Source organism: Microtus pennsylvanicus, chromosome 19 (assembly GCF_037038515.1).
Source record: "Microtus pennsylvanicus isolate mMicPen1 chromosome 19, mMicPen1.hap1, whole genome shotgun sequence".
NCBI classification, from domain to species: domain Eukaryota; kingdom Metazoa; phylum Chordata; class Mammalia; order Rodentia; family Cricetidae; genus Microtus; species Microtus pennsylvanicus.
The window spans coordinates 24,988,362-25,276,719 of NC_134597.1; the positions used below are offsets into that span (position 1 = coordinate 24,988,362).

The window sequence follows — 288,358 nt, forward strand, 5'->3', positions numbered from 1 at the left end:
TTAAATGCTGCAAGGGTGAAGGGCAATCCTACTTCATCCAAATACTAAAAGTGAAATTTAAAAATGAGGACCGAGGCTATGGCTTGGTTGGGTAGAAGTGCTGGCTGCTGGAGCATGAGGAACTGAATTCAATTCCAGTGGCCATGGAAAAAAGCCCAGAGTGGCACTGTGCTCTTTCAACCCAAGCACTGGAAAGGTGGGGACAGGCAGGACCCTATGGGTTGCAGTGAGCTCCATGTCACTGAGAGAACCTGTCCAAAGACACAGAGTGAACGACACGCGAGGTGGGCCTCTAGCAGTCAGCTACAGGGGCACAGTCCTACAGGCTCACTCCCTGCCAGTTCAAAATCAGCAGGAGCTAGAAGATCCCAGTAGCCCACAAAGGGTTGGTTAGAAGAGCAGCTCCGGCAGGTTCAAGGTCAAGGTCAGCAGGCTGGTGGCTGCTAGCCCAAGTCAGGAATCTACTTTATTCTTTGCATGGTGCCCTCCAGGGTTATGCTTGTCAGGGCTGTGAGTTTCAGTTACTGGTTGTTTCTTTTTGAAGTCCTTTTCCTGTTGGCTAGAGACTTTCTCAGCCTCCTTCCCACATGCTTCAAGGTCACAGCCTAGACCAAAATGTTTACAGAGAAAGCGAGGCACTTAGAAAGAGGACTCTCTGCCAGCTCCTGCACTTCCAGTGCCAGGCCCCAAACAAACTCAGCAAACCAAGGAAGGGATAAAGTGGTCTCTGGAACCAGGAGTTTCTAGGCTTGAATGCCAATGGGAGAGCAGATGCATTCTGCCCTATCTCCCCAGCAGCTGACACTACCGGGGCAGCGGCTGCTGCTGCTGCCACCTCCTGGGAGAAGACAGACCTGAACTTCACACCTGAAGCCCACGACTTGGTTCACTAGAGACTTGGCCAAAGGCACTGCTGGGCAAAGAACTGAAATACCTTTGACTTAAGAAACAAGTAACCCCAAACTAACTACCCACTTTACTCAGCAACAACAAGAAAATCACATTTGTCTTTTTTTGCATTTCTTTTGTTCTTTTTTTTTTTTTTTTTACAGCATTTGGCTTAAAGACATGATTTAAGGCCTAGGGAGTACAACTGTGGTAGAAAAGGCTTGTCTAGTATGCCCCTCCTCAGCACTGGAAAGAAAAATAAAGACTTCATAACTGTTAGATTTTTTTGTTTCTTTCTTTCTTGCGGGTGTGTGTGTGTGTGTGTGTGTGTGTGTGGTGGTTCAAGACAGGGTTCCTCCGTGAACAGCTCTGGCTGTCCTGGAACTCACACTGTAGACCAGGCTGGCCTTGAACACCTGCCCCGGCCTTCAGAGTGCTGGGATTACAGGCATGAACCACCACAGCCTGGCATCATAATTGTTAGTCTTAGGAATATATCAGAGATTCCTCCTCTTAGCTCTGTGAATCCTGGAGCGATGGTGAGGATGCATACACATGGGATTTTTTTTCAACAGAGAGGGTACATAATAGGAGCTTGGTGCCTTTTGTTTGTTTGTTTTGGTTTGGTTTTTTTTTGTATTTGTTTTTCAAGACAAGGCTTCTCTGTAGCTTTGAAGTCTGTCCTGAAACTAGCTCTTATAGACCATGCTGGCCTCAAACTCACAGAGATCCACCTGCCTCTGCCTCCTGAGTGCTGAGATTAAAGGCATGTGCCACCACTGCCTGGCTGAGTTTGGTGATTCTTGATATCCAAGTATCTAGTACTCGCTGGGCTGTTGTGAGAGCTGAGATAGTAAAAGAAGCTCCTAGTATTCAAGAAATGTTCAATGGGGTGAGTTCATGGTTCCAGTCTCCTTGGGGACTTTCTTTAATAGCTTAGTTACTTTTACTGTTGCTGTGGTTAAAAACAAACAAAACCAACCAACCAACTAAAGAACAACAACAAAACACAAAACCATAACAAAAGCAACACAAGAGAAAAGGGGTTTATTTCAGCTCATACTGAAAGGGTCCATCCGTGGCAGAGGAACTGAGGCAGCTGGACACACTAGACCCAGAGTCAGAAAGCAAAAGACAATGAATGTTGGCTCTCAGTTCACTTTATCTACTTTATCCACTTCAGAATTCCTACCCAGGGAATGGTCTTGCTTACAGTTGAAAAGGGTCTTCTGCAGCCAGAGAGATAGCTCATAAAAACACTTGTCGCTCTTGCAGAGAACCCAGATTCAGTTCCCAGAATCCATACAGTGGCTCATAATCATCTGTAATTCCTGTTCTGTAGGACCTGACTCCCTTATCCCCACAGCCTCATAACCATCTTATAAAGCAAAGTGCATGCATCTCAACATCAAAAACAAAAATAAAAACCCAGTGGTTCTCAACCTTCCTAAAGCTGCAACCCTTTAATATAGTTTTTCATGTTGTAGTGATCCCAATCATAAAATTAATCCACTGCTACTTCATAATTGTAATTTTGCTACTATTATGAATTATGATGTAAATATCGGATATGCAGGATATCTGCTAGGTAAAGAGTTGTTTGATCCCCCTCACAGGTTGAGAACTGCTGCCATAGCCAGTAACAGTTGCGAGTCTCTTAACTGAGTTCCTATAAAATAAAAAACAAGTTACATACTTCCAATGTAAAATGGCACAGGGTAAACATTTCCATTCCAAAAACGACAATTAGGGGCATAGGAATGATTGGATCAAAGTGAGACCAAAATCCAGGAGGGCAAACACTAAATCCCACATCTTTGTGTGTAGCATCCGAGGCTTGTAATAGAATCATCTGGGCTCCAAATGGCCCGGATGGCCCTGCTCCAGCTCTGCCGCCGGTGGCACACATAGCCTCTCTCCTAGGCTGGCTCCACTGCGCTGTCAGTTCTTGGCAAACACCCCATGGTTCTCGCATCTCTAATGCCCCCTAGTCACCCCAGCAAGCTGGGTGTCACCTTTACAGCTTCACGCACTGGCCTTTCATGGCCTCCTTGTAGGGACTGTGACTCTGCCACCCATTTCCTGGTCTCAGTGGCTCTCTGATACCCCAGGTCAGGACTCCATGACTGCTTCTAAATTTTCGTTTTTAATGACTTCCATACCAGTGCCATGTGGATGATGCTGCCAGATTCGGTTGCCAGCTCGTGATGCAGCTACAGCAGTGTTCATATGCTTTCTGGGCTGACCTTGATGGAACACGTCCTTAGGTGATTGGGTCTGAGCAGAGAACACTTATGTCTAGGCTCTCCTTTCAAACACATTTAGACCCTCCTGCTATGGAGCCACTGATGGGCAGGATCTCGCTCTGGGCGTGCCTTTCCAATCCCCCCAGTGCAGTGCAGGAGGTCTCTCTTCGGTGGTGCTGTTCTACTTAATAAACTGCAGTTTCCTTACCACTCGCCTGAATGCTCTCCTAACTTAAAGTTTCCTCTGCTAAACAATTAGTCTATTAGCTTTAAATTCAACTTCATTCAAGTTCTCAGGATAAAGACAAAACAAAGCTAGAGTCTTAGCCAAAATATCACACAAATGGTCCTTAGCTCAATTCCTGGCGTAGTCTTTGTTTCCCTCTGATAACTCACGAGCTGGGTCTCCACTTTTTGTATTTTTTCCACACTCTTGTATTTCAAAGACCCTTTAAGCTCTGTTTCTAGCCTTCCAGGGCTTTTCTAGTCCCGAGTGCCAAACTCGTCGACATTCCTCCCGTAAATCAATTCCAAAGGCTTAAGAGCCGTGTGGTCAGGTTTATCATAGCAATTACCCCATTCCTGATACCAATTTTCTATCTTAGTTTCTTTTCCTGATGCTATGATAAAATAGCATACTGACAAAAGCAGCTCTGGAGAAAGGCTTATTCTATCTCATAGATCATAGGTACGGAAGACACCATGATCCTGAGGTAGCTGCTCATACTGCATCCACAGGTAGAAAGCAGAGAACCAGGAATGTGAGCACTCCGCCTGCTCTATTCATTTTCTATAGTTTAGAATCCCCCTCCTAGGGAATAGTCTTCCCATATCAATCAACCTAATCAAAATAATTTCTTTCAGACATTCCTAGAAGCTAACCTTAGTCTAGATGATAGCTCACGGGTGCACCTGGAGGCTTGACTCCTCAGTGATGCTGAATCCGGCCAAGTGGGGACTGACGACCTTATGCCTGTAATTCTATCTAGTTTTGAAGTTTGTGGAAACATAATTGTATATTGTGAAGAAGAAATTCAGAAGGAACCAAGAGACATGTTTCTCTTTCTTTCTTTCTTTCTTTCTTTCTTTCTTTCTTTCTTTCTTTCTTTCTTTCTTTCTCCGTGACAGGGTTTCTCTGTAGCTTTGAGCCTGTCCTGGAACTAGCTTTTGTAGACCAGGCTGGCCTCGAACTCACAGAGATCTGCCTGCCTCTGACTCCCGAGTGCTGGGATTAAAGGTTTGCATCACCACTGCCTGACTGAGACATGCTTCTTGAGTGTCTAGCATATGCCTATCATAGAGAATTTGAAGAATAATAACATAAATTGATAAGTGTATATATATATCATGTATATATGACACACATTTCTCATGAAATGCAGAAGAAAAATCAGGGGTTGGGTTCTAGATGCACATCTGCACACAGCTCAGTTGTATAAGTGTCTTAGGTGCCACAGCAGCTAACATACTTCGGGATTAGTGTTCTCATATGTTGAATACCACTGTAAAAGGACATTCTTCATTTACGTCAGAGCTTGCTTAGAAGACAGCAAATTGAATAATTTGTCATGTGTCACCTGTTCTAATTATCAAAATCTGTTAGAGACCATGAACTCCGAGTGTCCTTGGTGAGCTAAAGCAAGAACCTCATGGGCCTCTCTGTCAAGATTGTTTTCCTTAACTAATGAATTATTGTGTTGTAGGATATTTGTACATTGAGTGGAGATGTGTCATGGTAATTGGTTTAATAAAGAGCTGAATGGCCAGTAACTAGGCAGGAAGAGGTTAGGTGGGACTTCTGGCGACAGAGAGGACTCTGGGAAAAAGAAAGATGGACTCACTAGCCAGACGTGGAGGTACAAGATGGAAGAGAGGTAAGGCCACATGTTCTGGGACAGGTTCCAAAGCTACAGAGAAACCTTGTCTCAAAAAATAAAATAAAGGGCTCAGTCCTCTTATAAAAAGGTGAGAAGGAAAAAATAGGCTTCTTAATTCTCCTCTATCACTGTATGTCCTGCCATAATACATCTCCCCTCGAGGACATAAGCCATCTTAGGAGCAGAAAGACAGCCCTCAGTAGACACTGAACCTGTTGGCCTTTTGATCTTGAACTGCCAGCCTCTGGAACTATGAGCAATAAATTTCTTTCCTTTTTAAGTTACCCTATCTCAAGTATTTTGTCATGGCTGTGTATAACTTACCAAGCATAACTGTGAAATCCCATCCTGGACTATAAGCAAATGTCTTTTGCCCTCAGCCAGGTGGGATGTTCCTTTGCAGGAAAACAGGTTCAGCTGTGTTTGTTTTGCTTTGCCTCTCTTGTGGCCTTTATTACTACTACTTGGCAACATTTGATATTTGTAAGTACTTCATAGTTTATTGAAATTATTCCAGATTATCAACTCATTTGGGAAGAATTGTGGTATGATCAACAGGATGGGCTTTTGACCCACAGAGGGTCAGCATGTTTCACTGAGCAGCTGGTCTCCTGGAACAAAGCATTGCAGCAGTCACCGATCCATGCTTTGCCTGGACTTTGTTTGTTTTTCATGTCAGGGTTTTGCTATATAACAGCTCTGGCTGCCCTGTAACTCAATTCATAGGTTGGCCTGGAATCCACAGAGATTGACCTGCCTCTGCCTCTTGAGTGCTAGTATTAAAGGCATATATCACTACTGCCTGGTTCAATCCAGCCTTTTATAGTGGTTGGCTCTTCCTCATTATATAGACATCAGCTCAAATATTATCTTTTAGGGAATCTGGCCAATCTAATAATTTCTCCGGATTATTCTCTTTTAAGTATTTAGCAGATACTAAAAATTATCCAGATGACGTATACGTGTTGGCCAAACACAGAGAATGCTAGTTTCATGAAGTCGGGCTTTGTCTGGCTCCTTTGATCACCATGTAGGGTATCATAGCTTCCCCCCAATAAGTCTTTCTTGCAGTGAGAGAGAAAGAGAGAGTGGCTGGCAAAATCTTAATACCATAATCAGCTGCCCCCAGGAAGAAGGATTTGAGAAACATACTGCAGAGGCCTCTGGGGGCTAAGAAGACTGGGACACTAACACTGTGTGTTACCATAGCACTGCTGACCTCCAAAACCCGATGATCCTCATGCTCCATGACGGTGTGACAGGCCCCATCTGTAAGATACAATGATACAGGGTAACTGGCTGGCTGCTGTCAATACCTAGGCCTTCCATGTGCATCTCTGCAAACAACCCCCACACCTAAACTCATGCCGCAGAGGCAGAAGGAGGTAAAGATGAACCCCTAGAAGTCTAGCTTCTAGGGATCCTCTGCAGAGTCTGCAATTTCTGGCATCTCCAATTTTCACATTTCTACAAGTTTTGTGTCAATACATCTGTTTGTATTTCTATTAGCATAGGGCTCCTTTAAATTTTCCATCATTTGTGAAATCTGTTATCCCCTAGTTCTTTATACTGTGCTTGGCAGTCCTAGCTAAGGGACACATATTTGCAGTGTTTTGACACTCTGTTTCCTTTGCCGTCCATTTGCCTCTGATCGAAACTCTCTTTCAGCACCATTGATTCATTCTCCAGTAACACTTACTGAGCATCTACTATTTATGAGACTACAATACATGGAGACTACAGTTCATAGCTACCGCATCTATGGCTCCTACCGCAATGGGAGTTATCTTCGACAGGACAGAGAAATACAAAAGAAACAGAAACATATTGTGATGATTGGTAAGCTAAGGAGGGGGAACTCAGGATGTTAAGGGAAATGTAGAAAATGTCAAGTAATCTTAAAATAGGTAATGAGGAAAGATTTTCCAAGATCAAATGATCTGAAGAGCAAGTAGAGTCAGCCAGATAAAATATAAGGGATGGGGAGGCCAGGAATAGACTGCGTCTTGGAGATAGAGAGGATGCTTGCCATGCAAGCAGCAATTTGGAATGCTTGACTAGTATGACCGTAATAGAGTGCAGAGGAGGGGGGTGAAGGAAAGCAGAGAAAGAGAGAGCCTGAGCACATGCTGGAGGCATAATGAAGGGCCCCTTGTTAAGCACTTTACAGCAGAAGGGGATTACAAAGTCATAGAAGAGCTGGGCATGGCAATCTCAGTCCTCAAGAGAAGCAGAGGCAACAGGTCCTCTGCAGAGTCAAATCCGGTCAGGCAAGGTAGTTGCTGCTGTGAAAGCAACAAGTGTAACAACTTCCACTTCATGCCCCTCCCCACCCCCAAGTTACAGGAAAGTTTAACACTTAAGAAGAGTTGGTTTAAAACTGCCTGAGGGTGGGGGGAGGTAGGGGAAGGAAGCCCAAGGGGCCTCAAAGTTTATGAAGAACAGGGAGCAGCCAAGTCAAGCTGGAAGCCGGAGAGGTGGCCCTCCCTAGGGAAATGCACACCAATTGGTTGTCCAGTGAGAAATGGTCAGCCCTGAGGACATAATATATACAGGTAAGATTATATAGACTCAACAGGCCATAGTTAGGAATAAATATTTATATACAAGTACATACATGCATGTAATAACAAGTAATGAAAAGAGAGGACATGGATTTAAAGGCAAGCAAATGGTTCCAATGGAAGCTTGAAGGGAGGAAAGGGAAGGGAGAAACGTAATTAAATTACAATCTTGATAAAAAAAAGAATTGGTTTAGACCTGTTTTTTTTTCCATAAAGTTTGATCAGTAACTTTACAATTCTATGCCTGGAAAAACAAGAAAGGACTTATTAAGATTGAGGTAAGGAAAGGCATTAACAAACTGTGGGGCCTCAAAATAACTGGAGTGAATCCCTATCTCATCTTCCTTTTAGAGACAACCTTTCCCATCATGATAATCTCTTTGTAGCTGGTTCCCTCCATCCCAGGCATTTCTCTAACTAATACCTCTGGGATTGTACCCTTTCCCAACAAAGTCTCACCCTTAAAGCACAGGAATCTTAAAGACTGATTGTACTTGGGGCCTAGTTGACATTTCTAATGCTTTCCTAGTAAAGACCACTATAGAAATTGTAAGCATTGCAGCTCAGAGGGAAATGGATCCTGGCAGTCGAGAACCAAGGAATACTAAGTGTTACAGCTCAGATGGAAGAGTATTCTGGAAATTAGGGGCCCAGGAATACTGAGTGTTACAGCTCAGATGGAAAAGTATTCTGGCAATCAGGAGCCAAGGAATACCACAGTAAACACAGCAGTTTGCAGTCCTGCTCTAGGGAAAGGTTTCCCCAATGTAACAGCTCTGCTTGGGCAGGAGAGGGCTTCCCCAGTGAAGCTGTTACAGTTCAGCTCTGGTGCCCCCCAACTGTAACAACTCTGGTAGGCGAGAGGAAGGTGGGAAAGGTCTTCACCCAAACCTCATTCATGAGCTTAATTGGGAGGAAAGAATCCAGGAGGATGGCTGCCTCTGCCAGGGTGGAAATAGCAAACTGAACAGGTGCAGGGCTTATACAGGGCTTCTTAGGGGCAGAGGTTTTCCAGGGAGAAGAGTCTCGGGATGGGAAATGGTCAGATTTCAGTCCCTTGAGCTCAGACTGATTAGATGGCTGCTCAGGGATTTGTTGGTTTTCTGCTCAGTGATTGGTTCATTTCCCTGCACAGGGATTGGCTGCTTTTTCATCTTAGTTGTTCAGAGGCAGATTTGGTTCTGCTTTCAGGGTCAAAGTATATTTCTTACACTGGCCTTTTTTTTTTTTTAACCTTCTGGCTCTAGTTTCAGGGTCAGGGCATATTTCTTTCACTGGCTCTGATTCTAGGGTCCAAGCGTGTTTCTTTGGCTCTGGTTTCAGAGTCAGGGTGCATTTTCTTGGTTCTGGGTTCAGGGCTAAAGTATTTCTTTCACTGACTCTGGTTCCAGGGCCATGGTGGGTTTCTTTCACTGACTCTGGTTTCAGGGCCAGGGTGGGTTTCTTTCACTGACTCTGGTTCCAGGGCCAGGGTGGGTTTCTTTAACTGGCCCTTTAGCCCTACAAAAATGAAATGAATCCAACAAAGAAGTGGAGAGGGCTGATGGGCGGGTAACGATCATAAACAAAGAGAGCATTGTTTCACTTGATCATTTATTGAGAAACTCTTTGCTTGAGCTTTTTTCACTCTCAGCTTGACATGATGACACCATCCAAGCTTTCAGGAGTCCAACCTCTTAGGCAAGGAGTGACACACTTTTTTGGTAATGCCAATGGCTAAGCAAGGAAATAAATATTTTTACCCTGACAAACAGCTACTACATGGGTGTGGTGATATTTTGTTTGTAATCTCACAAATAAAGCTTACCTGAACATCAGAGTGCAGACCTAAATTACTAGTTAGCCAAAGAGGCGGACACATCTTTAATCCCAGCACGTGGGAGACAGAGGCAGATGGATCTCTGTGAGTTCAAGGCCCAGCCTGGGCTGCACAAAATTGATCCAGTCTAAAAGAGAAAGAGTGGGGCCGTGGAGGTCCATACTTTTAATCCCAGTACTTGGGGGGGGGTGTCACATGCCTTTAATCCCAGCACTAGAGAGGTGGAGACAGGAAGGGATATGGCTGAGCAGAGAGAGGATTATAAGGCGGGAGGAGACAGGAGCTCAGAGCAGTCTGAGGATTCATAGAGACGGATGCAGTCTGAGGGTTAGCAGAGACAGGATCACCGATTCGGTCTGAGCATTGGTAGAGGTAAGAACTCTTTAGTGGCTGACTGCTCTGCTCCTCCGATCTTCAGCATTAACCCCAGTATCTGACTCTAGGTTTTTATTATTATTATTTTTTTTTTTGTTTTGTTTTTTCGAGACAGGGTTTCTCTGTTGTTTTGGAGCCTGTCCTGGAACTAGGTCTTGTAGACCAGGTAGGTTTTTATTATTAATACTGATTAGAATTCGCGGTCCAGATGGGAGCATTATCTATCTTTGCCACATATTTAGACCAGGTGTTCCTTTTGTGATAAGAAGCTGGGATGATGCCCTTCTGGCTTTCTGAACAGGGTGTGTATTGGGGGGAAGCCAGGGCGGCAGTGTACATACTATTGCGTCTGAAGAGGACACGGTCTTTTCTCAAGCAGTTCTCTCTTGCCAAATGTTTGGGCTAAATTTATGTTAAAATCAAAAGCAAGCAGACCTACCAACTGAGACAATTGATGATGCACAGCTTTCCAACTCTAAGAACGTTCTCCTGGTATGTGATTTAATGTTTCTGGAAAAACAAAAAACGATGCCACAAGAATGTTATTAGTAGGAGAGGGCTCACAAGAAATGTTTACAATGTAGACATTGCGTTAGAGACTGTAAGCAGAACGCACTAGCTTTTCCTTTTCTTGCCTCCATCTGATCCTGGAACACGGTGACAAGGACATTTTTTTTTTTAACCTCAGGACAAGTCCAGAGACAAAGACAATACATTATTATTGCACTTCAATTCTCTTCACCACTGTTTCCTTAAAGGATTTATAATCAGGCTAGGGCAGTGGTTTCCAAAGTAGGAAAGGTATTCTCTTTCCAAAGCGGATCTCATTTTCCCTTCCTGTTCTATAACTAAGATTTTTTTTCCCCCAAAAAAATGTTCTTGTCTTTGTCTTTACCTGCGGCTTGTAAGAAAAGTCCTCATTGCCACTCCTCTTCCAGCCTCGCGGGAAAGCTTTCTCGGGAGGGTCAGCTAGGAAAGGACAGCGTGGGAAACCGGAGGAAGCAGCTGCCGACCAGCCAGTCCCCGCCCAGCGCGTTTGGGTTCGCGGTGCGGCCCCTTTAAGAGCAGGCCACGTCCCCGCCCTCCTCCTGGCGGGGCCGGCGGTCGGTGGCGGCCGCTACGGTGCTGACAAGATGGCGGCTGGCGGAGCTGTTCCTGCGGCGCCTGAGTGCCGGCTTCTGCCCTACGCGCTGCACAAGTGGAGCTCCTTCTCCTCCACCTACCTTCCCGAGTAAGTGCGGGGCCCCGCGCTCGAGCTGTCGGCGCTGCTCGGCGGGAGCGCGGTCGGGCCGAGCGTGCGGTGGAGGGCAGCGGAGCCCAGAGGCCCAGGCGGGGCCTGTGAGGGGGACGCGCGGCCTCCGGAGCGGAGCGTCTCGGCGTGGCGGCCGAGAGCTCCGGCCTGGCGGGCCGAGGCTGGGGTGAAGGCCCGGGGAGCGAGCTCGGGGCGGCGGCGAGGGAGTTGAGATGGAGCGGGGCTCGGAGTCCAGCTGGCGTGCGGGCGTGCGAGCCGCCCCCGCCGTCAGAGGTGGCCGGGGCGTCGGGGGCCGGGCCCTTCCAGGACGCCTCGGCCCGTGCAGCCGCGGAGTTCCGGAGCCCGCATTAAAAGTGCTTAGCTCTGCCCGGGCGGTGGGAGAAGTTAGGGAGTCCATCTGCATCCTGGCAGGAACTTGGAGGGCTGGCAGAGGGGTGTCTTTGCTGTGGGGGCTGGAAGTTCGGGGGAAGCTAAGGAAGGAGGGCAGGTCTGGGGGCGTGCTGCTCGCCTTGGGGAACTACCCTCTCAGCAGAAAGGGCTTCACGAGCAAAACAGGGAACCGATGTATTTTTCTGTTGCTATACAAATAAAATGACTGCATCTCGGGAGTGCACTGAACAATGACCCCCCTCCCCCATTTATATTTTTACAATCCCTCACATTTGTCCAGAGGTAGCGTCTCAGGCAGAACTCTCAAAGCGAAGCTGCCAGTAGAAGAATCTTCCTAGACTGCCAGCCTGCCCTCCTACTCACCAGGTCAAGGGTTGCCAATGAGACATTGTAGCCATGGCCCAGCGCAGGCTGCTGACCTGTGGTCTCATCTGGCCGGTTGTGGCCTGGTGATGCCTGCTACATGGCCACATCCCCTATTGATGTTGGAACCCAGCTTTTAATTTGAGGGTGAGCTAGATCAACACTAACCTTCAGTTGAAGTTGCCATGTGGCCATAGGTACCAGAACCTCTGTTTTGGTTTGCTTTTTGTTTTGGCTAAGTCTTCTTTGACTCCGAAGCTACTTCACATTTTTCTGGGTCTAGGTTAAAGAGTTGGTGGCGGTCCACTACCTCAAATGGCGTTTTTCTTTTTCTGATCTTGAGGGAGACTACTTACAGATTGGTTGGCTGCCCTTCCTTTAAACTTCTGGTGTAGGCACAAGCCTTGGAAATCCCAAATCCCATTTGAGTTACCTGTTTCGTATGGGCACGTTAAGGAAGAAAGCATTTCTTTAGAGTTGATCTGGTGGGATAGTGACTTTAATCAGATGCTGATTTGGAGTGGACGGAACCTGCTGTTGCAGTTAAAATGTAACTGGGAGAAATCCATCGCTATAGGTTTCTTAAGGCCGTTGGGAAAATAGTATGCAATACATATATAACTTGTACTCTCGTTTAGTGTATCTTGTTTAATCTCAGTGACATTTTAAAAATGTAGTATAGTTTCTTATTTTAAAGCACCATAGAGTTTAGTAATCTGAAAACTTGCCTTTGAAGGAGAGTGGTTGAGTGTTAGGCGGCTTGAGATTGAGAATTTTGTCAGGCTAGTTGGTGTGTGCCTACTTTAATTATAAAATTATTGGTTCTGAATTTAGTAGTCATGTTAGGAAGCATGACTGTTATAACTTTGTATGATGGGAAGTTTAAGAAAGGAATTGACTGTTTTTGAGATGGGGTCTAAATGACCTCCAATGGGGTGAGACAGTAAAAGGTATTATGCGATATCTTAAGCAGGTGCGAATTTTTTTTTTAAGTGTAGCCAACCATTTGTTGAAATTGTTCACAAAACAGCAAATATTTATTGACAGAAATCTAGGCATTTTGGGGGTGGTGAGATCTTATGTCTTTCATATGCCAGTCTGTATTATGAATTCTTCAAGTGTTAAAAGCTGAGCCGTGTAGGAGATGCTTGTAATGCAAGCGGAAGCAGAAGCAGGAGAATCAGAAGTTTACCGTCATCCTCAGTTACATAGTAAAGTTAAGGTCAACCTGGGCTGTCTGTGTGTGAGACCTGTGTTGTCCCTCTCTGCCCCCCCCCCCCAGATCTCCATTTTCCAGATGTGGAAACAGACATGGAAAGGCCATTCACCCACGGGAGGCTAGACCCTAACCACTGCTTCTTTACTGCTTTTATACAGATGTTTGTATGAGGAATCATAGAAAGAATTCTTCAATTAAAGGCATTTGTATTTTAGTTAGTTGTTTAAAGACATGTAAAGGTCTAGAGAGTGTTTTCTGTACAGGCTTGAGGACCCAAGTTCAAATCATAGCATGGACAGATTCGTATGGCAAGTCTGTCACCCTATTGCTCTTGGTAGGGTAGAGACTGGAAGAACCCTGAGGCTGAGTCCCAACCTACTTCTAGTTCTAGGTTCAGTGAGAGACTCTGACTTTAAGGAGCAAGGTGGAGTGTGATAGGGTAGGGTACTTTATGTCCTCCTGGCCTCTCTGGCACACACACTTTTCTGTGCATATATACCACGTGCATAGGACTGCCCCACCCCCCACACCATGAAGTCATGGAAGAATTCCAATCTCAAGTTTCTTTCTAGAAAGCCATTTCTCCTTTAACTCTTAAGGTTGATTTGATCCTTAAAATGTTAAAACAAGTCTAGTTAAAGATAGCACTTTTTTTTAAAAAACTTGGAAACTAATATTGGCCTTTTATTTTCCAGTGTGTTTAATTTGCTTGTATTTTACCTGTTTCTAAAATTTATACCTAATTTGAGAGCTAAAGGAGGTATATGTAAGTGATCATTGGTAGAATTGAACATACTACATGTAAAAACATTTTATAGTGATCCCTATTCTTATATGTTTATTGTTGTAGGTTGTGATAATGTTGGCTATAGTTACTCACTGTCCTTGAGATGCTTTTTTTCATATAGTTTTGTTTAATCTTAAGCACAAACCTGCAACGAGTTTCCTGTGTTTTGCAGATGACAAAGCTGAGACAGTATGTAAGATACTTGCCCACACCATACAGCTTTACAGAGGCTTGGCAAGCTCTTCTTTAAGCCCACTATTCACTGGCTCTACCAATAGCAAGCAGTTATTGTCTTCCATTCTCTCCCAAGCAGTTAGATGAGTTCCTAGACTTAATCTCAGCCCAAACACCAAGATGAATGTGATACATGTGTTACAGCTAGGGAACCTGAGATAAGGAGGTTACCCTGCTCAGCTCTGAGGAGGACTCTTGTCCTGGGCTCTCTCTCGACTTCCCTAACAAGTTCCTTTAGCTGCTTCAGTATGCAATGTGATTGTTCTGTGCCTGCAGACAAAATTTGCTCTTATGTTAGAACAGCAAGGGGTATTTTATATTGGTATTTATGGTTTTGCTATGAAAACTGAGTCTTTAAAGCTGACTTTACATCTTTGATAATTCCATTGATGAGAAATAATTCTCAATTTTATTTTATTTGAATGAATTAAATAATTTTAATAGTAACATTTGGTTAGGATAGACGAATTTATTTCAGCTCAACTAATTAAAAATTTTCACATTTAAAAATAAGTAGGTGTTTTGTTCTCATTGCAGAAATGGAAAAGGTTTGTAGTTAGCATAGTTTTTAAATATCCACAGAAACAAATGTAAATTACCCTAATCCCCCCCATGCAGAGATTCCTGCCCATCCTTCAGATACATGATTCCAGGTCTGTCATGCCTGCTTATCTTTTCAGCTTAGTATTTAATGTCCTTTTTATGCTCTTTAGTATACTTAAGTAAGTATAGCTGAGTATTTCTAATTGAAAACCCATTAGCTCTGAAATCTGAAACTTTTGAGCATCTATATTTTGGATTTTAGAGCATATCGATTTGGGGACAATTTGGATTTTTAATTTCTGTATTAGAGATTCTTAGTCATCAAAGTCCAAAATTTAAAGAATTCCAAAATCAGAGAGAGATATTCTGTTCCAGTCATTTTGGTTAAGGGATGCTCATTTTATATAATAGACATTTTCCTATGAGATTGAATATTCTTTTTTTCACTTGCATGGATACATTTATATTCTAGATAATGATATTTAATTGGTTTCCTACTATTGGGGCATTTAACCTTTTTTTACTTTTATTTTTGCTTTTGCTATTCTTTGGTCACTATGAATAGTGAGATTCTTTGTCTGATAATTTTTTTTAAAGATAGAGCCTTATGTAGCTTAGTCAGTCTTTCAGCTTGCATTCTAGCTGAGCTTGTTTCATAGCCCAGTCAACCTTGAACTTGCTGTGAACTGTTTGTCTTTGAACCTCCTGCCTTTTACTCCCAGTTGCTGGGCTTACAAGATGCACCACCACACCTGGCACTGATGAGGCAGAAAAAAAGGAAACTCCTTAGTTCTTAGTTCCTAGGTGTTCAACAGCTGGATTAAAGGCACTTTAAGCAAGACTATTTGCTGATCTCTGTAGACTGTTGAATTCTGGGTACCTGGGCTAGGTCATAAACATTCTTGGCAATTTAGAATCACATTGTTTCTGTTTTTAATTTTGTTTGTTTTTGTTTTATTTTGTTTTGAGGCAGGGTCTCACTATGTAGCTCTGGCTGTTGTGGAACTCACTATGTAGACCAGGCTGGCCTCCACCCCATAGAGATCGTCTTGCCTCTTCCTCCCTAGTGTTAGTACTAAAGGTGAGCATCAACATGCCCAGCTTCATTTGTTTTCTGAAACAAGGTCTCACTCTCTAACCCAGGCTGGCATAGAATTTACTATATAATCCAGGCTGACCTTCAATTTGAGCCAACATTCTTGCCTTAGCCTTTAACTCAAACACTTGGGAAGCAGAGGCAGGTAGGTCTCTGTAAGTCTGAAGCCAGCTAGTATACATAATGAGATCCTGTCTATGAAAAAAAATGTAGAAAAACAAATGGCTCTAATATTTGCATTAACTTTTTGGGCATGATACAGGAAGTTCTTGATGTTTCATATGCAGATAATATGTATTTCAATGCTTTATAACCATTCAATTCTGCTACATTTCGGTCATTCAGAAATTACCTTTAGAAATGAGAGATTTCCTGATTTTACTTAAGTGACATTTTTATTTATGGTTTGTGTGTGTGCATGTGCACGTGTGTCACAATGTGCTTGTGACAATCAGGACAATTTGGGAGTTAGTTCTTTCCGTCTTATGTGGGTCTTGGGATTAAATGCAGGTCATAGGTTCACTGGCTTTTACTGCTGAGCTATCCTGATGGTTTAGAAATGAGAGATTTATAGAATGTTTCAAAAAAATGACCAGTTAAGATCTCTGATTATTACTTATTTATAATACTAGCTATTAAAGTCTGTAAAAAATTATTTTAGAGAAGAAAATTTATAGAATGATTGATCTCTATAGGCTGAATATAGACTATTGATATAGTGTCTGAATTACCTTTGAGGGCATACCCCATGGATCTTGAGATGGTCAGGCTTGTTGGCAAGCACCTTGACCTGCTGAGCACTCTACCCTCACACCTTCACAGTCTTTTTGGAGACAGACTCTGTCTTACTAGGCTAGTGAACTGCTGGGGTGGATCTACCTCTCTGCCCCTCAGCGCTGCCACCTCTGCTTTCCATGCGTGTGCGTGTGCGTGTGCGGGGATCTGAACTTCAGAGCTTCCTCACGCTGTGTAGTAACAGTCTGCCAGTGAGCCGTCTCCCCATTTTTTAATGTGGTAGGTGTTTTCTGTTTCTTTTTGTTTTGTTTTGCCATTTATTTATGCTTTCTTTATTTGAATGTTTTAGAGTTTTTATGTTTTTTGTCAGTTTTATTGTTATTTTCTTTTTAATGGTATTATAAATAGAATTATTTTCTTTTAAAAAATTGATTAGGGGCTTGAGGGATGGCTCAGTGGTTAAAACCACTCATTGTTCTTCCAGAGGACCCAAGTTCAATCCCCAATACCCACATATAGCTCATAACCACCTGTATACTACATCTTCTTCTGGCCCCTGTGGTCACTTACTCTCAGATAACATACATACAAACATACACAAACATATATACACATAATGAAAAAAATTAAAATTTTTTTTATGAAATTCTTTGGCAATTTCACATATGCATATGATATTTTTGTTTTTTCTTATCACCCTTCTCCAACAAATCCCTTTCCCATACTTATGTCTTTCTTTGGTATTGCATTGTAGCCCACTAATGTAATAGTTTTTGTTTTGCCTTTAACATTGGCATTCTTTGGGAAAGCAGTTTTCTCATCAGCAGACTTTAGGATAATACTTCTCAGAAAGATCATTTGTTTATAAGCCCCATGACTTATAAAAATCCTTCAAATAAAAATAATGGTTGTTTATATATGAATATGTATATATACATTCATATACATGTGTATATGTGTGTTACAGGTAAAAAGAATGCAGTTTATTTAAATAGTCTTTTGTTTATGATAAAATAAATGTTACCCACTAAGAATTATCCATCTTTTAAGATATACAGAAGGAAAGTCACTTTTATCTTCATATGGAATTGATTTGAGTGACCTGAAATCTGCCCCTATAAAGTTGCAAAGTAGCAACTAAGTGAGATGCCCTAGCCTAATATACTTTGGATGACAGGTAATGAGAACTGGAAAATGAGGCTATTAGTTCTAATATATATGTTGAAGACTAGGATTTTCTGTTTGTATGGATTAGCAGCCCCTTAAGTTTAATTTTTTTTAACCATTTAACCATAACATTATCCAGATTTTACTTTCATTTATCCTTTGGCTAGAATTTTGTCTTTTCATTTTCTGTTCCCCCTGATGGGTTATGTTTATATTGACCAGGCTGGTCTCTCTTCAACACCTGTGATCAAGCAAGTTCCCTGCCTCAGTGTCCTATTTGTACCACTATGCCTGGTTTTCTTGTTTAAAATTGAATTTACTTTTTAATATTTTGTTTTCTGTCTGTCTTGTCGTATTTTTCTTTTTTCTTTTTTTCGTTTTGGAGACAAGGTCTCACTATTTTAGCTTTGGCTGGTTGACCTGGAATGCATTACGTAGACCAGGCTGGCCTTGAACTCAAATCCACCTACCTCTGGCTCCTGAGTGCTGGATTAAAGGTACATCACCACACCAGGCTCTGTAGCTATCTTTTTTACGTTGAATTATTAGCTTTGCTAAGAACATATTTTAAATAACCTCATACCTTTGCTGAGACTAGTTTTATGGCTCAGTATTTTGATAAATTTATGTATTCTTGAAAAGACTTTATTCTGTTACAGACTGTCTTTCTTGTATGTTTCAAAAGTCAAATTTGTGGATTTTATTGTTCAAATGTTCTGTAATCTATTGTGTTTTTTTTTAAATTAAGTTTTATTATTTTGTGTGTCTGTATGATGTATGTGCCATGGCCTGCAGGGAGGTCAGAGGACAACTGTGGAGTCTATTTCCTCCTTGACCTTTACCTGGGTTTCTGGCCTCAATCTTGGGTCACTAGGCAGCAGCTGTAGATGACTTTAAATGTTAGCCGTTTGCCGCCTTGCTTCTTTTTCTTTTTTTTCTTTTTCCCCTTAGAGCATAGGTGATTGAACCCAGGCCCCGTGTGTGCTAGGTACATACTCTTTCACTAAACTACATTCCAGCTTTACTGATTTTTAATTTTTTCTCCTTTTCATTACCTCAGGGTGATTCTGTGGTTATGAATCTGCATTTTTCCTTTTATTTCTTCAAGTACTGTATGTTTTGAAGTCATGTGATTAGATGCATACAAACATAGCTTAGCTTTATCTCTCTAGCAAATTGGGCCTTTGAATGGGTATAACATGCCCCTTTTTATCTCTAATAATACTTTGTGGTTCCTGCTTTTGAAATCTACTTAGTGTGGTTTCATCTGCATTATTTGGGTTGCTGTTTGTTGGGTGTAAGCTTTACTTAGATTTTACTTAGTGATGCTGGTGATTGGAACCCAAGACTTCATGCGTGCTAGATAGCTACTTGTCCAGCCCTCCTCTTACTGTGCATGTTTTGTGTTTTCATATTTGAGGTCTATTTCTTTTTAACAACACACAGATTTTTCAAAATTAAGATTGTTCATCATTTATTTAGAAAGAGAATTTAAATGAATGAGAGAGTGTGAGTGTATTTATTTGTGTACACATACCATGGCATATATGTGGACATCAGAGGACAAATTTCAGGAGTTGGTTCTTTTCATCCACTGTGTAGATTCACGAATTAAAATCAAGTCATCGGTCGTGGTGGCAAGTACCTTTACCCACCGAGCCATCTTACTGTCCCAAGATTTGAGTATTTTATCTTACTGTTAAATTAGAGCTAGCTCAGATTTCTCTTTCCTCCTGCATATTGAAAATACTATGTTTCAGGCCTCTTTCTGTGATTACAGGCCTGTGTGCTCATCTTAGCATTGTCTAAGCATCTGCTTACTAACAATTACTTAGTTGTGTTTTGCTTTTGGTTTTGTTGATCTATAAATCTTTTTTGAGACTTGTTTTTTGTAAGGTCTAGAATTGAAATTTAATCTTTTTTATAAATATGTGTTATTTTTCCATTCCTGTAACATGATTTCATGTTAATTGTACTTTTAATTTAAACATTTGTGGCAACTATGTTAAGTCATGTTTAGAGGGGAGACAATTGGGTTTAGTGTCAGTCTTTTGGCTTATGACTATTAGTATTTATTACTTTAAGAATATCCTTACATTCCTTTACTGTTGACTAGTATATCTTATTAAGGTTGTGACTGTGGTGGTGAGAATGGCCCTCCAAGGCTCACGTAGTTGAATGTTTGGTTCCCAGTCGGTGAACTGTTTAGGAACGATTGGGAGGTGTGTCTTTGTTGGAGGAAGTGTGTCACTGGAGCTTCCATGGCAGGCCTCTCTCTCTGCCTCCCTCCCTCCAACTTTACTGCTCCAGCACCATGCTTGCCTACCCACTGCCCTGCTCCTTGTTAATGATGGTCTTGGACTCCTCCTCTGAAACTGTAAGCCATCCCCCAGTTAAATACTTTCCTTTATAAGTTGTTGCAGTGGTATTTTATTATATTTTAACAAATAAAGCTTGCCTGAAGATCAGAGTATAGAGCTATAGGTGGTGGTACACACCTTTAATCCCAGTAGTCCAGAGACAAAGGGATCTCTGTTAGTTCAAGGCCACCCTGGGCTTCACAAGACCAAATCTGTCTGAAAGAGAAACGGAGCTCAGACAAAGGTGATCCCTGCGCTTCAGATACCACGCCTTCAATCCCAGCACTAGGGAAGTGGAGAGAGAAGTGATGGGGCTGGGTAGATGAGGCAGGAGGAGAGAAGAGCTCAGTGTGGTCTGAGGTTTGTTGGAACAGAGGCAGCCTGAGGATAGGATCATCCTTTCAGTCTGAGTATTGGTAGAGGTGAGAGCTTTCTATGGCTGGCTGCTTTGCTTTTCTGATCTCTCAGCTCTCACCCCCGAGTACTACAAGTTGCCTTGGTTATGGTGTCTCTTCACAGCAGTAGAAGAGTAACAAAGACAGTATTATCACCTTGCGTTTGTTGTAAAAGAAATGGACTTATGTAAAGAAAACTGAATATTTTTTAACACCTTTAGGTGTGATACCCTTACTTTTCATTGTCCACTTCCCCCATTTGCCATTTTCATTTAGGTAGCTTTCATTAGAAGAATCATAAGACTTAACAACTATTCTTCAAATGTCACTTAAAATGCTTTTTTTTACTAGGACATTGTCTACCCCCCTCTTCTCCATAATTCTGGTAGCTGTCCCCCACCTTTATGGTTGAATACTTGATAACAATATGTGCCTATTTGATAGATCATGCATTATATTTTTCAGCCATGTACTTATTTGTCTTGTTACTTGCTTAATAGTTATCCCCTTCAACTGGACCGTGAGCTTCATAGGGAGTAAGGTATGCTCCCCCACCATTGTATCTAAGCATAATGTTTATTACTATTCGAATAGATGAGTGAATTAAGACATTTTTAATTACATTTTTCTTTCTAAGGGTAATTTTGGTTTGGCACTGGAACATCATGTTGACATGTTCAAAACAGAAAATAATTTATTTTAAATGTCTTAAATGGTTTTCAGCAAAGTCTGAGAGTATCTTAAATGAAATGGTCAGGAATTTAATTGGAAGAACTTGGAATGGAGTGTTTCTTATCTGTGTCTTTGAGACTTTTATTATGAAGTTACTAAAATTTTTAAAGACAATATTTCTAATAAGAACTTAAAATTTTCAGTTTAATGCAAAAATTTGATTTGCCTAATAATAGTTTCAAGGATACTACCAATGTTTTGATTGATTTTAGGATATGGTTTCTTCTAATTTCTTGATTATAAGTATTTTTAGGGTTTTTTTATATAATATTGTTGTTAATGTATAATTTATATACAATATATTTTAGCTACTTAAAATAACCAAATCAGTGGGTTTTAATATATTCAGAGATAAATGCAACTATTATTGTAGTTATTTTACCATGTTTTTGTAGTTGCTATGAAGAATAGTCCCCTTCCACTGACCTTCTGTCCATAAGCAGGTACTAAGTACTCTTTGTCCCTGCAGATTTTTTTATTCCAGGTCTTTCATATAGATGGGATGATGAAATGCATTTTTTTTGTGACTAGCTTTTTCTACTTACAGTGCTGCTTTTAAAGTTCATGCATACTATATCATGTGTCTGTGCCATATCTATTTCCTGTCTGCTAATATGAATGTGTAAAGATGTGAAAGTAATATGAATGTGCATTCATTACTTGATGGGTGTTTGGATTATATATACTTCTTAGACATTATGAACAAGGTTTCAATAAACATTGTTTAATGTGAAGATTTTTTATGTGAACTTAATGTTTTCATTTTTTCCACATGTGCCTAGGAATAGAATTTCTGGCGTTAACTATTTGGGGAATGGTCAAATTTTTTTATCAGTTCTTTTTCTTCCCCCTTTCTTATTGAAGAAGTGCCTAAAAAACTATTAGTTATTTTAAAATAATTTATTTATATCGATTAAAATAACTCAATAAATGAAAGCCCTATATTGAAAATGACCACATGGGCTTAGATTAATTTGCTGTTAAACTCAGTTGTACTAATTTTTGTGGTAGGATAGTCTTTTATCTTCCTTTATTTTTGTTGAGAATGTATATGTCTACATATTTACTCTGTACTTTCATCCTTGGATATATTTGCTCCTATCTATTATTGTGCATACTTTACATGTACACATATATACATAACACACTTGATTTGTGTTTAGAAAATTGACTTTTAGAATTATATTATTTAAGGCTGGGCATGGTGACACACACCTTTAATCCCAGCACTTGTGAGGCAAAGATAGATCTGTGTGAGTCTGAGGCCAGCTTGCTCTATATAATTACTTTCAGGTCTATATAGTAGCCATCCAAAGCTACATAGAGAAACCCTGTCTCAAACAAAAATTATATTATTTACATATAAATATGAATAAGTTATTTTTGAAAGGTATGAAACATGTTTATTAACTCTCCTCGTATAAACTGAAGCATAGATTTTTAAAGTGCTGAAAATAACTTCTAATTTCTCTCAGCTCAGAATTTTGGATAGTTGAAAATTCATATATCTATGACTTTGGCATTTGTTGAAGTCTTGATTTTCAGCAGGCTGTGATACTCTGGATGATAGATTAAACACAGATTTTGAAAAATATTTTTATTGCTATATTATGAGTTACAATTAGAGCTTTTCAGATTTTTGGCTATCTTTACCACAAGGTATAGGGTACTTTACTGACTTCTGGATAATATTTAAAGAGGTAAGAATATCTGATTATGCTGTAGCCATTGTTTTTCAGTAGAGTGACGTAGTTGAAAGCAGTAAAGGCTATGTTTAGAGTTTCAGTTGGATTAATATTGGCAGGCTTTTATAATTATATTTTCCATACATTCTTATATAATACAGGGAGTGAAATAACAAATAAAGTAAAATTGCAAAAATGAGCACTGAACTATAAAGATGGCAGGCAGTCTGTAGAAAATAAAATTGTTACTAGGTGATTTTGAGGACTTTACATCTTGGACAGAGAATTGAACAGAGTACAAGAGAGAGATGAAAATATAAATTTATTAAAGATGAGAGTAAAAGCATAGAGTGCACACCATAGAATGGAAGCAGGCTCAAGCAAGCATGTGTCTCACGCTCCATGTCTTAGAGTTTTTATTGCTGTGAAGAGACACCATGACCACAGCAACTCTTATAATGAAGACATTTAATTGGGATGGCTTGCTTACAGTTTCAGAGGTTTAGTCCATTATCATGCCTGGGAACATGGGTGTGTGTAGGCAGAAGTTGTGCTGGAACTAAGAGTCCTACATCTTGCAGGCAGCAGTAAGTCAACTGAAAACACTAGGTCGTATCCTGAGCATAGGAATCCTCAAAGCCTACCCCACAGTGACACACAGTGACACACTTCCTCTGACAAGGCCACACTACTCCAACAAGTCCCACTCCCTTTGGGGGCCATTTCCTTTCGAACTATCACATTCCACTCCCTGGCCCCCAAAGACTTATAGCCATATCATAGTGCAAAATAATGCATTCAGTCCAACTTCAAAAGCCCCTCTTAGTCAGTAAAGTCCAAAGTCTTCTGAGACTTAAGCAATCTTTTAATTGCAGCCTTTTGTAAAATCAAAATCAAAAAGCAGATCACTTATTTTCAACATACAATGGCACAGGATACCATTTCAAAACATAGGGAAGGGAGCATAGTGAGAAAATATTAGACCAAAGGAAGACCAAAAACCAGCTGGGCAAACTCTGAACTTTGCATCTCCATGTCTGATGTCAGAACACTCTTCAGATCCCCAACTCAGTTCAGGTTTGACTGTAACATACTTCTTTCTCTTGGACTGGTTCCACTCTCTGTTAGCTCGCCTTTGGTATCTCTAACATCTTGGGTTCTCTAAAGGCAATCCAGGCTTCAACTTCATGGCTTCATGCAATGACCTCTCTATTAGGTATCCGTTTCAGGGACGCCCCGACACATGCCTGCCCTCAGCAGCTTTACTTTATAACTCCTTTCTTCTATCCTTAACTCTAAAGCCAGAACAACCTGGCCAAAGATGCCAAATTCCATGGCTTACTGGGCCTGGAACATGACCCCCTCGTTCAGTTACATCTTCACCAGTTTTCTGTCTTTCACAGCCTAAGGTTGGCTGTCCTGAAACTTGTTCTGTAGACCAGGCTGGCCTCAAACTCTGACAGCCTCTGCCTCCCAGTGCTGGGATTAAAGGTGTGCCCCCTACATTGGCGCCCCTTACACTGGCTCTAAGCTTTTCTTTAGTTTGTTTCCACAAGTTAGAAGTTTAGCAAGGTGGGATCTTGCCCTGAGGTCACCACTCCCTTTATTTGATTTCTTTATCTTCTTGAACACAGGGTTGATGTGGGATTCCCTCTGTTTGCTGTGAATATGTTTTCTTACCATTAGTTAATAAAAAAGCTGCTTTTACTTATGGAAGGGCAGAATGTAGCTGGGTGGGAAAACTAAACTGAATATAGGGACAAAGAAGGCGGAGTCAGGCAGATGCCTTGTAGCCACCCAAAAAGCAAGATGTGAGGTAACGAACCACGAGCCTCATGGTAAAATTCAAAATAAAATCATCATGCAGCACACAAGCCCTAATCTGCCACTCAGCGTGCTGCGCAGCCTGGAAATGTCTCTGTGTATGATGGTGGGCTCTCCTGTCTGTGCCTGCCTAGCAGCCCTGATCCACCCGCTTGCCTAGGCAGGGAGTGCTGAGCTGCAGGCACACTCTTAGCTACTTCCTCCTAACCCAGAGTGGGCAGGTATACAAGCATCAGACCTGAAGTAGGTGGCGGGCCACACAGGTTAGCCCCAGATGTTGGGTGCCAGATGTAGCTAGAAGTGTTCTCCATCCTGCTGGTCCCCCTGGACTGGATTTTTTTTCACACATCTGTTACTGAAGCCACTCTGGTGCCTAATATTTATTACATGCTGTTTGGTCTATTATTAGCTTAGGCTTCTCATTAACTAACTCTTACATCTTAAATTAACAAATTTCTATCATTTTATGCTTTACCACTCCTGCAAAGCCACATCTCCTAATAGTGTCATTCCCTTTGGGGGTTCAGGGGGTCAATTTTCTTTCAAACATGCCTGGAGTGGTTGTGTTTTTTTTTTTTTTTGAATCTAGTGGAGGGAAGTGGGAACCCATGACTATAAATGGGCTGCTGTATAAGTTTGGGAGATCTGCATGTAAATGTGTTGTATATCTCATGATTTTAAGCTTATGGATGCTTTATGGTAAACAAGAATTTTTCCTGACAGGCCATCACAAGTACAGGATGGCGTTGGCTCACTTGCACCAGTGCCAGTCTAAGCTAACCTTTTTTATTTCTTTCTACCAGGATGTGCCTGAACATAAATTACCCACTGGAGAGGCGGTGCCAGGTGTTGCCTTATTGAAAAGGGGCAGACAAAACTTTTTTTTTTTTTTGTGACCTAGAGGTGCTCTAGGTCACTGGGCTGTCCTTAAACTTGTCTGTCTCAACATATTGGCTGGCTTGTTAGGACTATCCTAGCACATATGCCTTGAACTAGTCTTATTTTAAAGATTTATTTTTATCTATGTCTGTGTGTTTGTGAATGTGTGACACACTTGTGCTGGTGCTAGTGCTATTATAAAACAGAAGAGGGCCTTAGATCTGGAGCTGGAGTTACAAAACAGTTGTATGTCACCAGACGTGGGTACAGGAAACCGAACTTGGGTCTTCTGGAAAAGCAGCAAGCACTTTTTAACCACAGATTCATCTCTCTAACCCTTAAACTATATTTGCTGGTGGAAAGATTGATGGCTTCCTTGTCTAAAAGTTGAGCAAGGATGTTGGTTATTCATCTATAATAATCTTGACTTCAAAGTCATCTATCTCACTGAATTGCTCACTTCTATATAATTTGAAGGTAAGTAAAGCACTCTGATTTATGTACTCTATAACATGATGTGCCTGCCATATGACCCTCTAAGTGGTTGATAAGGAAAGCATGAACATTTTATATGCCTTAGGAAATTAATCCCTTGTTTTTTGAAGGCTTGTTGCAATAAACTAATAGGAAAAAGGCCTGCTATTTTATTAATATGCAAAAGGGAAAAGTCAACTCTTGGAGAAAACTATTGTGATTATTTACTACCCCAGCATAATATATGTACTTCTTTTCTATAGAGAAGGAGGAAATGGGGGAGTGTCAATCATTTTAGGAAAATGCTAATGACTTTTAATGGAACTCAGTGGACTTGGAGAACATACTGTGTCCTGTGACAAAGTCTGCAGGGCCTACAGAACAGACAGAGGTTTGTAAATAATTCTTTATGGGCTTGAAATACAGGACAAGTTGTATTTGAATGCCTAGATATGTGGACAGAGTTCAGTCTTTGTCTCTGTGATAAGAATTTAGTGTCCCCTATCTAGTGGGATTTCAGTGAGAGACTGAAGGCAGTTGTGTTCCCTTTTGTAGATCCAGTCAGGCTGGGAAGCTGGTGGATGTGGCAGAAAGCCTCTTTGTGTACTGGGAAGGGTAAAACAAAGTCAGAGGGACCTTGACTCTGAGATATGTTCTTTAGCTTTTCGGCCTGTTAAAGTCCCAGGCATTTCTCAGCTCTTATACAGTTAACAAGCTCTGCCCAGTCCTCAGTGATATAGTTATGGATCTATTTAATTTTATATGAGCAGACCTGTAGAATGGCTTTTAAAAGAGCCTATTACTCATTGACACATTTAGGAAAAGTCTATGAAGCTATTGGAGATAGGGGTGGGTGGCACAGATGGCTCAGTGGGCAAAGGCACTTGCTGTACCAGCCCGATAGCTTGAGAACCCATGAAGGACAAAACTGACTCCACAGTTGTCCTATTACCTCCACACACAGGATGTAGCCCATTCATGTCCCACTGTTATGTGATGTGGGATGGTCTTCTGTTTTGTGTTGATTTCATTGGTTAATAAAGAAACTGCCTTGACCATTTGATAGGCAGCCCTTAGATGGGTGGAGTAGAAAGAACAGAATGCTGGGAGGAAGAGGGAAGTAAGGCAATTGCCATGCCTCTCCTCTCTGGGTCAGACGCAATGGAGCCAGCCACCAGGTCAGACATGCTGAATCTTTCCCGGTAAGCCACCACCTCGTGGTGCTACACAGATTATTAGAAATGGGTTAATCAAGATGTGAGAATTAGCCAATAAGAGGCTGAAACTAATGGGCCAGGCAGTATTTAAATGAATACAATCTGTGTGTTTTTATTTCTGGGGCTAACCTAGCCGTGTGGGAGCCTAGCGGGACAAAAAGCAGGCCTGCCCACTGCTCCATCTACAGTTACGCATGTATGTATGTACATAAGTAAAAATGTTTTACAAGACAGCAGATAAGTCTAGCTCTTGAAATTTTACTTGAAAGCTATCACAAAATTCAGACAAAAAGATTTTATGGTTGGTTGTCTCCCGGTGGTAAGGTTTAGTATATGGTTTTGAAATTTTAATGGTTTTAAGATAAGAATAGTCAATAAATGGGTTGGAGAGATAGTTCAGTAGTTAAGAGCACTGGCTGCTCTTACAGAGGTTCCGAGTTCAAGTCCCAGCAACCACATGGGGGCTTACAACCATCTATAATGAGATCTGGTGACCTCTTCTGGCATGTAGGCATACTGAATATAGTAAACAAGCAAACAAACAAATCTTTTTAAAAATGATAGTTAATATTGTTGGGCAGAGGCTGCCAACTAGCCCTCTAACATGTTCTTCTTCACCAAAGCCAGCAAGAGAGAGCCTGTTAGTAAGATCTAAATCACACTTATGTATCCGAGGCTTAGAAATGACACTACATCACTGTTGCTCTGCTCTGTTGGTTTGAAATAAGTCGCTAGGCCATTCCTACACTAGAGACCGATTATATTAAGGTAGGATTATCAACAAGTAGAAATCCTTTGGAGCCTTCTCTGAATTGCTGGTCTAGAGATGTTTACTTCTTATAATTTCTTTGATGTTACTTACTAGATTTAACAGTGATGTTTTAATAACAACTGATGTTTCCATGTACAGCTTTCTGTTTTTGTTGTTTGAATCAGAATCTAAATACTCATTCTGTTGTTATGTCCCTTTAAAATTCTTTTATCAAGAAGAGTTTTCCCATCTTTTTGCCATTTTTTTTCAACCCGCTGATTTTTTTTAGAATTTATTTTTAAGACAGGGTCTCATGTATCCAATGATGTCCTAGACTCATTATCTATCAAGGGTGACCTGGAACTTCTGATTTTTTTGCTCTCACCTTCATAATGCTGGGAACACAGGTGTATGCTACCATTTCTGGTTTATTGGGTGTTAAAAATTGAACTTGGACTGGGTGGTAGTGGTGCATACCTTTAATCCCAGCACTTGGGAGGAGGCAGGCAGATCTCCATGAGTTCGAGGCCAGCCTGGTCTACAAGAGCGAGTTCCAGGACAGACTCTAAAGCTACAGAGAGAAACTCTGTCTCAAAAAACAAACGAATAAAAAAGAATTGAACTTGAGGCTTTGTGCTGCTAGCTAGACAAGCACTTTGCCAACTTGAGCTATCCCCATTCTTACCAACTGATATTTTCGAGGAAACTGTGTCATTTGCTCTGAATAAGCTTCCATATTTAACTAAGTCTAGATGCTTTTTCATAGTAGTATTAAATTACTTCCTCTAGTTCTAAAGAATACTGGGAATTATATTTCGAATCTTTTTTTTAAAAGACTCTCTAGGGCCGGGCAGTGATGGCACACGCCTGTAATCCCAGCACTCTGTGATCCCGGATCACAGATCTCTGTGAATTCGAGGCCAGCCTGGTCTACAAGAGCTAGTTCCAGGACAGGCTCCAAAGCTACAGAGAAACCCTGTCTTGAAAAACCAAAAAAACCAAAAAAAAAAACAAAAACAAAAACAAAAAAAGACTCTCTAGGTGGTATAATGTACTTTGTATTGTATTGTTAGTACTTCAGGCAGCATAGTCTAGTGGTAATTTCTGGTAAGATTTCCTATTAGCCTTTTATTAATGGTATTAATATTTAGTGATAATCATTGTCAGAATAAAAAATGTTTAACAAGGCATGGAAATTGGTTATATGTAATTTTTATATTATTTTCGATTTGTTAGTTGCAATTTCCTCTTCCCCTCATATTTACTGGTCATCAAACCCAGGCCTTCACCACGCATGCCAGTTGTCTTTTATGCATTGAAATTACCCTCAATGATAAGAGCTTTTAGTTACTGAAATACAGTCAACTGGAAAGTAAGATAAGTGTTTAATTCTTTCCTTTTAATGACTAATTACAGAATAATGAATTAAGTTGGGTATTTCTCTAGGTATATAGTTGATTTTGTTTTTAAAGAAAACCTTTGTTCACTAGACTGTATTTCTACAGTATCCTTTTATCTTATTTTTTTAAAAAAATTATTTTTATGTGTAAGGATATTTTGCCTACAAGTATATCTATGCTCCAAATTCATACCTAGTGCTTGGGGAGACCAGAAGAGGGTGTCAGGTCCCCTGGTACTACAGTTACAGGCAGTTATGAGCTGCCATGTGGTACTGGGAACCAGAACCAGGTCCTCTGGAAGAGCAACCAGTGCTCTTAACTACTGAGCCGTCTCTCCAGCCCCTCCACTATATTTCAAACAACTTTAGTAGTCATTACATTTGATACCAGATTGTTAGCATTTTTGAATAGTAGGAGCCTCTCCAGTCTTGTTCCTATGTTCCTTGACTTGGCCCCATTATTATTTCAAATAGTTTTTATATAGGGAGTCTGTCCTTTATATACATTAGTAAGAGGATGATATTTAGAATGTATTCTTGGAAACTAGGAAAATTTGTTGCTACCAGATTGTCTTTTTCTTAAACCTCCCTAGGATATATAGCCAGGAAGTAACTTTTAAAGAGAAAATAATGCGCATCTTAGACTATTTTAATTTTGGATTTGATTTGCTGGATTGTAATTTCTTTCATTTTATATTTGCTACTTAAAAAATATTTTAAAGAATTTAATACTTTTTTGTGCATGTATATGTATGCCTGTATGGTTTTATGCACCAAGTTCATGCTGGTACAGAGGTTAGAAGAGTAATTGATCTCTTGGAATAGGTTGTTCGCCATTGTGTGGTGCTGGGAACCAAACCTGGGTCCTCTGAAAGAATAAAAAGCACTCTTATCTCTCTGGTTCCACAGTTTTTACGTTTTTTTTTTTTTGGTTTGTTTTTGGTTTTGTTTTGTTTGTTTTTTTTTTTTTTTTCGAGACAGGGTTTCTCTGTAGCTTTTGGAGCCTGTCCTGGAACTCACTCTGTAAACCAGGTTGGCCTCGAACTCAGAGATCCGCCTGCCTCTGCCGCCTGAGTGCTGGGATTAAAGGCGTGCACCACCACTGCCTGGCAGGTTTTACTTTTTAATGTTGGTAATATTTTCCTAATAGCGTTAGTAGAGTTACCACTTAGTCATTTCGCTGTTTGGTACACACAAATGTATCCTCAAATATAATTTCCAAAGAGTAATAGTATTATTAGGTAAAGTTTAACATTTTTTTTGCAAGTCCACTCCCAGAGTATTCAACTGAGGGTGATTAAAAAGCATTGCTTCTAATGTCAGTTAAATACATGTTTTTACTAATAATTTCATGCTGGGCAGTAGTGGCGCACGCCTTTAATCTCAGCCCTTGGGAGGCAGAGGCAGGTGGATCTCTGTGAGTTCGAGGCCAGCCTGGTCTACAAGAGCTAGTTCCAGGACAGGCTCCAAAGCTACAGAGAAACTGTCTTGAAAAATAAAAAAATAAAATAAAATAAAGAAAGAAAACAAAAATTTTATGGTTATATCACTAACTTGATACCCAGTTGTATTAATTTACTTCTATTTGTGGTCAGGTTTTTTTCATTTGGAGATAGTTGTTTTAGTTTCAGTTTTTAGAGATTTTCTTGTTTTTTTCTTCTTTGTTTATAAATGTAAAAAATATTACCATGGTTTCAAATTAAGAAAAAATAGATCTATTTTATTTTTACATATATGAGCATTTTGCCTGTATGTATGTGTATATACCATGCACTTACTTGTGAAGAGGGGATGAGGGTGTTGGATCCCTTGGAATTGAAGTTAGGGATTGTTTTGAGACACCACGTTGGGGCTTGGGGACCCAACCTGGGTCCTCTCCAAGAACAATATGTACTTTTATTCTAGAAGCCATCTGCCCATCCCCTATGGTTTCAAATTTTAAACTGTACGTCTTCATTTCTGTCCCTTCAGCACTTTTTATTCCTTCTAGTTTGAATAGCCATTTTTATTAGTTTTGGATTCATGCAGATGTAAGTAACTGCATATATATCTGTTCATTTAAATGTACTGTATTTGATCTTTATCAACTGAAGCACATCTTGATTGTTTCCAGTGTGGGATTAGTAGAAATAAAGCTGCTTTAAATACTTGATGTAGGTTTTATTTGGAAATAAATTTTTATTTCTACTGCATTAGTGTTCAAGAGTCTAGTTATTGAATTATATGAAAGGTACTTTTGTAAGAAACTGTAGTAGGCACCTAGAATGACTGGACTATTCCACACTCACATGAGTGTGCAGGTGTTCCAGTTTCTCTTGAGTTCTTTTTTTTTCTTGTTTTATTTTTTATTTATTATTGTTAGTGTGTGTGTGTGTACATATGTATATGTGGCAACATGCAAGAGTCAGTTCTCTCCTACCATGTGGGTCTTGGGGATTGAATTCAGGTCGTTACCCATTGAGCCATGCCAGCCATCCATTGTTTCTCTGAATTTGTAATGGACTTTGCTGCTGTCACTGGTTTTTAATTTTAGCTGTTCTGATAGGCAAGTAATGATGACTGAATGTGGATGTTTATAATGGCTAATGGTGATCACATGTTTTCATGTGTTTTTCTGTCTCCTGTATGCACCCAATGAAATGTTATTCATGTCTTGCCTTTTTTTCTAATTGAATTGTTTTCTTTCTTTCTCTTCTTTTTTAAATTGTTGTGATCACTTGTATGTTCTAGATATAAGTCCTTTTTAAAAAATATATAGACTGTATTTATCATTTTATCCTTTTAACACAGTTCTTCTCAGAGCAAAACTTTAATCTTTTTGTGGCCTGATTTTTGCTTTTATAGATTTGTGGTTTTATGTGTATGTGTGTATGTGTAAGAACTTAACTGGGATTTAGAGACAGGAGAATTGTATATTGTGGATAGTAATATAATTAGTGTATAGCTGTTTTGGAAAACAGTACAGAGGTTTCTCAAAAAAACTTTACAACCCAGCAGCCCCATTCCTGGGTATATAAAAGTCATTACATCAAAGAGATAGCCACGTAAGTGTTTATCACAGCACTATTCACAGGAACCAGAATTATAGAGTTAGCCAAGACGTTCATCAGCGGATGAATGGACTTTTAAAAGAGGTATATGAGGACTGAGATGGCTCACTGGTTAAGAACACTTGATACTCTTGCAGAGAGCTTTATTCCTAGCACCCACATGACTCACAATCACCTATAACTTCAGTCTCAGGGGTTCTGGTGCCCTCTTCTGGCCCACACAAATGGCATTCACACACAGATATATACCTGTACACACCGATTTTTTTTTTAAGGTGTGTGGAGTGGGGGTGGGGAGATACTGTTTAACCATAAAAAGGATGAACTCCTATCATTGCAGCAGCATGACTGAAACTGGAGAGCGTTATGTTAAGTAAAATAAATTAGGTACAGAAACAAATATTGCAGAAGCTAAAGACATTAATCACATAGTAGTAGATGGTGGTATAGCAATTAGTAGAGGCTAGGAAGAAAACACAGAGGGTAGGATAATCAGTACCCAGGAGTAGTTGCTGTAGTTCTCTTCTGTTACAAAATTGGGGAACTAACCCAAAGCAATTAACTGTATATTTCAAAATAACTGGAGAGGAAGAATTGGGTTCCCAGGATCATATGCATGATAGTATTTGAGGGGACAGAAGGGCTGAGTACTCTGGTGATCGTTATACATTGTATTTGTATATGGACTTGATTGATAAAGTTGTGCTCACATAAGTCAGTATAAATACTATATGTTAAATGAAAAAATGGAAACTCTGGAGCTGGAAAGATGGCTCAGTGCAGTGGTTAAGAAGAGCACTTGCTGTTCTCAGAGGACTGTGTCCATTTCCAGCACTCACGTCTGATGATGCACAGTTGCCTGTAACTCCATTTGCAGAGGATCTAATGTCTTTGGTCTCTTGGGCACTTACACACACACACACACATACACACACGCACACTCTAATCTCCTCCACTCCCCCGCCACACAAAAAAAAAAGCCTCTAGAGGTCTATGTTTTTTTTCTCTTTTTAAGGTAGCCAGACTCCGCTTCATTCTTTTCTCTAGTTCTCTCAATTTCGGTTTGATTTTTACTGTAATTTTTGTTTTACTTGTTATTATTGTCATATTCATGCTTTTATTTCTTTTCTCTCCTAGTTTCTTAGGGTAGAAGCTTAGGTGATTCATTTTAAATTTTTTCTGATTTGCTAATGTATATTTAACATTTGTAAGGTTTTTCTCCCCATTTTATCTATTTCAAAATATCTCTGTGTTTATCCCGAGATTTCTTTGATTTGCGTATTATTCGGAACTGTGTTGTTTATGCCAAATAATTTAAGATTTTGTAGTTATCTTCTATGAATGATTCTAATTTAATTCCACTGAGATCTGTGAACATGCTGTGTATAAGGTTCTGTTCTTTTGTCACTAAAATGTATTTTCCCGCCTTAGTGAGTGTTCTTGTGGGAGCTTAGGGAGAATGCACTTTGTTGGTGGTGAGGTGTTGTGGAGATGTCAGATCCAGTTGATTGATGTTGCTTTTCAGTTCAGTGGTATTCTGAATTTTTGCCTGCTGAATCTGTCAATTGCTGAAAAGAAGGAGGTTGATATTTCCAATTATAATAGTGCTTCTTGCAGTTCTGACAGTTTTTCCCTCGAGTATTTTGACACTTTGTTTGGTGCAGTCACATTAAGGATTTTTATGTCTTCTTGAAGAATTGACACAGTTTCATTAATGCCCCTCTATCCCTGATGATTTCCCCTCTACTTAAGTAAGCCTGATATCGATACGGCTATTTCACCTTCTGCTTAAAACATGATGCACCTTTATCTGTTTCATTATATTCATCCATGTTATTTATGTGGGTTTTTTTTTTATAAATGATGTATTTGAGCAGTTTTTTTCTCACCCATTCCAGCATTCTCTTTTAGTTGTTTTAGTTAAATCATTCACATATAAATTGATTACTGATACATTTGGGTTCATATCTACCATATTTGCAACTTTTTTCTATTCATGCATGTGTTTCTTCCATCTTTTCTTTCTCTGTCTCTGATTTGAAATTAGTCTCCAATGTGACTTTACTTTCTTTTGCATATTAATTATATTCATTTAAATTTTTAGTTCTTGTGTTAATAGAAGAGTATATTTTGGCTTACAGTTCTAGAGGGTTAGAGTCCATAGCAGCTGGCACAGCATGGAAATAGGTGGCAGGAACAGGAAGGTGAAAGTGCACATGAACTGTAAGCATGAATCAGAGGCAACAACTAGAAGTAGGCAAAGCATCTTACTCTCCTCCAGCAAGGCTACACCACCTAAACCTCCCCAAATAGTCCCAGCAACTGGGACCAAGTGTTGAAATGCCTGAGACTCTGAGGGCATTTCTCATTTAGATCATCACAGTGCTTATACTAGAGTTTGCAAAGTTTGTTTGTGACTAATCTAACTCCAGCTTTAAATAATACTGCTTATGAGTGGTATAAATAACTGATTTTCAGAATATATTTTATTTCTCTCTTGTATGATTATATCAGAGTGTCATAGATTGGGTGGTTTGTAATAGATAGAAATTTATTGGATTACAGTTCTAGAAACTGACCCATCTAAGATTCAGTAGCCAACACCTGACAAAAAGGTCTCATGGCAGAAGGGCAGAGAGAGGGAGGCAGGTAACAAAAGGACACTCTACTTTATCCTTTCTAAATGAGCCCAATCTTGATATACAAAATGTGCAATGAGATTAAGTCAGGTGTCTGTTTTTATGACTACCCATCTCTGGATGTTTTTAAAAAATAAAAAATCTTTTTATTCTTTGACAATTTCATACATGTATACATTTATCTTATCCTTCCCAACCCCTCAGCATGCCAACATGCTCCCAATGTTTCCTTCCCATCTTCATGCTTTCTCCTTTTGTTTAAACCCACTGAGTCTAGTTAGTGCTACCTACTAGAATACAGACTGACTTTGTTGGCTTGATCCTGTGCATTTGATCATAATTACAGTGAGAGCAGCACTCATGCTGGTCATGCCCAGAAGATTATGTTTCTTTCTACCATCGCTTCACTGTGTTGCTGGAGCTTAGGAGAACCAAATTGATCTGTATGTTCTATTTAGGGTTGAGTACTTAATAGCCACTTTTTAAAAAAATACTTTGACCTAGTTATGAGTCTTTGCATTAAATTGCTGCTCACTGTAAAAGCAACTTCTCTCATCAGGGCTGAGAGCAGCACTCACCTGTGGGCATAAACAAATATCTAGAAGGCAATTTGATTGCTTATCCATTAGTAGAACAACAGTAATGGGTTGCACCCCAGGGCCTATGACTTCCAGAATTATAGACTTTTGACCAGACATGGGTTCCCTTCTATGGAACAGGCCTTAGATCCAACCAGAAAGTGATTGGTTACCCCCATGATCTTCATGCCACTATTGCCTGGTAAGTTAGTATTGTAGCATGCAGGATATTCACTGTTGTGTAATATCATTGATGACTTGACTCTCCTACCTGCCTGCATGGCACCTTCCAGCATTATGAAAATTAGGCTATTTCAGGTCAATTCCAGTTTGATTTCTGTATGTCCTACAATTAGAATGTATTGTGTCTTCAGCGCAAGGGTATTTAAAATCTAGTTCTTGTAGGCAGTCAAGAGCAGTGGCAGTAGACTGTATTGTGTTGGTGGAGGTATCACCTATAAGACCTTTATGAATAACTCATAAGGAACTATCCCACTCATGGCACTAAGATTTTCATTTAATAACACATGTTGTCTGGGGAAAGATTACCCACCCGTGCAGGGAACCTGTGTTCAAATCCCTTTATAGTTAATTTAAGGGGAGGATATTTAATACATCCTTAGTTTTAGTTAAGCCCGTTTCTTCCTCATCCATCCACTATGTCCATTGCACTTAGACCTTTAACTCTTGATCATTCACTCTACTTTCAAATAACCTATCAAAAGATTGGTCCTCTTTCCCCATTTAATAATTGACATAGTTTCTTTACTTGCCTGTGGAGTTTTTTGATGAGAAGTGTAAAGTAGCTTTATTATTGTTTCTCTGTAGATGAGTTCTCTCCATTCTCTGACATTTTTTCATAACTTCTCTGTGTTCTTGGTTTTCTGCTATTGGAATATGATATGCATATGTGCTAGTTTTTATCAGTTGCACAAACCTAGGACACCCCCCCCCGCCCTGAGAAGAGGGAACCCCAGTTGAGAAATTGCTTCCATCTGATTGATCTAGGGACATGTCTATCAGGTATTTTCTTGATAAATGATTAATTGCCACAACAGGCAATCCTGGGTTGTATGAAAAAGCAAAGTAGCTTTGCAAGTGATGGAGAACAAGTCAGTATGTGGATATCCTCCAAGGTTTGTACCTGGAAGTTTCTCTCCCATTCACCAGTTCCTGAATAATCACTCAAGAGGATTAATATTAATTACAAACTGTTTGGCTTATTAGTTCAGGCTTATCATTAACTAGCTTTTATAACTGAAATTAGCCCATTTCAATTAGGTTATATTTTACCACGAGGTTGGTGACTTGTTACCTCACATCTTGCTTCTCCAGCAGCTGCTGGTGTCTCTTAGACTCTGCCTTTTTTTCTTCCTCTCTCTGCTTAGATTTCCCGCTTAGCTATTTTCTGTCCTGCCATAGGCCAAAGCAATGATTCTTTTTAAATCATTGGTAATAAAACATATTCACAACATACTGAGGAACATCCCACATCAATGGTTCTTGCTCTCTGTCCCTGCTTGAGTTCTTGATCTGACTTTTCTTAAAGTTGAACTATGTCATCCTTCTGTCCACCTCCCCCCCCCCCGCCAATTGTTTTTAGTTATGATGCTTATCACAGCATTAACAAAATCTAACCAGTATAGCCTAGATTTAGATTCTTTTTCTTTCCATTGGTTTTGTCTCATCTTCCTGGATTAGTGGTTTGATGTCTGTTATGACTTCTGAAATTTCTCTGTCACTGTATTGCCTTAAATATTTCTACTCTTCCTGTTCCTGTCTTTTATTGCAGCTATTCATAAGTCATAGCCCTTTGATGTCTTACCACCTTTGTTCACCTTCACTCCTTTTTCTTCTTTTCAGTTTGGGGTTTTTTATTAGGAGATGTTCAAGCTCAGATCCTTTCTTTAATGCTACCCACCTATCCTATTTATCATTTACCTATTCCTTTAGAACTCTTAAGTAACTATAACTATAATTATTTAAAAACATTTCTTATCTGATAATTATAAAATCTGTATTACCTTAATCTGATTCTAATATGCTGTGTATTCAAACTTAAAATTTTTTTAGGGCTCTTCCTCCCCTCTACTCCCTTATTTTTCTCTCTTCTCTTCTCTCCTCTCATCTTCTCTCCTCCCAGTCATGATCTCCTTGTGCAGCCCAGGCTGACCCCAAGTTTGTAATCTTCCAGTGTTGGCCTCTTCTTAAATATTAGGAGTACAGGTGTGTGTTTGGTACTCTGTTCAGTACTAGCATGCTTTCTAATTGTGTGTTCATTGGTAACGTTCAGTCCAGTTCCTTTTCTAAAACAGGCCATCCTAAGGAGTTAACAAGGAACCTCTACAATTTTTTCCCACCTGATAGCTAATTTTAAGTTATCAACTTAACTTCCAGCTAATATTTGAGATACTCAACAAGAATATCTAGCATCCACCTTTTCCTTTCCACCTCCCATTTCCTTTTTTCTTTTCTTTTTTCATTTCGTATTTTTTTTTAATTTAGCTAGAACTATGCTGCCTGCATTTGTTTGTTTTAAAACAGAGCCTCTTTCCTCTCTTTGTAGCTTTGGCTATCCTGGAACTTGTAGATCATGCTGGCCTAGAATTCACAGAGGTTGGCCTGCCTCTTCCTCCCAAGTGCTAGGTAGAATTAAAGGCCTATGACACCAAGATATAATCCTGTCTAAATTTTTTTGTTTATTTTTGTTTTTCAAGATAGGGTTTCTCTTTGTTGCTTTGGAGTCTGTCCTGGAACTAGCTTTTGTAGACCAGGCTGTCCTCGAACTCACAGAGATCCACCTGCCTCTGCCTCCCTAGTGCTGGGATTAAAGGTGTGCTGTCTACATTTTTGCAGTGTACATTTGCATTCTGTTATGCCAAATTCTCATGGTTGGTTTAGTTCTGTTTCTTATAAATGTCTTGATATTTTTATTTGAATGCTCAAGGACATTAAAAGAAACAACAACAAAGACAAGCAGAGCATGGTTTGTGCATTACTTTATTCTTTATTCCCTGGGCTTGGGAGGCAGAGGCAGGTGGATTTCTTATTTTTAGGGTAGCTTGGTCTACATTGTGATTTCCATGGCAGCCAAAGCTACAAACAAATAAACCAAAAACCTGTGTTTCTTGGTATGTTTCTCTAGCATGCTGTTAATTCTCTTACTGTGGATTGAAGATTAATTTAGAAAGATTTGCTTGAAGCATGACTTGACCTATTTACTGCTTTGCTTTTTTGCATATCTTTGATTATTTTCATTTACTTTCTAACATGCTTTTTCTGGACTTTTTGTTGTGTTTGTTTGAGACGGGGTTTCTCTGTGTAAGAGCTCTGGAACTTGCTTTGTAAACTAGACTGACTGGAAACTCAGAGAGATTGTTCTGTCCCTGTTTCCTAAATGCTGGGATTAAAGGCATGCACCACCATCACCTGACTTTTCTGGGCCTTTTTTTTTTGAAGGGATACTTTTGGGGATACATTTTTATAATTTAGTTTTGTTTGTTTTTTTTTTTCTTCTAAAAATAAAACCAAGAAACAAGTTTTCTCCCTTATTTGGGACTCTTTTTTTACTGGCTGTTTCTGGTGTCTAGCCATACCCTTTGTTCCAATTTTTACTTCCTTTTTAAAATTTATTTTTTATTTTGTGTATATGGGTGTTTTGCCTGAATGTATGTTGATGCACTACTGTTGTGTAGTGCTTGTGTAGGCTAGAAGAGGGTTGGAGTTTAGATATGGTCATGAGCTGCTTATGTGGGTGGAATTGGCCCAGGTCCTCGAGAGAAGCCTGCTGTTGATGGTTGAGCAACCCCTCCAGCCCCAGGTTTGCTGCCGTTTTCTTAATTTCTTTTAGGTTATTTCAAAATACTGAGGAACATTTTTCATCTTTGATTTGCTTGATTGCTCTGAAGTTTTATTATGTTAGAATATTATTTTTCCTCCAGTATTTTCTGGTAGGCTTTCCTTCATTCTTTGTTTTTTCCTGGTAGAAAAGGAAGAACTGGAGGAGGAAGGGATGGGTAAGTGTAGCTTTGAGCTCTGGCGTTCAAGGCCCTGCCTTTAAGACACAAGGTATTTTTACAGACTGTCACTTTTACTTTTATGGAGATAGTACAACATTTTCCCCCTTCCCCTTTCTTTGTCTTTCTGTGTTTTCTGAAGAGGACTCTATTAGTATTTACAGTTATGTGATTTGAAGGCTGTGTCACTCAGACCTCTGCCCATTGAGTTCTCATTCTGTTTGCTTTGCAGAGCCCCCTTTCCCCCGTTCCCTGCATGTCCTTTTCTGGGCCTGTCTTTCACAGAGTTAGAGACTATTAGACACCCAGGGTCAGCATGTGAATATGGTCCAGTTCCCTTAGAAATTTCTTGTGTTTATCTACATCTTGGAGCCCATGAAGGACATTTTCTGACTTTATCCAGTTCTCAGATTGTTTGCTGTTGCCAGGATTTGATTTTATTCATTCCTTTGTAAAGAATAGACTTTTCTTTTCTTTTTACATAAGTAGCTTTTTCTAATTAATGTAATTAGCATTTTTCCAGAGAAGTGTGTGTATGTTAAGTTTTAAACTCCATTTGAGAGCTCTAATTTTTTTTTTCAACATTTGCTGCAGGCAGTTATTTCTGTCCCGCCAGCCTGCTCCCAAATACATGCGCGGAGACTTCTTATTAATTATGAAAGCTCTGCCGATGGCTTAGATTTGTTTCTAACTAGCTCTTATAACTTAAATGAACCTATTTCTAATCATCTATGTGTTGCCATGTGACTTGTGACTTTTACTTTTCTTCTTGCATGTCTGTTCTGTCTCATCTGCCCTTCTTTTCTTCCCAGAGTGTTCGCCTGTCTGGCTCTCCTGCCTATACCTCCTGCCTAGCTAATGGCCTTTTAGCTTTTATTAAACCACTCAGAGGGTGCCTTGAAAAGACATATCTTCACGGTATACAAAGAGATTATTCCACAACAACTTGCAGCAGTGTACGATTATCTTATTTAGAGCCCTACTTGTATATCTTGTTATCATTTGAATGAGAAGGGGACACTGTGTCCATCCTTTCGTCCTCGCCAAATTATCCTTTTCTACTATCATCCCTTTTAAAATTCTAAATTCTGCATACGTGAGAAAATGTGCATATCTGTCTTTGTGAGTATGGTTATTTCACTCCTTGTGTTGAAAATATATTTTGGGGGCATAGTGGCTCATGGCTGTGATCGTAGCAGTTGGAAGGCTTATGTAGAAAAATTCCTAAGAATTAAAGCTCAACCTAGGCTACAGAGCTTGAGTTTTCTGTTTTCAAAACCAGCCAGCTAACAGTCACAGTCCGTATTTGTGGAATTCAGTGTGCTTCAATACAAGTATGCACTGTGTAATGCTTAGATCATAGGAATTGCCCTGCCTGGTAGCTCAGACAGCTGTCATTTTTTTTTTTTTGTTGGAAACATCCAAATTTCTAATAACTTTCAATATTAAATGTTGTAATCGGTAGTTGTTCTACTCTGCTTTATTGAACATTAGAAGGTATTCTTCCTAACAAACTACATCCCTGTACCTGTTAACTATGCTCTCTCCATCCTTCCTTTCTCCACAGTTCCCATAGGCCCTGGTAACTACTGTCTTTCTCTTTCTTGAGATAAACTTGTTTCCTGTGTGCTGTTGTATAGGATGAAGATGATGCATGCTACCCTGAATGAAAGATGTGTCAGCTTCATATATGAATGCTGTTTTCTTATAATACTTGATTTCTTACATGTATAAACAATGTTTGCCCTTTACTTACTACTATGTAGTGAACATTTTTCGATGATTAATTAAAATCAGTTTTTTGTATATAATTTTACTCGGTGTTGTGTAACATAAACATTTCATATTTTACCTAATAATTAAAATCAGTTTTTTGTATATAATTTTACTCGGTGTTGTGTAACATAAACATTTCATATTTTACCTAATAATTAAAATCAGTTTTTTGTATATAATTTTACTCGGTGTTGTGTAACATAAACATTTCATATTTTACCTAATCTCAATTGTTAGGCTTCTTACAAATTGCTTTAAATTGTGTTATGATTATTGTGAATGGTTAATACCTTCTAGATAATTTTGTAGGTTAAGTTCTAAGAAGTAGTTAGATTCCATGACTTTAAATCCTTATTTAGGTGTATATATTTAGGCAGATCCATTTTTCTGTGTTCAGTTTCTAAATATATACTTTAAAAGAGGATAGTTTATACACGCCAGATTTTTAGACCCATATTATCATGGCTGTTTTCATCATTTTCATTTTACAACTATGCATATTTTTATTGTTTTTGTTGTAGAGTATGTTAGAATTGTTTCCTGAAAATTAATTTACATACCTACCAGCAAAACAGAGTATCAGTTTGCTAGCTTTAGCTAGCAGTTGATGTTTTAATTCAGAAATATATGTCTTTGATGATATGGCCCCAGTTGTTAAGGGCAGATGTATATTTTGAATCCCCAGTGTTTGGATTAATACTGGCTTTATGTGTTTGATATTTTGTCTGTTATTATGTGATATTTTAGATTTAAGTAATTTAAATGTTTAGATTTTTATTTACCTTTTGTATTTTGTTTTATATTTTTATATTTTGTTTGTTCTCATTGATTTCTTTTTAATTAATTTTGAATTCTATATTTGCCTTAATCTTTGTGGAATATGTAAATGAAAGTAGTTCTTTTTTATGGTCTTCTTTTAAAAATTTCTTCACATGGGGCTAGAGAAATGGCTCAGTGGTTAAAAGCACTTGTTTATTTTACGATGGACCTGAGTTCAGTTCTTAGCACCCACATCATGACTAACAACCATCTGTAACTCTAGTTCTGTGGTCTGTTCTCTGTGAGCATCAGACATGCACATTGTGTGCATGCAAACATGCAGGCAAACACCCAGACACAAGTTAAAAATAAATCTTTAGCTGGGCGGTGGTGACACATGCCTTTAATTACAGCACTCTGGAGGCAGAGGCAGGCGGATCTCTGAATTCAAGGCCAGCCTAGACTACAAGAGCTAGTTCCAGGGCAAGCTCCAAAGCTATAGAGGAACCCTGCCTTGAAAAGCCAAAATAAAAAAATAAATCTTTTTTTTTAAAGCTATTTACTCATCTACTTGTTATAATAAATCTATCATTTGTGGTAGTAGTTAAATAATTATATAATTCATTCACTCATTTATTAAGCACTCTGTAGATATACAGCTAACATTCTAAAAATGTATTTTCATTTTAGAATAATTACGAACTACAGAGAAGCTGCAAAGATTATTTCCCTTAAGCAGTTTCTCCTACTGCTAACATTTAATATTTCCATGGTAAATTTGTCACAGCAAAGATACAAACATTGATATGTTACTATTAACTAAACTTTACATTGTTTTTGAATCTCACTACTTTCCCCAGAAATGTTTCTTACTCATGTAGGGTCGCATTCAAGACACAGCATTGCCATTTAGTTGCCTTGTTTCCTTTCACTTCTTGATACATGACAGTGTTTCCAGTCTTCCTTTTTTGTTGGTGTTATTTTGTTTGTTGTTTTCTAAATTTTTAAAAATATGTGTATTTTGTTTTATGTATATGAGTGTTTTGGTCACATGTATGTACTACATGTGTGTCCAGTGCCTGTGGAGGTCAGAAGAGCACCTGAGGTCCCCTGAGCTGGGGTCATGGATGGTTGTAATCCTCTGTGTGTGAGTGCTGACAAACAATTGAATCCTCTGCAAGAACAAGTTCTTTTAATACTCTGGGTATTATTTTATACTTTTGTTATAACCGCATACTACCGCCTTTATTTTGTTCCTATTATTTTCAACCTTTTTTTTTAATTTTTTAGATTTATTTATTTATTATATATACAACATTCTGGCCAGCAGGCCAGAAGAGAGCACCAGATCTCATTATAGATGGCTGTGAGCCACCATGTGGTTGCTGGGAATTGAACTCAGGACCTCTGGAGGAGCAATCAATGCTCTTAACCTCTGAGCCATCTCTCCAGTCCTCCAGCTTCTTTCATATTTCTTGGTTGGCTCCTTCTTGGCCAAGTATTCTTTTCAATGGTTTTTTTTTTTTTTTAAATCTTGAATTTACTAGAGGCTTTCTGTACTACTTTTTTTTTTTTTTTTTTTTTTTTGAGACAGGGTTTCTCTGTGGCTTTGGAGCCTGTCCTGGAACTAGCTCTGTAGACCAGGCTGGTCTCGAACTCACAGAGATCCGCCTACCTCTGCCTCCCGAGTGCTGGGATTAAAGGCGTGCGCCACCATCGCCCGGCATACTACTTTTTTTTTTTTAAAAAAAGTATTTATTCATTTTATATATGTGAGTGCTCTGTCAACTTTATGCCAGAAGAAGGCAACAGATTCCGCTATAGATGGTTGTGGTTTGCCATGTGATTGCTGGAAATTGGACTTAGGACCCCTGGAAGAGGAGCCAGTGCTCTTAACCTAAGATGAGCCATCTCTGCAGCCCATTTGTGTTTCTTTTTACGGTTTCTATGCTGTTCTCATTCAAACTGCAAACACTGAATAACTTTGTGCTAGTTTCAATAGTTTGATAATAGTGGGTTATTCCGTTTTTGCCCATTGATTTTCACTTACTATTTTAACTAATTGCTTCTTTTTTCTTTTCTTTATTCCAGGAACATTTTAGTGGATAAACCAAATGACCAGTCTTCCAGATGGTCTTCAGAGAGCAACTATCCTCCCCAGGTAAGATTACATGTAGCATCTGAGACTGTTTAAAAGTCAGAATAGATGGGCACTTGCTCAGTTGGTATCAGTTATCTAGCTAGAACCCGTTGAGGATTTTGTCTTCGGGATTGTGAGCTACATTTTCTTTGTGGTCTATTAAATTTTTATTTTATAGATTAAAACAATGTGGGATTTGATGAGACATTTTTACTTTTTCCTATTGAAAATTTAAATTCTAATTTATTTTTATATATTAATAAGGATGCAAAATTAGGTTTTGTTTTGTTCTTTGAAAAAACTCATGAGGAAAATGTTAGACAAGAACTGACTGGAGTGCTTGTACTTGTCCTGGTCTGACCCAAAGTTATGTTATACTCAAATCATTCTGAAAGTATTTAGGAATATTAGTAAGTTGAACTTTGACTGAGGGCCCTTTGAGAAAAGTCAACATAGTTTGTTACAGTATTGTCCTTTTAGTCTTTTAAAAATTACGTTTCTTGTTTGTTTGTGTATGTGTGTGTGGAATGTGAATGTAGAATGTGAGTGCATGTGTTCATGTGGAGATGTGATGGTGAATTATGGGAGTCAGGTCTCTCCTTCTAACACCTGAATTTTGCAAGCACCTTTACTGGCTAAGCCGCACTGGCTTGGTTTGCTATGTTAAAATAGTCTATGTAGAAGGTGTTATGGCCAGAGCCGTACTCTTTTTCATTGGTAAGTATTACTATCACTAAAAAGGATCATTCTTTCATTATGCACTTTCAGTGTATATGCTTAGGGTATAATAGGTACATTTATGATGTCTATGTCCTTGAAGGTGTGATAAAGTAGGTGGGTAAACAATGCAGTAGAATTCATGAGAGCCTAGTTTCTGTACTTAATGTACCTTTATGCTTGGAAAGTTTTTACTAGTTATCTGTGTTTTCATGTGCTTTAGCATTTCTCTGTATTTTGAGATGCTGCTTTATTGTTACGTGTATACAACAATTTGTTTGTTCTTTTTATGTACATGTGGTTTTTCTTTTTCAGTTTTGTAATTATGAATAAATCTTACATAATAGTCCTCTAAGATTAAAGGATAATTCATATTTTCATTTATTTTGGATAAATATTTAAATATATAGTTGTACTTTAAGTCAGGGATACTTTATATGAAATTATAAAAGTTGTTGCTTTGCAGCCTTATACAATGTCCTGACACACATTTAAATTTATTAATTATTGTTAGTATGAAGTATTTTTAATTTATAATTCATGGGTGACTAATGATATTAAGCATTCCCCCTCTGCTCACTTATTAGCTGTTCATTTAAGACTTTTTGGGGGATGGTCAGGGAGGGTCCTAGAGACGGAATTCAGGGCCTCACATATGCTAGGCAAGTCTTCTAACACTGAGTCACACCCCTCCTCAGCCTTGTTTAATTTTTTAATGAATTATTTTACCCATTTTTAAAAAAACAACATTGCTTCTCTTTGAGTATTGAGCTTTGGAGGTTGCTTATATATCTTGTGCATAAATCCTTTTTTTGGGTTTCTTTTTATGTGTAGCTTGACAGTTCATTTCCTTAACATTGTCTTTTATTTGTTTTTTAACAGTTATTGGTGTATAATACTACTATACTTAAGATATAAACATATCTGTTACCTCTAGAAATTTTCCTTATACCATTTCTAGTCCATCAACCTTGTCTGTTTCTAGGCATCCACTGATTGGTGTCCTCTTTTACTGTCTGTTGCAATTTTTAGTTTAGATAATTCTCATCCTGTTCTCGCTCAGTTTTCTTTCCTTCCTTTCCTTTCCTTTCCATCCCCCCCCCCTTTTTTGAGTCTACAGATTGGCATGCCAACGTGTGCCAGCTAAACCCACATAAAACCTGAGAGAACTTGGAAAGGAATTCTAGACACAAAAAACAAAGTTTAGCCACATTGTTTTTCATATAGGCTCTGTTTGCTGGTGGCAAGCAGAGACATGGCTATTTTACAAGGTTTCCTGACTCAGCTTTAGTAGCAAAAACTGCACAGCCTCTTTAAAAAACGGTTTCCTGGTTTGTGCTGGCAGAATGAACTCTAGCTCTTTTGGGAGGTCCTGCACTTAAATGGGGTCTGTCAGTAGCATGTTACAATTTGTTTAGTGGCGCAACATAGAACCACTAAGTCCCTGGAGCTGGGTGCTGTGTGCGGCTTGCAGAGGTAGTAAACAGACCTCTGCTATTTTGGACTGGACAGAGCCAAAAGGCAAAGCAGCATTAGTCCTAGGCATGCTGCTTAGCAGTTTAAGAAGCAGTCCTGATCAGAAAAGGATTTCAGATACACAATAGGACAGATTCAGACATAAAAGACCTCTAAACGAGATACAATGTGTTTAAAAATGTATGTAGGCTTGGGAGAGAGAGGAAAAGAATATAGACAGTTATAAAAAAAGAAGTAAAGTCATTAAAGAGACAGTAAAAGTAAATAAAAGTACAAACAGTCTTAGATTAAACGAGTTAAGAAAAGTAAGCCACGTACAGATGGCGTATACACAGAGTGTGGATTATGTATAACTATTACGTTTTCTTTAAATTTTTTGACTGTGAAGGAGCTAAGTCAGAGACATTTCATTGTATGGGCTTTTATGGTAAACCAACATATATATTTTAAAGGTATCTTAACTTCAAAATATGGTTCTAAGGATATGTTGCTTTGGAAAAGGAGGTTCTACTTTTGTTTTCACAGAAGATGATAACCTGTGGATTCCTTCCAGACTAGTGTGCTTTGATGGAGCAAGACTCCACCCTTGAAAGATCACCATGAACACCCCCAGAAATTACTTTGCCCAACAAAAAACTAGTAATATGGGCGGCGGGGCTGCGTCCCCAACACCCCGGCCGCCTGCATGGCTAGCTTTACCCGAAATAATTACATGGACACTGTATTCATTTAAACACTGCTTGGCCCTTTAGCTTTAGCCCTTACTGGCTAATTCTGATATACCGATCAACCCATCTCTAATAATCTGTGAGTACCGGTCTTACCGGGAAGATTCTAGCCTAAGTCCATCCTGGGTCGGAGCTGGGGCATGGCGTCTCTGAGGCATCTGCTCTAGAGAGGAGAGCTGTGGAGTCTGAGCTCACTTCCTCTTCCTCCCAGCGTTCTGTTCTGTTTACTCCTCCCACCTATCTTCTAACCAATGAGGAACAAGCAGTTTCTTTTTATTTAACCAATGACCTTCCTTTGGAGAGAACTACACCCAAATTCTCAAATATTGTTTATAATTTTTTCTTTTTACATTTAAAGGGGGATATGCTATAGAGATGAATACTTTTCTTTGGTATGGATCTTGGTCTATTGATACAAATTTAAGGTCATTTTTGTTACATGTGTATTTCTGTTCTTGATTAAGGTATTATGTTTATGTAGCTCATTTAAAAATGTAATGTATAATTAATAAATACAGGTTAATAGATAGTCATCTGTAATAGTCAAGTTTGTAGTCAATATTAGTTAGGTTTTCTAGATATATAAAGATATATTTAAGTTAGATAATTTTCAAACCTTTCAAAGACCCATGGAATATGGTATTTTATGTTTTAAGAATTTAAGACTTTTCATGACAATGAGATACACCTGCTCCTGGCAGCACAAATCTAGTTCAAGAGAAAGATAGGCATTAGGAATTTGCTAGCCATTTGGGCAAGAAACTGCTCTTGCTTGGACTGCTTGATGTTGTGCTGTATGAACTGGACATGCAGGACCCACAGAAAAATGACTGCTGAACTTACCTAAAGGTGAGATCGTTCTTTGGGTTCCGGCTTCATGAGAGAGTCTGCCAGACATTCAAGACAAAGAAGAGAGTGACTGACAAACAGCCAGTATAGGCGGAACTGACTCTGAAATTTCCTGCTTCATGGAAAAGTCTGATGGATATTATGGGCCTGTAGGCTGAAAATCGGATGCGCCAGTGTTGCAAAAGAACTTTGGGTGACTGCCCAGGCAGCGAGATGTTTCAATTCTAGAGTTTTGCAAGTTGCTTACAAAGCACTTCCTGTTAACTTAGGTAATATTATATCCTTCTGGGGTCTTTGATGGAGTTGAAGACTAGCTATTTATAGTTACAGTTTTCTTTAGTTAGGATAAAAGGTAAAGTAGATATAAATATTGTAACTATAATTCTTGCTTGATACCTGTTTTGTTATATGTAATTTTACTATGTTAAAATTAAAATCTTCCTTTTTATTTAAACAGAAAAGGGGAAATGGTGTGGGAAGTCCTCTTATATATGTGTTATTTTTATTGGTTAATGAATAAAGCTGCTTTTGACCAGTGGCTTAACAGAGAAAAAGCAGGTGGAAAATCTGAACAGAGATGTAGAGAGAGAGTAGGCAGAGTCAGGGAGAAGCCATATAGCCGCCACAGGATACAGATGCCTCCACTGGAGCCCATCAAACCTTTGCTGGTAGGCCACAACTTCATGGTGATGCTGCTACTTCAGTCTCCTGAGTGCTAGAATTATAGACATGAATCAACATACCAGAGTGTCATATAAATGACATAATGTGTGTTTTTGTTTGACTTATTTGTCAAAATAATTATTTTAAGATTAATCTTGGAAACACACCTCTGAGGTCAGAAACTGTATGATACCTACTGGAATTTGGGTTAACTCAGCTACTTCATCCATAAATTGTCACTACTTATTATCTCTATGACTAAATTTATATACTCCTAACTGAACCAAGACTAGCTAAGGCAGGGAACACCTAACAGCAAACCAAATATTTATTCAGTGTAGGAATGCTAGAAACGCATTCCAAAAGTTAGGCACTCACTTGCAGAGATTTCTGGATATCATACCAAAGCCAGAGTCAGAGCCAAAACAAGATTCGGACCCAGGTGCTGATCTAGAGTCCTCAGATACAGAGCACATAGGATGGAGACTCAGATAAACTGCTAGCACAAGACCGCCTTCTGGGAACTAGAAAAGAAATGTGGGAGATGCCCGATGAGCTTAACAGTCAGGGCAAGTCTACCCCTGGCTAGTGTCTATTTTTGTAGTTTGTAGAGTTTGATGCCTTGAAAAATCTTTGTTTTTCGACATGGGGTTTCTCTTTGTAGTCTTGGCTGTCTTGGAACTCACTCTGTAGACCAGGTTGGCCTGAAACTCACAGAGATCCACCTGCCTCTACCTCCCTGGTGCTGGGAATAAAGGTGTGTGCCACTACTGCCTGGCTACCTTGAACAGTCTTTTAACAGAGGAAAGTGATACCTCAACCATGCTGCCGCCTAGTCCTTCCCCTAAATTGTAGACAGTACCATTGAAAAATGAAAGGTAACCTTCAATCAGCAGTAACAACTAAGTTTCTAATTTAAGTTTCAACTCAAAAACAATAGGTAACACGAAAAACCAATATAATTTTCACCTTCCCAAGTTACAATCCCAGCATAATGGCCACCAGTGAGAAAGAATAGCCATATCTGAAGAGATAAAGCTCACTTCATGTTCTACAATGATGATCTACCTGCCAAGACATGCCTGTTGGTACAGTAGCCGCAGAAATGTCATGGAGTGAACCTTAGAAAGAAATTCCTGATTGGATTTAAGGCCTGCTCCACAGGTATGGCATCATCATCAGGAACAGGAACCTTTGGTTAGATAAAGTACAGACCCTAGGAGAGAATCTATTACTACTACTCTGCTAATGGACATAGTATTAAGTTGACTCCTGATGACTTGTTATACCCATAAATTAGTACATCTGTCAACTCTTATCAGAGAAGATGCTTTTTGTACTCAACAGTGATAAACCCAAGATCCACAATGGTCATGGTGCAGAGAGAAGAAATTGAGACATTCATATAGCAACCCCTTCTCCCAAGGCTTAGGAATCATTTGGGAAGAGGGGACAGGAAGATTGTAAGAGCCAGAGTCAGTAGATGACTAAACGGAAGCAGAATTTTCTGAACGCAGCAGGGAAGTTGCACATGTGAATTCACAGTGGTTAGAACAGCTTCAAAAGACCTGTGTAGGCTAGGCAAGCCCAGTTATAACATGGGGAGGAGAGGTGGGCATTAAGTCCCACCTCTGACTAAGGAGCTGTTGGTAGTTGAAAGCTGCTGCTAGGAGAGGAACAGTTATTTTTCTTTAAGGTATGGACCTTGGTAGGTGGACCATCCTCTAGTAAAGGCCACACATCCTAGAGTATATATGCAGCATAAACTGTACTTGATGAGTTTTGAAAAAGAGGATACAAGTTGGGTGGGTAAGGATGGATCTGGGAGAAGTAGGGGTATGTAGCTATAATAAAAATGCATTGTACAAAATTCTCAGAAAACTAATAAAAATGAGAAAACCTGAAAACACAAAAGAGAGATTTATCCAACAAGGAGACATTGCAGTTTTAAACATTGATACATGTGCTGAGTGCAAGTGCACTCGTTTTCATAAGACACACTTTGCTAGGTTCAAAGACACAGTTTGACTCCATGTTTGTTTTGTTTTTCAAGACAGGATTTTTCTGTGAGCGCTGATTGTTCTGGAACTCACTCTGTAGACCAGGCTGGCCTTGAACTAACAGAGATTGGCCTGTCTCTGCCTCCGGAGTGCTGGGATTAAAGGTGTGTGACACCACTGCCTGGCCTCTCTGTCAATTTTGAGTTCATGTCAAAAAGTAAATTGAAGCATCTGGATCATGATTAAAAGGACTTAACAAATATTGACAGAACATTCTCTCTTAAAACTGCAGAATACAAATTCTTCTCAGCAGTCCATGGAACTTTGTCTAAAATTTTATATTAGAAAATAGAAGAAATCTGAACAGTTATGGAGAATAGAAATAATTCTTTGTATTCTATCTGATGACAATGAAAAATTACAAAACAACAGTTAAAATGACTGTAGAACATACACAAACTTATAGAGGTCTAACAACATGCTATCAAAAAGAAATAAAACTATTTTAAAAATCGAGTGAGCCAAGTGGTGGCGGTACATGCTTTTAATCCCAGCACCCCGGAACCAGAGGCAGGCAGATCTTTAAGTTTGAGGATAGCTTGGTCTACAGAGCGAGTTCCAGGATACGCTCCAAAGCTACACAGAGAAACCCTGTTTCAAAACAAACAAACAAACAAATCAAGTGAAAATGAAGCACAATGTACCAAAGTCTATGGGATAGGATGAAAGTAGTCCTAAGAAAGAATATTGGAACTCTTAGTGCCTACATTAAGAAATTAGAAAGACCTCATAATTTAATGCTATATCTTAGGGTTGGAGAAATAAGAACAAACTAACTGCTCCCTCCCCCCCTCCCGATCTTAGTTAGCGTTTCTGTTGCTGTGACAAAACACCATGACCAAAAAGCAAGTTGGGGAGGAAAGGGTTTATTATTTTATTAGCCTTACACTTCTAGATCCTAGTCCATTATTGGAGGAAGTCAGAGCAGCAACTCAAACATGGTAGGAACCTAGAGGCGGGCCTGATGCAGAAGCAGCTGCTGGCTGGCTTGCTCTCCATGGCTTGCCCACTCTGCTTTCTGGCTGGGACGGCCCTCCTACATTGATCATCACTAATTGAGAAAATGCCTTAGCTGGATCTCATTGAGGCATTTCCTCAACTGAGGCTTTTTTATCTCTAATAACTCTAGCTTGTATCAAAACTCCAAAAACACAAAACTCCGAAATCAGCAGATAAAAAGAAATGCTTGAGAATATGGAGACATGGCTTAGGAGCGAAGAGCTCTTGCTGTGCAGGCATGAAGCCCTGAGTTCGGATCTCTGCACTCACTTATGTTCCTATGTGCACATTAATTACAGGTCTGGGGGACCTTGGACAAGAGGACCACTATGGTTTGTTGGCTGCTAAGCCTGGTTGAAAAAAAAATGAGCTTCAGGTTTAAGAAGTGATTGGCCTTGCCTCAAAGGAGTAAGGTGGAAATTAATAGAGGAGGTCACCTGACATCTTCTAGGCTCTCTACACCACCTCCCCATACACATAAAAATAAATAAAAAGTTAAAGGCAGAGATTAATGAGAAACAAAAAAACAAAAATAGTACAAAAAAAATCACTGAAACAGAGTTGGTTCTTTGAAAGGATAAACAAGATCTATAAACTCAGATTAAATGACCAAAAAAGGTATCCCAACTTAATAAAATTAGAGATGGGAAAGGAATGCTTTAGGAGTGTGTGCTCACTGGCTATGTTGACACACGCTTGTAGCACTGTGAGGGAGGCAGAGGCAGGCCAGCCTGGTCTACATAGTGAGATCCCATCTCAAAACCAACGTACATATGTATGTACGTGTGTGTTCTACTAAACTGGAAAAATATAAAAAGAATGATACATTTCTATGTTCATCAAAATTGAGCTACCAAAACTAAACTATGATGAAATAATTTAACTACTTCTGTTACAAGCAGTGAGATTAAAGTAGTAATAAAAATAAATCTGACTAGAAAAGTGCAGTCCAAGTTGGATTCACTGGTGAGTTTTACCAGACCTCCAAAAAACTAAAAGTAATTCTTCTGAAACTCTTTCATAAAGTAGGAAATGAAGAAACACTACAAAACTCTTTATTAAAGGCAGTATTATATTACTCTGATAACTGCTAACAAAATCATATAAACACACATAATTAGATCAGTTTCCTTAAAGCACTGCAAAATTTCTTTGTGAAGTGCTCACTAACTGAGTATAGATGCTCATAAGAAAGACCATCATGATGATGAGGTTGGCTTTAGTCCAGAGATGCTGGGAGGGTTCCACATACAGAGATCAGTGCATGTAGCATGTTACATGAATGGACTCAAAGACAAAAATCATATGATCGTCTTATCTTTTCCTGATAAAAATCCTGAAGTGGGAGCTGGATAGATAGATGGATCTACTATTAAGAGTATTAACTGCCCTTACAGAGGATCTGGGTTCAATTCCCAGATCCATGTGGCAATTCACAGCCTTCTGAAATTTCAGTTAAAGAGAAACTGGGAACAGAAGGAACATGTCTCAGTATTTAAAGGCTGTACAACAAACTTATAGTCAACATTAAACTAAATGGGGTAGAACTCAAAACAAAAGGCATACAAATAGGAAAGATTTGAAGATGAAAGATTCTATATATAAGATCCTATAGGCTGTACCAGAAAACTCTTAGTACTGACAAACATTTTGAGCAAAGTAGCAGTCTGCAAAATCAGTAGTCTTCTTTTAGACCAGTACACAGTGAGAAAGACATTAAGGAAACAGTTCTATTTACAATTCACACCCATGATCTTGAACTAAATCTAACCAAGGATGTGAAAGACCTAGAAGATGAAAAGACACCTGAGCTCATGGACTGGAAGAATTGTGCAAATGGCTATCTTAACAAAAGTAGTCTACAAGATTGAATGAAATCCTAATCAGGAGGCCAACACCATACTTCATGGAAATATAAAGAGCAATCTTAAAATTTATTTGGAAACAAAAAAAGGTCTTCAGATATCCAAATCAATTCTGTCCTCCCCACCCCCAATAAAGAAAGAAAGGAAGGGAAGGAGGGAGGAAGGAAGGAATAAGGGAAGGAAGGAGAGACAGAAGAAGGGGAAGAAAACAAGCAGAGACATCACCACACCTCATTTCAAGGTATTACAGAGCTAAAACTAAGCACAGTATTAGCACAATCAGAAATATAGATCAGTGAAACAGACTAGAACATCTAGATATAAATCCATGCAGCTACAGCCACCTGTTTTTTGACAAAAATGCTAGAACTAGTCATTGGAGAAAAGATAGACTCTAACAAATGGTGTTAGGAAACTGGCTATCTGCACGAGAAACTTTATGGTATATACACCTGAGAATACCCAGCCAAAGCTAATGCCATAAAGATTTACTTGGGTTTTCGTGGAGTGCTTCAATGTTTTAATATAAATGACATCTAAATATTTTATTCTAAGAAATAAATTTTGATAAGTTTTGATTAATTTTAAGTATATAATATATATATATATAATGTATATAATGAGATTTTGATCTGCCAACTTCATATCATGGGAGTGGGTGATTGCTAATTTTGTATTGTAATCTCATTTATTTGGTTTTTCTAGTTTGGTTATGTCTTTATATTTATCATTCACTGATTAGAATTTACATTACTTTGGCTTCTTTCAGTCCGTTTTCAACATTCAGAAGAATGTAGCTGGTGGCCTCTGTTGAGTGAAGAATGGTAACAATCATTATAAGGGTGTTATTAATTATTCCTTAGCTTTTAAACAAAACAAAATAAAATCTTCCAGCCTTTCATCCTAAGATGGAACTTATTATTCTGTTAACTGTCAAAAGTTATAATATTTAAAGTTTGGTATATGTTTTAATCAGAGGGTATAGTTTTGTTGTTTCTTCTTTTTTTCTTCCCCAGTACTTGATTCTGAAGCTTGAAAGGCCTGCTATAGTTCAGAATATTACATTTGGAAAGTATGAGAAAACCCATGTCTGCAATTTGAAGAAATTCAAAGTCTTTGGTGGAATGAATGAAGAAAATATGACAGAACTGCTGTCTAGGTAGGCTTGGTTGTGGGGAAGAAAGGACTGTCTTTGAAACACACTGCAGATTTAGTCTACTTTGTTTATAGCTGAACCTGTGTGCCCTTTCCAAGGAAGGAAAGAAAGAACATTTCTCTGGCTTTATTCCTAGTGTCTTTGTTAACACTGTGACCTAAATTGATGGTGGTTATTTGTTTCATTTTTTTAAACTACCAGATACTAGCTAAAATTATTAAATAAAGGAGAAAGAATCAAATGTTTCTTTCTTTTTTCCTATTCATAATTTTGATCTCACAATAATCTTAGAAATGCTTTCTACTCTAATAAAAATCTCTGGGCTCAGTCCTTGTCACTTCCAGAGCAAACCACCCATTTGTTGTGGAAGGATAAAAACCATGACTATTGGAAAATATAAACCTTACACAAAATATGAATTGTCTAATCCAAAATAGTAGTCTAAGATTTTACTGTTTGAAATGAAAAAGGAGAAGGTTCAGTAAATGGAAGCAAAACAGAATGTGGCAGCTTGTAACACATTGTTTGCCCTTTGGGAAGAGCTCAGAAAATCGGAGTTCTAAAGCAGCTACATCCCAGCGTGATGAGAAGTCAGACAGCAGTGGAAAGAGAGCCGTGAATATTAGAGTGTATTTGTGACATGGCAATCCCATTAAGAAAATACTGAATTAAATACTGGTTGTGTGCTCTATTTTAAGTCATAGAAGTATTTTAGGGAGTAAGGTAGTCTGATGATAAGGGATTTTCCTGTAAACACTTGTATCAGTCTTGGTTAAACAGGAGGTGATCTGGGTTAGTGTTTACGTAGGTTCAAGGAGATGCTATTAAATCAATTTAGCAGACCAAGATTGCCTTTGAAAATTTGTGAATGATAAAAAGATAATTAATAAATTAATTATTTGATAAATTCTAATATTTGGCCTTGTTGAACTTGTTAGATATGAATGGTTTTTAATTCCTTTCCTACTACTTGAAAATTTTTCAGGTTAAATTAATTATACAGTAAATTTCCATGCAGCTAGCCCCATTCTTTAGTTAATGTGGACCATTTTTTCATTAGCTTTTGTATAGTTTTGAAAAGCACAACAGTATGCAGTTAGTTTGGATATACACATTTTGACTTATGTTTTCATGTTCTGTTATTTGTTTATATCATATTGTATATGCAGTGTGAACACTGATTTAAAGCTTAACATCTCAGTGTAAGAGCAGAATGTCTTAGTGTGTTTACTAAATCGTGAAATCATATTTGATAAGGTTTTTTTTCCTCCCCCACCCAACAGTGGCTTGAAGAATGATTATAACAAAGAAACATTTACCTTGAAACATAAAATTGATGAACAGATGTTCCCTTGTCGATTCATTAAAATTGGTAAGGTTTTAGTGTTTTGGAATTAAAACAGTTTTTTAGTGCCTTTTGTTCATAGACTCTAGTGTATGGACCAGATTCTCTAGGTCTGTCTGTTGTAGTTTTTTTAAATTGGAGTGTTGCTGCATTGGTTAGTTTGTGCATTGGTTTCAACTGCTTTTGTGCTCCAAGGTAGAGGTGGATAGTTTAAAGAATCGCATAGCCTACCAAACTGAAAAGATTTCTGTTGGCCCTTTACAGAAATGTTTGCTGACCATTGCTTTATGAATCCATTATTAAATAATGGACAGTAATATAGTGAGGATGTTTTTTTCAAAGTGTTTTCTCTTTTGAAAGGGTTCTTACAAGATTTTATAGGATTGTTGTGATCTGATTGCCTTTTAATCGTGCGTGGAGGTTTGTCATTTATTCTAGAGTTGTCAGCTGAGCACAAATACTGATGAGTTTTCCAAGGTACTGTAGTGTGATCATTGCTTTGTTCTTGTCTATTTCACCTTTTACATGACATTCCGGTTAAACTTGTCAATCTCATGTTTCAACAATGATATGCAAACTACAGTTCAGAAATACTGTCTTAAGGCATATGCTTATTAACAAGTGTTTTAAGCTTATGAAAGGGCTTGCAATACATCCTTAGGGCTAGGCTTGTTAAATTCTGTGTTCCTCTAGATTTGGTATTGAGAGGGCAGGGATGTTAAGGACTGAGCCTTTGGATTTCTATCTCTACCTCACTCCTTTAGAAGATTTTTTTATTAAAATTGGAATCAAATCATATTTATTATTGAAGAACAATGGTTAATTCTAGAATCCCACATTTTTAATTTTGAAAAATTTTTTTGGTAATAATAGTGTTCAAGAGTAGACTCAAAGGGAATCATGGAGACCCTCAAGACTGTGGTAGTAATTACTGTATTTATTCAAGTCCCAACAAAGCATTGATTTATTAAAGTCCCTTTTAAGTACTTGTGTTACAGTTAAATTTCTTCTGTATACCTGGTTGAACAGTAATATCGGACAGCCAGTCAAGTCTTTCAGATAGACAGCCATGCCATCCTCAAGTGACTATTTTTTTCTTACTGTCAGCTTTTTAAATTAGATTTCATTTTTACTTTATGCATATGTTTTGCCTTCATGTATGTGCACCATGTACCATGTGTCTAGTGCATGAGAAGCTCAGAAGAGGGCATATGATCCTCTTGAACTATAATTATGGATGTTTGTACTGGGAACTAAACCTGAGTCCTTTGGAAGAGCAGCAACTGTTCTTAACTGCTGGATCATTTTCCACACCAAACCCCAACCCTACTGTTCTGGTTAAGACATCTAGTATAGTAATGATTAGTGGAGAAAATGGTTTCTTGTCTTGTTCTGACTTGAACAATAGTATTTAATATTTTCTCAGGTTTAATGTTTAAGACGTAAGGTGATTTTTAAAAGTAATTGAACATTTTTTTCCTTTTGGCTTTTTCTTAAGGTGGTAAATTGCATCACTATATCTTTTTTTATCAGATCATCTTGTAGTCTTTGAAGGAAGTTTTTTTTTTAATAAAGAAAATCTACGGGATATTTTTTATTGTTGCTTCTTTTTGCTATTATTTATGTATTAAGAATAGTTGAGATTGACTTTTTCATATTTGAGATTGAGTGTTTTTCTTTGGATTTGTTTTTAGGATTATAAATTGATAAATAGTTGAAGCTTTAATCTATACTGGGATACAATTTTAAAATATTATCTGCTGGAGACTGGAGAAATGGCTCAGTGGTTAAGAGTACTGACTACTCTTCCAGAGGACCCGGGTTCAATTTCCAGCACCCACATGGTAGCTCACAACTGTCTGAAGATCCAGTTGCAGGGGATCTGACACCTTCACACCAATGCACATAAAATAAAGTTAAATAAACCACAAAATTTTTTTAAATATATATATTATCTGCTGCATGTAGGATCAGTAACGTCTGTTATATTATCTAGTTTGGATTTTATTTATTTAGGAGTAGATGTATGATGGCTTTGAAGTTAATTACAGTTTTTGTTCACTAAAAAAATGTAGCTTTAGTCAGATTTGTTTTTTAATATCATGAACCATCTTTTAGAAATTAAACACTAGTTTCTAAATGCATGTTTTTGTTGTTGCTCTTTTGAGTCAGAGTTTCACTGTGTAGCCTAGAAACTCTTGTTCCTCTTGCCACAGCCTCCTGAAGACTGAAAATGCAGGTATGGGGTGGGGGGTGTGCAGAGATTTTGATGAATAAATCCATATAGACTTAAGCATTAGTAATTTTACTTCTTTGAAATTTTATTTGAATTATATTAATTTTTTCCCTCTTTTTGCTTTTCCTCCTAAAGTTCCACTTCTTTCCTGGGGGCCCAGCTTTAATTTTAGCATCTGGTATGTTGAGCTTAGTGGCATTGATGACCCCGATATAGTGCAGCCCTGTCTGAACTGGTACAGCAAGGTAGGACTGCTTTACAATTAGATTTTGATTCCTAGTGAAGAAGAAATGTGCCAATTTCTTTGTTGTGACCAATATGAAATGTTGGGAATAATAGTAAAAAATTAAGATTAATCAGTTAAAGCATTATAGTTGTCATCTGCTCAGCATTCCTAACTCATTTAAATTGTTATCATTTTACGAGATGTAATTATCAGTCCTTATCATTTCATAGATGAGGAAATGGGGCAGAGAGGCTCACAGAGTTGTAAAGTGCTTGAGCCAGAATTTGGACTCAGGCAGCAGGGCTCTACAGTTTGCTGTTATTTTATTATATTTATTTAGCCCTCAATTTGATTTTTGATATAAAATGATATGAATATTTTGAATACAATTTTTGCTGGGTTACTTTTACAACCTGATACAAATGTTAATATTTGAACATGATTGAAATGCCTAAAGTCAGCAGGATAGCTAAATATTGTTCTTTAATAGAACTGCTCTTATATAGATATTTAATATTAAATCTGTTTGTGATGCCCAAAGAGGGAGAGGAGGGAAGGGCAGGTGAAATTAGTGGGGTTACAGAATCACTCTGGTTATTTGATGAGGTTACTTACTGATAATTATAGTGTATAAGCAGTAGGGATTTGATTTGATAACCTTTTATTAGTTGAGAAGTGAGGTAACTATGAACTGGCTATTCTTCAAGTCTTTTGGGATTTTATTTATTTTTTATTCCAGGGTAATACTTATAGGTAAATAATTGTTTTTCATTTTTTTAAATTGTCATACAGTGTTTCTATATAATTTTGTTTTCTTCTTATTATAAAGCAATATGCTTAGAAAATTTGAGGTAATCCCAGCACATATTTTTGTGTCTTTTTTAAATTACTGTTTGTTTTTAAATTATTTTTCTGAATTTATCTTTATTTCTGGTATTAACCCTATTAAAGAAAATGGTTTGTAAATTAAGTACTCACTTTCAAATTCATGCTGTCCTTCTCTTAGCATCTGCATTGTGATGCTATTAGTTGCTGTCCTGGGAATTGCAAAATTTAGAGCCTTAAGGGTTTTTAATGTAGAATATGTTGTTTTTGACCACCCCACCCCCCCAAAAAATTTAGGCTTTTGGATTATGTCTGGTTTGATCTCCTTTAGTAACATACTTATAATCTTGGGCAAATTGTTACAGTATCATTAAGCTTCAGTTTTACTACTTGACAGGTGAAAATAATGGTAACTAATGAAAAGATTAAATATAGGTCTTGGTAAATAGTAAATGCTCAGTTGAGTTATTTTTATTGTTACTGTTTCCTACAGTGGCAACTAAGCAGATTTCCTTTCTTCCCTACTTTTCTTGTGTTCTAGTAGTACCGCGAACAAGAAGCCATTCGTCTTTGCCTAAAACACTTCAGACAACACAACTATACAGAGGCTTTTGAATCTCTGCAAAAGAAAACCAAGATTGCACTGGAACATCCAATGTTGACAGATATGCACGACAAATTGGTCTTGAAGGGTGACTTTGACGCTTGCGAAGAGTTGATTGAAAAAGCTGTAAATGGTAAGAAACTTAGAAACTTGGATTATTAGGATAATTTCAGTATTTACAGGAAACTTTCAAAAAGGATGTATGCTGCTTACTCCGCTATTACTCTTTTCTATTTTTCCTGCGTTTTTATCCTGTAAAGTTCGTTAGCTCCTTGGAGTAAGAAATTCTTTTATGTAAGATAAGTTTATACTATCACAAGGGTTTAAAAAAGTAATAGAAACAGATTTGAACTCATTTACCTATATTGAATTGTCTTTCTGAGAAACTAAGCACTTAACTAATAATAAATCAAGTGAGAAACAATTTTTTGATGTTGTGTTTTATTATCAATGATTTGTTCCTTTAAGTAATTTTTTTTAGTGGTCAATATTCTCTCATTTTTGTTTTTCAAGACAGGGTTTCTGAGTAGCCCTGACTATTCTAAAACTCATTTTGTAGACCAGGCTGACCTCAAACTCAAGATCTGCCAACCTCTGCAGGTTTGTATTTATATTCAATAAGTATTAGTAAATGTAACAGGCAAGGAAATTTACATTAAAATGTTTTTCTTTATATTGTGAATACATACATAATCTTTGACTTTCTTATAGAATTTCTGACTTTCATAAGTGGCCTATAATCTGGCTTCAACAAATATATATATAATATGATGAAGAGATGCTTTAGATTTTAATATTTAAAGTCTCATAGTTATTTGAAGTAAAAAGAGGACTCTGTTATCCCTTAGTGAATGAGAGCTTTCTTTTATCTTTTTCTCCTTTTTGTTCTTCCGCAGTGATTTTCATAGTAACAAGGAACATTATAGATCCTCAGTATAAAGCTTGTGGAGGACTGGAGTATGACTCATTGGTAGAATGCTTGCTTAGCATTGCATACTCAGAACCATGGAACTTCAGCATTGCATAAACTGGGCCTGGTAACCCATCAACGGGGAGAGTTGAGGCAGGAGGATCAGTAGTTGAGAGTCATCTTCAGCTACGTAGCAAGTTTCAGGCTAGCCTAAGTTATGTGAAACTCTGTCTCAACAAACAAATTTGTAGAGTTGAATTCAGCATATTTTTATATAAAGAATATATATGTATAATACATAATATATAAAGAATATATATGTATAAATACATAAAGAATAATTACGTATTTTAATCCTATCCTTTCATATATCTTACTCTCCTGCTGTATTATCCATTCTTACTAGGTGCTTGCATTATTCAGATATTGTATTGGGTATTTTATAAATAAGGAAATCAGAAGTCATACTTTGCTACTTTATTTTATAAACTCCTGCTGGGCAGTGGTGGCGCACGCCTTTAATCCCAGCACTCGGGAGGCAGAGACAGGCGGATCTCTGGGAGTTTGAGGCCAGCCTGGTCTACAAGAGCTAGTTCCGGGACGGGCACCAAAGCTACAGAGAAACCCTGTCTCGAAAAACAAAAAAAGCCCAAAAAAACAAAACAAACCAAAAAAAACCTCCTAAAATCAGTTGCTTCCAGCTCAATTGTAAGATACGTTAGCAAAGATACCTCCAAGCCTTGTACATTGTTGTTATTTGTTTAATTGATGATGATTTATGCTTACAAATAAAGAAGTGATAGCTTTGAAATGGAGTATACTTTAAAACACTGATAATAATTCCATATCAAACAACTAAATTGCTACCAATGAAAATACATAAATTTGTCTCTATTTCTAAAAGTTAGTTTATATATTTTTCTAATCAGTATTAGAGAAGCATATAGGTAATTTTATGATTTTGCCTTTGGCTCGTTTGACATCTTTATCACTAAGGCATCTAATTTTGTTGTGTTGGTGATATAAAGTAACAGCAAGCACCATGTGTAATTTCACTGCTTGTTAGGCTAATGATATTTGCTATTTACAACTATCTCTTCAGTTGTGTGCCCCGTTGGTTAGGAGAAGCTGTTCAAAGCACATGCAGATCTGTTCACTATAGTTACTTGTGCTTCTGACTCTAGACAGGGAGCCTGGTTTAGCAAAGCAGTTGTAACTGAAACTTAGAGCTACATCATCTTCTTTGCTTTGGAACACTAGGTTAGTAACTATTCCTTTCAGGGTTGTTCACTTTGCTGCTGACTTCACTGATGATGATTTGTTGAACAAATAAGGAAAAGAACAGTGCAGAATTTTTTGGCTTCTCTTCCACTGAAAACATAGATGAGGCCAAGAAGTTTCTGCTCACTGAATAGGAAAGTAGGACACTGAAGCATCTTTTATCAGGCTCCTTACAGTGGAGCAAACAGAAACTTCTTTCAGGGCATTTAATGTTCTCAAGTGTGCTCTTCATTTGAATAGTTCTTCTTCCTTTTTTCTAACACCTGTCTAAAATTTTCATGTGTGAATAAGACTAAATTTTATAAAAACCAGAAAGGTTATTTTGTCACACACACACACGACATTATAAGGTATACATACTTGGAATGGTTACTTTGATATGTGTTGACGTAGATGTGTATATGCTCACCTGCCTGAGACCACCACCACTTTTATACTCATAGTAATAAACATTGACAGTCCCTAAATTTTTCTCATATTATTTTGTAATCTAGCCTTCCTGCATTGTTTCATCCATCCTTAGGCAACTACGTATTTACTTTCTGTCACTATAGTGAGTTTGCATTTCTATAACTTTATGTAAACAGATTATACTCTTGGACTTCTTTTAGTTGGCTTAACTATTTGGAATTTCATCTAGATTGTTATACCCATCTATATTTGTTTTCTTACTGCTAAGGAATACATGATATAGATATATTAGTTTTCTTTTTTTTTTTCAGCATCCAAAAATGTTTTTATTAAAATAAATGGTTCTTCTGTACATTTATTCCATAATATATAAAGAAATGTATATAAATATGTAGTGAAACATCAACTTTTTATTTGTAATTTTTTCCATTTATTTATTTTTAATTAAAAATTAGTTTTCTTCTACATTCATCTGTTGATGGATATTTGGATTACCAGCACTTGTGGGCTGTTGCAAGTTACCATTACTATGAACATTTGTATGTAAGTCTTTGTGTGGAAACACACTTTCACTTTTTGTTTTTTTATTTAAAATTTTTTTTAACTTTATTGATTTTTATTGAGCTCTGCATTTTTCTCTGCTCTGCTCCCTGCCTCTCCCCTCCTCTTCAACCCTCTCCCAAGGTCCTAATTTACTCAGGAGATCTTGTCTTTTTCTACTTCCTATGTAGATTATATCTATGTATGTCTCTCTTAGGGTCCTCGTTGTTGTCTAGGTTCTCTAGGATTGTGATTTGTAGGCTGGTTTTCTTTGCTTTATGTTTAAAAACCACTTATGAGTGAGTACATGTAATAATTGTCTTTCTGGGTCTGGGTTACCTCACTCAAAATGATGTTCTCTAGCTCCATCCATTTGCCTGCAAAATTCAAGGTTTCTTTATTTTTTTTCTGCTTAGGAATAGAATTACCATGTGTCATGTTATTCTAACTTTTTAAAAGTTATGTGTGTATGTGTATTCTAACTTTTTAAAATTTCAGTTTCTCAATATTGCTGTTTTATATTCACACAGTAGTGTATAAAAATTCCAGTTGTGTGACAATAATAAGATGAGGTCATGAAACTGAGAGCGAATAAGAAGGGCATGGAAAGAGTTGGAGGGGGAAAGTTGTTGGTGGAAATGATGTCAATGTAGTACTCATGGTTGAGATTCTAAAAATAAATGAAATAAAATGATAAATGTAAAAAACCACAATTGACCAGTTGCCCATATATTGTAACATCTGTCAATAATATTGAATATTGGCTATTCTGAAATACATATATACATGTGTGTGTATGTATATGTTTTCTGGGTTTAATTTGTGTTTTGTAGTAATTGATGATACTTAGCATATTTTCATAGACATTTTTATCTTTGTATCTTTATTGTTGAAGCATTTGTTTGTATCTTTTACCCATTCTTGTAGTGAATTGTTTTCCTAAGTCTGCATTTGAGGATTTTTTTCTATCTGGAGACAAGTTATTTATTAGAGAGAGATTTTTGGTTTTGAGTGTAGCTGTTAACAGCTGAGTCATATCTCCAGCCTTATTGGAGATACATAAAGGATTTGAAAATATATTGTTTCAGTATGGGGGAAACAAGATTCTACTGGTGTATGATAAAAAAAAGTCATAATGAAACCCACTATTTTGTGCAATAATATATGCTAATAAAAAAAACAGAAAATAAGAAGCTACATTAAGCAAAATGTTAGTTATAACTTTATAGGCATCTTATCAGATTGAGGAAATCTAGTTGTAATATTGTTGTCAGAAATAGATACTGCAATTTATCAACTATGTTTCCTGTGACTTTGAGATGGTGAAAGGATGTGCTATTTTCAGCTGCTCATATCTTAAGTTATATTGGTTTTCATTTTTAAATTCAACTTTGCAATACTATGAAAATCCTGTTTAATACTCATTTTAAATCTTGTTACTTTTGATTTACAAAATTTTATTGAGTATTCTTAAACACAGTTGAGTCACAGTTTGGATACTGACTTGAAATTTTGTTTTAAGTATATACCTTGTTCTTGTGTGTGGATACTTTTGGCCTTCACAGAAAGAATGAGGTGAGAATTAGTCTCTCTTTAATTTTCTGAAAATGTTTATATAGAATTAATAGTACCATAGTGGACTTTAAAAAGGATGAATGGTAGAAAGTGGGCCTGAAGTTAGTTTTGTGGAGACTTTTAAACTTCACAGTTATTACTGTTAACTGTATTCTGTATTCTTGAGGGAATTTTGGTAATTTATGGATTTTGAGGAATATGCACACCTCATTTAAGTTGCTAAATTTATCAGTATGAAGTTATTCATAGGTTTTTACATTTTTATTTTTTGAGTCTTTATGTCATGACCTACTCTTCATTGTTTTTCTTCTCCATTTTCCCTCATTCCCTGAGACAGGGTCTTTCTATGACTTGTTTTATAGTCTAGGCTGGCCTTGAACTTGGGGCAATCCACCTGCCTCTGCTTTCATAATACTGAAATTCTAATTTTGTACCTCCAGCTCCCCCTTTTTTCTAGATTCTTATCATGAATGTTGAAGCCACTGTTAAATTTCCCCTTTTTAGTGCTGGTGTAGTTGTAACCACATGTTGTTATGCTGTTGTTGTAAAGAGGAGCAGCGGGTTGTGTCCCGCCACCCGGCTAGCTTAACCCCCCAAAACCAGCACAGAAACTGTATTCATTTAAACACTGCCTGGCCCATTATATCTAGCCTCTTCTTGGCTAACTCACATCTTGGTTAACCCATTTCTAATAATCTGTATCGCCACTTGACTGTGTGGAGAGGAGAACCATGGCATCTGCCACACTGCCTTCTTCCTCCCAGAATTCTATTCTGTCCACTACACCCACCTAAGGGCTGCCCTATCAAAAGGTCAAGGCAGTTTTCTTTATTCAAACAATGAAAGCAACACATAGAAAGAGGATCTTCCTACACCATGCTATGTTCATGTTTGCTCAGTTTATACTTAGGTATAAAGGGGTTTGGTTCTTTCTAGCCTCTTTCCTTTTCTCTTTTTATTCAATTTTTTGAGCTAAGGTATCTAAAATAAAGTTGAAGATGTAATGGGAACATATATATTCTGGTGTAGTTCATATCTTCAAAAGCAAATCTGTTTATCATCACTTCAGAAAACACAGGAGAAACTTTGCTGAATACAACATCTGTTCTTGATCAAGTATGGCAAACTAGAGATAGAAATTCCCTCAGTCTGAAAAATGTCTACAGAAATTTAATGATCAAATCATACATATGGTTCTTGCACATTATATTTCATGTGGCATTTTAGAGGGCCTTGCATCAGATTTCCAGATTTCTTAAGAATTTATATTAACAAATACTGAATTTTATTATTTTTTCTACCACTTGTGATAATGAATTTTTCTTGTCTTAACTTATTAATGTAGGAAATCAGTTACTGATTTTTCTAATTTTAAGATGACTTTTTATTTCTCATATATACTAAACTTGGTCATCATGTATTTCTTGGGTCTGTCATAGATTTAGATTGGTTAATGTTTATATTGATTTCTTCCAGTTGTTTTTAATAGCAAGAAGACCGAATAATGTTTTTTTTCTTTATATTTCTTTCAGATTTAGATTCTAATTTCACCTAGTGTACTCAAAAGTTAATCTCTTTTGTGTTAAAATTTGAACTCTTTCTTACTTTTTTACATGGAAGAGCTTAGAGTTAGATAAGCTGCCTTGAAATGGCCAGGTGGGAGCATTCTTATCTGTTCATGAAATGGCCAGGTGGGAGTACTCTTATCTCTTCATGAAATGGCCAGGTGGGAGCACTCTGCCTTTCTCTTCATGAAATGGCCAGGTGGGAGCACTCTGCCTGTCTCTTCATGAAATGGCCAGGTGGGAGCACTCTGCCTGTCTCTTCATGAAATGGCCAGGTGGGAGCACTCTGCCTATCTGTTCATGAAATGGCCAGGTGGGAGCACTCTGCCTATCTGTTCATGAAATGGCCTGATGGCAGCACTCTGCGTACCTGTTCAGTTTGTATGAGCAGTGAAGGACGACTCATCAGGGTTTTTGCTTCAGCTTTAATCAGTTACACTATTGTTAGGAATTGTCTATTAACATGTTAAATTTAAAAATTAGGAGATAAAGGTTTATTTAATATCTTATTAACTACGTAATGTTTGCAGGATTTCCTAGGATATTTCTTTTTGTTATTTATATTAGTAATAAATTGTTCTTTTTTTAGTCCCATCACTGTCATCAGAAAAGTCATTTAGAGATAACTAACTTGTGGGGTTTTTTTTATTCTTTCTGTTCTTCTTCTTCTTCTTCTTCCTCCTCCTCCTCCTCCTCCTCCTTCTTCTTCTTCTTTTTTTTTTTTTTTTTTTATCCTCGACAGGGTTTCTTTGTGTTAACAGCCTTGGCTGTTCTGGAACTAGCTCTGTAGACCAGGCTGCTCTATCTCCTGAGTACTGGGATTGAAGGCATGTACCACCATGCTTACTCTTCGTATCTTTTTTATATCATCTTTAGATGAATGCCTAGCTAATCATCAGATTTTAAATTTTTCTCACATTTATTAAAGATATAAAATTATATTTACTAAAATTTTTGTATGGTTCACTATTAATGTAATGAAATGGCTTTTTTTCTGAGTCATAATTTTATAGATATTATTTTTTAATTTCCAAATGTATCCCTTTTTTTGGTTATTGTCTTTGTTACTGACTTCTAATGGAATTGAATAGTGGTCAGGTGCATGTATTACCAATCCTTTTAAACTTATACTTGAGATAGGGCCAGATTTGATAAGCTTTTGGAAATATCCATACTTGAGCAGCCTGTGAGTTTGGCAGGTGTTGGGGGGCAGTGTTCTATATATATCTAGTAGCTCAGGTTTGTTAATCACATTGCACCAATCTTTATCAGTAATTTCTCTTTGACTCAGTTACTGAGAAGAATGTATCTTAACATGCTTCCATGGAAGTTTGGGTTGTATATCTCTTTATGGTTTTTGCTATGTCTTGTACACTGTAAAGATTTGTCACTCATATTAGTTTAATAAAGTACTGATTGACTAGTAGCCAGGCAGGAAGTATAGGCGAGGTGACCAGACTAATTCTGGGAAGAGGAAAGGCAGAAAATCAATCACTAACCAGATGCAGAGGAAGCAAGATGAGAATGCCTTACTGAGAAAAGTTACCAAGCCACGTGGCTGAACATAGACAAGAATTATGGGTTAAATTAAATTGTAAGAGCTAGTTAATAATAAATCTGAGCTAATAGGCCAAAAGTTTATTATTAATATAAGCCTCTTTGTGGTTTTTTTGGGGGGACTGAACAGCTACAAGACCAGACAAGACAGAAACTTCTGTCTAAAGGTTCTGATTTTCTTCCTCTATTTTGTTGCCATGTTTTTAGTTACACTTCTTATTTTTTTTTACTTTTAATTAAATTTTACTCTGTGTTGCTTACCTACTTTCATATAGTGTTTATACGGCATACCTTTTCAATTATTTTAATTCCATTATTTTAATAAAACCAGTAGTATTTATTGTTGAACATGGTCTCATGTAGCCCAGGCTGCTTTATAGTTGAGGCTGACTTGGAATTCTGATCTTCTTGCCTCATCTTCCGAGTGTTAGGATTACAGATAGTTGCTAACTTGTTCAGTTTTATGTGGTTCTGGAGATTGAAGCCACAACTTTGTACATGTTATGCAAGTATTTGTTGAACTACAGTCTTCAGGCTCTTTTCAGTCTTTAGTTTCAGCCCTTTTTAAAGAGATTTATTTATTATGTGTACACTGTTCTGCCCTGCATGTATGCTTGGATGCCAGAAGAGGGCACCAGATCTCATTACAGATGGTTATGAGACACCATGTAGTTGTTGGAAATTGAATTCAGGACCTCTGGAAGAGCAGCCACTGCTCTTTAGCCATCTCTCCAGCCCTAATTTCAACCTTTCTATAACCTGTTTTAAAGATGTAACTCTTATAAATGTTATTTATTTTTGTTATTATTTTTTGTGTGTATGGTGTATGAACACATGTGAGTGCAGATGCGTGTACCTGTGTGTCCACATGCAGAGACCAGAGGATGATGATGAGTGTGTTACTCTGTCGCTCTCTTACCTTGTTCTCACCGTACCCTAAGCTCACTTTTCGACTAGGCTGCCCAGTTGCTCAGACCCCTCCTGAGTTCTTCCCATCTCTTCCCCCTACCGTGGGGGTTATAGGCACTCAGTCAGGCCCAGCTTACCATTTTATTTTTTTTGGTTTGTTATGCTCTTTATTTCTTCTTCGTGCTTGTCATCTCTTGCCTTTAATATTTTCAGTTTACTCTTTGTTTACTTGGCTCTAATGCATTCCACATTATATTTTGGATAAAAATTATAGCAAATATACAGTTAACAAAATTTGTCAGTAGCTTTTTGTTTTCTAATATATAAATGGAGTTCTATTTTAATTTATTTACAACTCATACATTCATTGTCACTTATGAGGCCCTATAATCTTGCTTCATTTTATACAGAGTTCATGAGTTTCCACTCATCTTTACTGATTTCTTTTTATTACTTTGTATGTTTTTGATCTTACATCTAAGATTTTATTTCCTTTGCCTTAAAGCAGCCTTTAGAAATTCTTATAATAATAAGGGTAATTCTTTTTGTTCATCTGAAACATTTGTCTTCTAAAGATGTGCGGTTTTTGTTGGATGTAGAATTTTTGACTAGCAATTTTTCTTCTTTTGCTTTTTTGAGATGGGTTTTTCTGCATAGCCCTGGCTGTCCTGGACTCTGTGGACCAGGCTGGCCTTGAACAGATCCACCTGCCTCTGCCTCCGGAGTGTGAGTGCTGATTAAAGGCGTGCGCCACCACATCCACCACCACACAATTAATACTTTCAAGCATATTTTATTTATTATTCTGCTGTTAACCGGCACCTATTGTTGTTGTTATTTTTCTACTTGTTTCTTTGAAAGAAATCTGTTGTTTTTTAAATTTGTTTAGATAGTCCATCTTCACTTTAGCTTGTTTTGTAGAGTTGTCTTCAGTTACAGTGCTGCACTTGTCAGCTGTTGTGTGATTTGTTTTACTCTTAGTTTCATTTATCTCAATGTTTTACTTATGCTATTAAGTTTGACATTTTTGTTTAATTTTATGCTTTGAATTCTTTATCTCATTTCAGTTATCATCACTAGTGTCTCCTCCTAACACTTTGATCTTTATTTCTGTAATGCTTCAGGGCTTTTTGTTTTTGTTTTTGTTTCTCCCTCTCTCTCTCTCTCTCTCTCTCTCTCTCTCTTTCTCTCTCTCTCTCTCTCTCTCTCTCTCTCGCTCTCTCGCTCTCTCGCTCTCTCGCTCTCTCTCTCTCTCTCTCTCAACTTTGACAATTGGCCTTTGTCTTTGGCTGTCGTACTGTTTCCGTCTGCTATCAAGACTACTTTTCAACATTCATGTCTCTTTGGTACTGAGGTCTTAGACCAAGACTTTCATACTTTCATGGTTTTGTTTAGCTGTTTCATCTGTTGTGCTGCATCCCCTGTACCCGCCCAGCAGGTCCAGTTATTCCAGGGTCTGAAGAGGTGCTACCTGAAAGAACATGGGTAAGAGAGAGAGAAATGGAGACCAAACAAGCCAAACAGGATTCTGTTCTCAATTTGTCAAGGTCTCCATTTATTGAAGCAAGCTTTAGTCTTAAATACTCCTCAGTGAGAAACTCAGGCAGGGGGAACTGTTGGGGAAGGGGGAAGGCAGAAGGGGAAAGGGGGAAGGGATTGGGCAGGCAACTCAACAGCTAAGCGGGGCAGTTGCAAGGTCAGTGGCTAGAACACCTGCTGTTAGTGATTAGCAGCAAGCGCTGGAGATGCTCTGTGGTGCTTTCCAGAGCTTGAGTCTCCAAGGTTAGCACATAATGTTTTGGTTAACTTTAACTGTTCTGTCTCAAGGTTTTTACTTCAAGGCCCTGTGAGAAAGGAGAAGCTTGAAATGGCTCCTGACATCCCCCTTTCCTTTTCCATATCTTAGCGTAAATCTATGTTGGTTCTTAGTAATCTGGATGGTTTTTAGTAATCTTCAGGTGTGCTAGGTGCAGTGGGTGGCACCTGCTTTTAATCCCAGCACTCAGGAGGCAGAGAACAAAACAAACTAGTGTTAGAGCAGGTTTCTCCTGGCTAATTTTATGAGTCGGAAGGTAGAGCTATTCTGAGTAGTAAGTTTCTGTACTCATCTTCCCTTGTAATTCTGTTTTTTCTTAGCAGTGCTCAGTAATGCAAAGCTGCATTCTCTTCCCACATAACCACCAGTCTGCTTCCTGAAACATAACTTCTTCCCATAATTCTCTCTGACTATGCCTTCATGCCTTTGTTTTTGTTGTATTCTCTTTGCTGTTTACTTTTGTTTTTATTTTCCACTTCCAATTTATTCTCCAAGACTAGTTCTTTCCAGGTAGCTTCTTTTATTCTTTACCGGGTATTCTTTCTCTCTAATTCCTGTTTGATTGGGTGCCATATTTCTCATTTGGTGCACAAAAAAGATGAATAGTTTTCTAATAAGTATAATTCCAAACACTACGTCATCATCACCGTTGTTGTTGCTGCTGCCACCACCACCATCACTTGTGTTTGAGGCTTTACAATGGACCTTGTTTTTTAAGTTCTTTTATATGATCTTTGTAATTGTTATAACTGCTTTCTGGGGGTATGTGTAGTATTATCGATGACTCTGTTACATGAAGGAGAATGATTAATTTGCTATGACAGCATAACTAATCAGTGATAGAGCTAATTTTTGGGCTCCCATAGTCTGGTACCATTCTCTGTGCTTTTAATAGCTGTGCGTTACTGCTGTAAATTTTAACTAGTACAATGTGCTAGTTAGTTAGCTTTCTGTAAGATAGCTACTTTATGTATTTCTGTTACCAAAATATAACTTAGAGTGTAGAATTAATTACTTGGGCTCTCTGTGTCAAGACATTTTAGTTTACAGCCCTTGACTGTGTGGACTCTGGGCCTATAGTGATGCAGACTATCATGGTGATGGGAATATGTGGTTAAAGCTACTTACCTCATGACTTGACAGGAAGGAGGGAGGGAACTAGATATAACTTTCAGAGGCACATTTCTGGTGGTCTACTTCCTCTGACAAGGCTTCACTTCCTACAGTTTCCATACCCTCTGCTGTCTTAAAATTTCTATTGCTGTGATAAAACACCACAACCAAAAGCAGTATATTAGTCTGGGTTCTCTAGAGGAACAGAAGTTATAGAATGAATCTCTCTCTCCATATATATATATGGGCTCTATTAGAATGGTTTACAGGCTGTGTGGTTCAGCTAACCCAATAATGAATCCAGTGGTTTAGTACACAAGGCTGGATGTCTCAGTATACAGCAGAATCCCAGTGAAGTAGGCTCTACTGCCAGGGAAGGAATGGACTTGTTGGCAAGAGCAAGCAGGCAAAGAGAGACAGTTTTTTTTTTCCATGTCCTTTATGAAGGCTGCCCACAGAAAGTGTGGCCTAAATTAAAGGTGGATCTTCCCATCTGAAAGACCCAGATTAGAAGTGAGCCTTCCCACTTCAAATTACTTAATTAAGAAAAAAAAATCCCTCACAGGTGTGCCTAGTCATTTGAGTTTTAGTTAATTGCATATGTAGTTGGCAACCAAGGAAAGCCATCACAAGCAGGAAAGGGTTTATTTCACCTTACACTTCCAGGAGGGGGAAGATTCCCAAATCCTATAATAAAGGAGGTTTTAGTCAGGAATGCTGAATAAAGCAAGGTTCTAAAATTATGAAATTATGTAATAGACACATTCACTAAATTAAAGTGTACTGCATATACTTCTCCTTCCTATAATAATGAAAATGTAAATGCCACCTTCTAAGTGTGTAAGAACTTAGAGGTGAGACAGATTCTCGAACTGTAGCCCCGGAAGGCCTGGAACTTACTAGATAGCCCCAGCTGGCTATACTAGTCACACCTAAGACTTCTGCTTTGGCCTCCAGAGTACAAGGACTAAGGCATAACCACCACATCTAGCTTGTACTGACTTAAAAAGTTTTTCTGTTGATTTGATAAGGTTACAAAGGCAAAGAAGAAAGAAATTAGATGATTATATAGGGTTGTTTACGACAAGCTTCTTAATCCAGAAAAGAAAGAGATTAGAGAGGTTGTTTAAATTCCAAGTAGGCAAGTTATGAAAAAGAGACATATTTTGAACAAGTTTTTGTTTTCAATGACACAGGAAATCCTCATTTAGATAGAAATCAGGGTCAAGGGATAGAATTGTTGAGAGAATGAGCACATTGTCAGTTATCTCTTTGGATACGCGTAAAAGAAACCTCGAACTTGGTACGGAAAAGTCTCTGGATGACTTAACAGGAAGACCAAAGGGGGAGGTAGCTTTCCTGGTTGGTTGATTCAGTGATCTAGTAGTGTCTTTTTCTTTCTCTGCTCTGTCATTACTATAGAATTGATTCTTTTCCTAGCTCTACAAATAGAATTTAGTAGTTGCATACATTATATATTGCATGTGTGTGTATGCGTGTCCAGAGAGCAAAAGTCTTTTTTCTTGACTGTATGTCTGTTTAGAAGCAATGAAACATTGCTTACAAGTCCTTTAGAAGATTGCTCCTGTATTGTTATCTAGAATTTGATTTTATATATCATTTATGAACTTGTGACAGACATGGGTGTAGGGTGAAAATTATTTGGAGTAGAGAGATGAGTTGGGGAAGGGCACTCCATAGTAACTAGTGATATATGTAATATATAATATATATAATACTTACCATATATATCTATATCATATATAGATATAATATCATATATAATCACTATAGTATAGGGATAACTCCTCCAGGAAGTAGATGAAAAGTTTACCGAGCAAAGATTGAGAAGAAAAACAAAGTGGAATCTGAGTCCCAGCGCCACTACTTAACATATGTGTGAGTTTGATAAAGTTCCTCAATTCTCTAAATAGGTACTTCCCCATCTTAGAAGAGGAGATGCAAATCCTTCTAGGGTTGTTTTTAGAATTAAATGAACTAAGACAAAATGGATTTTAACATTTGGCAGCATTAATAAATACAGTTTCTGCTGGTGGTACTTTTATCTGTTACTTTGTACCCACAGAAAACTAGAATTTGTGTTTTAAAGAGTTTTTTTCTTTCTCTGAGGTTGTACTATAAAGTGCCTACGCCAAAGCTGTTGCACTTACATCTTCTTATTTAGGGCTTGTTCGGTTTCTTTTTGTTTTTGTTTTTTGGGGTTTTTTTGTAATCTGGTAACAAAATTTATGAACTCTTAAGTACTTTTCATGGGGAAGACATTGGAATTCAAGAATCCATTTATTATAAGGGGTAAAGATTTTAAAAGTAGTAAATAAAATAAAGAATGGTAGTGGAAAATCACCAGAAAGCAAATATTCTTCCTGACTTTGATTATTCTTTCTTTTCCCATTTGTATTTGATGCCCAAAATGATTTTAAGGTATATATGACTGTGTTTCATTGAAATAAAACATATATTCAGATTATTTATTAACTATTTTCTGTTGCTTCTGATTTTCAACCTTAAATTGTCATCTTGACTTTTTTCCTCTTAGTGTTTTCCTTCTTTCAGGGTTTTATGGAGGTCACATGCTTATTCATGAATGCAGCAGTAACTTTATAGCAATGAATATAGTAATTGTGGAAACATACATTTAATATGGGCTGCTGCTAATGCAATTTGTTTCTGTTGTTGTGTCAACTAATCATTTACTGTTTATATTTGGTAGTATATTGGGAGGTTGGAGAATCAGCTGAGCTATAATTCTTATTTTTAATACTTGCAGATGGCCTATTTAATCAGTATATCAGTCAGCAGGAATATAAGCCACGGTGGAGTCAGATCATTCCTAAGAGCACCAAAGGTAAGCTGCACGTCCTTCCTGGCCGTTGTTATTGGTTTACCCCAAAGTTCTCCCACTCTGTTAATGAAGAGCACGTGTTTCCTGTAGAACATGGGTTTCTTAACTAGGAGGCAGAGTGGATTATTATACATCGTTTTTTTCTCCTGAGGCTATGGATTGAACTAAGGGCCTTGTACAAGCTAGGTAAGCACTCTTACCAGTGAACTATAGTCCCAACCCTAGTTTATTGTATTTAAATTATCTTTTAAATCTTTTTTTATCACTATGACAAAATGTGTTTTTTACACATTTCAGTTATTTTATAGTACTCCTGTGAAAATCCTGTGTACAGAGTTAGATGATGTCAATTTTACATACAAAAATCAGGGAAGTTCATTTGCCAAACTAATAAATTCAACTGAAGGGAGATTTATGATGAAAACCTTAGATTTCCTGGTTTATATCAAATGTGATATTAGAATCCTGTTATCTTAGGGCTGAAAATATAACTTGGTGTTTGAATTCTTGCTTATCTTTTATGGGAACCTGGGTTTTATCCTCAACACACATGTACATACACCATTTCCTAGAGTCCTATAACTTTTTGAATAGTTGAAACAAAGATATTTCTTCCTTTCACTTATTTATACTATTTTGAAGGAGTGCATGCAGAGTGTTTGTTACTACCCTTTATATACTTAGAAGTGAAGTTACTCCTCCAAAATTGAAAGTTTTATTATTTCTTTATAGAAAATACTTTTTCTTCTCCAGGTGATGGAGAAGATAACCGACCAGGAATGAGAGGGGGCCATCAGATGGTTATCGATGTTCAGACAGGTGAGTCACACTAGCAGTGTGCCAGCAGAGTTCTAGAGTACGGGTTGAGCTCCTCAGTCCATGCCAGAATCATTGGTCTGCATTTCAGATGCTTTATGAGAGTGGATACACTTCTCTTTCCATTTATGAAATAAGTTAAATGTTACTCGTTAAACCAGATGGCGAAGAGAATAACATTAATTGCATGCATGTCTGAAAGTTGACAGAGAGGAGGCTGCTGCCCAGCTGACCTTAGATACCCTAACAGAGATGCATCCTTCACATAGCTCCACTTAGTACAAAGCCAGTACTCACTCAAGCAGTTTACTCTTCTAAGAGTATTTATACCATTTTGTTACTCTGGTGTGCTGACCAGTACCTCGGGAATAAAAATACTTCTTTCGTAGATTGAGATTATTTTGTGACTAATTAGAAAAATTACAGTATGGATACAAAATCTTGAATATTTTCAAAAATGTTAGTAATAAGATTGACGATTTCAGCTTAAACTACATATTAAATACATACAGTGGCTTTTAGAACTTGAGACTCTTATTAGAGTCTCTTTGGAAAAGTTTTCTTTCAAAGTATAGGATTTTGTTTCCTAATCTGTGCTCCTCCTTGCAGATACTAGCCTACCATACAGAAGTAGGCTTGAATATGATGTAGCCTTTTAGGCTTTTGTTTTTCAGTGTCAGAGCAACAAACGTGCCTATTGTTTATTAAAGAGGCAAATTCTTGCTAATAATACACTGAAGGAAACTATCTGAAAAAGACTCTTTAATTTTCTCAGCAAAATGTTCTTTATCCAACAGTGAGGTGATCATGATACTTAAAGCCCACTTTCAACAGGCAGGAGTTTCAGGGTGCTTATTGGAGAACAATTAATAAAAACTCAGAGAAATTGGGGTTCAGCCTGAAGGTCAGAAAAGCAAAACAGCCAGCCACTGGCTCTTACCTCGATCTGAGTCCAAAATGGTGATCCTGCCTCCAGGAATCTCAGAATGAGGCTGTTTCTGAGAGCTGTCTCTTTCCATTTTGTAATCCTCTCTAGGGCTGGGATTAAAGGCATGCATCACTGGGATTAAAGACATGCAACCACCTGGTTTCTATGGCAACTAGTGTGGCTACTGGGATTAAAGGTGACCAGCGGGTCTGTTTTACTTTCTGATCTTTAGGCAAGCTCTATTTATTAAAGCACAGTTGAAATGCCATTGCAGTTTATTACTGTGATACCTGTGGGAAAGAGACCATACATGACAGGGAAAGAACATATGTGAGGAAAAAAAAGATAATTTAAAGATAATGTATGGGATTTGAAGGTGGAAACAAAGATTCAAGTGATAAACAAATGTCATGAAAGAACTTAGTGTGAACAATGCGACTGAAGATTGAAGTTATTGTGAAGCTCAAAAGATGAAGGTATAGATATCTGTTATACCATACTGTTTTATACAGTAGGGACGGAATTTCAGCAGGTTCTAAGAGGCCAATGGCCGTATTGCTATTCCTGTTTGTCTAAAGTAGAAATTGTAGTTTTAAGAAGTGTAGTGGGACATCCAAGTGGTGATGGTGGACACCTTTAATCCCAGCACTTGGGAGGTAGAGGCAGGTGGATCTCTGTGATTTCGAGGCCAGCCTGATCTAAAGATCTAGTTCCAGGACATCCAGGACAGCTAGGGCTCTTACACAGAGAAACCCTGTCTTAAAAAACAAAAACAAGGGCTGGAGAGATGGCTCAGCGGTTAAGAACACTGCCTGCTGTTCCAAAGGTCCTGAGTTCAATTCCCAGCAACCACATGGTGGCTCACAACCATCTGTAGTAAGATCTGGTGCCCTCTTCTGACATGCAGAACACTGTATACATAATGAATAAATAAATCTTAAAAAACAAACGAACAAACAAACAAAAAAGTATAGTGGGAATCACTATTACAGTCATGTGATTTTGTGTGCATATATTTTATACACACACACACCTGTGTGTCCCATGTTTGTGTGTGTGCACCCATACATAAATTTTTGCACATTTATGCATGTGTATGTGGAGACAAGTTGACATTGAATGTTGTCACTCTCTCTCCCCCTGTGCTGGGATTACAATCTATGTAGGTAATCTGGCTTATTTAAGTGGGTGTTGGGATCATGTGACAAGCACTCTACTGGCTGAGCCATCTCCTAGACTCTGCTTTTAATTTCTTCATGGTGGCTTCTGTACTTGTAACCCTTTCATCTCAATCTCAACCTCCCTGCTCATTACTTGGTGAAAATTTAAAATACTGCATTAAATAATAATGGCAATTTTAGAGGAGACACCTTCAGTTTTTCCCCATTCAGCATAATATCTGCTATTAGTTTGTTATACACATACTTTATTATTCTGAGGTATGATTCTTGTGTTCCTGGTTTCTTTGGGACTTTTATCATGAAGGTATGTTGAATTTTCTTAGATGCCTTCTCTGTATCTGTTAGGATAATCCTGTGTCTTTTGCCCCCTTGATTGTATTTATAAACATATAATAATATTATATATTTATTTATAAATATTAAAAAATATATATTTTTATTTTATAAATATTATATATTAATAATATAAAATAAAAAATTGCTAATTTGCATGTGTTGATACATCCTTGTATCCGTGGGATGAAACCGGCATGATTGTAGAATATAGTCTCTCAGTGTATTGATGAACTTGGTTTCCAAGACTTCTATTAAGGGCTTTTACATGTGTATTCATCTAGGATATATGTCTCTGGTTCTTTTCATTATTTCTTCATATTTGTACATATACATGTATATATGGTGTACTTACCATGGTAGCGGATGGATGTGCTACTTTGTGATGGAGGAAGGTCATTGGCTAATAAAGGAACTGCCTTGGCCCATTTCATTGGTTAGAAGATAGGTGGGAGGAGTAAACCGAACAAAATGCCGGGAGGAAGAGGAAGTGAGCTCAGACTTCACAGCTCTCCTCTCCGGAGCAGACGCCTCAGAGAGACGCCATGCTCCCCGCTCCAGGGAAGATGCACGCTATGAAGCTCCGACCCAGGATGGACTTAGGCTAGAATCTTCCCGGTAAGACCGGTGCTATACAGATGATAAGAAATGGGCTAGTCCAGGTGCGAGAGTTAGCCTAGAAGAGGCTAGATAGGAATGGGCCAAAGCAGTGTTTAAATGAATACAGTTTGTGTGTTGTTATTTCGGGGCAAAAGCTAGCCGAGCAGGCGGCTGGGGTGTTGAGGACACAGCCCCACCGCCCTTCATATTACTACAACTTTGGCCTACTGTATGTATGTCAGTTTTATTGATTATAGTCCCTGAATCTAACACCTCTCCTTTTAATAGGCTTTAATTGTGTCTTGGGTTTCATCTGTGGTCTAGGTAAAACAGTTTGTGTGGAGAGATTTTGTTTCAGTATGGATTGTCTCGTGTTAGGTTATTCTTCCTATGTAATTATTACTGAATTTAGGGGAAAAGCTCAGACAACACATACCCATCATTTGATGCCTGCAGAAGAAGTTATTGAGGATTTGTCATTTAGAAGCTCTCCTCTATCCTTCTGAACCTTAAACTACTTACATTAAAGTGCTTTGAAGCAAACAAAAGACATATGTCTCAATTTTTCTTGAAGTTTTTAATGAAGTGAATAAAGAGGACTTGGGGTTGTTAATCATCATCAAACTTTCATGTGGTTATATTTGTACTTCTTTTTATTGTGTGTATGATTCCTGTTAGGGTATGAGTGTCAAGATATGCATATGGAAGTCAGGGGACATCTCTGTGGTCAGGTGAACTCAGGTCTTCAGGCGTTACCCACTGAGCCATCTCACTGTCTTCTTGTTGACACTTGATTTGTGTATGACGTTTGGCTTTCTCTGTTAACACATATTTGATCTAGTCTGTAGTTTCAAAATGGACAAACTCATTTAATCATGAATAGTGTGCCATCTTGTGGAGGTTTATACAATCAGCAGTCTGATTTACTCAGAGTAGAGTGATAGATATTACTGTTGACCACTTAAAGTAAAAAAAGCTCATTTCATTTTACAAAAGGTGTGCAAATGATGTATAAAAGGCCAAATTCTTTACTTTATGTTAACATTCCTTATTTTTTAATTCACGAACAATATGTAAATTGTACTACCAGAAATAAGTAGAGCCATGATTTATGAGGTTCTGGTAACAAATGATATATTCTTGTACCAAAGAATAATTATAAGATTTATGGAATAATAATTGATGGATTGATTGATGATTACCTGATGTGATCTCTTAAATGAGATTGGCTTGAAATTTTGAAAATAGGCTACTGCTAACAATATTACCACCATTCTCTCTTGTTTCCTGTGTCTTCCTTTTCAGTCGTTCTGCAGCAAGTTCAGACTCTAACCGCTCTGCTTAAGATTGTTTTTAGTTCCTTCAGTGTCTATGAAATTAAGTTTAGGCCATAATAATTGGATCTTGACCATGATCTAGTCACTGTCTTTTTAAACTTCCTGTCTGCCTACTACCTTTGTGTCCAGATTTTCTGTACATTTTCTGTAATTTAGTTACTCATCATATAACTTCTTTGCATGCTTTGTATGATTTTAGTTTTCACTGTATTTTTATAAAAGATAAACATTTGAAACATTAGGAAACTAGTGGTTAGGGAATTTTAGTGTCATACAGCTGTAGTTATAGAGTCAAGATTGGGGCTACAATCTGTCTGACTTTGGAGCTTATGGCTTTTCAAACATTTTTGTTGTGTTGTTCTGTTTATGTTTCTTTGTTATTTTACTTTGCTTGAAAGGCTTTTTTTTCTGTCCCACATTCTACTGACCAGAAGACAAAGCCACATTCTGACTCCAGGACAGAGACTACTCTTACCACAAATCTGCAGAGTTCTCAGCTACATGTCCTCTTCCCCTTTAGAACACTTGTGCTTTTGCCGTCGTGTGGCACTTGGTCTATTCTGTGTTGTAGTGGTTTATGTACCCTTATAGTTATGGCTAGACGGTAAGTTCTTCAAGGCCAAGGGACTATTTCATCTCTTTCCATTTCCTACAGTGGTTTGTGAGTTCAAATCAGTACTTTAAACTTACCAAATAGATATGCTGAAGGGCTAGGACAATGCATAGCCATGCTAGCCTATATTCCCTTAAGCGGGAGAAATGGAAAGACAAGTTTGCTGCTTGAAGAAGATTAGGTTCCTAGGCTATCATGACATGTTTACAGGACTTGTGTGGGAGGGCATGGGTTTCCAGTAAGCCAGCTTTCCTGCTAAGATTCCAGCTTTTTCTCTTCTTTTCTACACCTTCCTCTTACCATAATTCTCTCTAGACAGTTGTATAGGTTAATCCTTTTTGTCTTTGGTGGAGTAATGACACCTTCTGGTATTTATTTCTATATGACTTATCTTTGTGAGATTTAAGTGATGAGGTGATTTAATTAAAATTTTTGTTGCACCTTTTTTATTCATGTAAATCAAAATATTAAGTTTCTACAAAATTCACTTAGTTGTACTATTGCTTCAGTCGGACCACAAAGCATCCGTGAACAGGAATAACATCTTTGCCTAATTCTTTTGGGATGCTTGCCCTGTGCCAGATTTTATTTTGCTCAGCTATCAATGAGGCTGTTGTGGAAATGTGGGCTTTCTTTGCTGTGAGAGTTTATGCGTACAAAGAGACCTGCTTTTCAGAAAGAACATTGAGAACTCAGAGCCCAAGAGAAAGGGTTATTAAAGTTAATGAACCAGGGTAACCTTATCCAGAGAGTGCCCAGAAGTACTATAAAACAAAAGGTCGATTGCTACTGCTATTTTAGTTATATGGGCCTCCCTCTACAAGCTTCAGAAATTAACAGGGTTAACTGTTGTTATAGTGAGGTCTTGGAAAATATTCTTAAGCCATATGAAAATTCCTTATTCTTTTTCCTGTAAAATTATGTGTCTGGACATTATTGTATGTCATCTGGGAAGCAGTGTTATTTTAACTAATGATAATGGATTGTTTTATAGTTATCAAATAAGATAGACTTTTAGTACTTTAAATAATTACTATTGTTTCATATTTTTACAGTGCCAAAGGGATTCCAGGTCTTGGTTGGTTTGGAATCTAGTACAGTAATATTGTTGTTACAGTGTCTGGGGTAGTTAGGACTGAAAGGTAGCTGGAAGTTTGTTTGTTTTTCTTCTTTTTAAATAGAAATGTTCATTTTTGACAACTTGTATAACTTAAATCTGAGGAACCTCTGAACAGAATTTTGTAAATAAAAAAACTTAAGACTGAGGAAGATGAAGTGGCTTGTGCTTGATCACTCTGTATTAATTTCTTGCCACTGTTACTAGATACCTCTGAAAAATAACTTGGGGGAAGAAAGTATTTTGGTTCATGGTTTTAGTCCATTGTTGTAGGCATCATGGTGGCTAGGAAACAGAGAAAAGAAGGGAGGAAGGAAGGAAGGAAGGAAGGAAGGAAGGAAGGAAGGAAGGAAGGAAGGAAGGAAGGAAGGAAGGGGGGGGGGTGGAGGGAGGGAGGCCAAGGACCTAAGAGAAAATATTGCCCATTGTTCTAGCGAGGCAGTGCACACCTTCAATCCCAGCACTTGAGAGGCAGAGGCAGGCAGATCTCAATGAGTTTGAGACCAGACTGGTCTACAAAACGAGTCCCAGGACAACCAGAGGTTACACAGAGATACCCTGTGTAAAAAACAAAAACAAAACAGAGAGAAAGAGAGAGAGAGAGAGAGAGAGAGAGAGAGAGAGAGAGAGAGAGAGAGAGAGAGAGAGAGAGAGAGAGAAGAAAAAAAGGTCCAAAGTAATGCTTCTGGCTGTGACTGAGCCTTTAATAATGAGCCTGTAGGGGACAGAAGTTCAAATCCGAAATCTCTGCTAAGACACAAGGCAAGCTCTTAAAAGTAAGCCTCTTTAAAATAAGTTAGATATAGTTCTAACATAAAATGACAGGATAGACATTTCCATTCTGGAGTGGAGGGATGGAGGCATAGAAATGTATCTGTAGCTCATATCCAGCATCTGGTGTATGTGATGGTGTGAAATGAGAAAAAGACATGCAGTTCAGAAACAGCATTGACAGTCCAGCTCTAAAAGGGGTTGCTTCTAACCATTTGATGATTCCAACCCTCATGGCCTCTCTTTAAGGCTAGCTTTTCTTGACATGCAGCATTCCTCAGTATATGTTCTGTGTTCCTGAAATCTCTTAACTTCCCAGGTGTTCATTTGTGTCTTTGTCTTCATTCTTGCAGCTTCATGCATTTCCCTTTCAGGAACTCTATGCACATATTGTCTCACTTCTCAGCCTAACTTTGAAATCTAAGTAGAAACCTTCATGACTCTGTGACTCTAGCATTCTGTATATCTGTGAAACCAACATCAGGTAAACTACACTGAAGTCTGTTGTTAGCCAAAGTGGGCTCAATGCCTGGGTAACCTAGCTAGCATGGTTAGTTAAATAATCTTTCGGAAATAACTTCATAGGTGAGGTCAGAGTGCCCAAGAAGCACTGATTTCTCAATGAAAAGTCTTCTAATTTATTTACTCTTTGCTATGGGTGTTCATCTGGCCAATTCCTAAGGTGCTTCCATGTCATCTTTCCTATTGTCTCATTGAGAAGAAACTAGCTTCTTTAATGATTCGAAGCAGTTCAGAAACCATGTCCTTCTTAGTTACAAATGTGTATACAGTTTTTCTAAACAACGTTTTTCAAATCTTTCTGTCTGCCTTTTGTTCTCAGTTTTCTCTGTAAACTAAAAGCAGCTAGCAGTGACCATGTCTTCTCACCTCTGAGCTTCTGCTGGAATTGCCGACTAAGCTCTATCTCTAGCATCCTAAGTATTGTCTACAAACTTTCTGTAAACCAATTCCAAAGAACCATATGGCCTTGGTTACTCACCAGCAACAACCCTCCTTCTCTAGCATCAAATTTTTATATTATCAAAATTTTTTGTGACTGTGACAAACAGTTTAGGCTTACGTTTTTTAGGGAATTTTTATCTACCAGCCTATGAAGAGTTTAGAAGAACTCATAGCATTGTAGCTAGGAAAGAGAGAGGGCAAGAGTGCCAGGACAGCATATTGTCTCACAGGACTCACTCCTTGTGACCTGCCTCTTACAGCTAAGGCCTCCTTCTGAGATTTCCAGAAATCTCCAGAATAGTACCACCAGCTAGGACCAAACCTTCAAGAATAGCCTTTGGGGGCATTTCATTTTCAGACCATAGTGTCCAGTGAGCAACTAGAACTGAGTCTTCCTCCAGGGGGTTGTTCTTACACTGACAGACAGCACTGAAGCATTTGTGAATGCTTCACTTGGAAAATTTACTTAAAATTCTAAGTTATATGAAAACATGACAGAATCTTAGATGACAACCCGACTGTAAGTGGAGCCCACATGTAGTTTTGAATTGTGTGTCTATGGTTAGTGACAGCTGCCGTGAGTATATATAGTCTGAAAGCACACGCTTCAGAGGGTCAGAGGCTTGATGGTTTGTAATCAGTAGGTATAACATTTTTACAGAGGGGTATTATTTAACAAAAACAGAGAGGCATTGTATAGGGAGGGATCTGTGATGTAGTATCAGGTGTAAAGATTCACTGAGAAAAATTTTGTCTATAAGTGCAACAGACACTTCAGAGTGACAAGAAATTGATTTCTCAAAATATTAATCTTTGAAAAGGAAGACTACTACAATATATTTGGGGAAATATTAGCCCAATTTTCATGGGTTTACCATTGTTACCTATCAGTTTATTCTTAACTTCCAGCTAGTTTTAACCATTGCTTTGGCATTAGGGAGACATCACCTTTAATGTGATCCTTTCTCATACCCCCCCCCCCCCCGTAACAGCTATGTGTCCTCGTGTTACTCTTGAATTTTGTATTTCTTTAAGTTTTGAGGCTTTTACAGTTTTGAGTAACTCTGTCAGCCTTTAGTAGCTAAAATTTGGCTGCATTGTTAAGAAGCTGGTAAATATAAATTGTATACTGTTCAATAGACCAGTTCTTAAACTGGCTGTACCAGATTCATCTGGGATACTTTAAAAATACAGACTTTTTAGCCACTAAAGAACTTTGGAATCAGAATCTTGGGGGACATGGCCTAGTGATCTGATTTTTTAAATAAATTTGCAAAACATGTTTCTGCAGCAGTCTTTCCATATACTTAGGTTTAAGAACGGCTAGAGCACATTTTGAAAGCTACAAGTTTAACAATAATACTGTGAAAACAATGAAAAGTACCTTCTTAAATATTCTTTGAAACAATTGAGTGAGTCTGGTCCTTAACCCTTGTCCCTGTGGCTTTTTTTAATACATACCTTTTTGATTTTCATAGAGACTGTTTATTTGTTTGGTGGCTGGGATGGAACACAAGATCTTGCTGACTTCTGGGCATACAGTGTGAAGGAGAACCAGTGGACATGTATCTCTAGAGACACTGAGAAAGAGGCAAGTTCCTAGTCTTTTCATTCATGGGTATACACTGCTGCATGCTTGTTTTCTTCTCTGATGCTTCCCAGCAGTGGTAGTGCAAAAGAATTTTGAAGAAAATAAATTGGATGTAAGATACCTTGCATTTGAATTTCTATCCCTGGTTCATCAATTACTGGTGTAGCCAAGTCTACTTTGTAGCATTAAATAGCAATAGTTTTTTTTTTAATTTTAAGCTACTTTACCTTAGAAATATAATCATATAATTTCTTTTTGTGCCTTAGCACTTTATTCTTGTTTCCAACATTCATCTTGTTTTTTTTTTTTTTATTGCACTGGTGAGGATGGAACCTAAGCCTCAAAGTGCAGTATCACTGGAGTACTCTAACCCTACCATCTTGTTTGTATTTCCTCTGGGAAGTGTGCTATTGATGTTTTAGTTCTACGCTGTCTAGCTTTTTAGAAATATATGCTTGTTTGTTTTGCCAGCATGCACGTATGTACATCACATGCATGTCTGGGGCCTGCAGAGGTCATTGGATCCCTAGAAACTGGATTATGAATGGTTGTGAGTTACCGTGTGAGTTCCAGGAAATGAATCCAGGTCCTCTGCAAGAGCAGCCAATATTCTTAACTGTTATGTGTCTCTCCAGCCCCTTGTCTCATTTTGTCCATTTTGTCTCTACTTTGACCATTCACTATTTCACTGCACATTCATGTGCTACATAACAGTATTTAGCCATTGATAGCCCATGTACATGGTGGTGGGATCATAAAATATTGTTTAGGCTATCACAGGCATACTTGTTTATATGGATGTTGTATAGAATATTGGCACATGATGAAATTGCCTAACAATGCGTTTCTCAGGTTTAATCCTCATTGTTAAGCTATACCTGTCAGTTTTTATAAGTGATATTTATTTTAATTGAAATGGTATCTATACATGTATTTGTTTTTGTGTCTATGTATGTATAAATGAAACATTTCTCTAATGAAAATAGCTTTGTTTTATGGCTTTGAATTAAATACTTACATGATTATATGCAGGGGAAAAGCAAATATCACTCATCTTTCCCCCAAAATTGTTGTAAACCTTTTACCGTATTCTTCATCTAAGCTAGTTCAGATTGTAGACTGGAAAATAAACTATAATAAAAAAAAAAAAAGCAAAGGAGAAAAAGACCTAAGTCAAACCCACTGATTTTTGTTTAGGAAGACTGATTTCAAAAGATCTGGTGGTGTGCCTTCAGTCTTTGAAAATGGAGTTCTTTCTTACTCAGTCTGTTCCAAGGATTAATCATTTGGGTAATAATTATTTTTCCATAAAACCTTGAAATTCTGATTTCTTTTTCTAATCCCAGGTACATAAAAATGGTCTTCCATTTTCAGTGTTGAATTATCATGTTTTGAAATGGTTATTTCTGTCCTCTGCAAAAATAAAAGACATATCTAAAATCTCTTTATTTATTCTCAGCCTTTTTGGATTGAGTTAATTACATCTGTAACTATTCTTCCAGTAAGCATAGAGCTCATCTTCAAATCTTCCCTATTCATTGATTGTGTCAAGTTTATGCCACAGGTCCACTGATGTCAATGCTGCATTTCAATGTCCTTTGTCTGTGTTCTTCTCACTTTCCCTCTCTCCTCTTCACTCCCTACTCTACCCAACTGATGAAATTGCCTAGACTGACCTTGATTTGTGATACTTCTTCCCGGAATTACAGGAATACATGACCAGCTTAAGAGTTGCCTTAAGTTTGAGTCCAGCTGTGTCTACATAGGAAAGTTCCAAGTTAACCTGTGCCACACACCCAGATCCTGCCTTTAAAGAAACAAAACTAGTAAATGAATAATCTTTTAGAAACCTTAGTTTTGATCCTTGCTGAGTTTTCTTTAACATCAGTCATTCATCGAACTCTAATGACATAAAGTAGTAAGCATTTATTTGCTTCTGAGGCAGTGGGTTATCTGGGTCTTTCTGTTGGTAGGTGCCCTCATTTGGGAGACAGCTGTTGGCTAGTCTAAGGTTACTTCAGCTGAGACTCCATGACTGTGTTTACTTAATCATCTGCCTATTTGTAGGCTAACTGGGACTTGTTCTTGCGACAAGGGCGGGTGTTGTGGGATATTTGTATACTGTGAAGATACTTTGCTGTGATTGGTTTAATAAAGAACTGAACAGTTAATAGCTAGGCAGGAGGTATAGAGGTGACTTTGAGGTAAAGAGAAAAAGGAAGTAGGAGATGTATCGAGGACACCATCAAGAAAGATACAGAATGTGACACACAAAATGGGAGAGAGGTAAAAGCCACATGGTAAAATGTAGATTAACAAAAATAGGGGTTAATTTAAGTTATAAGAGCTAGTAGGAGCCGGGTGGTGGTGTTAATGCCTTTAATCCCAGCACTCAGGAGGCAGAGGCAGGCTGATCTCTGTGAGTTCGAGGCCAGCCTGGTCTGCAGAGATAGTTCCAGGATAGCCAGGACTGATACACAAAGAAACCCTGTCTTGAAAAACAAAAACAAAACAAACAACAAGAAAGAAAGAAAGAAAGAAAGAAAGAAAGAAAGAAAGAAAGAAAGAAAGAAAGGAAAGAAAGAAAAAGAAAGGAAGGAAAGAAAGAGGGAAAGGAAAGGGAGGGAGAGATAGAAGAAAAATAGCTAGTGGACAAGCCTAAACTAAGGCTGAGCTTTGATAATTAGTAAGTCTCCGTGTCATTATTTGTGAGCTGCTGGCCCAAAGGAAAGTTTAATTATAGGCAGGGCTGCCAGGGGATGAAATAGCTTTAAACACTCCACCAAAACCAAGTTTGCTTTTGTCTCATTTGTCAAAAAGAGTCAGATAGCTAAGTCCATGTATAGTGGGTTGTTAAAAGTACAAGAAAGTATGGGGGGGTAATAAACCCCCAAAATAAAAACCATTGTACCTATCCCAATTTCTTTAATTTAGTGACAGCTTCCAGTTCTCATGCAGATTTGACCTCCACCAACTTGCCAGCCATATACCCTAACTGTGTGTGATGACTGCACAGACCATTTCTGCCATTTTACAGTGTCGTCACTTGTCTCATTTGCCAGCGTTGTCCCCGTGTTCTCAGTGAGATCGCCCATCTCCAGCCTGTATGCTCTTTAACACTCAATTTAGACTTCCCTTCTTCAATATAGCCTGTTTTGAAGCTCTCTAAGCAGAATTTAAACCACCTTTGGCGCGCTCACATTTACCTGAAACTGGTTTGTATTCTTGCTTTCCCACCTGAATTCCTGATAGGCATAAAGCATATTATGTAGAAATTAAATTAAATTAAAGAAATAATAGATATGCTTTTGTAAATAATCAGATAATGTCAATTAAATAAAAAGCAGGTATTGGAGTAAAGCAAAGGAATTATGAATGTAAAATTCAGGATAGGGTGTCCTGGGGTGAGGCTTTATGAGTAGTACAGATGTTATGTGTTTTTGAGAAATACATGGTCTCACTAGATAAGGTAAACTAGCCTCGAATTCAAGGCTGTGCTTGAGCTTCTTCTCCTCCTGGCTTTACATATTCTGTGCTGGGAATACAGGCATGTGTCATTGTGCCCACCTCATTTTATTATTTTTATACTATACTATACTATACTATACTATACTATACTATACTCACACACACACACACACACACGGTAACATGAAAAATGAAGTTGAACAGTGATTATTTTGATAACTATTCTCTTATTTTGTAGGTAATAAAATGTTTCAGTACTGGAGCTCGGGTTTATTATAGTTTGTTCCTCCTTCGTATAGATGCCTGTGTGGTTTGAATAAAAATGTTTAGTCGTCAGAGTGTAGCACTATTTGGGAAGGATTAGAAGGATTAGGAGGCATGGCCTTGTTGGAGGAAGTGTGTCTCTGGAGATGGGCTTTGAAACCTCAAAGCCCCTGCTATGCCCAGAATCAGTCTCAGTGACTCTCTGTCTCTCTCTCTGTCTCTGTCTCTCTCTCTCTCACACACACACATTTAAATTGTGCCTTTTGTTTTAGTAAATGTCTCTGACTTCATTCCTAGGATTATTGAGCAATAAGAAATTAGGCAGGGCTCTTCTTACTGGATTTTACTTATATTAGTGATTTTCAAATCTTAGAGTAGTAGGATTCCTTTGTGTATGTAAAAAAAAAACTTGCTAGTGTTTTCTTAATTTGTTTGGGTTATGCTTATTGAAAGTCACTTTAGAAATATTTTTTAATATCTATCAATTAATTTATAAAAACAGTTGTACATATTTTTGTTAAGATAACTGTTTTTAAAAATAGCATTTTTTTAGATTTTTAGATATACATTTAATGACTGGGTTAGTCACGGACAGCTAGATTCTTATTTATATATTTACTCTCTTAGGACATGTTTTACATGAAAAAATGAAGAAAATTGGACCACTTATAGATGTACCTAGGGCAAGAGGATAGATCTTTAGCACCAATTCCAGGCAACTGTGTATTGCTTTATTTGAGCTCATGTCCCAAATAGCCATGTTTTTTTTTATGGTAGCTTGTCATGTGGACCATATTACATGTTCTTTGTACCTGCTGTACTAAAATTCATTGGCCTGTTTGCTCATTGAATGGATTTTTTAAAGCCTGTATATGCTTTTTCACTTACGTTTTGGTTAATTGAAAAATATTGAGTCACTTCTAAATAAATGTTGGCATATTTTATTATATGCTATCCCAAAATACATTTGTTCATATCATGATCAGTTTCCATAGAAAGGTCTTTGAACATTGAGAAGATGTCAAGATCAATGGCAGTTTTCCACAATTCTGATTTTTTCTTTAAAAGGTGTATTATATCATTGGCAACAGATTTTTTTTTCCATTTTACTTCAGTTTTCATATGCTTCTCTTACTTTGAGAAAATGTCTTTCTTAATCATAATTTCTGAATAAGTATACTATTTGAATGAATATTTGTTGTTCTTTTCTGAGACAGGGTCTCACTAATGTAGCTGTGGCTGTCCTGGAACTCACTATGTAGACCCATCTGGCCTCAAACTCAAAGAAATCTGCTTGCATCTGCTTCCTCCAGTGCTGGGATTAATGGCATATGCTACTATACCCAACTGAATAAGATACTTTGATTAATTATAATTGTTCTAATATAGACCATGAGAAAAAAACCTCAGTATGAACTTGGAACTCCAAAAACTACACTCAATGCTTTTTGAGACAACCATTCTACATAAAATGGCCTTGCTTTATACTTTTAAAGTCACGGTGTTTGATGTAATAGAAAGTAGCGGAAATAGTTGAGTCACATCTAGTTCTGCGTTCAGACTTTTAGTGTCAGAAAGTCATGTGGCCCCTGGGAACTTTGAGAATGAAGAGACAAATGTGTAAGTATTTTCTTGGAAAGAACTTTGACCTTATAGACTGTCTGAAGTACCCCAGAGAGAGGCATTCATTTGTGCTATGCCATTTTACTAAATCCACCTACTATGGTGAAGTGGATGTGTGTGGCTAGAGAACTCATTTACTCTTTCTCTTCGTTTCCTCATGACCTCTGTTGTTTTCTAATGTCTTTCCATTCCACCAAGTTGACCTGGCGGAGCACTGGTAAATAGAGTTGGTGAGAATAAACATTCTTGACTCAGAACTTAGATGTAGAACATTTATATATTACTATTGAATGAATGTACTATTTGGATATTTGTTGTTTTATGAGACAGAATCTCACTAATGTAGCTTCGTATTGTTGTCATCTTTTATCAGATTGAAGCATTTTTTTCTATTCCTCCTTTGCTTTGATTTTTTTTATCATGAACATATATTGAATCATGTCAGAACTTCCTTCTGTATTGCTATTAGAAGTGGAATAGAACAGAGTTCAAATTGGAGTTTTTCTTTATGAGTTCTTATGAAATTTTTTATGAAATTTTTGTCTAAAATTAGTAATATTTTTTATATGGATGTTTGATAAAAATTTACCAGGGCAGATATCTGAGTCTGTTGTTATAGGAAGATTTTGAATGATAAATTCACTTTTTAGATGGAAGGACTTTGCATTTTTGTGTCATGTCTCATGACATTTGATAGGTTATATTTTCTTAAAGACTGTGGCCATTTTATCTGCATATTTCATTTGCCAAATTTTTACGTACACTTTTAGCTGTTGTCAAATTATACATGTTTTTCTTAATAAACATTTTCCTTGTAATTCCTGTTATTCTTCAGTGATATCTCTGAGTTTATTTCTGATGTTCATCGAATTTTCTCTTCCTTTATAAAAAAACTAACATATTCTAGTTCTCGTTTTCTATTATCTGTTATCTTCATTTTTAATTTTTGTTCTCTCTAGGGTATAATTTACTTGTCATTTTAATGGTATTAGTGCTTTGACTGAAGCAAGAGGTGCTGTCTCTAATTTAAAAATTGAATTTCATACTAATTGGAATATGGCACGGGCTTACTGTATATAACTCCATCGTTTTTTTTGAGATTACCTAATAATGGAATAAACCTTTCCGTAAATAATATTTCTACCTTATCTATGAAATCTTATAAAAAAAGCCTTAAAACTTAAGTATTAGAATAATTTGTGTGAATATGAAAGCACAGATTGCACTCAGCTTATTTTCTTTATTGCTATTACTAATGTCAAGCCTTTTTCCTGTGTAATATTCCCACAATTAATCAAATTATTTATATTATGTTGCTCCCTGTATGATATTGCTATTTTGTGTTCTGTTTTGCTCCAGGACCTTATAGTGGGGTTTTTTTTTATTTCCTGCAGATTACACCCAGTCTCCTGGTAGCCATTCAGCAGGCTTCCTATTTCTCGTCATCTCAGTCATGAGCATATAAATTTTATTAGCAGTTAGATTTTTGCTTATTTCTCTCTTCTGAGGAAAAAAACCAGTTGCCTGTTGAAGTGAAAAGAACAGGGTTTTTATAGTGTTTTAGAATCTGGTTACAGTGGGGCTTAGATGTCATTATCACTTCTTCGTTTTCTAACTCTAGACAAGTAGTTTAGACTATGAAGTAGTGATAATGAGTTCCTTATATATAGAGTTTTTGTAAGGATTCAGTGAAACACATCTATCCACAGTAATATAAACAGGATTTAGCAAGTGTATAGGTTGGTTTTTGTCAACTTGACACAACCGTAGACATCTGGCAAGAGGAGATCTTAACTGAAAAAATGTACTGGCAAGTTTTATATCAGCTTGAAACAAGCTATAGTCATTTGGTGAATAACAGTCAAACCAAGGCAGGTGATGTTAGCCTCAGGCCTACACACACATGCACACACCTTATACATACATAGACCATACATGCACATTTTTTAAACTTCTTTTTTTTGTTGTTCACAATACTTTTAAAGATCCAGTACGCCTTAAAGAAGATTTTTGATAGGGAATTGGACTGTGTTCATGTATATGTATATGATACAGTGGATCATACAAGGATATTATGATCCACTGTATCATATACATATACATATGTTATAACAAGTGCCAGAGAGTATAAAATAGTTCATATTTTTTTTCTGGCAGATTTAAAGCATGTCTAGGGTAAAGTTTGTGTCTCCTACTGCTTCTTTTGCTTTTCTTTAGAGATTTATTATAAGTTTAATGATAAACCCGCATCAATTGCTTATGAGTTTTAATCAAATATAACAGAAGAGAACATTTCTGCTCTTTGCTTTTGACACTCCTTTTTCTTTCCACCCTTCTTTCTCCAGAATGGTCCCAGTGCCAGATCGTGTCATAAAATGTGCATTGACATTCAACGGAGGCAAATCTATACGTTGGGCCGTTACTTGGATTCCTCTGTGAGGAACAGCAAGTCTCTGAAAAGTGACTTCTACCGTTATGACATTGACACCAATACCTGGATGTTGCTAAGTGAAGACACTGCTGCTGATGGTGGACCAAAACTGGTGTTTGACCATCAGGTTGGATGCAGTTAAATGATGATAGAATTAACTAGTGCTGAGTAATTTTTGCTCTTAGAGGTCTACTTTAGAGTTTTTATGGTGTTAGCTAACTGATGACACTATTGGTCGGTAAAAAGATAATTATTTCAGGAAGTGTAAGGTTATTATTACATTTTTTATTTTTGGTATAGGATAAATATTAAGCTGTTAATATTTATAGAATTGTTAACCTATTTAAAACTTTAGTAATATCAGGAAAAACAAGTTTAGAGGTTTAAAATATATATAAACTATAACAGTTACAATTTACCCTGTTAATATTTTTTATTCTGTTTCCCTGAAATTTAAAATCATTTGCTAATAAGTTTAAAATCTAGAGTTAGACTAAAATATACTTTGTCTTATTTGTAATCAGAAATTTAATACGAAGCTATGTAAAATTTGACACATTCTAGATTAAGTTGAAACTCAGCATGTAATGGTGTTATGGACAAGACAATTGTTTCTTCATCATCCCTATCATAGTCAAAGACAACAGTAACTGCTTTGTTGTTCACATAGGAAGTTTTACTCATTTGACCTGTTTACAACAGTTTTCAGCCTGTGGAAGAGATAAGATCTGTTTCACTTTATCAGCTGGCATTGTGATAGAGCTGTGCTGCTTTCCAGCTTTGGCCTAAAGTCTTACATTGCAGCTGAGGCCCAGGCCTTTACGTATTGTTTCTTTATAGAATGTTTTGCTTTGCTTTGAAATGATCCTATTTTCATATTTTTGTTAATACATGACTGGTATAAAAGAATGATGAACTATGTCCATCAAGTACTGTAGGTGAAAAATAAAAATGTTAGGATCCTCTGGTTGAGTTTGGAACTTGTACAGGGTCTTTAAATGGCTGAGTTTCCAAAGCCATTCTTCCTGGCATCCTGTGTTGTTCTGGGAAAAAGAAGTTCAAGAAGTTAGGCTGATTCTGATCATCTAAGAACAGAATGCCAGCACATGATATTGTTAGGGAACAGTTTATTCTTTTGATCAAAAATGTTGATATTTTACCAAAAAATACTGAATTTTGCAAAAAATTACTTGTATGGGTTTGAAAATAGGAGAGCTATGGCATAGTCTGGCCATAGCTTACAGTTGTGTATAGCATCTGTTTGTCTTGAGTTTGAGAAAACAGGATGCTACTTGGGTGTTGACTACTATTAAATAAATAATGCTAAGTTTTCAACTGGTCACTTGGTATAAGAGAACCAGGGAGATGGAGAAACCAGAATTTGGTCCTAAGTCAGCCAAACAATTATACTTTTATGATGCTGAGCAGGCAGCACCTGTCTAAGCCTCCAGTGTGTACATTTGATTTCATGTAAATAAAGCTGCAAGTTAGAACTTATTAGCTCGTGTTCATGACACTCCAAACATTATTTGTAGTGCCATGATGTTTTAGGGTTTCATACTTAACATTCAAAATGTAGAAGAATGAGGGCAAGATAAAGACACACTTAAAAATTATTTTTTCCATTTTGAATATTAACCTTAAAGGAATTGAAATTAAAAGACCTGAATTTCTGGTGAGCATATGGCAGGTTAGCTCTCAGACTTCCCATGTTGTTGTTTTGCTTAGCAGTTTTCAAGAACAGCAAGAATTCCAACAGAAAGGTTTTTAAAAGCCATATGTAAATCACATGTCCAGAAAAACTGGGAGCCAGAGAAAGGTCGTAATACCCCTAAGTTTAATTTTAAAAAAACAGAAAAACCTGGTACATGTGCTAAAGTCCATACTGTGTAGTGAAGACACTTGAGATATGGGGGGGAAATCCTGCAGTGGTACAGCAGAATCCTAAGTGGCAAGAACAGAGCAGTACGGGAGGCAGAGCATTAACCTGTAGCAGTGTCAGAAAGCCCAACAGGTTTAAGAGAGCAGTGTGTTCTAAAAAGAAAACATACTTTGATAGGTGGGGATACTAGCTTCTTTTGCAGTAGTCAGTGAGCTAGGGAAATTCAAATCTTGAGAACCAGTCAGTGAGATGGTTTGTTGGGTAAAGGTGCTTGTTGCCAAGTTTGGTCTCTAGCATCCACAGCATGAAAGGAAATAACTGACTCCTGCAAGTTATTCTCTGACATCTATATGCACACTGGAACATGCATGCCCACATCCAGGTATATAAGCATGTGCATACAGAATCAAAATAGACAACTGTAATTTTAAAAAGACACCTTGGGATAGACCTTCGCTAAACCAGATGAGATCTTAAAATTAGACAAGACATGGCTTTACAGAAACACACCTCTGTTCAGTTGCACCAGGGCCCTTAAACACTACTGTCCCTCTTCCATAGAACTCTCTGCAAACTATTGGGTCCAAGGAAAACCAACTCACTTATATGTGAAAAATTATAAACAGTAACCAACCAACACCAGATCTTTAGAAAACTACTTTAAAGGAAATAGTAGAGGGGAAAGTATTTTCCTTCATACAAAAGTGGATAAGAATTGCTTTTCAGCATTCTAACAGTTTAACGATATACTGAAGCTTGACACTGAAGAGAACTATAAGGTATAAATTGAACAATACAGATGTGATCACTAAATGGTAAGAGTAGGTGAAAGAAACTAACTTAGGAAAGAAATGAGGGCTGATGAAATAGCTCAGTGGGTGAATGGGCTTGTGGCTCAAGCTTGCCAGCCAGCTACCTCTAAGGCATATGAATAAAACTAAATTTAAAACATTATTTTTAGTCAGACAGAGTTATTAATCCACTTAGAACTAAAAGGAGACTGTTTGTATATCTACTTTTGCTGTTGTTTTGGCTTTCTATAGCTGTGATAAAATATCTGAGGCACTTATAAAGAGAAAAGACCAGCCAGGAGGTGGTGGTGTACGTCTTTTTAATCCCAGCACTTGGGAGGCAGACTCAGGCGGATCTTTGTGAGTTCAAGGTCAACCTGGTCTACCAGAGCTAGTTCCAGGATAGACTCCAAAGCTACAGAAAAACCCTGTCTCGAAAAATAAGCACACACAACAAAAACAAAACAAAACAAAAATAAAGAAAAAGAAAATCGTATTTTGGTTCATAGTTGTAAAGAGTCTAAGGTCAGGTGGCACTATTGCTTTGGGATTATAGTAAGGGCACACATTAGTACAGTCATGTGTCAGAACCAGACTACTTATGTGAACAGGTGCACAGAAGAGAAGGGCAGGCTGAGTCTCACAGTCTTAATGGTCTAATGATCTTCCAGAGGCCACACCGCTGAAAGTCTACAGCATCTGTCAGTAGTGCCATGGTGCCACCCTATGACCACATTCACCTTTGTGAGACTGCAGCAAGTGCCAGGAGACAAGAGAGCAGCATGCTAAAAGGTGTTGAAGGAAAGATAGTGTGAACCAGATTTTCAAGATCTGACCAAACTGCCCTTTAAATATAAACACTTTTAGAAATTACTAGGGCCAGGAGTTGCTGGCGCATGCCTTTAATCCCAGTATTCAGGAGACAGAGGCAGGCTGATTTCTGTGAGTTCAAGGCCAACCTGGTCCAAATAGTGAGTTCCAGGACAGCCAGGGCTACACAGAGAAACCCTGTCTTGAAAAACAAGACAAAAAATTGAAGATCTCAGTGTCTTGGCCTCCTTTCTGGACCAAATAATTGACAGGGCAAAAACATACTTTGAGTGACCTCCTCACAAGGATCTGCAGGGAGGAGAGCACATTAGACACAGTGCTGAGCAGCAGCAGCAGTGCAGGGAGATTTGCTTTCCTGAAGGTAGATCAGCTCCCACCAGGAGAAATCAGGATTTGGCTTAATATTGCAAAGCCTGAGATGTAAAAGCCCAGAAGACTTTATGCCCTGAACAAATATTAAGTTATGCATTAGGTACTAAGTAACAAGGGATCCTCTAGTTCGATAAAGTATAATTTGTAAAATGTAGAAAAAGAGAATTAGGCCATCTACTGTTTATTGGGCTTTAGGAATTATGTAACCTGAAAGAGTAGATAAATAGTTTTCCAGTTTTTAAATCAGTTAGGGTTTTTGGTTTGTTTATTTGTGTTTTTTTGAGACAGGTTCTCATTTTGTAGTCCTAACTGTCCTGAAACTCACTGTGAAGACCAGCAAACTCAAAGACATTTGCCTTAGCCTCCTGAGTGCTGAAATTAAAGGCATGTACCATTACACCCACTAGTCTTTCAAATCGATGTCCAAATTTTTATGAAAATCACCATTTGTCAAAAGTTTTTATAACCATTTTTTAGACATTAAAAACTGTAAAACAGAGCCTGGAAATGGCTGAACAGTTAAGAGCATGTGCTACTGTTGCAGAGGATCCACGTTCAGTTTCGAGCCCCATGCCCAATGTCTCACAACTACCTGTAACCTCCAGGGGATCTGACACCTTCTTTTGAGCTGCTGGGGCACCTTATGTACATGTGCAGATGCGCATCCATAGACAGGCACACATATGCATGATTTAAAATAAAGTAAATGCTTAAAGTATAGAATAAAAAATTAAACAAAAATAAAAAATGAAGAACTTTAAACTGGGTAAACAGCATTAAGATGCCGAAAGTGATTAAAATTTGTTGATAATTGACCCTTATTAAGAAACAGACCAAGAGGTGGTGGCACACACCTTTAATCTCAGCACACAGGAGTCAGAGACAGGCTGATACCTGTGAATTCAAGGCCAGCCTGGTCTACAAAATGAGTTCCAGGATAGTCAAGACTGCTACTGAGAGAAATCCTGTCTCGGAAAAACAAATAAAAAACTATGTCCCTTAGTACAGGAGTATATAGTGTATAAATAAAGTTATCTCTGTTTCATGTCCTGTGTGCTGGAAGTGTGTAGAAGAATCTTCATGCTGATACTCTGCTCCTCCTGTTTTTTTATGAATTAGCAAAATAAAAAAAATGTTTATATGTAGCCCTGATGACAGTTATGAATGCCACACCAAAAACACCAAAAGGAAAGAGCAACACCAGGCTATGTAGAGACTTGTCTCAAATTCTCTCTCTCTCTCTCTCTCTCTTTGCTAGAATCTTTCTTTTTCTTTCTTTCTTTTTTTTTTGAAGTGCTTTATTTTTTTTTAATTGGCTTTTAAAAATTAAAGAGTGATTCTATGACAAAAGCAGTTTGGTGGAAAAAGAGACTCAGACTTGTAGCAGCTAGTACTGTGCTTCACCGAGAGCACAGCTGTTCTGTGTACCTACCAGATTCTTCAATTGTAAGTGCTCCTTGCTTTGATATCTGAGCTCCAGCTTGACTTTGAGATAGAATTTGATTGTTACTATTTTCTGACAGTTGTTTCCTTATATGTAGTTTTGTGGAAGGCTATATTTTTACTTTAAGGAGTGTAAAAATCAAGGTTGGCTTACATTGCATAGCTTAATTCAGTGAAAATTAAATTAATAGAGTAAAAAGAGACAGTTCTTCACCCTATGGTATGGAAGTCAGTCTGGAGGCAAGTTTGCAAATGTCTTTTTGTTTTTGTTTTTTTGTTTGTTTGTTTGGTTGGTTTTTGGTATTGAGACAGGGTTTCTGTGTTTTGCTCTGGCTGTTCTAGAACTCATTCTGCAGACAAAGCTGACTGCCCTGGAACTTATTCTGCAGACAAGGCTGACCTTGAATTCTGAGATCCACTTGCTGGGCTTAAAGTTGTGTGACACCACTTCCCGGCTTGTTGCATTATTTTACAATATGAAGAGTTTTGTAAAATAATTGTAGAGGTTTGTTTAGCTGAATCATTCTAGTTTGCAGGTTGGGTATCTGCTCTCTTGCCAAACAAGTAACAAGTAAGATACTTCCCTCTAAGGAAGATGGAGAGGAGTGTATGATGACAGTTTATCCATAGAGTTATAATCAGTGTGCACTGTTAGTAAAACTCGGTATATCATGATTCATCGTTGGCTCTGGTAACAATCATGTACCATAGCATCAAGAAAACAAAGTTACTTAACTCAGTATATTCATTTTTATTGGGATAAATGAAAATTGAAAAGGTATTTAGAAACCTATCCTCAGTTTCTGAACAATATCATAATATGTGTGTACAATAATTAAGAGATGTATTTAGTATCATTAAGAGGACAATTCAGGATTTCTTTGAGGATGTGAAAACATACATACTGATTTCATTTTGGCACATATGACAGGAACAAACTAAAACTGTTTAATCTGTTGCTTTGTTCTCATAGATGTGCATGGACTCAGAAAAACATATGATCTACACCTTCGGTGGTAGAATTTTGACATGTAATGGCAGCGTAGATGACAGCAGAGCTAGTGAGCCACAATTCAGTGGTTTGTTTGCGTTCAGCTGCCAGTGTCAAACCTGGAAACTTCTTCGGGAGGACTCCTGTAACGCTGGCCCTGAGGACATCCAGTCTCGAATTGGACATTGCATGCTCTTCCACTCAGTAAGACTATTCTGTGTCTTGTGTACCTTTATAGGAAGAAGTCAGTAAGAAAGCAAAGTTTTCCACTAGAAATGAACATTAGCAGTGAGCTGTCATCTAGTCATTTCCATCAGCTTAGGAACTCCTAAGTGATTGTGACCTTAGATAAAGATAGACACTCTATTCCCTACTTTACTGGCTACCTAGCTGTTGGGTAGTTGGCTCTCTTTTTTAAGACTTAACCATTTGCAAACTTTTCTTAGCAATTAGGTAGATAATTTTGAAATTACTTTTTCTGTTGCTACTCTCAATTAATTACATACTGATTATATAGAATTAGAACAAGAGTTTACTGACAAAAACAAAAAAAAATCTTCCTTAGCTTTTTGAAGTAGGTGATCCTTCTTTCTGTGAACAAAGTATTAGAACACATGTTATATAACTTGCGTGTTTTAAAATGTTCTTTATATGAAGTACAAAGGAGATAATAGTGAATTTCAGTGTACATATCTGTCAGTTTGATCAGTAAACTGTCTGTATTTTTAATATATCTCCTACTTTAATTATATTCCCTATTATTTTTAGAGCTTATTACATTTTATTATGCAGGAAGACCTCAGCTAAGATGTCTTTATTTAGCAGATCTTTCATATCTTTGAGCTATGCATCCACATATTCAAGCAACCATGAACTGAAAATATTTTTAAAATTTTTTTGTCTCCACTGAACGTGTATAGACTTTTTAAAAAAAACCCTTTATTTACTAAAAACTGCTCTCATGTCCTACAGTCTATACTAGGTATTAAAAGTAATGTAGATATGATCTAAAGTACATTAAGAGGATATGTATATGTTATATACAAATCCTAAGGGATTTTGGGGTCACCTGATTTGTGAATCAGTATGAGGACCTGTGCTGATACTGAGGGACAATTGCACCTATAAATGATACTAGAGTGTATGACAGACAGATACAAACTTTTAAAAATGGTGTTACTATTATCATACTCATCATAGTCGAGCAGTTTATTAATATTATATAATGCTGGTCTGCATTCATATTGTTCTCCTTTTCAGAACTGGCTTGTTCAGATCCAGACCAGGGTACACCTGTGCACTGCAGTGTGCCCTTCTTTGCTCCACACTCTCCTCACTCTGAGTTTTTAAACATCTGCAATGTTTTCTATTCTAACTTCTCTGATTGCATTATTTGGTGTGGTTCTCTATCATATTTTTTATAAACTAGTCATTTCTATGTGGAGGCTTGATTTATAGTCGTTATCCTTTCAGGGAAGCCAGGAAGAGACACTTTACCACTACTCTGGCTGATCGTAGGGTGTCAGGAGGCATCTAATGATGTCGTGTTTCTTGTATATATTAATGAGTTTAGGAATTATTAGTTCGAGTGATCAATTATGAAATTTCCTGTAACCTTTACCTATTGATATTCAATGGGTATTGATTGTCTAGATTTCATTAGTTATCGCAAAATGGTGATTTTTCTGGTATTGTTGTTCTTCTACACTTATTAACTGTAATTTTGGGGGGGTTGGTTATTTTGATTTTTGGTTTTTTGAGACAGGGTTTCTCTGTGGACAGCCCTAGCTCTCCTAGAACTAGCTCTTGTAGACTAGGCTATCCTCGAACTCACAGAGATCCACCTGCCTCTGCCTCCTCAGTGCTGGGCTTAAAGGTATGTGGCTATTTTTGTTTTTTTTTTGTTTGTTTGTTTGTTTGTTTTAAAGAACAACAAAACATTCTCTTTATGTCATGACTTGTTTGGTTATTCTAAAATGAAACCATATGATTCTTGGGCCAGGTCTAATGATGCACACTTGTGATCCCAGCACCTTGGAGACTAAGACAGGCAGACCATGAGTTTGAGATCAACCTGGGCTATGCACAGCAAGTTCAAGGCCAGAAACACATAGAAAAACCTTGTCTTAAAAAAACTAAATGAATTGTTGGGTGTGGTTGTACATGCCTTTAATATGAACAGAGGCAGTGGTAACCTCTGTGATTTTGAGGCCACCCAGGTCAGCCAGAGCTTTGTAGTAAGACTCTATCTCAAATAGATATCTGATTGTTTTGTTGATTTGCATGTTAATGAATTCAGTTTCCAAAGTTAACCAGTGAGGTAGTAAAAAGCATTGTAATTATGAGCTCATGAATTTTCATATACATCACACTTTAAATTCCGTGCTGTCATTTTTAGGGTCTTCTACACACACACACACACACACACACACACACACACACACACACACACACACACACACTTGTTTTTTGCTAAAACAAAGGACAAATCATGAGCTCTCACTGGTAAATCTAATTCAAATTAAGTTTTTTTTTTTTTCTTACTCACTTTGGTTTTTGTACTTGTTTATCTTTTAAGGCCGAAGTCTTATTTGTATTACATTACTTGTTTCATCTGTGAAAGTTTTTCGGTTGTCAAAGCTAACAGCAAAATCACTAGTATTTGCAAAATTAAAATTGCTTTCAGTTTAATTTTTAATTTAGTACTTAGGCTATAAGGATATATTATCAAAAAACTGAACTAAAGATTAGTATTATACTTCCGATTGTGGTGAGAATTCTGTTTATACATAAAGTCATAGCTTTATATATAGATAGTTTTTTTCATTTTTGCTTCTTTTTAAATTCAATATTCTAAAAAAAAATATATGGTTATAAAATAAAACTAAGTCAAGGTACTTTTATAGATAGCTCTGTGTTTTATTTCAAGCACAAGAAGGGTTGCTTGCTCTCTGACAGTCCTACTGCTGTCTGCCCTAATAGGTGGTGTGCAGGGCCTCTGCAGTGCCAGTTGTGGCATGAAGAGAGCTGCTCTCCTCATCCAAGCAAGGGAAGGTTATGTGGGATCTCTTAGGAACTACTGTTAAGAGAGCTGGAAAGTTGGAAAGATCATTCTGAATTCTTCATTGGAATGACAACTCCCCTCCTTTTTCCTTTTTTTTTTTTTTATAGAAAAATCGTTGCCTATATGTCTTTGGTGGCCAGCGATCTAAGACCTATTTGAATGATTTCTTTAGTTATGATGTGGACTCTGATCATGTAGACATAATTTCAGACGGCACCAAGAAAGACTCTGGAATGGGTAAGAATATAGAATATCTCTCTCACGCTCTAAATGCTTTTTTTTTCTTGACAGGGTTTCTGTGTAGCTTTGGAGCCTGTCCTGAAACTAGCTTTATAGACCAGGCTGGCCTCGAACTTACAGAGATCTCTGCTTCCCAAGTGCTGGAATTAAAGGCGTGCGCCACCACTGCCTGGCACTCTAACTACTTTTTATAGAAAAGTGATGTCCATTTTCTTCTCTTTCTAACCGTCCTTCATACTTTCTTTACTTCTTTAATTGAAATAATTCTGAATAAGAGGAATAAAACTCTCTAATTTCATTTGTTTAAAAATATGGGATTTACTATTTCTTTTAAGCAGAAATACAGGTTTCTGAAGTTAACGTGTGTGTGTGTGTGTGTGTGAAAGAGAGAGAGAGTCAGAAAGAGAGAAAGAGAGAGAGAGATCAATCTTAAGAAGTATTCTGCGTTTGCTGATGCTGTCTACTTGTTTTCACTGCAGCGAGCTATAGATGAAGCATCAACATAGTGGAGTCTGCTGTTCTGAGGGAGTCTTTTTTTAAAAAATATTTATTTATTTATTATGTATACAATATTCTGTCAGTGTATATGCCTGCAGGCCAGAAGAGGGTACCAGACCCCATTACAGATGGTTGTGAGCCACCATGTGGTTGCTGGGAATTGAACTCAGGACCTTTGGAAGAGCAGGCAATGCTCCTAACCTCTGAGCCATCTCTCCAGCCCCTGAGGGAGTCTTCATGCAGTCCATTATACCTGCAAGCTTACAAGATGGTCATCTAAGTAGCTGATCTCCTGCTACTAAGGTGGCTCTTTACTAAGCTCATGCACATTGCCCTGGCATGGCTAGTAAGACACTGTACTTACTGTTTTTAAAAGTCTTATTTTGATCCTTTTCAATGAGCCAACACAGTAATTGCTTTACCAGTGAATACTATATAGAAGAGTCGATTTGATTAAGGCCCAGTTTGGCACTGGGGTTAGAAATTAGATCAGCTTGCTTTTCATTTTAGCTGCCATTTATAAAAAAGATCCTTTTATCAATGGTGCTTTTACAAAATACATTTTTAAATACTTGTGTCAGAGCAGCGGAGGTAACTGTGTCAGTAAAGTGCTGTTGCACAAGCGTGAGGAGCCCAGTTCAGATCTCCAGCACCCATTCAAAAGCCAGACATGGTTGTGTGTGTCTGTAAGCCCAGTGCTGGGGAATAGAACAAGCAGGTCATTGGGGCTTGCTGATCAGCCAGTCCAGCTGCATCAGAAAACTAGTAAGTTAGAGAACAGTAGAAGAAAAGGTCCAATGTTGAGCTCTGGCCTCCACGGGCACTAAAACACACATCCACCACTCACCACCCCCAACACCCATATAGCCACAAATACATATGTTGTGGGTTTCATTTATTTATAAGCAGTATTTTGAGTAAGCCTCTTCTTTTAATTAAAGTAGTTATTTACAACTTTGTTATCCTTAGTCACAGTTATGACTGGCAAAGTTGTGGCAGTCCTTTTTGTTGTTGTCATAATTAGAAAAGTAATGATCTTATGGTAGAGAATCTAAAACAACACCAAAAAACAAGCCAGAACGATACCAAAAAAATCTTAACCATCCAGAATTGGTTGACATTTGATGCATCTCAGAATCCTTTAAGAGGGTATTTGTATCAAATTTTATTTCAGATATTTTAAATTTTATATTTAATTTTTGTGGTATTTTTTCTTTATCATAGTTTTATTGCTGAACTAAAAGTAACAGAAAGGCCAGTTACCTCATTCATTAGTCACTGCCCCAGCCAATTCTTCCAAAATCAGAGCTACAGTTCTGCTGTGCATTGTTTGAGTTTGTAATTGGTTTATAGGGAATTAACCACACAAAACAAATCCATTGATTAATTTAATAATATTTATTGATTATTTACTAGCATTTAAGGTATATAGACCCTCTCCTCAAATATTCTCTTGTCTTCTATTTACCAAGGATTTTTCTAGGCACTAAGGATCCATATGTAGACTCTGGGGAATAAGCTAATTGAAAAAGCTCCTACTCCAGTGAAGGTGACCTGCAGTCGCATTCTGAGCACTGCAGAGAGAAGTTGGAGGCTGTTGTAATGAGTAGCATGAGAGTGTCATTTAGATAAAGGAGTTTGGGAACCATCTCTGCAGAGGGACTGGAGATGATAGAGAATTAGGAAGAACCACCCATACAAAGGTTTTCCCCCTAAATAAAGTTATTGAAGTGTTTATTTTCTGGGTCTAGATTTGATGTCTTTTGAAGATATCAGTCTTGTTTAATAATATATTTCCAAGTGGCTGATTTTTACAGTAATCCTAGGAGTTTCATTGCTCAAAAAGCTCCAATGTGTGCACATGTTTACATTGTTTACTGAGAAGTTTTCTGGCAGTGTTGAACATCTGCTTTGTACAAGCTGGAAAATGCTACTAAAACTCTTACAGAGTTTTACTTGAATTGAAGAATATAATGGCTCAATTGACCTATCAGAGTTCAACTGAAATTACGTTTTTGCTTTTTTTTTTTTGTCTGCCCTCATTTATACCTCTCCTTTCCTTTTCCTTCCTTCCTGTTCCCTTTCTCATTCTTTCCCTTTCTGCTTTCCCTCTCTCTCTCTTAGAGGGTTCGAGTACCTGGCAGGGATTGAGAGCCTCAGTCTAGTGCTCAGGTCCTATTTCAGTTCTTATCAGGTAGGCTTACCTAGTACCTCAGACTGCATATACACTTGTAAATTGCCAGGATTAATTTGAAGAAAAGTGGTGGCCTACTCACAGCCTCTCTGAGTAGAGGCGGACTGACTCTCTACTTGGCTGGTACTGTTGAGTATCTCAGTTTTCTCCAGAAGGTGTCCTCACCACCCTCAGGTGGCATTGATTCAACCAGTAACCTCAGTTTTGTAGCATGTCTCTGCCCGTTGCCACTTTATTCTGTACTAATCTGAGATGTCTCACCCATTTGCCCTTTGTCTTCTTCTCCCCCTCTGCCTTCCTCTTCCCAGCCCATTCTCTACTGCATGACTCATGAAGGACAGAACCATAGGCCTAACGTTTAATTTCTAGATGGTTTTTTATCACTTACCAGGTACCAAACGACAAACTAGGCACTAGGAATACAAGTATGAGTATGGGCTTTGTCTTTATACGCCCTTTTTGTTCATGGAAAAGACAAGTAAGTTGATCTGACTTTTTGATTAGAGCTAATTCTGATAAGAAGAATCTTTATAAACAGCCTGCCTGCATGATGGGCTGAAGCTTGGCCCTGCAGCCCTGTACTGCTTGTTTCATCAGGACTAAGTAGTACCTTTAGAGACAACATGTGTTTTCTTGTGTTTGAACTTCTACCATGCTATTTCCCCGGTTTTTCTATCTTACCTCTAAAATCTAATTTTGGTCACCTCTCATATTTTACCTTGTAGATTTTGGTCTCTTGAAATTCTTTCCTAACACCTCAAGATAGTTTAGGGGCTAAAGCATGTGGTTCTGACCATAATTGCTAACACTATTACAGATGCAACCTTGACTCTGCATTTCAGAGGTATTAGGAAACTCTGGGGGAAGGACACATCCATAAATCTCCTTTTAAATCTTTTTTTTAAAATATCCTGCACAAAGTTAGATTATTCAGAAAAGCTCATATCAGGAAGTATTGTGTTTGCATAGAATTATTTTTACCTTACTTTAATCAGTGTACACTTAAGTTTTATTTTATCTTACTAGGGCACTACTTACCTTTTAAGGCACGAAAAATTTTTTAGTAATGAAGTGGAACACTATTGAATTTCTCACATTATTAAATGTTCCTAGAAAATACCCATTATGTAGATATTTGGTAATGTATTAAACCATTCCGTGCTTATTAGCTGGGTTTTTTTTGAAGTTTTTATATTTCAGTTAATTACTGTAATTTGAAATAGACTTAATATATAATTATAAGTTTGTATTTCACTCATGTGGGTTATTTGATTAAGACTACATTTACAATGTGAGTTTTACATTGTATTGTTTGAAATCACAGAGCAGAATTTTAATCAGTTGAGATCCCCAGTTAGAGACAGTTTATCTCTTATAGCAAAATTGCTGCTCTCTGTTGATGTTTTTCATGTGTCAAGCACTGTAAGATCTCCAGCCATTGCTCTTTATAATTATTTAAATATATTATCTTAGATTTAACATCAACATCTAGAAAGACAAATTTTTTTATTTTCTAACTTGGCTCGGTTTTTTATTTTCTAACTTGTGTATAACAGTTTTGCTCTTCCCTTAGAAGAAAATTATAATTTCAATTAGCGGATGGTAGTTGCTTAGAAAGAAGGAGATTTTTTAGCTTTGTGTTTTTAACATCAAAATTCAGTATGCTAAAAGTTGGTCTCTTTCTATGTTGCCTTTGGCATTAGTGCTGTGAGCACAAGCAGTTTAGCATACTTCTCACATGTAAGTTCTGTGTTTACCAGCACTTGAGAATTATGTTTAGAAGATAATTTGTCACCTGCTTAGCTTTGTAAATTGCTGTAGAGCATCTGTGTTAGAGCGCTTCTGTTTGGTTGAGGCCAGCATTGTATGTGAAGCCTTCCCGATGTTGCAGATGCATTGTTGATGCAGAGCTCCTAGGGTCTCATCCCGCTAATGTAGTTGATTCCTGTTTACTTGTTTTAGTTTTTAAATTATGTCTCTTCTGCCTTCCCATACTTGCCGCTCTTTATCCCATGTGTTCTAACTATTGTAGCAAATTGATGTATTTGATACAGTAAATTGAATCAAAAGACTTGGTCTCTCTTCATCTAGGTCTTCACCATTAGCAAAATTGTATAACTTCTCTGGACCTGATTATCCATCTGAAAATGAGAGGGTTGACCCAGCTGAGCTCAGAGTTTCATCCATCCCTGAAAGTATTAGATTTCACCCTTTTTTTTCTATTATACCAGGGTGGTATGAATAATGTCTGCAATGTCTTGGTTTTCTATCAGTTTACTTTCATGGAAACCTTAAAAGCAAAATTATCCTTTAATTTTCCCCATGGGACTGTGTTTATTATGCTTATTGACATTAAAGAAAGCAAAAAGATGAAAGAAGTTGCTTTGGATTTGCCCCTTTCGCATTATTCCAATGAGCAGGACCAAGTTTGGTAGTACAGAGACTCCCACCTAATGACCTGTTATTCTTAATATTAATTACTAAGCTGGAATGATAATTTTTCTTGTTCCATTTTTGAGACAGGGTCTTATGTAGCCCAGACTGGCCTCTAACTGGCCATGTAGTGGACAATTTTGATCCTTTTGCCTAACCTCCCAAGTGTTGGAATTACACTACAATACCTAGTTTATGGAGTACTGGGGATTGACCACATGGCACACATACAAACATAGATGCATGCAAAACACTCATACAGATAAAATAAAAATGTCTTTGTGAAAAAAATAATAATTCACACCGTTATTGCCTATTTAGAAGCCATCGTCCCCTTTCCTTTTTATTGTTTTCTTTAATGGCACAGTACCAGTGCCAGGGATGAATCGTAGTCACAATCTGCCATCATTAGCCTTTCACAGATTATGTCACTTTACTGTGTCAGTTCTGGCTAGCCACCCATGGCAGTGTTGTATGGTATTTAGAAAATGTCCTTTCTAATGACAATAGAGAGGTGCTGAAGGAGTCCACTCCCTCTCTTAAATGCTCTTTGTAAGTATGTGACACTTAGAGCTGGAGCTAGCAACTTTGAGGAAAGATGGGCAGACCAAGAACATTGCAGAGGTGTGAATTTAACATTATAAGTTAGTTGATGTGTTAGGACAGTCCTGGAGTTGGCACAGGTTACTTGGGTTTCTAACAGAGAAACCATAGAGAGCTGTCTTGTTTCATGTTTCTTCAGTTGTGAAATTGTTCTTTGCCTATGTCTTAGCTAAAGAAATTAGTAATGAGTATGTTCTTTGGACCATGAAGCAAAATAAAGGTTATATTAGTTCATTAATTAATAGCATAAATTTCTTCAGAAAATGAAAGAACTTCAAAAATATTTTCTTTCACTTCCCCCCACCCCCTGTTGTCTTGTAAGTAGAAAATTCTGGCATCCCTGCTTATCTCCTAGTCAAACCAAGGAAGGAGAAACAAATAACGTTCAGACTCTCACTACTTTTGACTTCTTCTTTTATTAGTCCTGTTTTAAGTTTAGAGATGCTAACAAAAAAGTAGAAAAATATGGACGAAAGTTTCTGTCCTGCCAGGTCTTTCAGCTGTTCAGTCCCAAAGAAACACACAGAGGCTTATATTAATTATAAACTGTTTGGCCTATTAGGTCAGGCTTGTTATTAATTAGCTCTTTCAACCTAATTTAACCCATAATTCTTATTCACATTTAGCACATGGCTTGGTACCTACTTTCAATGAGGCATTTTCATTTTGCTTTCTCAGCATCTGGCTGGTGGCTATCTCTGTCTTTCCTCTTCTCAGAATTCTCTTAGTCTGATTGTCCCATCTATACTTCCTGCCTGGCTGTTGGCCAATCAGTGTTTTATTAAGTCAATACGAGGGACAAGTCTTTACAGTGTACAAAAGTATTATCCCACAGCAGGAAATTTGAAGCATTATTGTAATTTTTAGACAGACCAAAAATAACAGACTGGCAGATATTTGCTGTATAATTCCTGTTTTCAGACAAGTGTGTGTTCAGAAAGTGTGTGGAATTAATTTGTGATCTCAGGCAAGTGTACATTCAGAATGTGTGCAGTATTAACTTGTGATCTCAGACAAGCGTGCATTCAGAATGTGTGTGTGGTTAGCTTGTGATCTCATTTACTTATCTGCTTGATTCATTTCTTTCTGTGAGTCAGTGTGTAGAGACTGGTGAAAGTTTCTAGCATTTGGTCAAGCTTTTTAAAAGCAGTTGAAATGAAGAGCATTTTAAATCACATGTATTGCTGGGCGGTGGTGGCGCACGCCTTTAATCCCAGCACTTGGGAGGCAGAGGCAGGCGGATCTCTGTGAGTTCGAGACCAGCCTGGTCTACAAGAGCTAGTTCCAGGACAGGCTCCAAAACCACAGAGAAACCCTGTCTCGGAACACCAAAAATCAATCAATCAATCAATCAATCAATCAATCAATCAATCACATGTATTACAAATCTCTTATATCCCCCACACACTGCCCTTGCCACCTCTTAAAAACTATTAAAGTAAAAATACAGCCTTGTTTTCTTCTTGGGAAGAAATAATACAAAAGACCAGATTAATAGTTATGGAATGTTAGGATAAAATACTCTTTTTTTTAAACCTTTGGTTCTTTTGGAGTTTTGATTTTTATTCAGTCCAGTTTTTAGTTTTATTGTTATAAAAATGGTGCATTAATTAATAAAGGAGGGTTCAAAGTATGTAGGATGTTTTGGTACAAAGCATTATTGCCAGAGTAGTAAGCTAGCATAATCTGCTAATTTTTTTACCCAAATTCAACCGAGGAGTAAAAACGCAGGAGAGGCAAGTGGAGTCTAAAAATGTAGTCTAAGTGATCCAAAGTATCTCTCTCCGAATTGCTTTGACTTATTAATTCTTGTCCCCTCCTTATAGAAGCACATAGCAGTAGCCCATTCATTGTCAGAATCCATAGAGCATCATTGTGCAGTGCAGGTGACTTTGCTACTGTTCTGTTGCCTTGGCAAGATACCATGACCAAGGCAGCTTACAAAAGAGTTTAATTTGGGATTCATATTCCCATGACCATTATGGCAGGGAACCTAGCATTGGGCAGCTAAGAATGGCTCTAGAGCAGTAGCTGAGGGCTCACATCTGGACCACAAACGGGAAGCAGGGAGAGACACACTTCTTCCAACAAGTTCACACCTCCCAGTCCTTCCCTTCTCATTCAGATGACCACAGCAGGAACTCGGGTCATTTCTTCTACTTGTCTCTTTCAGTGACTGGCTCCTGTTTTATTCCCCCAAAAGGTTGAAAAAATGTTGAATCCTCATGTAGGAATTTGTTAGTACACAGAAGTGGTTGACGGTTTTTTGTGGATAGACTTCACTCTGTTACATGGAGCTGGGCCCCTTGTTTGTCCCGGTTAGCTTACACCCGAAATAACCACACAGAAACTGTATTCATTAAAACATTGCTTGGCCATTAGCTCTAACTTCTTATTGGCTAACTCTTACATCTTAATTTAACTCATTTCTATTAATCTATGTATTGCCACATGACTGTGGCTTACCGGAAAGATTCCAACCAGTGTCCTTTTCAGACAGAAAATCCATGGAGTCTCTCACTCTGCCCTTCTTACCAGCATTCAGTTCTGTCTTCTCCGCCTACCTAAGTTCTGCCCTATCAGGCCCAAAGCAGTTTCTTTATTCATTAAAGCAACACATGAACAGAAGAACCTCCTACACCATCACTCTTTCATGGCTCTTCTCTTGTTTTCCATAAACTCACTGATACTGGTTCAGTTATGGCCTCTGACTTTATCTTATCCAAAAGAATATATTGCTCATTCTCTGAAAAACAGTATCTCCTCACAGACCAACATGAATAGACACTAGAGGACTATTGCTGTCTCAAAAGAAATCAATAAATTAACAACATATGTAATCAAAAGCAAAGTATATGAACCATGAGTCTAAAGAAAACATGGTCAGAACTTTCATATTCAGTAATTTGCCCAAATGAAGAGCACAATCAGAAGCATCTATTAAATGTTGTATAGGTCTTTTAGAAAACATGCATGGAATTGTTTTATTGTCTTTAAACATGTAACTTTACAAGAAAAGTGATAGTGTAAATATTAGGGGAGGTGATAAATAACATAACCACAAATATGACCACAGCAAAACTGAGAGACTACAAACATTTTGTTGACCTTGTAATCAATGAGGGCAAGATTCTGCAAGGAGAAATAATGTGTGTAGTGAGTGTATTAAGTACTTTAAAAGCCAGTCCGGGCAACAGCCCTCTACCTCGCCTCAACCCTAGTCTTGATCTTTAATTCCCGAGTGCTAGGATTATAGGGGCGTATGTAACTTTGCCTGCATAAAATGTGTTGTATCATGGTTTCGATTTATGCTTCTTAAGGACTAATGATATTGAGTACTATTTACTGTGCTTATTGACCAATTCTGTGTATTCTTGGAAATGTTTTACCTGTTTTAAAATTAAGAAAGAGTTATAAATTATTTACCTTGTACACAAGTCTTTTAGATGTATGACGTACAATTCTTTGCTCACACTATGTAAGTTGTCTTTTTATTTTTAAAGTTGTTTGCAACTCTCGTTCTGGTGCTTGCTCTTGTGCACATATTCACACTTGCATGTTCTCTTTCTCCATCCCTCTCTCCCCCTCCTCATTCCTTCTCCCCCCACCACTTCTTATTTGTGTGTGTGTTATATATATGTTCTACTTTAGACACCAAGAATCAAGTACTGAACAAAGCAACCTCTACCTTTATGTCACTCACATTTTAGAGCAGAAAGGAGGCTGTACACATGTTGTTTAATACAAAAGGCTGTGGGGGTATGTTAAAAGATAAATGCAGTGGGTATATAGAACAAAATGAAGATCTGTTGTTTATTGTAAATATTGTAAAAATTTATGTATTCCTTCCATTTTTAGTACCAATGACAGGATTCACACAGAGAGCAACTATTGATCCAGAACTGAATGAAATACATGTCTTATCCGGACTTAGCAAAGACAAAGAAAAAAGGGAAGAGAATGTCAGAAATTCATTCTGGATTTATGACATTGTGAGGAATAGCTGGTAAGGACTCCTGTCTGTGCTGAAATCCCAGTAATATGTAGATGAAGTTGGTTTATTTAAATATGAGCAGAATGGGAGCAATGTATTAATTCATGATATTGAAAGAATATTAAGTTTTGTGACATATTTTGAGACAAACTTACTTTATAGTCTCAGCTGGCCTTGGACTCATGGTTTCCTTGCTTGTGCTTGGGATTATAGTTGTGAGCCACCCCACCTGGCCTAAAATATCAGTAATGTAAAGAAATCAGTGTCGTTGATAAGATCAGTACTTGTGTATACAGTAACATTAAATGAGTGGGATTTACTCTGTTGTTCACTTTATACTTCCTGTCCTGGGGCTTTAAAGAGTTGTATTTTGCTGTAAGTTACCACCAAGTAGCTAGGTAAATTTGAAACTTATGTTCTGCTAACATCTCCATGTGCTAGTGCTGCTGAAGGGTAGGTTTGACTTAGTATTCCTAAGCCAAGGCTTGTCTCAGAGCATCTGGCAGAGCAGATGCTGCCTGTTCTGCTTGGGAAACAGTTGCAGAAGATCCAGCTCTCGTATTCAGTGACAACAGAAACACTTCCAAGAACCAGCTCCATTTTCTATGACAATATGTTCAGCTACTGTGGGATCTGTTGTTTTCTGAGTAAGACATTTTGTTTGCATTCAGAATGAGAATGTGCTTGAGTCTTCTGCTGTGAGTACACAGTAAAACACACCTTCACTTTTAGCTCTTCGTGTATACAATTCCTGTTTCCAGGCACAAGATAGCTTGTTCTGAAGTGAGCTATTTTGAAATGTCAGAACTAGTTCTAACAAGTGCATGTCCCTTTATGAGAGTTTCTGACTTTGTACTTGGATGTGAACAAGTGTACATTTCTTCTGTTGATAATTGGGCCTTGGCAGTTAGCTTACTGCCTATGAGTGTATGAATAATGTGGTTGCTGCTGATCCTTTGAAGTACAGTGTCTTAAAAGCAGTGTCTTACAGGTCGTGTGTCTATAAGAACGATCAAGCTGCAAAAGATAATCTGAGCAAAAGTCTTCAGGAAGAAGAACCATGTCCAAGGTTTGCCCATCAGCTCGTTTATGACGAATTACACAAGGTGCGCGAACCATTTTGCATGTACATTTTCGATGGACTACAGTCTGAAAGTATTCCTGAATAGATCTTATTTCTGATTGTTTTTTAAGTAGCTTTGAACAGTTTTAATATAGAGGCTGACATTTAACAGAATATATAGCAGGCATTCAATATTATTCTTTTTAACACCTCTCTATACACATAGGGATTGAATTCAGGACCTCACACATATATATCTATTCCCAGCCCCTTTTCACTTTTTATTTTGGCATTGGATAAGTTGCCCAGGCTGTCCTTGAATTCACTATGTAGCCCATGCAAAGTTTACAAGCCTCCTGCATCAGCTTTCCAAGTAGCTAGAGTTGCAGGACTATCTCACTAGCCCCAGTTTTTTCCTAGAATTATTCAAGAGAATAAACCTTTTGTATGGTCCATAATAATTGTTGGCACTTTTCATCTTTTGTATTGTTTGTTTTTTTTCTCCTCTGGTATAGGTTCTTACTATGTAGCCCAAGCTCAAGATTCTTCTGCCTTAGCCTCCCATATGTTGAGATTACAAGTGTACACCATAACATATTTTCTGATCTGAAAATTATCAGTGAATTCTATTTCATTCCATAGAACCAATATATAACGTGTTTCATTGTATATACATTGTGGATATCCAAGTATAAAATTTAGTGTTTTGCATTTTGAGAAGGAACAAGTATATGACTTCCCAGGCATTAGATTTTCCAGTTGTATAGGAAGTCATTTATTCTATGTACTTCTTATATAAGTGACCTATCTACCAGCATTATGAGAATAATTTTTGTATCACTAAGTTTTCAGAGTAGTTTCTGTAATTATTTTCTTTAAATTGGATGTGTAATTTAGCAACTAGACTCAGATTGTATGGAAATAATTTTTTTTCTGTTTAAGCTGTAGATGAACACTTAAAATCTGTGTCGTATATCTTGAAACCTTCAGATAAAAGACTACATGGAAATGAATATAAGCCCTTACTCCTAGAGTTTCCCAACTTAAGGGGTTATTAGAGAATTTTTATTTAGTTGGCTAGAAGTAATATTTATTTTGTAGTACTATAAATATAGATGTTTTCAAATTTCAGGGAAATATTTTAATGTTTAGTATAAGTATAGAAAAACATTGAGGGGCTGGAGAGATGGCTCAGAGGTTAAGAGCACTGATTGCTCTTCCAGAGGTCCTGAGTTCAATTGCCAGCAACCACATGGTGGCTCACAACCATCTCTAATGAAATCTGGTGCCCTCTTCTGGCCTGCAGGTATACATGCAGACAGAACACTGTAAACAAAATAAATAAATCTTAAAAAAAAAAAAAAAGAAAGAAAAATACTTGAATGGTGAAATCACTATTGTAATCATTTTACATTTCTTGTTTGGCATTAATTGAACAATGAAATAATACTCTGAAAGTTATGTATGTCTTTTACTATTTGGCATTTAGGTTAAATCATAGTAAGATGTTAAAGTTTTTTACTAAAGTTTTAATATACTCTTAATCTTTAATGATTCTATTTAAAATTCATGTCAGAATTCTTTTGAATATAACTTATTTTGATCAACACTTGATTAACTAGATAACCCTTTTATTTGTAGTTCTTTAAAATATGTGTTGGATTAGCTTATTCCTACCATGGTTTTTGTTTCATTTCCATTATCTTTTTAATTTTAATGGTATGATTTTAATCCACATGTAGTTTAGGAAAGTACTTTAAAGTAAAATGGAATGGAGAAAAATCATGGGAAACGTTTGGTAAGAATGTATCAGTTTAAAAAATTGTCCAATGAATAAGGCAAAGAGAGTTAACTATCATGTACTCCTGGTAAAAGAAATTTCCTTATGAGTACTCTAGTCTTTTGAGTATGTATGAGTTCTTTAAATCCTGATTTGTCATATTTCTTCTAGGTTCATTATTTATTTGGTGGAAATCCAGGAAAATCTTGTTCTCCAAAGATGAGACTAGATGACTTCTGGTCACTGAAGTTGTGTAGACCTTCAAAAGACTACTTACTGAGGCATTGCAAGTACCTCATAAGAAAACACAGGTATAAATATAATTTACTAAGCTGGGTATGGTAGCTCACACCTTTCATACAACCTCTCTAGAGGTAGAGGCAGGCTGATCTTTATGAGTTCAAGGACTGCATGGTCTACATAGTGAGTTCAAGGACAGCCAGAGCTACACAGTGAGATCCTGTATCAAAGTACATTTTTTCTAACTAACAGTTTTTAGTTAGCATTGTCAGCTGCTCTTGATATGGCTTAGCTATGGGATGCAGGTCTCACATTGTTACTGTAAAAGAAGGTAGTCATGTGCTCTGAAGATACTGAGTTTTGTAAATGTCTATTTATTTTTGCTTTATTCTTTCAAAGGCAGATACAAAGTAAGGATACATACAGGTGTTAATTTTTTAATAAGCAAGTAAAGTTTTCTAAGTATTAGTTGAAAAAATATCGATTGCCTAATAATTTTAAAATTGTGTGATTGATTAGACATGATTTAGTCTTAGTATCTAGCCACTAAAAATGTAGAAATGTGCAGTCTTAGGTGCTAAATTATTGTTTGGAAAAAGGTCATCTTTTATTAATGACTGCATGTTGGTCTCTGATTCTTAGTCTCATAATTAGTTATAGAGTGGAGACTACCACTGTCACTATTTTGTCAAGGTGGAAAACTGAGGCAATTTTTGAATGACTTATGTAACTCAAAAGGTCACTCATCTGAAGTGGCAAAGCGAGGGTTTGATCCTGACCTTTCTGACTACAGAGAGCTTCATGTAACCACTGCATGTAGTATGTTTGTGAGTATACATGTACACATATGTGTGCATTTTTATGTTTATCACATATACTTACGTATTAGATTATATGTAGAGTATAATTGCCTAAAATGTCTGCATATGTATAAAGCAAGTCTATGCTTTTTTTTACCATATGTTTAATTATTTATCTTTCTCTGCTTTCATAAGTTGTATTTTAGACAAATTAATGCAGAAACCACTTTTAGGCATCCCTGTAAATAAACATGTTTATTTCCAATAGGATCTCAGAAAGTAGCAGATGAGGCTGAATGGACAGAAATGGGGGAAAATTCTGCAAGGCTGCAGCTTTTACTCTGAGAAATAGAAGTTGTTAGATTTTCAGAGACGAGTAACACACTCAGACTTACAAAAAACAGGGTATAAGGTGTATAGAACTCTTCAGAAACAGTAAGTTTATACATCTGGAAGGCTAAACTTAGTTTAGGAAGCTTTTATGTAACAGGGAAATCATCTGTGAACATTTGAAGAACTGGCTTGAGCTGACATATCATTTAGTCATCAGCAGAGGGAGAGCGTGCAGAATGAGGAGAGGAAAAAGGAGGTTTGGTGCTGTCTGGAGGCACACAGCAGGAGAGATTGAAAACGGACAGTAAGTTTCTGGATGAACAGTGAAGGGTCTGCAATAGAAGTATGGATTTGAAACAGAGGTGTTAAGGGTGACCCTGGAACATTTATCTACTACATTTGTCAAATGGATAATGGAAGGCCTACTTTAAATGTTTGAAAACATGTAAACCTTTTCTTCTGCTTAAACTTTAGCCAAATTTAAGAGTTTCCTATATACATAGAATAGAAGTCTATAAAGTGACTAATACATTTTGATAGAAATATCATACTTATTGGACAGTCTTTAATTATATGCACTACTAGGGTGATTTTTTTTGTTTCTGTTTTTCTTGTGGAAAGTTATTTCTTCTATTTAATTAATGTATAGATTTTGAGGAAAAGAAGTGTCTTGTGAGCAAAGGATATAAATAGTGTCACCATTAACTTTTCAAATAATATTCATCTTCTAAACTTGATGATATTTTGTGTGTAGAAAGGACCAAGACTTCTTAAAGCATTAAATTCATGATTAACAGTAGAAAAGAACTGTTGGTTAAACAATTCTAGACCACAGAAGCACCTTTGTACACATAAAGAAGCCCAGGATGGAAACAACAAAACTCACAAACAAGAGGGCAGACATAGCTCCCAGGAAACTGATTTCTTTACTGAACTTAATAGAATGGAAAGTAAAATTTGAGTTTATTTCACAGTACAGAGGATTGGGGTATGCTTATGGTACGTCAGTTGAAACAGTTATTTTTAGCAATAGCCCAGGCATCAAGGTACTTCTCTGCATTATAGTAATGAGACCAAATGGAAAGTTGTGTGTGAAGCTAGAACAGTTTCGGCAGCTTTTCTGTTTGCTTCATTGTGTCCTCTTTTTCAGCTGACTTCTTCTGACCTTGCTTTCCCTAGGCCTCAGAGCCTAGGCAGGCAAGCAAGCTGCCTGACTGACTGACTATTTTATGACTTCAGCCTACTCCCTTCTCTATGTCTACTTTTTATATGTCCTTCGTCTTAGTTAGGGTTTCTATTGCTATGAAGAGACACATGACCAAGGCAACTCTTATAAAGGAAACATTTAATTGGGTGACTTACAGTCAGAGGTTCAGTCCGTTAACATCAAGGTGCGTGCTGTGTGCAGGCAGAGATGGGCTAGAGAGATAGCTGAGAGTTCCGCATTTTATGCAGGCAACAAAACCCACCTCCAGTGACACATTTCCTTCAACAAGACCACACCTATTCCAACAAGGCCACATCTAATAGTGCCACTCCCTTTGGGAGCCATTTTCTTTCAAACCACCACATCCTTATATATCCATCTTTTGGTTCTCTTAAGGGAGAGTTCTTTAAAGAATGTCCCTATTGGGAAGGGTTCTGCCAAGCCACTTGATAAGCTGCTGATCAAGCTTGAGACAATTGCCTTTGGCTCAGGTACCAATACCTTTACCTAATCTGTTGTGGATAAGCTGGTAGAGTAATAGACCTCTGCTAGGGGTCTCTTATCTGAGTACTACCTGGTACAAGAGAACAAAATATTTCACTTTTAATCTTGTCCTTGCCAAAGTAGAAACAACCTGTCATTGAAGCAGTATCAGCCTGAACACCACTGGGAAAGGTCTTCACCATCTTCCTTACCCAGAGAAAGCTAAGTAGTCTATATTAACTACATAGCATTGTTAAAGGCATCATATGTAATCATCTGTATAATTATATTGTAACAAAAGAACGCTATATTATTTAATAGCTATAAACACTTGGGGTTTGTTTTTGTTGGTGTCTGTGTGTCTGTGTTGAGACAGGGTCTCATGGGAAGCCTGAAACTTGCTCTATAAACAGGCTGACCTCCAGCCCATAGACATTCACCTACCTCTACTCCTGAGTACTGGGATTAAAGGCATGGGTCACCATGGCAGGCAGATTTTCTTTTTCTTTAACTTAAGAGAATTCTTCCTTTTCAACTGTGAACTTATTCACATATGTTTGATTGTGATTGTTTTCCAGCTCTTATCTTGACACAATTTGGTGAGGATGGGGCGGGGCATCTTAATTTCTTAGTTGTTTTTTACAAATGGTGAAAAATGTCGCCATATTATGAGAGTTATTAAAGGATAAATGAAATGTGTAAAATCCTTAATGTAGTATCAGGCACATTTCCGATGCTTAGTAAATTGTTACTGTGTTTTTTCTATTGTTGTTATCAATAACTGCTGTAGAAATAGAGGTCAACTGATGGTGGGGTAACCAACCCTAAAGGATACATCTGCTACACACTCCTGCCCTTAAAGCTAGGGAACATCATGGAAGAAGGGGTGGGAAGATTGTAAGAGCCTGAGGACCAGAAAGTCTGCTGTGAGACTGTGCCTCCTTAGAAATGACAAGGAAGTGACACCCATAATCTATGCTGAAACCCTCAATGATATATAACTTTCTAAACAAGACCTGAACAGTGACAGTGTCAATTGCTAACAGGGAAGGAAGAAATCTTGTCACTAGGCAAAGAACTGCAGGCAACTAAGGAATGCTGAGAGTGGGAAAATTAGGGGGATCGTGCCTGATCCCCCTAGTTGATTACCTAATACCAAGTGGTCAGCCCTGAAATCATATATACACAACACTAAATGAAATTAGCAAGCTTGGTTTTATATATTTATATATGTGTATAACAATAATCATCAAAGAAAAAGTGACCATCAATTTGAAAGGGAGTGAAGGATCATGAGAAAGGTTGGAGAGAGGAAAGGAAAGGGGGAAAATTAAAAAAAAAAAGAAATCTATATTCTCACTCCCCCCCAAAAATTTAACCTGTGTTAATGGTACTTACTAAAAGTGCCATACTTGGTCTGTTGTCTGTAATTCTAATTACAGGGCACCTGGTACTTTCTGGCCTCTGAGCACCAGGCATACATGCGCGCGCGCACATATATATGCAGGCAAAACACTTGTTCACATAAATATTTTTAATTAAAAAGTGCCTTATTCAGCTTCAAAACCATTAAGAACTATCATCAGAAAGTCTAGTCTAGTCTAAGAAAGCATTTTGGTTTTGATGTGATACATTGGGGTTATATGAGTGTGAGGCACAGTTGTGTGCACACACTGCAGTATGTGTGTAGAGGACAGAGGACAACTTAGGGAAGTCACTTCTGAGGATTGGACTCAGCACAGTAAACGTGGCAAGGAGCCCATCTGCTCCACACACTGTTCATAGGGAAGATAAGAAGTGCTCTCACAGACTTTGTAGCAGCACAGCTGTGCTACATAGCATGTCTGTCGCCTCTCTGTGGTTGGGGGGGATTCATACTCCTGTAGCTGCTCTACAAAAAATTTTAGATCCCAGGATAGCTCATCTTTAAGCAGTGTACCTTTCTTCACTTCTTAAAGGCATTTCTCATAACTCAAAGTAATTGTTTCCCTTGTTTCGTATTTTCTAGGTTTGAAGAAAAGGCCCAAATGGATCCTCTTAGTGCTCTAAAGTATTTACAGAATGATCTTTATGTAACTGTGGATCATTCGGACCCGGAAGAGACAAAAGAGGTAAAGCTGGGAGTAAAATTCAGAAATGGATTATTCTTTTAAATTGTTTTTCTAGTTTGAGTGCTTAAAGGAAAATGAAGAAAATATGATGCTCTGATCTTGAAGATAATAAAAATATGGGTGAAATGAAAAGTCAGCAGGTGGTCAGATGGTAGGTGGCACACACCTTTAATCCCAGGAGGCAGAGGCAGGCAGATCTTAATCAATTCAAGATCAGCCTGGTCTACAGAGTGAATTTCAGGACAGCCAGGGCTACAGAGAAACCCTGATTCCAAAAAACAAAACAAAAAAAAAAAAAAAAAAAGGAAAAAGTAACTAGAGAGAGTCAGGTGTGGTGCTAAATGCCTACATTTCTGCATTCTAACATTAGGAAGGTTGAGGCAGGAGGATCACTAATTAAAGGCTAACCTAAGTCACAAGGTGTCTAAGAACACCCTCCATCCAAGAAGAAAAAGACAAAGAAATTGAGCAGGCACATTTGACTCATTCAAAAAGAATTTTTAGGTATGAAATTTTAAATTAGACATTAGTTCTGTATTTATGGAGGAATTTATTTTAAGTTTAGTTTTTATAGATCATCAAAGATTATATACAGTTGTTCAATATGCCCTTCTGTTGACATTAAGATCTCTTAAGAGAGAAATAAGGGCTGGAAAGATGGCTCAGAAGGTTAAGAGAGCTGGCTGGCTCTTCCAGAGGTCCTGAATTCAATTCCCAACAACCACATGGTGCCTCACAGCCATCTATAATGAGATTTGGTTCCCTCTTCTGGCCTTCATGGATAAATGCAGACAAAACACTGTATACATAATAAATCTGAGATAGAGACAGAGAGAAAACTTCCTCGTGTGTAGAAAATCGGGGCAGCTTGGAATGCTTGCAGTGTTAGTATTTATTTATAAAACAGTTCTAGCAGTATAACTTGATTATAGGCTACTAACCTCATTTAACTAATTTCTAACCTTCCAAAATGAGTCTCAGGATGTTGTTCTGTGAGGTAGGTTTCTGTTCTTAAAGGCACATTTGCCTATCCTGTGTGTGAATGTGTCTCACCGGATCTCTGGCGCTTCAGAGATTCCTTTGTCCATTTAGCAGCATCTGAGCTGCAGTCATTTTGCCTTCTCCCAGCTGGTGCTGAAGGACTACGGCTCTGCTCCTTACCCCTGTTTCCGTGTTTATTGCTGCCTTGCTTTGGCTCTCTAACTGCAGTATTAAACACTTTTCTCCCTTCAGTGTTGACACAGATGTCAAATTCTCTCATGTACCAGGATCGTTGTATTTTTAAGACAGTAAAACCTGCATGTTTTCCAAACCAAAATGGGCATTCTATCATAGCCTACTGTGAAAATACGTTGTCTTTCTCACTCAGTATTGGCTGCAGTTCTTCATTAGGTATAGAATAAACAAACTACAATTTAGAGCCCTCTGTTTGGGGATAATGAGTTGGTTGTTGGTTTTTTGTTTTTTTGTTTGGTTGGTTTTTTGAGACAGGGTTTCTCTGTAGCTTTGGGGCTTGTCCTGGAACTAACTCCTATAGACCAGGCTGGCCTCGAACTCACAGATCCTCCTGCCTTTGCCTCCCAAGTGCTGGGATTAAAGGCGTGCATCACCACCACCTGGCAAGTTGGTTGTTTTTGAATGTTTACCTGATTCCTGATACCATTTGAAATGTGGGAAATGACTGTAGTTTTGCTGAGAAATTTAATCTGCCATGGTTTATTACACCATGTAGTTGTGAAAATACACTAATGAACATTTTTGTTGCACCATGCGTTTGAGAGTTCTAAATAGATATCCTGTATTTTCCCATGTTCCGTATAAAATGGCCATAACTGGTCACACTTATTTTCCCCTTATTTTTAAAAACCAGACCAAAACAAAACATTTCAGAGTAAATAATCTCAGCTGTGGAAGCTGTAAGTGGGTCAGAGAAAACAGTGTGTTCTTGGAGTTAGGGGAAAACCAGGACAGGGAGCTACTGCAAGTTCAGACAGAGCCACTTTACAGTATTGGTAGTGGCTCTAATAGTCTGTGAATCGTACATTTCGTCTGATACAGGTTTCCTCAGCATTTTCTAAAAGCTTCAGCAAGAGTTGCTTAGCCCTAGAAGTTAGTGAGGTGGCATGTGCTTGTGAACATTAGGAGCATCTCTAAACTTCACAGCCGTGCCCTCACCCTCGCTTCTATCTGCATCTACAGCAAAACACAGGAAACACTTGATACTGGGGAGGGTGGGTCTATGAAACTATGCTGTGTTTTCAAAATGGATAAGCAGGGTTAACTTTTAAACTACTTTATAATCCAATATTCTGGGTTGCTTCTTTTTTTTTCTTGTTTGTACATTTTACACATTTTTTCATGATTTAAATTAACTTTTCAGTAACCAAAAATATTTTATGTTTGAATAGATATGGAAGTTCTCACAATCTTCATCATTGTATTATAACTAGTATTAGGAGTGAGAGCTACAATTTACCATTGTAAATGAAAACATGGTTCTTTGTTTCCTTCAGTCTTTAGGACTTTGGTTCTGAATTGGTAATGAATTTCCAATAAACTTTATAAAAAATTAAATTGAGCCCATGCTTTTGTAAATAATCCCCTCGGGATCCTATTTTTTGTTTGTTCGTTTGTTTGTTTAGACTAATAAGATGTAGTTTATAAACAACCACCAAAGAACAAGAAACAAAAGCCCACAAAATAAAACAAAAAAAAACATAAAAAGAGAAATAGGATCAGTTGGTAGTAAGAGGGGACCTAGAAAAGTTAGGTATATATACATTATATACTATACATGTATGAAAATGTCATGATGAAACATGTTGTTATGTGTAATTAAGATATGCTAATAAAAATGATATTTTTTCTAGAAAAGGCTTGTTCAGAAGGTACTAACATCCTAATAAGGGAGATAATATAATAAGCATATTAAATAAGCAAATTACATAGTCCATTATCATCTGGTTAAGTATGGAAGGCTAATATAATGTAAGAAAAGTTAAAGAGCAGCACGAGGCGGCCCACACCTGAAACCTCAACACTTGGAAGGTGAAGGCATGAGGCTCTGTCATTTCGGGTCATCCTCAGCAACACAGTGAGCTCAAGGCCAGCCTGGGCTACATAAGACCTTGTGTCAAAAAGTCAGTGGCAGGAGGTTGGGCCTAAAGGAGATCATAATTTATAAGGGTAAGAATTGGGGCAGTTGAAGTTTTAAATGGGTTCATCATACTAGGCCTCAATAGAAATCAGATTTGCACATAGGCTTGAAAAACGTAAGGGAGTCTCTGAGGAGACAGTGTAGTGAAGACACTTTCCCACAGCTGCACAGAGATCCTTGTAGGTGTGTGAGCATTCTGGCATGGTTTAGGAGAATGACAAGAAGCCCATGCTTACTGAAGTGGAGAAGTCAGAAGAACTGAAGAAGTGTGAAATGAGGCGTGTACAGAGAGATTGGAAAGGATGAATGGCTTCATAAACCTGGGTAGGACTGTTTTAGCTTTTACTTTGAGTGATTAAGGACTCTTCCAGATATGGTGCATGGGAATGACAAGATCTCTGTATTTTAATTAGACCACCCTGACTACTTACTGTATTGAGGAAAGACCAATAGGAAACAAGCATAGAGCCAGGAAGACTTGTGAAAGAGGTGGCAGAAGTCTAAACAATAAGCTATGGTAGTTCAGATTACAGTGGAGTGGTAAGAAGTCAAAATAGATTAGAGACTGAGTGTACTTAAAGGTAGAATGGACATATGATGGCTTAAATATAGTTAAAGAACAATGAGTTGAAAGGTGCTTTTCTCTTGGAGGCACTGGGGACTCCTGATTGAGATAGGAGCCTAATTTTGCATATGTCCAAGAAATGCCTGTGAGACCAGGTTGAGGTGTTTAGCTTGCAGTTAGACATTTGAGAAACTTGGGAAAGAGGTCTGTAATTCAGTTTAATATCTGTTACAATTATATTATCAGTTCAGTTTACATTGTCAGTTTGTTAAAAGAACAGATTTCTCTGGAACTTCTCCATAAGGAATCAGTGAAGTTTATTTTTCATTTTAGGAGTTAGAAAAGAAAAAAGAAAAAGTCAAGATAAAATAAAGCATTATTGAAATAAAAAACATGCTATAAAACATAAAGTGGTTCTTTGAAAAAGTAAATAACTTTTATCAAGATTCATGAAGAAAAAAATGAAAACATAAACTATGAACATCACATGTATCTTTGGGTTTTTATTGCCGTGAAGAGACACCATGACCACAGCAACTCTGATAAAGAAAGCATTTAATTGAGGGTGGCTCGCTTACAGTTTCAGAGGTTCAGTCCATTATCATCATGAAGAGGAGCACGGCAGTAAACAGGTGTCATGCTGAGGGAAGTTTGAGAAAAAGACTTCAAAGCCCGTCCCCGTGTGACAGTTACTCCAACAAGGCCACACCTCCTAATAGTGCCACTCCCTTTGGGGGTCATTGTCTTTCAAACTACCACAGCATGAAACAGTGATGTGGTCACTAGAACTTCAATATGAGAAGAGTAACAAAAAGAAACAATAGAAAAAACTTCATCAGCACATTGAAGAAGATTACTTAAAAAATATAATTTACCAAAAAAAGATGTAATTTATCAAAACTGACATAAGAAATAAAAGACCTTAAAGAATCCCATATTTGTTACATAGTTGAGTTTGTAATTAAAAATCTTTCAGAAATATTCCAGCCCCAGTGTCTCTATCAGTAATTCTACTGATCATTTAAAGAGCTATAATTAATTCTACATAAATTCAGAAATCAGATGAATTCCTGAATCTATGTGAATCCTTTGTAATTATGCTGTGAGAGCTAACCAAAGATATTACTATGAGAAAAAAATTATAGACGGGGACTGGGAACATAACTACCAGCAGTTAAGGGCACTTGCTGTTCTTCCAGAGGACCTGGGTTCAGTTCCCAGCACCCACATGGTGGCTCACAACCCTATGTAAGTCTAGTTCCAGGGCATCCAACATCCTCTTCTGGTCTCCATGGGTATCAGAAACTCACATAGTATACAGACTGACATGCAGCCAAAACATCCATAGACATAAAATAAAAATGAATGATAAATCTAGAATATTTGTCCCATTTCAGACTTCTAAAAGACAGTTGAGCCTTACAAAATGTCAGTGTGTAAACATTATCTGAAAATTTAAAGACATCCAAGGAGGTTGAGATAGGAGACGTATGAGTTCAAGGCTAGTCTAGCTACACGGTGAAAACTTGTTTCAAAAAATAAAAAATAAAGTAGAAAAACCAACATGATTTTTTTTTTCAATCTAAATGTGGGGGGGGGGGGGGGAGTATCACCAACATTTGGTGATTAGATCTATGTAATGAATGCTTAAAAGTAGCCGCCATAATAAATGAAAAGTCACGAAGTTATTTTTCTTAAGTGTGTCTGCTAATTTGCTACTGTATTTCTTTACAGTTTCAACTCCTAGCCTCAGCTCTGTTCAAATCTGGCTCAGACTTCACAGCTCTAGGTAAGTATGCCAGCTTATCCTATTGCGCTAATGTTTGTTTAGATGAGGTGTGCATTCAAACAATTGTATGCAATTTTTAATAGTGTTAAAAGGTTACTTCTCAGGCATCACTCGCCAGTTCCTGGTTGTAGTTTACAGTTCATATGCCACTTGAAGCAGGCTGATAGCAATAGAAGCATGGTCAAATAAACCAATCTTTGTAGCACTACTTTGGAATCAACACTTGATTGGGTGGGCTGTTTTCTCTCTGTTCTTTGGGGAATTGTGTGGTGTCAGGAGTTAATGAATGGGAATGAAATATTTGGAAAGTAAATTATCTTTCTTTAGAGGTGAAAATTGTTAATGGTTGATAAATTCATTCCTCAAGTTCCTTTAAGGTTCTTTCCCCTCAAACTTCTCAGATATGAGTATTAGTCTTCATTAAGAAGTACTCTTATTTAGTATTAATGAATTACTTGAAAAAACTATGGTGCTAGGAATGGAATGGTATTAATGGGTGATTGAAGTAACTAAAGTCATAGAACCTCAGTAGTGTAGGAAATGGTCACATGAAGTAGCCTTTGCACAGCAAAATGCTGTCAACATAGTAAACTGCGACAATCTTTACCAGCTGTACTTTAGGCAATTTAAATATATAAAGAGATACAGAATTTAAGCTCACATACACAAAAGCCTTAATTAATTAATTGTGCCAATCAGCAACAGGGTCAGTGAACTAAACAGACAGTTCTCCAAAGAAGAGATTCAAATGGCCCATAAATGTCTTTTAAAGTTCTTATGTAGTTAGCCATCAGAAAAGTGCAAATTAGAACTACTTTGAGACTCCATTTCACTGCAGTCTTCAGAATGGCTGTCCTCAAGGAAACATGAAAACAAATTCTGGCAAAGGATACGGGGAAAGAGGGTCCTTGTTCAGTGTTGATGGTGATGTAAACTGGTGTAGCAGTTGTGGAAACCAGTGTGGAGGCTTCTCAAAAGCTATAAAGAGAACTACAGTATGACCCAGCTATGTCATTCCTGGACATGTACCTAAAGGACTCTGTATCCCACCACAGAAATACTTGCACATCCTTTTTCATTGCTGCTCTGTTTGCAGGGAAATGGAACTGCCTTAAATGTCTATCAACAGATGAATAGATAATGAAAGTGGGTATATACATATGTGGAATTTTGATCATCCATAAAAAAAATGATATTTGCAGGAAAGTGGGTGGAACTAGAAAATGTTGCACTAATTGAGGTGACTCTTGTGAAAAACTTAGAATTAGATTTCTGTGAGCCCCTCCAAGAGATCATTGCATAACATCGATTCCTTGGTGTTTCTATTTAATATGTCCTTATTTAGTCAACATTATTTATTCATTCACATTGAACTCATGGTCAGGAGGACAAAGCCCTTACCTAAATGAAGTTTGTTTAGCTTCTTGTCTCTGAAAGGCATGTCACAACTCTTTACTCTTAGAAACACTAGATTGCAGCTCCAGGTTACTGTCAACAGCATAGAATTGAACAACATGAAATGACAGCTGTATGATACAAGACCTGAGACAGAAGGCAGACTCTACTGGGGGTGTGCTCCGGCAGCTCCAGTATCCTGCCATTCTGTGTTTGTCTATAAATATTCACAGTAATGCCACAAGTCTTGATTGTGGGACTACAAATCAATTCCAATGATTAGGTGACTTTGTAAATATAGAATCTTTAATCAAGATATGTGCATATCTAAGCATATGGTTTTGAGTATGCTAGTTTTGTTACATAGTGTAAAAATATACTATACAGCATATTTTATTTAATTGTGTAACTTTGAAATTTTTTTGTGAAACTACTATATTTGCTCTGTCCTTATGAAAGTATTCTAAGGACCTCCATAGTCCATCTGATGGTAGTGTCAGTTTTGATTCCTTATTGGTAAATAGTGATGAAAGTAAAGATACTTTTGAGGAATAAGTGAGCATAGCCTATGGCCCTATACACTGCAATAAGACTAAGCAGATAGACTTTAGAGTCCCCTCACTGTCTGTGAGACCTTATTAAACTACTAACTCTCAGGTGATTCTAATAGTGGAGTTTATATGCCCAAGCCTAGAAATGATATGTTGACTGTTAGTGTAACTGATTTTGTATTTCTCAAATAATTTGCTACTACAAAGAATTATGCCTCCTTGGAAAAATGACTGACAGGGTTTTGTAAGAATGAACTTGAAAGCTTATTATATGAGAAAGTATGGAGATGTTCAAAATTTTGTGGGTATATTTCTTACTGGCCAAATCTGAGATTATATAAATATCAAAATGATTGGAGACAATGATGAGTTTAATATTGAATAAAAGACAAATTCAGGAGTACACACTGATCCAAACAAGTTTAAAAAGGGAAGATAAAAAAATATTTCAGGACATAGTAGCACATGCTTTTAATCCCAGCACTTGGGAGGCAGAGGCAGGTGAATCTCTTGTGAGTTCAAGGCCAGCCTGGTCTACAGAGCGAGTTCCCAGACATCCAGAGATACATAGTGAAACCCTGTCTTGAATAAAAGCAGATGTTGGTGGGGGGCGAGATCTTTATAATAGAATGCCAGTTAGCAACTATAGAAAGAAGCATGGTTAGAAGATCACAGTGGTTTATATAATTGCTAGTGACTAGTAACTGCTGATCATTGAGTATTGGGGTTTGAGAAAACAGGGACAGGGCTGGAGAGATGGCTAAGAGGTTAAGATCATTGCCTGCTCTTCCAAAGGTCCTGAGTTCAATTCCCAGCAACCACATGGTGGCTCACAACCATCTGTAATGGGGTCTGGTGCCCTCTTCTGGCCTGCAGGCACACACACAGACAGAATATTGTATACATAATAAATAAATAAATAAATATTTTTTTAAAAGAAAGAAAAAAGAAAATAGGGATATATGTGGTGTCGGACACTTTCCCCATTCTCAGATTACTAATATCAGAGGTAGAAATAAAACTTTATCAGAGAAATTTGGCATAGGCTGAGTTAACATTATGATCAGAGTTAATATCATCGATATCAGTCCCAACTAACAACCTGTGCTTTCCGAGATGATGCTCTGAGAAGGGCACAGTATCACTTCTGTAGTATTCTACCAAGACTGCATAAACCAGTGTCTGATCATAGAACCATCAAGACAAAGTTAATCCAAATTTAACATGCACACTATGCAACTTTTCTATATGCAACAAAAAGAATCTGTGCCATGAGAAGATGGAGAAGCTGCAGATTTGATTCAGATCAAAGAGACTTCAAATCCAAATGTAGAGGTAGTTTTGTTTTTTACTTAGAGATAAGTGAATAATAAAATGGTTAAAACATCAATGTTAAGTTTCCCAAATTTAATATATAGTGAGGATTAAGATGTAGCTCAGAGACAGAACACTTGCCATGTGCAAGGTCTTAGATTTGTTCCGTAACACCACAGAAAATGTGTATGCATAGAGTTGGGGCAGGGATGGAAGAAAAAGAGGGATGTTTGGTCATATGAGTGGATATTCTGTTCTTAGTTGAAATGAATTCAGTAATTCAGGAATAAGGTGCTTCCACAAAAAAGTTGGTGAGTTGGGCATATACATCCACAATAAGGACATGTCAAGCAAGACACTACCATCAAAGTGAAGGCTCTCAATGAATTCTCATTGTACTTTCAAAACCTCTGTGTGTTTGCAATGTCTTGAAAGTAAAGCAATTTGGAAAATTCAGAAATGCCTAATAAAGAAAAACGGTTACATTCTCACCTTCACAAGTAAGCTTTGTTACTATTTTGCAGTATTTCCTTCTATTCATTTCTATGATATGATAGTAGACTTTGTTAAGCTAAGCTCAAAGGAAGAAACATTTCCCCTGCAAACTTAAAAAAACTAATAATAATAACAATTTTTTTAAAAAATAAAAAGGAATGAACTATTCTCAAGGCATTATTTCCTTCCAGGAAGCTGGTATCTTTGACAATGTTGTGTTCTATTTCTATTCTTTATAAGATTAAAACAAATTGGACCTAAAACTGTTGAGTGGAATCAGTCCAATTTGTGTTTTCCCTAAACTATCACAGCCATGGTTCTTTTTCTGATGGCACGCAACAGAGGTAACATGTCCCAGCTAACCATTCAGTAATAGGAAAATCATGTGTCATATAACTATTTAATTTGTATGTTAGAAGTCTGAAGCAGCTGAGAACAGATACAGACTGACCAAAGCGGGGCATTGGTTGGTGTGAACTTGAAAACTAAATGTTGCTTGATGTAAATGGAGGAAAGACTCCTTTATGTTAAGAAACCCTGTCTTTTAAGAAAAAGTCTTCTACCCTCTGGTATTTATTTTCTTAAAAGTACTTAATTATTCTCATTAAATATGCTTAGTCTAAACCATGTTACAAAGAACCACAATAATAGCATTTCTTAATGTTGCCTGTGTGCTCTACAGGCATTTCTTTCTCTTGGTTGTCTATATTTTCACTCAGTTCTCTGGTAGTACTTTCACCTCTAAAGACCTTGCTGATCTTAGCCTGCTTTCCTAAAGATCTCTTTGTTGTCATTTTGTTACATTTTATTACCAAAAACATCAGTGGGACAGAAGCACTCAAGATAGAGGAGTGGAATTTCCTCAGTGAAGTAGTGGAGGAATAATCTAGCAAAGGAAAGATGAGAAGTCAGTATTAATTACTAAAGCAGCAGTCTTTCTGCCAGGTTCCACATAGTTGCAGTTAATCTGCACAGAACTCTGTGAAGTAAAACAGGATCTCACAGTTGTGCTTCTGTGAGGAAGTGGGTGCTGCGCCAAGGAGGCTCATAGTGCCAAGTCCACACTGCTGCAGCCCTCCGCCAGGGCAGTGCTTCTCAGCCTGTGGGTCAGAGCCCTAAGATCGGAAAACACAGATGTTTACTCTACAATTTATGACAGTAGTAAAATTATAGTTATGAAGTAGCATCAAAATAATTTTATGGTTGGGGGTGGGGGAGATGATCACAACATGAGAAATTGTATTAAAGGTCACAGTCCAGGGAAGGTTGAGAATCACTGCTCTAGGTGTTGTGATCTGGGAGAACCAGGATTATGTTGGCTAGTTTTGAAGCCTGTCTTCATTTTGATTTCACATTGTACATGATGCTGGTAACATTCATTAACTTTCCTGTTGTGTTGAATTTTTGAACTAATACATACATTTGTTTTCTTTTCTTCCCCAGGCTTTTCAGATGTGGATCACACCTATGCTCAGAGAACTCAGCTCTTTGACACCTTAGTAAATTTCTTTCCTGACAGCATGACTCCTCCTAAAGGCAATCTGGTAGACCTCATCACACTGTGACCTGGGGAGTCACTGGAGGACGTGTTAGGCTTAGAAGTGGAGACAGGAGTCGGAGTTTGCTGTTGGCGTGGGCAGAGGTGACATCGCAGTGACAGAGGACTGCATCAGTTTGGAAGGATCCTTATTATCACAAGTTTTAACCCTCTCCTTCGTACCTGACCTCAATCCCCTTTTCCTCATACTCCTGCATTAGGCTAATAAAGTGAAATTGCTATACTTCCCATTTAATTATGTATATTTTCTTTAGCTTTGAAGAATTAACAAATATTAATAAACATTAGGCTTTTCCCTTTTTTGCTTTCCAATTTTTTTAAAGTTTCTTTTTAGTTAGGAAAACAGCACTCACTGTTAGTAGACTCAGTGCTGGGGGAATTTGGGGTTTTGCTGTTAGGTTGTTTGGCCTTTGCTTCCCTTTTACTTTCCTTCCTCACAGCTGTTGTAAGGATGTCACCAGTTGACTTCCTCATTCTTAACAGCTGTGTACTTGAGTTGGTGTAGGTTAAGCTGATGTAACTGTTGACTTCTCTTGTACTATATTAAACAATAGAGAGGTTAGAGGACTTTGCCATACAACCAAAAAGCGAAACTCGATTGCTCCAGACACCTGATCAGAAATTGGTATTTCTATATTGATATTTTATAGTAGACATTACAGTAGCCCTTGGCTTCAAATCACAAAGACCTGAAACCAAGGCTATCATCCAGAACCTTTCAGAGGTCTGCTATAGATGACCAGCAGGAGAGGTGCTGTCCTGAACGCTCTTTCATTGGTGTGTTTGTAGAGATTTGGGAAGGAAATGGCTCTCCTGATGAGTTGTGCAGAACCAGCGCCCTCGTTCTCCTCTGAGTTATCTTTATGTCATGGTTTTATCTGGGAAAATGGGTTCCAGAGCTGCGCTTTCATTTTTTTCTGACGTTTCCCTGTTGTTGTCAAGAGTAGTGGTGTGCGCTTGTCCTGTGGCATACAGCCGACCAGCGTTCAGTGAGCATGAGGACAGGAGGAAAAAAAATAATGCCAAGAGTTTTTCACTAGACAGAAAAGTACAACAAATTGCCCTTTTCATTGTGCCATTTTTGTGTATGCAAGAACAGAGGAGCATACCTTCCTATTAAGTGTTGTGGAATGTAGCATGAGAAACCTACATCTGGCTAGTTGGTGTTCACAGTTGCTCAAAAAGTGTGTCATTTGTAGCTGGTAACCCACCATGTTGAAAGCAGAATTTATATCCACATGCCAGCGATTAAGAGTGAGTGACTATGAAATTGACCTGTACTTTCAGAAAGTGTCATGTATAGGAATGAGATCTGATAAGTTTTTTCCTTCTGTCTTTACTTCATGGTTTTGCTTCTGAGGATGAATGAGAATATATTTTTGTCGGTTGAGATGAACAAGAATATATTTCTTCCAGTTGTAGGATTGAATCATGGCTTTTTAACTTTGCAAGCATTCCAAAGCAATCAGTAGTAATTTATTAAACATGTAGATTCTTATATTGTGAAAAATATGATGTATAGTTTAGCAGGTACCAAATTGTATAAATATTGAATAATCTGTTAACTGTACATTTGAGTAAATCTTTTCTATTCAAAGACTTGCAATCCTAAAGTGGTTCTTCTGACTAACAGCCAGGAACGTAAAGTGTATATCACTAATTTTGTCTAAGACAGATGCAAATCAGTAGTTGACAAAATGAACTTGAAGAGCCGTGGCTGAGCACTGTGAGCTCTGGCACCTTGACAGTACAACCAGATGGAATTCTGCTGCTTACCACCTTTGTGTAGACGTGCTTCCCCTGCCCATCAATTCCTCAGAGTCTGTTTTTTGGATGAAATTCATTTCTTGACCTCAATGATTCTTTTTTCGCTCTTAACTGCTTTTCTTTTCCTGTTTTTATAATGCCTACTTTAATTTCATCTTTCCTCATTTCTATTTAGTTTGGAATTTTTCATCTTTCACTACCATATTTAAATGATTGAATCATAAGAAACCACTTAGTTGCCTGAGTGAGATGCTTTCACTAACTGGGGAGGTAACTGACAGTCAGTTAGAATCTGTGCCTTGAGGATTTAGTGGGGGCACTGCCAGGGATAACTTAAGAAGCGTAGGGCTTTATATGTCCAGGACCAAGACCGACATGTCGCTCACATTTCACATTAGGACCCAGATTTAGAACTTGTGTAGATATTTATTTAGTAAAGAGTAACAGCAGGATATTATAATTTAAACAATAAAATTAGTATTTAAGTAACCAAATACGTATACTTTACTACTTAAAATTTCTTTCATATTCTAGCTTAGTCCCAAATTAAAACACTTAGCTTTAGATACATTAGTTAGTGGGAAACTCTTTCCTTGACTTAATCCCCAGTTTCAGCCTCACCTCCATCTTCCTTTTTCTAGCAGAACATAAGACTTTCAAAGAGAAATAAGCTGTAGATATCTGATGTTCCTTTCACCCTTGTCTTCTGTAAGAATTTGAATCACAAGCCACTTCACAAGTTCATTTGCATTTTATTGGTGAATAGCACGAGACTTTGCTTGGCCACCAGTTTGTGTGATTCAGAGTTATGTTGTATTTCTACACACACAACGTAATTTAGAGTTGGATTTCCACCTCTGTGTTGTTGAAGCTGACAACAATATTAACCTTTATCGAAGTCCTATTTGGATATGGTTTCCATTTCTACTAAAACTGGCCATTCTTTGTCTAGGGAGTAAACAAATAGAAAACAGCAGAAAGTTAAGTCACTGGCTTGTTATAGAAGAGTATGTCAGATTTATGGCCCAGTGCTTGCTTTGTCTATAGAACTATATTGAGTGAAATGTGTAGTCTGTGTGTAAGTGTGAGCAGTTGTTATCCCACTGGCTCTCTCCACACCTGCCTTAAAAAGTTACATAGAAATACACAGTAACAGTTTCATGTGACAAAATAGGCTTAAAAATCTGGACAAGTAAAAACGAGCTGAGGAACTTAACCATTTAGTGGGAGATAGAGATTGTTGCTTAATAAGTCAAAAAAGAATGTTCCTTATTATTGTTCTCTGAGTTATATTGAATTTCATGGTAATTATGCATATAAAGGAGTTTTCTTGTAATTTTTGTTGTTGTTGTTGGATAATCGTTTATTTCCTGAAGGAAACAAGTGTGAAGTACTTGGCTGACTGAGTATTCTGTGGCGGTTGGGACCTCGGGTTTGAAGTGACTTCTTGGGAGGAAGTCATGATAGTCTGCACTTTAGACAAAGTCACAAAAGCTCTTTAAAAATGCCCTTTCTAGCACTTGCTTTCTTAAAAACGCTTGCTCATCCCTTTGCAGAAATTCTTGCCTGAATTTTTACCAAGTTTTAGCTAGTCTGTGGTTTAAGATGTGCAGGCTCTACAAGAAAAAAATTTTTTCTATAGTTGCTAGAGATATGTCATAGAGGTCTGTATAAGACAGTATTTACAGATTAACTCATTTGGGCTCTTTAATGCAGTTTTTGTTTTCTGTATTAGACTAATAATACTAATTTTTATATGTTGCTTTTGATTGTGGGTTTGGTCTCTGTAATTTGTCTTACTGTGGAAGTGATTTGGCTATCTAAAGCTTCTAGTATATGTCAGGTATATATATATATATATATTATATATATAAAATCTTCTCTATATAGGTGTGTCATTTGAATTTCAGAGTTTTCACATCTGTTGAAATTACCTGGAGCTGCCTAGTACAAATGAATGACATGAATAGTTTGCTTGTTTATGGGGTGGGTTATTGCAGTCTGTTGATTTCATCACCAAATGCTCTTGTTTTCTTAATAAATGCTATCTCAGATTTTATTTTTTAGATGACTTTTTAACCTTAAATTCATTCTGCTCACCAATTACTGTGAATTGTGTTTCCATTTCTTTTTCTTGGCTAATTTAACTTTATTCACTACTTCTAGATTTTTCTATGACACTGTTCAGAACTGTTGTATTGCTTTAAAAAAAATCAAAACATTGTAAATCATACATGCTCCTGTGTATGACAAGAATAATGAGATTAAAAATGTATATTGGTAAAGAAGTAATAACATTTAGATATTGCTATAAAACGTGTGTGCTATTTTCATTTGGGGACAGCTATGGCAGCTTTCACTGGGAAGCATGTTTTAGCTTCTTTTCCTGGTACTGGAAACAGCTGTCATAGAACTATTGGCAGAATACACGTTCTGAAAGAAGCTGGCCTGTGGCGATGAGCATGTCACCTCTGCTGTCACCCTTGCTTTTGGTTGTATTTTTAGCCAACCTTTGTTCTGTTTCTACCTCCATCAGTAGCATTGATTTTTCTGTTGAAGTTGAAATTTGTGCTAATAATTGACTGTTAGCATTGTGGTGCATACCTTTAATCCCAGCATTTGGGAAGCAGAAGCAAGACGATATCTCTGTGAGTTCAAGGCCAGTCTATCTACCTGGTGAGTTCCAGACCAGCTGGAGCTGCATGGTGAGACTCCATCTCAAGGTTTGGGGGCAGGGTTAATTTCTGATACAGTTTGAATATTAGAAATGGCTTTTATTGCCACTAAATAATTAATATTCCTTATTTTCTTAAATAAAAATAATATAGTGATGTAAATGTCTCTTCTCATGAAGAACATGAATTTAGGGCAGGTGAGACAGCTCAGCAGGTCGAGTTCATCCTCCAGGACACACGGTGGAAGTAGAGACCTGCTTCCCACGCTTGGTCTCTGACCTCCACGTATGCACACATATACAAAAGAAATAAGTAAATGAAACTTTTAAAAATTAAAAGACTATGAACTTAGATTCCACTCTTAAGTGGCTAAATTGCTTCCTCAGTCATAAAGCCAGTGATAATCATCAGACCATAACATCTGTAGACTTTAGCCTAGGGGTCTAGGGAGTCCTTAGTATAGTACGTTAGACTTTCTAGTACTCAGAAAGAAATACCTTCCTGGAAAATTACTGTTACTGTTTTTCGAAAGCCACAGATATGAATTGGAATCCTGTTCACAGCACAGAAAGCAAAGGGCGGTTCTAGTTTCTCTTACATACTCCAGCTGTGTGTAAATCCGATCTGCAGATGTGCAGTCTTGTCCCCAAACACAGCCGGGCTCGCTTGGATGCCGTCCGACAGCCGTGGGATCAACAACAGAAAAGGTGGCAGTGGCAGGGTGTTGAGTGGGGAAGGAACCAGTTCTAAGGATTATGAAATCATGTATCTTCTTTTTCTGTGCTACACAGGTAGCCCCAGTAAGCTATTATATGTACACGTACTCTAACCTGAGATGTGTTGACCTCAGGAAGGAAGCTACAAAGGAGAATGAAGGTGTACTCAAAAAAAAAAAAAAAAACAACTTTGAAGGTTCCCAAAGCTAAGCTAGGCAGAAAGCACTTCATTACTAACCTTGAATAATTCTTTGGATTCAGTGCTAGGAAAGAAGTTATCAAAGGGGAGGGGAGGTCAAAACTTGTGCTCTGTATATTCTTGAGAAAGTAGCATTTCCTAGGTAATTAACCTTTTTCCTCTTCTTGCAAATATAGACCTTAGAACAGCCCAAGCTAATCTTTATATTTTAAAACTAGGTAAGTAGTTTCCTACATATGGCTGGCTCCTTGATAAGCCCACGGGGTGGGGAGTGGGGGGACCTACAAGTGAAATGTTTCACCGTGCAATTTGGGGCCTCACAACGGACTTGCTTAGTCATCATTTCTGAGCTATCGCTGAAGCATAGCCCTGGACCATCTTTCATACTAGCCTCAAACCCAGCAAAGAGTTTCTGTACTTGAGCTGGCTGCCGTAGAAAATCAACCTGAAGTCAGCATCATTCTTCAGTTTCATTCGCTACTTCGCAGATGCCAAGTTAGTTGGCAGAAAAGAAACACTGTGTGCTCCATATGCCGCGAGCCCATGTGTGCCAGTGAGGGTTGCTCGGAGACTCTCGGGAACTTGTTTCTCCCCCATGTTAGCAAGTCTCAGGAAAGCCCTACAGCTTAGCTCGTGTTCCTAGGTTGGTGTTCCATCTATTTACTAAGCCCCTAAAATGAGCACATAATGAGAAAGTGCTCATTATGTGCTTCAGGTCCTACAGAATTACACAGGCAGGTTTTGTGCCTTGAATTATTTTCACCCAATCCTGGTGGTTCTATTTATTTGTCCTTAGTGTTGCAGGTTTCTGATAACTTTATGCTTTTAGGTGTTCTACACATCTGTAAAATGATGGATTAAACTGGAAAAAGAACCGAGAGTATGTTTCAGTTCTTTAACAGCTGGCAAAGCTTCAGATTCAGTTGCAACCAAAGGCCAGAAACCATTCGTGCCGGCCTGTATTTGGCAAGTGACTGTTGAGTGTTTTGCTGTATTTACACCATTGGGATGCAGCGGCTGCTGAGAACAGAGGAGTGTGTAGCTTGTTGTTTTTAATGTGTCTGCTTCTGAGGTCATAGAGCACTTGTTCCTTTGCAAGTCTTGGCCCAATGTTGCATGTAAATGCCAATCATGCCTGTGAGAACACAGAAAAGTAATTGTCAGCCCAGCCCACGTAATAGTAGATGGCAGACTCCAAAATGCAAGATTATGTATCACTAAGTTTCTACGGGGAGAGAATTTTTTTTTTTAAATCGGAATGAAGAAACACACATACAACAAGCACACAGAAGAAGACTCTCAGAAATACGGGGGCACTCAGGAAACTGAAGCCCCAGCTATATAATTGTTTTTCATGGTTTTATGAGAGAAAGATAGTGTGTTTATAAGCTTCCAGAGGTCACTCATGAACACTGTAGCTCCCTTTCCTAACATTACTTTTAGCCTGGGTACAAAAGCTGTGCTTGTGTTCTTTAAAAAGGCCAGTCTGCCTTTTGACATGTGTGCAGTATCTTTTGAAATCAGTTAGATTGAATACTATTGATTATCCTTCATGTCTAGTCATCTGCTCAATTTAGAGGTTGCAAAAGAATGTGGCTTTTTTTTCTGTGAGCAGATTTTGTTGGGAGTCTATCCGTTTACTTTCCTCTTTGAAAAGAACTCTTACCACACTCTAAAGCTGTGCGCAGCTGAGTCTCCAGTCTCAGAAGAGTACAAGGGAGCTAAGGTGAGGACCTTTTGCTTACCTTAGCCCTGAGAACATGCGGTCTTCCATCTCTGGAGGAGATGTATTTATAATCCACACAAGACAAATGGTAAAATGTTTAAAGTCAGCTGTTTGCTTTTGTGAATACAAGTACTAAGTGGCCAGAATTAAGATGCCACATGTTAAAGAACTTCAGAGCCAAAGTTTTGGTGGAAATTGGATAAAGATCACAGTAACTGGCAGTGGTGGCACACACCTTTGAGCCTAGCACTCAGGAGGTAGAAGCAGGTAGATCTCTGAGTTGAGGCCAGTCTGGTCTACAAAGAGAGTTCCAGGACAGCCAGAGCTACACACAGGAAAAACCCTGTCTCAAAACAACCAGGGAGAGAGCATGCGCACATGTGAAAGATCACAGTTGGTCAGCAGGTGGTACAGCCTCATCACCCCAGGCCTGCCTGTCTGCACCTAGCCCTTCATGGTGAGGACATATGCTCTGGGATCCGGGATCAGTGTATCTGATTTGAGTAACATTTATTGATTTTGTAATTATAAAACTATAACTATTACAGAAAAGTATGGAATAAGTACAAGGAAGGAAGGCTCTTATTTACTGACTGATAAGACCATTCACATACACACACACACACACACACACACACACACACACACTTTTTGTTTTTGAGACAGGGTCTCCCGTTATAGCTCTGGCTGCCCTGAAACTATGTAGTCCAGTCTGTCCTGGAACTCACAGAAATCCATCTGCCTCTACCTCCTGAGTGCTACTGGGATTAAAGTATGTGCCACTAGGTGTGGCTAACCTTTTTTCTTTTTTAACCTTGTTTTCCTTACTTTTCCTTATCAAAGTGACCAAATCCAAGAAAGGCCTTTAGGCAAATGTTAATCGCTTTTCTGCTTTCTGCTCCAGGTGTGCAGGTAGGACCAGATTGCAAGTGTGTAACTTATCTCTACATTATCTTGCCATAAAGTTTGAAAAGTAGTCTCTGTGTATCTCTAACGAGGAGCTTTGGGGAAAGAGAACTCCTGGCATTATGAAGTGGTTACTGGAAATTTTATCTCTAAAACTGAATTTTTATGCTGTTGAGGCACTGTCACAGACGTATAGAACATAGTCACGTCATGAGCAGACTTCCGCTGGTGATGAACATCTTCTGTGTCCGTAGTTAAACCCGCACTCATAAAAGGCTGAGAGCAAAACAGAAGGAGTGCCGTCTAAAGACCACGAGGAGTCCATTTCTGTGGGCCAAGAGCTCCTCACCATGCTACACAAATGCCTGAAGCAGCGTGTAAACACCAGCCAGGAGCCACCAGTTTTAGTTTGGCACTTCAGTTTTTAGATTGGACTTCCTTTTGGTGTGCGCAGGAGAAAGCCACCTTGTTGGGTTCTGCTTTCTCTCCGTTCCTGTGACAGTGCAGGAAGTGTAGACTCAGAATCAGTGCACCTGGAAGGTCGGCGTGGGAGAGCTGACCTCATCCCTTCAGCAGCAGTGCTTAGGCCATATTGGCTCTGTTAAATGCTGCAGTCAGGCCCCACCCCCATGCTTACACCATCCTTTCTGGTCTTTATGCAATCCTTGTGGACTTTCTAGGACTGCTTTTTAGTAAAAGTAATTTTCTGATTCCAGGTTTGGTCCATGTTATCATTACTTGTGAATAAATGAGTGATCTCTGCTGACCAGTTGCAGTTGTAGAATTATGTTGTATGTAATGTATATATGAAGAAAGAATGTATTTTGTTCATTTTCTTAATAAAAAGTTATATATGAACACTGCCTGATGTCTTGTGTTTGCCAAAAGTACCTTGAAATTTAAAAAGTTACATTTATGGGGCCTGGGGATAGTACAATTTGCCTGGCATGCAGGCTTTAGATCCCCACTCATAAACTGCATGTCTGTAATCCCAGTATATAGGAGGCAGGCAGGCAGTAATGAATCCAACGTCATACTCAGCTACATAAGATTTTTGAGGCCAGCCTGAGCTACATGAGAGCCTGTTTTTCCCTGGAGTGTTTGATTTAGGCTTTCAGACATGAATAGGGAGGCCTTGGGTGCTTTCCTCTGGAACAGTGCTCAAAGAAAATGGTCACGCTCACAATTTCTGGGGAAGTTGGCAAATTGTTTCATGGAAAAAAATTAATCTGTTGACAACTAGCAGTTTATCATTTCTGTGAGTTTGAACTTGTTTCCTGGGTTTTAATTGTGCTACTTTGTAAGTACAAGGAAGACTAGACTGAGCAAAATTAATTGTAGGAAGATAGTAAAGAAAATGTAGCAGTCTGTGCAGATTGTTGTGAGGTCTCCACCTGTCATCTGTTAGGGTTCAAATGTTCCATCCAGGCTTTGAGCCCACGTCAGGAATCTATTCCAAGTAGGGGTTAAACTCAACCTGAAAGCCAACCTCTTCCTGCACAGCTTTCATTTCTAGGGTGTACTTTAGTATGGCTCAGAAGTAATGTTTCTTTGTGTTCTCAAAACAGGAAGCCACGAGGGACGGTGATAAGGTGAGAAATTGCCCTTTCCTTGGTTAATCCTGAAAATTAAAGGGATCCACAAAGAAGCCTGACAGATTGGTCGCTGTCTTCTGTCGGGAAGACAGCAGTTAACAATGCACCTTTAAGATGCCAGCTGCCCCCGTCCAGTCTACCCACATGTCCTTTCTCCCAAGTGACAACAGAGGTCATGGGGATGGGACGGGGGGAGGGAGTGAGTGGAGGGCTGTCCCCACCCGGAGGTTCAGCTGGAAGAAGCGCGATGGCTCTCTGAGCCTGTGCCCGTCCGCTTTCCTCTGGCTTTTGTGCTATATCCTCTGCAGTTTTCCTCTTTGAGAGTGGTGATATAAGGCAGCTCACCCATCCCTTTCTGCTCTGCAGAGCCTCTGATGTCCAATGGGACTGTTCTGTGCACCCAACCAGGAAAAGCCAGAGACACCCAACAAAAAAGAGAAAAGTTGGCAAAGGTGACCTGTCCACTATGTGTGCTGGGAAGGTTCTGATGGATGGCAAAATCCAAGAGATAAGGATGTTTGACAGTGTGTGCAGCTCAGGCCATGGAATGGGCAATTAGAAATCTCCACCAGAAACTGGTACACATTGTTTACCAAGTCTCCGCTCTTCAAGTAACTATTAGCAGCAGGTCATATTTGTGAGGCTCCTGTAGGTTTTAAGAGGATGTGCAAGGGTATTTGGAAAATACTTAGGTGTTCATTAGAGTAGCCAGTCCCATGCTTCTTTTCTCATTTGTTGTATATTAGGTAGTTTGGGGTGGGGGCTCTTAGAATGGGAAAGTTGGGCCACTGAGAGGACCTCTAGATTGTTAGGGCTGGGAGCCAGGGCAGTGACCTACTCAGGAAGAGAGTGGAGCCTGAGAGCTGTTTTGTGGACTGTGATAACTGTGAGTCACCGTTAGAACAGTGCGCCTGAGCAGGGCCATGGTCCTGTGGGAGTTCCTGGCATTTGGATCTTTTCTGTATCCTTGGCATACTCATGAGGTTAACCTCAAAACACCCTGGGCCTAACTCTGGCCCGCCCCTCTGGGAGTCACTTACCTACCAGCACACAAAAGATGAAAGAAAAATCCATGGTAACTGTGGATACAATCTAGACACGAAGTCTGTTGTTGGAACTCAAGCATGATGGTGGTATGGAAAAAAGAATCTAGCACCAAAGGCAGAAAAGATGGAGTCAGGGCCCAGGCCAAAAAGATAAGGTTCCCTGCAAACCACCTTCTCTTCCCTGCTGTGTATGACCATTGAAGTGGATGCAGATTAAGAATGAGGGCCAGACCTGCAGGGCAGTCCTTTCCCGCCTTCATGCCTGGAATTTGGGCTTCCCTTGTGCTAAGAAAATGTGCCTGTTGGTAATGCTGCCCAGAGATGTAAAGAATCTCTTATCTTCTTGTTCTTCACTGTGTACCTGGAGAAGATAGCCACAAGCCCCCTGCAGCAACTGTCCATGGCCAGAGCAGAGTTTGGACAGTGCTGTCATGCCCCATAGACACGGCATCTTTCTTTGGGGGTGGTCACTTATAGGAACATCCCAGGCAGAAGTAGAGGGGAGCCAGAGGGTGACAATGTGGTCCTCTCAGGTACTGGGTAGCCCTGGAGTCCGGCACTCCTCCTTCCAGCATCTCCCCTCTATTGGCAGCTGCAGCAGGTGTGGACAGGAGCTGAGGACATGGCTTAGGTGCGTGGGTGAAGAATTGACGCCAGAGCAACACATTAGGGCCTGAACCAGCTTACACAAAAGCATTTTAATTGACAGTGTACAATTTTCCAAAATATATTTTATAAGAAAATGCAGTAGTTAACTATAGTCTTTACAAACAAGTTTCTCAATAAATTCCAGTGTACTTCAGACCCCTGTCCATTAAAATACACGCTCCCCCAGTCTCCTGGGCAAGCTGCCTGACATTCACTAAGAAACAGAAAGGCCCCGTGAAACAGTGGTCCAGCCGGGCTCAGTGTTGACTTCTCAGCAGACCTGAGGGAATCAGCAGGTACAATGGCAAAAACTCCACCACAGGGTTTCTCCCACCTTCTCTGCCTGCTCAATAGTGTTCCCTTTGATCCTTGTTCTACTGGACATTCCTCAGCGAGTTTTTTTTTTAAAAAAAACAACCCCCCAAAAATGTGTATTTACATCTTGAACCCAAATGATTCCAGAGCCCCACAACATGGCTGGGTGTCCCTTGTGTCCTCCCCAGGTAGTGTGGGGGAGGGATTGGTGGTGTCCTGTGTTGACCTTGTACCTGTGAGTTGCAGTCCTAAATTCTCTGTTCTTGAGAAATACAAAGCACAGGGTGAGCAGTCTGGGATCCGTGTTTTAATCTTGTCCTGTCCCTGGGTTGGTTTTGAGCCATTTGCTTACTTTGTGGCTTGGGATGTGTTTTCCTGTAGAAAGACTGAACTGTGTCTCCCGAACCTTTTCCCTGTCACCATCAGCCATAAGCACATTCTGAACACCAGCCCATACTACAGTAGGATTAAGACTTGGCTGGGGAGGAGCAAGGACCACATCTTAAAACTGAAAATGCCCTATCTACAAGGTAAATACTTTTGTTACCAGCCTGTTTTGTTTTTCATTTTTAAAAAGTCATTTCTACTAAATAGACATTTACGTTCTTGTTGAGAGAAAAAAGGCTATCTCTTAGCTATCAAATGTTTTCCCAAAATTTACTCTCTGAAAGTAGAACAGGGTAAACAAACATGTGGCCCTTGTATTTACAGTGTCAAAAATATGTATATATCCTTGCAACTTCAATTCATTTTTCAAAGTTTCAACAGTGTATTGTCCAAAGGGGGGCAAAAAATAAAAAAAAAAAAAATTAAAAAAAAAAAACGGCTCCAAACGCCTGCTAGCTCCCTCTATCGAGGAAGCCTGAAGGCCTGAGTCTCCCTGATGAGCCTGGGTCCTGCCTGTGATGCAGACTGCTTAGCTGTTTCTCTCCAACTCACAGAGCAGCAGCAGCAGCAGCAGCAGCAGCCACTGGATTTGGTCGGTCAGAATCACCAGGCTCTTGGGTTTGCAGCTGGGAAAACCATCTGTCACTGAGTGAGGAGTTCTGATTTCTCTTTGGTACAGCTGAATGCAGTCTTGCTGAGAGCCCTTCCTCTTCCTTTTCTTGGCCAGAGACTCTGAATTAACTGACAGCTCTAAAAACCCAGTAAAAACAAAGGAAGATGACTTTTATAGATGCTAGCGGTGTGTCTTGTTGAACAGATGTCCCAGCAGTAAGAACAAGCTGAGGCCAGATACCAGCAGCGCTAAAAGGCAACACAGTTTGGGCACACAAGAAGGAGCTCTGGAGCAGCCTGGCCGTTCCTCCAGCACAGATAGCCTTTTTCTAATCTTGTAGTTGAGAGGCTGTGGGGTTGCAATATTGGTCATTTTGCAGAAAGAGAATTTTCTGTCTATCAAATGCCTTGCCCCAGTGACTGTGACCCTGAAGTAGCCTCTCACACAGACTATGACAGAGCGAACCCTCTGGTGACAAAAAGCCTTAATTTCCCTGGCACTGCTCTCTACCCTCCCCTGCCATCTGAGAGAAGCATCTTTCCAGCGCCTGGGAGACTCACTGAGCCTGCCTTGATTTGATAGCCTTTTCTCCCTAGGGAATAGCACAGGGTGATGGCTGTCAAGGTGGAGTTAGGCAGAAGACGCCTGTCCTCCCCCTAGCTCCTTTTAAAATTAAGCTTCTCCAGAACAAACAGTGGATCATGGGAATTTGTGCCCAAGAACAAAACAGACCAAGTTCGAAGTTCCCCACAGACTCCCGCTTCTCAGAAGGCCAGATGAAACCTTGCTAATCCCTGCCCTCAGCAGCCTTTTACATGGCCACTTGACATCTGAGCCTGTAAAAATCCTGTGCTAGGTATCAGGCATGGCTTTGTGCCTCCCTGAGATGCCACCAGAAACGGGACAGCTGGGGTGCCACCAAGACCACAGGAAACAAACGCCTGGCTCCGTGCTGGGAGAACGGGCAGAGGCAGAGGCACCTTAAAACTGCATGTTCTGGGCCCGCCTTTCTCCATGGCGAAGGAGGGTGACACAGCCAATAGAGTCTCCAGTGCCTGAGCTTTGGCCCTGGGTGGTGGGCAGCTGGACTTCAGCAGCTTGCCAAGTCCCCGAGCTTCCCGTGGAACGCCAACACCTGGTACTTTAGACTGATTGTCTACTGAGACATGTTTGCCAGTCAGGGACCAGTCAGGGTCCCAGGCCGGGTCTGTCCCTAGACAACTGCTCTGACTCTGGGTTTCGGGGAGTCACCCCTTCAGTGGAACAGTGAGAAACAGATAGAGGACATCTTGCTTTCAGTAGGTACTGCAGATTTGTCCCTAGTGGGAGCAGAAGGCCAGAAGGCATCTTGAGGCGCGTCTTCTAGAACGAGTGCCCTGGGTGATGGGCCAGTGTCAGTACACGGTCAGCTGCCATGAGGAAGCCTTCTGGGCATGAGCTCCCTTCCTCTGCCTGCCCATCCACCTCTTCGCAGAGCACCACTGGGTGGTGAGGCCTGTGTGTGCTAAGTCCCAATCCCACTAAGCAAAAGCAAGAGAAACAGAATCCAGAACAGGGGGCTCAAAGCCGTGCCCTGGGAGGTGGTGGGACTAAAGGCTGAGTCATGGGAGCTGGGATACAACAAGCTAGTGGAGGCCGTATTATAGGACATGGGAACTTGGGGCCTGTCCTTTTAAGACCACCGTGGCCTGTTTCTCACTCCAGCCCACCCTCCTGCCTTGGGGAGAAGCACAAAGGAACACAGTGGCATGATACGGTGCAGGCGCGCACCACACTTAGGGAAACAATCTTTGACCCCAAATGGCTGCGTGACCCTGTACAAGTCATCCGACCTCTCTGACTCTGTCACCTCACTTCTGAGACGAGAGGATGTCACCACTAGAGGCTCCCCCAAAGCCCCTCTCGTGGCTTTCTCCACCTTCCTCTCGCCTTCCAGTGGCTCTGGGTTCAGGCACAAGTGGGGTGGTTATTTTACACGAGGAAACTGGACAGAATGTGACTTGTTGAGCTTGAAAAGGGAAAAATTAAGGCCCTTCGGGGATTGGGAGGAGGCAAGCCTTGGAGTCCACTCTCCCTCTTCCAGTGGGAAGCTTCCCCCTGTCCAAATGGCACTTTGGGTGGTCTGGAGCTCCGCAGTGCTGTTGGTTAGCCGGCAGACTCATCAGAGATGTGTGTCCTCCTCCTCGTCCAGGTCATCCTTAGTCAGGTTGTCCAGAGGGACGATCCAGCTGTCCCCCAGCTCCCCATTCAGGTTGACCACCTTCTTCTCCTGCATCTCGGAAGGGGTCTCCATCACTTCCAAGGTTGGGTTGTCATGGTAACCATTCTCCACTGTCTGCAGCTCCTCTGTGAGTCGTTGCTAGAGCGGGGACAAAGACCCCAGGAAGAAGGCAATTTTTTAATAGCTGTGAGCATTAATACGAAACATACGTCCCCATTCTACCCAGAGACCTCAAGTTGACTAAAGTAAATCCTTGTCGCTCCTTTGTGGGGGCAGATGCTTTGTGAGGGCACCCTGGCTCCAGGCCTGACCATCTTATGAACCCTTCCCCATCTCTCATAATTATCAACCTTCATTCCCGTGGCAATCTGTGACATCATTGGGGAGAGATTTTTGAAGATGATTTGTCCTTAAGTTCTGTTTTCTCTCCTCCATCCCTCCAAGCACCTCTCACTCCATAATAAAAACTAGACAGAAAAAAAAGGAAGGAAGGAAGGAAGGAAGGAAGGAAGGAAGGAAGGAAGGAAGGAAGGAAGGGAGAGTGAGAGAGAGAGAGGAAGAAAGGAAAGAAAGGAAGAAAAAGGAAGGAAGGAAGGAAGGAAGGAAGGAAGGAAGGAAGGAAGAAAGAAAGAAAGAAAGAAAGAAAGAAAGAAAGAAAGAAAGAAAGAAAGAAAGAAAGAAAGGAGTGCCTTCAGACCAACTGGCAGGACTTCCCAAATGGGGAAGATGAACATGGTGGTTCTTCTGTAGTGCACGCTGCAGGGGGCAGCGGGCAGCCTGGCAATAGTTTGTGGCCATGGATACAATACAGACTGCCATCACTCATGGATGCCTCATTTGGTGTATAAGGTCACTAGGTCCAGGAACTTTCTTCATGTTCCCAGTAGTGTGCGGCTCGGGTTGAGACTCGCGGTCGAACGGCACTATAATAGTGGCAGCTTTGTTTATGAGATGGGTCACACTGTGTAGCCCAGGCTGACCCCAAACTTGTGATCCTCCTGCCTCGGCGCCTGTACTGCGGTTACAGATGGACGCCACCACATCAGAGGAGATGGTGGTTCCAGCAGGTCAGGCGAAAGAGGTTTTGGTTAGAGGGGCACTTGCCCAAGCCCATAGATACCCCTAATCTCCCGAGCAGCTCCCCTCTGTGCTGATGACACACAGGACATGGACAGAGATAAGGCTTAAAGCCAGTATATTTCTGCTCTGGCCACCACAAGGAGTCTCCAGTGTTTGAGACAGGCTGGTTTTGCAGTGGGGACAGGAGCCTGTCAGAAGGGTCCAGGCCCACTCGCTATGGAGGGATCGAAGGAGAGTTTTCACTAGGCTGGTTGCTCCCTGGCTTGAGCAGGAAAACGCCTACCTGGTCCTTCCTCTGGGAGATGCGCTGGTGACAGCAGCCATAGAGGGCAGCCACAAGCAGCAGGAAGGACGCCATGCAGACAATGGTGATGATGAGCGGCAGGCTGAAGCGGTCCTCGTTGATTTCCGGTGGTCCTTCACTCCCCAGCATCATGTCGCTGACTCCCGCCTAGCCACCAAAGAGAACTTGAGGGGCAGAAAACAGAGTCCCGGGCCTCTTGTCTCCACCCCATCCATCTGGGTCTTTTGCCCCCCATCCCACCACCCACTCTGCCCACTCAAATGGTCCTCTCTTCCAGAGGCTTAAGTGATAAAGGAGCTTCTCCATCAGAGGACATCAGAGGACTTAGGACCGTGCAGGACAAAACTCCTTACCTCTCTCAGGTCATCCCACTTGTCCTTCAATAGCTCATACACGACTTTAGGAGGAAGCTTCGCTGTGGGGAAGAAGGAGAGACTGCTGGGATGGGTAGAGGAGGATGTCCTGCATCTATCCCAGTCAGTCCCTCAGGTCTTCTGGGATGGTTCCTGGCACCACCCCCAGACCATCTTTCTGCCCCCCTCCCGCCCACACAGGCTAGGGTCCCCTCCCCGTCCACTCACTCTCAATAGTGACTCTTTTCACTGCCACCGCCCGGCTGCCGAGAACAGGCGCCAGCTGCAGAGTGCACTGATCTTGAGCTGGCTTGAAGGAGGCTTTGACCGAGTGGCACAGCATTTCCACGAGTTTCTCATCTGGACGGTTCCCTTCCTATTGGACAGAGAGAGCAAAGGTGATTCCCCGAGGTGGTGACAACAGCTTGGGCTTGGGGACCGCCCCCTTTCTCCCGTCATTTTCACTGGCGCCACTCCTGGATTGCCAGGGATCGACTAGTTTATTCCTGCTTATTCTCTCCCCCTTGCTTAGGCTTCTATTCCCCCAGCCTGTGCATGTTGTCTGTGGGTCACGCCACCTCTCCCAGGTTCCCTTTCCTCCCTGCGGCTCTGGAATCAGTGGCTGCATGGTCATGCCTCCGCTGGGAGTGGGATAAATCAGTGTATGGAAGCCCACCAGTGCCAGGGGAGAACCGCAATCCAGGGATTTAAACCTGCTGCTCCCTAGCCTCTTGTCCATAGTACTCAGTTGGAAAGGCCACACAGTTCTCTCCAAAACAAACAAACAAACAAACAAAAAAAAAACAAATAATGTCCCAGCTCCCATGCATAGGCTAAGGCTATGGACAGAAACAGGCTGTAAGGGAAAGTAAGGCATTATGGGATTCTGGGGGTGTCCACTGGGTTGCTTTCACAGACCTAAGCATAAAGAACACAGAAACATAACGTCGGGGCGATGGTGAGGTTACTGTAAGGACTTTAGCTGAAACATTGTCTCAGGGGCAGTTTCAATGCTAGTCCTGCCTTCTCTCCAAAGCTCAACCCGGGAAAACACTGCTTCTTCTAAACCTCTAATGGCCAAATGCATGCTCCCATAGTTTATTCCATGAGTGTCAGCACAACAGAACTGGGAGGTGACAATAGCAAAGCCTCTTCAGTTCTTGCTTCCAGAAGTGGCTGCAAAAATTGGCATTGGCCAGTAGAGGGCAGCAATAAGCCAGGCACCACGTGTACCGAGGCGCAGGTCTGTGCGCTGTGCAGCCCAACCAAGACTGTGGGCCCAGAACACTGGCAGTGTGGAGGAGCTGTACATATTGCTATACCCTCTTACACAGATACGCGGGGGACCAGGAAATCTGAACCCACACTCAGGACAGATTAACTCTTTTCTAAGGTACTGGAAATTAAAGCCAGGACCTTGTACCTGCTAGCCAAAATCTTTATCTCTAGCTTTCTTGTTACTTTTAAAGAGAAAAAGTTTCATTAAATTACCAGGAATGGCTATAGTCAAGGTTGGCTTTGACTTTAGCCCTTTTGCCTTAGCTTCTTATGTAGCTGGAATTATAGGCCTGAGCCACATGGCCCAGTAAAACCTACCAATACTACACACACACACACACACACACACACACACACACACACACAACTGCAGCCAGGGTCTCCCGACTCTCAGTCCACCTGAGGTGTCGAAAGCCGAGGGGACTGCACCTATTCTGGGCCTGGGACAGTCCTGTGTGCACGGGACAGGCTGACATAGGAGTTCATGGACCGGGGTGGGACAGAGGGTTGGGCTGGGGCTCAGACGAGTATACTCACGCAAAGGCTGGCTCCGGTAAGATTCAGGATGAGTAATTCCTCACTGGGCCTCATGGGGGCTTCACATTTTAGCTGTAAGAGGTCAAAAGATGAAGGTTTAGGCACAGGGTCAGCTGACCTTTTACTCTCCCCTCCGCGAGGGTTGAGTGGCAAGGAGAAGGGCACATGGCAAGGTGTGGGCATGGCTGGTTAGTTTCAGAGCCAGGAACATCCCTGGCTGCCCAGCTGTTCCCAAAGCCTGAGTTAGAACAGGAAAAGAGACAGGAAGTGCCAAGCCGGGGCCCTGCATGGGGCCCTTGAGTCTGGCTTTCTTATCCCATCTGTTGCTGGAATTACCTTGTAATTCCTCAAAGTCCAGACGGAAGAGGGTGTGCTGGGGCCCTGAGGGGCTGTTGGACTCCAGTGAGAGCTGGACTGGGTGAACTCCTCAGTGGTCGGCCCGGTCTCGGTTCCCACGGGAGACCCTGTAGTCTGCCGTGGTGTGGATACAGGCAATGTGGAGACGCCTGGCGTCTGGAGGGTGGTGGGCGGAGTCCCTTTGGAGGAGCCCAGCGGTGCTGTAACAGACAGAGTAAAGGCTGAGGAGACCGGCCAAGGCTGAGGAGACCCGCCAAGGAAGGGCAGTCTCTCCTGGCTTCACAGTTCTCCCAAGCTGAAGCCGGTGGCTATGGAGGAATAGGAGGCAGACATGGTGGTACAGGTGGAGCTAACATCCACAGGGCACTTGCTTTGTGGGAGGAGCTGCGCTGTGTTCCAAAGGCACTGGCTCCTTTAGCCTGGCACATCACAGCCCCTATCTATCAGCAAGGCCACTGAGGCTTCCTGGTTCATCCAAGGTCACACGGCACAAGTCTAAGTGTGAGGGATTCGAACAGACATCCCTCTCAGTCTGTGCCCCCGCCGCGGGGTGTGGCCACTGTCTACCAGTGCACAGGCTCAAGCGCAGAAACTGAGCTGGCCATCAATTCTGACATTAATGCCCCCGGTTAAGACTGGCGCTTTAGAAATAAGTAAAAGGGAGGTAGAAACAAGATCGGGTGTGGTGCTGCACGCCCCTGATCCCAGCATTTGCGAGACCGAGGCAAGCAGATCTCTGTGAGTTTGAGGCCAGGCCTCCAGGAACACAGCAAGTCCCTTTCAGGTCAGCCAGTCTCAGAAAAGGGAGGAAAGGAGGGAGGAGAGGAAAGAGAAAGGGAGGGGAGGAGGACAGCAAACAGCAGCACACACAGCGTACCACAAGTCCTGAGAGCAAGCAAGCGAGTCTGCAGGGGTCAGTCCCTGGGCTCCAACTCAGGTCATCAGACTGGACAGCAAGTGCTCTTCCTCACTGGGCCATGCCCCCCGCCTTTATTTATTTACTTAAAAGCATGTTTCTTATACAGTGTTTCTATCAAACAGATCTGAGGGAAGCATTGTTCTAGTTTTCCAAGCTCCTGTCACCACAACCATATAGGCTCTGGCTTGGTTGAATCTACGCATTGTTAACCTCCGTTGCTGCTAAAAAGAAAAGGAGCCCATGGCTAGGGCTGATGAAGGCAGATGACACACAAAATGTTTAAAATTCAGCATACATCTCTAAAATCCACTATGGGAAAATGAACTGTCAAGTCTCTTTTTTAAGATTTCTGTTGTGTTTCACCTGCAGTTTTGTCTATGGACAACATGTATGCAGTACCCAAGGTTGCCAGAAGAGGGCATCAAATGATTACAGATGGTTGTTAGTTGCCATGTGGGCGCTGAGACTTCTGTAGAGGGAGCCAGTGCTCTTACCCACTGAGCCATCTCTCCAGCCCTTCTTACTTCTTAAGGAAAACAAAAGCAGCCTGGCATGGTGGCACACACCTTTAATCCCAGCACTTGGCAGGCAGAGGCTGACAGTCTCTGAGTTCAAGGCCAGCCTGTTCTTTAGAGCATGTTCCAGGGCAGCCAGGACTACACAGAGAAACCCTGTCTCAAAAACAAGCAAGCAAACAAACAAAAGAAAAAAAAGATTTAAAAAAAAAGGGAAGAAGAGAAAGTAAAAGAAAGAGAAAAAGAAGAGAAAGGAAAAAAAGCAAAAGCAAAAATGCCAAGAAATGACTTACCATGCATGGTAGTTTTCCCTGGGGACACAGAGAAGTCAGGAGGGCTGAACACAGGGCCAGAACTGTTGTTGAGAACAACGGTGGAATGGTCTTCTGTGGTCTGCGAAGGAGTAGCGATAGGCGAGTGAGGGCTTGCTGTGCTGACTGTGGTGGAGGCAAGAGAAGACTTGGCGGCCACTAAAGGGTCGGGAGTCTGGGAAGACAGAGTGGTGATCTGGTCACTCCCCTGAGTGGCTGGTGGGGCTGTGGTGACATTGTCACTGATCTTGCCTCCGGAGGGGACTGGCTGTTTGGCGCTACTAGTGGGGTCAGCGACACTGGGTGGCCTTCCTGTGTTCATCTTGTTACTCTGGGAGCCACTGGGACCTGTAGGAGGGCCACTGCCATCAACACTCTGACTGTTAGTGGAGCCTGTAGTCGTAGGCCCTGGAGATTGGCCTGGGACCGTTGCTTCTTTGGGTGAAGGAGCCATGATTGTCTGGGTTGGAGAAGATGTAACTGTCTCTGAGTTAACAGCTGTGGTTTTTGTCAATACTGTGCTAGCCGTAGCCGCTGTTGTCGAAGAGCCTTGGTTACTCTGGTCTACAGAAACAGTTGTTTTGACTTCAGTTTGCCCTGCAGTAGGCACGACCTTCTCAGTTCCTGTTGATGAAGACAACACGGAATCAAATCAGGTGTTGGCCAGCGTGTCTGTGAACTTCTCGGGCTCGCCCCCAGATGCATCAACCCCTCCCCACCCATCTCTAACATCTGCCTTGCTGAAGCCTGCATCCTTCACGAGAGTCTACAGTAACATAGCCCCTCAAGTCCACCACTGGCTCTGCTGTCCTGCCCTGCCCACCCTGATTCTGCAGCAAGTGGTGACAAGAGCCACATAGCCTTTCCAGGGACGGCACGGCCTGAGAGGACAAATGGATGACCGGCGGCAGATACACAAACTGCTCACACGGTCCCACTGTGGGCTGGGCCAAGAAAGTGGTGTGCCTGGCTGTTTAGCAAGGCAGCTTAACCTAGGTGGGGGGCAGGGCAAGGAAGAAAAGCTTTTAACTGGTTTAAAAGAATGTATATTGAGAGCACTGTTACACGGCAGGGCTTTGTGGTGACCTATGCTGAGTAAGACCAGAACCCACAACCCCAGGGAGATGACCTGAAGGTAGAACAGCTGAATGACAGATGCCGTTACTTCGGGAAGCATGAATAAGGACGTGGAACCAGAGAGGGTCGGGATGGTGGCGGGCGGGGGTGGGGGGGTGGGGGGTGGGGATAACAGGACAGGCAGCTGTCCTGGTTTTGTATCTCCTGCTGTGCTAAGACACCTTGGCCAGGTGGGCGGTGATGGCACCCACCTTTAATCCCAGCACTTGGGAGGCAAAGGTAGGCGGATCTCTGTGAGTTCGAGGCCAGCCTGGCCTACAGGATGAGTTTCAGGACAGGCTTCAAAGCTACACCAGAGAAACCCTGTCTCGAAAAACCAAGACACCTTGACCAAAAGCAGCTCTGGGGATCATAAGGGCTTGTTATGGATATAAATGGGGTCCTGGTTCATTATATCAGGGAAGTAGGAATGCAAGGGGGATAAAGCATGGGTCCTTGCTCGCTTAGTAAACTGTGTAGGACCCCTGCCCGAAGAACGGTGCATCCCACAATAGGCTGGGTCTTCTACATCAGTTAACAGTCAAGATAATCTCCCTCAGACATGTCATGCCCACTAGGCCAACCTGATTGAGATCATTAATTACCTCATTAATACCCTTCCCAGATGATTCTGAGCTGTGTTGTCAAGCTGACGCTTAAAACTGACCAAAACAATCCAGCCCTTGTCACCCTGACACGGAAATGCATCGCTACACTGTAACAGCAAATTGCCCTCCGTTGACCATTAAGCTAAAAAGAATGTTGTGGGAACAAGTATCTTCAAAGGAGAAGGCAGGGCAGAGTGTGACAGGACTAAGGGATGTGCCCGGAGCTTAGAGCACGGGGGAGGGGGCAGCTGAGAACCATGGGCCTTCGGGGGAGTGAGCTTCCCCCACCACACAGTTCTGAGAACACAGCAAGGTTCTCTTCGCTTTATAGCTCCATGTCAGTCAGAGCTATACATTCAGACCTCGTCTCAAAAAGGAAAAGAGCTACATAGCGAGACCCCCCTTCTCAAAAAGGAAAGAAAAAAAAAACTATATCCTAGATCAAATGCGACCTGAGTTCTAATCTTATTGACATGTAAAAAAGAAGCTATTGCACAGGGTGAAACACCCATAGTTTCCTCATGTAGAATGGGATGGGAAGGTAACAAGACGAGGGGAGTCTATCGATCACCCAGAGAAACCACTGGTGGCCAGAGGCGCAGAGCTGTGGACATTAGAGGCAAGCAGAGGTTTCATTCGGGACTGGATTTCCATCAAGCCAGTGTGGCCACAAGGGTAAGGAAGAAAACTGGGGAGAGGGGGTGGGCTGGGGGAGGGGTGTTGACTCCCAGCTTTTTTCCATGAGCAGTGGAAAGGCTGGGGTGTCGTGCATGGCCAGCCTACACGTCTGTTGGGACGAGTCCCCGCTCGTGAGGCTGGTCAGGAACAGCATGTGTTTCCTCTTACAGACTGACAATACCAGGCTTGCCAGCTTCCACAATAGCCTCTGGATCCACAAGCATGCTGTCAGTTGCAAAGCACGGGGCACGAACCTGGCTACAATGGTGGCGGCGTCAGGAGGCTGTGCTCACGTGCAAAGAGCCCTGCAAGGTGAGGGGACACCAGTGAGCAGCAAGTCGCTGCTCCAGGGCTAAGTGTGGCTGAGCGGGCAGGAGGAGGGCGTGTCTCTCCATCAATACACAAGACCCCAGTCTCTGTCATTTACATCTTTCTCTTGGGAAGCAGACGGAGGTATCAAGTGTGGTGGGGATGGGAGTCCGGTAGGTGAAGTGGCATTGGTGGGACCAACTGCCATATATGACTGAAGGCACACACAACAGAGTGTTATATTATTATTAAAAAAAAGTCAGCCTACCCAGGTGTAGTGGTGCACACCTCCAGCCCCAGCAATGGGGAGGCTGCAGCAGGAGGATGGTGAGCTCAGCTTCCACTTGGGCTACATGCACAGTGAGATCCTGGTATTCAAAATAAAACTAGCTAAACTAAAGGCAAAAACAAGACAGGCAAGACGACCCTAGCAGGCAAGAGGAGGCAGGAAAATCGGGCGTGCAGGGCCGTCTTTGGCTACATAGTGAGTTCAGGGAAAGTCTGGGCTATTTGAGACCGGTTTCAACTCTCTCCCACTACAAACAAATCTAGAGCCATATTGGGGATGGGAGGGGGTGTGCGGTATATACGTGTATGTGTATACATGCATGCTCATGTGTGCAGGGTCCCCTGTCTTGAGTACCTGTGGAAGCTCTCTGCCTGGCCAGGACGGGGTAAAGCCAGAGGGGTGAAGAGGCAGGTTGCTCCTCCTACCCCAGCCCTGAATTACCAGCAAGGTTAAAGTGGTTCCTCATGTTGGCACAACTACTACCTTACCCACTTGGCCCCCTTCCTCCCAGCCCCACAGGTGCTAGACATCGGGGATGTCCCTCCTTGCCGTTCAGAAAGCAACTGATAGCTCCATCAACTTGACACTGCTCAGGAGGTGGCAGCATCAGCGGGGATTGGGGAATTTAAGAGCTATAGAGGCAGACTTGGCCCTTTGTGATGGTTTCAACAAGAATGGCCCCCACAGACTCATACATTTGGGTGCTTAGTTACCAGGGAGTGCCACTAGTTGAGAAGGATTGGGAGTTGTGGCATTATTGGATGAGGTATGGCATTGTTGGAGGAAGTGTGTCACTGGGAGTGAGCTCTGAGGTTTCAAAAACCCATCCCAGGCTGTGTGTGTATGTGTGTTTGTGTGTGTGTGTGTTTGTGTTTTGAGGTCAGGATGTAGCCCCCTATCTGTCTGCCTGCATGCCACCATGCTCCCTGCCATGATGACAGTGGACTAACCTCTGAAACTATAAGCAAGCCCCAGTTCAATGCTTTCTTTTCTAAGAGTTGCCGTGGTCATTACTGTCTCTTCACAGCAAGAGAACGCTGACCAAAGAGAGACTTCTTACAGTGGCAAACAGGAAAATGCTTCTCAATCTGAACCAGGGACGTTCTGAACCGGATTCTTCTGTTGTAGACAGTCACCCTGGGCATTAGCACGCTCGAGCAACATCTCCGGCCTCTGGCCACTAGACAGAAGTAACAGACACACTTCCAACCCTAACAACTGAAAACGCCCCCAGATACTGCCATGTGCTCCTTTGAGGGATCAATGACTCCCCGGTGAAAACCACCAACTAACATGAGAGAATACCAAACTAATTCCATAAAGTGCCCCGCCAACACACAGAATAGAAGCCAGAGGCCTTCAAAATGCAAAGGAAGATTCGTTTGGCGGCTGAAGAGTTGAGAAGGATGAAAGACAAGACTGGTCCTGGGGCTACCAAGTCCCAGTGTTGGGTTTCCTGACCACCATGTCACCTGGTCTCTAGAATCGAAACCAGCCTTGACACACAGTGCTGCAGAGAAACGAACCAGATACCCATAAACCTCCATCTGCCAACATTCCCATCTCAGTAGATTCAACTGCTTTCCTGTCTGGCAAGGCCATGCCTACCTTGCTTTGGGCTCCCAAAATACACACTAGGGTGATAAATGAAAGGTGACAATTTTTTCATCGGGACCGATTTATCAATACAGGTACCCAACCAGAGACCCTGCATTCCATATTCAGGCCCAAGGCATGCAGCCGGGGACATCCTGCTATAGAAAGACAAAGTAGAAAGGATGGTTGCATCACCAAGAACACCTAAGAACAGTTGTACAAGGAGAAATCCGAAGTCTTGGAAAGAGACATTAGTGTTAATTGAGAGTCTCAGTTGGAGGGGCTGGAGAGATACTCCACAAGCATGAAGACCGGAGTGTGGATCTCTAGAATCCACGGAAAGCTGGATTTGATATCATGTGTCTATAATCACATCACTCCCACAGTGCGATGGGCGGTGGGAACAGGGGACTCTCCAAGGCGAGGACCTACACCGGAGGTTGCACGGACGGACACACAATCGCACCATAAAGACTTGACCCCAGCACCGCGTACACACAGGGACGAGCTTTTCATTGTGTTTGCCTTGCTCACTTGCACTTGACGGTTCAGATAGCACAGCTCTCGGCAATATTTGTCGTGTGTTCCGAGATGAGCATCTTATCGGGTCTCTCTAATGCAGACAGAGTGTAATCATCTGTCAGTTGTGACTTCACAGTTGTTGTGGTTTTTTTCTAAGTGGTTCACGAAATAGCTATTCTTTCTTTTGATGACTTTGTTTTTCAATTTTAATTTTAATTTTTAGGAGACAGCTTCACTCTGCAGCACAAGCTGGCGGGGGATTCATGGTGACCCTTCTCCTGTCTCAGCCCCCCACATGCCAGAATTCCAAGTATGAGCCACCATGCCTGGCTAATTCTGCATTTTAAAACTGACGGTGGCTTGGATTTTATAGAACTGAGAGCACTGTTAGCATAATGTAGAGTTTCGGTGTGCCTCTTCCTCCTTGGCCAGGTATGTTAGTCAGACACTGGTTCCAGTTAGGGTGGGAACAAACTTCCCCGAGTGTAGAGGACAGAATAGAATTTCCAGGGGAAAGATGTATGTAATTTGATATTCTTGGCAGGAAGACCAGTATGGCAATCCACACAACCTGCCAAAGGGTTTTTAGAACAGTAGCTAAGCATCGTGTATTCTTAAAGACCAGAGTGTGTGGAAAGGTCCAACAGGAAGGCTGCCAAGCCCGATGACCCAAGTTTAATTCCAGAGAGTCACGCGGAAGGAGGACTAATTTCTGCAAGTTCTCCTCTAACAGCGTGTGCGTGTGCACGCATGCACACACACATGCAAATGTGTGACACATACACACACACACACACACACACACACACACACACACGAGTGCGCGCGCGCGCAAATAAATGTTAAAACAAAAATAATTGTGAGAGCTATGTTGGATGATGCTGGAAAACACCACGACTTATGGAGTTGCCAGGAGTCAGTGCCCCCACAGGCACGTACCTCCAGGGGAGCACAAGTTCTTCTCTTAAAGGCAGCTTTGTAGGGACATAAGCGTACCGCCCCCAGCTCCAGAGGTCTGAAGCCGACAGCCCTATATTCCCTATGAAGGTCTGGAGGAAAATCTTTCCTTGCTTCTTCCTCACAATTCTCGTCACTCCTTGGCTGTGTCACTGTGGTTCTTTTTGGGATTCCATCAACACGTGACTTTTTTTCCTTGTGTGCTTCGGTTTTCAGGGGGGACCCTGGAGTCCCAACCCAAAGCCTCATGGGTACCAAGCCAACATTCGACCCCTGGGTATGCTAGTGAAGCCTGCCCTGCTCGTGTGATTTCATCACAGTCTAATTACACCTGAAAGACTGCATGCCTCAGATCACGTTCACAAGGTTCGTGGTAAGGACTTGAACGTGTCGCTGAAAGCTTGCGATTCTACCTCCCAATTATTCCCCCATATCCCGCCACAAGCTTGTGACAGCTCGTTTAAAATGTCATCTTGCCACAACCTAGAATGCTCTAAGAAAGCCTCCATTGAGAGGTGGCCTGGGTGAGGTTGGCCTGCAAGCATCACTGCGCAATACCGTCTTGAAGATGAATTGATGAAGGAAGGTACCTCCCATTGTGGGCAGCACCATTCCCTAGACAGGGGGTCCCCAGCTATGTGAGACGGGAGGAAGCTGGCTTTCATCTAGCTCGCCACAGCAAGCAGAAAGCAAGGGGGCCTGCATTCCTCACTGCTCTGGACTGCGGATGAGGTGACAAGCTGCCTCAAGGCCCTGGCACCGCGACTTCCCTCCAAGGTACACATCCTAACTTGGAATTGTACATAAGCCAAATAAACTGTCTCCTCCTAAGTGGCTTTTTGGTCAGAGCGCTTTCTCGCAGCAACAGGGACGAAAGGAGGCAGGCAAAAGGCAGGACTCTGTTTCCAATCTCATAATCAACTCAGTTTAAACACTGGCATCGTTACTGCATGCTGTAGGTAGGTCAGAAACAGCGTCAAATCCTCCTCTGAGAAGGATTCCTCCGGGAAGGCCATTGGTCCACCACCAAGCACCTTTTTACTGATTCTGTGACTAATAGAGGCCAGATTCATTTCTGAGAGTTGGGGTCTCTGGGGACACTGCCCGTTAAGTGTTCTACATTTCTTTCTGGACTGAGCCTGGCAGGGAACCTCTCGGGTCCCATCCCTATTCCTCCAGCTTTATTATTTAGTAGCAGGCAGAGTTAATGCAACAAGTACGTCTTCGGATCTTTGTGCTCCATACTTTGCTCACAGCTAAGCATGCTCCGAGTCTGTCTGTTACGGCTCTGAGGAAGGCATCTGATGGGCATGTGGGGACTCCTTAGACGCGACAGGAAACACGGCTGCCAGGGAGCACACACGCATCAAGAACGTCTGCACTTTGGCCTCCTGCCTGCACTGTGCCACTTAGTCAGGCGCCCACGGAGCAGCCATGATGGAGGTGATGGAGAGTGAGCCCTGGGGACCAACGGAGTCAGACAGTCCACTCTAGTGCAACCACAGCCTCATTCCACAGGGTCCATGAAGACTGGCTTCCTTCTCCTTTCCTGCCCCTTCTAAACCACGGGCTTTCACCTTTCAGATACTGCCTGTGAAGCTGTTACGTGTTCACCCCATCACCAGCCTCAAACAGGGTCTGGCGGGTAAAAAAACATCAAATGCACTAGGCAAAGTCTTGGCAGCCGGGAGAATTTTCTCTTCCAGCTCTCCTACCTGCTCTCCCCAATAGGCTATGATCCTGTAGCAGTTCACCGTTGGGTGGTATCAGCATGGTATTATCTAGAAGCAGGCTAGACAGGAGCACGCAACTAGCTGAAGATGGAGAACTAGCTTCCTAGGGACCGTTGGGCTTGGGCTCAGGGAAAACCACCACGTGGAAGGTAGGACTAAGCATGCTGAGGATGGTCCCACATGGCCATCACTCTGGTCTTTCTTTAGGGCTAAGTAAATTTTAGTTTAAACTTCGTGGTGCCGGGGACGGAACCCAAGACCTGCGATTTGATCACAAAAACAAAGAAAGAAAGAAAGAAAGAAAGAAAGAAAGAAAGAAAGAAAGAAAGAAAACAAAACTAAAATACAACACTACCAAACACGTAATAGTTTGTTTTGATTGGGTCTCACTATGTAGCCCAAGCTAGCGTCAAACCTGCCTATCCTCCCAAGTAGCTGGGACTACCACTGCACAACACCACGCCCAACAAGAAGAGGATAACTAAAAACTAACGGTGATACTACAAGGATGCTCCAGGGGCTAAAGCCCAACATCGCAAGAGGCATAAAGGACACTGGGAAGAACCACACCCCCAAGCCACAGTTTCCTGAGTGGGGCTTAATCAGAACATCAGAGAAGGTCCCCTCCCCGGCCTCACAATGCCAGTAAGGGCTTTAACAATGGAATAAACCGGGGGGGGGGGGAGTTAAAAAAGGCAGCCTCCTAGGAGCAAGAAAAAAAAATACAGGCCCTAGAGAGATTACGGCTCAGCAGATAAGAGCATTTGCTGCTCTGGCAGAGGAACTGGGTTCAATTTTCCAGACCCACACGGTAGCTCACGTTCATTCGTAACTCCGGTTTTAAAGGATCAGATGATCTGTTCTGGCCTCTGTGGGCTCAAGGCATGCACGTGATACACATACATATATGCAGGCAAAACACGCGCGCATATATATATATATATATACATACACACATATACATACATACATATCTAAAATAATGTTGCTGTATAAAGACCTATAGCTATGCAGGGAGATGAGCAGGCACTTCTGGAGTACTCCCCAGCTTCTAGTGAACTAACGGTATCCATAGCAACAACAACCCTGCTGGACCAACACAACTTTCACACTAAAGACAGCAGAAAAAAAGCTCCCGTGTTGCCTATGGCAACCACTCATCTACTCCTGTCCATGGATCTTCCCCTTCAGGACATTGCCTGCGATGTGGCCCTTTTTACCCTCCATATACTGCCAAGCGATTCTCTGTGCTGTCTCCTTCACCCCTGCTACGGGCCATGCCGCGCATTAGCCCACAGCGCCCCTCACAGTACTTCCCTCGCCAGCTCTACAGTGTTTTCTCATTCATCCTCGCTCACTCTGCACGATGCCGACCACCAGCCTCCAGGGAACAGTGCTTCCAGGAGCATTCGTGTGCATGTTTTTTACGTGGATGTATGTTTCCATTTCTCTACGAGCGGAAATGCCGAGCTGGATGGAAACTCTGTATTTAGCCTCTTGATAAACTGCCCAGCCATTCTTCCAAAGAGGCTGCCCGATTTTACACACGCAGGAGTTGTCCGATATCCTCACCTCATCCTAGTCACGTCAACAGCCATGGAGTGGCTGTTCTATGGTTTTACCTGAGGATCGACCAAAAACACGACACCTGGAGATGACGGTACGCCAAGTGGGATTTGGCATGGATAGCGCAGAGTTAAAAACCAAACCAAACCAAAACTTGACGTGTTAACAAAATAAAAACCTTTGATCATCTTATTCCCAATTTACTTATTAAGATTTATTTAATTGTGTGTACGTGTGTGTAAGTGTATGCGCACGTAAGTGCAGGTGCCTGGCATCCAGAAGAGGACACGGGATCCCTGGAGCCAGGCTTTGTGAGCTGTCTGGGTTGGGAAGTATACTCAGCTCCCCTGCAGCAAGTGCTCTGACTCATCCCTCCCCTCTTGTTTGCAATTTAAAGAGAGGAGGAAAAGATGGGGGGTGGGGGGTGACGGATGACTGTATGTCATATGTAAGTGAACTAGGAATGGAAGGGAACTCCCCTAACCTAATAAATGATGTCTCCAAATTAGTTTTTGGCCTGCAGAAACTGGGAGAGACTGGCTGGGTGCTTTGGGAAAAACAAAGCTGTCCCTTCTCACCAGGCATACTGAGTGCCAAGCCCATGGAGTGGGGAAGACATCTAAACAACGGTAAGAGCGTGCCGGCATGCACACACCTATAATCCAAGCACTCAGTAGGCTGAGGCAGGGGACTGCTGAGACTTTGAGGCCAGTGTGGGCACAGAGTGAGACCCTACCCCTCCAAAAGAATAAAAATAAAATTTAAGAAAAGAAAAAAATTGCCAAAGATATATCGGCAGAAAATAAACACACATAGATGCTCAACATTCATCATGAGGCAAATCCAAATTAAATTTATGATGGCCCATTACATATCTACCAGGGTTGCTGAAAGCAAGGGTTAGAAGTGAACTCCATACACAGTAGAAATGTAAATTAGGTCAGCCCGTTGGAAAACAGGCTAGCCGTCTATCTAGATTTTTTTTTCAGTACTGACAATTGAACCCAGGAACCTGGCTATTTCCACAGACTTTTTCCCCTTTATTTTCCTACTTTTTTATTCTCTATTTGTGTGCATGAGTGTGCAGGTGCATTGCACACCACACAGCACATGAGGAGGTCAGAGGGCAATCTCAGGATCTGACCTCTCCTTCTACACGCTGGTTCCAGGGACTAAACTCAGTTGTCAGGCTTGGCAGCAAGCGCCTTTACCCATTAAGCCGCCACCTCGCTGGACCAGCTCTTATTTTTCTTTTAAAATAGTCCAGGCTGTCCTTAACCCTGTGACCCTCCTTTCTTCAGAGAGCTGGGATTGCAAGGGTGCGTCAACACACCAGCTTAAACTGCATACACGGACATAAGTATACATAAAATTACATACATAAAAGTATGTTTATATAGACGAGTATACATACACTTATGTATATATATTTATGTGGTTTTTCAAATGAAAGACGCCAGAAGGCTACACGGCGTTTGAGTTCACCTACGGGATACAATGAAAAGGCTAAGCTAGAGGGCTGGAAAACAGATGGTTGGCCACAGAGGCTTCTGGGGCAACTGGAGCACTGAGGTGATGGAGGGGAGCAAAACCAAGCACCTCAAGGACGTGGCTTTCCTGGATGCAAACTGTGGGAAATAAGCCAGGCGGGATGCTAATGACGTCTAGGAAAATAAAGCTAGCTACATTCCAACTACACCACATAGACTCGCTGAATGGTGGAGGCTTCTCTCTGCAGCTTCTCTTTGCAGCAAGGTGAACCCAGCTCATGTTTTCTGCATTCTGTTCAATTAATTTACAGGTAAAATTGCTTTGAAATTCTTTAACCCACACCCTTGTGTGAAACAAAATTTTACCACGTAAAAAAGGCGCACACACCTTTAATCCCAGCACTCAAGAGGCAGAGGCAGGCAGATCTCTTGTGAGTTTGAGGCCAGTTTGGTCTACAGAGTGAGTTCCAGGACAGCTCCAAAGCTACAGAGAAACCCTGTCTCAAAAATCAAAATAAAAATAGCAAAGGCCAACCCCATAGCTAAACAGGGTTTAGTCAAAAACTGCTGGTCAAGGGCTGCGACAAGGGAGGGAGGGTTGGAGTGGAGAGAGACTAAGCAAATCCTGGAGTCCTGAGACGGCAGTATGAAGTCACACTTTTACATCTTATTCTTCTGTTTACTGTGTGACAAGCAGGGCCAGGGCATGTGTTGAGGCCAGAGGACAACATGCAGGAATCATTTCTCTCCTTCCACCATGTGGGTTCCAGAGATCAAACTCAGCTTGTCAGTCCTGGCAGCAGGCACCTCCACCCTCTGAACCATCTTGCCAGATTATGAGCTCCAGTTTTAATAGATGTTTAATATATGTGTAGATAGATGAAGTTCTCTGTCCCCTGGCAGCACCTAGAAGCTGGGACAAAGCAACAACACGGCTCAACCCTGATCCAGACTGGGCCTAATGTCATCTCCAGGATCACGCACCAGGGCTCCTCAGAAAATGGTCTGTGCTTGCACTGCCGACAGAGAGGCATGCAAGCTGAGCCAGGAACATCTGGGAATGCCGGGAAGCAAGGGAGAGTGAAAGACAACAAAAACCACAGAGTAAGTCCAAAAGACGGAAACCAGCTAAATGAGGGATTCACTTGACTGTCACCACCCCCGCCATGGCCAACCGTGGGCCACTTGAGAAGAGTAATCATCATATCAGAACGAATACCCAAGCATGGGTTCTGATGGACACAGGATCCGAAGTAAACAAAGAACAAATCCTTTCGGGAGTCCAGTCACCCCCTCCAAAGTAAAGGAACCCCAATAGCAAAGAGACACCATGTACAGATACCACGCTTTGGATAATCTCCCCGAAGGCTTGTGTGGGATACTTGGCCCCCAGACGATGTAGGTCACCAGGTGACCGGGGGTGTGCCCTTCTTTCTCCCCTTCTCTTCTCTCCCTCTTCCCCTCCCCTCCCCCACCAGTGCAGACACAGAGTCAAGTGACCATGGACCCCTCTGAAGCACTGAGCCAAAACAGAATAAACATTGTTCCTTGAAGCTGTTCTTGAGTATTTTGTTTGTTACAACAGAAAACCACAGAAAACGAGATATTTCACAGTAGAGGGGGGAAAGGCACATATAACCCATGCACACCAGAAATGTCAGTAGTTAGGAAATACAAAATAAAAGGAGGGTTTGCCATTTCACGCCCTTCAAGTCAGCAAAACGTGTAAAAATAGACAGCTGGTAGCAAGAATACGGAGTAAAGAACAAAAGACAGGCACGAAGGCAAATTTACACTGCAACCCAGAACCACTGTCCACTATAAGTTCTGACCCAGGTACAAAGGATGTGGTGACGGTGTGGAACTCACAGAGACCTTCCTGCCTCTGCCATCCCAAGTGCTGGGATCAAAGGCATGCGCCACCGTTGCCCGGCTTCTAAGGTTGTATTCACATTGACTCCATATAGACAAGAAATAAATGTTTATCAACAGAGTTTGTAATAAAAATGTTGTGATTGTATTCACACACCTGAATGTGATAGAACAGTAAATGAAGGGACTATGTTTACATTTATAAGAATTCATTTAAAAAATAAGCCAAGAAGACTCCTTATTTGAAAGACAGGCACAATAGCAAGCACCCAACGTCCTGACCAGCATCATTAGGCAGCAACAGCAGAACTCAGGTTAAGGCTCACTTAGGCTATGTGTCCCCAAGGCAAGCAAAAGGAACACTTACTTGATTATAAAATTCAAAAGTTGCCAAAATGTATCCTTAGGGACAGAAGCAGAAAATACTGCTTAGCTTTACAGAAGTCAATGCTGAATTTTGGGTAATTGTTACCCAGAGTGGGAAACAGACATCAATTCAGGGCTGCTGAACCATGAGCCTGGCTACCTGAGGGTGAAAGGAGGTACTGGTAAGCTCAATGTGATATTCAGAGCACAGCTGGAAGTCGCCTTCTGCAGAGGGAGCCAGTGCAGACAGTGCAAACAGTGCAGCCAGTGCAAACAGTGCAGCCAGTGCAGACAGTGCAGCAGTGCAAACAGTGCAGCCAGTGCAGACAGTGCAGACAGTGCAGCCAGTGCAGACAGTGCAGACAGTGCAGCCAGTGCAGACAGTGCACAGTGCAGACAGTGCAGACAGTGCAAACAGTGCAGCCAGTGCAGACAGTGCAGACAGTGCAGCCAGTGCAAACAGTGCAGCCAGTGCAGACAGTGCAGCCAGTGCAGCCAGTGCAAACAGTGCAAACAGTGCAGACAGTGCAGACAGTGCAGACAGTGCAGCCAGTGCAAACAGTGCAGCCAGTGCAAACAGTGCAGCCAGTGCAAACAGTGCAGCCAGTGCAGCCAGTGCAAACAGTGCAGCCAGTGCAAACAGTGCAGCCAGTGCAGCCAGTGCAGCCAGTGCAAACAGTGCAGCCAGTGCAGCCAGTGCAGCCAGTGCAGCCAGTGCAGACAGTGCAGCCAGTGCAGACAGTGCAGCCAGTGCAGACAGTGCAGCCAGTGCAGACAGTGCAGCCAGTGCAGACAGTGCAGCCAGTGCAGACAGTGCAGCCAGTGCAGACAGTGCAGACAGTGCAGCCAGTGCAGCCAGTGCAGCCAGTGCAGACAGTGCAGCCAGTGCAGCCAGTGCAGCCAGTGCAGCCAGTGCAGCCAGTGCAGACAGTGCAGACAGTGCAGACAGTGCAGACAGTGCAGCCAGTGCAGACAGTGCAGACAGTGCAGCCAGTGCAGACAGTGCAGACAGTGCAGACAGTGCAGACAGTGCAGCCAGTGCAGCCAGTGCAGACAGTGCAGCCAGTGCAGCCAGTGCAGCCAGTGCAGACAGTGCAGACAGTGCAGACAGTGCAGACAGTGCAGACAGTGCAGACAGTGCAGCCAGTGCAGACAGTGCAGACAGTGCAGACAGTGCAGACAGTGCAGACAGTGCAGACAGTGCAGCCAGTGCAGACAGTGCAGCCAGTACAGACAGTGCAGACAGTGCAGACAGTGCAGACAGTGCAGCCAGTGCAGACAGTGCAGCCAGTGCAGCCAGTGCAGCCAGTACAGACAGTGCAGACAGTGCAGACAGTGCAGACAGTGCAGACAGTGCAGACATTGCAGCCAGTGCAGCCAGTGCAGACAGTGCAGACAGTGCAGCCAGTGCAGACAGTGCAAACAGTGCAGACAGTGCAGACAGTGCAGACAGTGCAGCCAGTGCAAACAGTGCAGACAGTGCAGACAGTGCAGACAATGCAACCAGTGCAGACAGTGCAAACAGTGCAGCCAGTGCAAACAGTGCAGACAGTGCAGACAGTGCAGACAGTGCAGACAGTGCAGCCAGTGCAGCCAGTGCAGACAGTGCAGACAGTGCAGACAGTGCAGACAGTGCAGACAGTGCAGCCAGTGCAGACAGTGCAGACAGTGCGGCCAGTGCAGACAGTGCAGACAGTGCAGACAGTGCAGCCAGTGCAGACAGTGCAGACAGTGCGGCCAGTGCAGACAGTGCAGACAGTGCAGACAGTGCAGACAGTGCAGACAGTGCAGACAGTGCAGACAGTGCAGACAGTGCGGCCAGTGCAGACAGTGCAGACAGTGCGGCCAGTGCAGACAGTGCAGACAGTGCAGACAGTGCAGACAGTGCAGACAGTGCAGACAGTGCAGCCAGTGCAAACAGTGCAGCCAGTGCAAACAGTGCAGACAGTGCAGACAGTGCAGACAATGCAACCAGTGCAGACAGTACACCCAGGTTAAATTCTAGGTAGAGGCGGGAAGAGTCAGTTCAGACAGGAGTTCTCTTTTTCACTGACCACTGGACTCCTTCTATTGTTTCACTGGGTCTTTAAGATATAAAGAGAGAAGTCGGGCAGTGGTGGTGCACACCTTTAATCCCAGCACTTAGGAGGCAGAGGCAGGCAGATCTGAGTTTGAGGCCAGCCTGGTCTACAGAGTAAGTTCCAAGACAGTCAGGGCTACAGAGAAACCCTGTCTCAAAAAACAAGAACCAAACAAAAACCAGAGTAACCTACTACAAGAGTGGTTCTCAAGCCCCAGCCAGCATCAACACTCCAGGAGAGTTTACAAAATGCCAGTGGGTACAGCGGCTACGAGAGAGTTGGGAGTGTGATATCCAGCTTCCTGGGTCCTCCACAGATTGATGGCGCAGGTCAGAGGACCACACTCTCAGAAACATTGTACTAGACATACAAGATGTGATTGTTGGGTAGCATTTGGTGCCAAGTAAGGCACGGTGCATCAGTGTAAGATGAACCCAGTCAGCCAAACTGGGCGCCCCTGCTCCAGAGGCGTCAGTTGCTTAGAAGTCGGATGGGGAAGCGTAAGGGTAAGATCGCCTGGAAAAAAAGAAAGAAGATGAGGTAGGGGCTACGATGGAAGACTAGTGGGACCCGGGGTGATTATAGAGGAAAACAGAAGGCAGAGTTCAGTCTATGTGGGTGACCTGGGTGCATGGTCAGCTCAAGAGCCATGGGGGGATGGACATTGATAGATGGTTAAGATCACTTGTTGCCCTTGCAATGGACCTGGGTTCAGTTCCCAGCACCCACAAGGTGGCTCACAACCATCTATAACTCCAGCTCTAACCTCCGGGGGCAGCAGACATGCAGACGGTACACACACATGCGGGCGCATAAAATAAATCTGAAGGAAAAAAAAGAGACAGATTTCCGACCCCAGTGACGACGCAACACGTGGAGCCTGGGTCTAGGTGAGTTGAAGCATACGGAAGGAGCCAAGCAGGCTGTGTGCAAATGCTATGCCATGCTATAAGTGACTCCACAGGGCAGGGGAGGAAGAGGGTCCCAGCAACAACCGCCTGCAGGTACCAGAAGATGACTCTGCAAATGAGTTAGAGGGACAGCGATCTGTAGCCAGTGCCGGTGGAAATGACTGAACGAAACATAGACAGGCCAGGCTGTTTCTCTCCTTATCCAAAAAGAACTGCCATAGAGGGGAGGGGACGGAGAAGAAGGCAGAGGTTGGCAGGTACCAGCTGGGAGGAAAGGCTCCATCACAGCCTGGGGTAGCTGCCCCAGAGGGATGGAGCAGGGAAGGCCCTTTCAGCCTCTTCCCCAGGGAGAGGTGGGTGCTGTTTAAACCTTCCATGAGGACCCGCTTCCTCCTGTTCCCGGCTGCTCCCAGACCTGGGACTGACTCCACTATTAATAGCAGAAAAGGAAGCTGGAAAGAATGCCCCAGGAAGAGGGCGTGTGGAAGGCGGGCAGGAAGGCAGCAGGACTGGACTCCACCCGGACACTCGCTTGGCCTCTCCTTCCTCCTCAATTCCAATTCACCACTCCAAGCTGTCACCTCTATAGGAGAAACAAAAGGGCCAGGGGACAGGACCAAGCTGGATCCGCTGCAGCCCTCTGGGGGTTGGTGAGACTGAAGGACACTCACTGCCTCTGACCCTATGAAGCGGGCAGATGGTTTCTAAGGTTTCTTAGACTGTAAGCCCCGTTTCCTGGCATGGTGCTCTGTAATGCTATGCAATACACAGGTTAAGTCAGCTTTGACGTGGATTTCAGAGCCATTTATACAGCACAGCCACCACTCTGAGCCTCTCTGGACGTTTCGATAGGGCTTCCAGGGCTGTCTGCTTCGTGCTTAAGTGACACACTCCATGAGCAAATGGGGACAGCATAGGTTCTGTAACTCCCAAAGTCTTTGCTACAAACACTCCACTCTGCCGGGATAAGCCCAAAGGCAATCAGAGACGATGCTGTCAATTAATTAAAGCATAGCTGAATCACAATAAAACTTTATTAACAACTCCAGACAGCAAAGCAGTTGTTGGCAGACCTTCGACGTGGTATTTCTCCTGGGTCTGGGGAAACTTGTGCTTTCATTCAGCTACAAATCTTGTTCTGTGATTTCCCTAGAGCCCCACAGGGCCACTTGTACGCCTGTTATTTGAAGCAAAGCCAACGCCTCGCAATACAAACAGAAAATGCACGCAGCTCCCGAGAAAACAACCAACATGCCACCTACTCAAAAAAAAAAGAAAGAAAAAGAAAAAAAGAAAAGTCAAAATTAATTTACAAACCTAAGCAAGGCTCTACAGCCCAGCAACAGACCTCAGAGAAGACTGATGTTATGGTGTGGCCTTGCAGGATTCCTCCCCTCTAGATGGCTGTCCCCAACACCACTCCCCACTGCATACGCGGGAGGGACTAAGGTCATCCCCTGCAACTTTGCCACCTGCACAGGACTGTCCCAGTAGACACCAGTGTATTCCAGGGAAGGTGTCAACAGGAGCCGTATACCCTGGCTCTCAAGGGGACATCAGTGCCAGCTGGCAGCAGGGACGGAAACAGTCAGTCAGCCGGCACCCTCCAGGTCACTGCACCTAACTTGCTTCCCCTCCCTTCCCACCAGAATAGGTGACTGGAACCTGGTGGTGTGGGTCCCAGGGCCACCTCATCATAGCCTCTTCCTCCTTGTTTTAAAAACTGTCCCACTCATATGAAGACTGAGTGGGGCAAGCCAGTAGGAGGAGAAGGGTTCCATAAGTACGCCAAAGAGTCAGAGACACCCCCATTCCCACTGTTAGGGGTCCCACAAAAACCCAAAGCTAAACAGCGTATATGCAGAGAACCTAACTCAGACGGGTGATCCGCTTCAGTCTCTGCGAGCCCCTATGAGCCCTGCTTAGCTGATTCTTCTGTGGGCCGTGTTCTTGCGATATTCTTGACCCCTCTGGCTCCTCCAATCCGTCCTTCCCCTCTTCTGAGAGGTTCCCCCAGCTCTGCCTAATATTGGGGAGGCCTGTTCTTTTCTGAAGGGAAATGGAGGAGCAGTTGGCTCTGAGGGAGAGGGGAGGAGTGGAAAGAAGGGAGGCAATGCTCAGGCTGTATTGGATGAGAGAAGAATTTTAAACACGTGTCCACACAAACAAACTGCCTCACCGAGGTTCCTGGCTGCCTGGTTTTCTGTGTCGCATCAACTGGCAGGCAAGACCTCTTCTAGGAAATGTCACCTGAACCGCAGTTATCCAGATCCGGCTATCTCAGGTAGAGCGGTGTCCTCACATCTGCAGCGGCTTTCCCAGCCCTCTGGTTTCCTGAACCCACCAAGAGCAGCAGGCTCCCTCCAGCACGCTAGCTAGCATCCCACTACAGGCAGAGTCTGCTGACTTAGCCGGATTTCTGCCCAAGCCAGATTCCTATTTCTCCCATGTTCACGAGAACTCCAATCAAAACATTTGGGTGACCATGACAGGGATCTGACCCCAGTGGACAATTTGGGCATGAGAGGCTTGACCAAAGAGTGATCCATTTGGCCTGGCTGTCTTACAATGGGCCAGTACAACACTTAGCTGCCTCTAAGAGACCTCTCTCTCTCTCTAGGTCTGCTGCTCCCCGCAGAGACAGAAGGCGTGCAGCTGAGTGTGCGATACAGTGTGTGCCATGGCCTAATGATAGCATTGGGTGCCTGGGATAGATGACAAGGTTCATACCTTGGCATGGCCACCTGTGCGTGCGCACGCGTGCACGCACACACACACACACACACACGCATGCGCGCGAGAGGGGGGATTAAAAAGGCACATCCCCATCTCACAAAGCAGACTGTGAAACTGGACATCTTCTTTAATACACCTGCCCTGTATTCCCTCTTTCCGTTTCCCAAAGCAGGAGGTGCTGATGATTGGACCCGGGTCTTCTCACATTCTAGGCGAGCACTTTATAACCAAACAGCATCTCCAGCCCCGTTCTGCCTTTCTGAATTCACCACCACCACCACCACCACACAGCCTCACCACTCCGCATCTCATGATTGTGGCTATCGGTGGTTGATTCTCACGGCAGTGTTCTGTGCGAGGGTGCGCTCCTGTCACCCCCACCCGTAAAGGGCCTGACAGAAATTTAGACAGTCTAAAGAGAGATGCGTCTTTCAATCCGTTAGACTGTCCAAACAACGGACCCCAAAGAAATGAGAATGTCCCCAGGAAGCTCACGCTGGAAGAAGAGCAAGGCACCAGCCAGACGACAAGTTGTCTCCTTAAGAGATTTTTCTTGGTCCAACAACTTACCAGACCGCCTTGCAGGATGGGACTGAATGAAGCCCAATGATGAGTCAGTGGTGGGCGGAAGCTACCACTTCAGCATGCCCGTCTCTGGTCCTTCACTTCAGAACCCCAAAGACAGACTTGGTGGTGTTCCATATATCTCTTTGCCCCTCTTCCCAATGTGGCCACGTTGAATAAATCCCTTTTCTGCCTTCCACTTTTAACTGGCCTATTAAGGATAGATGACCGGACCGGGCTTGGGGCACAGGTTGTGACCCCCCTAAGTCTGATAACAATCCTACTGCTGATGGATGGTCCCATAGTTCCCAGCTTACTTCAGGCCACTGTGAAGAGCAGTACCACGCACACTGAGGGCAATGACCCGTGATCATCTGTGTGGATTTGGGGCAGTCTGGTGGCGTTAACCCACACCACCTGGTGCTTCTCCGGGCTTCTCCAGGGAGGCCGAGGCCTAGACCTCACCCTAACTCTACCCTCGAGGACTCAACAAGAACCTTAGAAACAGTCTGTGACTCAGAGGAAAGTACAGGGAGAGCCCGCAATACCATCCTGTGCCTAGTTCTGCCCCGCCGCTACCTGTGAGCCTGCCCACAGCCGCTCTCTCTGGCTCGTCCCCCTGCGGAGGGAGCCCAGCTGCTTTTGCCTCTATTGGAAGTTTCAGCTAAGGATGCCAGCCTGCCCAGCCACCCAGAGAAGGGGGCTGGGCTCCTCCTGAGCAGGAAAGGGCCATCAGCCTCCTTCAGTAGCACCTTCCCAGGGCCTCCTAATCCTTTGGCCTGCCGTTGCTGGCCATGTGAATCCCGGTCAGTTGGTCCGGGCAGGTTGCCCAGGAGCAGTGCCTGCTGCCAGTGGTGGGAAGGGACAGAGGTGAGGCCCAGCTGCCTTGCCCCCACCCTCCCCACACCTGCCAACACAGGTTGCAGGACTAAGCCACAACAGAAGACAGCACCTGGAAAAGCAGTTCCCGAAGGAGCCCTTTACCCTGTCATGAGCCCAGTTGCAATGGCCACCTCAGAGAAAGCAAGGAAGGCCCGAGATCTGTGTGGGTCTGGTTTTCCTGTGAATAAGAGGAAATATCTATCCACCTTGAGACAAAATGACATTAAAAAAGAAAAAGTATGTAAGTATATACCTTGAAGAAAACATTAAAAGACTCTTCAAATCCACAGAGACTGAAAGCAGGAGGAACCAAACAGGAACCTAGGCTCCAACACCCTAGTAGTGTGGACTGGGCATTGTGAAGGGACCAGACTGGGCAATGGTAAAATACTGATATGCCTGTGACTGCTAGGGTATGAAGACGGAGGTGTGGATATGCTCTCTCTCTGTTCTCTCTCTGTCTCTCTCTCCACACACACACACACACACACACACACACACACACACACACACACACAGAGTGGAATTTTCTATGTACCAACCTATTATAAAGCTTACCTCTTGCCAGGCGGTGGTGGGCACACATCTTTAATCCCAGCACTTGGGAGGCAGAGGCAGGCGGATCTCTGTGAGTTCCAGGGACAGCCTGGTCTATACAGAGAAACCCGTGCTCTGGGAAAAAAATAAAACGATAAAAGCCTTCTTCTTAAATTTTCCCACCGACATTTACTGAGGCCTCCGCAGATTGACCAGACACAGCCTTCCCACGCCAGTCAGACACTTGCTTTATTATCTTGTTTCTCTTGTTTATGAGTAGATGCAGACGACTGACTTGAGTGGCTAGGTGAAGAAACTGGACCGGAACTCTAGTGGAGCCGAAGGGGTACACTCTCCTTCAGCCACACTCCACGGAGGACTGACGTGTGGGGGCACTGTGGTATTGGTACATCTCCTCCTCCCAGCAGAGCCTCGCTCATACTTCCAGAGCCAAAGCGCACGCGCGTTTGGTGCTCCCCGCTTCCCTTCATAGTTGAGCTCAAAAACAACCTCAGTGAATATTTTCCTGAGGGGGCGCGTTATCATTATTCCCACACCAGCTCCCCCTCCCGTGAACATTGCCAGATGTGTACAGTTTTGCAGTGGATTCTGGAAGCCTCTGCCAGGGACCAGTCTCCACTCTTGGCCCGACACAAATAAAGGCATGAAGCCAGAGGGAAGTCCTGCATCCCCAGCTGTGGGACAGTCACCTCTGGGAACCAGAATGAATGTTCTGTCTGTGAAAAGAAGCCTGTGAATTTCCCAGGGAATGACCGCCTTTCACCAGGTGGAAGCCAGAGGTCATGACCACGGTGACCACAAGGGTAGCTTTCCAGATTTCCCAGCTTTGTGTGCTCAGTGTTGCTGAAGTCCCTTTTCCAGGAAAGACACCCATGAGCTTCTGGCTACAAAATAATCCTCACTGTGACACCTTTCCCACCCCTGTGCTTGGGGCAGGGTGGATGATGGGGGACCACTTGTTAAGGCTTGGTTTCTTCAGCACCTCAACTGACGGCTCCCAAAGCAAAACCTAAGAAAGTCAACATTCCAGAGCCTAACACCCCGTTTGGACCTAGGGGGAGAAAGCGTGGCCATCCTCCAGAGGACACAAAATCTGGACTTCTTTGGAATTGGGTGGGGAATGAGGGAACCAAGTCGGTGGCTATAATAAGCCACTTAGGGCTGGTTCCTTTCAACTTATTTGTACGACAGAGCTTGTCTAGGAAGCTCACTTTCACAGGTTCAGCCTAGGAGGTGAGCCAAGAATTCAGGCTTCCAAAGAGCAATGCTCATTGCCCTAAGAGTACTGAGGTTTGATGACATCATGCAGAGGACATGACCATAGTAAATACACACATGCGCGCACGCACACACACGCACGCACACACGCATGCACGCACACACACACACAGACTTTGCCTTTCCCGAGAAGTGGGAGTTGCATTGAATGTTCCTTCTGAAGCTTCCCAGTCATGGAAAGGGCCAGGCTGGCTTAGATCACATTAGCTGCTTTTGAAGTTTGCCTTGGAGTTCAACAGGGGTGTAATGGGAAGGTGCCATCCCTTTCCAGAATCCCAGCACACTCTACCACCCTCACCTCAGTCTCTGCTCTTCTGCATCTTCAGTTTTGCTTCCTTGCAGGTAGTTAACAGAGCCTAGATATCCATCCAGGCTAAGCCTATTCCACAAGCTCATGTCCTTAGCGAGGACCATAAGGCCAATGCGAAATCAAGGCCATGACTAGGCAAGTTCCTCCCATCCTCCCATCCTGAGTTCCCATTTGGAAACTGGAGATAGTTCCATGGCAAGATTCCTTCATTCCATAGTGACCAACAGCCCAAGTACATCTACAGCTCGTCTCGACATGCTTGAGCCTGGTCCCTGCTAGGTCAGGATGTCATGTCCACAGTAACCCAGGCAGAGGAACTGATTACCCATCCTTCCGAGGACCGGCAGTAAGCGACTGAGCAGCCTGGGGCCAAGCCCACAACACTCCCTACTCAATGACTATGAGAGTTTAGGAAATGGAGCTCTGAACACAGCTCAGTGGCAGACACTTGACGTCCATCCATCACCCACATCAGGGATGCACAAACCCTGGGTCCTCTCCCTAGCGTTACCTTTCCTTGGCATCTCAGTCATGTCGGAGCTAGGAGACCCTAGGTGCTACTTGATTCCATACCAACAAGAGATGGCAACAGATGATCAGAGCCGCTTTTCTTTAGCATCTAGAAACCCTGAGGTCCAATGCAGCTACTTATCCTTGACTGTGGAACATGACTAGCCCTGGACCACTAGCCCTAGATACTGCCACTTCTAGCCACTGGACAGATAGGGGAAGGGATCCATCTGACCAACACTGAGAAGGAGGGAGGCTCCCATGACATATGGGAAGGCTCTCATGGACTCCCTCCACTGTGATTCAGAAGTTGGTGGCATCCCAGACTGTCCTGAGCAGGCCACTGGCCTGAAAACACCTCCCCTGCAGGCATCCACAGGACCTCAGTGCATCAACACAGGATGCTCTTGGGGTGCATGCACAAATTTATCCAAATTATCAGATGAGTCAAAGTGAACTGAAAAGACGCCCCCCTTGCCCCAAGCGGCTCAACCCATTCCTTGTTTGCAGATGAGAAAACTGAGGCCAGCAGGAGCGTCCAGACTGCATGCCCAGGTGGGACAGGCTCTTCCACGATCAGTCTCCTCCTTCTCCCTGCTCTACAGTTCAATCCTGAGCTCGGACGGAAGACCTGCCTACCACGCCAACCCCTTCCCCCTCGCCGCTACAGCCGCACAACACACACCAACGGCCATAGCTGGAACTACACAGGGCCTAGGGAGGGCTGTGGCTGGCACATATCTGCAATTATTCTAAGGTGTCCCGGAGTCTATGATTGTGAATATTCTGTGAGTATACAGAGCCGAACTCCCAGGTTATCCCAAGGCCTGAGAGTAAAGTCAGGGAACGTCCCTGCCTAAGTGCGTACTGCCATCCCAGGAAGGCCAGAGGAAGGGGCCACAGCACAGGCTCTGCAGGGCCTTAGCCCCCTGAAGCACAAAAAAGCATTATAATCCGGGCGGCGGCGGCACACTCCTTTAATCCCAGCACTCGGGAGGGCAGAGACGGGCGGATCTCTGTAAGTTCGAGGCCAGCCTAGTCCACAGAGGGAGTTCCAGGACAAGCTCCAAAGCTACACAGAAATTGTTTCAAGAAACAAAATGGGGTGGGGGAAGCACTGTAAGCCCAGAGCCAGGATGGCCTTATCATGAGAAGTGTATGATTCCCCGAGTTGGACTGTGATCCAACAGTGTAGGCAAGGAAGACAGCGGGGGACACTACACTTGGACTGGGGTGCAACCTGCTGGGTGGGCTCAACCTGCCTGAGCAAGGGTACCCCTCGCTCATTTTCTCATGTGGGAGAGGGGCTTCAGGGACAGCCGCTGCTAGGAAAGCGAATGCCAGTCAGCTGCTCCCTGTGGCTGTTTGGTGTAGCCTGAGGCGAGCTGACTAGAGCTGCGATACAGCACTTCCTCCAGAAGGTCTCCTCCCCTGACACCTGGGACAGGAGCTGGTGCAGGAATTGGGGTGGGAGGCAACCGAGGGGAACTGGAGCCAGGAGCAACCAGAAAACTGTTTGCCAGCAATAAAGTCGAAAGACCAGACCTTAGGAACACAGTTTTGTTTTGTTTGTTTGTTTTAATGACAAGGCCACATGCAGATTAGGCTACCCTCAAACTTTATGCAAGGATGACTTTGATTTGCACTGATGCCTGCATGTGTCTGTGTGAAGGTGCCAGGTCCCCTGGAGCTGGAGTTACAGACACTTGTGAGCTACCGTGTGGGTGCTGGGAATTGAAACTGGGTCCTTTGGGAGAACAGCCAGTGGTCTTTACCACTGAGCCATCTCTCCAGCCCTTGACTCTGAACTTCTGGTCCTCTTGTGTCCACTCTCCCGGTGCTGGGATTACAGGTTATGCCCCTCACGCCCAGGAGGATGTGCTGTTGGGCTTAAATAGTGAAAATCAAGTGTAGGGCTGTGTTCTCTGCCAGCTGCCAGCGGTCCACCGGTCCACCAGCTGAGCTGCACGTCCAGTCTCCAGCCCCCACTTCTTTTAATAGCACTTCCCACCTCTAGGAAGCAAGCCTGGCTAGCACCCAGGGAACACTCCCAGCCTTAACTTGTTCTCAGGCACCTGGTGCAAGCACCTTCACAAACCACAACTTCCCACATGACTTCCTAGAAACCCTCTTGAAGAGAAGGTCTCTGGGGTTTCGTTTTCATTTTTCCCGAGTCTTGCTCAGCCACACATAGCTCAGTACTCGGTGTTTTCACTGACGCTTTGCAGTGTGCTCCAGGTCTTTACAGTAAATGGCCTGCATCCCAAGTCAGTCTGTCAGTCTGGTAAGTAGGGACACTATCCCTCAATGTCCTGAGGGAGCCTGAGCACGTCACAAAATGTTGGTACATGTTCTCACCCTCCTACTCTACCCCCGTGTGCATGTCCATGCGTGTGTGTGTGTGTGTGTGTGTGTGCGCGCGCGCGCGCGCATATGCACATGTACATTGAGACTGGGTCTCACTGTATCCTTGGCTAGCCAGCCTGGAACTCATTATGCCAACCAGGCTGCTCTCAAATTCATAGAGATGTGCTTGCCTTTGCCTCCCAAACGTTGAGATTAAAGGCATGCACCACTGTGACCAGCAATAGACATTTTCTCTTAAAAAAAGGAGAAACAGATTTTCTGTTCAATGCTACAGTGTAAGAGGATGCTGGGCTACAGTCAGGCCAGTAGGAACAGAAACATGAGAGACTGTATTTAGAGTCAGTCATGATAGCGCACACCTTTAGTCCTGGCACTCAGAGGCAAAGGCAGCTGGATCTGAGTTCGAGGTCAGCCTGGTGTATAGAGCAAGTTCCAGGACAGCCAGGGCTACAAAGAGAAACCCTGTCTCGAATCCCCCGCACCTATCCAAAAAAGAGGGGTTTGGTCCTGTGCCTCAATGAAGGGAAACGGTAAGCGGCAATTCCCCAATATTTGCATCAGGGTTTCCCTTGTTAGTAGAACAAGTATTGAACTCATTGACCAAGCATTTGCTGAGAGCCTATTAAAATCTTGAGGGGCCACTAGAGTTCTTTACAAACAGTTTGCTCTATGCCGTGTGAAAGTAAAAAGACAGCCCCATATGATGCTAGCCCTGGCTTTCCATTTGGGTAAACTGAGGCACAGATCTGTACTTCACACTGTCTTCCTCCCACTCCTTTGCTTTTTAAGGAAATATTCCTCCCCCTGGATCGCAAGAGGAGGCTGCAACCTCTCCATCCTCTATTCGCCCCTGGAGGAAAATATGGAACTAAGGCCAAAAAGCCACACCACACCATGCGTAGCTGGCAGGTGGCATGGCTGGGCAAGAGAGCTGGAGCCTGGGTAGTGGGGGGATGATACCAGGAAGGAAGTGCTTAGCGGAAGTGAGACAGGAGCTGACTGGGGTGCAGCAGGGATGGCCCGAGGAACTACCAGCCAATCACATGAACATTTATCCTGGTAGAAAATGGGCCATGAGAGCCCAGCCCACACTGAATAGTGTGAAAGGCACAACCTTGTGTGTTCCAAGGATCAGCACACCTATGGCTTCAGAAAAACCTGTATTGACGAGGGCTAATTGGGGGGGCACATTTCGGGGTGTGTGTGTGTGTGTGTCTGTGTGTATATACTCATATATTCATACACATGCATGAAGAGATAGCTCTATCTTATTCCAAGGCCAGTGTGGGAACCCAGTTCACCCTGTACTTGCCCCGGCGGCAGCTTATGGGAAGTTTCAGGGCAACTGGCACAGTGGCCTAGCCGAGGGCAGAGGAGCCTGGGTCAGGGAAGCTGACTTCTTTGTTTGAAAACGAACTTCTCCCTCAATACCCAACACCTAGTCTCCACACCTCAGCAGACCACGCTGAGCAGGGTTAGCCAGAGGCATCAAAGTTTAAGGTCGTGGAGGAACTAATTCTCTTTCCCTTAGGCACAGTGGGATCTGGTGCAGAAGGAAAAGGAAGGTTGACAAAGGCCACTCGTAGCCTGAGGCATCCACAGCCACCACAAAGGAATTCGCCAGGCACCTACCACAGTCTCCATCTCTCATGCTTTATAAGGTAAATACTTAGTTTTGGTTAAATGAAAGTTACTCTTTCCAAAGAAAAAGTACTTTCCCCCTGCTTGCCTTGCTGCTAGATACCAGCATGTAAATAAGTTCAGTTCAGCAAAATGTACTAGTAAGAGTCAAAAAACCAAAGGGGAAAAAAAAAGTCGTGTAGTTCTGGGGGAGATACCTGCAAAGGAGGAACTACAGTGGCTTTCTTACGCCTTCCTTTTTCCTGGTGAGTGTTCACCCTGCAGTTATCACCAACCATGAGGCTACGTGCTCATGAGGACAGAAATGACCGTCCTGTCCCTGCTCATGCTCACTTGTCCATTCTCCCAGACCCACGCCAGCGCCTCCCTCCACCCCTCAGGACTCAGGTCAGGAGTGGAGAGTACAGAGCTGCCCATAAGACTTTGGACTCCAAATCCGCTCCACCCCTCCATCACTCAGAATTTATTGAACATCTACTATGGGACAGGGACTGTTCTAGATGCTGGTCTGCAGCACTAACAGAAGTCCCTGCCCTTGTGAAATACAGTCTAGCAGAAAAGACACAGAAACGAATGTGTGGGTGTAACAGGAGAAAGTGGTGTAGAGTAAGAAAATGGGGGTGGAGAGGTGGGGGCATCTGTCCCGGAAAGTCCTCCCTCAAGCAGGTGACACCCAGGCTGGGGCACGCGTCAGCTCGGAGCGTGCTTGTCTAGCATGCACTGAAGCCTTGCATTCAATCCCGGGAACTGAGTAAAATGGTCATAGTGAAATGGAAGCGGAGGCAGGAGAATAAGGCAGTCAAGCCATCCTCAGCGTCACGGAAAGTTCTAGGATAGCCAGAGTTCTGTGAAACTGTCTAAAATAATAAAAACATTCAAGCAGAAGCTTTGGCCTGGGAAGTGAGGAGCTTGGCAATGTCTGAGGATGAAAGACTTGGTCAGGTGATCAGCTGGAAGTTCTTGTGCCCATGCCTCAGTTTCCCTTCTCTGGAATGCACAGAATTCAAGGCTACCTAGTGGCAACCTTGTGCTAGCCCACTCTGTGACACTGGTGGGTATGCTCTCAAAGGGCGGTGTGGGAGTCGGGTTAGACGGAGTCTGAGCCGCCTTGTAGCTCAGACTAAGCCCTGCAGATTGGAGATACACGGCGGAGGCCTCAGGCTTCCCTGGGTCCTTAAGACTCACAGAATGCAGGGCTGTGCCACAGCAGTGTCTTCCCTGACAGGGGTCAGGGTTGCAAGGTTCATATTCAGACAGTCATGGGCCCCTGGTTGGCCCTAATCCTGGGGGGACTGTTTCCTGGGGGGGCTCCTGCACCCCAACCTGGGGCTGAATGCAAGCCTCACTCAGCCACTCCTCAGAATTCTCTTCCTTTGGGTTGAGGCTCGCAGCTTTCCGGCTATGACAATTGGCGGACGGGGTGCCACCCTGCACCCTGGCCCTAGGGAAGTGCGAGGTGGCTGACCCGAGGGGGATGAGGGCACAGAGGAAGAGAGGGCAGTGGTGGCATGTGCTGAGAGCGTAGGGATTGGAGAGGGAAAGGAAGGACTGGTGGCCCAGAGGCTCACAGTCACCATACTGGTGGTCGCTGTGTCTCAGAGACAATAGCATAACAGCTTGGAATTCGGGGAGATGAGGGTTAGAAAGTTAGAGATGAGCCCGGCGGTGGCGGAGAACACCTTTAATCTCAGCACTCGGATCTCTGAGAGTGAGTCCCAGGACAGCCAGAGCTACACGGAGAAACTCTTGTCTCAAAAAACAAACAAAACGAAAACAACAACAAAGTTAGATGAGGCCACTCTCTCCATGAGCATTTCTTTGACTGCGTGCTGCGGGTGCCTCCGGAGGTCTCAGGCCAGTTAGAGACACGGACATATAGTCACAACGAGTGGCGAGCATTGTGACTGGACTTGAGGAGTTCTGGGAGAGTAACACCAAGCTTCAGTTCACCTTGATGGCAATCAGGAAGGGAAAGATCCGGTTAAATAATCTGCTTTGGTCAACCTTCACTAAATTCCTCCAGTCCCCAGGCACCAAAAAGGCCGAGTTCAGGTCCTGGTTATCTACAGCAGCATATACCTGTGTCTTTTCAAGCCCGTGGGAGCACCCAGGAACTCGGGCAAGCGTCCCCACCTCCTTGGTCTGTACGGCTCATCTGGAAACTAAGTAGGTTAACATAGTGAGTTCCAGGTGGCTCTCGGCTTTTGGATTCTGTTTCAGAACGGTTCTTTTCCTTTTTGACCTTGCGACAGGGTCTCCTGTAGCCCAGGCTGACCTAGAACTTACTCCTCCTTCCACCTCTCCAGTACTGGGACTACAGGAGTGCGCACGCACGCTCACTTTCTCTGGTACTGGGGATCGAACTCGGGGCTCTGCGTATTCTAGGCAAGCACTCTACCACGTGAGCTACATCCTCAGTTTCTGGATTCCACTTTGAACAGCCAGTGGGCTGCTGCTTACAGGAATCTTACTTTAAGCATTACTGCAAATGAGAAGCCCCTTACAATGTTTTGGTTTTTGAGATAGGGGCTCACGATCTCAGGCTGACCTGCAATTCACTATGGAGCCAATGACTTCCAACTTCCGGGCCAGCCTGGGTCAGTCTCCCACGTGCATAAATTTTTGCCACTCTGCTGGCTTTACTCAGTGCTAGACATTGAACTGAGAGCACCAAACATCCTAGGCAGTCTACCAACCATGCTACAATCCCATCCCATAACATATCTTTCGAGTCGTTAAAGCTGTTTTTTGGTGTTTTTCTTTGTTGTTGTTTTTTTTGTTTTGTTTTGAGGCACCGTCCCACTATGTCCCACTACGTATTCCTGCCTGGCGTGGCACTCAGAGAGCCCCTCACTTCTGAATGCTGGGACTGAAGGCCTCCACCACCACACCCAGCTTTGAAGGCTTTTCTTAAAGACCTACCTAGGCTTCTGTGGCCCTGTGAGTCATGATCCCAAATCTGACACTTCCCAGGATTCTTCACAGCCTCACAAGTGGATGAGACACATGACAGAAAGACTTGTCCCGCAATGTTCCTGGGAACAGGCTGTGACAGGAAACCCCACCAGCTGAGGTCCTTGCCCGGCCTCAGACACTGTGGGCCCAAGTAAGGACAGAATCCAGAGCTGAAAGTGCTCTTGGCCATCGGTGTGCTGGGTGCCCAGGCCAGCGGTGAGTAGGAGCAACTTCATCCTATCTCCAGCTGTGCAGAGCAGCTTCCAGGCTGGCTGGAAGAGTTCCCAGCACACAACTGGGAAAGGAGTCCACTGACCAGACAACCATGCCCGGGACTCAAGTTGGCCAGGATATCCCCTTCAGGTCAACAGCCAGGGACACCTGTTCAGGACAAAACACAGGGCTGGCCCAGGATGGAGACAAAAGCTCCAAGGTTCTCTTCAAGGGCCTGTGGAGAGGGCATGAGCGTGTGGAGAGGCACAGCAAGCTCTAAGAGCTCTGCTAGGCTCCAGGAGCTCAGGAGATATCCTATTCAACAGCCTTCTCCCCAGGGGGTCTCACCCACGGCCCCTCCCCCTCAGCTTCCAGAGGTTGTCTTCCCGGCAGCCCCAGAAGACAGGCAGCCTACCAGGCTCTCTCTAGCTACATTCTATACACCTAGAGTGACCTCCTGAGGTCTCTTAAACTGCTGGTCAGTCCCTCCCTGGGTGGCCATGCCCCACCTGAAGCCTTCAGTGATGGACGCTGTCAGCCTCACCTCAGATAAGTGGCTCCTTGGGTCCAGCTAACTCTGCAGACGCCCTGCGCCTGCCTCAGAGTGAATCTTGACTGTTAAGTGCCTGCTAGAAAAACCCTGCCCCCACCCCACCTCCAGATCCCTTCCTTTAGCCAGAGGCTGCTTACAGACCTCCACCTCAAACTCCCTAAAGGGCTCCCATCCCCCCCACAACCTGCATTTTCCCCAACACCTTACAATTCAGGCCAGCTTAGCCGCCCTAGGAGGAGATCCCCCTTCCGTGCAGACCCTTTTTATTTTAGAATCTCCATAAGAAAACACTCCAGGAGCTTCTCCCCCAGACCACGCTGTGCTCCCTAAGCCAACCTCCCCCAGCCTCGAGGAAGCAGCTACGCGTTGAATGCCAGTCACCAACAGCAGCGGACCCCTGCCGTTCAGGCTGTCTCAGGCTCCTTGTGCAATAACAAGATGCAGCTGATATTGGTAAGTCGGGTACAATGCCAGACCTGTGGCCCTCACTGTTCCTCAGATGAGAACAACCCATGAAGCAGGTTTGTGGTCACTTTCAGTAAGACACCGGGACTTGGGACGTACACCGCCTCGTCCATAGGCACACAAGTGTGGGTCCCAGTCTGTGAGTTTCCACCACACCACATACACACTGCCTTTCTCCTGCCCGGGATTTATCTGTCCATCAAATGACTGACAGAGAGACAGTACTAAATCAATCTCTCTTTTCAGCAGCCAAGCAACACAGGGGCCCGGATATCTCACAAGAGTGGAGATAGAGAGAGGTCCCTTCTGTGCTCCCTTTCTACTTTACAGAGAGGAGTTTAAAGGTCTGACTCTCCCCTGTGGCCAAGGAAAAGCACGGAAAGGATCCCGGGATAAAGGTTGTTTACCTCGGGGGGTGGTGCTCAAGCCAACAGCTTAGGAGGTAAGCTTGAGACCTGCCAGCACAATGCCTTTGTTACAGAGACCTTTGCACTATAAGTGTGTTCGCATCTCTCACAGAATTCCAGCAACTCAGGTGGGATGGGGGTACTGCTGGTGATGGCCGCTAAGGGAACTGATCTAGAGGAAGGTGCAAACCCTCCACTACCCGATAGCAGCCACTCTGTCATTCCTCCTTGTTACCATACGCTGTCAAAGAACTTCGCTGTAGTACCAAATATTATAAAAATGACATTTGGTGGTTTGGGTACCTGGGGCTTGCTACTTGGAATAAGAACTGGTTTCCGGACACTTTTATTTGCACAGCAATGTCTGACTATGAACCATCCCCGTGTAGAGTCTGGAGAGGGCTTCACAGCAGACGTGGTTTCTAAGCAGCTCTCAGGTGCCAGACACGAACCCCAGCCTTGATGTCCAGGGCCCTAGTAGTCCACTGATGGTTCCAGAGCATGTCTCCTTAGGTCAGGACAGCAAGGTCTCTCCCACAGCCTGTATCTTCTCCAAGAAAGACCGGCTTGGCTTTTGTAAGATAGGGATCACTAGACAAACTAACCCATCTGGCTTTTGAATGGGGCTGAGGAATTCTTCCTCCAAAAGACTGCATTTGAAGACCCGCCATGAAGTCTGGCTGCCTCAAGAGCCAACACACTCGACAGACTTGTCTTTCCTAAGGAGTCTTTAAACTGCACACTGTGGCCCTCGAAGCTGTTCCCATCTTCCTCACCTGGCATCCTTCTTCCTCCAGTGGGAGCGCCCTTCCCTTCGAGGCCAGGCCGCTGGAGTCCTAGGCCACCTATAGGAGCAGTAGCCCTCTCCACCACGATGAGGACTGCATGGTTATCTCATTGTTCTCCTGGAGAATCCAGTTCCCCAACAAGAATGCCCGCATCAAGTCCCTTCCTTGTCCCCGCTGTCACCACAGTACTTCTGGCCCTGGGAAGCGCCCCCCCCCCCATTTTTCCCTGCAGCTCAGGAAGGGTAGGCTACACAGTTTAAGAAACGTGCCTCTCCCCTGGAGTATCTCAGCTGCTGGCAGGGACTTTGGGCCACCTGCTTTAGTTATGTTTGTAGACACTGCCTGACCTCTCAAAACAGAAAGTAACATTCCACCTTCAGAAAGAACGTAGTAGCACTGTCTCCAAGGTGCGTCTAATGGGAGACGAGCGCCTAAGGTAATAATACTAAGAAGAAGCTCAAAACCGTGAAAGAAGTTTCTGTTAGCACAAAGGGGTGGGAGGGGCTCACCATCCTGGTCATGCTCTGAGAAGGGGATCCGGTCCTTTGGCAACAAGAAGGCATGGTCCCCATTGAGCCAGACTCTGGGACCATAGAAGGTGCCTTTATTCCACCTGCCCCAACACGGACTTTAAAAGCGCGTGGAACCAGCACACTGCACGCGTGGGTTCGCTTGCGGTCTGCTTCAGGAATTCCTTCATGTACTTTCAGTCTGTCTTTTTGCTTAGTTTCAACGACCTCGCAATACGGTCCCAAATAAGAGTAATCGCACTCTGGTGGTCCTGAGGAATCTGGAACCTCCCAACGCCCAAAGTTTCCCCCCTTCTCCCGCAAACCCACCAAAAGTGACCCCTTCACAGCCTCATGCACTCCAGCTCACTCTACACGAGTGGAAACTAGAGGCAAATCCACGATCTGGCCCCGCACCTGCGGCATTCTCCAATTTGAGGGGGCGTGGATGATACCAAGGTCAGGACTCCGAGTCCGGCCACGCGGGAGAGGCTGCCAGCGGTCGGACCACGCGGTGCAGCCACCTTCCCAGCAGTCCCGCCTGACTTGGGGTGGAGGGGAACGACCAAGGGTCCAGGGGAGCCGCGGCTGTCCACTCACCATTTTCCTGGGAGAGCGACGGCGGCGGCAGCAGCAACAGCAGCAGCAGCGCGGGGAGCGCCAGAGTGGGGCCCATGGTTGTCCTCGCCCCGGGACTCGAAGCAGGTGGCTGAGGCGCTGGCGCAGGGACGCACGTATGCGTGGCCGGAGCTTCGGCGCTGCTTGGGGAGGCCTGGCGACAGCCGCGAACTCCGGAGTCGCGTTCCGGCGGTCCCTCCTGCCTGCCGCAGATCTGGGCTGGGGCGCGGAGCCAAGAGCGAGGAGCGAAGGTGGCTGCGGTCCGGGCGGTGTCTGCGCGGCTGCGGCCCAGCGCGCGCGCTGCTGCGACGACTCCCGCCCCGTCCCGTCCGCGCTGGCCTCCGCCCCCTCCCCCAGGAGCTCGCCCACAGCGCCGGCGGGGTCGGGCGGGGCGGCGGCTGGGCGGGCGCTGGGCTGCGAACAATAAGCAGAGGAGGAAACTCCGCCCTGGAGCGCGGCGGGCGGGGGAGCAGGGGCTGGCGGCCCCAGCCAGTGCGTGTGTGAGTGTGCGTGTGTGCGTGTGTGTACACGCGCGCGCGTCAGTGTGTGTCCCTGTAGATCTGTGCTTGTGATGTGTATGCTTGCCTGCGCGCGCGCCAGGGACCCGGCCAGTTAATCCGACCGCTGATGTCCTACGCACAGCTTTTGCAGGGGTTCAGCCGGGATCCTCCATAACGCTGCGTCTCTTGCACGCAGGCACAGATCCCCAGCCTGGGAGTTCCACTAATAACCGAGCCTTCCGTGCCCGCGGACCTCAGCACCTTCTGCGCCTCAGCCCGAGGAGCAGGCCACCTACTTAGCAGGTGCCTGGATTTCGTGCCATCCCTGAGCAAGTCTATGCTACGGGTTGAGCACCGTACCATCTGGACCGATTTTTTTGCTTAACGTCTCCCACCGACGTTTCTCCGAGTACAAATGGATTTGACTCTTTTACAGCAAAATTTTCGACGATGAATTTGTACTGGTCTTTTTTAAGTGCTTTGCACGTATTAATTCTCTAACACTTCATAGCAGCCACATTTTAAAGTCTCGTTTTGCAGACAGGAAAATAGAGTTTAAAAAAAAAGGTTAAGAAAGTTGTTTAAGATCCCTTAGGTGGTAAGTGGCAGACTTGCCAGTGAGACTAGTCTGGAAAAATACTTTGCACACTGCCTGTAATACCATAATTGCTCCATAAGAATTAATCTTGCTGAATAAAAAGCAGCAATGGAAATTTAAGGGGCCTCGGCATCAAACCCAACTTGGGCTCAAAACCTAGTTGTGCTAAATTACTTTGTGTGCCTGGGTTCTTTTCATCCGAAAAAAAGGCTAATAACACCTCCTTGCTAACGTGGGAAAAGCACTTAGCCTAGGGCTGGAACCTTGGACAGTCTCAATGAAAGAAGCAGCCTGCGCGGGTGAGAAAGGCGTAGATTTGGTGTGGGGATTGGGATTGGAGAATCTCCTAAACCCGAGTTTACCCCGTGAAAGGACAATGAATCTCGCATCCTATTCACCCAACCTTGGGGACCTTTGCGGGTTGCAGACACTGGAGTCCTCTGCCAAGGAGGCACCTCAGGCGCGCCCGGATTCAGAGCTGGAGGGGGAGGGGTGGCTAACACCGAAGGGAGATGGCGAAAATTTGTCACACATGACTCCTGGGTTTCTAAACCTGAGCGTTTCTGCCAGATGGGTCTAAGTGAAGAGATTGTTCCCCGATCCCAAGAACCGTGAACTCAGTGAACCCCTCAAGTGGTCTGCGCACTGGCTCAGTTTAGGAAGCACCTGAGCTGGGCTGGGGTGTCCTTGCAGCCCGCCTCAGGCCTGGCAAGGGCTGACCCGATGTTTTCACTAGGAGGTTTCTGCATGATCGTTTTGGCGCGGTTTTCCACACCGCGTTTGGGAAAGACAGAGGGTGTTCCCTGAAATATGCTGGGATGTGTGTGTATCTTTGATGTTTTTAAAGCGCTGTTCGCTCAGTGCCAACAATAAAAAAAAAAGGCTTGTTCTCAAACCAAGCAATACTTTTTCAAAACTGGGGTTGAAATTTTTATTTTGTATGCAATCTAGTTAAGCCATGCTCCTGCATTCAGTGAATCAACTTCTATTCAAACTCAAAAATAATCACATTAACTTTGTGGATAGAGTTTGGGACATTTTAAATCAGCCTAAGTTCGAATGGGCCCTGCTATCAAATCAAACAGGTAAAATGACAGCAGATACCTGGGCTTAGGAAGTAGGGCAGTCTGTATCTGAAAACTACCAAGTCAGAACTGTGGTTTCCAATCGCCAGTATCTGGCAGGACCCCCAATATGTGTACCAGAACTTCCAGAATGAGGCCAACAAAGTGAAGAGATCACAGGGTGAGCAGAGCTGCTCTCAGCTAGACTGAAAGCCTGGTCCATTCTGCACAGTTGGCTTGCTGGCCTGGAACACAAGTTGTAGCTGAAACGCAATGCCCTTGTAGATGTGCTGGTTACCCGTGTTTCAGGAATCCAGTGCACTTTGGCTACTACTTACTACCCGTGTGTGTGTGTGTGTGTGTGTGTGTGTGTGTGTGTGTGTGTCTGTGTCTGTGTCTGTGTCTGTGTGTGTGTGTGTGTGTGACCAAACCCATGGCCTGTGCATGCTAAACAAGCAGTCTACCATTGAGCTATGCCCCAGCCTATCCTTTAACAGACTTTAAGCCTCTTAAAAGGGGTCTTCAATGTTTACTTTTCACTTCCTCAGAGCAGCAGGAACAGCACAGCAGCAGAACAGATGTTCTATAGAGATACAGGTGCAAATCTACAGACGCAATCATACCTGCCAGCTTGGAACCATAACACAGAAACCTTATGGTGTAAGGTTTAAATTTGTGTTCTTGTAGCCCCTGGGAGCCGACCACATCCCTGAGAGTGGATCTGGTTCATCCTCTTGATCCTCACTCTGACACATTCTGATCCATATTCACAACATCTAGGGAGGTAGGACAGACCCTGTCCCATTTCACCCCCTATAACGATCTAATGCACTCACTCACCACCTCAAGGCCCCTGTGCCTGCATAAGGGATCAGGGATGCTCTTACAATGGACTTTCTAACCCTGGGCCAGAGCAGTGCTCCATCTGTCTTGAAATCGAGGAAGACAGTGCCTTGCCCAAAGAAAATGCCCAAAGGTAAACAGATGACTTTTAAAGAAAAAAAAAAAAAGCTGCACTTTATTTTTGACTGCCGAGTTGTGTAATTCTCTGGATTTCCACTGGGGCTTGAATTAAGTGCCTCCCTCCAAAGTCACGCTCTGTGTGTTATTATCCGACCACATCTACTGTAACGGGCCGTGCGCCAGACATTATGCGCTGCGCTGAGAATGCAAACACGGGCGGCAGAGCCTCCCCTCTCCCTGTGTAATACATGTACACAAACACGGTCAGCAGGTGGCAAAGCCTATGACCGATGCTGGTGCAGCAGAGAGCCAGGCACAGCCCAGGGAGGTTAGGGAAGGGTCTGGGGCGGTGGTGTGGGGCTCCAGCTGCGGAATGCCAGGGAAAGAAGGAAACGTGAAACATTTCCGGGGGCAGAGGAGAGAGGCCAAGGTGAGGCTGGGAGCTGAGATCTGCAGGGGTTTTTCCTTTGTTTCCAAAGCAGAGAGCCGTTTTTTTGTAGAGTGTAGGAGCCTGTGAATAAAGAGGTGGCTATAGCCAACATCTTTAAGACAAGGATCAACTTTCCATGGGAAAACATCTGTTCTCCAGGCGGTGGTGGGTAACTCCTTTAATCCCAGAGCTTGAGAGGCAGAGGCAGGAAGATCTCTGTAAGTTAGAGGCCAGCCTGGTCTACAGAGTGAGTTCCAGGATAGCCAGGACTGTTTCACAGAGAAACCCCGTCTTAAGAAAACAAATCAAAACAAAGAAACGAAAGAAAAAAAATTGCAGTTCAGTACACTTGGAATGAAGGAGGAGATGTGCCTGAGAGGAGACCACAGCACAGTGTGAAGCCAGTGCAAGACCATGAATCCAAGAAGACTGTGGATCATACACTGGGGATAGGAATGAAAGGAAGGAGTCATTTACAGGAGGCGTTTGTGTATGCATAAGGCTGTGGACATGGTGTAGTGGCTGGGTATGTGGAGTGTTGTGTCATAAGGCATCACTGGGCTTTAGACAGACCCTGGTTACTAGTGGATTAACTGAGTGGAAAGGTGTGGGGAGGGGAGAGTGGTGGGATTTCTGAGATGGAGGTGATAAGACAAAGGAAGGAAGGAAGGAAGGAAGGAAGGAAGGAAGGAAGGAAGGAAGGAAGGAAGGAAGGGGAAGAAAGAAAAAAGAGGAAGGTTGGGAAAAGAAATGTCCAGTTTCAAAATATGCTGATGCTAAGGATCTTGTCTGGAGGTCCTGTTTGCAACACTGGAGCTCAGACCAGAGGTCAGGACCAGGAACAGCAATAAGCCTCATCTAGGTACAGGTGGGGCTGAAGGATTGCTGGAATGTACTAGGTCTTCAGTGGAGATAAGAAAAGGCTGAGGCAGAGTCTGCAAAAGCTCCTCTTTCACAACTGGGCTGTGGTTGGGGTCAGGGGCAGAGGTAGAGAATGCACCTTAGAGAGTGACTCAGCCAAAAGACAGGGAGGGGGAAGGCTGTGATCATCCAAGTCCCCTGCTGTAAAGGCTAAGATTCATCGGCATGATCTGGTCATGAAAGTGCCAATGTGGTTTCCTTACGTTGACTGAATTTACAGGGAAGGGCTGACCGCAGGACAGGAACTAAGGACTATGTAGATAGGAAAGAAAGAGATAGGAGGGCAGAATGTGGGGCCAAAGGAAGACTTGTGGGCATGGCTTTATCTTAAGAAGAGAGAAACTTCCACTAGAAGGAAGGAGTTGGCTGAAAGGGAGAAGTCAGAAGCATGGACAGTGAGATTCATCTTAATCCAAAACCCTTCATTGCTAAAGATTTGGAGTTGAGGGCCGGAGAGATGGCTCAGTGGGAAAGGACCTGAGTTCAGACCAAGAACCCACGTAAAACTGAGTATGGCAGCATGAGCCTGTATCTCAGTGCTTCTAGATCGAGATGAGAGGCCTGGACAGAAGGCCCAGAAATTCATCCATCAGCAAGCAGAGTCTAGTGCGCTCAACAGTGAACAACAGAGAACCCTGTCTCAAGGTGAAAAGTAAGGTTTGACACCCACGGTTGTCCTATAACTCCATGTACACCCTATGATATGCATGTGCAAATACTTGCACACACACACACAAGGACACACATAGATTGTCTGTCATGGCAGGTGGGGAGTGAGCTTGGAACGAGTCAGCCCAGAAGTTAGCCCTCCTTTCTGGTTCGGTGGCCACATATCCCGGTCTTATCCTTAACCTCTATGACCCACAGTCTCTTCCTCTATAAAATAAACCTCAGCCCACAGAATCTCCATGGGAGGGTATCTGTAGTGCCTGGCTTGTGCTCGTTTCATGAACAGTGATATGTTTGCATCCACAGAAGAGCTGCCTCAGTTTCCACTTTGTTCCTGAAGTGTTCGTTTCCTCTTGCAAGCCTGAGTCTAGGGTCATAAGACTCTAACATACTGTGTCCCAGAGTGACAGGTGAAAGACTTTTTCTGTAGAAGTGATACCCATCTCAAGCTAGAATTACAGGTTACTGTTTGGCTGGGAGTCCAAGCCCCCTCCCCTGGGAGTGGCCGCAATCCAGACTCCACCTCTAAGAAAGCCACCAAACAGTGACCCCTCTCCAGGGAGGGTCAAGACCACTCCCATAGGCTATTTAAACTGCCCCCCAGAGAACGAACACATTGTCTCCCCTTTTCCCTCTCCACGTTTTTTTCTGGGGGGAGCGCTGGCATCCATTAAACATGGGCTTCTTCTAATTTGTTCTGATTTGTATTATTACTTCGGAGGAGAGGCTTTCAGGGCTGAAGACAAACCTTAACATTTGGAGGTACCACAGAGATGGGCTGTTTTTCCTACTGGTCCAGGGCTACATGTTGGAAACACCTCACTGGTGCTCGCCATCTGGTTAACATAGGCTTCCTCTGGGTGAGTTCCCATTTTTTCAAGCATGTGGGTAACCTCCATTTTGACCTCACCGCCATCTTGGGTAAGAGTACCCATGTGTGCTAGTATTCTTTGACTTATTAAAATATTCCTTTTAATCTTCTTCCATTTACTAACATTGTTAGGCTATAAGTAATTGGGTAAAATACACGTGTAAATTTAATTTATAAGTCTAATTTAAACATTTACTAACAGGTAATGGTACCCAATTCTCAAGTGCCTTTACAGATCTGAGAGTATGGCATTTAACCAAAGAGCTTCTAACACAGAGACATGCCAGCTCCTGCAGCACCCTATAGCTCCTCCAAGAAGATGCATGGTTACATACCTTTGGGTATGGCAAAGCCACCCACACAGCAAAAAGCAGCCTTCCACCTCATCAGCTTCCTGGACGCTACACTGGGGATCGATCTCTCATCCTGCCATGGAGGTAGACTAAATCATCCCTCCCCCCCCACAGGAAAATCTTTTGGCTTCTTGGACAGCAGCTAATGGCAGGTACTGTTTGTAAGGCTGGTGTTTTCCAAAGACAATGGAGAGACTTGGAATTTCCTGCATAGCTAAAAAAAAAAAAACAAAAAACAAAAAAACCCAAAAACTCTGTCTCATTTCTGCTCATTTACCCCTCCCATATCTGCCTAATGGCATTTGATGACTTAAGGTACTGGTAACTCATTACTTCATTTGTTAAGGTTCCTGCTAAAAATACAGACAGGTATGCCTCTTTCACAGGCTCCATAGTTCAGGACTAACAGGTTTTAGGTGTATCTTAAAAGATCCAAAGATCCCAATTCCCTTTAATTGTCTTTTAAAATGTTCCTGTTCCAGTTGTCTTACAGACACCCGTAGGTTCCTGAAAAAAAGTTCTGCTGCTGTATCAAAAATCAGGTCTGGTAAATAACAGCAAGAGGTGTGGTTGAAGAGGCATCCAGTTTACTGCCATCCTGAAGACCTCAGGCAGCTGTTCCTTGAGGAAGATGAGAAGGCAGGTGGCTAGGAGAAAAAATATATTGTTATTATTGGCCCTATGAATGGGGCTAACCATGGGAAGAGTCATTAATTGCCAGAAAGAATGGGACAGAGAAATGCCCTGATTGTACAGGAGAGGCTCGGTGAATAGGTGAGACACAAGAGCAGATACACCCTTTTAAAACCAGATTTTAGTTGGTTGGTGTCCTTCTGAGTCAGGAGAGCTGGTACGAATGGTGAAATTCCAGAAGCTGGTGCAGGTGTTGGCATTAACTGGGGGGCCCTTTTTGAGTTAGTCTTGGCCCAGACAGCAGGAGTGATCTCTAAAATATGCTTGAGAATGGGTAGGGTTAAACTAAGCTCTGGAGACTGTTAGTTTCCAGACTCCTTTTAGAAAGGGGTGCCAGGGAGTTGAGGTGATGCTTCCAACCAAACATTTACAAATGTTTGTACCTACTTTCTCTCAGGTGAAACAGAGCTATGTGTACAGTGTCCCAGAATTTCCACACAGTTAAAGTTCTGTGGATGTTAGGGGTCACTGGATCTGACGTCCTCATCCACAGGAAGAAAACTGAGGCCCAGAGAGCTCCAACAACATCCTCACTCATGTAGCCTGCAAATAAAGAAGGTCCCAGAAGAACCCTGTCTCACTTGCTATGGTTCTAACAGAATGTTTCAACCCCCTTGTCAACTTTGTTCTCATTCATACACCTGTGTCTCACAATTTGGAAGGTCTCAGGTCCCCTAGCAGGAACAAAAGAGGCACACATGGAGATAGAAGTAGAAGAGCTGGAACAAAAGACGCCCAAAGTGCCAGCCTTGGCTCAGTTTCCCTGGTATACCTCAGCCAGGCTCACTTAACTAGGCACTAGCCTTCTCATGCAATAAAACCCGCATGTGGTTAGCTTCCTCCACCCTGGTCCAACCAGGGCTGAGCCTGCCCTTGGGCAGCACTGAACGAAGCTTGGTTTGTATCCTGAGAATGGTTTTCGGTACATCATTGCCCTAGCATGATTACATCCTTACAAACCAGAAGGGTAAATGTATCACCACTGTCCCGTTTTCCAGTTGAGGAAGTGAAAACTCATTTCCCTGGCAGGGACCCGAAGGTAGCTGTGGTTTGTTCTGTGATCTCCGTCTTGGATGTTGACACATGTGTCTTACCTCTCCAGTGCGTTCTGGGCTCTGTGAGGACAGCTATGATGTTGGGCTCCTTTCCCAACCTTTGGCAGAGCCTGACTTTTATCTCTTCACCTCTCTCTGCTTTCCCTCTACCCAACACCATAGTGCCGGGCCTCAGAATTAAAGATGACCCCGTTCCCCACCTGCTCCAAAACTCTGCCTTTTGTCACCTAAATTCCCTAAGTTGGTTTTCAAGGCATTCCAAATTCTGGTCCCTAACTAACTTTCCCTCCTCCTCTCCCATGGGCTGGCTCCCACACTCCCTCTCACTGGCAGGTCTTTGCAGATGATGCTTCTTGTTCCCAAAGCTAACCTGTGCATTTGTAGGCTCGGTCATCACATTCTGATCTGGCCTCTGTCCATCAGATTAGAATGAACTGTTTTCTCCTGTAGGTATTTCTTTTCTAATTCACCGACTGAATGAATGGTTTTGTTTTTTTTAATTTATTTATTTATTAAGGATTTCTGCCTCCTCCCCACCACCGCCTCCCATTTCCCTCCCCCTCCCCCGATCAAGTCACTCTCCCTCATCTACTCGAAGAGCAATCAGGGTTCCCTGACCTGTGGGAAGCCCAAGGACCGCCCACCTCTATCCAGGTCTCATAAGGTGAGCATCCAAACTGCCTAGGCTCCCCCAAAGCCAGTACATGCAGTAGCAGCATTGTTTGTAATAGCCAGAACCTGGAAACAACCTAGATGCCCTTCAACGGAAGAATGGATGAAGAAAGTATGGAATATATACATATTAGAGTATTACTCAGCAGTAAAAAACAAGGACTTCTTGAATTTTGCATACAAATGGATGGAAATAGAAAACACTATCCTGAGTGAGGTAAGCCAGACCCAAAAAGAGGAACATGGGATGTACTCACTCATGTTTGGTTTCTAGCCATAAATAAAGGACATTGAACTTATAATTCATGTTCCTAGAGAAGCTAAATAAGAAGGTGAATGAACGGTTTTGGTGACAGCCCTCAGTTCTGTCTGTAAGAGCAAGAGCCTCCCTCCCTTTAATTACATGTTCATCCACTGTGTGTATATTTAGCATTGTATCTGGTGCACTGCAAGTACTTAGTAGCTGAATAAGTATGTCTTAATCCAATTTGTGCTGCTGTAATGGAATTCTTGAGGCTGAGCAATTTATAAAGAAGACAGGTTTCTTTAGCTCTGGGTTCTGGAGGATAGGAAGTCCTAGAACATGGTGCTGGCTTCCTCTTGGCAACTGGTTAGGGGGGCCTTTTCACTGTATTATAAGTTAAGGCTATCATGAGGTAAGACATAGCAAGCTAAATAAAGTTGGCTTTTTAGGGTAAAACTGCTTTCAAGAAAACCCATTTACCTGAGAATCTATCATGATGACAGAATCCTCATGAGTTGATCATCATCAAAGGCCCCACCTTTTCATACTGTTATACTGGGGACCAAGTTCCCAGTCTATGAAATGTGAGCGTTCTCACAAATGATAGCATTTGACAGTTGATGATAAGAACAAGGTAACAGCTACAACCAAATAATATCTGATAGAAATGGCCTAGAGGAGCAAAGATTTCCTAGGGCTCACAGGCTCGGAGAGCTCTGTCCGTGGTTGCTTGGGCAGACACCATGGTAGCGTGAGTATGTTCTTCTCTCACGGTAGATGGCTAACACCAAATAGAACCAGGACATAGTGACCAGCCCTGGTCACTATGAAGATTTTTCTTCAGTGTCCTAATTCAGAGGCATCTTCCTGAAGCTTCCACTACTTCCTCAAATTACCCCTACCAACTGGAGACCAGTTCAACCACATGTCCTGCGAGAGGTTCATATCGTAACAGCTGGAGTTTATCAATCCTCGCTATATGTGTTGGTGCTGAGCCAGATTAAAACCCGGATGGCCACACTGAGTCTTCAGTACCACTCTGGGAAGCAGACTCTATGATCAATCCTGACTTCTGGGTAAGGATTCTGAGGCTCTTGGGGAAATTAAATAGCTCGCCTAGAATCCCACAGCTGTTAAGTAGTGGAGTCGGAGTTAACCCTGCCAGTTTCGCTCCTAAACCACTTCACTCTTCAGAGAGTGAGATCATGGCGTGGAGCTACAAAGTGATATTTATTGTGCTATAATTTTGCCCGCTGAGTCTCATAAACACAGTTAAAAGATGAAATATCTGCCCTTAGGAGTAATCTGGACTATACGTGCAGACAAAGCCGGCCACGACTGCTGTTCTCCACTCAAGTAAACAATGGTTTCACCCACACAGCTGCCCTGCCTGCTGTCACAGCCGCACGGTCCTGTGTCCCCAAACCCACTCGACTTGAATAAAAAGCACGAGGGGCTCTCAATGACCGAGCCATCTTCAGTCTGTAAGAGAGACCCCGGGCCATCGAGATGGCTCAGTGGATAAAGGCCCTTGATGCTGATACTGATGACTTGAGTTCAATCCCTGAACTCCCGTGGTGGAAGTGAACTCACTTTAGCAAGTCGTCCTTTTACTTCCACGTGTGGACTGTGGAGTGTGTGAACCCCCAGAAACAAAGAAGTGTAGCAGAAAAGATTGATGTCTTTTACATCCTCCTCTACCTGCAAATGTCAGAAGGACCACAGCAGTCCAGTGGTTTCACCCTACTGTTCTCGTCCCTTTCTGTTCACTATTGCGTAGATCTTCCAAACTGTCCTGCTTGGCTGTTTGTTAAGGATTTTCTTAGGCAGCATCCAGGGTTTTGTAGCTCCAGTATTGATGGAGGAAGGTCATTGGCTAATAAAGAAACTGCCTTGGCCCATTTTATTGGTTAGAACATAGGTGAGTGGAGTAAACAGAACAGAATGCTGGGAGGAAGAGGAAGTGAGCTCAGACAGCTCTGCTCTCTGGAGGAGAGGCCATGCTCCTGTCTCCCGGGCAGATGCACGCGATGAAGCAAGCCGCCAGGTCAGACATGCTGAATCTTTCCCGGTAAAGACCGGTGCTACACAGTTTATTAGAAATGGGTTGATCGGGATATCAGAATTAGCCAGTAAGGGCTAGAGCTAATGGGCCAAGCAGTGTTTAAAAGAATACAGTTTGTGTGTTATTATTTTGGGTAAAGCTAGCCGGTGGCAGGAGCTGGGTGGCAGAATGCAACCTGCAACTCCTACTACACAGTATGACATGTGTCTTGGGGGACACATTCCACTGTAAGTCTCTAGCTTATCCCCAGCTATGGGGGATAAGAGTGGGGACAGCTGGACGAGCCCTGTCATGCCCCCTGAGAACAGGAGTGCAGACCACGGAGGTAAACACACTGGCTAGATATGACAAATACCAGCAGTGGTTGAGGCTGGGACTGAGCACTGGAGGCTCCCATGACTTCACTAACCTCTTGCGGCATTGTTCTTTCCCATGTCGCCTGGACATTTTGATAACATTTGCAGTCAGGCATACAACTACCTGTGGGAGCTGTCGTTGAGCAGGAAGAGTCTGAGCCGTGGCTGGGAAGAGAGTCAAGTGGCGGCCGAAGAGGACAAGGAAATGTCCTTCTCTGTCTCCTCACTACACACACACACACACACACACACACACACACACACGCACACACACTTGCACACACGCACTCACACACACACACACGCACACATGCACACACACCTACGCACGTAGACACACACACCACTGTCTTCCCAGAGGCTTTTTGCAGAGGCAAAGTAGGAAATTCCAGAGTTTTCAAGTTGGAAACAATCCCGACAATCAGGCCTTTGAATGAAAGTCCAGAACTGGGCGGGAGCTGCCTTTCTGTAGCACTCTTGCCTTGCTTTTGTGAGGCCCTGGGTTCAAGTCCCACTCCTGAAGAATACATGAATAGGCTAAAATAAAAGCACAGCCTGGAGTGCTAGAGCTTAGGGGTCTGCCCGAGTGTCTTTCCCCCTCTTACGCTACAGTCTGCAGTTTTAGTCTTTCTCTGTGTGCAGTACTGTTCTCCCCTCTGTCCCCAAAGTTCTCTGAGGCCGCAGCCATGTCCCTGGGTTCAGACCTACAATGCGGGGCCTACCGCGTTGCCTAGCTTTGGGAGGTGCTCAATGAACAGCAGCTAGGAAAAGGAACAGCTTTCCACAGATGATTTCAAGGGTAAAAAGACCTAGTATAGCTGTCCTCAATCTGTGGTTCGTGACCTGTTTGGCAAGCCTCTATCTCCAAAAATATTTGCATTACTATTCATAGCAGTAACAAAATTGCAGTTAAGAAGTATCAACAAAAATCATGTCACGGTTGGGGTCAGCACAGCACGAGGGGCTGTGAGAAAGGGTCTCGGCAATAGGGAGGCTGAGAACCGCTGTTCTAGCTGCTGTTCTTGGCTCTGCTCTTACTCCCTCTCAGGAAGCTAGCTCCTCAAGTGTTAACTCATTATCTGTGAAAGGAGGGAAGGAAGGCTCTGCCCTGACTCCTGTGCAGACACAGTTCTAGACTCCGAAGCAGAGCTGGTGCAGAAGCTTGAAGAACACAGCTTTCTTTGTCGTGGTCACCTATGTCCAAATGAATAATTATATCTAATCACGATCTCTCATGGGCTCCGCACAAGTGGCTTTTCTGACCGGGGTGATTGTTTCAACTTGAGGCATGGTTGTGATCCTCTGAGCCCTTGGGCATATCAAGAATGCTGGCTTAAACGGGGCAACGTAATTGGTGGTACTTGCCTAGCATGTCTGAGGTCCTGAGCTCCATTCTCTTTTAACCTTATAACTAAGAGAGGAATTTATTTATTTGTTTGTTTGTTTGTTTATTTATGACACTGGGGATTGATGCCAGGTTCTCACACAGGATAGGCAATGACTCTACCCCTAACTGTATCTCCTTTGTATTTATTTATTTTTATTATTATTTTTTTTATTTTGAGGCAAAGTCTTGTTAAGGTACCCAGAGTGCCATCAAATTCACTCCGTAGCTCAGACAGGCTTTAACGCAAGATCCTCCTGCCTCAGCCTCCCAAGTAGCTGGGACTATGTGTTTGTACCACCAGACCCAGCTTGGGGAAGAATTTATCATCACCTCCTGTACACTATGAACAATGAACCCTGTACTAACGTACTGGACACAGTGACCAACAAGGCCCAGGGCATGTCAGACAGGATTTTACAGTCCCTTCCTCTCCAGAAGCATCCTGGTCCCTCAAACCCAACCTGTCCTTCTGCCAAAAGACTTTAGACCACTCGGAAGCAAACCTGGAACATGAATTAAGGTGCCTGGAACAGGTAGTGGTGGCGCATACCTTTAATCCCAGCACTTGGGAGACAGAGGCAGGTGGATCTCTGTGAGTTCAAGGCCAGCCTGGTCTACAGAGTGGGTTCCAGGACAGGCAGGACTACATGGAAAAACCCTGTCTCGAAAAAAAATTTTTTTAAAAAGTCACCCTTCACCCTTCTTTACTCTTCTAAAAGCAACTGTCTCCTGCAGGACAGACTGTTCTATCTACACCACAGTCAAATATGCAGCTTCCGCCTTTTGATTTGTTCCCGAGGAGGCCTCTAAGACCCCCTCCTTCTGCACGATGCCTGCACACTCGCAGACCCATAGTCTGCCGTTTGACGCCACAAGCTCAGCAGCTTCCCTTTTCCTCCTATGACTCCTCAGTATTTCCCTCTCCAGGGGTGGGTGCTAGTGGAGGGAAACTGAGTTTCCAGGTTGAGTCTCCTGCAGCCCAGGTTGGTCTTGAACTCATTACATAGCCAAGGATGGCCTTGAACTCCTGACCTCCTGCTTCTACCTGCCAAGTGCTGAGAGAACAGGTGTGTGTCATCACACTGGGCCTATTGATTACAATGTCTTTTGGTCGGTTGTTTGAACATATATGTACTTTTGTGTAGTTGCAGGGGTACAGCATGGTCTAGCCAGAGAATGGGCAAGGAGTCAAAGAGACAGCGTGGGATGCTATGAATTTGTTTTGTTTTTAATAATATATGTCTCCCCCTTTTTTTTTAAAAAAAAAAGACTTAATGCATGTGTATCTCTGTGTTCACTCGAGTAAGGTGCTCATGGAGGCCAGAGGTGTGGATTCCCTTGGAGTTAGAACGATAGGAGGTTATGGGCCACCCAACATGGGTGCTGGAATTGAAACTGGGCCTTCTGCAAGAGCAGCACTTGCACCTAACCACTGAGCCATCTCTTCAGCATCCTCTTAAACGTCAGTTAATTATAACAAAATTATATCATTTTTCCCTGCAACCCCTCCCATATACCATCTTTGTTCTCTTTCAAATTCATGATCTCGTTTTCTTTAATTGTTTCTCTCTCTCTCTCCCTCTCCCCCTCCCCCCCCGTGTGTGCATTTCCCTAAAAATAAAAAAAATACAACCTGCTAAGTCTGTATAAATGTCACTTCTATGTTTATGTTTTCAGGGCTGAGCATTTGGTACTGGATAGCCAGTTGGTGTGCTCTTCCTTGGGGAAGACTATCTCCCTGCTCTCGGCAATCTTTAGCTGTGTATAGTGTCTACAGTTGAGGCCATAGGTGCATCCTCCTTCCATGTTACCATGTCCACTGTTGTCATCTTTGTTCAAGTCATTTTTAGGTAGCCCTGTTGGTCATGTCATGGATGTCATTTCTTTGACATTACCCAGAGAAACAATCTCACAGCAGACTTCCTTTTCTTTTAGCTTTTATGATCTGTCTTTTCCAAAATCACCTATGAGCCTGGGAGGCAGGAGTTGTATTGTAGTTTTATTATCTGCAATGCAACTGGGCTCCATTTTGATCAGTTGTGGCTTTCTCTATTTGACGCACAGAGAAGTTTCTTTCATGAGAGGTGAGGACTATACTTATCTATGGGTGTAGAAATAAATATTTAGAATGTAGCTAGGATTATGCTGGATTAGTAAAGTAGCTGTTGTAGGTTCTCCTCCAGGATCTATGACTTCATTAAAGCTGGGGAGTTGGCTAAGTTTTTAAAACTTGACATGATGTTCTTTTCATCAAACCCAATTAGAGAGCTGTTGGTTACTGCCAAGGTGTGTGTGCCACTACTGCACTGTAGGGTTATTGTGCCATGGTGATTGATGTTGCGGTTCATAGGTTCAGAGCTGCGTAGAACCATCAGTTGCCTCCCTCCTTAGAAAACTTAACATGGCAGCTTCTGGAACTACAAAAACTAGTCCTCAAAGAGGAGGCTTTCAGGTCAGATCCAGCTCAAGTCCCATGGGTCTTCTGTGCAGAGTGATTGGTGTCTTCAACAGTAGAAGAGATTCACCTTCCATCTCAGGAGGCAAGAAAAGGCAGCAGGAATATCTCAAAATGTCTGGGGAGGCTCTTGGACAGCCCTGACCCCATTTTATTTTGTGTTTTATTTATTTCTTGAGACAAAGTACATACTTTTAATTCTAGTACTCAAGAGACAGAGGCAGGTGGATCTCCATGAGTTCAAGGCCAGCCTGGTCTGCATAGCAAGTTCCAGGACAGCAAGGCCACATAATGAGACCCTGTCTCAGAAAAAAAAAAGAAAGAAAAAAAGAAAGAAAAAATGATCAAAAAGGAAAGGAAGAAAGGAAAGAAATGTCAAGGCGAGCTTCCCTACAGCCTAAGTTTTAGAGGAGAATGAATTGTTCCTCTCTGCTTGGTGTCCCTGGAAACTCACCAGAAACTGAATCATCGTGAGGCAGCTCATGTCTTCTCCATAAAGCTAATGCTGCCGTTGAGGTGGCCTTCTGGAGGAGAACTTGGCACGAGAAGCCTGGGCATGGCTGGGGATGGCACACGAGCAAAGGGCTATAAACCTTTATTGTCACTTAGAGCAATAAACGTGTGCTCTGATGCTTTTAAAAAATGCACAGCAATGTAGAGCTCAAACTGATTACCCAGAAGGCCATAAAATGAACATACCGCACATAAAAATTATACCATCTTATAAATTTTCCTGAAGACTGATGCATAATTTATGATTAGCATTAATTGGTAATCCTTTCTGCCTTTGTAGAATTTAGAGAAAAATTCTTAGAATAGTTTGAATATATTTGGAGATAGTAGTTTTGGGGGTATTTTAGGGACCCTGACTAGTTTTGGGGGGTCCTGCAGGGGTCCTGAGATGAATGACTAGTGAGCTGATGCCTTCCCACCATGCTCTGCCACAATCCAGGTAGACTTTGTTTTGAGGGGGTAGAATTTTCTTTGTGTAGCCCTGGCTGTCCTAGAACTCAATTTTGTAGACCAGGCTGGCTTCGAACCCAGAGATCTGCCTGCCTCTGCCTCCTGAGTGCTGAGAGTAAAGTCATGAGCCACCATGCCTGGCCCTTGGAGGCCTTTTTATTAAAAAATTTAATAAGTGGTGGAACTTTTAAGGAGCCCAGAACTCATATAAAAACTTACTCAAGGGACTGGTGATATTTCTCAATGGGTAAAGGTGCCTGCCACCAAGCCTGATGACCTGAATTCAATTCCCAGGACCCATATGGTAGAAAGTGAGACCCTCCACTCTAGTACAATGCACACACACACACACACACACACACACACACGCACACGGGTGGATGATACATTTACCATAAATTACAGTTGTGAGAAGCAAAAAGTACACTTAGTGATGGGACCCATGATTGGCATGTGGGAGACTCTGGGGTTTGACTCCAGCACCACAGAACAAAACGAGAATAAGAACAACAAACCACAAAAATCCCAGTTCATCAGTCCCGATGGTGGTAGAGCATGTCTTTGTTCCCAGCACTAGGGAAGCAGAGGCAGATGGGTCTCTGAGTTCAACGTTACCCTGGTCTACAGAGCAGGTCCAGGGCAACCAGGGCTACCCAGAGAAACCTTGTCTCAAAAACAACAACAACAAAACAAAATAAAACAAAACAAAATTCCCAGCTTATCAAATAAAATAGAATAACTGCCCACTTCTTCTCTTAATTTTATTTTTAATCTTGTTGTTGCTACTGGAGTGATCCCCAGGGCCCCATGCATAGCACAGAGCTAGAGCCTCTGACGGGAAGAACCCACAGCAGATGCCTAGTTATGGAGTTGATAACGACAGCCGCTACTTTTTAACGTGTTTGTTATGTAACATGCTAAGAATTATATGTCGATCACCTTTACATCTTTGCGACCAAACTGCAGAACCAGACCAACTTAGGAAGCATGACAGTTAACCCGGTCTGTCAACGTCCCTCTGCTTGCTGACTGTGGATGCAGTGTGACCAACCACCCCAAACTCCTGTGTCCGCGGCATCCCCATTGTGATGGACGGTGCCCTGGAACTGTGAGGCCAGACAAACCCTTCTTTCCTTGCTTGAGTTGCTTCTGCCACTGCACAAGGTCAGCAGCCAGCACACGTGGAAGGCACTTGTTTGAGCCCACGGCTTCAGAGGGCTTCCGTGTGTGATGATAGAGAGGGCGTGACAAGGGGAACCCGTGGTGGAGACTCCTTCCGTGGTGGTGTACCATGATCAGATGGTGGTACCACAGTTAGGACCCAGTTAGTACCTATAAAGGTTTGTCTCTAACGACCAGCCAGGGCCTACATCTCAAAGGCTCCACAGTCTTTCAAACAGCCCTACTATCTGGGCACATTCAAAACATGAGCCTAGGGGTCTGAAGAGATGGCTCAGTGGTTAAGAGCATTGCCTGCTCTTCCAAAGGTCCTGAGTTCAATTCCCGGCAACCACATGGTGGCTCACAACCATCTGTAATGGGGTCTGGTGCCCTCTTCTGGCCTGCAGACATACACACAGACAGAATATTGTATACATAATAAGTAAATAAATATTTAAAAAAAACATGAACCTATGGGGGGACATTTTTGAACCAAACCATAACACATTAGACACCGGTAGACACTTAATAGACACTTGAGGAAGAATATACTTTCCGTTGTACGTCTTAGAGAAGAAGCAATTTAAATTTACTCAAAGGATAGAATTGTGTAACCAGAAAGATATATATCCATTTCTTAAAACCCCAGTATCTCAGAACACAAACTTATCTGGAAACATGTGCAGTCAGGCTGGAGAGATGGCTCAGTGGTCAAGAACACTGACTGTTCTTCAAGAGGACCTGGGTTCAATTCCCAGAATCCACGTGGCAGCTCACAACTGTCTGTAACACCACTTCCAGGGGATCTGGCACCTTCACATAGATATACATACAGGGAAAAAAAAACCCAATGTACACAAAATTAAATAAAAGTCTTCAAAAAGGAAATGCAGAGAGTCTGTAGATTATGATGGTGCAGTTTCACGATTAGAGAAAGGCACACACATTCAGTGTGAACTGCGCTGGGAATCCTGCATTCTCATCTCCTCCCAGGTTAACACTCTCGGGAGACACAGGGGCAGTCATCAGTCAATGATCCCGAGAGAGAAACCGTAAAGTGTGCCGTATTTCAAAGTTAAGGTGTATGATAGTTTTTAGAGGCAATAAACACACTTTCCACTTAAAACATTTCCTCTTATGATGGCTTTATCAGGGTACAGTCCATCATCAGTGAAGGAGTATCTGGAGGGGCTGAGCAAATAAAGCAGGAAATACATATTCTTGTATGAATGACCTGTTTATAAGAAACAATAAAAGCAGGAGACAGCTGGGGTGTACCTCAATGGTAGAATATAGCTTGACATGTGTGAGCCTGCTTTCCATCTCCAAGAATGAGAAGAAAGGATGGAAGGAAGCAGGGAGGAAGGGAGGGAGGGAGGGAGGGAGGGAGGGAGGGAGGGAGGGAGGGAAAAAATGGTGGATGTCATGTGAAGACAGAGATAAAGAAGGAAAAGGTCAGGTGAAGTTACTGTGTTATTGCTGTGAATATGTGAAAATACACCATGACCAAGGCAATGTATGAAAAGGAGCATTTAATTGGGGGCTTGCCTACAGCTTCAGTGGGTGAGTTCATAACCATCATGCACCATGGGAGGGGGCATGGCAGCTGGCAGGCAGGCATATTGCTGGAGCAGTAGCCGAGAGCTCACATCTGAGCCACAAGTGTGAGGTACAGTTGGAAACTTGGAATGGTACAAGGTTTGAAACCTCAAGGTTCACCCCCAGTGACTCACTCCTCCAACAAGGCCACACCTCCTAATCATTCCCCAAACAGTTTCTCATGTAGGGACCAACTATACAAATATATGAACCTATGGGAGTCATTATCAATGCCTGAGCTACCATGTACAACCCCATTCATTTTTGTTGTGAAAGTTTCCCAGGTCTTTTGTAGCCCAGGCTGGACTTGAACTCTCTATGTAGCCAATGATGACCTTTTGTCATCATCTTTGTGTATATGTGTGTTTTAATTTTTTATTTTTTTGCTCTCATATATTACAAACCTCCCTCCTTTCCTCCCAGATCCTCTCCCCCACCTTCCCTTTCCCCCAGGATCCTCTTCTCCTCCGATTCCCTTCAGAAAAGAGCAGGTGTCCCAGTGATATCAATCAAACATGGCATAACAAGTTACAACAAGACTAGACCCAAACTCTCATATCAAGGCTGGACAAGGCAACCCAGTAGATGGGAAATGGTCCCCAAAATGGGCAAGAGAGTCAGAAGCAGCCCCCACTTCCATTGTTAGGAGTCCCACAAGAACACCAAGCTACACAATCATAACACTTATTCAGAGCACTAGGTCATACCCCACAGGCTCTGATTGCCACCTCAGTCTCTGTGAGCCCCACTGAGTCCTGCTTAGTTGATTCTGTGGGCCCTGTTCTCCTGGTGTCCGTGACCCCTCTGGCTCCTAGAAATCCTTCCTCCCTTTCTTCCTCAGGCTTCCCTAAGCTCTGCCTGATGTTTAGTTGTGGGTCTTTGCATCTGCTCCCATCACTTGCTGGATGAAGCCTCTCTGATGATTGGGCTAGGTGCATTAGGAATTAGAACACTTTGTCTTCTCTCTCTCTCTTTCTCTCCCTCCCTCCCTCCCTCCCTCCCTCCCTCCCTCCCTCCCTCCCTCCCTCCTTCCCTCCTTCCTTCCTTCCTTCCTTCCTTCCTTCCTTCCTTCCTTCCTTCCCTTTTTTTTCTGCCTACGTCTCTGGGCTATTCATCCTCCGGATCCTGGACCTCCAGGTAGTGGCAGGCATTTGCTGTCACCTTTTAACTGAAGCCATGAGGGGATGTCTGCCGACTGGATAAGAGCAAACAGTTCGTCTTTCATGGCATCGCAGAGGAGAAGTGTCTGATAACTGCAGGCCTATCTTCCCGGGCTATACACTGTCTGAAGAAGGGAGACCTGGTGTGCGCACAGCTGGAGTGGAATAAAAGCTTCGGACCCAAGAGGTCCATGGCAAAGGAAGCCAGGCGTGGAAATGCCTCAGCTATTCCAGCTTCAAGCAGGGGGAGGTATCTTAGACAGTGACCAAGTCTTTCAGAGAGCAGTGACCTCAAGGGCACTTTCAAAGAGCTAACCGTTATTGAGTGCTCCTTCTTTGACAAGCACTGTGACATGTGTCGATGGGTTGGATAAAACAAGCCATCTAATTCCCACAGCAACAACGAGGGGATAATGACAGCGACACCTACAGAAGCAGCCCACCTGCTGCACAGGCTAACTGGACTGATGAGAGGCCCTGGAGGACTAAAGTGGAGGGAGGCCAAGCCTCTTGCGCGCCTTGCCTCTTTCATTACCAAATTTGCAGGATATAACTCAGTACCCGGGGCAAAACAGGCGTTCAGTAAAGGTCTGGGATGAGGGACAACAGTGACCATATGCTAGATGATTGTGAGTTAGCTCATAAAAGCACCTTCCCACACATACACACACACACACATATACACACATATACACACACACACATACACACATATACACACATACACACACATATACACATACATACACATATATACACACACACATACACACACATACACACACATACACACACATATATACATACATACACACACATACACACGTATACACATACATACACACATACACACATGCACACACACATATACACATACATACATACACATACACATATACACACACATACACACACATACATACACACATATACACATACATACACACACATACATACATACATGCACACACATACACACATATACATATATATACACACATACACACTCATGCACACACACATATACACATACATACATACACATATATACACACACATACACACATACATACACACATACACACATATACACATACATACACACGCATACATACATACATGCACACACATACACACATATACACATACATACACACACATACACATATATATACACACACACATACACACACACATACACACATATACACATACATACACACACATACACACATATATACACACACATACACACACATGCACACACACACACACATGCACACACACACATGCATGGATTAGCTCAAGCCCCGCTTTGACCTCGGAGAAGGCTGAGAGCAAATGCTATGGCTACTGTTGTCACGGTGTCAATGGTCCTTGTGGTAGCTAGTATCCTCATTTTGTAGAGATGGGAACTAGGAGCTGAGAAAGTTTCAGCTTCCTTGGGGTCACTTAAGGTTCAAGTGGGAGCTAGTGCCCTCACACTGCAAAAACAGAAACAAAACCAAAAATCCTTTGTGATTCCAGAACTCAGAATTCAGCTCAGGGCTTCTGGCCCCAAATCCTAGCTCTTCCCAGGGCAGGCTCATGGCTAGGAGTACACTGCATCCCCTGTGCTAATAGGGATGCTCAGGCCTTGGTCCAAGCCTGAGGTCAGCCCCTCTGCCACCTCTTCTCTTCCCCTCTCCCAATGAGAACTCCCTGCCTGTTGGAAGGAGAGAACCCGGTGCCAGCGACCCTCACCTTGACTTTCCTGAAGTTTCTTCTGCAAAGTAGATCAGAAATATTTGGGGAAAAGCTTTGGCACGGGAATCCATCTGGAAATACATTCTACTGTGTGTGGTGATATGTGCAACACGGTCCTGCCATGTGTCACCTAAGGAGGGGGACACATTCTTCTCAAAATTTATTTTTTATACTCATGAGTGTTTTGCCTGCACATATGTAGGTCCACTGCTATAATCAGGAGACAAACTAAGGGTGAGATGAACAAGATATTGTTTGTGTAACACAGTAGACTGCTCTACAGTACATTTTTCATAAGTAGAAGTGCGTTCTAAACTGACAAGAAAAGTATGGTACGGACAACGTACAAACCAGTAGCACAGGGCTGGAAAGATGGCTCAGCAGTTAAGAGCACACTGACTGCTCTTCCAGAGGACCCAGGATTCAGTTCCCCGCGCCCACATGGTCATGGCAGCTCACAGCTGTCTGTAACTCCAGGATCTGACACCCTCACACAGACATACATGCAGGCAAAACACCAATGCAAATAAAAATAAATCGATTATAAAGCAACAGCAGTGGGGGCTGGAGAGATGGCTCAGTGGTTAAGAGCATTGCCTGCTCTTCCAAAGGTCCTGAGTTCAATTCCCGGCAACCACATGGTGGCTCACAACCATCTGTAATGAGGTCTAGTGCCCTCTTCTGGCCTGCCGACATGCACACAGATAGAATATTGTATACATAATAAATAAATAAATATTAAAAAAAAGCAACAGCAGTAACAACAACACCCCCCCCCCAAAAAAAAATCAAACCAGTAGCACAGCCGCCTGCCCTCATGATCCACGCTGGGGATTGCATGCGGTTCTCTGTGCTGTACCTTTGTATTTCGGGCAGTGCCAAGGGTGCGGTCACCAGTATCGCTGCTCAAGTGTCACTAACTCCTGACGCTGTGATGTTGCTCTGACTGCGTCATCCTTACAGGGTGGCAGGAGGTTTTCAACGGGCCCTGTGCAAGCTGCCATTTTCCACTGGCTGAAATGCTATGATGTACACGCGCCTGCAGGGCCAATCCCTGTGTGTGTCCAAGTCTGTGCAAGTGTTTGCTGTCTTCACTGATGGTTAATCTTGACTGCCAACCAGGTTCGATCAAGACAGACTGCTGGATGTGTCTGAGAGGATGAGTCTGGAGAGCGTTAACTGGGGGAGAGGGGTGTGTCCCAAATGGTAGCAACATTCTCATCCCATTAGCTGGGTACCAGGTGACATAAATCCTCCTTTAGTGTTATTTTTTTAAGGTCTTAGCGATGAAAAGTCTCACAAACACAACCATTCCTTCTTCTTTTTATTTAGATTTTGCAGTGCTAGAAATCAAACTCAGGGCCTTGTGCATGCTAGGCAAGTGCATACATACACACGTGCATACTCACATATGAACACACATACACAGACATATGCACACATGCAAGCATACATACATAAAAACTTAAAAGGAAATTAACTAGGAAAAAGTCGCTTATTAGTCAAACTTATGCCATAATTGCACACAAAAGCTTGTGTGTTTGTGCATTTACCCTGGACTTACTGCTGTTTTGCACGTAATTCTAACAGATTGACATGTCACAAACGTGGGCTGTTGAGATGGCTCAGCAGGCAAAAGGGTTTGCTGACAAGTAGAACTGAGTTTAATTCCCAGGGCACACATTTGTGAAAGAGAGTGTCAACTAATTCCCACAGTTGCCCTTTGACCTTCACATTTGAGCATATGACCAAACAAAAAAAGTAATTTTTAAAAAGAATTACTTCAAAAGTCGAGGAACAGATCATTGCAACTACAGGTGGAGCCTTAACCGTGAACTCAAGAGAGATCTGCCTCCCTCTGCCTCCTGCGGGCGGGGATGCAAAACAAGCAGTCATCACATCGCGCCCGCCCAACCTCACAACTGATCGTCTAAAATTAGCTTTAGAACAAGGCAGTGGACAACAGAGCGAACACTTAGCGTGTGTAACTCTCTGGGTTCACTCTCCAGCACTGAAAAGAAAAATAGGGCTGGTAAGATGGCTCAGAAGTTACAGATGCGCTCTGCTCTTGCACAAGACTTGAGTTTAGGCACCAGCACCCTCGGTGAATAGCTCACAACCACCTGTAACTCTGGCTCCAGGGTCCGGTGGTCCTGATCTCTGTGGGCGTACACACACATACCCACACACAGACTCTCATGAAAATGAAATTTAACTAAGAAAAAGAAAAAAGGGGCCTGGAGCGATGACTCAGAAGTTAAGAGCACTGGCTGCTTTTGCAGAAGACTGGGGCTTAATTCCCAACACCCACGTGGCAGCTCACAACCATCTGTAACTCTAATTCCGGAGGATCCGACACCTTCTTCTGGCATCCAGTGACACCAGACATACAAATGGTGCACAGACATACATGTAGGCAAAACAGTCATACACATAAAAATAAAATAAAGTATTTTTTAAAAAGAAAAGAAACCTAGGCATGCAAATGAAAAGAGGATCTACTGAAACCATCAGTCAGAGCCGTCAAAGCTTACTGACTCAGTGTGTAGGACTCATGACTCTGTGGACCTCCGGGACTGTTTCCTGACCTCAGTGTTACAAGTACATGCTAGCAGGCATGTCTTAGACCCACAGAATGTGAAGATGAAGGCCTTCTTACTCTGGCTTGCACCCTCAGTCAGACAATGAGAGAAACAGAGCTTGTGGGTCTTCCTGAGCCCGGGCTCTTGCTACTTCACGGGGGACTCTAAGCCCAGACCCAGAGTTTCCAAGAAAACCTGAAATTCTTCCATGTGAACTCTACGTGAAGGTGATAATGTATACAGGGATGTAAAAGGCCCCAGGGCATCAGTGGTCAACCCTGTACACAGAGTCTCATTGGCAACAGAGGTAGATCCTGAGGAAGATGGCGGCCACGGTTTCCTTATGACAGAAAGATGGCGTTCCTCCAGGGTACCCATGAAGATCAGCCAGGACACAGGGACCCAAGGATGATGAAGCAGCTGGCAAAGGCTGTTGTGTGTGCAGACTGTGATCCTCTGAAACATACCATGGGAGCACATGGGACATCTCCATAGGGTTGTTGTGTAGGCAGACTGTGATCCTCTGAAACATACCATGGAGCACATAGGACATCTCCATAGGTATATAAATGGCAGATAGGTCATGATTGGTATATATGGCGATAGTATTTCAATTTGGCAGTCCTACCCCGGGCAGGCATCTGGCCAGTCAACATTCCTACATCCTCCACCGACTCCTGGGCCCACCCGTTTCTATATTGAGCTGCTCCTGGCCTTAAATAAGGAACAGGAGCCAGTCACGAAAGAAAGGCTGTCCCATGGGCCAACAAAGGGCAGGAAGTGCTGGGCGGTGGCCATGTGTGTCCCTCCTAGAGGCTAACTCACCTGGCTGGACTCTGGGGCCTTTGTGCAAAAAATGTCAGGCCGAAGTCCCCAATTTCCTGCCATTTGTCAGGCTGTGCCATGACCCTGAGTTCACCGAGACGCTTTTGGCCCCCAACAATACACATATACATCCTTTGGAAAAATTCTCTCCTCTCCCTAGTCCAGGCTCAGGAGCTTTTTGTGGAAGCAGCCAGCTGGAGGTCCCAGGCTGAGTGGTGGAAAGTTTAGATTGTGCTTATGAGCCTCGAAGGGGAGGAAAGAGGCAGGGTCACACCTCAGAGACACAGAAGCACCGGGCCCTCTCCCAGGAGCAAGGCAGCCAAGGTAGAGAGTCTATCTCTGAGGCTCATTGCTTCCTGCTCTTCCCCAGCCTTTCAGAGGACTTTCAGAGGACCTGCCTCTCTGGAGATTCAAGGATGCCACCGCCCAAGAGCAGGACAAAGTCAGGGCTGCCATGTGTTGCACCTGATGACAGAAGCTTGGGAGTAAGGTGAACATCTGAGGCGGCATTGAGAGGATGGGTCCAATGTGTGGCCATGGGCCACGTGGGACTGCGTTTGGCCAAGAATAGATACGAGTTCAGACAAGTGACTGTTGTGTGTGTATTTATGAATTCCGATCTCTCTCTGTGTGTATGTGTGTGTGTGCATGTGTGCGTGCACGTGCATGTGCCTATGCACACATGTAACTCCATTGTGTAGTTTTGGATCTTGAACTTGGTTAATGATAGCTTTCTTTCACAATCTTAAATGGTTGGACAAACTTGACAGCTGGGATCACCAAGGTAGGGACCAGTCATGGCTGTGGTGGGGCTCCAGGGTACTCTGACTCTGTGAGAGGAGAATCAGGGTACTTTCTCCGGCGGGCAACAGAACCAAGGATCTACCAAGGGCTCCACTCCTTTAAGCTGTTGCTCAGCCCTAGCCAATATTATATTGATGGAGGACGACAGATACAAACAAAGTCATCCCCAGTCCTCTGTGAGTGGGAGAAAAAGAGAAACTGGTCTTCTATCTAGCTAAGTCGGCTCCATCAAGAGGATGTTCCGTTTGCTCTGAGATGATGCTCGGGGCTGAAGACAAAATAACTTGGTGAAGTTGTTCTGAGTGCCCAGTTTACTAAGCTTCAAAGGTTGTCCTTTATTTTGGGACTATATTTTTCTTCCTTCCTCACTACTGAAAGGTGTTTCTATTCATGACAACATGATAACAGAAAGATGTATTTGGGTGGTAAAGTAAAAAGTGCGCAGTCCTGTGTTAGCTTTCCAAACAAAAATGAAAGAACAGATGATGACAAGTTGGAGACTAGACTGTGGCCCTCAGCATGTGTATGTATAGTGATATTTTAGTTGTGTTTTAATAAATAAAGCTTGCCTGAAGATCAGAGTGCAAAGCAGTCACTTTAGTCAGCCATACAGGCCAGGTAGTGGTGGTGCACACCTTTAATCCCAGTAGTTACACTAGTTAGCCATAGAGGCTGGGTGTTGGTGCACACCTTTAATCCCAGGACTAGAGAGGAATGAAAAGTGAGAGGAGACAGGAACGCCCTCTCTTTTTAGTCTGAAGATTTTTGTAGAGGTAAGAGTTCTCTAGTGGTTGGCTCCTTTGCTTCTCTTATCTTCCAGCTTGAACCCCAATATCTGTCTCTGGGTTTTTATTACCCGTGCTATGTATGGCACAGTTGGGGGTCACAGACCTGTAGGGGACTCTGTGAGTCACTGGGATTTACACTACTGTGTCTCAGACTGGAGGCTGGTGGCTGGTATCCAGGGCGAGCTCCAGTAACACTGGCTGACTAGAAGAATGAACATCCAGAGAGCATCACAGAAGACACACAACAACAACAACAACAACAACAAACAAACAAACAAAAACAGAGTTGGAGGGAGAGGAGGTCTTGAGGAGTTGGGGAAAACGCTGAGGATTTTCCTGGTCAGGGTGTGTTTGGGTGACTGTCCTCTGCATCAAATAGCTATCATCTCAGGGAGTTCAGCTGCACCCTCTCTTGCAAAACGATTGTCCCAGATGAGACTGTTGACTGTTTGCATTCTGTCATGGAGGGCTGGAGGGAGTCACAAGACCCTCATTTTAGGGTGCAGTTGCTCACTACTGCCTGTTACATGCAACTCTGCCTTTATTGCATGTGACCTGGGAGAGGGTCTAGAATATACAGGCCCAGGATGAATATGCAGCCACAGGGACCCCCTCATCCTTTGCTGGATTAACGCAGTCTGTTGTGGGGAGAACACCACACCCTCACCTATGCTCTGCCAGGAAGCCCAACAAGCCTACTAGTTACCCAGAGTGAGCTTTGGTTGAGTCCTGACCTTGGTTGTCCTTGGAAGACAAGGCGCACATCTCCCTCTGGGAAGGAATTTTAACAACAGGACGCCAGGCCAGTCCTGATACGGAGGCCCAAAGGTGCATGTGGTAGCTGTGAGGGCTGTAAGAAACTGGAGGTGGACCTTGGCAAACACGTTCAGACTTGGTGCAGCCAGGGGCAAGGAGTTGTGGAATTCCGAGAAACGACAGTTGACATCTATTCTCTGGTGGAGGGGGTGGGGTGGGAAGGCCTGGAGTCTGGGTCGAGGGTGGGGGTTGTCAGAGGACTCAGCCTGGAAGGGTAGGCGCCTGAGGCTGGGGGGTGGCACTGGTAGGAGGCATTGACAGAAAGTCAAGGGTCCAAGAAGGTGGGAGGAGGCCCTGATCTTGGAGTCTCAGGGAGCCATTCTGAGCTGGCTGCACAGATGGTATTTTGCTGGGGATGGAGAGTTTGGGACAAGGTGAACAGTAAGTCTGGCTTTGGATTGCCTTTTTTTTATGGTATTTTGAGACAAAGTTTCTCTGTAGCTTTGGAGTCTGTCCTGGAACTTGCTCTGTGGACCAGGCTGGCCTCGAACTCACGGAGATCTGGAGATCCACTTTCCTCTGCCTCCCAAGTGCTGGGATTAAAGGTGTGCACCACCACTGCCCAGCCTGGGTTTGATGAGTAATTTGCAAGTGGGGATCTCAGCTGCCAAAGCCAATATGAGGAGAGGAATGACAGGCCCAGCATCCTGACAGTGACCACAACCTCAGAGGAGGAGAGAAAAAGTAACCCAGGGTGCTCTTGTAGGGGTGAAAAGCTGAGGGGAGCAGGATGCTCCCAGGAAGGCCTCCATCTGAGCCTCTTCTGAGTGGAATTAGGTTTGGAAAAAGGAGGAGGGACCACCTAGGCTGAGCAAGCACTGTCTCTGGGGGGCAGGGTCTGTCAGCAGACAGTCAGGCCCTGGCCAGGCTCACAGCTTAGATAACCCCGGAGCTATTCCAGGAAGAAAGCCCTAAGAAGATAAACAGGCTGGGGCCAGCAGATGGACAGATAACCTGGCCTTATCCCCAAAGAGAGGGGAGAGAGGGCTCTGGGGACAGGAAGGTGCCAGAGTGCGTCAGAGGGACAGGAGGAGGGGACTGGAGCAGACCTGGGAGCAGAAGATCCAGCTGGGGAGTGGACAGGATGTCCCTGTGTCCCAGCCTAGAATAGGGGGCAGGAGAGTTCTTGTGCTTGTGATTGGCAGTGGAATCGGGAGTTCCCCGAGGTCACACCAAAGTCAGGAGCCTCAAACCATATTTGGGGTCTCAGTGTTCAGCAATAGCCCTAGACAAGGAAGGCCAAAGGCATTATATTCTTGAAACTGTTTATGTATCAGAAGCCTATAATTATTGAAAGTGTCATCCCAGTGAGATGGAGTTGTGTGTGTGAACAATGTGAGGCAGTCTTGTGGGTGTGAATGAGATATGATGCCACCCGTTCCATGTGTGGGTAGTTACAGCTATTTTGAGCCTGTGTACATGTGGGTGTGGTCTATGGTTGGTGACTATGTATAAGCGTACTTGTATGTAAGAAATGTGTCGCCTTGGCACGTGTCTGTGTGCAGGTGGTGTGTGTACTGTTGGTGTTTGTATGTGGTGTTAGTGTGTGGATATAAATGTCTATGTGGAATTGGTATGTGTGTGTTTGGATGTATATGTAGAATTAATGTTTGGATAGGTATGTATATGTGGGATTTGTGTGTAGGTGTATGTGTGAATGCGGGGTTAGTGTGTGGGTGCAGATGTTCATGCGGAGTTAGTATGTAGGCGTAGATGTGTATGTGGGATTAGTGTGTGGGTGTATGTCTGTGTTTATAGGGTTAGTATATAGGTATGTATATTTGTAGGTGCAGGTGGGTGTACATGGGGTTAATGTATGGATATGGGTATGTCTATGAAGGGCTGATTAATGAGCAGATGAAGGTCAATGTTAGAATAGGGGTTAGGTGTAGCTGTGTGCCTGGTGTGAGTGGTTAGGTGTAGCTGTGCGCCTGGTGTGAGTGGTTAGGTGTAGCTGTGCACCTGGTTGCGTGGTTAGGTGTAGCTGTGCACCTGGTTGCGTGGTTAGGTGTAGCTGTGCACCTGGTTGCAAGGTTAGGTGTAGCTGTGCACCTGGTGTGAGTGGTTAGGTGTAACTGTGCTCCTGGTGTGAACGGTTAGGTGTAGCTGTGCACCTGGTGTGCGTGGTTAGGTGTAGCTGTGCGCCTGGTGTGAGTGGTTAGGTGTAGCTGTGCGCCTGGTGTGAGTGGTTAGGTGTAACTGTGCTCCTGGTGTGAACGGTTAGGTGTAGCTGTGCACCTGGTGTGCGTGGTTAGGTGTAGCTGTGCGCCTGTGTGCATAGTTAGGTGTAGCTGTGCGCCTGTGTGCATAGTTAGGTGTAGCTGTGCGCCTGGTGTGCATAGTTAGGTGTAGCTGTGCATCTAGTGTGCGTGGTTAGGTGTAGCTGTGCACCTCGTGTGCGTGGTTAGGTGTAGCTGTGCATCTAGTGTGCGTGGTTAGGTGTAGCTGTGCATCTAGTGTGCGTGGTTAGGTGTAGCTGTGCATCTAGTGTGAGTGGTTAGGTGTAGCTGTGCATCTAATGTGCGTGGTTAGGTGTAGCTGTGCGCCTGGTGTGCGTGGTTAAGTATAGCTGTGCGCCTGGTGTGCGTGGTTAGGTGTAGCTGTGCATCTAGCGTGAGTGGTTAGGTGTAGCTGTGCATCTAGTGTGAGTGGTTAGGTGTAGCTGTGCATCTAGTGTGAGTGGTTAGGTGTAGCTGTGCATCTAGTGTGAGTGGTTAGGTGTAGCTGTGCACCTCGTGTGCGTGGTTAGGTGTAGCTGTGCATCTAGTGTGAGTGGTTAGGTGTAGCTGTGCATCTAGTGTGCGTGGTTAGGTGTAGCTGTGCATCTAGTGTGCGTGGTTAGGTGTAGCTGTGCATCTAGTGTGCGTGGTTAGGTGTAGCTGTGCGCCTGGTGTGCGTGGTTAGGTGTAGCTGTGTGCCTGGTGTGCGTGGTTAGGTGTAGCTGTGTGCCTGGTGTGCGTGGTTAGGTGTAGCTGTGCATCTAGTGTGCGTGGTTAGGTGTAGCTGTGCGCCTAGCGTGTGTGGTTAGGTGTAGGTCTGTGTATGTGGTGTGAGAGGTGTGGTGTGTGTGATGGGCACTGAATGTGAGGTATGTACAGTGCAGCATGCACATGGATGTACTTAGGGGTATGGATGCCTATGCTACGATTGGAGTGGAGTGACAGGTAGCAGGTCCATCAGTGTCATCTGGCTCCCACAGGCATCGATTTTCGGGAAGCAGAGTAGGTCCTTTTTACCTACTAGGTTCCCTCGGAGAGCGGCCAACCCAGGAACCTTCTCCAGTCAGCCCCAGTCCTGTGTGTTCTTCCCCTTGCCCTCCTAGAGACCTCCTTGTCTCCCTTTGCAGGCTGGGCCGTTTGCTTTCCTGTGGGCTCCGTTTGCAACATTTCCTCCCTAGGGAGGACCTTGCCCATCCTTCCACCTTTCGCTCCTCCTTCCTGCCACTGTCCCTGCTGACAGTCCTATCTATGGGGTTTTTTATTCTTTCCCATTAATTTAGCAATAAAAATAAATATCAATAGTCCAGTTTCTTAGATTCTGTGTAGGAAGTGGAATTGCTCAGAAGCCTCAAATGAACTCATGGCTTCCAAGTCTAGATACCACATGAGGTAAGACTGTAAGATCCCTTGTGAACTCGGGAGAGTTCTCTTCCTTCCTTTCTTCCTTCCTTCCTTCCTTCCTTCCTTCCTTCCTTCCTTCCTTCCTTCCTTCCTTCCATGTCCTATTAAAATACAAAACTCTTCTGTGTGTTTGAGTGCATGCATGTGTGTACATCTGTTTGAATGTATGTGCATGTATGTTTCAGTGTATGTTTGTGCATGTGTGTTTGAATGTATGTATGTGTGTGCATATATTTGAATGTGTTTGAGTATGTGTGTGTATGTGTGTTTGAGTGTATGCACTGTTTGTGTATGTATGTGTGTCTGAATGTGTGTGTGGGTGTGTGAGTGTGTGTAGATGTGCGTTTAAGTGTGTGTGTAGACTGTGGGGGTCTCTGTAACCACCAGGGTCAGCAGGGTAATGATCCGTGTAAAGCAAGAAGAAAATCCATTTCAACCCAATTTAGTGTTGATTCGGACTTCTAGAGGTTGGCGTCAGGCAGTTTAGCATAAGTATATTTAAGTACAATTCAGTTGGAAAAAAAAGCTCCCTGGTGTAACACAATCCCTCTGGACAAGGAGGCATAATTACATTGAAACTCTTCTCAAACTGCATGTCATTTTATGACAGTTCTTCTATGAAGGTGGGGTCTAGAGATAGGCTACATGTATTATCTTAAGGGCCTGGGGGAGGATCTGGTGTGGTCTCAGTCATATGCATAGTGTGGAGCTCATTTGAACTATTGGCCACCTCCAGGCCTGCTTGGGGGAGCTTGGGGGAGCCTCTGGTCATACAAATAACACGAAGGTCACCTAACCTATTAAATATCTCTAGTCCTGGTTGTTGGGGCTTGGGGGAGCCCCTGACCATACAGATAATGCAAAGATCTCCTAGCCTATTAAGTATCTCTAGTCCTGGTTGTGGGGGCTTGGGGGAGCCCCTGACCATACAGATAATGCAAAGATCTCCTAGCCTATTAAGTATCTCTAGTCCTGGTTGTGGGGGTTTGGGGGAGCTGCTGGCTAAACAGATAATACAAAGGTTGCCTGGACTATTAGCCACCTCTGGTCCTGTTGTGGGAACTTGGTATGTTCTGGCCCTGCAGATAACACAGATCACCAAGTTATTAACTCTCTTCACTCCCAACCGTCTGGGTGGAAAAGCGGGCCTGCCATTGCTTCTGCCGAAGAGACAATGCTGTGTGTTTAACCTTCTTGGTTTCTGCTGAAGAGACAATGCTGTGTGTTTAACATTCTTGGTGTCCTACGGCTTATCTGTGAGGGGAATGACCTTTGTGCTCCCAGCAGTAGGCCCTGTCTCAAAAAACAAGGTAGACTAACCTGGAGGATCTCTTTAGTTGGCTTCTCAGCAGCCAAGGAGCTGGGTCACGTCCGCTAGCTGGGGTCCCAGTGCCCCTGTACACCTCAGAGAGCTTTATCATGGGGCACGCCCATCGGAACCACCACACACAACACTCTCAGTGCGAGTCCCCTGATGATGACCACAGAGAGTCCCTCATGAGCTCTGAAGCTGTTCTGTCTGCACCTATCATTGGTTCGCTTTCTGATGACTTATACAAGTTCACTCTCACAGGTGGATCTCTGTGAGTTTGAGGTCGGCCTGGTCTGCAAGAGCTAGTTCCAGGGCAGCCAGAACTGTTAGACAGAGAAACCCTGTCTCAAAAATCAAAAGGAAAACAAACAAATAAAATAATAATAATAATAATAAGTTGGCCCTCTCTTTGTTGATTTCTGAAAGCCCTTGGCAAGCTCATCTTAGATCTGGCCTTCTCTTCTCCCACTCCACCAGCGGAATGAAAATTTTATTTATAAATCTTTGTTTTGTTATTCAGACCTTTTAACTTCTGTGAGCACTTTTGAAGGTTTGTTTGTTTGTTTTCGAGACGATGTCTCTCTGAGTGGCCCTGGCTTTCCTGGAACTCACTCTGTAGACTAGGCTGGGCTCAATTCACCTGCCTCCAAAGGGATGACATTAAAGACATGTACCACCATCACCCGGTGCTTTTGAAGTTTGAAGTTGCCTCTCCAATTCCTAAATCATAAAATTACTCTCAGCGGCTTTCTGGCATGAGCCTCTGGGTTTGCTCATGTGCAGTGTTTTCCAGAGCGGCAGGTGTGCTAAAGTGAGCTTTTGAGGCTGGCATTGAACAGGCAAAGGCTGTTTTAGACAAGAGTACATGGACTAGTTTGTGTAGCATCACGTCATGGTGAGGTGGCCGCTAGTTTTTTGTCATTCTTCAAGTGCAATAACATAAGGAGACAGAGACACTCGGGCGGACTGACTTCTTCCGGGCCACACAAGTAATGAGTGGCCAAGGACTCTGGTCCTTGTGCTAACATTTGTTTGAACTGACCTGCACTCAATCCTCTGATAAGATGATTATTAGATTAAATCGTGGATTAGCCCCTGGCCCTAGCTCCCAGCCCTCACCAGCATCAAAGGCCTGTGAGCCAGAACCATCGACATGGCCTCTGCAGCTTCAGTTCCTGCCAGGAAAGACAAAGATGGAAGTGGGCCCCCCATGGTCCTCGAGGGACGTGATTCCCTAAGCAGAGGCGTGGAAAGTGACAGGAAGGGGACAGGCTTTTAGGTTGGTCTCTGCTGGCAGCCACTAGGGTTAGGGATCTCCTAGAAACACCGAGAACGGGTCCCCAAATCGTCCTGATGGTATCTTTCTATGGGTTCCCGTGTTCTCCTGGCCTTGGTTATCCCATCCTATGTATGGCTATCCAGACAAAAGAGCCCTGGAACAAAATTCAGCTGGCTGCAAGTATGTTCTAGGACAGGTGTTGTCACGTGACGTCTGGGCACAGGTGAGGCCACTGTGCTGCTGGGGTGTCACTGCTACTGACCCAATCGACATGGCTTTCTGGCATTTCCTGCTGCCATCTCGGTTCCTGATATCTGGATTCTAGGAGGAGAACACACTTAGCTCCTTCATCTTGTGTCCTTCACAGTGCACAGTGTCACTTTGGGTACAGAACACTGGCTAAAAACAAACCCACTTTTGAAGGAGCCCCTTTAGGTTCATTGTAGGTAACATAGCCTTGTATCCCGGCCAGCATATTCTCTGACAGCAGTAGCATGGGGAAAGCTGAATACAGCAGAGCTAAAACAAGACTTCAGTAGATGCTCCAGGGGCTCTGTGCTGGAAGAAGCAGCTCCCAGCCTCTCCTGCTCCTGCTGGGGAGACATGGGTGGGAGTGGAGCGGAGTCTGCAGGCAGAGGAAACGGAGCCTTAACAAAGGATCCAGGCAGGAAGTCCAGGGTTTGTATTAAGACCAGTGTCCAAGTAAAACTCAAAGAAGAAGGCCTCAGGGAACTGTGGCGTTACCTCTGCTGGGGTGGGGAGGGCCAGGGAGAGAAGAGGAAGCTGGTCGGTTGGTCGCTGGGCTGGCCGGGGAATCAATGGTGTAGCTGGCAGTGGGTGGAGACTGGTGCTTCCTGAAGCTAGGCATCCCCTTTTCTCCTTTGTGTCGGGGAAGGCAGTGTCCTTCTCCCCACCTTGGTCTGAGTATATGTGGTGCGTCACTCTGCGTCATGACCAGAATACAGGAAGATAAGCCCAAGGCTGGCGTCTGCCAGGGTGGGGACCAGGGTGGGTGGCTTTCTCAGCTAGCCCCCCTGGTGACTCTTTCCTTCCCCTGTCCTCATTTCCCTTAATGGTCGTCAGCAAACCACCTCAGTGTCCTGGGGGGGGGGGAGCTCCGGAAGGACTCCCCTATGTTGCCACCAGCCCTCTGTACACAGGCCAATGGCAGCAGATGTGACAGAAGGGACAGGCGGCTCCTCAGAACTGTGACTGGAGAGTGACGGTCTTCTTGTCTCCCTCCTCCCAGCTTTGACAAGTTGCCTGCCTCTGAACATACCTGGCCTCCTTCAGCCCGACCCTGAGTATCCCCGTATGATCAGCCTGCAGCACTGTTCAAAGCAGCAGGGCCAACCAAAGCAAGCGCTCAACTTTCTCACTGCGTTTTTACTGAAGCCCTAGCTATGGCCCTGCTGTACGAAGCAGAATGGATGCTCTGTCCCCCGAGGCCAGAAGTGCGCGTGTAAACCAGTCCCTAGGCAGGAGCGCTGTGCTCCGTGTGAGATACTATAAAGAGAAGGCAACAGGGGATGGGGACTTCAGAGAAAGGGTCATCGTGGCAGGAACATTTGACAACTCAGATCTGAACAGACAGCTTCCATGCAGGGTACATCCTTGGCTGTGCCCACTCTTGGGCCAGCAAACGCATTGATGATGGTGCTCTGGCCCGCATGGAATGGTGGAAATGACTGTCTTTCATCTCACATGGGGTAAAGACCGATGAGACTAGTCTTCCCTCTAACCGTGTGTCCTTGGCAGGGTGCTAAGGAACACAAGCCACAGGCTCGTACACTCTGTGAGCCCTTTTCTCTGTCCCGTGGGCCTGGCTGAGGGCTAGGTAGACCCAGCTCTGACTGCCTCCCTATGGGTGGCCTGAGGACCATGGCTCTCTGCCCTCACAGAGTGCTAGCAGGGCCTCCTTCTCTGTAAAGCAGGTTTACTGTTTCTGTTCTGACAGAGTGTTGCTTCAGGAGCTTAACAAAGTCACCATCCCAAACACCAGAGACTGGGAGGCTCCAAACAGTTGGAGTCTGTTGTCTCTCAGTGCTGGGGACCACAGTACTCAGGTCAGATGCCTGCCCACAGCTTCTTCCTTCTTGGGGACTCAGTCACAGCATCTGCTCCACGCCTCTCTCCTAGTTTCTCAGAAATTCTCTGACATCCTTCCATGGTGACATCTTTACTATCTGGGAAGTGGTGGCACACATCTTTAATCCCAGTACTCAGGAGGCAGAGGCAGGCAGATCTCTGGGAGTTCAAGGTCAGCCTGGTCTACAAAGCAAGTTCTAGGACAACCAGAAATACACACAGAGAAACTCTGTCTTGCAAAACCACACACACACACACACACACACACACACACACACACACACACACACACACACAATATGGTGATATTTTGATTGTGCTCTAACAAATAAAACTTGCCTGGAGATCAGAGTGTGGAGCTAGCTACTAGTTAACCAAAGAGGCCAGGCAGTGGTGGCACACACTTTTAATCCCAACACTTGAGATCTCATACCTTTAATCCCAGTACTAAGGAGGAGGAAACAGGAAGTGATATGGCTGGGCAGAGAAAGGAATATAAGGCGAGTGGAGACAAGAGCTCGCCCCTTTCCAGGCTGAGGGGTTGGCAAGGTAAGAAGTGGCTATGGCTTACTCCTTTGTCTCCCTGATCTTTCAGCATTTACCCCTGTATCTGATTCCAGATTAAGGCCAATTAGAGATCAGGCTATATATAAACACACACACACACACACACACACACACACACACACACACACACAGTGATTCTATTTGCAGAGGTATTAAGACTTGGCTGCTTCACAACACTGTAAGTTTGAGAGGATTTGACACCCTCTTCTGGTCTCCTGAACACTGCACACATGTGGTGCACATATATACATGGCAAAACACTCATATGAAAGAAATTTTAAAATTGAAAAAGGGGAGCCGGGCAGTGGTGGCTCACACCTTTAATCCCAGCACTCGGGAGGCAGAGGCAGGCTGATCTCTGTGAGTTCGAGGCCAGCCTGGTCTACAAGAGCTAGTTCCAGGACAGGCACCAAAGCTACAGAGAAACCCTGTCTCGAAAAACCAAAAAAAAAAAAAAAAAAGAAAAGAAAAAGGGATTGGAGAGATGGTGCAGAGGTTAAGGCACTTATCGCTCTTGCAAAGGATCAGGGTTCAATTTCTAGCACCTCTATGATGGCTCACAGTCATCTGTAACTCCAGCTCCAGGGAATCTGATGTCTTTCCTAATCCCCACTGGCTCTTGCATGCATGTGGTGCGCATACATACACTCAAGTGCCCCCACACACAATAAAATAAATAAACATTAAAAAACCTGATATTAAGGAATAAACCAGCTGTTTGGTGGTGGCACCATTAATTCCAACACTCGGGAAGCAAAGGCAGGAGGGTCTCTTTGAGTTCGAGGCCAGACTGGTCTACAGAGTGAGTTCCAGTAAAGCTAGGTCTACACAGAGAAACACTGTCTCAAAACAAAACAAATAAATGAAGTAAAATAAGAAAGAAAGGAAGGAAGGAAGGAAGGAAGGAAGGAAGGAAGGAAGGAAGGAAGGAAGGAAGGAGAAAAGAAAGGAAAAGAAATTTCACGCTAGAGAGATGGGTCGAGAGTCAGGCTGTAAAGGCTCTGGCCGCTGAGCCCACAATGTGAGCTCCTTAATGCCCAGGAACCACATGGTGGGAGGAGAGCGACTCCCAAAAGCTGCTGGCGCTGCTGTTTTGTTTGTTTGTTTCAAGGTCTTGTTCCTTAGCCCAGGCAGACTTGGAATTTGTAACAAGCTTGGTGCCTCAGTCTCCCAGGACTGGGATAATAGATGTGAACTATTACATGTGTCAGTTCCTTCAGCTTCTGGACTTGAGGCACAAGTGAACTGCCCAGGGTGCTGGGGCATACTACATTTCTATCAGGATCCTGAGAGTCACCGATCCTTCTGGAGCAGGGTCCGTGCTGTAGGCAGCAGGGGCCTGCTTATCACTCTCATACGGGCTTCCAACAAAGGACAGCCAGTCACTCTGGAGAAGACGGAGGCGTCCTCACTTATCTTCGGCTTGTGACCTTTATGATTTCAAGACCCTGCCTGGCAGGTTTCATGTGCGTCACCTCTGCTTGGGTCGTACCACCTGTGACATCTGTCCCTCTCCTTTCTGAATCTGTATTAGTATTCCGGGGAGCCAGCCTCACCAGTGTGGACACACCAGAGGAGCCAGGGGAAGCTTTGAAAAAGGACCACAAACACATCAGAACACAAAACACAAATACTCGGCCAAAGACCCTCGTTCCTGGACCCCAGCCAGGACTGTCCCTTGATTATTTTTGTTCTCTTTCCTCTCTAACTAGATCTTGCATGAAAACAGCCTGGGCGTTGCTAAGGTAACGCCTTGGAGCCTCCCTGAACACATCATTGTTTAATTCCAGCAGCAGCGGCAACCCAGAGGAATTCGCTATTTGTTTAAGAGATGAAAGCCCCAAATTTCCACACATTCTTCTCTAGCTTCGCACCCCTTCCACTGAAAGTCCCAGAGAGGACTCGTGGGACCCTGCAGACCAGTGGGTGATCCTTGCTACTTGAGAAGAGAGAGATAACTATCTCTGGAATGAGTATGGGGTAAGACCCATCCTAATGTGAGGGTCTGAAGGACATGATAGACAATAATATTCTCAGTCTTAAATCAGTACCTATGACTTGACCCCCCCCCACACCCTCCAGTGCTTCAGTTTCACAGATGGTAACCAAAGACCTTGATGAGCGGCAAACCTGACCTGTGGAACACATGAAAACAGATCTGCAGGAAGTGGGGGTGGAGCTCAGATGAGAGCGTCCGGGCTAAGCAGGCAGTGGTGTATACCGGGAAGACAAGCACGAGGGAGACAAACCTGGGAGGGTCAGAGGTCCCAGGTGATCCTCCACTATATGCCAGCCTAAGAAATAGGAAACTGTCTCCAAAAGAGGCTTTGAAGTGGGGTATGCCTTTAAACCCAGCACTTGGGAGGCAGAGGCAGGTGGATCTCTGAGTTGGAGACCAGTTCCTCTACATAGCAAGGAATGTATAGTAAGGCTGTCTCAAAACAAAACGATAGGTTTGGCAAGAAGGACCAACTTTGAAGGACACATGGGTAGCCACTCAATCAGGAAGTCCGTGATTACCAAAGAGGCCTCAGGGAGAACGGCATGTGGGTTGAGGGAGTTGAGACACTTTTAGGAAGCCACAGAGAAGCCATTAACTAGCTGTGTGGTAGCCCACAGAGTGCCCGCCGTGCTGGGTAGGTAGAAACTGGAAGGCAGGGGTGCACAGCGGCAGATTGCCCTTGCCCCTCTCTGTGAACTCCCTGCTTGCAGACTCACAGACTTTCCCCAGCACGGCTCTGCTCTCTGGGCTCTGGTACCACAGGGCAGCGGCTCCAGCTGTGCCTGCTTCATTAGCTATACCTACCATCTGCTTCTCACTGACCTCCACCTGGCTCAATCCCTGCACCACACGTAGGAATCTGGTCTAGGCAATCACTAGCTGGCCTGGGCTACTTCACAGGACGCTGGGTGGCCTTTAGGTCAGGTGATCAGTTTTGGTCCAGTAGGCTATGACCATGATGTACTGCAATGTCCCCTTCTCTTGGTGCCCTGGCCTAGGACAGTGTCTTTGAAGGGAGCTGTGTAGTGTTCCATCTGGTCTAAAGCAATGACAAAATTCAGAAGAATTCCAGAGAGAGAGAAAGCGAGAGAGGGAGAGAGAGCATTCAAATGAGACTAAAATTTGTGGTACAATCAACACGTACTACAATCTTTCCTTTGTCGTTCCATGCACGCTGGAGAAGTATACACTGCTCTGCAAGACTTCTAGCCCTGGAGCTGTAAGGATTGTTCTTCCCAAACAGACAGTGAATTTCTAATCCTCCTGCTTCACCTTTGGACGCTGGCATCGCAGACACAGACTAACATGCCTGCTTTAGGCTGGAGATTGATCCCAGGGCTTCTTGCCACGTCGGTTAAGCACCCAATCAAATGAACCTCAACTCCCTTAGAGTCTCCCTATATAACACGGCATAGTTTGAAACTCCGTGTGCCCAGGCTGGCCTTGAAACTGCAACAATCCTCCTGCCTCAGTCTCCCAAGAGTTCGGATTCCCAGCTACCATGCTCAGTATGTGGGGTTTGTGTTTTCATGGGAGATTGGCTGCACTGACTTGAGCCTCAACGGAAAAGCAGGTTTAGGGGGCTGGAGAGATGGCTCAGAGGTTAAGAGCATTGCCTGCTCTTCCAAAGGTCCTGAGTTCAATTCCCGGCAACCACATGGTGGCTCACAACCATCTGTAATGAGGTCTGGTGCCCTCTTCTGGCCTACAGACATACACACAGACAGAATATTGTATGCATAAGTAAATAAATGTTTTTAAAAAAAAAAAGAAAAGAAAAGCAGGTTTAGCACAGAGGCTGTCCCTGGGGACACACCCAAACCTGGTTCCCTTGAAAAAAGAAGTAGTAGAAGTTTGAGGAAAAAAAGTGGAAGGGGAAATCAGGGGGACCTGTGGAGATAAATCAGACAGACAGACATCTAGACTTACTCAGTGAGGGATGGAGGCTCCAGGCGAAAGAGAGAGACAGGCAGAGAGATCCAAGATCAGACGGACACAGAGATTAAAGAGCAAAACTTGGAAGAGTCGAAGAGTAGACATGACCCTCCAACAAATCTAGAGTAGAAATGCTTTGGGAGCCCAGGTCTGAGCATGTTTAGGCTGTGGGCCAGCACTCAGAGGGGCCACGGTTACCAAACACTGGACCATGGTCCTCAAAGGTTCTCATGGTCTGTTGTTAGGTGGCTAGAAAGATATTAGTCGTCTTGAAGGCCGGTGAGGGTGGGCCTGCCACTTTGGACTGCTCCTCCTGCACCACAATTGCCCCCCCTCATATTGAAAACACAGGGGAGGATCTAGCAAGAGGAAAGAAGATGATCAAAATATGCTTGTCGTATGCAAAAAATTTTAAACTAGGCTGGGCGGTGGTGGTGCATACCTTTAGTTCCAACCCCTGGTGAGGCAGAGGCAGGCGGATCTCTGAGTTTGAGGTCAGCCTGGTCTACAAAGTGTTCCAGGCCAGTCAGAGATACACAGAGAAACCATGTTATGAAAAGAAAAAAAGAAAAAAGAAAACAAATAAGTAAATATAAAAATAATTTAGAAAAATATTTTAAAATACTACATGAAAAGGTGAGTCTTTCGGCATTGTTGAGGCTCATTCAGGAAGAACTACTTCCTGTTAGGCAAAAGCATGGGGTAGGAGATGTATCCAGGCTTTGGGTGCAGATGTGACATTCTGATCTGACTTCCAAATTAGGTAATATTACCTACTGTTGCCTGCACCCCTCCCCCCCCAGAGTTAAAAACAGTTGAGCCTATCAGTCACCTGACTGGAGACCACCCCTCAGAAATGCTGATTTACATGAAGATTTGCAAAAGAGATGGGAGGAATAATTTTTTTTTAATGAGATAATGTATGTTTACCTCTCAAAAGCCGTTCTCTATGCAATTGCTTACAGATCCTCACCACTAAGTCAGCCTGCAGCCTGTCTGGGTGTTTGAGTTACTTCTCTCTCTCTCTCTCTCTCTCTCTCTCTCTCTCTCTCTCTCTCTCTCTCTCTCTCTGTCTTTCTCTGTGTCTCTGTCTCTGTCTTTCTTTCTCTCTGACACAGGGTTTTTCTGTGTAGCTATCCTGGAACTCACTCTGTAGATCAGACTGGCCTTGAACACAGAGATCCACCTGCCTCTGCCTTCTGAGTTCTGGGATCAAAGATGAGTACCACCAGCCAACATGTCCAGTTTGTTTATCTATCTGTCGGTCCAATTATTTATTTGTTTGTTTGTTTTGAGGCAGGGTCTGCTATGTAGCCCTGGCTATCTTGGAGCTCAGTATGTAGACCAGGCTGAGCTGGACCTCACAGAGTTCTGTCTCTGCCTCCTGAATTCTGGAATCAAGGCGTGCACCACCACCCCTGCCTCTGCCTGGTGTTTTATAGTCTAACTCAAAGACATCACTATCTTCTACTTATCTGTCTCCTTCCTCCCAGAGTGGGCTGAGATTTATAGCCTGTCTGCCCTATTGTCTTTCCTTCGAACTCTAATAGAATGGCCCTTGAGCTTCTTTCTGAGCCCATCTTTTGAATTCTTTTAGTAAAGAGACTCAGAACTCATGAAAGGGAATCCCAGATTCCCCAGTAACACTGTGGTTAGTCTGGTTAAGCGGCACGTTTTACCGAAGCGTGGCTGACACTGGTCTGTGGTCTTCAGTCTACACCCACCAACAGGGTTAAACCAAAAAGGATCAGGAGCTGGATGCTAGCCACAGGGATCCCTCTGCCATGTCCGGCACCAAAGCAGGGAGGACTTGAGACTTGGGGGAGTAATCCCTGCGGTGGAGTGTGCAACTCATACCTGCACCCTGGGCTGTCAGTCAGGGGGAAACACAGGGAGGTCTTCAAAACAGCTCCCTCCATCTCAGAGGTGATTCCTCCAAGGAGGTCCTGTAATGAGTGATGTGGGGGGAGGGGCGGCAAACTCACTCAAAGGAAGTTCAGTTTTCTTTTGCGGGCCGGGGGTAGGGGGACTGGGACAAAACCAGACAATAGGCATAGGCCTGTTGAAGAGGTATTGGGTGCTTGTCAAGAGATCTTTGTCCCACCTTCTGTGAGGCTCTCAACCACTTTGGGAAGATGAAGACGTCACTCGGTGACAAGAGGGTCAGAATGGCTGTAGGAGGGTAAGGAAAAAAATCCCAGCTCTTCATTCATGAAGGAGGAATGCAGGTCATTAGTGTGGCTTGCTGGCCCTGTGCTGGCTTGGGAATCAGCTGGCTGGGGTAAAAAGTGGCTTATTGTGGGGTTGGTGAGCAGTTCATGGGGCAACAGGACATGGGCCTTATGTCCATAAGAGAGGGATCCTTGCTCACACCGGTGATAAGAGCCTTCAGTCTATAAAGGGTCCTGGGAAAGGGGCTCCTGGATCCCCTGTCCATTCTTCCCCTCAGTGCTACGTGTTGAACCCAGAGCTGACCATGCACGGGCACATAGAACACATGCCCTACCACTGAATTCCATGCCAGCACCTGGCCAGACTCCTCATGGAACTTAGCTATGGTGTCCCTGTGCTAATCACCACGCCATATTCCAGTGCCCCGTTCCCAGCGGGCACACAGGTACCTTTGATCTTCTTCTTGAGGAGTAGAGTGGACCACCCATCTCGGAAGAAGGCATGGCATTTGCATCACTGAAGACATGAGCCAGGCCTCAGTCACCGAGACGGGGGAAATGCAGGAACACAGAGCAAAAATAAAGTCTGCCTCCCAGCCAGGCCCTCTAGCGGGTCTTCACTGAGATGAAAAAGAGCCAGGGGATTCTTTGGTGCTCCCTGGGATCTTCCTTTTGAATGCAGGAGAGATGGGAACTGGAACAGAGTCAAACGTGGCTCTCCCTCTCAATGCCCAGAGACAAAGGGCAAAAAAATGTAAGGAATTTCGTACAGCATCTCCCCCACCTCCCTGGCTCCACTCGGCGCAGCTCGGCTCTCTTGGTTGGGAATGGCAGCTTTCTTCTCTAGTCTGGGCCTGGCCTGCTGCCCGTGCCATTAAAGCTTGTATCAGAGCTGAAAGAAATTAGGAATCTTCCTGTGCAGCCCGCGCGCTTGCTGCCAGGTTAAAAGATACTTCTGCGTACTGGAAGGGTCATGGGCCTCGTTTGCGGTTCTTCTTGTCTTAGTCAGGGATGTTTGCACTGGAGAGTGATGTTCCTGCCCCTGTGAGGAGCACCCCTGCCATGCTAGGACAGTGAGACTGTTTCAACTCTGAAATAGTGGAGGAGCCCTCCTTAGGCCTTGGGCTTTTGTTCTCTTTTCCCACTGGAGGCTGAACAAGAGGGAATAGGATTTCATTAAATCACCATGAGGAACAAAGACAGGCACGGACCCACAGAGTCCTCCCTTTAAGACATCTCAGGATTGGAATGTCGCTCAGTGGGCAGACTGCTTGGAGTGCGCCCAAGGCCCGAGTTCGATGCCCAAGTGCCGCAGAAAACCAGCTGAGGTGGTGCCTGCCTGTAATCCCGGTACTCAGGAAGCAAGGGCAGGAGGCCATCCTTGGCTGCATAAGGTTCAAGACTAGCTTGAGCTACAAGAGACCCTGTCTCAAAAACAAAACTGAAATGATGTGGGAGTGTCATATATCAATCTGTTGATTTCATTAGCTAAGCAATAAAGAAACTGCTAGGCCCATTGGATAGGCCCACCCTTAGGTGGGTGGAGTAAACAGAACAGAATGCCGGGAGGAAGAGGAAGTGAGGTCAGACTCCACAGCTCTTCTCTTGGGAGCAGACGCAGGAGAGCCGCCATGCTACCTGCTCCAGGGAAGACGCACACCATGCCCCAGCTCCGACCCAGGATGGACTTAGGCTAGAATCTTCCCGGTAAGACCGGTGCTCACAGATTGTTAGAGATGGGTTGATTGGAACATCAGAATTAGCCAGTAAGGGCCAGAGCTAAGGGCCAAGCAGTGATGAAAAGAATACAGTGTCTGTATAATTATTTTGGGGATAAGCTAGCCGAGCCAGGCGGCTGGGGTTTTGGGGACCCAGCCCCGCCGCCCCCTATTACTACAAATGACGCCCAGACGTGTGGCTAACTGAGTCCACAGAAAGCCTGAGAAAGCTTGAAAAAGAATAGAGTAAAGCATGTTTCTTATGGCAATTTCTCGGGTCTACTCTGCTTGCTAGAGGCAAGCAAGTGCCTCATCTAAGAGAGGCTTCCTGACTCAGCTTTAGCTGCAAAACCCAGCAGCTCATTAAGAGGTCCTGCCACGAAACACTTAAACGGTGTTGACGAAAAGCTGAACGCATGCTTTTCGGTTTTCAGCCGTAGCAGGAAAAAAGCTGTACCGTTTAAAAATGCCGGCTTTCTGGGCCATCCTGCCAGGGCAAACTCTGACTGTTTGAGGCAGGAGGGCCGGCTACCGAGAGAGGACTTGAGTGTTGTCTGTTGTAGCTCGCTGGCTGGCAGGGACCTTGAAATGCCAGTTGTGGCTATAAACATGGCTACAGCCAGTACCTCAGCCGTGAGGCTGTAAAGCTAAGGATCCAGCCGTCAAAGCCACGGCTTTAGTCCTACTGATATTGCTTGGTAAATTAAAGACTCATGTGGTCAAAAAACAGAGATATACAGTAAAGGGAGATTCAAAGACAGAGAAAATTTCTGAATGGTTTAAAGTGTATTAAAAATATATGCAAGCTAGAAGTTAAAGTTCTTAAAGTAAAAAAGAAAAGGAAGAGAGTTGTTGTGTGTACACACCTTTAATCCCAACACTTGGAAGGCAGAGGGAGATTGAACTCTGTGACTTCAAGGCATGGTAGCACACGCCTTTAATCCCAATGCCTGGGAGGCAGAGACAGGCGGATCTCTGAGAGTTCAAAGACAGCCTGGTCTACAGAGCTATTCCAGGTCAAAGATGTATGCTCAAAAAGCAAAAAGTTAACTTAGGAATGTCACAGCTTAGATTCTTAAGCGCCTAGTGATTTAAAGGCGCAAATCAAAAGTGCTCCTGGATAGTAAAAAATTGCAGATTCACAATAGGACAGATTCAGACCACTAAATGAATCACACTGTTGGATGAATGTACGTTGGCTTGGGAGAGAGAAGAAAAAGAATATAGAGAATAAAATTAATGGTTTAAAAAGAAAAAAGTAAAAGTAAAGTCTTTAAAGAGACAGAGTACAGATAGTTAAGAGATTAAAAGAAATAAAGAAAAATAAGCCGCGTAAAGATGAAAAATTCACAGAGAGTCTGGATTCTTTGTATTATTGTGTTTTCTTTAAAATTTTTGACTGTGAAGGAGCTAAGTACAGAGAGACATTTCATTACATGGGCTGCCAAGCTAAACCAGAATGGATATAAGGGTATTACGATTTCAGAATTTGGGTCTAAGGATATGATGCTTTGGAGAGAGTCTTCTTTTGTTTTCACAGAGGATGAGACTCTATGGATTTCTTCAATTCCGATTTGGTATGAATGACCATGTCCTCCTGAAGGGTTGCTGTGAACATCTTCAGAAAATTGCTCTGCTCAACTGCCAACTGAGATGAAACTAGCACACAGGTTATACCATGAAAGACCTAATTAACGACGCCCCCATTCAGCAGGAAGCAGTTTGGAGAGAAAAAACTGCGCCCATGTTCCCAAATTATTGTTTATAAATGTTCTTTTACATTTAAAGGGGGATGTGATATAGACATGAATAATTTGCATTAGTATAGATTTTGCTTTATTGATAGAGATTTACGGTCAATTTTGTTATAAATGTTTCTGATGTAACTTTTACTTGATAACTGTTTTGTTATATGTAATTTTGCTATGTTAAGGTTAAAGCCTTCCTTTTTTGTTTAAACAGAAAAAGGGGAAGTGATGTGGGAGTGTCATATATCAATCTGTTGATTTCATTAGCTAAGCAATAAAGAAACTGCTAGGCCCATTGGATAGGCCCACCCTTAGGTGGGTGGAGTAAACAGAACAGAATGCCGGGAGGAAGAGGAAGTGAGGTCAGACTCCACAGCTCTTCTCTTGGGAGCAGACGCAGGAGAGCCGCCATGCTACCTGCTCCAGGGAAGACGCACACCATGCCCCAGCTCCGACCCAGGATGGACTTAGGCTAGAATCTTCCCGGTAAGACCGGTGCTCACAGATTGTTAGAGATGGGTTGATTGGAACATCAGAATTAGCCAGTAAGGGCCAGAGCTAAGGGCCAAGCAGTGATGAAAAGAATACAGTGTCTGTATAATTATTTTGGGGATAAGCTAGCCGGGCAGGCGGCTGGGGGTTGGGGACGCAGCCCCGCCGTCCCTTATTACTACACTGAAAAGACATCTTGAGGCACACAAAGTGACATTTGGGGTTGCTCGGGGTCTTCTGACAGTCTAGACAAATGTCTGAGGCCCTTTCTGTGATGCTTTACTTTATTACCTCCTTTGTCCTTTCTCTGCAGAAAACTGGTCTTAGGAGGAAGGCGAGAAAGAGCAGAATGGATGGCAGCTCATAGGTCGTCACAGCAGGACAGGTCGGCAGCGCCAACCCCCGTGGAATCACCTCCTTCTTTGCCACGACCTGCTGAGAGGCAGGTTGCCCCCTCCTGCTGACAATATTGCAAACACCAGTGTAGTCCCGCCACTGCTGGCGTGGAAAGTGGCACCCTCTGGCCACGGAGTCCGGTCCTGAGGTCTGGGGTAGCAGCTCACAGCGCAACCTTGCAGAGTTCGTTCACCCTATCCTTGCATTGTGAGTGCTCCCGCCTCCTCTTCCCCAATCATCTGCCTGTCATTCTGCTTGAGTCTCTCTCCCTCTAACAGGCTTTTTTTGACAACCCATTGCTGCCCTGGCCTTAGTTCACTCGGCCTTAGTACCCTGAAGTACCGAATTTACAGAACTAGCTGTCTCAGATGATCCAATCAGCAGCCACCAAAGCCACCCCAACCCAGTGACTTCCAAATTCTTTGTCTTGCAGACTTGAAGAACGAGTATCATGGACAACGGAAGGACGGACTTGGGGAAGGAGTTTTTATTGCAGGAGAGAGTGCCGGAGAAAGCTAGCAGAGCTCCCTGTGGCCAGAAAGTCCTCAGAGGGGCTCTGAAAAGGAGTAAGAGAACTGCTAGGCACCAGGACACACGCCAGTGCCTCTAAAACATTTTCCTTTGTATTTCTGGTCTCTGGCCAGGACACAACTGCTCATAGAACTAAGGGTATTTTTGGCTTCTGGTCAAACCAGAACTGGTTGGCAGGGACAAAGAATAGAGCTGTTCCCTTCTTGAGGCTCCTCCCCTGGACTGCCTGACCGGTCTTCAGCCTTCTGTTCTCGTCATCTGTAGCAGACGCAAGATGGGCACAGCCAGTTCTGCAAGACCAGCGATGCTCTTAGTAACCAGGCAGATAGCAGCAAGCAGGCTTGGAGAGCACTGGCCCTGGACCTTTCCGTCAACAGCCTGGACCATCAAGGACCCGAGCTGCAGGGCTTTGTGTATTACTCAGAGGCCTGAAATCATATTGCTGACCCTTTAGGAAATGTGACATTGTGACTGCCTGTAGGGTCATTAAACGATAAATACCTAAACCTGGCTTCAGGAGTGCTAGAAGTGTCATAGCTAGAAGAAGTGGCTTCAGGAGTGCTAACAGGCTTACCTTCTAGAAGAAGGCTATGACAAAGCTCAAAGGCATTCCATTTTCTCCTCCTGGAAGAGTCAGTAGTGCAAATGGGCTTGTCAGTCATCTGGGCTGGAAAAAGCCCTTCAGGAAGACCGCCTATACTGTAGACTTTAGGAGTAGATGAAGCCTGTGTGACCTTTGGCCATCATCTGGTCTCCTCCTGGAGCATGTGACTGTTCTACTCTGCAGTAGACTCTACCTGCCTTCTCTGCTATGCCACACACATCTCATCTGAATTCCTTCCACGGCAATCACACGGGGCCCGGGAACCTATGGGAATCCAGAGTGAGGTCTCCATCTCCACGGAGACACCGTTGTCAAGAAGCAAAGAGCAGCTGTGGTTTTCTGTGTCTACCATGTGGGTCCCAGCCGGCTTAAGAGTCTTCTTCATTGCCCAGTGATGTTCTGGTGCTCACAGCTCTGCTGCTGGGTTGGTTGTTAGTTACCCGCAGTGGCCCCTACTCTCTCTTGTCTGCCTCCAGTTGGGACTTGTTGCTTTGGAACTGTCTTTGGGAATATACTAGGTATGTTTTAGTGGCCTCAAACAGTGTATAGCCCTTGGAGTCTGAGGAGACTCTGCTCCAGTGGTTCACAAAGTGACAGTCCCCAACTGCTTGTCGGGTGCGTTGATGCCAGACTCCAGACCAGTACTAGAGTCCATAATTCTTAAAAAGACAAAACTATACAATATATTTTGATCATATTCTTTTCCCTTCCTCCATCGACTTCCAATCAGTTCTTACCTTTTTACCTACCCAACTTCCTGTTTTCTCTCCCCAAAACAAAACAAAAGAATAATAAAACACAAACAAACAAAAACTAATATGACAAAACAAACAAAAAACCCCACACTAAACAAAACCCACTAAAAAAACATGGCATCAGTATTGTGTTGGCTAACTCCTTCTGAGCATGAGACCTGCCCTGGACACTCCATTGGAGAAAACTTTCCTTTTCCCAGCAGGTATCAGTCGCAAATCATTTATCGGTTAAGGTGGGATCTCACATCCACTTGACGTTTCCAACGCTGAGACTTGAACCTGTGTAGGGGCTTGTGTGTGCTGCCACAGTCTCTGAGTCCATGTGTGCATCAGTTCTCTCGTGTCTGGAAGATGGTGCTTCCTTGGAGTCATCCACCACCTGCCTCTCTTACGCTCTTCTCCTTTTCCACATAGATCCCCGAGCCATTTCTTGAATGGCCTCCATATTATTTAACAAACCTTCTAGATGATTCTGATGTACCTTCAAGGTTTGAGAACCAGTGTGGGATTCTTTGGGAGCATAAATGGTTTGCCAAAATAGCCTACTTGAGCTCAAAGGAGTCAGTTATCCGGCCGGGGGATGTGGCTCGGTGGCAGAACACTTATGCAAGGCTCTGGGCTCCATCACTAGTATTACACAAACAGAGACTTCCCCAGCTGCCCCTTTCCTTAGAACCAACTTTCTTTCAGTTCTCAGATCTAGGAATCTTAGAGCCAGTACTTTCCACCCCTTTAACTTATCAGAGGATAAAAAGTTCCTTCTGTATGCTTTGTGTATTCTGTCATTGATATCATGTTGCTCAGAGATGCTAAAAGAGATATATAGAGTCACCTCAGAGACTGGCTGACTGGCATATACCGCCTGGTCTGGTGCATTGAGCCATGCCAGCATTTCCCAGAAGGCACTGGGGTGACGAAGGGGATTTCAGTCAGCTTGCTTTTGGCCTCCTCAGACGCCAAATGGGAAGATCACTCTGCACCCAGGCAGTTTCCCTCGGGGAGCCAGCAGCCTGTGTGGCCAAGAATGGTGAGCCTTGAATGAATGGGGACCTTGTATTGAAGCCCTTGCTGGAGCCGGGAGCCATAACACAGGGGCTTTTCACAAAGAATCTCACAACAGAGATGGCATTGAGCATGGCGGGTGGGTCTCCGGCAGACGCAGACACTGGTGGACGTGTGGCATTGGTAGAACAACATTTGCTGCTCCCCCTGACCCGGCCTGGGCCAGAGATGGGCCTTGCAGGTATCCTCCCAGAGGGAGTACAATAGGAGTCACACAGTCCCTAACTGAAGCCACCCTGATACCCTCTTCCACCCAGTGGCATTTGCAACTGTACAGGGACATAGCACACGAGCGGAGGGGTGCCATGCTCACTGGGTAAGTATGTGCCACCCAGGAATGGGTTAAAACAGCAGCTTGAAGAGCCCATCCAAGCACAGCTCTGTGGGGGCCTGTGCCCAGAGAAAAGGGTGGGCGCCAGCTGCCTGTCTGTTGAATGGGGATAGAACCCCAGGGGGACCCTCTTTCAGCTTGGCTGAGATGGTTGTGCCAAGGATGGAAGCCAGAGACGGACAGTAACTGCTATGGGGCAGTCAGCACAGGGGCTGAAAACGGAGCTGGGACACAGCGGGTTGATTGGTTTGATTTTGGTGAGCGTGGTAGGTGTAGTGCTAAGGGAAAGGGCTCCCTCTCCATTTCTGTCCATCTGACTCCAGCTTTCGCTTCCCCAGTGAGGCTGATTCACAGGGCAGTCAGACCCCGGAGACCCTCTTCCTGTACTTGCTCTTTTCTGGATAAGAGTTGGCACCAAAGGGTTCCATTTATTTATTTATTTGAATATGGGATATACATGCATTATTATATATGAATGCTTGTATGTGTGGTATATAAACATGTAGATCACACACATTCAGGTACCCTACACTCTTCAAGCTCCAGATCAACACATTCCTCTTCAAGGAATTATGGGCAGTTGCTCTCTGTCTCTGCCTCCCATTCGTTTAGCTTGCGTTAAGATGAACCTGTCTTCCCGAGGAGCAGCAGTGCCTTAACCAAATGGTCACTGATCTGCCTGACTGCCATCCGAGGTCTCCACCCAGGCCATCTGTATCATTTATGCACTGTTTTGAACAGTTTTTCCTTAACGAGTCTTTGCTACTGCTGCGTCAGAAAGATCATCAGGCTGGGATTCTAGCGCAGTCGGTAGAGCTCTTCTTGCCTAGCAGATGTGACGTTCGGGCTTCAGTTCCCAGCACTGCAGAGACTGATCACGGTGGCACATACCTCTAATCCTGGCACTCAGGTGGTGGAGCCAAAAGACTCAACATTTTGAGTTTGAGGCCATTCTGGCATATGTGACATTCTGTGGTTTTTTTTGGGGGGATTGGGGTGGGCGAGATTGTTTTTTTTTTCTGTAGGTGCTGTTACATGGAAATGTCATTGACTGTTGAACATGATTATCGAACTATTCCCATGAATTCACAGGATTATAAATTACCGAGGGGCAGATCAGATATTGTGGGGAGAAGCTGAAGGAGTAACCTTTGGGGAGGGAGGGTTTGGCATCAGGTAAGGCTTAGACCTGCCCGTCCCCACCCCTTCTGTGTTTCTTGCTTCCTAGCAGCTCTGGGTGGCCTTCCACAGCCCGGGCTTGGCTATTCCCAGGCTGCACACGTTGCTGATCCTGCAGAGCTGCTGCCCAACTCCCGGAGTCCAGCTTGTTCCTGAGTGTGCTCACAGAAGGCTCAGCAGGGCTGGGTACAACCTGGAGCCTGCATCCGCCCAGCCCTTACAGAGTGACCCTTGACAGGCCTGGGAGTCCCCACATTTCAGGTGACAGCTGCTTATCACTCTCCCATTAGAGGCCTATCAGTGTTCCCAGCCAGAACACGTCAGGGCTCTGGTTGTTCACCATGGGCCTCCACTCCTTTCTGTCTGCCTCATTTAGAAGATCTGTGGGACTCTGTGAGATCTCAAGTGTGGAGGGACCCATGGAAAAAAGAGACCAGAGGCACAGGGGAGGACTCCAACCAATGGGCAGCAGGCAAGGCTGGGACCCTGGTGAGATGCAGCTTCTGTCCCTGCATTTCACTAACCAGTGCTGGTGAGGCTACCCGTGCTGGTGTTCTGACCCCGTAGCTTCCTGCATGGCCCAACTGTTTGAACCACGTTTCTTTTCTTTCTCTTCTCTCTTCTCTTTAGGGGTACTGTTCACCCCTAAACCTTTGTTTCTTAGCTGTCTACCCCTGAATCTTAGTCTCACAGATGGGGACATAGAAGAAGAGATGTCCCCTAGGCGTCCTGGCCCTGCTGTCACCCACTTTGTCTTCCATAAAACAACCTAGAATCATTTGGTTGTTCTGGTGTTCCTCTTGCACTTGAACAGATGCAGAGGGACTAGCTCTCAGCTTCTTACTGTGCCCCAGGGCGTGGTAGGTGTCTGTTCCTCATTATTAGTGAGCAATAGACCAAGCCAGATACATAGCCCCATATGCCAAGCTCTGGTGCCCAGGCTCTGTGTTCAGAAGGTTCCCTAGAGAGGATAGTGACTTTAGAAATCATATATGTGTGTCACATGACAGCCCCATACACATTCTAGAAGTAGGCTAGAAGTGCCTCATCGAATCACCTGATAGTCTCTATACTGGGGCTTGTTTTGATGGACTAGTCATTGTGGTACGACCCACTCATCCCGACAAGAAAGTTGGCCAAAAGACAAAAGGTTAGGTGGGTGTGGTGGTGCACACCTTTAAAAAATTCTAGCACTCTGGAGGCAGAGGCAGGGGGATTTCTGTAAGTTCAATGTTAGCCTGTTCTACAAAGTGAGTTCCAGGACAGCTGGGGCTATGTAGAGAAATCCTGTCTTAACAAAAACCAAACAGGTCCAAATTGAAAAGCATTTACATACCAGGGCTAGGAACGTAGCTCTGTGGGCAGAGCACCTGTATAGTGGGCACAAAGCCCTGTGTGTGATCACCAGCAGTGCATAAATAAATCTGGCTTCGTGGTGCATGCCTACAATTCCTGTACTGAAAATGAAGGCAGGCAGATCAGAAGTTCAAGGTCATTCTTGGTTACATAGCTAGTTTAAGGCCAGCCTGGGCTACATGAGATTTGACAAAGAGAGAGAACGAGGGAGGAAGAGAGGGTGGTGGGGTAGGCTTCATGACTGACTGAAGATGGGATAGTTCAGCACTATTCACACAATAAATCAGTAAAATATAACAAACAGCCAGGCAATGGAGAAACATGCTTTTAATCTCAGCACATGGGACTCAGAGGTAGGCCTGCTCTACCCAGAAAGTTCCAGGATAACCCCAGCTACACAGATAAAACTTGTCTCAAACAAACAAACAAATAAATGAACAAACAGAAGAGAAAAGATGGGAGGCAGAGTCAGGCTCATGTCTGTGAGTTCGAGGTCAGTCTACAGATTGAGTTCCAAGACAGTCAAGGCTACACAGAGAAACTCTGTCTTGAAAAACAAAACAAGGAAGGAAGGAAGGAAGGAAGGGAGGGAGGGAGGGAGAGAGGGAAAAAAGCTTAATAAAATGAATACTTTTCATTGTCTCATCAAAAGCATTCTTGCTGGGTGTGAGGGTACATGTCTATAATCCCAGTTCTTAGGAGGCTGCAGCAGGAGAATCAAGACTTGTGAGACTCTCAGGGAAAGATGGGGACTAGCGCCAGGCCTCACTTGGCCGAGTGTTTTCCTAGCGTGATTGGAGCTTTGGTGTTAATTTCCGACATTGCATAGAATCCGGTTTAGTGGTGCATGCCTGTAATCCTGGCACCTGAGAGATGGAGGCAGGAGAATAAGAAACCAAGGTCATTCGCTGTTACACAGAGAAAGCCTGTCTGGCAAAACAAAACAAAACAAATAAAGAAGTAAATAAAAATAAAATTAAAATCCCACTGCTAAGAAATACTGAGAGCAAGAGAAATAGTCTTCCCCAGGGAGCACACCATCTGACATCAATTGGTTGTCCAATCCCAAATGGTCAGTCCTGGAAACAAATATAAATAATATTATACAACCCGAGAAGGCTGTGTTTCAGTATATATGCACACATATGCATGTAACAACAATTAATTTATAAAGAGGCCATGAATTTGAAAGTAAGGAGAGGTATATGGGAGGGTTTGGAGGGAGAAAAGGGAACCTTAGAAAAATGATGTCATTCTAATTTCAAAATTACAAGAAATTTATAAAAAATAATCCTGAGTGAAATTAGCTGCTCCATGAATGCCCAAGTGTAAAGAATACAGTGATGGCTCCTATAGAAAGATGCCATTGCCCTGATTCACCTTGGGGACCTGCCCCAGAGAGTATTCTGGACTTCTAGAAATAACTTTATATATAAACCCTTTCTTTGATGAACTATGTGAATAGGCCTCCTCTGGCTTCTTGCTGGGCTCTGTTAGTGGGACGTGAGAACCCAAGAGGAGGGTGGGGCTAGAGAGGATGGTGCACCACCTCTCCTCCCCTGGGCCACCTGAGGGCCAGCCAGGTAGCTTCCTCTAGACCTTCATCTCAGCTTCTCCTCGCCCTGAGGCTGGGGCAGAGTGATAGCTCCTAGCTGTTCTTGTGGCCGTGCTGTCTTGTGCCATTTGTTGTGTGTTCCCTTAACCCTACCCACCTGCTGTGAATAGTCCCTTTATTTCCCTGTCTAATAACCTTCATCAGACGCTATTGTTTTCCTGCAGAAACCGTGGCTTTCTGTCAGCTCCCGGTCCTCAGGCTGCAGGCTGTCACTCTGCCTCCCGGCCAGCCTTCCCTCTCAGATAACGGCCCCTTTTCTCATGTCTCTCGTGGGCAGCCACCAGTTTTACCAGTAGCCCACTCCTTGCTCTTCACCCCCTCTTTCCCTAGACACCCCTTTTCCTCGACCACTTCACATGGGCCATGTATGTACATATAAGAGAGATAGCTAGATATGTAATAATGCCATCTTGCTATTCACTATTTAAATTATACAGAATTATATAGTATTTTTTTTATTTCTTGCTTTTTTTTTCCAACCAAAGGTGGAACATGTTAGGCAAATACTTTATTACTAGCCTGTACCATCAGCCCACTTAAGGAGTATTTCTATACACGCTCACACGAACTTAAATATTAGTAATAATAAGGGGTGTGTGTGTGAGATGAACATCCATTTAGACCAGCCAAGCTGCGTGGAAGAGACAGAGACAGCTGGGAGCTGCCTGGGAAGGACACACTCCAACCTATTGAGCTGCCTGCAGGCTGTGCAGTGGGCTCCAGGTGTCCAGCTTTCAGAAGTGGTCACCCATGCTGGGGTGGCTTTTGGTGACACAGCTGTCTTTGCATTTCTCCCCTGTAAGTAACCCCTCACCCACACACCTATCAATAAGCCTGGTAAAATCTGTTTGTTCACCAACCTGGGCTTTGGGGGTGTCCTACCTTTGGCCTATGTGTGTCCTGTCTGAGATGAGGGTTTGTTTGTGTCTCTACAGAAATGGTGTCCCACGGCAACACAAAGTCCCCAGGACCACATGCCCCCCACTCTTCCTACACATAAGACAAGACTTCTTGTTGAGTTTTGATGTAGTATCAAAGAAGAGCACCCAGAATTGCTGGAAAGCACTCTCAAAATACTTCTTTTGATGTATAAGTTTGCAAAGCGAGGTTTCTCTCATAGTCTTTCAAATAAGCCATGCCATGCTCTTCTGTCTGGCCTAGCACTTACTAAATAGCCCAGGCTGGCCTTGACTTTATGGCAATCCTCCTGTCTCATCCTCTTCAAGTGTTGGGATTACAAACCCGTGTCACCACACCGGGCTCCTTCAATGTTCTTCCAACATAGCAATGAGGGCTCACAGGCTGAATAGAGAGACACACATGGGAAGGCAGATGGCTTTGCTAAATAAGACAGACTTGCAGGTGTGTAAGACAATATTGCCCTTCTCAGAGTTCTGTTTTGTTTTGGAATATAGCTATATTTGATAAAATATGTCATTTACTTCTTAAATATGTTGTTTAGTAAAATCCACTCAAGTTTGTTTAATAGGGTCTGGAGAGGTGACGCAGTGGCTAGGTGAACTCAGAACTCTTGCAAACGCAGGCCTTAAACTCTTGATACTCTTGTCATGGCTTTCTGCAATATTTCCAGGCCTGGCAGGAACCTGAAGGAGAAAAAAAAATTAAAATAAAAAATTACATTTTTTCAAGTAAAAGACTAACAAGCCCATTATATATGAACTTATTTTATTAAAAATTTAAATGATTTAAAATTTTTATGCGTAAGAGTGTTTGCCTGGCAGGGCGGTGGTAGTGCACTCGGGAGGCAGAGGCAGATGGATCTCTGTGAATTTGACTCCAGCCGGGGCTACAGAGTGAGTTCTAGGAAAGCCAGGGCTACACACATAGAAACCCTGTACCCCCCCCCCCAAAAAAAAAAACAGAACAAAAACAGAACGTTCTCCTGTATGTGTGTATGTGTACCCTGTGCATACAGAGACTGCCGAGGGCATCAACTCTCCTAGAACCAGAGTTCTAGGAGGTGATTGTGAGCTGAGATGTGGATGCTGGGAACCCAGGGAGAGGCCTCTGTAAAAGCAGTAAGAGCATCTAACCACCGAGCTGTCGCTCTGGCCCTTGCTTATCCGTGCTTTTTAATTACTTGGTGGGGGCTGTTTCTAGGAACTGAAGGCATCTCAGCATCAAGCGAGAGTCGGTGCAGCCCATGAAATGGTCCTGAATTGAAAGCGCTCAAGGTACCGAATTCAGAGAGTTCTCGGGAACTGCAGGTTGCCTGGAACCAAGGGGGCCGGCCTCTTATTATCGGGAAGCTACTGCTTATCTCCTCGGGGGAGGAAACGTTTGCTGGAAGCCTTTCAAAAGGGAGAACTCTGACTGTGAGCTGGTGGATGTCTCCACGGGCCTCTGAGAGCATGGAGGAAGGGGGCTTTTGGTCAGGTGGAAGAGTGTCTAGCCCAGCCGAAACCACAGTCTGCTGGGCTATGGGTGTCATGGTCGCAGGTGTGCCCATGTGGCAACCGATGCAGAGACTCGCGAATTCTGATCCCTAGCTCAGCTCTGGTCCTAGGATAGGATCTGGTTTTGGCAAGTCAGAAGAATGAGATGCTTCTTGTGGGGAAAAGAACCTTCCAGAACTGGCCTTTTCATTAAGACATATCTTAGCGAAGACTATGCCAAGTACGGGCGATAAAGATAAAAGGCCCAGCCCAGATTTCATCTGGGCTTTCTATTTTGGAGTCAATGAAGCCTGAGACTCATTAGGGACAGAGCAGTGGGTAGTGACGACCTCATGCCCCTGTTGGTTGGTTCCTTCCATCTCGGAGCAGGCTCCTGGGCTCTGAGGAGAGTTCTTCCTGACTCCAGGCACTGGGGTTGACTCAGTGGCACCGTGAGGCGGATGCCATGGGAAAGGGCTTGTCCGAGAGGAAGACCTAAGGTTCCCGGAGAGAAAGATCTCACTTCCTCATTTCTTTGGCTGAAATGCCACACCGCCTTCCCTGGGGGCCTTGGCAACCTCTGGCCCTGGCCCATAGAAACTGGAGAAACTGCAGGCAGGGACCAGAGGCAAGGTGGTCCAGAGGAATGCAGGAACCCCTCACACTCTAATCCTCAGGGCCTGGGGGAGGCAGAGGCTGGTACAGGCTAGGACAGTGCTTCCCACCACCAAAGCCTTTCTCAAGTGGGAGGGCAGGCTGGATGAATTATAGGTTTGGCCCAGCTGGGGAAGGGGCCTGAGCTGAGAGCCCCAGGCCTCACACTGCTTCAGCGTAGATAAAGAGAGAGAGAGAGAGAGAGATCAAAGGAGGCTGCTGGTGAGCTCACCCCTTACACACCCGTGTCCAGGCCCTAAGACCCACGGCTGCCGTGTCAAGAAAGATGATATATATACATGTAAGGAGGGGATTGTGTTTGCTCTTCTCCAGCCCCTTGCCCACCCCTTCTCTCATTTGGAAGGCAGCCAGGGCACCTCCTCTGCACAGCCCAGTAGGCTTCTCAGTTTTGGGCTTTCCTCACATCTTTCCCCAAGTTCCTTCCTAGCTCTGGCTCCGCTATGGCTTTCTCCTACCCAGCCCAGGTTGGTCTGAAGGTCAGTGGCAGTGGCAGCTTCCACAACCGGCTCCTAGTGGGGACAGTCTGTGCCTGCCGCTACCAGGCTTAGGGGGTCTACGGATACTTTGTTACAACCTCTGGAGACAGCTTGACCCCAAAGCCCTGGGAGAGGAGTGGGACTAAGGGTCAGGCTACCCATGAATCACTTGACAGCTCATCACCTTAGACTCCACGGGGGGGTGTGTGTGTGTGTGTGTGTGTGTGGAACTTCTCTACCTCATAGCCTCCTTGCTCCTCAGACAGGGCTGCCAGCAACTCCGGTCCTGCCTGCTCCTCACTCTGACTTTGAAAACCCCTCTGTTCTCCCTGGCATTGGGGCCTTTCCCAGATCTTCTCGGCCAGCATCCTTGGGAAGTCCCTTAGCTTGCATGCGTGGCTCTCAGGAAGAGAACCCGAGCCGAGCTCAGGTGGCTTACATGGCTGATCTGAGATGGCCTGGGTCCCTTTGACCTCCCCAGGCCCCTGTGCTCAATCTCACTGGGGCCACAGAGGCCGACTGTGGGGTGTGCAGGGCCAGTCAGTGGCCTGCCCTAGGCCTTGTCTACTCTGGGCTTGGGTGTTGATCATTTCCCAAGTGCAGGGCCAGGGGCGTAGACTACTTCTGGCATCTAGAAACTATTCTTGACCATCCAAACCTCAACAACTGTTTTTTTTTTTTTCCTTTAAAACAAAGACTCTTTTTGATTGTTATTAATCTGTTGATACATACATATCAAATGTTTTGGCAATAAAAATAATATTATAAGAAAGTATTTACAGGTGATTGCTATGGTCCAGCTATGATTCTAAGCACATTTTATCATAGGTCTATCTATCTATCTATCTATCTATCTATCTATCTATCTATCTATCCATCATCTGCCTGTCTCTCTGCCTGTTTGCCTATCTATCTGTCTGTCTGTCTGTCTATCTATCTATCCATCCACCTATCATCTGCCTGTCTGTTTGAGACTGGTCTTTTGTATCTAGGCTAGCCTTGAACCGGCTATGTAGCTAAGGAAGACCCTTTTGCTTCCACCTCTGGAGTATTGACATCACAGGCATGTGCACTGGGCTCTGCTCAGTTGGTGTGGTCCTGAGGACTTTGGGCTTGCTTATCTATAAGCCCTCTACCAGTTGAGACATCCCCAGCTCTCTAAGCACATTCTAGTTACTAATTTATTTGTTCTCTGCAGTTGGGGGGGGGGGAAGGTCTGTCTGCCTCTTCACCTACACAGTGGCGCCTTCAGGGGCAGGAATCTTCCTCAAGGACTTCACCACCACCCACCCACCCTCCGGAATGTTTGCTGATGATCTGCCATTGAGAAATCCCTTGTCAAACAGGGTAAAGTTCTTCTCTTTCCTACTCTCCTGGGGACAAAGAGCCACAGAAAGATGCAGGATGCAGGGAGTGATTAGGACAGCCAGGAGAGACATGCCTGGGCCTCCTGGAAGGAGGAGGAGGGAGGAAGTCACTTTGACGTGTGACCACCCTGGTTGCTTGTGAGTGGTGGATTGTGGGTAACTTGGGTCTCCTTTTTCTGCTTTCCTGGGTTTCCTACCATGAACAATTCCACTTGTATTCTATTAAAGTTTTGAATTACAGTTTTATTTATTGTTTATTTTGTGCTTGAGTAGGGGAGAGGGGCTCATGCATGTCACAAGAATCGAGTAGAGGTGAGGTCGTGCATGTCACAAGAATTGAGTAGAGGTAGAGGACGGCTTGTGGAGGTGGCCTTTCTCCTTCTCTGCTAAGCCATCTTGTCAGCTCCCTTTTGTACTCTTTTTCTTTTTTTTGTATTTTGAGACAGGGTTTCTCTATGGAGCCATGGCTGTCCTGGAACTGACTCTGTAGACCAGGCTGGCCTCAAACTCACAAAGATCCACATACCTCTGCCTTCCAAGTGCTGGGGTTATAGGCGTTTGTTGCCACTTCCGAGCCCCTTTTGCTCTCTTAAAAATGGAATTAGATTTTACAAAATGTTATTTGCGTATTTGTGGAGTAGGGACCGTCACAGTACATTTTCAAGGGTAAGTTCAGAAACTCTGAAGCTGTTTGGCTCTTGGCCTTTCTCCCAGCCCCGCTGGCTGTTTGTCCGTCCTGATGACCAGAGATCTGCTCTGAGTAGTGGATGGCAGAATCGTAAATGAAAACCCTGGAAGTCACTGCCTCTGCGCTGGCCACTTCCCTTTCCCGAGCCAGCAGGTAGATCTAGTGAGGTTGTCACTATGTTGGTTTTTATGTCTGGAGAGCAGCTTGGTGAGGTTTTTGCTACCTCTGCTTTTCTCCACTCGAGCTGGGAATTGCTGACTGCCGATTGGCGTCTACACTCCTTAGCAGGAGCCCTCAGCCCAGGGTGCATGTCTGAAAAAACATCAAGGGGTTTTCAGATGTTTTTGGGGTGACTGCCATACCCGCTAAACCAGAACCTCTGGGGTAGGCTTGTGCCAGCATTGACTCCCTCATAGCCCTGATGGTCCCACCGAGGCAATGGGACGAGCAAAGACACAATAATGTGTGGACAAAGGGCTGCGTGGAGGAACTTGTATCTTACTGGGCATTAGCAGAGCACAAAGATTTCTCTAAGGACTCTGAGTTGATTTGAAAGTTTGAGAGCCAACTAGATCTAGCTGCTCAGGCCTATTATCTTGGCTACTCTGGAGACTGAGACAGAGTGATGCCAAGCTCAAGACTTTTCTGGGCTACAAAGTAACTTAATTCCAAAGTTACCGTGGGCAACTTAGGGAGAGTTTGTCTCAAAATAAAGAATACAAAAAAAAAAGCTGGATGCTTATCTCAGAATTTGCTCAGCATGCAGAAGGCCCTGGGTTCAAGCTGCTGTAAAATTAAAAATAAAAAGAAAGAAAAGAAAGAAAGCTATTATACACAGATACAGGAGTACCCAGTGTGACATTCAACCAGCATGACCAACATGAACACCGAAATACTAAAGGAGGGCAAAGGTCATCACATCGAGCTAGGCGTTCTGAAGGTTCTGGAAGCTGTTATAGAGGACTGCCATATACTGGGGAATGGACTCTTTTTTTTTTTTTTTTTTGCCATGTCTAAAGTCTTCTCAGGCGCTCCTTTTCTGAACCAGACCCCTTCGATAGCTCTCCCTGCCACCCCTGAGCTCTGTTGTTGGGTGTGGCTGTCCACTCTTTAGTCACTGCCCTGGCTCTCCAGGACACCCCGGCAGGACTAGGCCTGGACAGATAAGAGCCGTGCTTGTTAGCACAGCTGTTCCCTGCAACACCCATGCCTTGTTTTCAAACCTGCGGAAACTTGGGTGCGGAAGTGTGGCTACATCCACCCAACTTCAGAGTTGGGCTTGCTGCCAGATGAAAGGAAATTCAGTCAGTTTTCCCAGACATGGTGACAAAAATAGAGCTGACAGGAGCCTCATAGGGCCTGCTGGGGTTCCATTGTGACATCTACAGGAACACATAGGGCCTGCTGGGGTTCCATTGTGACATTTACAGGAACACATAGGGCCTGCTGGGGTTCCATTGTGACATCTACAGGAGCCTCATAGGGCCTGCTGGGATTCCATTGTGACATCTACAGGAACACATAGGGCCTGCTGGGGTTCCATTGTGACATCTACAGGAGCCTCATAGGGCCTGCTGGGGTTCCAGTGTGACATCTACAGGAGCCTCATAGGGCCTGCTGGGGTTCCAGTGTGACATCTACAGGACTCTCATAGGGCCTGCTGGGGTTCCATTGTGACATCTACAGGACTCTCATAGGGCCTGCTGGGGTTCCAGTGTGACATCTACAGGACTCTCATAGGGTCTGCTGGGGTTCCAGTGTGACATCTACAGGAACCTCATAGGGCCTGCTGGGGTTCCATTGTGACATCTACAGGAGCCTCATAGGGCCTGCTGGGGTTCCAGTGTGACATCTACAGGACTCTCATGGGGCCTGCTGGGGTTCCATTGTGACATCTACAGGAGCCTCATAGGGCCTGCTGGGGTTCCATTATGACATCTACAGGACTCTCATGGGGCCTGCTGGGGTTCCATTGTGACATCTACAGGAACCTCATAGAGCCTGCTGGGGTTCCATTGTGACATCTACAGGAGCCTCATGGGGCCTGCTGGGGTTCCAGTGTGACATCTACAGGAGCCTCATAGGGCCTGCAGGGGTTCCATTGTGACATCTACAGGAGCCTCATAGGGCTTGCTGGGGTTCCATTGTGACATCTACAGGAGCCTCATAGGGCCTGCTGGGGTTCCATTGTGACATCTACAGGACTCTCATAGGGCCTGCTGGGGTTCCATTGTGACATCTACAGGACTCTCATAGGGTCTGCTGGGGTTCCATTGTGACATCTACAGGACTCTCATAGGGCCTGCTGGGGTTCCATTGTGACATCTACAGGACTCTCATAGGGCCTGCTGGGGTTCCATTGTGACATCTACAGGAGCCTCATAGGGCCTGCTGGGGTTCCATTGTGACATCTACAGGACTCTCATAGGGCCTGCTGGGGTTCCATTGTGACATCTACAGGAGCCTCATAGGGCTTGCTGGGGTTCCATTGTGACATCTACAGGAGCCTCATAGGGCCTGCTGGGGTTCCATTGTGACATCTACAGGACTCTCATAGGGCCTGCTGGGGTTCCATTGTCACATCTACAGGACTCTCATAGGGCCTGCTGGGGTTCCATTGTGACACAATAGGAACCTCATAGGGCCTGCTGGGGTTCCATTGTGACATCTACAGGACTCTCATAGGGCCTGCTGGGGTTCCATTGTGACATCTACAGGAGCCTCATAGGGCCTGCTGGGGTTCCATTGTGACATCTACAGGAGCTTCATGGGGCCTGCTGGGGTTCCATTGTGACATCTACAGGAACCTCATAGGGCCTGCAGGGGTTCCATTGTGACATCTACAGGAACCTCATAGGGCCTGCTGGGGTTCCAGTGTGACATCTACAGGAACCTTATAGGGCCTGCAGGGGTTCCATTGTGACATCTACAGGAACACATAGGGCCTGCTGGGGTTCCATTGTGACATCTACAGGAACCTCATAGGGCCTGCTGGGGTTCCATTGTGACATCTACAGGACTCTCATAGGGCCTGCTGGGGTTCCATTGTGACATCTACAGGACTCTCATAGGGCCTGCAGGGGTTCCATTGTGACATCTACAGGACTATCATAGGGCCTGCTGGGGTTCCAGTGTGACATCTACAGTCCTCTCATAGGGCCTGCTGGGGTTCCAGTGTGACATCTACAGGACTCTCATAGGGCCTGCTGGGGTTCCATTGTGACATCTACAGGAGCCTCATAGGGCCTGCTGGGGTTCCATTGTGACATCTACAGGAATTTCATAGGGCCTGCTGGGGTTCCATTGTGACATCTACAGGAGCCTCATGGGGCCTGCTGGGGTTCCATTGTGACATCTACAGGAGCCTCATGGGGCCTGCTGGGGTTCCAGTGTGACAACTACAGGAGCCTCATAGGGCCTGCTGGGGTTCCATTGTGACATCTACAGGAGCCTCATAGGGCCTGCTGGGGTTCCAGTGTGACATCTACAGGAACACATAGGGCCTGCTGGGGTTCCAATATGACTTCTAGAAAAAAAGTTGAGTCTAGATGCTCTTAAATGGTCTGTTCAAAGGAAAAACTTCTTTGGAAGTGGTCCTCATGGAGGCTTTTTGGGGAAGATGTCCTATAAGGTGGAGGCATCCTACCAGAAGATCGTTTCATCTCTTCTACAGTTGATAGAGTTTCTGTGGGGTTTTGGGGCCTCTTTGGCTGATATGCTTAGTAGAAGGGTCAAGATAAACTGTCTGCGAGTGTGGAGTAGATGGTACAGAGACGGAAGGGAATGGAACGGTAACTCATGTGTGGATGGAGTGGAGCCCTGCACCCTGGGGTCCCCTCTCAAGTGTGTACCCCGTGGAAGCTTCTGATGCCAGCTGGAAAATGTCTCCCATGGGGAGCTGTTCTGCCTCAGTGTCCCCAGCGGGACTTGAGGAGGAGTTGCTATCACAGCTACCCTTGTTCATATTCTTCAGGGGTCTTCTGAAAAGGGGCCTGCCATCGCCTGACAGATGGTGGCAGTTCTCAGTGAGCAGTGGCTCTGAGCCTGAAAGTCACGTGTCTCAATTTCCCGTTCTCACTTACTCAGAGCCAGCTCATCAAGCGGTACCCAAGACCTAGAGATTACGTCAGGCAGAGGTGTGTGCACCTTCAGGGTTGGGAAGAACCGTGCCGAGTCCCCCATGTCTACACATTCACCCACACGCCCATCTCGGATGAGGTCTAGCTGGGAATAAAGAGGGGCTTGCAAACAGCACCATTGCCACACCCGGGGCTTTGCTCCCTTGTTCATGGTGAAATGAATGGTTGTAGGGTATCCGGACAGAGAATGGCAAGGCAGACAAGCCTGGAGTAAACCGCTTATCCCTGTGAAGCATCTGGGTCCTATCTGTGAGGAACAATTCGAGTACCTCCTTCTTGGATGCTGTCAAGGTTGAGGAGAGATACTGTCCTGTATGCAGAGCACTTCATGAAGCTGGGAAACATGTTTGTACAAGGGTTTTCCATTTTGAGCTCCTTTTGTCTCTCTTTTCCTTGCCTGCCTCCTTGAGCCCTTGAGGACGGGGTATAGGATGGCTCTGCACCTTTGAGAAGGAGACAAAGAAAGGTGTCCCAGAAGAGAAAGTATCTTGTCCTGAGACACACAGAGAATCATCAGCTCAGGGATTGTAGGGTTTGTCTCCTGGACCTCTGGAGCTCCCTCTCTGCCCCTGTCACAGAGTTTCTGCTTTCTATGGGAGGGCAGAAGCTTGGCCTCAGCCCACCCCCACTCCACTGCCCTCCCATGCCGGAAACCCTGCCCCATTGTCCGAGGCTGCTGCCTAGGCCTCAGGAGTTTCCTTAGGTGACCGGATGATTTAGGTGATGGTATCGCAGACCAGGTCAGGGGAGAGGCTGGCCTCTCTGCCGAGCAGTGATATGTGCAAAGGTGCTTAGATAGGTGATTTCTGAAGCCTGGAGTCTGCTGTCTCCTCCCACTGCTTAGGGGCTAGAAGCTTGGAGGGGGGTAACTATCGGTGCTGGGTGGGACTGGAGGGTGGTAAAGGTGATTTCCTTGGGTAGCCCTGAGCCTCGAGGAGGGGAAAGGACACATAGTATTTAGGGGTTGGGGCAATTTTCAGTAGGGCTAATTCTATTGCTCTAGTTCTGGCCCAGGACAAAGTTTCTTAGTCCCAAGAAAGCTCCAAGGTCAAACAGATGTTTCATGGGAGCCAATGAGCTTACAAATTTGTTGCTGCTGTGCTGTTGTTTGTATTTTTGAAGACAGGGTCTCATGTAGCCAAGGCTTGCTGTTAAGTCAAGGTTGGCCTTGAACTCTTGATCCTCATGCCTACACTTACTGAGTACTACGATTAACTCAAGGTCCTTTTTGAAGCCCTTCTCTCTCTCTCTCTCTCTCTCTCTCTCTCTCTCTCTCTCTCTCTCTCTCTCTCTCTCTTCTTAGAGGGGTTTAAGATGCTATTTATAGACACTTTGAAGATAAAGAAACCAGTCTTCAGAGACCCTCATAAAGGGCCTGACACAAAGGTGCCAGCCTGTTGGGGGTTTCGCGACAAACAATGACTAGGAACTCCCCATATCTACCCTTTCCTGGAAAGAGCAGTTCACATTCTAATGGTAAATCAGACGGGTCATCTCGGTGTGGAAGAAACAACACTTCGTTCGTTCAGTAAATATTGATCGAAAGCTTGCTATGTGCCAGACATTGTTCAAGCGGTGCGGGAGATGACAGCGGGCAAGGCAGTGTCTGTCCTCGTGGATGAGTGTGCAGGACAAGGGGGTCAGGGGTGGGGCAGGAACAGATACCAAATGAGAAAAACAAGTAGAAAATAATTTACCTTAGGGCTGGACTGTAGCTTGGTGACAGAGCATTTGCCTAACCAGTGTAAGGTCTTGGGTTCTGGCTATTGCCCTGGAAAATCAGAGATGGCTGCTATGGAAACAGCTAGACTAGGAGGGGTTTGGAGGAGGGTGGTCTGTGTGCTGTTTGGGGTCACGGAAAGAAAGCTTTCCTAAGGAGGGGTTATTGGACCTCTGTGGGCCGAGGGGAGGCATGAACAGGGAAAGCCTGTGGCCTGAGGGTTTCCTTTGTAAGGAATAGGTCGATGGGACTGGAGAAGACAGTTCAGATATAAGGGTGAGGACCTGAACCCAGTCTCCAGAGGGGGGAAAAGAAAGCCAGGCGTGTGTGTAATCCCTGTCTTAGGGAGGAGGAGACAGGTGAGTCCTTGGGGTTCCCTGGCCAACCAGGCTATGAATGGTCAGAGACAGAGTTTGTCTTCTGATCTCCTCTTGTGTGTGCATGCGTGTGCACACACGTATACACGCATCCTTTCCCTGACCAAGAACAGTAAGTTGGGGGTTACCAACATAGAGACCTACTTTAGAGGAAAAGTGGGGTGATCAGAGAAAGCGGGGCACAAACCGCGTTAGCATCCTCTGTGGCCACACCCATCTGGGTAACTTATACTCATGGGTCTGGACACTGTCTCTGGACCCCAGGCTGTGCTCCCAGGACAGCGACCTGCATCCCTAGGCAGGTGACCTGTTGCTTGCGTGTGTGCGGAGGGGGTGCCAGGATGTGGCAGAAAGCTGACCGTGGTGGCTTGTGTATTTTTTTTTAATTAGAGCGATGGCAAGCAGCTGTCGCTGTTTCCCTTTTTATTTATTTGTTTAGTCCCTGATTTCTGATTAAACTCTGGTGCTATTTGCTGATGTCAGGGGTCATCTTGTATTCTGAAAACAAAGCGGGGCCCAGCTGCTGACTTTGGGACCAGCTTGCTCATGTGCTCTTGAGTCGGATCGGCGGCAGCCAGGGCCAGCAGCTCCATTGGATGGTGCTCCCGACTCTGGGTGCTAGCTCAGAGCTCCCATTAGGACCACCTTTCAAAGAGAAGAAAGTCACCTTGGTCTCCAAGTCTCCAGTTGGTCTCCAGTTGCCCACATAACTGACTCATATTTCCCTTTATTAAAATAATGCTTATTCAAGCCTTTCAGAGCAACAATATTACTTGGGGGCAAATAATTCGTAATGATGCAACCCCAGATGATGGTTAGGGTTTGGAGGACCAACCAGTGACAGGTGTCCTGATGGGTCATTCCCATGCTCCAGTTCCAAAGACGAACAGAAAAATGGACTGCCCCATCTCTCCCCACATCCCAGGAGCAGGCTTGTCTTGGAGAGAAACTCAGATAGGGCCACACGAGGTTAAGTGTTCAGAGTTAGACAACCCAAAAGAGATTCGCTTCAGCCACTGAAGTGCTTGCCATGTTAGCATGAAGACCAGAGTTCAATCCCCAGAGCCCATGTAAAGAGAACACTCAGACGCGGTCAGAGCCAGGCAGATCCCTGGGGGAGCCCCTCGTCTGCTACCCTAACCTACTTGGTGAACTCCAGGCCTCTGAGGGACTCTAGCTCAGAAGGCTTCTGAGGAAGGACACCTAGCTGGTTCTCTGGTCTACATGCATATGTGTGGACAGGAACAAACATGAACACACATGTGCATTTGCTTACATATGTGCACCTGTACACACACACACACACACACACACACACACACACACACACGAGACAGAGAGAGAGAGAGAGACAGAGAGAGAGACAGAGAGAGAGACAGAGAGAGAGCGAGCCCCAAACAAACAGAAACAAAGTTGGATAAACCATGAGCCAGGATACATGCCAACGACCATAACAAATCAACTTTCAGGTTGGAGAGATGGCTCAGTGGTTAGGAGCACTGGTTGCTCTTCCAGAAGATCAAGTTTCGATTTCTAGCACCCACAGGGTGGCTCACAGCCATCTGTAACTCCAGTTCCAGAACACCCAAAACTCTCTTCTGGCCCCTGTGGGCACCAGACACACATGATATGCACAGACATACATATGGCAAAATACCCGTATACATAAAAATAATTTTTTTAAAATCTGGGCAGGGGTGGTACATGCTTTTAATTCCAGCACTTGGGAGGCAGAGGCAGGGGAATCTCTGTGGGTTCAAAGCCAATCTGGTCTACAGAGCTAGTTTTAGGACAGCCGAGGCTATTCAGAGAAACCTTATCTTGAAAAAAAAAATTAAATTAAAAAAACAATAGCCAGTTTTCCCCAGTGTTTAGCTCTCTGAGCTCAAACTGTCCATTGGCTTCTTCCTCTGCCCTGACCCACCCAGGAAGTGCTGTGGCAATGGTCGGTTTTGATTGTCAGCTCAGTTGTATGAAGAAACACCACGGGGTCAGCGAAGCACAACTTTGAGTCTATCTGTGAGGGGCTTTGCGGAGAAGCTTAGCTGAGGATGGGAGACTCGCCTTAAAGCCGATGCCACTATCCCGTCGTCGGAATAAAAGGGGCAAGGAAGAAGCCAGCCTGTCGCTGACATTCCTCTTCCTCTGATCCTCAGTCAGGGGCAGGACCCGAGCTGCTGCCCGCCACACTTCCCCACCCCGATGGACGGCACTCCTCTGCTGTGCGAGCCAACATAAACCCTCGATCGATTTGCTTCTTCCAGGAATTTAGTCACGGCCATGAGAAAACTGACCAGTGCACACAGGGTGTGCTGTTTTCCTTTCACTTCTGAATAGCCGAATCTTGGCAAATCAGACTCCACTGACTTAATATTTATTTATTTTTAGTCTATATTTTTGCGGGTTCCCCTGCATGCGTGCGCGTGTACCTTGTGTGTGCCTGGTCCCAGTGGAGGCCTGAAGAAGACTTCAGAACCAGGGTTACAGATGGCTGTAACATGTGGGTTCTGGGAATCAAATCTGGGTTCTCTGGAAGAACAGCCAACGCTCTTAACTACTGAGCCACCTCCTCAGCCCGGGTGAACAGATTTTGGAGTCCCCGCGTGCCCTCCATTACCTCCAAGGACTCTCTGGCGTGCAGCGAGAGCCTTGGTTGGCGCTTTATTCCCACTCCTCCTCTGACTCCCTGAAAACCGTCAGGCTAAAATATCTCACTTCCTAAGTCTGTCTGTGGACTTCCTGACTTCGCGGTCTGTCCCAGCGCTAATTCTACCTCCCAGTCCCTTTGATGTCTGGGGACTCTCAGAAGTAGCTAACAGACACCATTTTTCTAGGCACAGCTCCATGCTTCTCAGGCCCTGTGCCTGGGAGTGACAGCCAGGCCTGTGGGTCACGGGGTGAGGAACGAAAGGTCACAGGGCTGTTGTCTGTCATCAGTAGGCACACAGTGAGTGGCCACTGGGAAAAGCAAATGGGCTGGCTCAGAGGTTAGGAACGCTGGCTGCTCTTCCAGAGAACGCAGGTTCAATTCCCAGCACTCACATGGCAGCTGACAACTATCTATAACACTAATTTGTTAATTCCAGGGGATCTGGCACCCTCACATAGACATACATGTAGGCAAAACACCAATTCTCATAAAAATAAAAATAAATTATTAAAAAGCAAAGCAAAGCAAATGAGCCAGATGAGGCCCTACTTACTCCTGAAGAGGGGAGTCATTAAACCAATACGAAATACCTAGGATATTCTGGGTTCTGGACCCCATACTGAGTTGCCCTATCTTGTATCTTAAGGGTGACTAACACATACAGGCCTCTCACTTGAGACCCACCATGTGGTACAGATCAGAGTCCTGACTCCTGGAACTCAGAGGCGTGTGGGCAAGGGCTCAGGTGCAAGGGACACGGAGATGGAGCAAGAGGAGAGATGCTCACAAAACATCAAGGATGTGAGTGTGTGCCATGTGTAGCCAGTTGTCTTGAGCGGGGGTGGGGGGAGGCCCCCACCAAAAGCAAAATTAGAAGCTTCGAGCTGTGAAGGAGATGCAAGAATTGAAGCCAAGCCAGCAAGGCGCAGGGTTTGGTTCCGGATCACTTGGCCAGAGGTTGCTAGGGTCCTAAAGTGCAGGGCTCCCTTTTCATCCCTTCAGACACTGTCTAGGGTATGCAGACTTGAACTTGGAAAGTTGAATAGGTTGTGTTTCCTGGGCGGGGGAGAATTTGTGTAAAGCTTTAGGATGGGAACACGAGTTAAAGGAGGGGTACCAACCGGGTATCCCAGCCACACTCCAGCTCGCTCCTCTCCGTTCTCACCCACTCACTGCCCTGTCTTATCTCCCTTTCGTTTCTCTATCTCCCTCATCTGGTGCTGGCAAGGAACCGGCCTCTTTCCTCTTGATCCGTTTTGGTTTTCTAATCAGTTTTGCTCTGACATCCCTACGCGCAGGGTGAACGGCCACCGTGAGGCGCAGAGGAGCCTCTCCTGAAGAGGGTGGTGCCCAAGCGGAAGCGACTCATGCGACAGATATGAAACAGCTAGGATGTGCTTCGTTGAGTACTGAGTTCCCCTGCCTTGCAGCTCAGTGGGGTGAGTAACGAGCATAGAATTACCTCAGCTTCTAAATAGGGCTGAGCACTCAGAGTGACAGCCGCAGGGTCTCATCGGCAGGAACTGGCTTGGCTCCTGGCCTCTCCCCTTCCCTCCCTTCATTTCCCTGACTCCTGGTGCGCTGAGCTCATTTCTACTTTCTCAGCTGACATTTCCTCTTGATGTCCTCACAGGCAGCCCATTCAACATGACACCCTCCCCTCCCCGGGGGAACCCTATTTACTCTTCTAAACCTGTTTCCATATCTGCTTCTCTCAACTTCCCAGCTCAAGTTAAGCACCGCATTGTGGTCCTGGTCAGAAACCTTTGATGTTTTCTTTCTTTTTCTCCTACATATACCCTGTAACAGACCTGTGAGGGTCCATCACCAACGCTTTCCACTCTGCTTATCACGTCTGTCTGTCCACACAGCCATGAACAACAGGGGTTCCCACTTTGTCTTCCAGTCATGCCCTGTGCCCCCATATATTCTTTTTCTACAGCTCTGCCAGGAATATTTCTAAAGGGCAAATCTATTCATTCAATATATTTTGGCAGCATGGATTTTGGAGATATATGTTCTGGTTGCTGTTTGAAGCATTTCATAATTATCAGCTTATATAAATCATTCTTTCTTTTTGGTTTATCTCTGATGCAGTGCTGGGGATCAAACCGGGGGTCTTGAACGTGCTAGGTTTTCACAAGCAGCTTATAAGGTACATACAGTTCTAACTACATCGCACCGCCTTTCGGATGCCGCCAATTGTAAGATGCAGCTAACTTTTCTAACACTGACAAAGCAAGGGGCTGCTGAGGTGACTCAGCAGGTAAAGGTGTTTGCACATAAGCCCAATGACCCCAACTTGACCCCCGGAATCCACAGAAAAATAGAACAGACTTTACAAAGCTGCCCGTTGACTTTCGTATGAGAGCCTGGGCTTTCACGTATCTTCCTTCACACATCATTTGCACACACACACAATAATACTGAATGTTAGCAAGGTCTGGTGGCATTTGCCTTTTAGGGAGACAAAGAAAAAAAGGAAGTCTGAGAGTTCAAAGTCAGCCTTGTCTAGATAGAGAACTCCAGGCCAGTCAGACCAATGCAGTGGGGATGCTATCTTTAAAAAAGCTGAAATAAAAATTACAAAAAAAGAAAGTTAAGCACTGTTGTGTCACTCCTGGGGTGCCCACCCATTCTCTTAAATATCTGAAGTGTCTCTGTGTTTGTTAGCAACCCCAACATTTTCCTGTTGATTTGCTTTATAAGTGAAGAAACACTTCTTGATATTTGATTAGACATGGATGTTGGGATCTACATATCTACCTTGTCTATCATCTATCTATCTATCTATCTATCTATCTATCTATCTATCTATCTATCTATCTATCTATCATCTATCTATCTATCTATCTATCTATCTATCTATCTATCTATCTATCTATCTATTTTGTTTTTCAAGACAAGATTTCTCTGTGTAGCTCCGGGGACCTGGAACTTGCTCTGTAGACCAGATTGGCTCTGCTAGGATTAAAGGCGTGTGCCACTGGCCGGTATATTTATAAGACGTTTGTACATGAGCTAAATTAGCCAGGGTACCTTTTTGGGGGTGGAGTCAATGCTGGAGATGGAGCCAGGGCCCAGGGCTTCCTCCTGTTAAGCACACCCTCTGCCCCTGAACTGCAGCACACCTTGTCCTGTAAACAGAGAGGTTTCTACCTTCCTTGTCCTGATCTTCTCAGTAGTTTGAAACTCAGAATTACGCTTTTCTTTTTCTTGAGGCAGGGTCTCCAGTATCCAGAATTTGCTTTGTAGCTGAGGGTGATCTTGAACTCCTGATCCTCCTGCCTCCACCTCCCAAGTGTTGGAAGAACAGGTGTACATCACCAGGCCAGGTCGAGTTACGTCACACCTTTCATGTAGTACTCTGTGTGTCATCAAGGTCAAAGCAGTGCTTTCTCAAAAAGCATGAATTTTCTTCCAAATACCTGAAGGCAACTCTATAAATTTTAAGACGTATTTTATTTTGTGGGTATGAATGTTTGCCTGCCTGTATGCATATGCCTCATGTGTACATCTGGTGCCCAGAGAGGCCAGAAGAGGATGTCAGATCCCCTGGAGTTGGACTAACTGAAAGTTATGAGCTGCCAAGTGGGTGCTGGGAATTGAATCTGGGTCCCCTGGAAAAACAGCCAGTGCATTAAATCTCTGAGCCATCTCTCCAGCCCTGATGCTGTAATTTTGATGTATGTGATTAAGTACCAACGACTCTGCCAGGATTGCTTCTTCACTAATGACTCTAAGATGATGATAGATGTCTTAAAATGCTAAAAACAAAAGCTTGATATATTTCATGCTAATGAAAACTGGAGCTGGGGTGTGGCTCACTTTGGTGGAGTGCTAGCCTAGTTAGCATCTGTGAGGCCCCAGGTTTGCTACCTAGCCTCATATAAACTGAGCACAGGAGCACATGCCTGTGGTCCCAGCAGGTAAGAGATAGAGACAGAAAGATCAAAAGTTCTAGCTTCTTCTCTGCTACATGGCACATCCCAGACCAGGTCAGAATACATGAGACCCCGTCTCAAGATAAAAATAAATAAATAGAGCAGTTATTACATCACTGTGGAGAGAGTTCCATCTTTTCCATATCTTCCATCTTTTCCATGGTCACGTGACTAATGAATGACAGGGCTGAGCTTTTGAGCCCAGACCAGTCGGCCTTTGCATATGGGCTTACATATGTGTGTGTGTTTCCCTCTCTTTCTCTCCATGTTTATGTCTTTCTACTTCTCTCCTTCCTTCGTTCCTTCCTTCTCTCTCTCCTTCTTTCCTTCTCTTATTCCTTCCTTCCTTCCCTCCCTCCCTCCCTCCCTCCCTCCCTCCTTCCTTCCTTCCTTCCTTCCTTCCTTCCTTCCTTCCTCCTTTTTCTTTTTGGTACACAGTCTCACTATGCAGCCCAGGTTGACTCTGAACTCATTGTCTTCCTATCTCAGCCTCGCTGGGGTTGTTATAGTAGTTTTGGACTGTTCTAGCATACCACTATCTTCTGGGCCTCGCTAGAAGTCCACTTCCCAGAGCTGCTGCCACCCAAGCCCTCCTCCTCCAGACCTGGCTCTGCTCCCGCCTGCAGTCTTCCTCTTTCAGAAGCCTTGCACCAGCTGCTCTGGCCTGGTCCTGGTTGTGCCGGCACAGGCCTGTCCTGCGGGGCTCATGTCCCCAGGCCCTCTGTAGGGGATAATTCAGCCACACCTCAGAGTCTCATGTCTGGCCCAGTGCCACGTCTGGTTTGACGTGGCCAGCTCATTTTCATGTCATCACAGAACCCAGTCAGTTGTCGTGTCTGACCCGAGCCCCTTGTGGAGGACTAGCTTCCACATGGGTGTCTCTGTCCTCATCCAGGGCTTGCATCTGTGGTCTTAACTACAGAAGTTTTTCACCCCCTCCTCTGGGGTGGGGATGGTTGGAGAAGTGTTTTAGAGATCTGGGATATTCCACAGCAGCCGCCTGGATGTTTAGGGCTACTTCTTCATACAGTGTAAGTAATATCCTGTCTATGAGGAGATGCGTTCAGGACGTCGGGATGAGTTGCAGGAAAATACTGGGGTTTGGTATGTGGTAGACACAGAAATTCCTTGTCCTCTGAGACCCCAGGAAGCTGACCCCTCGCAGCACACGATGACTTGGGCATTGCTGGCTGAGACTCCGTTGGTGGAGAAGTGCGTAGGTACATGTGTGAGCATATGCACACAAGTGTGCAGGGTGGGGCGGAAGTGCTGGCAGACAGGCCTTCTTTTCTGATGTAAATCTCATTTCCCAGAGGCTCCTGGACCCTCTTCCAGTTCCTGCCCTGGGCTATGAGCCAGCAGCTCCAGTGGGAGACACCCAGGCCAGCGCCAGCTTGGGGCTCTAGCTGCCCTCCTCCGTGGTGTGGGGGTAGCAAAACCAACGTGGGAGAAACTGGGGAGGAATGTTCCAGGCCTGTTCAGTTATTAAAGACCTCTCAAGATAACGAGTCACAGGAAGAATAAAGGAGCAGAAAAGCAGCTAAATTAAAAGACACCTCCCTCCACACTTTGACCATCAGACCCAGAAGGCATTTTGGCTGATGGTCAAGGCTGTTCGCAAGATGGAATTTCTGTCAGTCCTGAGTGTTAGGGTCTCTGAATGACCATGAGGATGTAGAAAACAGCCCACTAGAAAGGTCTAGGTGCAGACTCAGGACTCAGGGTTCAGGGTTCAGGGCTCAGGGTTCAGGGTTCAGGGTTCAGGTCTGGGTGTTGGATCACTGCGGGAGAATGGAATAAGAAGTCATGGATGCTGGATGCTCTAAAATCCTACAGTGCTGGCATTAGAGAAAGCTTCTAGAAAACTCACGTCAACTTCAGGCCAACAGACAGGCTCTAGTTATACAGAACCTCACTTCTATATGCACCCTGAGACCTGGGAGAGCTGGCTGAGCCTGACAGCACAGGCGTATGACCCTACCTTCTTCAGAGGGTGCAGCAGGAGGATCTCAAGTTCAAGGCCAGTCTGTGTTTCAGAGTGAGTTCAAGGCCAGTGTGAGCAATTTACTGAGAGCCTGTCTCAAAAAACAAACCAACAAACCAAACAATAACACACACACACACACACACACACACACACACACACTAACTAAACAAAGACAACCACACAAAAAAACTGCAAAAGAGGGCTAGGGAGATGCTGCTTAGTGGTAGAGCACTTGCTTAGAATGTGTGAGACCTCCCAGTTCAATCCACAGGGAAGAGAGAGGGAGGGAAAACCCAGAAGAGCTGTGTGGTGTGGAATGAGGATGAAAGCCAAGTAGACCGGGAATTTTGAAGCTCAAGGCCTGAGGAGTGCAGGACTGAGTGGAGAGAATTGGGGAACAATCTGGGAGTGACTTTTGAAGACTTTGACCTTGGTCAGCACAGGGGAAGTCGCCTTTAGCCACCACAGGGTGAGGCTAGGCCAGGCCTAGCCATTGCCTAGGAAAGCCAGAGAATGCAGAGCCGAGCCTGTCAGATCGTATTTCCTCCTTTTAGAAGCAGCCCAATAGGCCCAGAGAGGGTGATTAATACTTTCAGGTATACACAGCATAGGACCCATTAACTTTGACCCTTGTACAAAGCCACCAGCTACCCCGTCTCTCACAGGCTTCTCTGTGACATTCTAGGGAGGAAGCCGCCGCTGGAATAACCCGTGGCTATCTGGGGCGGGTGGTATGTGTGCACACGAAGACACAAGGTTTCAAGTTGAAGAATAGCTGGCCATGGGGCTGCACACTTGTAATCCTGGCACTTTGGAGGCAGAGGAGGAGGCTATTCACAAGTGTGAGTCTGGTCTACGTAGTGAGACCTTGTCCCAAACACACGCACTCCCTAAGAAACCGAAAGAGATCTGTGGAGAGGGAGGGCTGGTGGGTGGGTAAAGTACTTGCTGCGCAAGCGTGAAGACATAAGTCGCGATGCTCAGGACTTCTCGCGATGCTCAGGACTTCTCGCGATGCTCAGAACTCGCGATGCTCAGGACTTAAGGGACATTGGATTCAGCAGCAAATGTCTGTCATCCTAGAGCTGTGGGGACACAGAAGCCAGAGACAGGAGAGTCCCAGGAAGGTGTGGGTGAGCTAGCCCCACATACACAGTGGTGGACAAGAAATACTGCCTCAAACACAGTAGAAGTCAAGGACCGATATCCGAGACCCATCTCTGACTTCTGCATGTGAACTGTGTGTGCATAAGCCTACATTTGTAGCCCACCTCCCCCCACCACAAAGATTTTCAAAAAGTGAAAACTTGGGAAAGAAAATCCAATTTTAGTTGCTTTATCCATCTGCTCAGTCCTAGGATTCTGGGCAAAGCTGTGTGGACTCTGGTACCTGTCTATTCAATCCTCATGGCTTGCATGGCCTGTTGCCCGTCAGGGACTGAGTGGATTGAGGCACGTCTTGAGAGGTGGAGAAAGGAACAAAGGAAACAGGCCCCGATGAGATGAGAGGCCTGGTGGATGTACTGCTCCACACAGCCCAGGTGTGGGGAGGAATGACCAAAACTGGCTGCTCTTTCCTCTGTGGCCCTGGCTTGAGCAACATCAGAGGCTCCTGGCAGCATTCCTCTCATAGGCGGAATAACACAGTTCCCTTTAAACCCCTTCTTAATTGACTGCGGCAGGGAAAGTGCTTCATCATCCACCTCCTCACTCCACCTGCTGGGGCCCTGTGGAGGAGTCTGGGTTCCTCGCAGAACTGACAGGAGATAAAGGCCAAACCCACACGCCTGAGCTCCTGGCTGGGCTTGCGGCTGGAGCTGACTCGTACCCAGGGCTCTGCTGTTGTTTAGAAAAACTTCAGGCATGCTTAGGGCTCCTGCTCCTGGTACAACTGGGGGATGCTGTCAGATGGGGCTGGTAACAGCCCTGGAATTCCAGCGCTGGGTCTCCCAGCCACCCTCTCTAGATGCAGACAAGCTACGTCATAGCCTCTGTCTTGAGAAGAGAGCCATTAATGCTGCTAGAAGGGGGGCAGGTGACTCAGGCTTCCACTGGCAATGTTGGTCAGTCTCGCAGGGAAACCCAGGTGGGTGGGCACCACGGGACAGCATCTATAAACTCTAATGCAATGGCATGGATGGTACTGGATCTTGGCACAGGCGAAGAGCTCTCTCACCAGCCTTGAGGTCAAAGCCCACATTGGCATTTGAAGATGGAGTAAAGGAAAATTCCTTTGCAGTGTATGGCATGGTTGTTATGAAAAGCCATCATGAGTTGACAGAAGAAAGTAGAGCAAAGAGACTCTGAGCCATGGCTCCGGTGGCATTGGAAGCTTGCAAGCTCTGGGTAGAAGGCAGTCACGTGATCAGATGTAGGCCTTGGAAAGGCACTCCTGGAGCTGCAGGGGGACAGACTCAGAAGTTTAGGGATCAGTGACAGAGAGCATAAGAAAGGGCCCTGGTGGAAAGAGCGTGAAACAGAGACAGGAGTGAAGAGTGTGCTGACGTCGGGACCATCAGCACTGTATGACTTGGCCTAGGGTTAGAGCTATGGGAAGGTAGAGGTGACAGGCAGCAGTTGCCTAGAAAGTCATTGTTCCTTGAGACAGGGTCTCATATCGTCCAAACTGACTTCAAACTTGCTATGTAGCTGAGGGTGAACTCGAACTGCTGATTCTGCCGCCTCTAGCTCCCGAGTGCTGGGATTATGAGTATGCATCCTTACACCTGCTTTATGTGGTGCTAGAAATAGATCCCAGGGCACTATACATGATAGGCAAGTGTTCTACCAACTGAGCTACACCCCCAACCCAGGATGTGACTTTTAAATGAGACTGGAAGGGGAACCAGTTTGGGTAGGAGACCGTTATTATGATCCAGTCAAGCTGAGACCTGTAGGACCACATTAACTGGGAGGGGTCCCATAGCAGTGAACTTGTTCAGCACGGATGGTAGGAACTAGACTAAGCTCCAAGGACTTGCTAGATGTGGTGGCGCACACCTTTCATCCCAGTACTCGGGAGGCAAAGGCAGGTGGATCTTTGTGAATTTAGGGCCAGCCTGGGCTACAAAGCAAGTTCCAGGACAGTTAGTTCCAGGGCTGAGAAACCCTGACTCAAAAAAACAACAAGAGCTCTCTGGGCTGAAGCTGGACTATTTCAAGTGATGGGAAAGCTCAACCTGGGATAGTATGGGGAGAGATGAGCGATCAGAGCTTGGAGATAAGACCTGTGGTACCACATCTCTTTTAGTGATGGATGGGTATGATAGGGACCAGAGGAGAGAGATGGCAGAGGGCTTGGGGTCCAAGTGGGGACACTCTGGACAGAAGCCACGAAACATAGAGGAGAACAGATCATCACTGTAGAGGGGGATCACCCTGGATTTATCAATACCACCATCTGATATCAGCAGTGAGTGACATGGGAGACAGATGACGAGAGGCTGTGTCAGGGCAAGTCGAGGGCCTCGGCGAAGCCAAGGACTCAGGGGTGATTATCACAAAACTGTTTCTTACACACCCAGTGGGCCCAAGGGACGCTGGGCTGCCATGGTGGGGAATTGACACCTGGGTTCTCAATGACTGTGATTAGTCTCATTAGAACCTCATCTCTGCGCTCAGCTGCCTCGGGTAGAGGACACTCTTGGCAGGCCAGGGATACATTTGTTCAGGGCTGAACAAATCCTACCGTTTGAGGAAACCATTTGTAGTGGAAACCAGTTCTTGCTGCCCCCACCCCCTGCTTTCACCCTCTGAGCCATGTCTTCTCAGACTCAAGGCATCTGGAGAGTTCCTCCGCCCACGGATTCTGCCCGACAGATGAAGAGCGCCTAGCAGGATGAGCTGCAACTGCATTGTCAGCACACAGCATCTCTCAGCTCCTTGGGGACAGGCTGCCATCTCCAAGGCCCCTTTCTTCTCCAGCAGGTCCCCATGAAAATGTTGGCATGCTCCCAGGGGATAGATGTGCAGAAAATCAGGTGTAGTGGACAAGTGTCCCGGACTATGGAGTCTGGTCCAGGACACATTGGGAGATCCAAACCGAGCTCTGCACCCCACTTGGGATAGCATAGGTTTGATGACACACTGAGATCTAGCCCTTGTCAGTTCTCAGGCAAAGATTCCATCCCAGCATCCCTTGCTCGAATCCCTCCAGTTGCTATCTCTCACCCAGGTTACAAAGCCTATCCTCCGGGAGCCCTGTGATGACATTTCTATCTGTCTGTCCTGTCCTGTCTTTCTGTCTCCCTCCATCTTCTCAGCCCTTCAGCCAGCCTGCTGTGGTCACTCTCACTCCAGAGAAGCCACTCCTGGCAGCCGTACCATGGATGAGCTGTGTCCTGTATGAGACACAGAGAGGATGAGCTCTCTGTCCAGGTAATCTGCAGAAGCCAGCCGAGATGTCCTTTCCCCCGAGGATCCTCCCTGATAAGCTCATCTACAGTCATCCTCTCTCTGACCCTCTTGTTTTTCTTAGGGGACATGGGTTATGTCTTCAATGGATTGTGATACTGTCAGTTTCTTGGGTATCTGTTTTCATAGCTTCTATAGAATGTCAGTGTCTTAAGGACAGGGAACCTGGTTGATGTGAGATTTCCCTCTGTGTGCTAATGAATAAAGAAACTGTTTTGGATCTATAGCAAGGCAGAATCTAGCTAGGCAGGGAAAACTAAGCTGAATGCTGGGAGGAAGAAGGGCAGAGTACGAGAGACACCATGCAGCCCCACTGGGGACAGGCACTGGAACTTTATCTGGTAAGTCACAGCCATGTCGCCATACACAGATTAATAGAAATGGGTTAAATTAATATGCAAGAGTTAGCCAATAAGAAGCTAGAGCTAATGGACCAAACTGTTTTAATTAATACGGTTTCTTTGTGATTATTTCGAGTCTAAGCTGCCGGGAACAAATGAGTGGCCTCCTCCTACACCTGGTGATTTATTTATTGTCATGCTCTGGTGACAGGCACAGAACTCGCCCACAGGTGTTCAATGTGGCCTGGATTACCCCGCAGGGAAAGCATGTTTGAGTTCCCAGCAGCTGACTCTGAATGAACTATTGGCTAGAGCAAAGCCACATGGCTAGGAACTCATGTTTAGCCCCGATAAGCTTGACTTCAACTCTCAGGCTTGCTCCCAGGGAGAATTTATTAATCCTGGATACTTTTGCTCAAATTAAAAAATTTAATGGTAGGCTGGGCAGTTGTGGCACATGCCCTTCATCCCAGAACTCTGGAGGCAGAGACAGGTGGATGTCTGAGTTCAAGGCCAGCTTGGTCTATAGAGTGAGTTCCAGGAGAGCCTGGTCTATACAGAGAAACCCTGTCTCAGAAAAACAAAAAACAAACAAACAAAAAAGAAAGGAAAAAGGAAAGAAAGACAAAAGAGAGAAAAGAAAAGAGAACTGGCCATTTTTACACATTCAATTCTGTTGAACCATTACCACTGTCTCTCCAGAACTCATTTTATTCTGTGGAACCAAAGCTCTACCATGAGGAAGGCCTCCCACTGCCAGGCATCTGCCATTCCACCTCATGTCTCTGTGCATCTGAGCATCCTAGCTCCCATACGTGCTGAGCAAGTTCTAGCACGTGAGTCAGGTCCCCGGTCTTCTGTTTTGAGATTATATAATTTCTCCTTTTTCTTTCATCCCTCCCACGTACCCATCTTTGCTCTCCTTCAAATTCATTGTCTCTTTCTTTAATTGTTGATATATATGTTGGTATTATATAAATGTAATATATATATATTCTTAAATATATATATTCTTAAATAAATATGAATACAGCCTGCTCAGTCCCTATGTTGCTTGTCTGTACAAGTTTTCAGGGCTGCCCGTTTGGTATGAATAACTAGTTGGGGTGCTCTCCCCCGGGGAAGACTATTCCTCCTGCTGTTAATAACATTCCTTCATTGCCTGTAATTCTCTGTTTAGGATTGAGACCTCGTGAGCTTGCCCCCGTCCATGTTAGCATGCCGATTGGTCGTCTTCCTTTTTAGCTCCTGTATAGGATACCATGTTTGTGGGACTTCCCGGGTGTAGCTCCTGACATTTCAAGAAGACAGAATCTCACAAGAAATTCCTCATTCCTCTGGCGCCTACAGCCTTCTGAGCCCTCTTCCACAACGATCCCTGAGCCTTAGGTGTAGGAGTTACGTTGTACCAGCTGGGGATGGACTCCATAACTCTGCGTTTTGATCAGTTGTGGCTCTCTGTAATGGTCTGTGTGTATTGTAAAAAGAAGTTTCTTGATGAGGGTGAGAACTGCACCTATCTGTGGGTATAAGGGTAAATATGTAGAGTGTAGTTAGGGACTGTGCCAACTACACACACTCTTAGCCAAGTGACAGCTGTGGTTCTTTTCATTTTGAGATAGGGTCTCACTAACTTGTCCAGGTTAGCCTTGCCCTCATTCACTTGAACTTACCAATTGTCCTGCCTCTGCCTCCTGAGCAAGGGCGATTACAGGCCTATTCCCCAGGCTGGCCAAGCTTGTCTGTTTGTGATTGACTTATCTTACCTACTGGAATGTCCTTAAGGTCCAGCCACTCTGTAGCATGTCAGAGCCTTTCCTTCCATCAGCTGCTGTGTTAGCTGCTTTACTTGTGGTGACCAGCTATGTGACAAGAAGAAACTACAGAGAGGGAGGGTTTGTTTTGTCTTACAGTTTAAGGTGACACAGCTCATCAGGGCCGGGACGGAAAACGACAGGAGTGTATACCTGGGCCGTCTCACTTCGTATTTTGCTAGAAGAGGAAGAGAGAAGGCAGGAAGTGGGATAAGGCTACAAAACCTCAAGGCCCTCCAGCAGTGACCCATTTCCTCCAATGAGATGCTGCCTTGTAAAGATTCTACAACCTTCCAAAACAGCATCACCAGCTAGGGACAAATGTTCAAACCTGTGAGCTGTGGGAAACATTCACATTCAAACCACACAAGATGCATGCCCCACATTTTGCTTGTTTTGGTATTTGGTGCTGGGGCCTCATGCACACACACTGTGTTGACTCACAGCCCCTGCCCTCACTATGCCTTGCTTATTCACTTTTCTGTCTGTGGATGCACAGGCCACCTCTACCTTTTGTCTGTCCCAACTGGGCTGCTGTGAGCATGGTACACCTATTTCTTCAAAAATCTGTTTTCAGTTTTTTGAATATTACCTAGGATTTTACTTGCTTATTATTTTATTTTTCTAAAAATAAAATTGACAAAAATTATCTCTGAGTCATGCTACTTAGCTCAGGCTAGACCCACATTCTATCTCACCTATCCGTCTGTCTGTCTGACTGTCTGTCTTTGTGTGTGTGTGGCATGTGCATGTGTGTGCACATGTGTGTGACTGTGTTCTTTGGTGTGGAGCTAGAGATCAATGGCAGGATGTCTTTCCCCTGTTGCTCTCCACCTTACATTTTGAGACAGGGTCTCTCCCTGAATCTGGAGCGCATTGTTTTGACTAGACTGGGCTCAGGATTCCTCTGCTCTACCTTCCAGCGCTGGGGTTACAGATGTGCGCCACCACATCTGGCTTTTTTTTTCAATGCAGGGATCCCACCTCAAGCCCTCATTCTTCCTCTGCATCACTTTAACCACCGAGCCATCTCCCAGCTCCTGGCCTGAGTCAGTCAGCTCAGTCAGGCTCCTGTGCCCTGGGCTTGCAGATGTGTGCCGCCCCGCCCAGCTTCTGCTCTTATTTATTTTAAAGTTCACTCTGTTGACGGATCGTGCTGCACGGTCTGCTTGTGAAATGTATGCAGCCATGCTGATTTTCTCATGTCCATTTTTTCAAGGAATTACCATAGCGGCTGCCATGGTGTTATCCTACCCACAATGCACCAGGATCCCCAGCTGAACCGCCTCCTGGCCAACACCTGCGTATTGGCCATCAGCCATCCTATTGGGAGTGCTAGGATTTCTCTTTGTGGTTGGATTTGTGTTTCTCTAAGGACCAGTGATGAGAGGGCCATGCGCAGTAGAAGGCAACACCATGGGGTGGGGTGGGTGCCATGACCAGACACACCATGAGAACCCTGAGTTCTCTTCATCACTGCAAACAAGGACAAACACCCGTCCTTGCCTCAGCCCCTCTTCCACGAGAGAGAGGTTGCTTGGGAAGAAGAAAGACCCTCTGGCAGGGCTGTAAATAGCTCTGGAATCTGCCCTGACAGGCTGGTCTGTGTGCTGACCAGTGCAGCCCGGCCCCTGTGCCTTCTCATAGATTTACTACTGCCTGAAGGACAGCTCTGACGGCCAGAATGCACCCTGAAAGTCCCTTTGAAGTAAAGCAAGCACTTTTAAGTGCAATCAGCCCCAGATAACAGATAACCCCAGCTCCCTGCTCCAGGCCCAGGAATGCCTCTGTCTCTAAGCCCAAGCTTGGAGTCAGCCCCTACTGTCCTGGGAGTGGCCCCTGCGCCTTTAGAGTCTTCGATTGCTTTGTGGCGATTGTCTGTTGGTTTGTACCTTTCTTCTGTGCAAACAAGAGGTTGAGGAGGATAGATAAAATTCTAGAAGAAGTACTCTGACCAGAGTTACAGAACAATGTGAGGGCTGGCAAGCGGGGAGTGGGGGTGGGGGGAGGATGGGGGGTGAGGGGGGGTGAGGGGGGGCGTGGGGGTGGGGGCGTGGGGGAGAAATAAGACAAGTGGCGGAAAAGTCAGAAGCAGCAGTGGAAGAAAGTGTGTGACCGGGCCAGGATGTAAAGAACGAGCTCAGGTTTCCCCCAAAACTTGGGGCAGTGTGAGCCTGTCGAGGCAGGAGGTCCAAGAACTCTCAGGACGCCATGGTGGGTGAGAAACGGAGGGAGCTGGGACTGTGACGGGTGCCGTCAGGTCCCTACTTTCTGTACCCAGCTGGTCCCCGTTGGACTGTCGCCACAAGTCTGCCCACTTAGGTGTTTCATGTAACTGTGCTCAGACCGCCCTTTCCCCTTTGTGACAGCGGTCTTCACTTGGCGTCGTTGTGTCCTTGCGTCTTGTCCGTACGGAGCAATCGTCAGAAATTCCTGCTTTCATGAGACTGAGTGATAGCTTGCTGTGTGGAACAGCAGGTCTATGTCCTCCCTTCCTCCGAGGAAGGAATGTTCAGCTGAGGGCCTGTCTCATCCCACTGTCCCACTAAACCACGAGTCCCCTGGAATGTGGTCTTTGCTGTCCCTAAGCTCCCCGACTTCCCATAACCTGTGTTGTTCTCTTTATTCCTGCCATCCTTGCTGCTTCTCAACAAAGAACTTAACTGTGGCCCTGCTTTGATAAGCTTCTAAAAACGAACACCGGTGAGAACAGCAGATCTTATAGTTGAAAACAACGACAACAACAACCCCAACTTTTGAAGGGTTGGGAAGTTCTGAGTTAACCTCATTCGGTCCTGCCACTGACTGCAATTTCTGACTCCATTTTGAGGGTGAGGAAGTCAGGGATAGGACCCAGAGAGGAGGAGATGATGGGGTAGGAGGAGGGATGGGAAGATGGAAGGACAGCGGCCTGGGCTGCCCGGTTAAGCAATACAGCCAGGGAAAGCAGTCTTGCTTAGAGGCAGCATGGCCTATCCCTTGGCTCCATTAGAGCTTGGACGGTACTGTTTGTATCTCTGTTCTCAGTCCTGGACTGGAGGCTCAGCCCAGGAGAAGCCAATTTAGGCCAAGGGCAGCTGAAGAGAAGCCAGCTTATTCCAGGGGCAGCAGTTCCCAGCCCTGAGATTCACCAGTTACCCTGACACAGGCTCAAGCTGAGGGGATTAGACAGTCATGGAGGGCCCTTGATAGAGCTGGCCGAGAGGTCTAGCCTTAGGCACACAGTGTGATGTCCACGTTATCTATTGTTTCTTGGTGGCTTTCAGTCAGGCTTTCTGGGAGGGGCTCTGGCTCTGGGCGGGGACCCCAATTCCTCTCTCTTGGCCCTCTTCCCACAGTCAGACTTCAGCAATATGTATGGGGATGAAGGAGGTGCGTCAGTAGAGGGGAGTGAATGAGGGCACGACTTTGCATGTGGGGACTGACTCCCTGGAGTCTGAAGACTTAACCGCTTGTCTGCCCACCGTGAGGGGCAATGATATTATCTTCCCTTCTAGGGAACGGTGGTGGAGGCTGACTAGCATCTGGGGTGGAGAGAGAAGGTGATTGACACCCTAGTAGGTGCCATGGCAAAGGGAGAGAGCCAGAGATGGAAACTAGTGGCTCCCAAAGTGGGCTGAGGGGCTGTGAACAGGCCACTTGTATGTATCTTGGGTTGTGTGTTGTGATGTGTTTTCTGTGTGTAGTGTATGTGGTGTGTGAAATGTTGTGTACTTTTTTTTTACATGTGATGGTTCAATTTATTTGCTTATTTTTTTGTTTTTATTGAGCTATGTATTTTTCTCGGCTCCCCTGCCTTCCTCTCCCCTCCCCTTTTACCCTCTCCCATGATCCCCATGCTCAATTTGCTCAGGAGATCTTGTCTTTTTCTACTTCCCATGTAGATTAGATCCATGTATGTCTTTTTAAGGGTCCTCTTTGTTATCCAGGTTCTCTGGGATTATGAATTGTAGGATAGTTTTTCTTTGCTTTATGTCTAAAAGCCACATATCAGTGAGTACATATTATATTTGTCTTTCTGGGTCTGTGTTACCACACTCAGTGTTTCCTAGATCCATTCATTTGCCCACAATTTTCAAGTTGTCGTTATTTTTTTTCTGCTGTGTAGTACTCCATTGTGTAAATGTACCACATCTTCTTTATCCATTCTTCGATCAAGGGGCATTTAGGTTGTTTCCAGGTTCTGGCTATGACAAACAAAGCTGCTATGAACATAGTTGAGCACATGTCCTTGTGGCACGATTGAGCATCCTTTGGATATATACCCAAAAGTGGTATTGCTGGGTCTTGAGAAAAGTTGTTTCCTAATTTTCTGAGAAATGGCCACACTGACACCCAAAGGGTCTGTACCAGCTTGCTTTCCTACCAGCAATGCAGAAGTGTTCCATTTACCCCACATCTTCTCCAGCATAAATTGTCATTAGTGTTGTTGATCTTGGCCAATCTTACAGGTGTAAGATGGAATCTCAGAGTTGTTTTGATTTGCATTTTTCTGATGACTAAGGATGTTGAACATTTCCTTAAGTGTCTTTCAGCCATTTTAGATTCCTCTGCTGAGAGTTCTCTGTTTAGGTCTGTACTCCATTTCTTTTTATTGGATTATTTGTTCTTTTGATGACTAATTTCTTGTGTTCTTTGTATATTTTAGAGATCAGCCCTCTGTCTAATGTGGGGTTGGTGAAGAGCTTTCCCCATTCTGGAGGCTGCTGTTTTGTCTTGTTGACCATATCCTTTTCAGGAGGTCTCATTAATTGTTTCTCTCAGTGTCTGTGCTACTAGGGTTACATTTAGGAAGAGGTCTCCTGTGCCAATGTGTTCAAGTGTACTTCCCACTTTCTCTTCTGTGAGGTTAAGTAGTTGGTTTTATGTTGAGGTCTTTGATTCATTTGGACTTGAGTTTTGTGCATGGTGATAGATATGGATCTATTTTCATTCTTTTACATGTTGATATCCAGTTATGCTAGCACCATTTGTTGAATATGCTTTCTTTTTTCCATTTGATATTTTTTGCTTCTTTATCAAAGATCAGGTGTTCGAAGATGTGTGGATTGATATCCGGGTCTTCTATTCGGTTCCATTGGTCCTCCTGGTTTTTTTTTTTTAATGCCAATACCAGGCTGTTTTCAGTACTGTAGCTCTGTAGTAGAGTTTGAAGTCAGGGATTGTGATGCCGTCTGAAGTGCCTTTATTTTATAGTATTGTTTTGGCTATTCTGGCTTTTTTGCCTTTCTATATGAAGTTGAGTATTGTTCTTTCAGGGTCTGTGAAGAATTTTGATGGACATTACATTGAATCTGTAGATTGCTTTTGGTAAGATTGTCATTTTTACTGCGTTAATTCTGTCTACCCAAGAGCATGGGAGATCTTTCCATTTTCTGGTGTCTTCTTCAATTTTTTTCTTCAAAGACTTAAAGTTCTTGTCATATAGGTTTTCCACTTGTTTGATTAGAGTTACCCAAGATATTTATGTTATTTGTAGTTATTGTTAAGGGTGATGTTTCTCTGATTCTTTCTCAGCCCATTTATCAGCTGTGTAAAGGAGGGCTACTGATTTTTTAGAGTTAATCTTGTGCATACATTTTTGCATGTGTGTGTGTGGTATGTGTTGTAGTCTGTTGTGTTGTATGTTAAAATGAGTATTGTATATATGTCATGTTATATATTGTGTGTGTATATGTGATGTTGGTGTGGGTGTGGTGTGTACTACGTACTGTAGCATTTATATTGTGTACTGTCCATGAAATTGAGTATGTGTGTGTTGAGTATGTATTATATAGTGTGTGTGATATTGGGTGTGTGTGTCTGTTGATTATGTAGTGTGTTGTATAGAATATGGGGTTTGTGTTGTTTAGTGTTTTTATTGTGTGTAGTGTGTATGATATTGAATATGTATGTCTTGTCTGTTGTTTGTGTTATGTATGATGTTGGGTATATGAAGGTATGTGTGTTGTAGTTTGTATATATTGTGTGGGTTATGGAGGCCCCTCAGCTGTTCTTTCCCTTTCAGGGTGGCCTCTGACTGGACCTGCCCTTTAAGTAGCCGCTCCTGAGTGTAATGGTCAGGCCATGTGGCGTGTGGCCTGTGCCCGCCACCTGGTGGCCCAGAGTGGTACAGAGAATAAACCAGTTTCCCCATCTTTGCCCTGTTCCTGTGTGTGTGTGTGTGTGTGTGTGTGTGTGTGTGTGTGCATGTGTTTTGTGTGTGTGTGTGTGTGTGCACATGCCTCTGTTCCTGTACCAAGGGGTTGCGTTTCTCTCTGGGGTTCCTCAACAATTAAATCCAAAGCAACACATTTTTCTAGATGGAAGTTGACACAGATGAGCAGGGGACCTGGAAGTTGGTGGCTCCTTGTGCATGGCTGTACTAGAGTGACACCTGTGTGACACCCATTGAGAATCTGGTAGCCCTTACATGATGACCTCTCCAGAGTCCCGGGACAATAGCTGTCTGCCAGAACTTGGGAGCCATGACGCGGTGGTGATAGTTGGCAGGGTGGGGGTGGGGGTCTCTGGTCAGTAAGACAGCTTAATTTTTTAAAATTAAGATTTAATAAAGACACACAGGAGTTATTTGGATTGAACGGAAATCACATCGCGTGGTTTTACAGATCACGAATGCTGTGGCCATGCAGGGTCTTGCAGAGAGCTGGCCCCAGCCCACAAGATACTGCGCATGGGCTGCCACCCCGTCCTCTATAGGGGACTCACTCATTCACATGCCACTGGGGGAGGCTTTAGAGTATTTTCTCAATGCTCAGACCAAGTCTGCTGCTGTGCTCCACACTGGGAACGAAGTGGCTAAAACTCAAACTGTCCCCCAGGGGCGAGGCTGCTTCAGGACAATGTTCCCATGATGCTGCAGCTGCAATATCCCGCTCCTCAGTGGCCTGTGGCGACTCAAGACCCCAGCAGAGTTTCCCTGATTTGCCCTTGTGAAACACATCAAATGCTCTAAGATGTAGATAAAACAGGTCTGGGCTGGAGTCAGTAATGAGATTTTTTAATTAAAAAAGTTGTGAATGTGTGCCTGTTCCCGGACATGGGCGTCTCAGGTCAGAGGACAACTTTTAGGAATCCTGAACTTGTATCTTCCGGCTTGGTGGTAGGTGCCTTTAGCCACTGAGCCAACACCCACCAACCCAGGAATGAGAAACCAGTTTTTCTCAACCGTGTCTGGACAGGAGAGCTGAGATAGTGCAGTGGATGTAGGGTGACAGGGTGGTGGCCTCACAGGGCAAAGCCCAGCGCCGTGCTCAGAGAGCTGGGCCCCTCTGTTGATCCGCCCGAGTTGGAAGACTGAGCTGTGCCTGTCCGCTGTACTGACGGTCAGTTGTTACTGGTGCCAGCTGTGGCTGCACCATCCATGGGCTTTGTTAAGGCAGCTTCGTTCTCTGGCACTAAGTGGGCTGTTGAATAGTAAGAAGTGTCTTCTTTAAGACTTATTTATTTATTATGTATACAGTATTCTGGCTGTATGTCCGCCAGCAGGCCAGAAGAGGGCACGAGACCTCATTACAGATGGTTGTGAGCTACCATATGGGTGCTGGGAATTGAACTCAGGTCCTCTGGAAGAGCAGTTAGTGCTCTTAACCTCTGAGCCATCTCTCTGACCCAAGAAGTGTCTTTTTATAAAGGGTTTGTTTTTATACTCATGTGCGCCTGCGTGCAAGTGTGCATACCACATGGGTTTAGTTCATGAGCGTATACCACATGAATTTCATGCCCAGAAGAGTCCAGAAGAGGGTGCTGGATCCCCTGGAACTGGAGTTGCAGAAGGCTCTAAGCCATCATGTGGGTGCTGGGGATTAAGCCTGGGTCCTCCACAGGATCAGCTGGTGCTCTTTCCTGCAGAGTTATCTCTCCAGACCCAAAAGAGCAAGAGTTCTCAAAGATGTTATTATAATGTGCCCCCCACCCCGCAGTCCTACTGTGTGTACCTGGCTTGCCTGAAGCACAGTAGCTGAGAGCTATTTATTCTCCAGAATGTACAGATTATTTCAACCGCTTAACCAAGAAGATGAACAGACAACATTTTCAGAAAGACTCACTCGAGGAAACAGAGAGGCCATCTACGGCAACATTAGTATACATGAGTTCTGGAGTCATTAGCTCAAGATGACAGATAATACTGATTCACAGCCATTAATTTAAAATGTAATTAAAAGAGAAAGATTAAAAACAGAGAAGAGATAGGGAAGATGTTAATTGGATAGCCAATTTAAGTTAGGCCTCGGTGTAAGAATAACTCAGCAGGTTTTGTGGGAGAAGTCACTCCTCGGGTATTTGGGTGTTTGATCTTCTGGGGGAGTGGAGTTGGCTCCAACATGGGCTGACTGCAGATCTCTGGTGGCGGTGACCTCCCGCTTACAGTTCTGGAGACCCCACTTTGGGAAATGACTTCTTTCCATCAGAATCTGGTGCAAAGAGGGCAAGTTGAGCTTCCCGTAATGGCACACACCTGCCATCTAGCCTCTGGCAAACTTGACTCTAGCCTGGGCTACACAGTGAGACTTTGTCTCAAAATCAAACAGAAAAAGAAAGAAAAAGAACCAACCACCCCACCCCCCCAAGTGGTTTGACTTAAATTTCAAATGCTCTCCCTTTTTGCTTAGCCTGCACAATGGACCCCAAAGGGATGAGATTTGTTTGTTTATTTATTTATAGCTATCTATGGTATCACTATGTAACCAGGCTGATCTTGAAGTTGGGCCCTACCTCTCAGAGGCCCCTGAGTGCTGGGATTATAGGTCTGTGGTGCCATACCCTGCTTCAATTTTTTAAAACCTTTGTTTTGTTATTTTGAGACAGGGTTTCTCTGTAGCTTTGGAGCCTGTCCTGAAACTAGCTCTTGTAGACCAGGCTGGCCTCGAACTCAGAGATCTGCCTGCTTTTGCCTCCCCAGTGCTGAGATTAAAGGTGTGCAACACCACTGCCGAGCTCAAACCTTTTTTTTTTTTAGACGGGGTCTGTCTGTGTAGCACAGGATGACTTACCACTCGCTCTATAGACCAGGCTGGCCTCAAGTTCATGGAAATCTGCTTGCCTCTGCCTCTTGGGTGCTGAGATTTAAGGGTTAAAGGTGTGTCCTACCAAGGTTAGCTTAATCTTTTTTTTGTTTGTTTTGGTTTTTTTTTTTTTTTCGTTTTTTGAGATAGGGTTTCTCTGTGTAGGTCTGGCTGTCCCAGAACTCACTCTGCAGCCCAGGCTGGCCTCAAACTCACAGAAATTTGCCTGTCTCTGCCTCCTGAGTGCTGAGATTAAAGGCGTGTGCCACCATCATCCCCAGGATGCAAATGATTCTTTTTAAAAAAAATATTTTTATGTATGAATGAGTGTTTTGCCTTCATGTATGTCTGCAGCACATGTATGCAGTGCCCATGAAGGCCAGAAGAGGGCATTATAGATCTTGAGACTGGAATTAACAGATTGTGCACAGCTATGTGGGTACTGAGAATTGAATCCAGGTCCTCTGGAAGAGCAGCCAGTGCTCCTAACCACTGAGTCACCTACTCCAGCTCCTGCAACTGGTTCTTGAAGATGTGGAAAACCTTATTTTCTTTATCTATGTAGTAGGCATGGACACAGTGTATCTCCCGAGGAAGGAGAATGCAGGAAAATAAACTGTCTTCACAGGTCCCTTAGAAGGACAGTTATAAACAGCCAGAGCTGAGATATGTTGGCGTACAGCCTTTCACAGAGTCTGGACTGACTGCTCAGGGCTGTATGGGCTGCAGGTCTTGAGGCTCCTGGTTTCTGAGCTTTAGGGTCCTCACCTGTTCACCTCAGGCCGGGTAAACAGACTCTTAGCTCTTTCCTCACACGAGGCAGCCATTAACCCACAGAGGTATTGGAAAACCAGAGGCTGCGTGGGGAGTTGAAAAGCGCTGGCTGGCCTAGGACTTGGGAGTCCCCAAAATATTTCCATCATGGCCACAGAGGGTAAAAGCCAACCTGAAGCTCTTTCCATAGGCCTGAAGCTCTGCCTTCCGTCCCTGGTGAGTTCCAGCAGCTCCTGCCTGTCTTGGAGGCTGCAGGCGCGTGAAGACAGCAGGGTCTCCTAGTAGCAGGCCCGCTGGAAGGGGCTCACTCTCTAAAGTCTGATGTGTGGGAGGCACCAAGTGGGAGTTGGCAGCTGTGGGCCACCTGCTGGGTCCAAACCTGTTTCCAGGGCTACCAGAGTCCCGACCAGAGGAATCACACGTCCCTGCAGGCACCCCTGATAGGAGAGGCCAGGAGGGACTGGAGGTGGGTGGGACAGGCCAACACAGGAAATGCCTGCTGGGCCTAAAAATAGTGTGGGAGGGAACAGGAAACAGAAACTTCGGGCCAACGTGGAAATGCTTTCGGACTGATCAGGAAATGAGGAGTGGGGCTGGAGGGGTAGCCACCACCCTGTCGCACACCCCCAGTCTCCGTGTCTGGCTGGGGGAGGGGAAGACTGCGTCCCACCTGCCCTCTCTTTGTTCCTAAGCCACACAGTTATGCCCTGCTGATCTGTAACCGCACGTAGATATCGCCCAGTACTTGGATGGCGTCCTGGTGTTCCCAGAACTGAGGTGGTTCCTGGGAAGTGGGGGCCCAGCAAGATGGTCGAGTTGGTAAAGATACTTGGGGCCGGGCCCTGTGATCTGACTTCTATTCCTGGGACCTGTGGTGGAGAGAACTGACTCTTGCCAGTTGACTCTTTGACCTCCACATGTCCCTGCTCCTCTCCTCCACATAAATGTAATAAAAAAATTAAAACCGGAGAAATAAATTCTGCAAGCAAGAAACTCGAGGGTCTTCTTGAAGGGCCCAACAGTCTTCAGATTTTGCACATGAATTCCTCTTGTCTGGGTAGTGAACACTTAGGGGTTTGTTGAGACTCCCCAGCCTAGGCTGAACTTTACTTAGCCCAATTAGTGTAGACCCTGGAATGGGATTGGACAACTGTTTTAGTTTTAAATTATTATTATTATTTTTTTACATTTATTTAATTTATCAAGCCTGGTGTCTATAAAGGTGAGAAGAAGCTGCTGCTTGGAGAGGGTGATGGAAAAGGAAGGAACTCAGGCTGGGAGCTGAAGATCAGCCTGCCTTGGGGGGGCGTGGCTTGTCTCTTAAGAGACAGGACAGGTCATTACACCCTGGGACTGGAGTTAAAAATGGTTGTGAGCCACTGTGTGGGTGCTAGGATCTGAACCTGGGTCCTCTGTAAGAGTGGTAAGAGCAAGCAATGTCTCCAGCCCCATTTTTTTTCTCTCTTTCTCTCTCTCTCCCTCCTTCCCTCCCTCCTTTCCTCTTCTTTCTTTGTTGTTTTTTTTTTTTTTTTTTTTTTTTGACAGAATTTCTGTGTGTAGCTTTGGAGCCTGTCCTGGCACTCGCTCTGTAGACCAGGCTGGTCTCAAACTCATAGAGATCTGCTTGCCTCTGCCTCCTGAGTGCTGGGATTAAAGGTGTGCGCTACCACCACTGCCTGGCCTTTTGAAAGATTTACTTTTAAAAAATTGTGTGTATACGTGTGTGTGTGTGTGTGTGTGTGTGTGTGTGTGTGTAACTTCAGAGCCCAGAAGAGGGCATCAGATCCTCTGGAGCTGTGATTCTAGGCAATTGTGAGTCACCCAGCGTGGGTGCTGGGAACTGAACTCCAGACCTCTGGAAGAGTAGCAGTTCTCTTAACTACTGAGTAGTCTTTCCAGTCCCCGGATGGGATTTTTCCTAAGTCTTGCAGGAGTGTGGCTCTTTTATGCTGCTGTCAGCTGTGACATTAGCTTAGATAAAGCCATATGGGGTGTTGCCTGGACCACCAGAGTCTTTTTTTTTTTTTTTTTTTTTTTTTTTTGGTTTTTCGAGACAGGGTTTCTTTGTGGTTTTGGAGCCTGTCCTGGAACTAGCTCTTGTAGACCAGGCTGGTCTCGAACTCACAGAGATCCGCCTGCCTCTGCCTGTGGTCCATACTGGAGGCTGGAGCTTTGCTTTGTACTAAGATGTGTAATGGTAGCCTTGGGTGGACTTGGAGAAACACCTATCCAGTCTTCTGTTCCGTATGTTTCTGCTAGCTCTGACCGTATTGAGACCAAATGCAATTATCAGTGTTACTGTTACCCAAGCGCACTGCTCCCTGGAACTCCTCAGGGCTCTTGTGACAAAGGATGCTAGTTATCAGTGTGCTTTGTGCTTTGGCTGGGGTCAGCCCATTCATGCGTATTCTGATTTCTAAGGCCCATGTTGTTGGAATAATCCCAGACCTGCAGGGATGAACTCCCACAGCCCAGGAGCTGAGGGAAGACACACGGGTGACCCATTCCACTAGATGCAAGGTTAGTAGCCAGTAAATCATGTGATCTCCAGGAGAGCAGGCTCCAGGCTGCTTGAGGAAGCAGACACGTCTGTTCCTTTTGCTCCTGAACCTAGGTGGTTCTGGAGGTTCAAACCCAATTTCTTTGTGGGTATGCTTTAGGACTCCACAGCTCCGGCCATTGGGGTTACCCTCCACTTTTTCTGAGGCAGAGTTCCAGGTGGCTCAAGCTTGAAATTACTATGTCACCTTCGAGAGTGGCCTTGATCATCCTGCTTCCCCTGTGGACTGCACCACTGTGTTTAGTTTATACAATGCTGGGGACTGAGCGTGCTTCATGTGTGCTAGGCAAGAACCCTACCCATTGAAGCACAGCCCAGTTTTGCCCTTCTCTTTCATGCCTATCCTGACTTCCTGTTTAAGCATCCCCCGAGCATGATGTGGTGGGGACAGCAGGTGCTTACTCCTGAGTTCTGGATGCTGTTGTACCACTTGATGTTGTTGAGAACCAGCAGCAAGCTGAGCCTGGACGGATGCCAGTGGCCCACGGCCCATGGACAGCCTATCTTCAGATGTTATCTATAGCTGGGGTGCCCTGAGTCTGGGGGACCTCTCAGGAGCAGGGGATGGATGACCTACAGGCTGGGTACAGCCAGCTGGGGCTCTATGCAGGGAGCTGAGAACTAAGGTAAAGCCACAGGAGCCCAGAGGTGGGGCGGCGAGCACCATACCCACACGCGACCTGGTACTCACAGCCATTTTCTCCACAGGGTATGAAGGAAAGTCTCCAGACAGGGTAAGTGGAGAGACAGTCTAGAACCACAGAGGTCTAGATTGATCCCATCCCATGTCCCTGTCCTTTATTCCCTGCCCATCAGGGGCAGGACCACTCCTCAGCTTGGGCCCTACTTGAATCTGTGGGGCATCAGACAGCCCTGAGAGGGGAATGAGCAGAGGAAGCTGGACAGTCTTAGAGTCCACAGAGCTGCCCTGGTGATGGAGCAGAGCAGATTCATGTTTTCTGTAAGCCTGGGAGGTCTTTGTTGAGGAGTGCTGAGGGGGACCCCATTCTGGATGGGAAAGCTCCAACTGACTTTTCACTGGGGTCCCAGTCCCACCCTCTCTATCTTTCCTTTCTCTACTTCATGGGACCTGCAGCCCTGCTCTTTTTCTTTTCTTTGAAAAGAGATCATTTATTTATTTTTCAGCATCTGTGTGGGAATTTTGCCTGTGTGTATGTATTATGCCTTGTGTTCAAGGAGATACAAAGAGGTTATCAGCTCTCCTGGAACTGGAGTCTCAGATGTTCATGAGTTCTTACTTGGGTGTTGGCAACTGAACCCTGGTCCTCTGCAAGAGCAATGAGCACTCATAAGCACTGAGCCGTCTCTCCAGCCCGCAGCTCAACCCCTCTATAAGGAAGTCTAAGCTGCTTGCTGCTTCCCCGAAGCCAGAAACACAAAAGCATGTTTATGAATTTTGATTTTGTTTTCAGAACAGCTAAAGGGACACAAATGGCATTTAAGGGGGCTAAAAACCAAGTGCATGGATTCAGGGTGTGTGTGTGTGTGTGTGTGTGTGTGTGTGTGTCTGGTGGTGGTGGGGTCCCTGCGCATTGCCGTGCTCCCTTCTGTAGAGGGAACGATTGGTTGCACATTAAGTGTTCCGGGTAGATGAGGGCTCAGTGCAGCTGTTCAGGTAAGATGCTCTGCAGTGGGCACAGCTAGCTGTTTATGCATTATATGGTTACTTGGTTACTTTATAGTTCAAGAGTGCCCGGAGGGACCCATACGCTCATTTGCCTGTTTTTTTGTGACTTAAGAGCAGTTTTGCCATTTGGAAGCCCTTGTGGAGGCTTGGAGTTCTGAAGTCTTTGCATCTGGTCTCACTTTCTGTTATATAACTGATTCAATAGAAGTGGAGAGCCTGTGTGGTTAAGGAGAGAGCCCCTTAGGAGCCATGTGACCCAAGCAAAGTGCTCTTCTGAGCCCCAATTTCTCCTCTTGTACAATGAAGAGATGATATCGCCCACCTTCCAGGACAAGCTCAGCAGTGTGCCAATCCTCTTTGAAGTACAAAGTGTGTGCAATCAGGGTATTATCCCTCCTGCCATCATTCAGTGTGACATTGTTTCCATGGGAAAGTCTGAGTTGCTTTATGACAATTGGATTTGCAATGTCGTTTCCAGGAATGCATTTGTCTCGAAGCAGTCATTGGCCAAGAGCAACATAACCTGACCCAGGAATAAAATGCATCTGTGCTGGCACACAGAGCTGTCTAGGAGGGCTTGGCAGAAAAAGAAAAGGAGAGAAAAAGACTTGTACAGGCGGGGAGGCTTGCGCTGTTCCGCTGCACCTTCTACAATGGAGTCCTTGGGTAGCGTTCTCCAGAGAGACAGGAGAAAGCCAGGAGTGTGTGATGCAGTCATCATCTGTCTGTCAGTCTGCCTATCTATCTATCTATCTATCTATCTATCTATCTATCTATCTATCTATTCATCTATCATCTGTCTATCTATCTAACTATCATCTGTCTATCTGTCTGTCTGTCTGTCTATCTATCTATCTATCTATCTATCTATCTATCTATCTATCTATCATCTGTCTATCTATCTATCTATCATCTATCTATCTATCATCTATCTATCTATCATCTGTCTATCTATCTATCTATCTATCTATCTATCTATCTATCTATCAATCATCTATCTATCTATCTATCTATCTATCTATCTATCATCTGTCTATCTATCTATCGTCTATCTATCTATCTATCTATCTATCTATCTATCTATCTATCTATCTATCATCTGTCTGTCTATCTATCTGTCCGTCTGTCTATCTATCTATCTATCTATCTATCCATCCATCTATCATCTGTCTATCTATCTATCTATCTATCTATCTATCTATCTATCTATCATCTATCTATCGTCTATCGATCATGTTTCTCTTTCTTTCTTTCTTTCTTTCTTTCTTTCTTTCTTTCTTTCTTTCTTTCTTTCTTCCTATTCTCTCTCCCCCTTCCTTCTCTCTCTCCCTCTCTGTTTCCCCCACCTCTCTCTCCCTCCCTTTCTATATAGCTAAAAGAAATGTCTTGGGTTGGATTGGCAGGTTAGTGACCAAGAAGAATAGCAATTAGAATCCAGAGGCCATCTTCTGGGAAGAATTCCCTCTGTCTGGGCAGGTCAGTCTTTGTTGTGTTCAGGCCTTTAAGTGCCTAGCTGAGGCTCACTCACATCCCATAGCTAATCTGCCTTATACAAAGTTTTGGGATGAATGTATTTGTCGTATGTACAAAATTCTCACCCCTAAAACATTTACAATAATATTTCATGAAATATCTTGGCATGGTGGCCCAACCAGTTGACACAACAAGATTCACCATCCCGGGGATGGGATGTGGTTCAGTGGCAGAGCAAGTACTCAGCATGCGGAGAGTTCTGGATGTGAGCCTCAAAATCAGCAGAGTCACCCTCCACCTCCCTCCTTAGCCCTCCCCTCCTTCCTCTCCCCACAGGGCCCCAGCAACCACCCAGAAGTTGCAGCATTTTTTCTTCCTCGTGTGTTCATAGAAAAACCTAGCTTTTTGTGTCCCTAAGGCAGATCAAGTGACAGCTTCCACTGAGCTGTGTGACCTGGTGAAAGATTTACAAGGAGGATGAGCTGAGGAATCACTAGTTCTTACCCCGTGAGAGACCATCTGGTCCAGGCAGTATTCACTGGTGTGTGCGTGTGTGTGTGGCTCTCACCTCAAGCTTCCATAAACATCCTTTTTATATAACATGAGCTTGGGGGCTGGGGCCAGACCAAGTCTGAAGAGAGATATGGGTGGTTAGCCACTGGCTAGCTCCTTTGAAGGTAGAACACAGGAGGTGACGTCACTTGGGACTCCCTGTCTTAGATGCGCAGGGCTAAGGATACAGGTTGGCAGTCATCAGGATACGACTGCTACTACGAAATAAACATCATTGCTAGATCATGATGTGATTTGGAAGGTACGTAAGGAATCCAATAACAGGAGTAGTGAGACTCTTTCAGCCCCATCACACATGTGAGCAAAACCACTCCGTGCCTGAGTCTGTAAAGACAGAAACGTGAGCACAAGGCACATACCGAATCTTGTCCCATTCAAGCAGTAAGCAGCATTTTCCCGCGGGGTCTTGATCTAATTCATCTCCAGAAAAGATGCATTTCCACATTTTAATTATTTATTAAAGTTTATAGCTGTTTTGATCAACTTCATATTAGTAATAATTGCTAAAAATAATTCAATCCAGAAGAAATGTAGTCAACATGTATGGATTTATGATCATGGGGAATAAAATTTAATTTCACAAACATGTTTGGCTCCCTGTGAAGTATGGAAGGATGATCGATAAAACCCTTTCAAAGGCGAAGCGTTACATGAAGATGAAGTTGCTCGGGGGGAGGTGGAATAGGACTATTGGTTCAAAGAGAAAAACGATGTCACGCTTCAAATTTTTAAAGAAGTCACGTGTGTACTTTTTAACACGAAATCACTAAGACCTCCCGATTACGTGGAATCATCTCACTTTTAAACGAAAACATTTCAGATATATCAGAAATTACCTTCTACAATTATTTCAGTTTTGAAAATGTTCGTAAGACAAGCTACAAGACATGGTTTTTCAAAATACTTTTATTTTTTAAATTTATATTATTATTATTTAGCAGATCTTGCCTCAAGTTTATTGGTAAAAACAGCATAAAGTCTTGGCCATCTGCAAACAGAGTGTAGGTGTTCACACCGGTCCATCTGCCTTCACATTGGCAGACTGAGGCCTTCCCAGGGGCCTGGGCACCTTTGGGAACCTGAGCTGGAGCTGAGGCCTCTGCCTTGGTTTGAACCTTGGGATTTGGTTTTTGGAGCCTTCGAGCCCTGAACATGCAGCTTCTAATTCAAGCTTCATATCAAAGCCTCATATCAAAAGTTCCCAAGCTCGGGGTGAGCAATGAAAGCGAGACGGCTGAGTTTGCGGCTGGGGTCCTTTGGCCTCTTGGGCTTCACCACCTGGGGCTTCTTGACGGCCTCTGCACATGCGCTCATGGCTTTTGCATTATTTGCCTGCATCTTCTCCATGCCTTTCTTGTTGTGCTTCTTGACAAAGCGCATGTTCCTCAGGAACGTGGGGTCGACCCCCTTGAGAGAGTCATTATCTTTGTGACCGGGTTTCTTGATGCCGTTTCTGTGCCATTTTCGGGATTGGTTGTGTGGCGTGGTTCTTGGACTTGGGCATGTCTGAACGGTAACCGGCGGCTCCTGAAGTGCCTGCGACCGGAAGAGAAAGAGAGTCAAAAGACTTTTAAGTAGCAGGTGAAGACCACTGTGATATGGCCTTGTCCTCTTGTCCAAAGAAACCACCGCTGGCCGGCACAGGCCATTCTGCTGCTCTCCGCCCTTGCTCCCTCTTGTCTGAGAAGAGTGCACCCGCAGGAGAAAGGGTCTTGACCGGACCATCTAGAAAGATGGGAATAAACACACGGTATAAGTGAACAGAAGAGCTCGTTTGGTGGCGGTGTCGGGGAAAGCTTGGGTTAGCAGGGAGAACACGAAGCTGCCTGCCCTCAGAATTCTTACATTGCGTAGCTGGGCTGGATAAGTGAGGCGTCACCCATTCTCACCGAAAGCCTTGCTACACGGGGTCTGCCTCCTTATGGGCAAAGTTTAAGGGAGATGTAATGACAGCGAAGGAAACCTCACTGCGCAGTACAGGGTGGACTGGCCCCGAGGATTTCTTGGGAACTCCAGAACCGTTCTTCCTGGAGACTGGGTCAGGGGAGGCGGGAGGGCATAAGGCTCTCTTGGCAGAGGATTGGGTTGAGGGAGGGGAGGAAACCCTCTGGTGAGGGGAGATGCTGAAACCTACTGGCTTCATATTAAAGAAACCAGGGTAGGGACTTGGGGTGATGCTTAGACAACCTGCCCCTCTGTCACATGTGTGTCTGGGTTCCCCCAGTCTTCTAATTCTCCAGCAGGGTATGAAACAGTGATTTCAGATACATTAAATCCCACAGGTCAAAACGTTGAAAACCTTTCTTGCACAAACGAGTAAGACCCTGCAAGTGTTAACATCTTGTTACTGTAGACACTTAAACGATTTGAATGCAGAAGGAAAGAGATTGCGAGAGGCATCGCTGCTGGGACTCAGTGAGCACCCGGGGGGCGGGGACAGTGTTTCTGTCGGTTTCTAACACACATAAAAAAGGCATGCCAAGGGCTGGAGAGTTGGCCAGTTAAGTGTGCACACTGCTCCTGCAGAGGACCCATGTCTGGTAGCTCACAAGCTCCATGGCATAAGGTGCCCTCTTCTGGGTTTCAAGGACACCTGCATTCATGTGTGCAAACTCACATACAGACACTCACGTGTGTACATAATTAAAATGGCCTTCGGAGACTTTTGTGTCTAGAGTTTTTTTCCCTCCTTTCTAACACTTTGCGTTTATTTTCATTCTATGTGTGACTAATCATGGCCCCAAGGAGCCCTTTTCAGACTTTAAGGCACAGGACCAAACTGGGTATGGTGGAGCACGCATCGAATCCCAGTCCAGGAGAGAGAGGAGCAGATCGGTGTGAGCTTGAGGCCAGCCTGGTCTACATAGCGAGTTCCAAGCCATCCAGAGCCACACAGTGAGACCCTGTCTCAGAAAACAAACACGCACAAAACCAACCAACCAAACAAACAAAAAACAGATACAGACACTATGTTCTCATGACCAAACAGAGACCAAGACTGTGGAGTTTTTCTTGCCCATTTGTATCAACAGGTATGCCAGTCAGTTTTAGTCGATGTGATAAAGACCTCAGGCTATCTGTCTGGAAGAAGGGATTTATGGGGCTCACACTTACTTGTCTGGCTCCATTGTTTTGGGCTGCCGTGAGGAAGAACATTGTGTTGGGGAATCTATGACGCAATAAAGTTGCTCACTCCATGGCTAAGGAGAGAGTGGGGGTGGGGAGACTGACTAGTGGCTCAGTCTCCACTATGTATGTCCCTCTAGGACCCCACAACCTAAAACAAGGCCCCAGATCCAAAAGGCCCCACTATCTCCTAATAAAGCCACAGACTTGTGTGTGGTCAGACCTTCTTGTTGGTCCCACCAGTCCCCAAATAATAACCCAGAGACTTCTTATTGATTGCGAAAGCTTGGTCTTCAGCTTGGGCTTGTTCCCAACCAGGTCTTGTAACTTGAACCAGCCTGTCTCTGTCAATCTGTGTTCTACCACGTGGCTTTTTACTGCTGTCTCATTCTGTATGTCTGGCTTGCTCTGCATCTTACTGGCTTCTCTCGTGCACCTAGATTCTTCCCAAGTTCCTGTCTTTACCCGGAAGTTCAGCCTAACCTCTTCTGCCTAGCTATTGGCTATTCAGCTCATTATTAAACCAACCAGAAGGTGCCTTTCACACACTGTGATCAAACATCCCCCAACGTTGGTGACCAAGTTTCCAGCATGTGAATCACCTTGGTGGCTTTGAAATCCAAATTATCTCAGCGGCGAGAGCTTGAGTGGGATGTGGGGGTACTCACCCATAATCCCAGCACTCAGAAATGGAGGTAGGAGGACCATCCTTGGCTAGGACAGGGATAGTTCAGTTGGTAAATCCTGCAAGCAAGACCTGAGTTCCAACCCAGAACCCACATCCTTGTAATCCTAGTGCTGAAAAGGCAGAGGTAAGCAGACCTCTGGGGCTCACTGGCCAGTGGGCCTAGCCAAACAAGAGACTGTGCTAGTTTCTTCTTCTTCTTCTTCTTCTTCTTCTTCTTCTTCTTCTTCTTCTTCTTCTTCTTCTTCTTCTTCTTCTTCTTCTTCTTCTTCTTCTTCTTCTTCTTCTTCTTCTGACAGATTCTCTCTATAGAGCCCTGGCTATCCTAGAACTCACTATATAGACTAGGCTGGCTTTGAACTCACAGAGATCCACCTGCCTCTGCTTCCTAGTACTGGGATTAAAGGTGTGTGCTACCATGCCTAGTCTTAGTTTTTGAGTCAACTTGACACAAGGTAGGGTTATCTGGGAAGAAGGAATCATAACTGAGAAACTACTTCCATAGAACCTACCTGTAGGCAAGTCGAGAAAATTTTCTTGATTGACTACCGATGTGGGAGGGCACAGCCCACTGTGGGTGATGCCACCGCTGGGCAGGTGGTCCTGGGCTGTATAAGAAAATAAGCTGAGTAAGCCAGGAGGATCATGCCAGTAAGAGACATCTTCCATGGCCTCTGGATCAGTTCCTGCCTCCAGGTTCCTGCCCTGTTGGAGTTCCTGTCCTGAATTTCCTCAGGGATAGACTGTTATCTGGAAGTATAAACTGAAATAAATCCTTTCCTTCCCAAGTTGCTTTTGGTCATGGTGTTTTTTATCACAGCAAGTCCTAAGACAGAGGCCCTGTTTAAAACAAAACACAAAACAAAATAAAACAAAAACAAAACACCTTCCCAAACCAAGGTGAATGGTACCTGAGGAATATCTTCAAGATTGGCCTCTGGCTTCCACACCCATGCACGCGTGTGTGCCGTACCTGCCCCCAACACACATTCATCACTAGCCATACAGGAAGCTTATTGCTACCCTTGACTGCATGAAACCCTCTATCAAAAACAAAACAAGTAAAAATATTAAAGAGACAAGGTTTCCTTCCCACATCCACTAGGTTACCATGCAGTTGAAGAACTGGACTGGTTTCATTTTCTTGCATTTGGCACAAAAAACAAAAAATAATAAAAGCGCATGTAGAGCTACCTGAAAGTATGCGTCGGCCCAGAGCATCTTTCTTTATCAAAGCCACCCCGTTTGCCTTCGTTCTATGCCCTGCACAGTTTGGAGGCAGATCGCTTGCTTTGATGGTACCGCTGTTTCCCCTTTTCAAATCCCTGGGGGGAATTTCCCCCCTGGCTTTCTTCTTCTGCACCTGGCCAAGTTCCCTGCACACAACAGCCAGTCAATAAATATCTGTCGTGGCTGGTGATGATCAGAGTGAAATTGAGGAAGCCTTTCATGTGTTGATAATGGCGGCGCTGCGCCTTGGATCGGGCGTGAGGGGCCGCCAGAAGCATCGATGATTACCGTCGCAACTCCATCTCCCTGCGCCGACTTAGCAAGCCTCTGATTGAACGATGATAAAGGTATCATTTTCCTGCATTAGGAGGAAGAGGTATATGGAGATTTGACGCGCGCGGTGTTTCATAACTTTCTCTGGATAAAAATAGGGGCATTTGTCTTCTTTCATCTAAGGCGGAATCATTTCTGAAATGGAGTCTTAAATTTCGAGGTGTAGAACATTTCCAGTTAAACATCCTTGAGAAAGCTCGCTTCATGTTTTTCTGCCCAAATGGGGAGTAAGATTGCAGAAACCTGTTACCTCCCGATAATGGGCGCTCGGAATGGGGGTGTGGCTGCCGGAAACGCAGTCACTCCTGGAGGCCTTCTTACTGGATGCTGGCTTTTGTTTCACCCTAGAGCTGTGGTTCAGGGGGGTGGGGCCACAGTGTCCCGAGAAAGAAGAATAAAGGGCAGTCCTCTCTAGTGGCATTTTTGGGATACCCACCTTGTGCAAACAGTGCAGAGGTGCAGACATGTTAATGGTACAGAGGAGAGAGACCTCCAGGGAACGGGGACTGGGGGTGTTGGGAGAGCGGTTGTCTGCATCCAGTTGCTAGCTGATGCTGTGTGTTAAGCTCATGAAGGCACCGCAGGGCTGCTGCTGAGATTTTGGCATAGAAGGGATGGAGGCAAGTATGGATGAATGGTCTCAGCGATGCAATGACATTTTATTTTTTGTATTTATTTTTAGTTTATTGCAGAGAGGTTTGCTTGCACTTATATGTGTATATACCATATATAGGCCTGGTGCCCGCAAAGGTCAGAAGATGGCACCAAATCCCCAGAAACTGGAGTCATAGACGCTTGTGAGATGCTGTGTGGGAG

At 43.5% G+C, this 288,358-nt stretch overlaps 2 protein-coding genes and 1 long non-coding RNA gene across 5 annotated transcripts; 1 reads left to right on the top strand and 2 right to left on the bottom strand.

Moving 5' to 3' along the window:
- Window positions 1-1,714: 1,714 nt before the first annotated feature.
- Window positions 1,715-10,751, bottom strand: LOC142838366 (uncharacterized). Of its 2 annotated transcripts, XR_012908549.1 has the most exons (4): window positions 10,665-10,751; window positions 10,209-10,279; window positions 6,231-6,280; window positions 1,715-5,622 (listed from the first exon to the last, which is right to left on the bottom strand). It is a non-coding gene; the product is annotated as an uncharacterized LOC142838366 (long non-coding RNA). The 2 variants fall into 2 exon arrangements; XR_012908548.1 differs by having other exon boundaries at window positions 1,715-6,280.
- A 127-nt stretch (window positions 10,752-10,878) lies between these two features.
- Window positions 10,879-131,030, top strand: Mkln1 (muskelin 1). Of its 2 annotated transcripts, none has more exons than XM_075953747.1 (18): window positions 10,879-11,000; window positions 44,181-44,250; window positions 54,603-54,745; window positions 56,026-56,114; window positions 58,459-58,568; window positions 59,919-60,111; window positions 74,444-74,521; window positions 75,272-75,337; window positions 84,656-84,768; window positions 92,469-92,681; window positions 98,847-99,068; window positions 102,036-102,165; window positions 111,755-111,902; window positions 112,882-112,996; window positions 114,905-115,044; window positions 119,805-119,907; window positions 125,364-125,418; window positions 130,617-131,030. In XM_075953747.1, the coding sequence occupies exons 1-18, from the start codon at window positions 10,903-10,905 to the stop codon at window positions 130,736-130,738; spliced, it is 2,208 nt and encodes a 735-aa protein (XP_075809862.1). In that variant the 5' UTR covers window positions 10,879-10,902; the 3' UTR covers window positions 130,739-131,030. The 2 variants fall into 2 exon arrangements, with proteins under 2 accessions (XP_075809862.1, XP_075809863.1); XM_075953748.1 differs by lacking the exon at window positions 10,879-11,000 and adding an exon at window positions 25,889-25,907.
- An 11,010-nt stretch (window positions 131,031-142,040) lies between these two features.
- Podxl (podocalyxin like) lies at window positions 142,041-185,510 on the bottom strand. The gene is made up of 9 exons (XM_075953610.1): window positions 185,288-185,510; window positions 184,630-185,061; window positions 151,182-151,823; window positions 149,434-149,654; window positions 149,098-149,169; window positions 147,511-147,658; window positions 147,283-147,344; window positions 146,909-147,076; window positions 142,041-145,683 (listed from the first exon to the last, which is right to left on the bottom strand). The coding sequence occupies exons 1-9, from the start codon at window positions 185,508-185,510 to the stop codon at window positions 145,486-145,488; spliced, it is 2,166 nt and encodes a 721-aa protein (XP_075809725.1). The 3' UTR covers window positions 142,041-145,485.
- Window positions 185,511-288,358: the final 102,848 nt, after the last annotated feature.

Coding starts and splice junctions, on each gene's coding strand:
- Podxl (XM_075953610.1), bottom strand. CDS start 185,510: ATGGTACGGTGCTCAACCCGTAGCATAGACTTGCTCAGGGATGGCACG. Junction 151,824..184,629: donor GTCGCTCTCCCAGGAAAATG/GTGAGTGGACAG, acceptor CTTCATCAACAG/GAACTGAGAAGGTCGTGCCT. Junction 149,655..151,181: donor AGGGAAAACTACCATGCATG/GTAAGTCATTTC, acceptor TGTCTGTTACAG/CACCGCTGGGCTCCTCCAAA.
- Mkln1 (XM_075953747.1), top strand. CDS start 10,903: ATGGCGGCTGGCGGAGCTGTTCCTGCGGCGCCTGAGTGCCGGCTTCTG. Junction 58,569..59,918: donor GTCTGAACTGGTACAGCAAG/GTAGGACTGCTT, acceptor GTGTTCTAGTAG/TACCGCGAACAAGAAGCCAT. Junction 60,112..74,443: donor GATTGAAAAAGCTGTAAATG/GTAAGAAACTTA, acceptor TAATACTTGCAG/ATGGCCTATTTAATCAGTAT.